The following is a 288,358-nucleotide window of genomic DNA, read 5'->3' on the forward strand; positions in this document are numbered from 1 at the left end:
GCTGTGCTGCTGTAAGGTCTGTAGTATAGACATAGCCTTAGTAAAAACTAAGAGAACAAAGGAACAAGGGTTCTGACTCAGGCCAAGCAGCGGTAAGAGGGAACTGGAGAGGTGGCGATCCACACTGCTCATTATACTCTTGTCTGCGAGCATGAGGGACGCACTATGCACGTGCGGGACAATGGACACTACTAGGAAACACTTCCAGACTCAGGTGCCTGGCCACACGCATCCACGTGTGGAATACCAAATAGGGACCATCACTTGAAGACTCATCTATATTACATGAGTTATATTGCACAGAATAGCTCATATAATAATGTTGGCAGATAAATCTGTAGCCAAAGTAGTTAAACAGGGAAAGGGGCAGGTGCACAAAAATGATGAAAGCTTTTCTTTACAGAACAGACACAGCAGAAAGGCAACAACCAACAATGTATGAATGTGTTAATACTTTGCTATATTCTTTCGGGTTTAGTGAAGGGATCCTTAAAGTGAGCTTCATGATAGTGCATTATGGTAATGAATACCTTCACAACCTGGATAACTGAAATGGCCTTGGACAATCCTATTTGGGTAACTGGCACATTTACTAAATTATAAAACCTCAGATACACACACAACAAAAACTCAAACTCAAAATCCCAGAAACCATAAGGAGGGAAAAAAAGAGCTCACTTAATATTTAAAAAGTAAATCCTTCTTGGCTGCAAAGTGTATTTTTCAAAAACAATCCCCAGTTGCCTCAGGGAAAGCATGAATCAAAGGATCCCAGAAGCTTGAAAACCATTTGCTCCAATCCACGGAGATAAAGTAGATATACCGGTATTCCGAAAATAAAGACCTGACTAACACAGTGATCTAGAGAATATGAGAGGGAGTTGAATCTATCTTTGAGACAAAATACACATGAGTAATACAAAAGGATAGAGAAATTAAACAGAGTCCTTAAACAAATTCCTTGAACAGTGTACTGGTATCTCTCCTGAGAGAAATAAATTAGGAGATTCAGTTCTGTAAAAGTAGAATCAGTAATATTGATTGGAGCAGTTTATGGATCTCCTGTCAGAATACTTGTATCAAGAAGAGTGAGTTACAGTATGAGGTCTCTGTCAATGTTGTCCATATAAAACAAGGGAGGGGTTGAGATGCCATAGGTAGGAAATAAAGCAGACTTTCTAAGAGCTCTGGAGAGCAGTCTAATTTGAGTTCTTCTGTGAATGGAAGCAAACTGAGACTTGATTTGTGCTCACTGAGCAGCAGTGTTAACTTGCTTTAGTTTTAACTTTAATCATAAACCAAAGTGAATCAGATTTAGTAATTAGAATCTTACATAATGCAAAGAAACATATTCAGGTATGCTATGTGTAAGAGCGGTGCATATCAAAACAAGCTCAGCTCCTACTGTTACAAAGATCTCCAGTATTCACCAAAGACTGACTAGAGATCTTAATGTGCGACATAGCTAGGATCCATGATGCACAGGGGTACAGACCTCCTTTATGAACCTCCCAAATCCTGCCCTCATTGTGCTGTTGTGGCCATGGAAGACATGTCAGGATTTGCCCCATAAGGTGCAGATCAGGTGAGTATGAAGCGCTAATTTTACATCATCTAAACCCCAATAAGCACACTTTAAAGACTCGAGTTTGATTAAAAATTAAATAAACAAACCCTGGAGCATTCAGTGTGTGTACAATGAAGATCACTTGGAGGTTTGCTGTCATTACAGTAGAAAGCACCCTTAAGAAGCTTACTGCTAGCCTGGTCATACACAAATTTTTCTTTTTGTGGTGGTAGTTGTTACATTCCTGCAAATGTAGCATATTACCTAAGCATAATGAACTCCTCTTTATACCTGTTTGCTTAGCAATCATTGTAATCTGCAACATATTTCCTACCCTCATTCTCTTGTATTACATAAGCTTTCCAGGTCTGATGTGCAGTTGCTAAGCAGTAATTTTGCATGACTTAAAAAACCCAAATATTGCAAGGCTCACTAGATGATTTTTGTTGTTACAATATATCTATAACAAAAATATTTCAGAATGTTCATCAGTGTGCAAAAACTAGGTCAGCACTGCAGAGAATATATGCCTTTTAGGAGCTTTTACTTGGTCCTCTGCCATTTTAAAAAGAAAAAAAACTGGTATATCACTCAAACGTAAATAATAGGGTTCCCTCCTACCAATGAATTGCAGGGGTAAGCAGAAGTTCACTTTATTGTCTCAGAAGGGTGGTTGTCTTTTTTCTCTCTTACTGAACTATCTGTTTATTGCAGCTTCCAGTTTTCTACAATGCACATTAGCAGTTAATATGACTGCCGCTAGCTTGGTTTGATAGCACAGCCACCACAACTTCAAGACAACAAAAATCATGACTCTTTTGATCCATAGGCAGGTGAAGACGTGGTGCGATACTGAAGCAATTTTCTTAATCTCTAGCGATGAGGGGGTTGATTGCATTCCTCTCCAGCACTATTTAACAGCTGATGCAGAAGAACCACAGTGGCTTTAGAAGAGTCTGTCTCTACCTTCCCAGATAGCAGATATACTCATCATTCAAATAAATTGATAGAGGAATGATTGTCTTGCGGTGAAGGCACTGGATTAGGATACAGGATATCTAGGTTGACGTCCCAGCTCTGTCATAGGTTTCCAACTAGACCTTGGGAAGTAACAATTTTCTTGTGCCTCAGTTCTCCCATCTATAAAATGGGGATAATATCCCCACCACGGTGGTGTTGTGAGGATAAATAGGTGGTACTGAGAAATGCTAGTGATAGGGGTATATTGGTATTTACAGATCTAAACAGTACTGACTAACTTCATACCAGAATATACATATTTACTAGTATTATTGATACCATTAATGCTGCCAACATACAGAGTCATAAGATCATAGATGATAAAACAAAGGAAAGATACTCATATACATGTGGCACAAGAACCTAAATGGAACAGAGTATTAGCTCATCCAGGCTATTTGCCTGCAAATTCAGGCACATCGCTCACTGTACCTATTCCAGTATTTGGTCCAGTCTAGATCTAAATGGCTCAAGCAACAATGCTGTCACTAAAAGAAAAGGAGTACTTGTGGCACCTTAGAGACTAACAAATTTATTAGAGCATAAGCTTTCGTGAGCTACAGCTCACTTCATCGGATGCATTTGGTGGAAAAAACAGAGGAGAGATTTATATACACACACACAGAGAACATGAAACAATGGGTTTATCATACACACTGTAAGGAGAGTGATCACTTAAGATAAGCCATCACCCACAGCAGGGGGGGAAAGGAGGAAAACCTTCCATGGTGACAAGCAGGTAGGCTAATTCCAGCAGTTAACAAGAATATCAGAGGAACAGTGGGGGGTGGGGTGGGGGGGAGAAATACCATGGGGAAATAGTTTTACTTTGTGTAATGACTCATCCATTCCCAGTCTCTATTCAAGCCTAAGTTAATTGTATCCAGTTTGCAAATTAATTCCAATTCAGCAGTCTCTCGTTGGAGTCTGTTTTTGAAGCTTTTTTGTTGAAGTATAGCCACTCTTAGGTCTGTGATCGAGTGACCAGAGAGATTGAAGTGTTCTCCAACTGGTTTTTGAATGTTATAATTCTTGACGTCTGATTTGTGTCCATTCATTCTTTTACGTAGAGACTGTCCAGTTTGGCCAATGTACATGGCAGAGGGGCATTGCTGGCACATGATGGCATATATCACATTGGTAGATGCGCAGGTGAACGAGCCTCTGATAGTGTGGCTGATGTGATTAGGCCCTATGATGGTATCCCCTGAATAGATATGTGGACAGAGTTGGCAACGGGCTTTGTTGCAAGGATAGGTTCCTGGGTTAGTGGTTCTGTTGTGTGGTGTGTGGTTGCTGGTGAGTATTTGCTTCAGATTGGGGGGCTGTCTGTAAGCAAGGACTGGTCTATCTCCCAAGATCTGAGAGAGCGATGGCTCGTCCTTCAGGATAGGTTGTAGATCCTTGATGATGCGTTGGAGAGGTTTTAGTTGGGGGCTGAAGGTGATGGCTAGTGGCGTTCTGTTGTTTTCTTCTTGGGCCTGTCCTGAAGTAGGTGACTTCTGGGTACTCTTCTGGCTCTGTCAATCTGTTTCTTCACTTCAGCAGGTGGGTATTGTAGTTGTAGGAATGCATGATAGAGATCTTGTAGGTGTTTGTCTCTGTCTGAGGGGTTGGAGCAAATGCGGTTATATCGTAGCGCTTGGCTGTAGACAATGGATCGAGTGGTATGATCTGGATGAAAGCTAGAGGCATGTAGGTAGGAATAGCGGTCAGTAGGTTTCCGATATAGGGTGGTGTTTATGTGACCATCGCTTATTAGCACCGTAGTGTCCAGGAAGTGGATCTCTTGTGTGGACTGGTCCAGGCTGAGGTTGATGGTGGGATGGAAATTGTTGAAATCATGGTGGAATTCCTCAAGAGCTTCTTTTCCATGGGTCCAGATGATGAAGATGTCATCAATGTAGCGCAAGTAGAGTAGGGGCATTAGGGGACGAGAGCTGAGGAAGCGTTGTTCTAAGTCAGCCATAAAAATGTTGGCATACTGTGGGGCCATGCGGGTACCCATCGCAGTGCCGCTGATTTGAAGGTATACATTGTCACCAAATGTGAAATAGTTATGGGTCAGGACAAAGTCACAAAGTTCTGCCACCAGGTTAGCCGTGACAGTATCGGGGATACTGTTCCTGACGGCCTGTAGTCCATCTTTGTGTGGAATGTTGGTGTAGAGGGCTTCTACATCCATAGTGGCTAGGATGGTGTTTTTAGGAAGATCACCAATGGACTGTAGTTTCCTCAGGAAATCGGTGGTGTCTCGAAAATAGCTGGGAGTGCTGGTAACGAAGGGCCTGAGGAGGGAGTCTACATAGCCAGACAATCCTGCTGTCAGGGTGCCAATGCCTGAGATGATGGGGCGTCCAGGATTTCCAGGTTTATGGATCTTGGGTAGCAGATAGAATACCCCAGGTCGGGGCTCCAGGGGTGTGTCTGTGCGGATTTGTTCTTGTGCTATTTCCTTTGAGAGATTATTTTGCAGTTTATTACACCTCACAGCCAAGAAGTTTATTCTGATAACCTAAAATTTCCCTTTTTTTCATTTCATGCTATCACTACTAATTATGCACCCAAATCCTCCCCTAAACAATTCCTCCCCAATTTTTTCTGATATTTGATCTTTATTTTTCCCTGTTAGAGACAGATTTCAAAAAGACATTCAGTGCCTTAGCTATTTTTGAGTCATTAATTTCATCCTCTTTCTCTGCCCCTATTAATGGACTTACTTTCCCTTAATACTAATCCTAGACACCCCTTTGCTTACAATGAACTTATTCGGCTTCTTTTCCCTTATATTTTCCCCACAAATTGGACTGAGCAGTCTTTCTTCGTTTCGCCTTTCCCATCTCCAGAACTGGCTTCTTTTTTAAACTCAGATCTTTAAGCAATGCCTCATTAAGCCCATGTCTTTCAAAACCTGACCTGCAGTCCCATACATTTTTCCAGGCTTGTACTTCTCTTAGGCAGGCACAGTCAGTCATGCTGAATTATGTCACCTTATGTAGTGGTTTTGGGATGTGGACAATCACTTTACCTGTAGGGTTTGAAATCCAAACACAGGTCTCTAGGGATTAAAAATCAATCAAATATTTTAACAGTTGTGCTAGTCCCTCAAAGCTCCTTTCCCTATTACTAACGCAAATTAGGGCCCAACCATCTGAATGTAAGGTACAGCTTTGTAAATGAAATGCTACAAGTATATTTCAAGCACTGAAAAGCAAGTCAGTAACCACCTAATGTACATTTAATACATTGTGACAAAACTTAATGAAAAATAATCACTTTACTGAAATGATTTTAATTAGCTTTATTATTTAAAAGAGGAAAATCATTTCACATTAATGGATGAAGCATGTAAAATTAAATAGAATAAATTCACATATTTCACTGTAGATGACTGAACATTCCAGAATGCGCTTTCTGCTCCGGTGTCCAGGTAACTACACGTTTATCAGAAACATTCTGACAGTCTTAATTATGCAGACTCCATGGCCCTGAGATTATTTGTTGCTTAACATATTCAGAGGTTTTATCATCAATATTTGGTGTGTACTTTTGTCTATCTATAGTCACGTTTTGAGACTGAGGGAAAACAGAGTGCATTTATTACAGGAGAGAAACAGATACATGGACTAGAAGTCCATATGTGTAGTAGTTGCAGAGAAAATCTTAATTACTCATTAGCTAGCTCTTAAGAGGGATGCGTACACAAAGGAAATTAAGTAGCGCGCCAAACCCTGCTCCCCTGTTAGAAGCTGATGGCAGTTTAACTTCTTTCTCTTCCTGGGCCAGTCATCCCAAGGCTGCCCATGACTATGAGTAGCTTTCTAAAGTTGGGTGTGGGCCCTTAGGAGGAGCTACAGATTGTGATATGTTGGGCTAATTTTACAGCTGCACATGGCTTTTTGAGGGAATATGCATCAGTTTCTGAAGACTGAACATTTCGCAATCTAGATAATTCCTATCAATGCAAGGAGGGATGGAGTTTCTGGCACCAGCAACGAACAGGAATGTGCCCAGGGCAAGTTCAATAGCAGCTAACATGAAAACCCCCTTGCTCATTGGCTGTTGGTTATTGAGAGTCCAACCAATATCTGATATTTTGGGTTTGTTTTCTCCAACGCATTTTGGGGCCAATCCAGTTTTCTTCTGAGCAACTGGCAATGTTGCTCTAGATGTGCCAGTGCTTCTAAAGGCTGATATGAAAAGTGAGGCATACAGTCATTATTGTCAACAGCATCAATCTGTTAGCACACTTGGACCGGATAAGTGGTGTACTTCATATTGGAGAAAGCATGGATAGACAAAGGCTGATAAAATTATCCAAATTACTCCTGTTTAGCATGCAGTTCTTGCAATATGCTTTGAACAGATGGATTTTGCACAGACAGGAATTCAGAACAAAAGTTCTTTCACTGTGTGTTCTTTGGACAATCCACTAAAATCTGCTCTGCCAAAGGATGCAAAGGGTATATCTACACTGCACATGAAAGTGTGATTGTAGCATGGGTAGGCATGTGTGCACTAGCTTTAATTTAGCTAATGTGAGTTACAATAGTAATGATATGGAGTACTTGTGGCACCTTAGAGACTAACAAATTTATTTGAGCATAAGCTTTCGTGAGCTACAGTTCACTTCATCGGATGCATTCAGTCTTTTCAGCCCGTGCACGTCGGCGGAAGCATTCTATGTAGAAGTCCAGTCTATTGTTTTGACCTTCAGGAGGAGTCCACCCAGAATCCTTCTTTTTGTAGTCTTGGTAGGAAGGTCTCTGTGAGTTAGTATGCTGTTCAGAGGTGTGTTGGAAATATTCCTTGAGTCGGAGATGTTGAAAATAGGATTCTAGGTCACCACAGAACTGTATCATGTTTGTGTGTGTGTGGGGGGGGGGGCAGAAGCAGAGGCCCCAAGATAGGACAGATTCTTCTGCTGGGCTAAGAGTATTGTTGGATAGATTAACAATATTGCTGGGTGGGTTAAGGGAACCATTGTTGTGGCCCCTTGTGGCATGTAGTAGTTTAGATAGTTTAGTGTCCTTTTTCTTTTGTAGAGAAGCAAAGTGTGTGTTGTAAATGGCTTGCCTAGTTTTTGTAAAGTCCAGCCACGAGAAAGTTTGTGTGGAAGGTTTTTTTTATGAGAGTATCCAGTTTATTCTTAATCTTTCCCTGTTTGCTGTAGAGGATGTTGATCAGGTGGTTCCACAGTTTCTTTGACAGCGTGTGGCACAAGCTGTCAGCATAGTCTGTGTGGTATGTAGATTGTAATGGGTTTTTTACCTTCAGTCCTTTTGGTATGATGTCCATCTGTTTGCATTTGGAAAGGAAGATGATGTCTGTCTGTATCTGTACGAGTTTTTTCATGAAGTTGATAGATTTCCACTCCATACGGCTAAATTCAGTGCCTTGCACATTGACAAGTTTCAGAGTAGCAGTCATGTTAGTCTGTATTCACAAAAAGAACAGGAGTACTTGTGGCACCTGAGAGACTAACAAATTTATTTGAGCATAAGCTTTTGTGAGCTACAGCTACACTTCATGAAAGCTTATTCTCAAATAAATTTGTTAGTCTCTACGGTGCCACAAGTACTCCTTTTCTTTTTGCGGATACAAAGTAACACGGCTGCTACTCTGAAACCTGTCAGATAGTAATGATGTAGACATACTGGCATGGGCTTCAGCCCAGGCTAGCCACTGAAGTACAGTCTGTTGTGGAACCAGGGTCCAAGTTGCTAGCCTGTACCATGTACACTACATGTGTTGGCTAGATTAAAGCCAGTATACAGTCTGGGTATACCGATCCATGCTACAGTCACACCTTCACATGCAGTGTCAACATACCCAAAGTGTCATTACACCAGGATTGCCAGGGCACAGGAAGTTGCCGTGATGACCCCTTTTCTGGCCACATTTGCTGGCTGCTGAGAATTGGTTGTATAGGACTCTCTATACCAGCTCTAGCACACTGGAGATGTCCCTACAAAGGGGCACTGCTCTCATGGCTGTCTGTGCTGGCTTTTAGGGTGTTATGCACTGGCAGCATGGTGAAAAGCAATCCAAATGCAGGGAAGAATCTGAGATAACATATCTACAAGTGCAGCAGTTCAAGCAACTCAAGGACTCATAAAAGTTGGCAAACATTATTAAAAATAAAAGATCATGGATCTAAAGATGATTTAGGAGTACAACACTGGAAGGGCAATGCACCAAAGACCTGAGAACTGGAATATTCAGAAGATGGTGTGGGGCTGTTAGAGCAGTGTGGTATAGCAGCAGCGAGAGTATTAGGTCATTTACACAGGGGAGAAAGCACATGGGGACCATGAGCGTAGCACAGTATAAATCCAGCAGACGGAGTATGGAGCTGTTAGAGCAGTGCAGTGTATTCTAAAAACAGCAGAGGGGATAGGGGGCCATTAGAGCAGCCGTGTATGAACATGGCAAAAGGGCACATGAGGCTGCTACTGCAGTGCCGTATGAACGTAGCAGCGAGTGCTAAGACAGATAAGATGAACACAGGCATATCTTTGAGCCTTTTATCTTAACTTTAGCAATGTTATCCGCAGTGCTCCAGTCCTAAAATTAAAAGTACTGGACAGCTGTTCTGGCTTCTCAAAAAAGTGCCAGAATGGTGCATACTTTTTATTGCACACCAATAGCCTGAGCCATAAGGGAAGGTGACCGTGATGAAACTCATGGTGAAGAGCAGCATCCCGGCCAGGCTGGCTAGGCTCTCAGTCCAGAGCAGCAGGTCCCACTGGTATTGGCACACCAGGATCAATGAGGCAAATCACACCACCACCAGGACACATATGCTCAGGAAGCTCTTTGCACCAGCAGGTGCCCAGCAGGCAGCAGTAGGCTCAGGTCCTGGCCTTGGGCATCCCAGGATCCACACTGCCTGTCTTGGGCAGCTGGCACAGCAATAGCTCTGAGTGCAGCAGCCTGTTCTGCACCTGGCATGCTCCAAACAGGAGCCAACCAGCCTCTGCTGGGATGCAGCCTGCTGGATCTCCCCCTCCCACTACTCTGCCAGTCTGAGGACACCAGTGGATAAGGTCCTGTCTGGCCAGCAAGGCTGTGTACTTGATTGCCTGGGAGAGGAGTTGGAGCCCAGTGCTTCCAGAGAGCCACATCCTGCTGGTGCTGGGCCCAACCAGCTCTAACCCAGCAGCACACTCCAATGAGCAGGAAGTGAGCCACCATACCAGGCCAGTCCCCACTTCCTGAAGCCTCTGGGAAGAGGTGGCTGCTCACTCATTCCTTTGCCATGGCCCAGCTGCCACAGCACAGAAGAGACTGAACCATTGATGTAGGTAGGGGGAGGGAAGTGGTCACACTTTACCACCACCGAGTGGAGGCTTGGAGGGCCGGGAGCACTAGCAGTGCTCAAGTCTTTCCTAAAAAAGCAGCGGGCCAGCGCATTGCTGCATGACTCGAGTGCTGGTTGTTTGTGAGCCAGGGATTGTTGCTCAACCCCATCCAGGAACTAAAATCAGGGAGCGGGTAATTACTGCAGACCCTGGGACAAGAGCAGGCCCCACTCCTGGTGAACTGCACATACTTGTTCAAGAGACTCAGGAGACAAAGACAGAGCTTGTGGCAGAAAGAGCCAAGCTGAAGTGAGTGGGGGGGCCCTCGTTCTGATCCAGCTGAGATGAACCTTTGCCCATGGGGAGCAAACCCAGCTGAAGGGCTGGAGCCTGCCAGGATCTCCACATGGAGGATGGGGGTGTTTTGGTTAGGTCAGACCCTCTGCTTAATCACCAGAGCTGAGGCCTCACCCCCTGGGCTGGAGGGGGCAGGTCCCTGATGGGGGCGGGATCAGCAGTGCAATCACCTAATAATGTGCCGGGCACTGGCAGCCTGTCGAGGGGCACATGGGCCAGGAGCCTGCCCAGCTATTCCTCAGACCCCACCAGTGCAGGAGTTCACCTGGCCCTGCTCTGGCCTGCCTAGCAGCCCTGGTGATGGGTGGCTGAGGAAACGCTCTAGTATGTTTCTCTGGTTAGGGCCACTTTAGCTTTATCCCTATGGTTGAGGCCTCCAGGTCTCCCTTCTGTGACTTAGCTGGGGGTCTCTGACCAAAGAGATGTAGCCTAGAGCTTAGTTCCCTAGTTTACCCCAAAGCTTGGAGCCAAGGCTGGGGTCCTACTATGTGTTGCTCTAGTCCTCATGCCGTGCCCCAGCCCCTGGACTAACAACTATAGTCCCAAAGTATCCTGGGAGCAAGGGCCATGAGCAGCCACCTTAGGCACCCAGCTATGGACCAGCAGCCCAGCCCCACCCTTTCCCAGAGCAGCGAGCTGCAGGAACAAGTAACTCAACCACAGCCCTCCACCCAATCCAAGATGAGGAGCAAACAAAGACCTTTCAGTTGTGACAGGTTTGCCGGTACTGCTTGTATTCACTTATAGCTGTGCAAGTCAACGTAAAATCTGCTGTGTAGCTCAGTAGGCCAAGTGAGTTGCATGCCTCAGGGGCCCCTTGCATTCTCCAGCTTCTACCAACAGGCTCCCTATATGGAACCCTCCCATCCCCCTCTATTTCAGGGACTCCCTGCAACCATGGGCCGTGTGTGCACCACCATTTCAATTCCCCCCCAAACCAGCCTTCACCATGATCTTTCCTTCCAGGCCAGGGCCTCAGGGTGCCCCCCGCTTCCCACCTTTGCCTTCATGGCAGGGTCTCTGTGTGCCCTCCTTTACACCCCCCTCCAGCTCCATCACTCCACGGGGCCCACTTTCTTCTTCCCCATTTCCATTCCCCCACTCTGGATCCCTGCCCCCTACCTCTGCCCATGTAGTTTCCAGTACTGCCAACCTTAAGACAACACAAATCATGACCAAACCCCCCAAAATCATGATAGGCTTAAAACAGACTATACTGTGTTGTTTGGTCTGTCTTTTGACATCCCATATGTGTGTGGGGGCAATCAGGAGCTCTCATCTCCACATCTGCCTGTTCTCTGCTCAGCAATTAATCCTGTACCCCCATCTCCAAACCACATCCATCCCCTCATCAACCCGCTGCATCTGCCCAGCCCACCCACTGCCATCCGTTCAGTCCCCCAGCCTCACCACTGCTTCTGCTGGGTTCTTCGCACCCCCCCCCCCCAGGCCTGGAGGGCTGCAGTGGGGCCTCCTCTCCCCACACCAGCCTAGGGAGGCAGCTCCAGGGGTTTCCCTGGCTGGGGGCTGCAGTGAGGGAGGGGGGAGGAGGAGACCTGCCCCCTCTATTGCTCATGGGGGCGGGGACGGGAGAGCGGAGCTGCCCTCGGCTGCTGGCCTCTTTCTGTCCCCCTGCACCTGTTGTGACAATGGCTTAAGGTTGTTGAGGGGATGGGAGCTTCCTGCAGCAGCCGTGATTGGTTGCTTTGTCCTAGGAGGGGGGCAAGGAGGGTGGGCAGTCAAACTGGAGCTTCTTGTGTCGTTGCCAGACTGGCTCCAGCCCCGACTGACGAACATCTGTCACAAGAGAAAAAATCCCATGAGTTGGCAACATGGAGTCCCCCCCCCCAACCACACTCCCTGGGTCCCTGCTTCCCTCATCACCCCCCAGTCCACTTTCCCCCACACACTCCCCATTGATTCCCTACTTCCCCCATCACGGTCACTTAGACCCCAGTCCTGTCTGGAGTTCCTTCTTCCTCCTCCATTCCCCCTGGTCCCTGCTTCTTCCACCACCACTGCTCAACCCTTTAGTTCCCAACCCTTCTACCCCCTGTACCCCTCTGAGTCCCCCATTCCCCACTCCCCTCTTCCCTTGCTATAAACATTCCAGGTAAAGAGCTCTCCTTTTTATTTCTTCTTTTTTTGTTGGATTCCAGGCTACAGATAATGTCTCTAGGCAGCAGATTAAGCTGCTGCTCCTGATACATGGAGGCAGCAGCATGGGGCAACAGAGAGATTGCTCTGTCTGCAGCACCAGGCAGTTTGGGTCTCCTGCTTTTCCTGTGAATCAGGTTTTTCTGGTGTTCTGATTTGTACCAAAATAAATAGTATTGTGCCCGCTGACGTCTAGAACATTCCCTGCAATTTTGAAATTGATTGGTTGCAGTGTTCCAAAGTTATCTTTTTACAGCCTGAGAAATGCCACTGAGTTGAGCATAAGACCTTGCTTCGCTTGCTCCATAAATGCAAATCAGAATGGTAACATTTTACATGCAGTGTGCAGTCATTTCGCACTTGTGTAAATGATTACACATGTGGAAGGCAATGGAGAATCAGGTCCAATATATTTTAGGAGGTGAAGACCTGGTATAGTCACATATTGCACGTGGACAAATCTGGTCTGCCATTCTTGGTGACAAGAGTGAGTCAGAAACCTTAACATGAAAAATTTGGTTTGTTTATTTGTTTTTAAGGGCTGTGATTACAACAGTACAGAAAATTCCAACAATGCCAAACAAAATTCATTGGAGTACCAGTCTTATAGAAATCGTGAAAGCTGAGAAAATAGTGCTTGCTGGTTTACTAAAATTAATGGTATGACTTTCGGTGTTAACCTGCTTAGAGATATGCGGTCAGACTCTACACTGTTGGATGGAATAATATTGCTTTGTCACACTCAGGAGCATTTGAGAATAAAATGTGAATACATGAAGTGGCTATATCATTGGGACTGCTGAAAGGTTGATAAGCAATTTGTATACACTGCTCTGTCCTAGATCATTTTTGGTCATTTCCCCTTCATATGGAGGATATGGGGAGAGCATTAGGGAGGAAGGACAGAAGTGTCTGGGTCAGTGTTGAACAATTTAAGCCTGAAGCAAATATAGTTTGGTATATCAGTAAATAAGTAGTGGATTCACCTATTCTGGCCACCTTTATTTGTGTAACTGTAAATTGCAATACTGGCCTGTGTACAGGCAAATAACTAAATTTTTTGAAAAAATTCATAGAAAGTTAGTTATTAATAGTACTGGAGGCTTTGCAGTACTTCATTAGTTTTTGTTTTTGTTGTTTAAGAGGTGCTGATGAGCTCTTGACAAAAGTTCTGGATGCGGATTAAAGAATTTTGCTAATAAAATAATCATGAAAATTTGATGGGAACCTTAACAAGTGTCAGACTCCAAGCTATTTAGATTGGGAATGTCCTGCCAAAAATATAACAGAACTATAAATTGTCTCTTTTCAGTCAAAGGTCATTCAATATATTCTGAGTGCCAAAATGCCACACATAATTCAAATAGCTCAACCAGAAATGAGTTGAGATTTTATTTTATGAAAACAAAGGCATTGAAATTTTAATTAATTAAAAAAACACAGCACAATGTGAGATTTCTAATAGCAAAATTTAATAAATTAATATATGCATGCCAGATAAAAATACAAAATTACAATTGAAATAACAATAAAAGAAACATTGTACAGTGTTGCAGATTTTACTACAACCACGATAAAAGGCATGAAGAATTAGTTAAAGTGACAAAGTACACATTTTATTTCTGTTAAAAACAAATTACTACATGATAAAAGAACTGAGAGAAACCAGGAAGAAATCACCCAAGAAAGTGGGAAAAGAATGATAGGAAATATCAACACACAGGCAGAAGTCCCATTTCACAGAAATCATTCTTTTTTGTATCAGAAACCAATTACATAGAACAAAAAAACAAATTCACAATAGGTTTACAGTGAGAAACATGCTAAATTACAATCACAAACTATCCAGAATGAAGATGCTTATAAAAGATGCTGCACCAGTTCTCTTGTTTCTTTTGCAGAAAGTTCTTCACCAAAGCAGGGAGAACAGGGAGCCAATCATGCAACAGAGCTTTAGATTTTTGTTTTAAACATGACAAACACTCAGGATTACTAGTACTGGAAAATGTGTTAACCTTTTTTCAACATCAGCTGAATGGCACTACAGAAGCGACACAGAGTTCCTTCATTTTTATCCTGTATACATCAAAAGCTCTAGCAAATATGAATTCAGCAACAAGAGCCAGTTAAATTACATTAAAATATTTCTTCCTCCACAGAATATTGTTGTTTCCTTTTTTAGAAAGAACAAAACAAAACATTCAAAATAAAATGTCTTCATTTTTTATAAGCATCTCCACCACAAGTCTCTGGTAACGGATATCATTCAGCGCAGCCATTGCATCTAGTTCTGGTGCTCGCATAAGGGTTGGTCCAAAAACAATGCCAAGATTCTCTGCATTCATGAGATTCTCCTTTTCATGAAGGATTACCCTGTAAAGAAGGACAATATTAAACACAAGGCATCTCATACCAAATATTGGTTGATGACACAGTGCACAGACATGTTTCTGAAAACCCTTGGGCTGAGAGGAGGAGCAAAAAGTGCATTCTTTGTCTTTCCCAAAAACCTGTGGAGAGACTGCTTTACAGGCCCTGTGCAACAGGAACCACACAGAGGCGCTCTGGGGAGTATCTGGGGGTTAGGTGAGTATATGCACCGTGTGGTGTAGTTAGTTGTATGTTTTCTGATCCACCATTCTTCCCTCCTGCATAGACTATTGGTGCTTCTAGCAGGCATAATCTGGGTTTAGGATATGTGAGTGTGGTATGTTGCTACAAATCAGAACATGGGTGCACAGTAATGCTACTTTTGCCATTTATAAATGTATTGAGGGCCATTTAGACAAGGAGGCAAAACTTAGTTTAAAGATCCTCTTTACAGGATTGTAATAAGATTACCAATTTAAACCTCACCACAAATGTAGTGTTCCCACTTACAGGATAGGGGAAACCTGATTGGACTCACCAGGCTCAAACTGTTTCTCTCTCATGCATTTTATTATATTCACATCTGAATTCAGTTGATGTACACGCTGCAAACTAAGCATGACAGAAAGTGGCCAACTGGACTATATGGGGTTTCTCACAGGCACAAGCCATGCAAATTACATCCCCTGGCACAGACAAGAGCAGCAGCACCTGAACAGGGTCTCACCCTGGGGCTGCTTTAAAATCTATCAGGGCCGCACTGGAGCCTCATTCGTAGATGCCATCTAACAAAGGTGCTAAGTCAGGGCTTTTGCAGGCTTATCCCACCCCTCCTTGGCTGCATCAGACAGCTCTTGGGTCCCTAACAGAGAGGGGTTATAAACTGCTAGTGTAGCTTTGCCACCACTTGTAGCAACTTCCTATTGCTGGTTATCTGGAACGTAGGTTCCACCAGTGCCTGTTCCAAAGCGCACCATCTGCTAATATATTATCTTTGAGTGGACCACAGAATGTAATTTACCACCTATGCACGCAGAGCAGAATATATAGAGTATTCTCAGACAGTATATGGTTAAGAAGTGCAGAGACACAGAATAAATGTCTCCGCAAATTCTGTTTACTGGAATAATAATAGTAAACAAAATGCTGTCTAGAGACACTAAACTTCTGCTTTGGTTTATGGCAGTTAATTGCCTTTCTCAATAAAACAGATTCAGATTTATAAATGAGTTTGTTCACAGACTAAACAAAGGACTTAATATACACTACTGCTTTACCATAAAACAAATCTCCATAAGGATTCTTGTAAATGCCTAAATATCCATTTGTAGGAAGTTTATGGGTTATAAAAACACGTAAATTCTTTCACATTGCTGCACTATCTAATCTCCTATGCGGAATAAAATCCCTTCAGGCATACACAATAGTTGTCAGAATTTGAGGTCCTCTTTTTTTTGACATATTATTCTGGTATTTCCAAAATTCTCCTTCCTAGTTTATGACTTCAAATAAAGGATCAATGGCTAATTAGCTGAATTTTGCAAAAAGCCAATGAGCTAGCTGTTTCCTCACTATAATTCTTTTCAGTAAGTATATTAAACAGAAACTAAAAATAATTGAAATATTATAAATTGCGTTGCCCCTTCCTGCTTATACTTAGCAAATGCCAGCAGCATAAGCATTTATAAATTGACCTGCTAATCATCACAACCCTTGAACAATAGGATATGAAAAATCTGCTTTACAAGTAATAAAATTTGCTTAACTACTTTGCTGCTGGTCTTCCATTCCTAAGTCTGAACTAATACATTCATTTGAAGTTCCACTGAAATAAGTGGACACTGACATATCTGGTCCAGAACATGCAGCAGCCCTGGGGTTGCATTTTGCTGGACATACTCAGCAGACTCAACAAATCCTAGAGTGCAACTGTGTTCTCACTAAAAAGGCTTAAAATGAAGCTGTTTATAAGGCAAGAAATGATTACTCATTTACAATAGGTACATGCTGACAATAGGTACATGTCACAAACAAAATGGGCAGAGTAGCTAATATGCCAATTCCATTTTTTACTCTGTGGTTTTATATATACTTTGACAACAGAAGGAGAATAGTTTCTTGCCTTGTAGATATTTGCAGTACCTAAAAATAGAGTAAACATTGGTTAGGTATATTATTATTATTTTTTGCATCAAAATTGTGGGTTTTTTATTGGTCTAAGTCCTTAAGACCTATGGAGAGTGCAGAAGATGGGAGAAAGCACAATGTTTGTGTGTCTGTTTTAGTGTATTCTAATACTCTATTCTTTTAACACATATTTAAGTTTGTTTGTTCATTCTGCTATAACAAATGACATTGGAGAGACTGTAGTGCTGTGTTAAATTTATAAAAACAACTCAGAATTTGCTTTATAGAAGCCTGTACATTTACATTTTGTGGGGCTTACACAGATTTGTGTAGAGACTGCAGATTGGCCTTTGTTTCAGATGAATTCATCTAATTTATTTTAAAATAAACCACATACCTCTTTAAATGTGCCATGAGATACCTTAAGGTTTCACAATGTGCAGGTGGCAGTAGTTTCAATGCTTCATGAAGTGTTTCCAACTGTTCATCAGGATCCATGTTTTCTGAAACAGAAACATTTAAATATCAGTGCAGACAATGCCAGACTTCAAGTAGAGAAGTAGACACATGGTAGATTTTGAGGAGTGACAGGTCTGAAAGGAGTCCTCATGATTAAATCTGCCTGTTTATCTCCAGACTATGTCACTGAGCTTTGGTTTAGCTTTAATCAATTTTAATCCTTTTTCTGGGAGGTCTCTTCTGGAATGACTCTGTTGCAACAGTTTCCATAGCCTCCCCAATGCACTGTCAAGAACAGTGTTAGAGGAGAAGAGCTGTGATGAGTTGTGACATGTGAATTCCTGTCCACTAGGAACTGGACTGAGTCCACCAAGACATTCCTCATAGGTACTGAAAAAGTTGTCAAGATAGTAATTACTACTGACTTGGACTAGTTTTGCACAAGTGACCTAGAGGTGAAATTCTGAGCCTACTCAAGTCTATTCAAGTTTTGCCATTGACTTCAATGGGTCTGAGATTTCATCCCCTAGGGGTCCTTTATCTCATTACCAATCACTCTCATAAATTACCTCATTCCTAGTAAAATAAAATGAAGGGTACTTTGAATTATGACATTGTTAGGTAAATAGGATCATTCAACACTTGGTGACAGGAAAAGGGGGTTACTCATCCTGCACAGTAACTGTGGATCTTCGAGGTACTATGAGAACATACCTTTCCAGTATGTGTAGTGAAAAGGAAACATTTGAGAAAAATGAAGGAGAAACTGAAACAAAGATCACTTAGTACGACATTCTTATAATCTATGGCACATACTCAGTCTTGCTTTCATCTCAATTTATAGCACCCATGTGAAGAGTTTAAGAAGTACTTAATTAATAACACATGTTAAAAAACAAAACAGAGAGAAAAAGGGACAAAGAAAAACAGGAAAAATGTTATTTTATACTTACTTGCAGAATCTATAAATTTTGGGTAGGCATCGTATGTGATAAGTGGAATTGGCAAATCCCTGAAGTACAATTTAAGTGCACCAGTGATAATATTGATATCTTCATACATATTCACAGAAATATCTGCTTTTTCCCCATCTGTTCATAGAAAGCAGCGGATATTAATGTTTTAAAAATATAAACAGATCTAGACTAATATTCAGTGGAAAAATCTAGGCTGTTAAGCAATTATTAAGATCAGCACAGCCACAGATTCTGGAGTATGTAAACTAACCAATGAAACCTGTTCTTTGACTGTGAATTTCACTGTTTCAGGATAAAGCCTAAAGCCTTTTGTATGGAGACAAGTCCTTTTTTCATCTAAGATTAACAAAAAAATGTTATGCAGAAACCCATGTGACTGTTTTAATGGTGACTGTCTGTGTTGTAAAAATGTGTCGCAGATCAACTATATTTGAACATATCACTTTGCCAAAAACACATTTGTCAGCACTGAATGGGAAATGAGGAACGTTTGCAAAAAGGAAAATGTTTTTAGTACTTAGTCGCTAGGACAGATATATGCTCACCCTCTCAGAGCAGTGGTGCTATTTATTCTTGAGTTCAATGGGCACTGGGCCAGGGCCTGAATTTGTCCAGCACCTCAAGCCCAGCTAGGACCGCACAGAAGGCAGGTGTTATTTGAGCTCTCTTTATGTAGCCCCAGTAGCCTGGAGAGGCAAAGAGGAATGGAATTTTTGGCTCATTAAAAAAAACGTATGGGGAGGGAACACATCTCCCCACCCCTGATTGCTACTGTGGAGTATTGAGGGTGGGAACTCCTTATTTCTCTCATTGCCTTTGGTGGAAGAGGAAGGATGTTTAGCCCATGGATTCCTTATTATTTTGGAGCTATCATTCAGGGAGAGGGCTTCAAGTTGCAATGCTCCTTTAAGGGTCTTCTCCAGCTGACTCATGATTCCACTGAGAGAGGAGCCTGGGGGTTCACTCGTAAATCAGGGCAATAACTGAGAATGTTCACTACTTTCCTACCCCAATGACAGCATTGCCAAGAGCCAAACCGTCAAAGTCAGGCTGTGGAGAGACAAACTCTGCAGAAGGGAAAAGGGCAGCTTTTCGCAACCCAGGCCAAAATGCGATTTGTGTTTGTGTCCCAGTGGGGAACCCGTCCACGCAGCATAATGACCAGCCTCTGCATCTGCAGAGCCCAACAGACAGATGGAGCCTGCGGTGAGGCACCCCTCGGCTGAACAGAACCCTTCAAATGTGCTTGCTTAAAAGTTGCAGCAGATACGAAAGCAGATACCTCTGTCAAATGCCATTTTGACATCTTCAATTAGGTCACTAAAGCCTGAAACTCTGTATAGTCCTTCAGAATTAAGACCTGTTAGGAGAGAACATTTTCACTTGATTAAAATTAGTATTAACTTTGCATGTCCCTTAAAACTGGCTTGTCCCTGCCCAGGTTCTTCATTTAAGGTAATGAGACAACAAGGTTAGTTAGGTTTCAAAAGCTTTACCAGGTTTTTCATTTGGAATACAATTTCACCCCCATCCATTTAACCCTGACCCTTGCATCAACCACATTGTTAGGCTCAGCTCCCAATCATTTTGTGTAGTCATGTTTATGATGATGATTCCCAGAGGTGAAAAAACAGATTAGCCCAATTACAAGCTAATTCTTTTTAATCAGCTAATTGAGATTAGCATATTAGATGTACAGTAAATATTTTAGAAGCAAACGTATATTCTAGTAAAGAATATTAAATGGGGCTGGGAGAACTATGAAGATGAAATATGTAAATACTGGCTACTCTAGTTTTTACTGCGTTAATCTTTCTGATTAAAATGCCATGGGAAGTATAGGAGGTGGAAGATGCACATGTACATCAATGAGACAGGAGATCATCCAAGACTAGAGTTTAGCAAGCATGAAGCTATGTCAAAACAGAACTGTATGCTGTGCATTATAAAACACACATTGCATCTGTCCATTTCTTGTGCATTAATTAGAGGAGTCCTTGTAAAACTAAGTAATTTCAGCAGAGCTTTTAAAAAATCAGATATTTGTGAACCAACAAATAACACCAAGTATGATATGAACTGTGTAGAATAATTGGCAATCATAAAATACCCTGTTTGAAACTGTTGTGAGCAACCATAAATTCAGCGAAAACCCAAATGACCCAGATCAATCTAAAGGGATTATCATTAAAGCAACCAAAGTCCATTAATGATGTCTTACCTCTAGATTCAATTTCTCTAATACACATGTCTACTACCATTGGCCTTTTAGTGATGTGTGCTTTTACTAGCGTTGTAAGGTCACAGCTGTACACTTTTTTGACATGCTTCAGATCTGGCTTGCAGTCATTTGGGACCATTTTGGAACACTGCTTGTGAACATTTAAACCACAATCTGGGAGAAAAAATGAAAAAACAATTAACCCAATGTTGGTGAAAATGTGCTGTAATGTTAATATAATAAAGTATGTATTACTTCTACAGGGGTCTGATCCTGCAGACCTCATTCCTGTAAGGACTGCTCATGTGAGTAAGCTGAAAAGGACTGGTGCAGATTTTAAACAATACTTACTAGCTGAATACATTCCATTCTAAGATGCAAAAACAGATGTTTCCTCTACTACAGGATTTAATAGAAATCAACCGATTGAAAATCAAATGGTCCAAGTCCTTAATTTTCTATTAAATCGCATAGGTTTTTACAGTAATTTCAACAGAACCCTATTGGTTTAATCCCCATTACATTCTGTAGGACTTTTCCATAGGGGAAGAGATCTATTACTCTGTAATGTTTTTCTCTTCTTATATTTTATATGTAAATGATATTTCATGATCTAATCCCTTCTCCATATCTTTATATTTACTTTAGGCTAAGTCTACACTACAAAACCACTTTCGGTGGCATGTAGTGTATGTATAGCACATGCTGCATTCAAAAGCACACTGCATCTGTAGGGCGTAGCTACACATGGCAGTGAAAGGGCCTGGCAGATGGGAGTCAGCAGGCAAAGGTTTCAGCTGTTCCCCCACTGCCAGAGCCTTTCTCTGCTGTCTCCCCACTTCCAGAGCCTTTCCTTCCTGCAATGAAAGGCTCTGGCAGTGGGGAGAAGCTGAAACAAGGCTGAGCCTTTCCCTGCTGCTTACTCCCTTCCAGAGGAAGGGCTTCAACAGTGCGGGAGCTGGTAGAGCCTTACACTGCTGCTGGAGCCTTTACTTGTAGCAGGGAATGGCTCCAGCAGTGGGGAGTTGCTGGAGTCTTCCCCTGCATAGAAGAAAGGCTCCAGCTGTTGAGATCTGGCAGCCTTTTCCCACCCTTCCACCCCACCCCCACTCCGTCCACTGTTGGAGTCTTTCCCTGCAAAGGAGAAGGCGACCAGTAGTGAGAGGTAATGGGACACTACACAGCTAAAAATAGCAGTGTAGCTGGGAAGGCATGGCTTGGGCCAGTAGAGGATGTCTAGGTACGTACTCTGGGTTTATACCCACATCCTTCAGGTGCGTCTTGACTGGTTTAATCCATGTTTCACTGTCTATGCTGCTGTTTATACTTGTACTATGCGTGTATGTGCACTACACACTGCCAAAAGAATCCTGCAGCGTAGACACACCCTTAGGGATAGATTGTGACATTTACTCTTAACCCTGAGCAGGGTAGGGGAGGGGGTATTACTTCCAATGCTGTTTCATAGACTGGGTGTTTGAAAGAGAAAGCCCAGAAAACTGGCAATTCCAAATAATTCTATTTAAATTCAAATGAATTTGGAAAGAATTTATTTTAAAAACAGTTCCACAGTTTTATTGTAAACATTTTACAAATTAAGGTTTGGCTCATTTTAGAGTACAATTTAATTGAAATCAGATATGCAGAAAAAACATTCATTCTGTACAAAAATGGGCCAAGCATAACTATCAACACTAATGCTCCATCTGTAGGAAAAAAGCAGGGAAACCAGCAATAATACAACAAGAAAGCATAGTGAAGACAGGCTGAGCAATGCAGTTCCTTTTAAGTTAATGGAATGTTCATATCCATGATTTGAATCCGCAAGTCTTGTGCAATGAGGTATGAGCAGCATTTTGCCCTGTCTGAAGCCCAACCTAGTTCCTTCTGACTTCACTGGGAGTTTTATCAGGTCTCTGCTGTCTTGCAGTAGGAACCCACGTCTTGCAAGATGCTGAATGTCTTGAACTTTCATTGGTAACTGGCAATACAAATGTCACCCAGAGACCAATCCTACAAAGTGACATGCTGAACTGCCACAGCAAAACAGCACAGAGCCTACAGTGTTAACTGTCTTAGGCCTTAATCCAGCAAAGATTTCCAGTGTGCTTAACTTTCCTACCATGAGTAGTCCCATTGATTTCAATTATTCATTGATCTCAAGGGACTACTCATAGGATTAAAGTTAAACACATGTTAGAGTTTGGAAGATTGGGGCCATGGTGAAGATGTACAGTATCCCTTCCCTTCCCTCTGCCCCTCCCAATATCTAGTGTCTACAGAGGAGTCACCTTTGTATCTGATCATCACTGATTTTGTTGATATTTTAATTTACAGTAAATAGTCCACATATGATGTGGCTCTCTTTTATACAACAGCAAAAGCCAATGTTTGCATCTTAGTTTAATTCCAACTCATTCGTTCATGTGCTATTACAAAAAGCACTTTGTTTTCTTAATAGGGTTGTAAAGCCAAAGAGTTTTGTCACTTAGAATTTATTGTAAAGTGCTCAATCTCTTGGTAACAATAAACGTTCAACATGTCACTTTCAATCAGTCAAAATTTATGAACCCTGTTCCAGACAACATGACTGCTTATAATTCTTTTCTTCATGGAAGGGAGCTATTCTTACACTTAAAGAGTGAAATAGAAAGTGATCTTGTGATTAAGGGACAGGATGAGGAGCCAGGAATTCTGGGTTCTGCACCTACTAATGCCACAAACTTCCTGTGTGACTCTCGGCAAATAATGTAAAGGACAGCCTCCTCCTACACAGCAGACCCTGATCTAGCAGAACTGGCCCAGTGGGGCAGGATCAGAAGACTTGTGCAAGAAGGGTGGCCCTCTGCACACTGCAGAGTTCAGTTATGTTGGCTTCCCTTCACCCTAACACATGGTGGGGGTTGGAAAAATTACTGGGGGTGAGGGCAGTGGATTACTCAGATCCACCAGCCACCCTCTTTCCTGGAGAGGGAATAGACCCTCTACAGAGATTGTTGTGCTTCTGAGACTTCATAGTGTTTGTGGCACAGCACCACTCTATGGCAGGAGGTTAGGAGCCTAACCCTTCCTCATTCAGGCTGTGAAGAACTCCAGAGCAGAGCCTGGCCCCTTGCATGCTTTTAGGATTTGGTCCTTAATCATTCTGTGTCTCAATTTCTCCCCCTGTAAAATGGACAAGGAATTTGGGCAGAGGAGGACAAGAGACTGATCGGATGAGGAGCTGTGTGGGAGGATACTAGATTGTCTGGGCAAGGGTATTGGGACTGAGATGAGAAGCCTAAGGAGTAGAGACAGGGAGTGGCTAGGTGAGGAGAATGGGACAGGGACAAGGAGACAGGGATGAGGAAAAGACTGGGGAAGGACAAGTTGGAGGGGATGGGGCCCAAGGGGTCAAGTCTGGATGTACCCTTGTGCATTTGCATTATGACAACAGTCTTTAATTACATGATCACATACTGTTTTCTCCACACGAGCGCTCTCTCATTCAGTGCACATGATGGACCCGCTCTGAGGATGAATCATCAGGGTTGTCTAATGAAGGCTGTTGTCTGTAGGACCTCGGCTTCATTTGTTGCAGAAGATGGAAGGTGGGCAGTGAATGAGGGAGGGGATTGCAGAAAGAGAAAGGACAGTCTCCTGGTTAAGACAGTTGAATGCTCCCGTGAAGAACTGGATTCTATCCCTGCCTCTGCCACAGAATTCCTGTATGGTGCTAGACAAGTGACTTCAACCAGACTTTCACAGGTGGTCACTAGTTGCATGCTCCTTATCTGATGGTTGCCCAACTTGAGACTCTGGGCTCTGATTTCCAGAAGTGCTGCACTCTCTCAGATACAACTGAAATCAATGGGAATTTTGCTTTGAACATATGAAGTGCTATATAATGCTAAATACTCTGAAAAATATCTGATCCTAGATGTTTCAAATTGGGTACCCAAAATTAATGAACACTTTTGACCGTAATCTCTTTGTGCCTCGGCTCCCTATCTGTACAATGGGGATAATACCACTGCTTCATTTCACAGGGGTATTTAAAAATAAATTCATTAAATGTTTGTGAAGCATTCAGATACTATAGTGAAAATCACAGTGGAAAGCCCATGAAGAAATTAAAAATTCAGTCTTCAGAGCAGACATGAATAATGTGTAGCAAGTAAGGCCTGAGGCCACACATTGAGCAACTACGAGAAAACAAATTACAAAATAGCCATTTATTAAGTGAGCACCATCCATTCTGTGCCCAGAATGAGGCAAAGGTCTTCGGGAAAAAAACCAGTATGTGATTATGTAATTAAAGACTATGATAATGAAAACACACAAGCGGGCTGAATTAAGAGTGTACATGCAACCTTAATTCTGGCATTTCATGCCTTTTGAGTGATTGACTTTGCAATCTTCATAATGTTTTTAATACAGCTTTTGTATGCATAATTATCATATGTACTAAAATTGCTGCAAGAGCCACTCATTACAGCATACTGCAAGTAGTTTATCTTTAAAGATTTAAATATTAAACCGGGAGCAAAACATTTTCAGAAACAATATTTAAACTCTTAAAGATCTGTCTCAATTGATGTGTGAGCAAGTTGAAAGGCTAACCCCCATTTATGGAATTGGGTTGGTCTTGTGAGCACACATCTACCTACACTGATGGGAGAGTAGATATCTTAGAGCTACATTATTGTGAGAACAAGGATAATTCATTTTTAAGTATATAAGAATGAAAAACATGTATTTACAAATGTCCTATGCTTGAATTAAAACAATCTTTACATTTTCCATGGTCATCTTAAGGATATTTGCATACAACAAAGTGCAATTTTATTAAAATGTTTAGCTTGCAGGGACATTTCAAGCTGAAAATCATATTTCTAAAAAAACAAACGTAATTACCTGTGTTACTACTAATCCTTTTGGGGTCTGCTTCAAAGCCCAATTAAGTCAATGAAAAGATTCCCACTGATTTGAAGGGGCTTTGGATCAGGTCTCATTAACACCAGAAACGTTTAAAAATCAACATTGCTTTTCCATCTTTATGCTTTTTACACTTCATTGTTTCTCATACATTAGAACACTGCTGCAAGGGTTATAAACACTCCTGAGAAATATATCATGCTTTAACAGAAGTTTATAAAAGGCAGAACACATTTCTATTACCATTATTATTATACTTTGCAGGCTTTTTTTTTTTTTAAAAAAAAAAAAAAAGCTATGTTTTTGGTCCTTATCTGAGACTGAAGTCCTGTGACAACTCAAAATTAATATTTTTGTAAGATTTAAATGCATAGTTTAAAACAAGAATAATGTTGTTGCTTTTTAAATAAAGTTGAAATATAGCCATTTCGTTATGCTTTTGTCACGGGGAGGGTCCTTTCTCTGAGTTCACAATACTCTGTGGAAGCAGAATGGTATTGTTTTAGTCAGTAGGCTTTCATTTTCAGGATTCGATGAGAATTTAACTTGGTGATAGTTACACACCAATATAAGAATGACTATCGGTTTGCTTATAAGCAAGGTAAAAAGTGCATGAGTAACACGACAGGCTGCTTTCCAACAGAGAACTGCAAAATCCCAGAGCAATCCATTGTTCAAACTTTCTACATTAGCGATATTCAGCCTAAATTTGGGAAGCTGGAACACAGGGTATTGTAAGACAAATTACAAACAATTAAAACAAATTGTCAGGTTTTTTTGTTTGTTTGTTTGTTTTTTTTAAATCCCAGAGTATAGCACATCTGCTTTGCAACATCTTAGAATCCTGACATTTTAGGAGGGCCAGGAGAACTGAATCCTGAGTTGTATCGAGCACTCACTACTTCCACTGGCTTCAAATGCTCAGCACCTCTACAGATCAGGCTCTAAAATCCATTTGCCCTACTCATACAAGTAGTCCCACTGATTTCAATTGGGCTACTTGCATGAATAATATTAGCAGGCTTTAGACACAAGAGTTTGTTTTATTTCATGCTTACGTCCAATTTCTACTCTCAGTTACAATGAAGTAAATCCTGAGTAACTCAGTTTACTTCAGTGGATTAAATGCTGATTTATACCAAATAAAGGGTCTGATCCAACTCCTGTGGAGGTCAATCAGTGTCTTTTCATTGACTTCCTTGGGAGTTGGGTCAGGCCCTAAAAGAAAAATGTGACCCTTATTTGTTAAAACCACACAAATTCCATAAAGTAACATATCTCCCAGTAAAGTCCAGAATAAAGGAAAGATTTAAGAGACTATGGGTTAAATCAAGGCCCCACAGAGGTCAATAGCAAAACTCCCATTGACTTCAATAAGGTCATTGTATAAGTGGATCATTTCATTGGCTGGATTTGTAGTTGAGTATAGGTTTCTTTTGTATGTTATCATGAAGCTGCAGCCATCCTTCACCAAAAAGTACATTTAGAAATTCATGAGCAGGTAGACAAGTTTACAAATTTTGGAATAAAACAGACTTTATAGATGTTGTTTTTTAAAAAGTTTCAGGTAAGCTATACTATTTTTAATAGCATATTGATCTTACTCTAGGAGTTTGGATAGGCTATAGCATTACTTGTATTAGAAATGAGCCTGACATAGCCAATGCTTTCCTAGGAAAGCCAGAAAAAGATTGCACAATTTTTCTGAAGCAACTAATATTGACTTTAGTCCATTGAGCTGAAAGAAGAAATAACGTGATCATATTAATGCATGAGCAGAGCCCAAAAAATATATGCATATTAATACTCCCTATGAGTGCCCATTACCAATATTTGCTGAGAATAAAATACACATAGCTGTCACTTTTTGCTATGCTGTTGATTTGATTTAGTCCGTTTTAGATATCCTTTTGCTTATGATTTACTGGTAAATGTGGCTGCAGAGCATGCTCTATTGAAATTATATCACATGTAATATACTCTATAAATTACAGTAACGCCTCACTTAATCTTGTAGTTATGTTCCTGAAAAATGCAACTTTAAGTGAAGCGATGTTAAACGAATCCAATTTTCCCATACGATTTAATGTAAATTTGGGGGGTTAGGTTCCAAGGAAATTTTCTGGGGGCAGACAAAAGGCATTATATACTGTACAGTACTGTGGCTAGGAGGTACCCCTGGCTTATCCCACATAGGCACAGCCTGCTGAAGACAATGAGACAGGCAAGGATGCTAGGAAGCACCTGGTGCAGCAGCAGCAGCTTCCCCCCAGAAGAACAGGCGCTGGGGGATGCTCCAGGCCCACCTCTTCCCACCCCCACTCCACCTCCTCCCCGGAGCACACGCATCCCCGCTCCTCCCACTTCCTGGGACTTTCTGGGAGGGAAGGGGAGGAGCGGAGACGCAGCGCTTCCCTGCTCCTCTCCCTCCCTCCCAGCAGTTCCGCATGTTAAAATTCTACCCACAGACTGCACAGAAAGTTAGGGATGAATTCCACTCCTTCTCTTAGAAATTCTGTGTGCTATTTAGGCTAAGATGATATTTCTCTTAATTTCACCACATTATCTCACTTACATTTTTAATCCCTGCAGTCTGTTTTTGTTCTCCCTCCTTGGGGCTGGATTGTGAGTAGCTCTGGCACAGGTGTGCAGTAGGAGAGGAGGAACTAAGGCCTCCCCCTGTTCTGACACCCGCATGCCATAAATTCTGAGCAGAATTTCAGTTCTAGAGCTCAGAGACTCTTCCAAAATTACTTCCCCTGAGGCACCTGGCACCCCAGATGGAGCAGGGAGAGGGGGAATTAAGTAGAACCATGGCTCTGTCCCTTCCTGTTATCAGCTATGCTGGGGAGTACATGTCCCTAATGAAGATCTATGCTGAAATGACATGATCTTGACCTTGGTATTTACAGCCGGTGAGTACCTGTGGATAGTATCATATCACCTCCTCAGAGCTGTACTTCAGCAAAGGGGTGCCTATTTAGGGTCCGATTCTGACATACTAAATCCATAATCTACAATTAATAACATTGCAGTGCAGGTCATCATATGATGCCACTTCTGCCTGCACCTAATGGCCACCTGACTTCTTTCTTAAAAGACATGGATATTTCCAATTTGAACTGGTAATAAATTGCATGGCACAACAGAATTCCATCATAAAAGGTACATTATTTGTATAAATCAATGTATAACAAGCAAAGGGAACACTAATTAGTTCCTACAACAGTGCTGGGAGGGAGGGGAAGTTAGCAGAGATGCAGCACGTTTCCGCTCCTCCCCCTCCTTCCCAGCGTTTCCCTGCCGCCAAACAGCTGTTTGGTGATGAGGGAAGCGCTGGGAGGGGGAGGAGGCAGAGAAGAGGAACTTGTGCAATGCTCCCTTGTAAAGTCGTTTTTCTTCCACAGAATCCTACATGCAGTGGACAGAGAAGGCAGCCAAACGACGTTGTAAGGGAGCATTGCACAACTTTAAATGAGCATGTTTCCTAACGGAGCAGTGATGTAACTTCGAAACAACATTAAGTGGGAGGATGTTAAGTGAGGAGTTACTGTATATTTATAAATTAAGCTGAAAGACATTTATGTATTCTGTCTTTCTGAGGGAACGGTTTAAGGTACTGAAAGGTAGATTTACATTTTCCTCTAAGAGTTCTAAGAGAGTCTCCAGAGATTTATGATAACTGCAGAGTGGTGTGGGAAAAGGGCAGGAGGCCTGCGTTCCATTCTTGGGCCTGGCATTAAATCACTGTGTTACCTTGGGCAAGTCACGCAAGACTTGTTCCTCAGTTTCCCCATTTGACACAAGGGGATAATATCACTACCCACCTTTGTAAAGCATTTTGAGATCTGCAGGTGATGAGTGCTACGTAAGAGCTAACTATTAGTATTGCTTTAATGAGGGTGAACAGATGTAAAGGAATTTGCCCCAATACGTCATTCACCAAATAGTAGCTTTCCTTTTATGGTAGTTAAATTCTCTTTTCTTTACTTTAAAAATTAAAGTTTACTCTCTCTGTAGTGCACATAATCATTTACCGTTCTTTAGTTTTACGGGCATTGATAACTAGCATTATTCGTAAATGCTATGATACCCAAAACAAACACCATTTGTTGACATACTGTATTGATCTGACAAGAGCCTTAGTGTAACTACTGACCTGGGCTGCTCTTCTAAGTGGCACCAGGACAAAAACTGGTCTCAAGCATACATGATATGCTCCCAAACTGCCTTCCTTATTCCATGGTTCTCTGGTAATGAGCAGACTGTCTATTCTTCCAGAAAACCACCTCCCACCCGTGATGGCTTCAGACCACGAATGGTATCTGCATGAGCCTTTCTTTGCTCAATTTCCTTCCTCATGCTGTCCTTTAATGCTGATAGCCTGTGCTCTTAAATGTTAAGTGTACAGTGCAGGAGCAAAAGCAATGTGCGGCTAGATGAATCTACCCTTGATTTCAATTATTATAGGTTTGTGGGAGAGGTAGAAAGGAAAAAACAAAACCAAGACAGACAGAAGTTGCTTGCGCATCCAGGAGAAAGTAGAGGGAGAAAGAAGAGGGACTTGGCTGTGTCTTTAAGGCACAGTTCTGAGTTGGTGGAGGAATGGAGGCTTAACTAGACATAAAACCGAGTCTTAACTTTGGAAATAAAAATATCATCTTGTTTCAAGAAGTGCAGAGGAGCAACAGATTAATCATGAAACCTTATCAGTCAAAATGGCAGCCACCTGCTCGTCACAATTCTCTCTCACAGGTTTTTTGGTTTATGTGAGACAAGTTCCTGCTGGACCATTGTTCACATCACAAAACCCACCAGCACCACCACCATCCCTATTTGGCAGTCTCAGCAGAGAGGTATTGACACTATGATTATCCCTGGACCTCATGCAGGAGGATGTCTATAATCACTCTTCTTTCCCTGCCAATCAACACAAGGGGTAGGGACAAACTGCCTTGGAGAGATAATTATACTGTATATGAGACAAAGAAAATAGACGTTAACCAGGCTCTGTTCCGGCTGGACATGCTGAGTTGTAATAAAGAATTAATAAGTACAGTTCTAGTTGCTATGACATATTAGCTAGCTGGTATAGCATAATATGTATTGTTGGTACTATCCTGGTTCTAGTGCCCTCCTCCCCCCAGTATTGCTTGTGCTCTTATGCCATAAATGAATCTATATGCCAATGGCAACAATCTCCTTATGTCCATTTTTCTTTCCTCCTCCTACGTTCTGAAATGGGTGACGTTTATGCTTATAAAGGGAATCCAGGAATGCCCTGCATTTTTATTCCTATGCATCTTGCTAAGAGCAAGACCCAAAATGATTGAGTGTGTTCCCTGCAGTTTTCATTTACACCCATAGTAAGTATCGCTTTTGTACAGCTAATAGATTCATCTTATGATCTGTAATTGTTTGTTTTAAAAAAGCAAACTCAGTAAAAAGTACAGAATATTATAATAAGCACAGTTTTGTTCCTAAAGCATTTTCAATAAAATTATCATACAGATCACAAGTCAGACTTTCTGGAGTTTCCCGGAGTGACGCAGAGCCCAGTTTGAATGTTAGCAGGCTGCATCCTGCTCAATCCTCTAATTTTTAATGTGGACTTCTACTCAGAAAAGTGATGGCTGTCCTGGGGTTCATCGTTTATGGTCTTTCGATTTCCATATCAAAGGCGTTCAGTTTAGAAGAACAAACAATTTCACAGGGAAAATTAAGCCCTTATTTACACCTGCGGTACCCACATTCTTTCATTTATCCCTCAGTTACACCAGTGCAGCCTCTCAATTGCACAGTTCTAGCCCACTGGAAACAATCTTTTGAGGATGCACAAGAAGGAATAGAATCCAGCTCACTCGCTCTTAGCTATGTTGGCTCAGGAGAGTGAAACAGCATTAAAAAGCCATACAAGTTATTTTTCTTCATTCAGTAAGTAAGATGCAACTTTGAACACACATGGGGAGCAGATCTGCTGAGTTTAGAAGGTGGGATTTTTTACACAGCCACTTTTCAGAAGAGAACCACATTTACTGAATTGAACTTTTTCATGGAATGTTAAGTAATCTTTCCCTACCCTTCCACCAGACACATTCAACATCACTGCTGGAGCTGTTAATGGTTCCCATTTCCTCCACATAACATCTCTGTCTTTGAGGGTCCATTTCCTGGCCACCATCCATTTTGCTGAAAATGACAGAATCTGGCCTCCATTCAGAACTCATTTGTCCTAGTGAGAGGGTTTGCTGTTTATTAACACATGGCACTGTCTCTCTTCCACCCACCAGGGGCTGAGTACAAGCGGTGGGCTAGGGGTTTGAGAGAATAAGGATAGTTATGTGAAGCCTGTGAGTATCTTACCACCGGCAATCCTGTCATTCCTCAAATAAGGTATGACAGCCATCATAAAGATTATGATCACCAGCTAAGTGGCCTTGAGTAGTCACAAAGTGTAGTAATCTCTTGGTGGGCTTTATCCTGTAGTGTACTTTATTGGTAGCATGAAATGGAATTACAAATTAAAAAAAATCGCTGTATTTATTGGGTGTTATTGACACGGGTATGACAACTTTAGACAAACAGAAAAGTCCAATTATGTCTGAAATTCTAAAGCCATCCAGTTCACATTTGTTCCTTTCTTATTACAATCACCCTTGTACAGAGCCAAAAAGAGAAAGCACTGTAGTTATTTCCCACTTCCATAACACTAGCTAAGAAAAGGAAACCAGTAGGATCTTTTGGAGAAAAATCTGCATTAAAATATAAAATAAGAAAAGAATGTTGTCTGGAGTAGTTATAAATAAAAATAGTAAAAAGAAAAGTAAAGTACTGTCAGTTTAATTATCAAAACTATCTTTTTTGCGCATTCCACAAAAGTGCAACTACTCTGAAAAGTGACACTGTAGGCTTTCATATTTATTGGTTTTATTGAACTTCCAGACCAAAGCTACTTAATGTAAACTAAAAAGCCTGTTATTTTTCCTAACTGCCAGTGTTGCAAATTCAACATGAGATCAGAAACAGAGAGCTGTGTATTTTCTGGCTCGTGTATCATCAACTATAAAAAGTCTACTCTGAAAATGTAGCTGACATCTCTGTTGCTGACGCATGAAGCAGAATAAAATCAAGCTCCCTTTCACAGAGTTGCATTGGCTGTGCAGATTTAACAAGAATAAAATGTGGCAAAATATTAATTTGATGAGTAGAGTATGTAACTAGAACTCTGAATAAACATGTGGTAGGACTACGGAGTAAGGAAGTGCCATTTTCACAGAATATAATTGCATATAAATGTTCTTTCATTTGTTTCAATGATTTCTATAACTAATAAGCTAAAAAGCTTTATGAACTCTAGAGATTTTGTTGAAAAAAATCTGCATCAATGACAATAAAAAACATTACACATCAAACATTTCTTGTGGAATATTTCAAGATTTTTCAGTCATAGCTTTTCTATAAACTCATTTGTTTATGTTGAAATTTCTACCATTTTGCATTGATGCTATAAAAATCCTATTATTTGTTTAAGACAAGATTTCAGAAATCTTTAGACAGGGAAAAAATTCTTAAATTAGCTTGAAAATTCAGTTTCCAGGGCAACAAATGCAGCTTTTCATACATCAACATTTCTTTATACTATTTTTATAAAATTAGTTACAGGAAAATCGTAAGGCACATTTTAAATAAAGCAACTTGTTTTTCCAATTACTTTGATCTTTTTCTCTTAAAGTTGATTTCTCTCCCTTATCAGAGGCTATCAATAATATTGCTGAATTATTTTACCTAAGTTCTTTAGCTAGAACAGAAAGACTAAATCCCCAAATGCATGCAGTGTCTGTCTGTCCAGGCATTTATAACATAGCTTCTAAGTGCTTTTATAAATTTATGTATACACCCATTTTAATCATCTTTATTTCTCTTCTTCTCAATCCATTAATTTATTTTTTCAAATTAGAGAGAGCATGTGTGTTTAGTCGTTAGAGCACACACACAAACAAGACAGACTCTGGACTACTGGGTTCTGTACGCAGCTTCCTTTCTAACTCAATAGGCAACTTCTGGCAAGTCACTTTACTGCTCTGTGACTCAGTTTATCCATCTGTAAAATGAATCTAAATATCTACCTCACAGAGGTGTTGTGAGGTTTGATTATTGTCTACAAGCTTCATTAAGATCCTCAATAAGTTTCTCATACACACTCACCCCACACACAGACTCATCGATTGCAAAGTAAATACAACAACTCATTCAAGCTACTTCTCCTACATGCAGAAAGAAAGGAAAGATAGATTATTATTTCCATCTCTGACTGTTGGAAGGCATTTAGATAGCAAGATAGTTCAACGGTCAATAGAAGCACCCGATACAACGATCACTGAAATGAAAGGGCATCTTTCCAGTGATTTTAACAGGAGGATCAGACTCTAAGTGCATAATTTATTAAGAAATAGATAGTATGTTTAAGGCTTTACAGCAGCAGGATTGTCTTAAGAAGCAAAGAGTGAACCAATTACCTGCACATTTTACTCCCTGAGCAATGAGGCCCCACATAAAGTTGGCACAGTATTCACACCAGTGTGGACCCCTGAACGTGTGAACCTAAAAAACAGTAGCAGAAGGAGAGACTAGATTATTTCACAGGTATAATATTAATGAACATAAATGGGCCACGGTTCCCTTTTTTACTAAGGTAATAGTTGCATTCATTTCCATTAATTCTGGTTTGGGGCTTACCACTGAAGGAAAAGATGACACAATCTAAGAGAAAGATTTAATTGCCAAGATTCTTATCGCATGGAAAAAGGTGAGCTTTCCATCCCGAGGGCCATCCTGAACAAAGGAGTCCAGTCTTTAAGAAATGGCTTTGCTTAACATGAACAGATCTGTAGGGTCAAGTGATGGAATCCTCAGCCCCACCTGACCTAGAGAGGTGCAGCTGGGCTAGGCTCACTAAGCGAGGATATGTAAACCAGCAGATAACCAGTTTGCTGTGCCTGTCCTCCCCTGACCACCAGCAAGGGTGGGATTTCAGCACTGTGCATTAGTGCTGTAAATGGAACTAAACAGCAACTGCTTTCCAATCCAGAGAAGAGTATGTAAGAGATGTGGGGTCCCCTCATTTGGGAGTTATGCTGCCTGTCCCCTACATATGGTCTTGCATACTGCAGGGCTTGTGCCTAAATCAGAAAGAGTCCTGTTAGGCAAATGTATTGGTACAACATATACTCCTGGGGGAATTCTGTGCCAAAAAATTAAAACTTCTGCAACAAAAAATTAAAAATTCTGTGCACAATATTTTAAAATTCTCAAAATTTTATTTGTCAAAATAACACAATATAATCATACCAGTTTTAATTATTTTTGGTCATTTATTTCAAAATACTTGTCAGCAAGTATGTCTGTAGCAATACAGACAACAAAAAAGATTCAGGACATTTTTTTGACAAATAGATTCCTTACTAGGCATATTAAGATAGACTGCTGAGTAAAAATTCATTTAAACTAAAATACAGAACCGTATTTTCCACACCCATCAGAAGCAGTGCAAAGGCTTGGGGGAATCAGGGGTAACGGAGGAGCTGAGGGAGAGGGAAGTAGATTGCTGGGAAGGAGCCTGGGTGTGAACTTGTATATGAGTGGGAAAAGTATGGAACAGGTTTTTTTGGGAGGCTGGGGGGAATTGTTTGGGAGCTTCCCCCATGCAGATCCTGGCTGACCCCTAGCCTCTCCCATTCAGCAGGCACATTTGCCCTGTCCCCATGTGTTCCTGCACCCCCATGTGTCCTTGCACCCGCCACTCAGACACCCATTCCCCATCCCCATGTGGCCCTGTACCCCCTCCCCCATCGCCATGTGGCTCTGTGCCCCCACTCAGCGACTCCTCTTTCCCTATGTAGCTCTGCACCCCATCCTCCATCCCCATGTGACCCTGAACCTCCTTCTCCCCTGTGGCCCTGTGCCTCCACTCCCATTCAGCCCCTGCCCTAGTCTTTCCTCACCCACTAGCCCTTACGAGCCCATCTGACCCCCCAGCAGCCCCACACTGTCTGTCTCCCCAAAGCCCCTGTCTCCTGACCTGGCCTGACAGGCACTGTGAAGAAGGCAGGCTCGTTCTCTTCCCTAGCTGGCTGGGAGCAGCTCCTGTGTTCTATCACCACAGCACCCTCTGGTGGGAAAAAGGTGGAATTGCAGAAGTTATTTTCTGCAGGGAGCTGCTGCTGTTCTTGCACCACAGTGCCCTCTGATGGGCAAAAGGCAGAACTGCAGCAACATTTCAGCAGAAGCTTTTTTCTGCACAAACAATGAAAAATATGCACAGCTCATTAATTATGTACATGCGCAGTAGCATAGAATTCCCTCAGGAGTAAACATAGAAATGCTGAATACATAGTCAGAGGTTCCTTGATTTAGTATAAAGGATTAGCCTTTTTTCAGAACAATGTTACATATTGAAAACCTGCACGCATGAATTTAGTAAGCAGAAAATGAACAGGAATCTACTTAAGCAAGAACAAATTCAAAGCTAAGGAGGAAGCTAATGCTAGTCTCAGTCCCAGCTCGCCTGCTTGTTCCAGTCCTTCAGCCACAATGAGCTGCCTCTGATTTATTCTGGTAGGCTTCCTGCTTAGAAAACCACGAGATTCTTAGCAGAGAAAATAATTATTTTGTTAACCAATGTAAAGGACTTTGAGTGGTTACTTGTAATAGATAGTGAACATAAATGAAATCAGTAACTGATGATCATAAAGTAATGAAATTCATAGTCAAGAATATTTTAGCCTTAACTCATTGAGTTCTGCTCAGATATTGACAGGGGGTCATCTTGCGCAAATATATGCAATACCTAATCATAAGTGGGTGTATCAAAGAGAAAGGCAAACCTTTTTCAAACTTGGGTGCCTTAAGTTAATAATCTAAATTCATACAGTATTTAGTGGATATAAATAATCGATCTGAAGTGGCCTGATTTTCAGAGGTGTTGAGCATCCAATCCACAGCTCCACTGACTCCAGTGGGGCAGGAATAGGTCAAAATGACACTTATCTCACACAAAATGAGTATTCAGAGCAGTTCATGGAAATTTAGGTAAACATTTGGGTTTCATTAAGGTGTCCATAAACCATTAGAAATTGGTACCAATAAAGAAAAAGATGCAACTGCTATATGACAGGTGTTTAGGTAAATCTAAGAGCCAGTCTGCTGAATGTCATTGTGATTTTTATATAGAGTCAGGCTTTTAATGCTATAACAATCAGGTTTTTGTGGTATCTTGTTTGGTATTTTTAAACCATAGGGTATTTGTAACTATATTATGGTTAGACTGTGATACCAGTACTCATATTTAGCAATACCGTACACCATGAATAGTTCCACTGAAGTTAATGGGCTGCTTGTGAAGCATCACTATCCAGCCTTGATATGTAACTAAAAACATATTAAAAATATTGTTGACACTGTGTAGTCCATCCCACTAACCTCTTGCCTGGCTGACCCTCAGCATCTGCTTCCTCTATTCCTGACCCTGTGCTGTCAAACATCTCTGGAGGAAGTCCTTTGGATTTCCTCCACTACTGGCACTAATTCATTCTCTCTTTCCTTAACTCTACTATGTAATTTGCCAGGGTACCGTACATTTGCCACCCTCGCTGAATTCCACTCCATGGCCTCCCTCTTGAAACCCTACCTCATAGACTCATATATATTAAGGTCAGAAGGGACCATTATGATCATCTAGTCTGACCTCCTGCACAATGCAGGCCACAGAATCTCACCCACCCAAACCTCTCACCCATGTCTGAGCTATTTAAGTCCTCAAATCATGGTTTAAAGACTTCAAGGTGCAGAGAATCCTCCAACAAGTGACCATGCCCCAGGCTACAGAGGAAGGTGAAAAACACCCTGGAGGAAAATTCCTTCCCGACCCCAAATATGGCGATCAGCTGAACCCTGAGCATGTGGGCAAAATTCACGAGCCAGATACCCAGGAAAGAATTCTCTGTAGTAACTCAGATCCCACCCCATCTAAATCCCATCACAGGCCATTGGGCCTATTTACCATGAATAGTTAAAGATCAATTAATTGCCAAAATCAAGTTATCCCATCATACCATTTCCTCTATAAACTTATCAAGTTTAATTTTGAAGCCAGATAGGTCTTTTGCCCCCACTGCTTCCCTTGGAAGGCTATTCCAGAACGTCACTCCTCAAGTCTAAACTTCCCGATGGCCAGTTTATATCCATTTGTTCTTGTGTCCACATTGGCACTGAGCTTAAATAATTCCTCTCCCTCTCTGGTATTTATCCCTCTGATACATTTATAGAGAGCAATCATATCTCCCCTCAATCTTCTTTTGGTTAGGCTAAACAAGCCAACCTCCTTGAGTCTCCTTTCATAAGACAGGTTTTCCATTCCTCGGATCATCCTAGTAGCCCTTCTCTGTACCTGTTCCAGTTTGAATTCATCCTTCTTAAACATGGGAGAACAGAACTGCACACAGTATTCCAGATGAGGTCTCACCAATGCCTTGTATAATAGTACTAACACCTCCTTATCTTTACTGGAAACATCTCGCCTGATGCATCCCAAGACCGCATTAGCCTTTTTCATGGCCATATCACATTGGCGGCTCATAGTCATCCTGTGGTCAACCAATACTCCAAGGTCCTTCTCCTCCTCTGTTACTTCCATTTGATGCGTCCCCAGCTTATAACTAAAATTCTTGTTATTAATCCCTAAATGCATGACCTTGCGCTTCTCACTATTAAATTTCATCCTATTACTATTACTCCAGTTTACAAGGTCATCCAGATCCTCCTGATATCCCGGTCCTTCTCTAAATTGGCAATACCTCCCAGCTTTGTATCATCTGCAAACTTGATTAGCACACTCCCACTTTTTGTGCTGAGGTCATTAATAAAAAGATTAAATAAGATTGGTCCCAAAACCGATCCCGGAGGAACTCCACTGGTAACCTCCCTCCAGTCTGACAGTTCACCTTTCAGTATGACCACTGTAATCTCCCTTTTAACCAATTCCTTATCCACTTTTCAATTTTCATATTGATCCCCATCTTTTCTAATTTAACTAATAATTCCCCATGTGGCACCGTATCAAATGCCTTACTGAAATCTAGGTAAATTAGATCCACTGTGTTTCCTTTGTCTAAAAAAATCTGTTACTTTCTCAAAGAAGGAGATCAGGTTGGTTTGGCACTATCTACCTTTTGTAAAACCATGTTGTATTTTGTCCCATTTACCATGAACCTCAATGTCCTTAACTACTTTCTCCTTCAAAATTTTTTCCAAGACCATGCATACTACAGATGTCAAACTAACAGGCCTGTAGTTATCCAGATCACTTTTTTTCCCCTTTCTTAGAAATAGGAACTATGTTAGCAATTCTCCAGTCATACGATACAACCCCTAAATTTACAGATTCATTAAAAATTCTTGCTAATGGGCTTGTAATTTCATGTGCCAATTCCTTTAATATTCTTGGATGAAGATTATCTGGGCCCCCCGATTTAGTCCCATTAAGCTGTTCAAGTTTCACTTCTACCTAAGATATGATAATATCATCGAGGCTGTATCCAAATCCTGCCACCACTTTTTGGATAACATTTCTAAAAAATGAGGCTCTTTCTATTCACACAGTTGAATGTGAACGTTGAATACTGTAATTTAATAATCTCGGATTTCCCCGACCCCCTGAAAAATAGTAGTATTCCAGAAGTCCTAACTTAAGTTATATCTTTTTTCCCCCGTATAAAAAGCAACTGCCATATGCAGATTTTACTGCCTTAAAAGATGTGAAAGCAGAATTGCCAATTTGTGGCTTCACACTCCAAAAAATTCTTACAAGCATGACATCCTCAAGCAGGTCTCGCTTGCAGTGATATCTGAAGCCTTGGTAAAATAGGTCAGTGACATACCAGCCATAAGAGTTAGCTATCTATATTTTTCTGGGATCCATCTTTCTGCATATTATCTTTTGCTTTTTGAAATTATTAGGCTGCTCTTAGGATAACTTGACTGTAATCTGAGAGACAAGAATGATCCAGCATATAAATAAAATTCATAATCACTAATGGGATAAAACAGGTAGACTTATGTTACACTCAAAATTAAACAAATTAAGAAACTCTAGCTTTCTTATTTTACCTAGCAAATTCTTCTAGCAGTTATTCTAACAAACATTTAGAAAAAACAAGAGAGTTAATGAAGGAAGGCAATAAAAATGCTTCAGAAACGTGATGTGAAAGAAAAAGAATAATTTGGAGAGACTCATAAAAGCCAGCAATGAGAAAAACAGAGAGTTGGATGTGACAAGTGAGGTATGTATAGTTTACCACTGAAGCATACAAACTATAGTCCTAATGACTGTGCCTTGAGACAAAAAAAGTCACCACGATTTATAAGCTAAAGCCAGTATCCACTATGCCAGCCCCTGAGGGCATCAGCTTTTTTTTTGTCTGTGTCAGTTGACACCCATACGTTTTATATTGCAATGTAGTCTATTGTATGTATATCTCATTTAGGTGTCAGTCAGAATAACAGTTTCTGACAAGTCCATACATTTAGCAAATATGTCATGCATTAATTAAAAAAATAAGAACACAGAACAACACTGCAAGGCTACCTCCTGGGGTTCATAAGCTAAGTGGGCTGAGGCCTGGCCAGTGGTTGGAAGGAAATCTATGGTGTTGCAGGAAATAGTGTTGGGGGCTGAATAAGTGAGACTTTTTGTGTGTCAGTATTGAACTGATAAAGTAATGTGGTATTCAGGGGGTTCTTTTCTGCCGGAGATGCTGTCTTTCAGGCAAGGCATAAAACGGAATTCCTAATAATTTGTAGTCATTAAATATCCTATGATACTTTTGGCAAGACTAAGGGCTTGTCTACACAGGGGTTTAGTTTCCATCTGCAAATGTTAGTCCACACTAGTGTGTTGTGCACTAAGTGGCCTGCAAGGACCCTGCTGACATGCACTAAAAGTTCCCTAGGGTGCATTAATGCAATTAGGTCCTACTACATTAACGTGCACTTGGGAACTTTTAGTATGTGCCAGAAGGGACCACACAACCAGTTAGTGTGCAACATGCTAGTACAGGCTAAAATTTACACCCCTGTGGTGCAGACTAAAGCCCTGCTTAGGCAAACCCTAGGGCATTATTAGCTCAGAGGTCCTAGCTGAATTCCAATTTCAGCAACTAAATTTTGCCTGCTTAAATTCCCCATGCAGTTAATACTGGATATTCTTCTATTTTTTTATATGTAAATGTATTCTACAGCATTTTAAAGTATGTCAGCTTGAATGATTAACTCAACCTGTAGTACGTTCACTGCCACAGTGGATTTTACCAAGCCCTGGAATAAATGTGCCTCTCAAACAGCCTTAATTTCTATAAGAAAAGTACTCTATATCCATATCTGGTCTGACAGTGAAGTCACACAGATGCAAAGGGTGAAGGAAACAGATGCCAACAAGAAATGAATCAACTCAAATATCAATTTGGCCAATATTCCTATATAATCTTTAAAATAATGCTTTGTTGTTAAAAACAAAGAGAAGTTAAAAGACCACCAAGGCCACACAGTGAATCAATGGAAGAATTGTGATTAATATACAGTATAGTTGCTTTCATTTGAAGATATAATATAAGTGAAGGCTATGATATACACTTTCTTAAAAGTGCGCTGACTGTACTTGTATCAACGATGGTGTCAACTTCCCAGAGCTAGTCTTGAATTGTGCCAACAATTTTGTTCAGCACTTCTTGAGAGGAAGGGACATTCTGCACTGAGTGCACCATCATTCAGAGAGTCGAGTATAAATAGGACCTTTATCAGGAAAGAGCTCATTGTTTTGAATGTTGAGCAGACGAACATTCCTCCAGATCCTCACTCATACCAAGCCAGGAGCGCTGTCAAGTCTTTTTACTTCCTGCTTTGTGCCGATCATGTCAGCAGGAATGTGAACAACTGGGAATTATACTGAAGTAGTGTACTATTGCAGGATCAATTCATGAGGCAGAAGGAGAGAGAGAGAGAGTAAGTCTAATTTTTTGCAAATTCAACAAAAATGATGACATTTGTTTGAGCAATGGAATAACAGATTTTTATTTAAATTGATATTTAGAATCTAAATCACATGCCCATTTTAACAGAGGGTCCACATCACTTGATACTGTGTCCATGTAAAATACAATAGTTAGAAACTGGAGTTGAAAACCAAATAGAGTACTTAGATTTAAAGATATGGAGTAAAAGAAATGTAAAATATTCCTCAGAAAGGGCAGATGATAAAGGGACTTCACTTTGCTATGTGCTACAGCTAATTTGGAGAAAAGCAACTGATAAGAAGTTATGACACACTATGTATGCTCCTTGAGGCAAATGCCTTGACTGCATCATTACAGCCTTTCTAAACTTCACCATATAAGTGAGCAAGTCAGCTCCCAGGGCCATGCACGTGCAAGGGCATGAGACCTAGAAACAGAGATGTATAAAACTACTTGTGTCTGTGTACAGTAGTTTGAGTAAAACAAGGATTTAAAGAAAATGCTATTTTATTTTTTAAACAAAGGAGGAAAGCTTGAAATTGAGGACTGGCATGTAAAAAGAAGTGGTAAGCTAGTTTTCTGCTGTGTAAAGACATTGCTTTGGAAAAGCTAGGGCAAATGTACCAGTAATTGAATACTTTTGTTGGAGAGAATGCACCAAAAACTTAATACCATGAAGGTTTAGGCATCTTACAGTCTATTAGTTTCAAAAGCAGAGATACAGAATCTCTGAAAGCTTCCTTGAAGTCTTGAGGAACTTTTAAAAAGTTTTCTTCTCTCTGGATTTATGGGAAGAGCAGCTTTTTTCACCTTTGAATGATTTTTAAAGTTCTAAATATCTAGAAGAAACCTCAAATTTCTCAGGGTTCTCTTATCTCTGAGAATGTATAAAGAGACAATGTTTTTTAAAAACTAGAGACACTCAGTTTATCAGAACGTTAATTTGCATGTAGTGACTCCTTTAAAGATATTCTGAAATAATTTCAGAAGCATAAATCCAGATCCACAGTTGTTGTAAATCAGTATAGCTCTATTTACTTCAGTGGAACCAGGCCAAATTATACCAACTCAGGATCTGACCCACAGTTTCCAAACAATCAGATACGAAACCATATACATTAGTATGAGAAGCTGTGAAAAAAAATGCATCCAATGAACATTTGAAGGGTCTGCCACATGGTATTTTTTTCCCTCCCCTGGAAAAAAGGAAAAAAGCTGTGCTTCATCTTTCAATTCTAATAAGTCTTAAACCAGGTCTACACTAGAAATTTTTGCCAGGATGATAATGTCAGGACAGTGATTCTTCACTACATTCTTATACCAACAGGAAGCCCGAGCATGGATACAGTTATACTGGCAAACAAGTGCTTTTTCTGGTGTAGCTTATTTTGTTCAGGGGACTGATATAACCTATATTGGCAAAAGCTCTCTTTTGCTGGTATAAGCTGTCTCTTCACTAGAGGGGGTCTATTGGTATAGCTATATGATCAAACCCTTTCTAACACAGAACTGCCCTCACTTCAATCTCCACTTGTGTAACACTTTTAAGGCCATATTCTGCCTTCAGTGACATGGTGCAAGCTGTTTTCCTTCAGTGTAATGGAGAACAGTATTTTGCCCTTCAATGTGGAGTTCTCAAGGATGGTGTTTTGATGACACAAATATTAGATACATGCTAGGGAACCAGAAAAAGAGGGTTAATCAGCATGTCTGCTGACAAATTAAATGGTAAAATGTGTCTCAATGGAACAAAGTTTTGGTTTTAAAGAGATTAAATTAGCATGTGCATCAGTAATTTACCATAGTAGTCTTTCGACCAGTAGTACAAGCATGTTAAATTAACCAGTCATGCTCTGACTGACACTAAGTAGCATAGCAACAAAGACAACAGCATGGCAATTGCAAATGCTGCACAAAAAAGTTAGATAAATGTTCTTCTGGAAACATATTTCCTTTTTATCCATCACAAAATAAGTAAGACAACATCCTAGAGAAAAAACACAAGAAAATGTATAGACTGTAACAAACAATTCCAACCCTGGTTCGACAGACATGAACACCTCCTTGCTTCAGTGAAGCAGAACAGGACTAATCTAGGTAGGAAACAGATTTCAGAGTAGCAGCCGTGTTAGTCTGTATTCGCAAAAAGAAAAGGAGTACTTGTGGCACCTTAGAGACTAACAAATTTATTAGAGCATAAGCTTTCGTGAGCTACAGCTCACTTCATCGGATGCATTTGGTGGAAAAAACAGAGGAGAGATTTATATACACACACACAGAGAACATGAAACAATGGGTTTATCATACACACTGTAAGGAGAGTGATCACTTAAGATAAGCCATCACCCACAGCAGGGGGGGGAAAGGAGGAAAACCTTCCATGGTGACAAGCAGGTAGGCTAATTCCAGCAGTTAACAAGACTATCAGAGGAACAGTGGGGGGTGGGGTGGGGGGGAGAAATACCATGGGGAAATAGTTTTACTTTGTGTAATGACTCATCCATTCCCAGTCTCTATTCAAGCCTAAGTTAATTGTATCCAGTTTGCAAATTAATTCCAATTCAGCAGTCTCTCGTTGGACAGGCCCAACAAAGAAAACAACAGAACGCCACTAGCCATCACCTTCAGCCCCCAACTAAAACCTCTCCAACGCATCATCAAGGATCTACAACCTATCCTGAAGGACGAGCCATCGCTCTCTCAGATCTTGGGAGATAGACCAGTCCTTGCTTACAGACAGCCCCCCAATCTGAAGCAAATACTCACCAGCAACCACACACCACACAACAGAACCACTAACCCAGGAACCTATCCTTGCAACAAAGCCCGTTGCCAACTCTGTCCACATATCTATTCAGGGGATACCATCATAGGGCCTAATCACATCAGCCACACTATCAGAGGCTCGTTCACCTGCGCATCTACCAATGTGATATATGCCATCATGTGCCAGCAATGCCCCTCTGCCATGTACATTGGCCAAACTGGACAGTCTCTACGTAAAAGAATGAATGGACACAAATCAGACGTCAAGAATTATAACATTCAAAAACCAGTTGGAGAACACTTCAATCTCTCTGGTCACTCGATCACAGACCTAAGAGTGGCTATACTTCAACAAAAAAGCTTCAAAAACAGACTCCAACGAGAGACTGCTGAATTGGAATTAATTTGCAAACTGGATACAATTAACTTAGGCTTGAATAGAGACTGGGAATGGATGAGTCATTACACAAAGTAAAACTATTTCCCCATGGTATTTCTCCCCCCCACCCCACCCCCCACTGTTCCTCTGATAGTCTTGTTAACTGCTGGAATTAGCCTACCTGCTTGTCACCATGGAAGGTTTTCCTCCTTTCCCCCCCCTGCTGTGGGTGATGGCTTATCTTAAGTGATCACTCTCCTTACAGTGTGTATGATAAACCCATTGTTTCATGTTCTCTGTGTGTGTGTATATAAATCTCTCCTCTGTTTTTTCCACCAAATGCATCCGATGAAGTGAGCTGTAGCTCACGAAAGCTTATGCTCTAATAAATTTGTTAGTCTCTAAGGTGCCACAAGTACTCCTTTTCTTTCTAGGTAGGAAAGTATTTCTGCACCTTGAAATATCTGCAGACTTCTTCTCCTAGCAAGATTCACATTCCGCAAGAATCAAGATGCTGGTGGTATACTCACAAACAAGTCAAGGGAGATCAAAATTATCAATTCCCCAAGGCCTTTGAATCATACAATCTAGAGAAGGAAAAGACCTAGATTATCTAGCCCAACTCCCTAACACTATAAAATTGTTCCCTACAGTATATTTGCTAGTGTTTTATCCAGGCTTGTTTTAAATCTGCCAAGTGATGGGGCTTCCACTACATCCCCCTGGGAGATTATTTCACAGGCTTAATACATCTCCATGACAGGAAGCTTTTCCTGCCGTTCATCTTAAAATCTTATACTTTCCTCCCATACCTCCTGTTTATATTCCCTTTCTATAACCCTAAATAATCTCTCCTTCCCCTGCCTTGGTGTTTATGTCCTTCAACAATTATTACAAATTATCATTCTTCCCCAACCGCAATGGAAACAGCACGTTCAGCCTCAGCAGCAGGGAGATGGTAGGGTGGGGCAGGGGAATACAAATATTACCATGACAAAAGTATGGGGTGGAGAGAAGAAAGAGAGGGAAAAGCTCTATATCACTATAGCATTTTAGGAATGGGGATGATTCAACTGAGGGGAAATGTGGAGTGATTCTCAGGGCTGTGGAAGCAAGCATTCCCATGGAAAGAAGTTGCGAATTCCACCAAACTTAATACATTCAGTCTGAAAAGAATGTTTCACATTTCTTTATTGCACATGCTCAGGGACCCAAGATTAGCCTCATGTCCCCTCACTCTAGGCATGGCTCTATAAATCACTTGTCTGATCTGGTCTTCAAAATTTGGTTTGGAATAAGTATGTGGCTGTGAGATCATATTGTCCAGGAGCATAATCCAATTTCTACTCCCACTGTCCCAACACTGGTTTGTAGTCTGATTCTGCAGCCAGTTCAAATCCTTGGTCTTTACATTAACTGGTATTCACATTAACATTATTCAATGGATAAGGTCTCAGCTACATTAAAAACTTCATCTCCAGCTACAAACTACCAAGACAGTTATGGTCTCCTGGGACAACACAGTTTACAGAAACTAGAAAAGAACACATAACAGGTAGACACAAAGCATTAGCAGTTGAGGTATCCAACTGTGGAATGAACCTCAGGAGGAGATTAGACAAATTAAGAGTCTGACCACTTAGGAAAGTTTTGCAGCATTTCCTAATTTGACAAAGTTTTTCCACGATAACCAGACCAACATCTGCAGCTTCAACTATTCCTCTCTCCCCTGCTTCAAAAAACAAAGAAAAAACAAACACTCAGAACAGACCTGTCTTTAGCCCCAAAAGGGAAGACACTCATTCTATGGTACTGGGTTGCAGCACAAAACTGATAAGCAGATTTCAGTAGTTGTTGAGCCATAATAGGAAATAAATCTAAATATAGAGAGGCTTTGATATGGTTGATGGCTGGTTGGAATCATAAAGATGATTCAACAGATGGCCCTAGTTTGTTTTGACAATTGAAATATTATACAGTAGGCTGGACTACACAAGTGGGATAAATGGACTGAAAGTAAAATGCACCAATCAATCAATATGGCCAGATGTAGTTTAAGCCACATTTATTATATCGGTTCACTTTCAAGTCTCACTATTTAATTATAGTTAAATAAAATATTATTTTAAGCAAATTCTAATTTTGGATTTTGCTATGTTTGGAATTACTTATTTTGCTTTTAATAATAAAGTTTATATAAAAACACAGAAAAGCAGATGTGCTTATATTTTATCAATATAAATATATTTAATATTTACCTCTTACCCTGGAGGTTATATATTAAAAACTCACTCTGGCTTGCCATTTGTAAGTTGTCATCCCTCTTTTTTACTTATGGAGAGAAATTAAATAGAATTCCGTCACAGTGAATTTGCATTTGAGACATGTAAACATCACATCATCATAACTGCACAATCTATAGAATATTATAGTATTTGCAAAATGGTGATCATTAACTGTGCTAGCATGGTCCTACTTGCAGAGCTCAGAATCATCCACAGCCAATCAGGCCGCCCACTTAGGGCAGAAGATAGCTTTGGGATGATAACTGGATTTTCAGTTGGCTTAAACAATACTGCGGGTCCAAAAACAATTATGTCAACACAGAGTTGAACTCTAATATTTTAACCCCTTTTTCTAATTCCATATCAAACAAATTTGGAGTTAGCAGATTTAGTGGTGACAATTCTGGATGATTTGAAGGGGACGGTTGTTGTGTTTGGGATATAGTCCTATCACCACTGGTATTTACAATTTCTTCACCTCATTATTCAATAAAAGACTATTTCTGCTACTGCATTACAATATTTCTAAGTATTTTAAAAAGTTTGCTAGAGGCAGCAGCCAAGTCTTCTGCCATTTTGCATGCATCCAGTAGCCAGCAGAAGAATGCAATAAGCGTCGACACTGCTTTCCAAAGTGATGGCCATGGTTGTAATAGCACATGCAACAAAAATAATTCTCCATTTCCTCTCCCTCAACTGTGCTAGTGAGATACTTACTTCAAGTGCCTGGTGAGACAGTCTAATAAATACAATAAATTAATAACACCTCAGATATGTATACCTGTCTTTTACCCCAAAGGAATCAAAAGCATGTTACTGAATGTACCTACACTGCACTATGCAGCAGTTCAGACAGGACGCAAAGAAGCCTACCATTTTCAAGTGTAAGATACAGAAGGAATTTAAGGGAAAAATATGACATTCCCAGGTTGAAAGTCTTCCAGGACACCTCTTATCCTTGTGAAAAGTGATGTGACAAGGTAGAGCATCAGCCTGGAAAAGGTTAAGAGATCCCTGCCTATCACATGGCTGGCAAGGAGGAGGAAGCTGAAAAGTGTGTGTCCTCTCTTCCCCTGGTTGGTGGATGCAAAAGGCCTGCGGGGACTACATCCAGCTTGATCCATTGAGTTGTTTTATTTTGTGTTCAAACAATAAATCGTGCCCTGAGGCAAGGGCCTTAACAATCACTTGGGCAGGGTATTTGCTTCCTTTCCTGAGCTGGTAAAACAGCCTACCACCTGCTAGTGACCTGAGATATTTAGTTAGTGATTTAAAATGATTATATCTATACTTTTAGGATGACAAACCAATCTAGATGACTGTCATACTGAGCAACAATTGGGAGGGTTTATAGTTTAAAAAAAGAAACAAAAATAGGGATTTTTATAGCCATTGTAAATGGAGATAACAGCCAGACTTTAAGCCTATCATTCAGGTCAACATCCCTTTAACAGGTAAATATACCATCATATGCCCTCTGGCACACAAGCTTCTGTTCTTGTGAAGAATTAGTGGATTTTTAAAAATTTATTTAACAAAAGGTATCTGTTTAGACTGACTTTATTTTAATGGCTTGGTGGAAGAAATGGCGTACTTTTAATAGGAGTATTTTTCTAACAGGTATACATTTAAGGGAAGAGCAGTACAGAAATGATGATGATAATAATATTCACGGTGGAAAGTTTGTACAGCATTTACTACTTAAGATCAAGCAGTATGTTTATGCAGCTAACATAACAAATTAAAATTTACAAGGACAGTGCTATAGAAAAGAATCTATTTCAGAAAAGAAGTAGACTAACAAGAATCAGACCAACAGAATATTTTCAGAACAGAATAGAAATATATGCTATTTCATACAGCAGCAAAGAAAGAAAGCAGTAATTAAACAAAATTAAACATAAAAAGTATTTTATATATACAGGTATTCATGGGATATCAGTATCTATTAGCACCTATGATTATCCTCAAAATCTAAGGCAAAGGTCTCAGTTGCAAGGCAAGATTTTAAATCACCTGTACTACTCAGGTTCTTGAAAAAGTATACTGTGGATTTAATTGACAGCCAGCAATTCTGTGCCAAATTTTCATATTAAATGCTAAATTTTCTATGTTTATATAATATTTTGTATACATTTTTCAAACTTATATTTATTGGAGAAGTCCTCTCCAGTAAAACATTGTGGTCATAAAGGTTTCCAATGTTAGTGATGGTATGAACTTGAGAGGTAGAAGCCATATTAAAAAAAAAAAATCAAATGAGGAAGTCTGACTACTTGAACTGTAAGTAAAAGTAAAATATCAGATAGAAATTGAAACAGAAAATAAGTGCAAGATTCCCCTCCCCCACCCTAACATTTTAAAAAATCTGTAGGGGAAAAAACAACAAACAACAAAATCTGCATTCTAGGCACTCAGTGTCAAGTTGATATAATCACTTAGTTCACTTATACAGTTTTGCATATATAGACTGCCTATTATGTGATGAATTAGGTTGCACTGAATTTCTAAGACTTTAAATGATAGTTACAACAATCATATACACAGAGTACATGTATTGTCATGCGTATCTCTTAATGGATGAAAGAGGAATATATTTATAAAAACACATTAGAACAATAATTAGAAGCTACATAAAAATAAAAGCAAATTATATTAAAATGAAGAGTAGGTGCTAGTGTCAGCAGCTTCAATAGTCCCCTGGTAAGCCACACTCCTTTCATCAGAGTCAATTCATTAACACAGAAGAAAAGCCAGAAACTAAGGGAAATGCAGACCATCTGCTCAATCCAGATGCAACAGAACACGCTTCTTATATCCAATGCTATTTACCAGCAACGAACAGAGATAAGATCTGTTTAATCCTCTAATCAAAGATTTAACAAAGGTCTTTTGACATCTTTGTTTCACAAATAAAAATTAAACTAAAATACTGATAACTGAAAGATAACTTTCTCACTGTATCTCACTGCTAACTTTTCTCTCTCTATATATAGAAACAATTTTAATTAACATAGATACCCCAGGTACAATAAGTAGGATCACAACAATTAAATGTATTTAAGCATTCCACAATTTTTTTGCTGCTAATTTATGTTTTCAAATGTCTAATTGCTTTAACTAGGAAGAATATTTTAGCTGACATGTTTAAGTTTTTAAAAAGCCACACTGCATATATTTACTTGCAGTCTTGAAGCTATTCTAGAACTAAAAAAACATTTTCTGTAGTTATAAGCTAAAAAAGTAGGATAATTCTTACCTTGAAATTGTGAACCTTTTCATATTTTGGAATATGTTCATTTTCTTTCAGAGTTGCTCTTCTGACAAGTGATGTCAACTGTGAATAAGCAAAGAGTTTAAGAGGTTGCCAAATTGTCACAGATGACTTCTGAGAACCCAGTTTCATTCCCAAGGCTGCTATCAATAAATCTTGTTGACGGCTCTCTTGTTTTGAGTTGTGAAGTGCAGATCTATCAGGTTTTTGCCCTGACCAAGACTCTTTGGATGGCATTTTAGAATTGACAGGAAATAAAAATAAAAAGCTGTATTGATCTGTGCTCTCTGTAGATCAATCTGAGTTCAAAAAACAGAAACAAACATTTCAGAAACCTAAACTGATCTGGAGAAAGACACGTTCATAGTGATGATAATGATGCACTTCTTATATAAAAGCTGACGTAACTAGGCAGATTCTTCTTGCTTCTGTTTTTAAAGGGCTCTAATATGAAAAATTTAAAGGTCTGGATACCAATAAAATTGGAGTTACTATTAATGTAAGAAAGCCCATTTAAAAGCCCATTTAAAAAAACATGTTATTTAGTCAATTTCTAAAAGCTCTCATTCCTACTCAATATACTGATGCCCATTTTGACTGAAAGATGCTCACATACTGCATATAATCAGTTTCTAGCAACAGACACTCTGCTAACCTCAGTCTAGCAAAGAGGGGGTGGCAGTGTGGGTTTTCGCAGTCAGGGATGGATTAGACTGGTCACATTACGAAGACAGATAGCCAATGAAAAAACAGCAATAGTATTTAAGTACTGTATTCCTAACTCACTCACTCTCCCTCCTTCTGTGTAATACTTACTTGCTGGCTCAAGGAAAAATATCAGCAGGAAGATAATGAGCAATGAATGAGTCATGCATCATTACAAAATGGCATCTTTTTGCCATTTAAAAGCTGAGGAGATGGTAATACATTCTCATGCTTAAAAATACTGTGAAAAGATAACCCAGGAGAGACTAAGGAAACAGCTCTATTTTTTTGCTAACTATAAAGTGATGCTGGCAACTGGAACCAAACTGTATTAATGCTGAGCATAGCAGTCAGTGCAGATTGTTTTTCGTTTATAATGACACTATTCTTGTCTTTGTTACATGTGTTTAAAAATGTGTGTAACAAATTAATTCCACTGAATGGAAGTGTCAGCTTTTTCTTCTCTCCAGTGGAGATCTCAGCACTTAAAATGTACCGCACCAAGATCTCACCTCTTTAAACCATCTTTTCCACCCAAAGATCTGGGATTAGATTTGCTGTTGCTCTGCATGTTGCTATTAGTTGTGCATATCAGCACAAAATGAGTGCAGAGCGGGTGTAAAATGCTACCAGGTCAGAAAGAAAGCATTTCACACCCATTTAGCATTTACAATTACAAATTACAGAACGCTAAGGGCACTGGAGGATCTGGCTGCTACGGTTGCGGCCCTGCATGCGCCGACTTGACCAACTAGCCAGGGTGCCATCCCCATTTACTCTTCCTCCTCCATCTAACTCCAACACCACAAGCATTTCCCGCTCTGCAATAGGGGAGAAAGATGACCAGTTTTTATACTCAGTCTATGTGTGATACCTAAAACAAACAGGGATGTGAAGGCTGATAGGCAGAAGCTGTGTGGAGCCAACTGATGGGAGCTTTGAGAATCAAGGTGCTTGAGCAGGATTTTCTGATTTTCCTGCTTGACCAATATCTCTTGCCAGGTTTGTAAAATATCCTGAATCTCAAATCCAGGCTGGTTTAGATGCAATACAGATGCTTTGCCCAATGCTACTGCTAGGACATTGCTTCTGAATAGCCATAAGCCAGCATGTTGGCTACAGGCTACAGTTGTAATGCAGTGGCCACATATACAGTTCAGTTCAACTCCGACATGGGATTGATTAGCCAGACTCTGAATACTGCTGCCTAAATTTCTTGTTGGGATCTGTTCCTGCCATTACTCTTTTCAAAAAAAAAAACTGTCCAACTGCTGTCAGGATCTATGGGTTTTAACCATTCCTCTCTGCAGCAGTATCTGGCCTTAGTTTTAACATACCTAATATGAATCAGCGTCCATTTCTTATGCTCTCTTATATCTTCCTGGTTTGTAGAGCCACACATAATGGAATGGATGTGGTGGGGAGGGGATGGTCCCAGGCAAGTAGCAATGGTCGGGAAAGGCTACCACAGCACATATGTGGAAGCAGGTGGGGAAGCAGATGCTCTCACAGGTGAGGTGGAAGCTGCATGGGCCATACAACTCACACACTTCTTCAGGGTGCTGAAATTCTAGGGCTTATCCCAGCTACAAAGTTCTGACTATGATGACACATCACAATTCCACTCCTAAACTGCCATAGCTGGCAGCATTCACTATTAAATAATAAGGTAAATCCACAACAGTGGTGTACATCTGTTCCAAAGGGCTCCCAGCGACAGCCAGCTCAGCAAAGGAGAGACTGGTCCTGGGAACCAAAGATCCGTCTCAGATGACACTGTAGAATACTAATGCAAGTAGGCCAGCCAACTAGCCCCCAACTTCCTCTTCACTTCACTCACCCCTTAAAAAAAATAAAATCACAGACACTGCTCTGAAGATGCACTGAACTAGCAAGAAAATAATATATTTTCCAGTTCCATTACTAGAAGAAATAAGCTAGCCATTCTTTAATGGTAAATTTGCACTCAGACAACATACCACGGTTAGTTCTTATAACACTATAAATAAATTATTTTACTTAAGAAGTAATATAAATCATTCTGATTTTTCCTTTTCATCCTTTGGCAAAGTCTGACATACTTTTTTCTTAGTTGTCAATTTCCTTTTTCCTATTTATAAAAGACTAAAATGTAACTGAAAATAAATCAGAAATAGTAGAAAATAGAAATAGTAGAAAATGATGGCTGGGTCCTAGAAAATTAAATCTAGAGAACACCAATAAAAAGGTAAACAAAACCACGCAAACAGGGAAAGGTCACCCTCTCACTGCTGTAATTATGAAAAAGGTTTGTAATCTGAAAAGTAGCTTTAAGATAAAGTAGTGTTAGAATTAAAATGCATTGTTAGAAAAATCTGCCTACAACTGGTTATTAGTCTTGCATAAAGTAGCTTCATATTGTTTATTACAAGGTATTTTCTGATGATAACACACACACACACACACACACACACACACACAAATACTGCTGATACCTTATACCTGCATTTTTTATATTGTATATGATGTAATTTTTAAATCCAATCAAACTATGTTAAACAAAGTTGCAAAGTCAGGCATTAAAATATTAAGAAAAATAGTATGTGATCATGAAATTAAAGACTCCTATGTATATGCACAAGAGGTCAAAATTAAGATTGCACAGGAAACCTTAACTCTGGCAGTACTTGGCTTTGCAACCTTAATGTTCTTTTATTGCAGGTTTTTTGTATGTTATTTCCTACTTTAAAAAAAACAAAACTTCCATTATGCGAAGCCATATTGACCCACAGCTTGGGTCATTAGCAGGATTCAGACCTATAGACCTCTACCACATGAGCTAACAGACTGAGTAACTATTAGTAGGCTTCAGAGTGGTAGCCATGTTAGTCTGTATCAGCAAAAACAATGAGGAGTCTTTGTGGCACCTTAGAAACTAACACATTTATTTGGGCATAAGCTTTCGTGGGCTAGAAACCACTTCATCATATGCATGGAGTAGGAAATACAGGAGCAGGTATAAATACATGAAAAGATGTGAATTGCCTTACCAAGTGTCAAAGTAGCAGCCGTGTTAGTCTGTAGCCGCAAAAAAGAAAAGGAGCACTTGTGGCACCTTGGAGACGAACAAATTTATTTGAGCATAAGCTTTCGTGAGCTACAGCTCACTTCATCAGCATGCATCCGACGAAGTGAGCTATAGCTCACAAAAGCTTATGCTCAAATAAATTTGTTCGTCTCTAAGGTGTCACAAATACTCCTTTTCTTTTTTGCGGCTACAGACTAACACGGCTGCTACTTTGACACTTGGTAAGGCAATTCACATCTTCTCATGTATTTATACCTGCTCCTGTATTTTCCACTCCATGCATCTGATGAAGTGGGTTCTAGCCCACAAAAGCTTATGCCCAAATAAATTTGTTAGTCTCTAAGGTGCCACAAGGACTCCTTGCTGTTTTTATTAGTAGGCTGTTATCCTCTATTGGGACCAGCCACTAGAGTGAATAGATAAGATACACTCTTTACCAGTGGGTTTTATAGGTATTTGCTGTAGGTAAGTGTGGTTTAGTAGTTACAGATCCTACTGCTCCTGTGCCCTTAGCCTGTTTGTCCCCTCTTCTCCTAGTCACCCCACCACAGCTCCTGCCCTGTCTTCCCCTCTGTTCCTACCCTCTCTGCTACCCCTGAGCCTCCTGCCTCCCTCTCCTCCTTTCTGCCCCTCTACCCATTGGCCCTTGATCTCTCTCTGCTCCCATCCACCACATAGCTCCTGCACCCCTCTCCCACCTCCCACAGCTCCTGCCACACTCCCCTCTGCTCCTACCCTACCTCCCATTCTCTGGCTCCCTCCATCAGTGTGGCCCCTTCTTTGCTCCTGAAACCATGACCTGTTATCACAGTGCATTTCTTATCAACATACAAGGATCATTGTGCTCTTTTTTCTTTTATTTGTGAAGTCTTTTGTACTGTTGCAGTATTAGCTACTCTGTTTTTTCTTGTGACCTGGTTTTTCTAAATAAGATTCAATTAGGCTATATACACTTATTTTTGCTAGTCTCAGAACCAGTGAGATCTTATTTTATTATGCATCATCTACAGAAATGTTTTGTACAGTGTTCCATGGCTTACAATGCACTCTAATGTGTCACTTTCCGAGCAACAGCCACATTATAAAGCTTAACTCAGTCACCACATAATAAAATAGGTATCATGCATGATATTTTTCTAAAATGGTAAGCCAACACATTCAGTCTGTGTTCAATAATAAAATAAAACTACTCAGTGGGAAATTATGATAATAGACCATTCCAGATGCATAGATAAGCTCTCTAAAATCAGAAAATGCCAAAGTCAAGCTCGTGTGGGCAACCTTTCCTCTCGCTCCTTGTGCATGTTCATTATAATAGTGTTTTCAGTATTAGGACCACCTGGGGTCCTCTTTAAAACGTAATATCATACTATTTCTTACAACCTTAGATACACATTTGTTATATCTTGCAGTTTTTGTCATTCTCATAGGTATTTTTACTCTTGTAATGATTCAATATACTTTTATTGATTTAAACTTTGTATATAATAAATTCTCTGTACTCTAAGGAATGTATTTTAATAATAGTCAGCAGCTATATTATATACATTTTCTTTACAATCAGCAGCACAGCCTCCCTTACACATGTGTCAGGGAATGAGATTTTAAAAGAAACTTGATTTGCTATGCACTTAGCCACCTTCTAGTGTTCTCACTAAATAGCTAAGTTAGACATGTACATATGTGCAGAAAATCTTTCTTTGCCTGCACACTTTATGAGTGTATTTTATGGCTCAGTACACAATTTTCAAAGGGTAATAAATCGGTCAAATTACTAAACCAAGCCCCAATTTTCTCCAGTACTAGGCATTTCTCCTTACTGAAGGCTATCTCCAAATCTCATTTTCCCAGGCATTTCAGCTATAGGCTTGTTCCAAAAAGGTCACAAAGTTTCGACTGTTTGGGATTTGTGACCAGTTTTTTTTTTCCACCATCCTTGAATGTGATTTTTTTTTTGAACTCAGGATTTCCACACAATTTACCTACAGATAAGAGATGATGCATAGAAAATCTCAGCCTGTAAAGTGGCATATTTAGAAAATTAAGAGCAACTAAAAACAAGAGATTAGAATGGAAAGCATCATGAAACCTCAACTACCAAGATTGTGGTTGCTGTTTGTCCTGCATAATAATAATATCACAACTGAACACAGCTCCAACACAGAATTTTGCTTTACAAAAATAAACACTGTCCCAACCTCTCATATCAATATGTAACATCTCTAAATACAATGTATTTCTGCAGAAAAATATCTTCAAGAAAAATAAAATATTTCCACAGTTATACTGTGTAACCACACTCTGAAGATATTGAAAACATATTTATTCTATCCGTTACTCTGATTGAGTTTACAGCTACTCAGAGATGAATTTGCTTTTACAGCTGGCTAAAAAATGAAAATCTATTATTGAGACAAATTTTGGAATGACAGATATTTTCATTTTGAAATGATCCAGATGGACCTATTGTTAGTTTTTAAAAGATTTATTGTGAAATTTGTTTTCAATTTTTTTTGTAAACTTTGATAAAAATTTTTGATAAAATCCAAAAAACATGCAACTTTTCATGAAATTTTTGATAATGTCAACATTGTTCCACAAAAAAAACTTAGTTTTTTTTAAAATAGGCCATTTAAAATAAAAAACATTAAAAACCATTCGTCCAGTTCTATTTGTGCTGTAAAATTCAACCTTAATTCTGTCTATCTTTCACATGTAATCCTTTAATTGAAAAAATAATTAATATACCCAAAACTAAGCTAAAAATAGGAGATAAGCCATTAAAATTTTTTGTGCAGTTACTGTGCATAAAGCATGAATTGTGTTTTGTATTACTATTTTATGTATTACAATGTATGTATTATGGAGAATATTCATGTTATAATTTGGTAAGAATTTTAGATTCATGATAGTATAATAGATGGTAAGATTTAGAAATATTTAGAAATAATGCTATAAGTTTTAATTGAACACAGTTCTCATACACAAATAAACACACTTCTAAAATCAAAAAGATTTTCACATATGTTTAAATTAAAAAGTTGTTATTCTGAGAATTTAGTTTTACAACCCTCCAATCACTATAGCTAATTTCAGTCTTGGGACAGTCTGGTATATTAACTTTGGTTTATTTTGTTACTACAAACATGATTTGTTTTAAGTTTACTTAGATGCAAGTTATCAAAACTGGGCTTTTGGAAATAAAAAATGGAAAGTGCAGACTGTCAAAAACAGGCCACCATGACTGTTTATCTCTATTACTAATTCTAAGCCAAAAACAGCTAATATTTTCTGTGCTGGTGAACAACAGAATCATAGAAATGAAGGGCTGGAAGGGACCTCAAGAAGTCATCAAGTCAGCCCCCTAGGCTGAGGCAGGACCAAGTAAACCTGATACTATACTGAAGAGTAAATGATACTGAGAAGTATTCCCCTATGCACAATACTGCAAACAATTTTATTCCTGTATCATTATATTACATGATACATTAGAAGCAAGATGAGGACTAAGGACAGAATAGGCCCTTTACTCAATGAGGACAGAATAGGCCCATTACTCAATGAGGGGGGAAATATAACAACAGAAAATGTGGAAATGGCAGAAGCGCTAAATGACATTTTTGTTTCAGTTTTCACCAAAAAATTTAGTAGCGACTGGAAGTCTAACATAGTGAATTCCAGTGAAAATGAGGTAGGATCTGAGGCTAAAATAGGGAAATAATGAGTTAAAAATTACTTAGACAAGTTAGATGTCTTCAAGTTGGTAGGGCCTGATGAAATGCATCCTAGAAAACACAAGGAGCTGACTGAGGTGCTATCTGAGCCATTAGCGATGATGTTAAAAAACTCATGGAAGATGGGAGAGATTCCAAAGGACTGGAAGAGGACAAATATAGTGCCAACCCATAAAAAGGGCAATATGGACAACTGGGGAATTACAGACGAATCAGCTTAACATCTGTATCCAGAAAGACAATGGAACAAATAATTAAGCAATCAATTTGCAAACATCCAGAAGATAAAATGACAAGTAACAGCTGGCATGGATTTGTCAAGAACAAATCATGTCAAACCAATCAAATAGCTTTCTTTGACAGAGTGACAAGCCTAATGGATGTGGGGAAGCAGTAGATGTGCTATATCTTTACTTTAGTAAGGCTTTTGATACTGTTTTGCATGACCTCATAAACAAACTAGGGAAATATAACCTAGATGGAACTACTATAATGTAGGTGCATAACTGGTTGAAAAATCGTTCCCAGAGAGTAGTTATCAGTGATTCACAGTCAAGCTGGAAGGGCATATCGAGTGGGGTTCCTCGGGGACTGGTTCTGAATCTAGTTCTGTTCAATATCTTCATTAATAAATTAGATAACGGCACAGAGAGTACACTTATAAAGTTTGCAGACAATACGAAGGTGAGAAGAATTTCAAGTGCTTTGGAAGATAAGATTAAAATTCAAAATGATCTGGACAAACTCGAGAAATGGTCTGAAGTAAATAGGATAACATTCAATAAGGACAAATGCAAAGTACTCCACGTAGGAAGGAACAATCAATTGCATACCTACAAAATGGGAAAAGACTGCCTAGGAAGGAGTACTGCGGAAAGAGATTTGGGGTTATAGTGGATCACAAACTAAATATGAGTCAACAGTATAATGCTGTTGCAAACAAAACAAAAAAAACCATCAATCTGAGATATATTAGCAGGAGTGTTGTAAGCAAGACACAAGAAGTAATTTTTCCATTCTACTCTGCGCTGATAAGGCCCTCAACTGAAATACAGTACTGTGTCCAGTTCTGGGCACCACATTTCAGGGAAGATGTGGATAAATTGGAGAAAGTCCAGAGGAAAGCAACAAAAATGATTAAAGGTCTAGAATTGGGTTTGTTTAGTCTGCAGAAGAGAAGATGGAGAGAACACATTTTTCAAGTGGATAAAAGGTTCTTACAAGGAGGAGGGAGAAAACTGTTCTTGTTAATGTCTGAGGCTAGGACAAGAAGCAATGGGCTTAAATTGTAGCAAAGGAGATTTGGGCTGGACATTAGAAAAAACTTCTAACTGTCATGGTAGTTAAATACTGGAACAAATTGTCTAGGGAGATTATGGAATCTCTGTCATTGTCTAACCTGTTCTTAAAAACCTCCAAACATCTTTCAGGAATGGTCTAGTTATTACTACTCCTGCCTTGAGTACAGGGAAATGGACTAGATGACCTCTTGAGGTCCCTTCTAGTCCTTCACTCCTATGATTCTATTATTTCCAATTTAGAAGAAATGCAACTTTATTTTTAAGTACAAATGCATGATTGATCAAAGCAAGATACTTTTTCAACTGCCAAACTAAAAACTACATTTCCTTTTTTTTTTTTTTTAGTTATGTTGATATAGATGCCTGGGTCCCACAATGATATAAATCCAGAGTACTTCCACTAAAGCCAGTGGTTCTGGATCTGTATGACCCCATTAACTTCAATGGAGTTACTCAGCATTTAGTGAAGTCAGAAACTGGCCCACTGTATCTTTAGAAACAAGTGTAAGTATTTCCAAAGAACTTTATGGAAAAGTTTTAGAATGAACGTAGCTGCCATTTCAGTGCTAAATCCCACACTGCAATGACTTAGTTTTGAAAGTAATCACCACAACTTTATTCATATTGAATAACCAAGACACTGTGCAACACTGGCAATAAATCTTCTGTGGAACCCCAACACAGAATACTCCTATGCCCTTGAGTGGGGTAGTACTGCAGGCCCATTCCTCTATTGAGGGCACAAGGCCTGGTGTTCTCAAACACCATGTTCCATGCACCAGGAGACTGGCACCTCCACTGTGTGACTGACCCTCTTTGTCTTGCATGAAACTGGTCTAACCCAATGATGTCACCTGTGTCCCTGGAAAATAGCCTTAACTCACTCACTCACTCTTTATATGTAATAGTGGGTCTAACCCCCCCCCAAAAACACAAAATGCAGTTGGTGGGTTGCTCAAAAAGTTTGAGAATCACTGGGATAAAGCATCTTTTCCAACCTTTCAGTCATTCTCATGGCTCTTCTCTGATTCACCTCCAATTTAACAACATCCTTCTTGAATGGGGACACCAGAACTGGACACAGTATTCCAGTAAAAGTTGCACAAATGCCAAATACAGAGGTGATATAACCTCCTTACTCCTATTCAGTATTCCCGTTTACACATCCAATGATTGCAGTAGCCCTTTTGACCACAGTGTTGCACTGGGATCCCATGTATCCAGTATAACCCCAAAATCTTTTGCAGAGAGACTACTTCACAGATTACATTGTGATATCCTGTAAGTATGGCCTACATTGTTTGCCCATGGATGTCTGATCTTATATTTGGCTGTACTGAAATACATATTGTTTGCTTGAACCCAGCTTACCAAGCGACAGTGAATTTACAACCACTTGCACCCAAAGCATGACGCTTTTCATTACTCCATGAATCTAGTGATCTGAGACACCAGTCACCTGAATGACTAAGTAATTAAACCGTCTTTAGAAACAGGTACATAAGCATCCCTTTAAACACCACTCAACTAAAAATACATAGCCTACAACATGGAGCAGCACTTCAATTTCTTGGGTGAATAACCAAGGGTCCTATATTTATTCTTCATAATCTGGAATGGCTAATATAGGGAAGAAGCACATATTTTCTATGCACTTCAGAGCCCAGATTCTTATACCATGGTGATCACCGTAGTACCTGAGCACCTTCTAGTAAGTAGTGTATTAAGCAATGTTTGTTCTCTCATTCTCTTCTGCATGCACATTTAAAGCTAGAGAAGGCAAGGTCAAAGAACTATACCTTGCACTTGGAGCAGAAAGTGGTGATGTTTGTGATGGCCTTAGCTTTGAGGGAGGGTCCACGGGGTTCATTTCAGTCTTGGAATAGCCTGTGAGAAAGCTGTCTCCAGCACAGATGAGCATTACTGAGTTGACTTCACCCATAGTAGAACATGGCTAGGCAGGCATTGAGCTAGGACTGTTGCTTACTGCACAAATTTGTTTGATTCACTATTACCTCATCCACCCATTCCCACACACATCTATTTCATTCACCTTGTCACAAACCAGGACTATGAGATGTCTGGGTCAGGGACTGTCTTTTTACTTCATGCCTGTACAGTGCCTAGCACAATGGGCTCCTGATTGAGGCATAGAGGTGCTAGTATAATACAAATGGTAAATAACTACCACCTACGGATACTATTCTGGAAAGTTCTTGCCTGGGGCAACAGCATCCTGAAAGGAGTCACGGCAGCCACGTGACCCTAATTAACTGCCTTGACTGAGCACATTGGCAGCTCCTCTACCCTCACTTTCCATTTTGTCAACTTATTCTCTTTTTTTCAAGCTAATGGCATTACATGTATCTATTGTTTTCTTTTATTTCCTTCTCTTGCCCCTCTGCCTTCTCCTGTCTGTGAGGATCTGCATCACTGTGATCAACAGACAACTGACATTTATTTCAGCGAGATATTATCCCTCACAAAAATTTCTTGGACTACGATTCCTCATGGCAAATTTTACCCCAGAATGTACTTTTAAGCCATTTACAAACCCCACAGCACAACATGCTCTAGCATAGGGATAACAGTCATAATCTAATGAAAAGCAGAGACTGCATTAACAGTAATCTTTCATCAAATGTCCATTATCAGTAATATACTACATTCGATAATCAAAGAAAATCAGGGCTATAAAACAAATATTCAAATTCCACCTTAATTATATTTAGTACTAAAAAACTTAGAGGAAAATTATGATTTCTGGAATGTCCCACAATACGCTAAACGGTTTCCAAATATAAAAGAAGGCACAATTGCTGCACCTTGAAGAGTTTACACAGTTCCTTTTGTCATACATGGTTCCTTTTGTCAAGAACCCCAATAATTCTCAAATATTTACAAGAAGTAAAATTTCTGATGGTGACAAATTTTTATGGAAAAATTATTAATTTACAATACTGTTCTTTATCTGATCTACTCCAGAACCAGGTTCTCATAAACAGTTTTTACATGAAAATCCTACATATTTTTTAATTGAAGAAATGAAATTTGAGGATAATAATTGTTTGGTCCACAAAGCTCTCTTTGATTTGAGTTAATTTGCAGTATTCATGGAATAGGAGGCTCAGAGCTGGATATAATGTGTGCAGGCATTATGCACGTTTCTTTTTATCTCTTGTTAATATTTTCTTACCTCATGCATAATATTTCACATCCATATCAGTCTTCTCATGGCAGTCTGCACTCTGTCCTTTATATTAGCCTTTTTTTGTTCTGTATAATAATTCAATCTAGAATGATTCAATACGCTTTGTAATTGAAAACTGCAGCTCATTAATTTCTAAACATTCTTTGTATTTCATGCTACACCTGTTGTTTTGGCACAGCCAGCATTCTGAATTCATCCATATCCTCTGGAGTAAGCTATGTTGCTAAGATACATGTGTTGTCACAGTTTTCCCCTCCAACATACTTTCAGTTCGTGATCATACTTGTTTAGCATAATTAAGACTGAAAAGTGCTAACCCCTTTAATCCTTGCTAAAATAATCCTGGATTAACCCCAGTAATCAAGATGAGTTTATAGTTTTAAAATATTTTTATTACAATTTTTTTTTGAGTTGTAACGTTTTCAGGTAACATTTTTGCAGATCATAATGTGATTTCATGGTCATTCTGAAGTCCCTTGTTGATCATCCAACACTGAAAAGAGCTCGGAACTGTGGTGGTCCAAAGTGTCTATCAACACTTCCCCAGGCCCTGATCCTGCATTTCCTGAGTTCAGGATTCTGCATGGGTGCAGCTGTGCCTGTACTCAGTGAATTGCTAGATCAGGCTCAAGATTGACTTTCAGACAAGGCTAGAGCGCAGAATCAAAAAAAGGGATCAGATTCTGCTCAAGCATCAAATCCTAGCTGCCTTAATGCTCTTGGTTACACCCATGTAACTCAGGAATTACAACTGACTTTAACCATGTTACTTCTGATTTAAATCTGGAGTAAATGAGATCAGAGTTTGATTCAAAATCTCCAGCAGTGGAACTACATTCTAAAGAAGTCTCAGAAATCGAGCCGTTAGGTTATCTATAATTCACTAAGAGGTATAAACATGTGCCCAAACTGAGCTCAGAAAGCGCATGTCTACACTTAACGTGGATTGATGCTGTGGTGAGTGATCCACCGGGGGTTGATTTAGTGGGTCTAGTGAAGAAGACCCACTAAATCAACCGCTTATCACTCTCCCGTCAATTCCGGTACTCCACCGGAATGAGAAGCATAAGTAAGTCGACAGCAGAGTTTCTCCCGTTGACCCAGTGCAGTGTAGAAACCGCAATAAGTCAACCTCAGCTTCGTTGAATCCTGCTACGTTATTCCTGTAGCTGGAGTTGCGTAACTTAGGTTGACTTAACCCCATAGTGTAAATCTGCCCAGAGACTATTCAGGTACTGAACATTAGGCATGTTCTTAAGCCTCTTGTTAAATATAGGCCCTAGCTGAGATACAAGAAGAAAATGGTAAGATAAAAGAGGAGGAGGAATGAAGAGAATTACTAATTACAGGGAGCTTCCACACGACCACAGTGAAATACAATATTTATCATAGTGTTAAAATTGTAAAGTATGGAAAATAAAGCAAAGACAAAACAAAGAAAGTTTCTCCCTTACAAAGAAAATTAGAAAATAAATGAAAAGATGAAAAATCCTTCTCATGCCTATAACTTCTAATGGGAGTCAGGTTTTATTACACTGTTCAGATGCTTTTTGTTCTCTTCTAGTTGCTGCTCCCACAAAATAACCTTGCTGGCTTTGGTAACTTGGACAACTGGGTGCTTTGGAAACTTTGGTGGTTTCTTGGTTTCGAACTAGATTAGCAGGCACGAGTGAGTCCAAAAGTAGAGCAACTAATATCCTAGACTTAGAAAACCAGTCAGTCTATATCCTATTTGAATGGTTCAATTCCTCTCCACCCCTGTATATATTAGTCTTCTTTCCCATTTACTACCTCTTTGTCTCCCGTGTTACTCTATTACATTTTCCTGCCATGTGAGTGTTCATGAGAGAGGGCAGCAAACTCACCCAGGTTTCTGATTGAAGTGATGGCCACTAGGAATTCCCACTCCGAGAGTCAGCAATTCCAGGGATGAAGAAACTATCATCTCAAAAGGGGAAAAACAGCAGTTCTGAAACAAATTTAAATAGCTTCTTCATTTTAAAACTGTAACATTCTGAAAATGGCTGCTACCAACTCATTTCTCCATCAGAGGTTTGTGCTAAATTAGGGTATATAAATTGCTGTTTGGCTGAGGAAAAAAGTCAGTGTGCAGCCAGAGTAGATCATTTCTATCTGAATGGTGTTTTTTGTTTATTTTTTTTATATTCACTGGCACAAGTATTTCTTGAAACATGACTTTCAGATGAAGCCCAGGAAACCTACCCTCCTAGGCCCCTACTGGCAATACAAAAATCTGGCATTTCATTTGGAATTTGAGGTAAAACATCTTTGGAAAGAATATTTTGTTCTTCTGAACACCAAGACACATTGATGTTAAAAATCCATGCTTAAAGTATAATTTCATTTTTACAACTCATCTATTCGGATTAAACTAAATACTGAACCAAGAGATGTGTTTTCTTCTGCTTATTCAGCCAAGTTATTTCCCCTTTTTATCTTATCCAGGCTCTTTTTAATTATCATTTTTCCAGACTAGAAGTAAAAACAAAAATCCCCCACAAAACCTCACTCTTCTCTTGTTTTAGTACTGCTAATATCAAACAACATTTTAAGTGGTTGAAACCATATAAAATAGATAAGCTTATTATTGTTTTGATTCTCAGCTATAAAAGTAGCTTGAGAGAATTAACCCATAGCCCCAACATAAGTTATTCAGTAGCTGCTAGCATACCAACTTGCTGAGCAAAGCATCTGTCTTAAAATCTTCTGTTTATTGCAAAGGTGGTTGTCAGTTCAGAGGTCTTTTGTCAATTTCAAAGCAGCAAGCTGCAGGTTTGAATGCTAACAGCATTTGGAATTTGAAGTGAATTTGAATGAAAAGCTGTCATTTAGGATCTGAAAAACTTCAGCTCCATGAAAAATACAAATATACATGATGTTACTTTCAATTTTCATGCATTTGTATTAAACACATTGCTACTTTAAGCTGATTCCGAGTCACAGCAATGTTTGAATGCAAATGTACCTCACTTCCATATTGGCTTTAGTAACTGCTTCATGATAACTGCACTGTAAAATCACCCAAAACACTCCTCACCCAATAACATTTGAGACGTGATATAATCCATAATGCTTATTAAACACTTCCCAACCATGTTTAAATTTAGTATAGAAACAGACAATATAACCTTTCATCTCCATATTCATCTGCTCTTGCCTAAGAAAGAGAAAAGCTGCTTGCTCTTTAAATGCTACTACCCCTGATACATACACTGAAAACTAAGAACATACACCCAGTTATAAGGTTTAATGTGGGACATTATACTCGGCAATAAACACCCAAATCCTATAGACATACCAGTTTCTTATTCTGTGCTTTGATGCAATATCCATCTCACAATTGATATAACTCTCATTAACTTAATGCAGTATACAAGTGTATCTAGTATAATTTGATCATCTGGGCCTTGATCCTGCAAATATGTTAGCTTGTGGTTAACTTTATGCACATGACTAGCCCCACTAAAAGTCAGGAATACCGATGCTGAGGGGTCAGTGCTAAAATAACCCAGGTAAGCGTCAGATCTGTCAATCTGACAATTCCTACAGTGCTCACAAACATTAGGAGATGCACATCGGGAACATTAAAAGCTGCACAGCTCTAAATAATTGGCGCTAATATCTTTAAAAAGAGGCTAGGTTTGTAAGAGTTTATAACTTTCTAATTTTAACTGAAATTTTTGAAAAGTCTGGTATCCTTGCAGTGGCTGAGGACTAAGTGTGACAAGTGTGCAGTAATGAAAGCAAGCATTTCTATCTATCTAGGTAACTACATTGCTCTCCTGAAACTGAAACTCAAAAGAAAATTTTCAACTATGAGCTTACACTAAGCATTGAGAATTTAATTTTAAAAGAATTAGTTGTGACAATTCAGAAGGAATAAAAATAGGGGTCAAAACAGGATGGCTATTACAGCTTTAAACAGCTCCAGTTTTCTTTTACACCCCAATACAGCTAAAAAAATTCATTTAACCATTTCTGTCCAGATCTCTAACAAACATGATAGCTTTATTTTCTTTCTGCTGTCACTTCTACCCAAGTATTTTACTCTCCACAGGTCTGCAAGGTTGGGGTAACCACTGGACAGTTATAATTGGACAATTATAATTGCATCAGATGTGCCTGCCTACCATGGTTTGAAAGGTGTAGGATGACAGACTGATTTTGAGCTCTACATAAAAGCCTGATGATGTGGATACCAATGCAGGATGATTTAAAGATAACTGGTATAAAATATGCTATTCGTTTAGATTGGAAAACATTTCCACACCTTACGCAGGAAGGAGAAAATGGTTGAGAGCTTTGTGTATAAAAAGGGATAACCTATTAAGGTGGTAAAATATATGTATGAGGAATCTCTCACTGTACAGCTGAAGAAGGGTCTGATGTTAATCCTTAAAACACAAAGTATTAGAATCTTGGGCTTTGGTTCATGACTGTTTCAGAGAGAAAAGAGTCATGAACACCACCACGTCCTGCAGTCCCTAGGTTTTCCTTGGGAGTCTTATATACAAGTACTGACCTGACCTGACTCTGCTTAGTTTATGAGATTAGATACAGTCATAATTCCAGGTAATTATCACTAGCTGTGCAGTGTTACATTATAAAATCAAAGCAAGATAAGAAAAACTTGTAAATAACAAAATTATCCCTTTACAGTTCTCCTAATTCAAAAAGTCCAGCCTTTTCCTGTAGAAGTGATTAGTAATAGAAAATAATTAGAACAAGGCAGATGGAAGAAGGAGGGCAAAACAAAAACAACATATACAGCCCAGGAAACAGCCTGACAAGTGATGGAATTGACAGTCATCAAACCAGCGACAGAGCACCACAATTTGAGAGTATTTTATGTAAGCAAGCCTATTGCACAAGTAAAAAGTACAATTAAATGCCACCTTTAGAAACAATGACCAAGAGACCCACTTTATCCTAGGTATGACTATTGGAAGGATAGTGTCACAAATCGCAATATACTGCTCTTAAAATCCCCTCACCATTTCCTCAAATAACCAAGGAGAGCCTTCTGAAATGATTTCCCCTGAAGATCCCTCTTTGTAACCAGTGATTAAAATGGAAGATGAGCTCTTGTATACAGCTTATAAAGATAACACAACATTGCATTATGGAGTGATTAGCCTCCTGAGCCTCCTGTAGGACCTTCTCTCCTTCACATCTCAGGAGATCCACAGGAGGGATCTGATCTCTTCACTCACCAGCACAGTTCTCACTCAGACTCTGCCATCTCTGTGCCCTCCTCCACTTCTCTGCGTTTTTGCAGTGATAAAAATTCCTCTCACAGACTACAAGCAGTTTGTCCTTTGGTGGAGACATCAGGGTGAACTATGCTTGGAAGAGAGATCTGATCCCTTTTTTGGGGCATGCTGGGGTTTGCAGGATGGAAGATCCTTTCGTGGGTATCAGGAAACTCATCTCTCCATAGCAGACAGCTATATTATCTTATAAACTGTACACTGGAGCTGATTTTCCAGGCCAGCTATTATATGGGGTAATTAATCTTTCTCCTTGCCTTGTCCTACTGCACCATGAGCTTATCCTAAGCATCGTTCTCTGTACCCCTCTGTTCCAAGCAGCCTCTTCATATCTCTGAGCAAGTCACAGGGTAGGGATGTCCTCCTCATCCCTCATTCTCTTTCCACAGACCCAATAATTTGGGAGGGCCTCAAGAGCAGTTCAGTGGTAAAGCAGGAAAAGACAGGAGAAAAAAGCAACACTTACTTCCCTGCTCCACCTGACATTTAATTTTCTGTCCTTGATCAAAGAGGAATTAGGCTAGTGTGAGCCACAGAATTTGGTCTGCTGAAGAAGGTAGGGAAGTGCTAATGACTCCCTCCTTGCCTTCTCCTGCAGTGAAGACCTATTCCTCAGCTCTCCCTCCAAACCCTCTTTGCTTTGGACAGCTCCCTGGAGCCTCCGCCAAAAGTTTACTCTCACTAATGTGCCGAAAGTCCCACTCCCCCATTTACCCACCCTATAGCTATGAGAGCTTGTTATGGCCCACATCTACCCCAAGACCCACAGGGGAAGAAAAACAACAAGCTCCTACCATTTGTCAGGATTGTGGTGCCACAACAACCCTCCTAAGGCTCATTAGGGGTTGATGCACTTACCTTGGTGGAGCCCTACTTCTGTGCGCTTCCCGAGGTTCACAGGGGATGTGCACCTTTCCTAAGGTCTTAGCAGACATGTGCTAGTAAGGTGATCCTCTTCTGGCATCAGGAAATAAGATGGAAGCCCCCCACCAATCTTTCTTCATTTCCCATCCCTATGCTATGACTACTTAAAAAATGAAGGAAATTTCCAAGGTCAAGTTTAGGTTGCAATGGTCAGAATGCTCAAGTTTAAAAAACAAAACCAAACAACCCTCCACCCCAAACCTACAGTATTAGGAACCCTAGAAATGGCTGTACTTTACAAGTAAGGCACTCAACCTACCTTAGATCTCTGTGCCCATACTAATTATCTGACAAACATAAAAAGAAATATCTTATTTCATCTAACAGATTCATTTGAATAGTTACCACAAAAGCAGAATTCTCCAATCTTAATTTTACAGCAATGGGGCTGCTTTACAGTCTTCTTAACAGTCATTCACAGTACTCATACAGAAATTTTCCAAATTCCTGAACCAAAAAGAAAAAGAGTATATTGAAGGCAACCATTCCCCAGTCTTTGCTGAGGGCCTGATTCTGTGAACCAAGGAGAACATTCAGCACCTGACAGGTTGGGCCCTGTGATTCCAAATGGCAGTCAATTATCCAAGTATAATTAGACAGAGCTAAAGCACCTCTGTAGATTAACCTAATTTGCCCAGCAGTATTAGAGCACTTAAGTGATAAGAGCAAAAGTCAGTGTGGTGAGAAATCATCTCCTTAAGTGTCAGAGACATGTCTATATGAGACAAATAATTAAATTACTGCTCTGTGGTGCACATTATTAATAGTACACCTACAAGGAAGGGAAGATGGTACACTGGCTTCTCTACAGGAGCACAGTGTTATGAAGCAAAGGTGCCTTGTGTTAGAAATACAACTGTAACTGGGCATTTCCTAGATTTTTAATATCTTGTGTAATGTATGTATGTATTTTTAACTCATGTTCTTGATAGGCAATAATGCAGGTGAACCCGATAGGTGCCAGCAACTTTAACTTCACCTTTGTGACATTATTGTAGGAGCATTACATTAACATTCTTTGGACACGCAAACTCTTTCATAGGACCTGAGGGGTTAATTGGAATCAGCTGTGTGACAATCTTTTAGTACATATCCTCTTAAATAAAGTGCAGGAATAAACAGTGGCCAGCTGAGCACCTACTTTGAGTTAGCAAGGATAAAAAGAAAGAAAGAATTCAGATTGGAAGAAGCAGAAATACTAAGTAAGCAGGGAACTGAGATGTAGTCCACAGTTGGAGACTGGCTAGTGTGACCATTTGATCCTTTCTGAGCAAGACACATTGGAATTTCAAGGCTAGATCTTCTGCAGAGTGTGGATTATTGTAAGAAAAATATCTTTACATTTCATTTGGGAGTTTTGGCTCCTAAAGCAAGAACAATTTGTATGGTCTTTTTACTGTATCTGCTTTACTACAACCATAGAATGAAAGTAATTTAAGGTGTCAATTGCTCTAAGTTAATATGAATGGAAAATATCTCTTTCAGCAATCTATAGAAAATATTTCTTGCATATTACTTTAAAGTGTTCTTTATATTCCGCATGTCCTCACACTGGAAACTAACCTATTATTGCACTCACCCATTTTTACCAGGCCTTAAATAATAATAAAACATTCTTAATGGCTGCTTGTATGCTTAAATAATTATTAGTGATCTTGTTTCAGAATGAATGGGTATTATCCCTTTAAGTATAATCCCTGCCACAGTGCATGCTAGAGGGAAGAAAGGGAGGAGATAAAAGATAAGGAGGATGTGGCAGCCCAAGTGGACTGTGCAGGAGCAGCTACCTAAAAAGAAGGGTCTCTTTTCACAGTGTGAGGGACATTCTTGGTATTGACAAGGCTGTGTGGTCTTGGACACCTCTGTTAGAAGCAGCACTAGGCACAAAATAAATAGATTGATGTTTTTACCTTCCACATAGTTATGTTTTATTTATAAATTATACTAAATTTACAGAATGATTGTCATGGACATCCATCCAGGGTCTTGTGAGGGAACATTTTTGAGAAAAGAGTTGACAATCTCATCAAGTTAACACACAGGATTCTTCAGCACTCAATGTCTTTATAAATATTTGAAAGGAAAGCATTTACCATTGAAGGACAGTGGCATTTTTAATGGTACTTTTTTTGTTGCTAGGGGTGTGCGTAAAGAGGCTTTAACGCCAAACCCCATTATTCTCCCATGAACACTACCTGGTAAGACTGAAGGAATGCTGGTAGAAAGAAAGTATTTCAAACAACTTGTAACAGCTAGACCTTGCCACTGCCCTTGATTGTTAAAGTGGTGTGCTGTCTCAGCCCCTACTGGGCGTATTGCTGCTTCTGGACACCCAAACAACAAGTACCCAAGAATGTCTTCATCCATCTATGGACTGTCCCAATTTTTAGTTCTTTGTCCCGTGTCCCGACCGATGCACGGTCCGGACGCCATTTGTCCCGATATTGCAGCTTTGGCCGCTCTGGCCATTTTTTTTGTTTGTTTGTTTGTTTCCCCCATGTGTCTTGATATTTTGTCTGTTTCATCTGGTCACCCTAGGACCTATGCAAGGTGGTCTATGCTTTCACTGGCTCCAGGGCAAACGACTGCAATACAATCTAATTGGGATCAACTTGAAGGCCATATGGAAACTACAACTAGTCCAACATGCTGTGTCTGCTAAGCAAGACTGACCAACAAGGATACATCATGCTCTTCGTTGACTCCAATTCAGATTCCAGATCAGTTTCAAGTTTCTGGTCCTTAGCTTTAAAGCTCTCAATGATAAAGGGTTAAATATTGTCAGGGACCATCTCTTCCCCCCATATTCTGCCACAGAAATTTTGACCAAAGTGTGAAATTCTCAGAGGCAGAATATTCTTTCAGTAAAGGACTATTACATAAAACACTACCACTGAAGATCTGCCTGAGCTTGACCTTTGCCATGTAAGGCCCTCTGGAAGCTCTTTAAGCAGACTTTTCCTCAACACCAGGGGGGCATAAGGACTCGGGTATGTTTCTCAATATCATCACCTGAGATGGCAGCCTAAATTAGGGAAGCTAGGTCTACCTTTGGACATATATAACAGTGATCTTAACTTTGTTATGGCTCCTGGATACAATGGTGATGGGTGTATTAGAAATGCATAGAGAGATTTACACTATCTCCAGGCTCTTAGTACTAACTAGACTCAGGAGCTAGCATGAGGAGCTTGTTTTCAATTAAGACATATTGGGAACATCATAAAGATTCACTGTTCTAGATCTCTTTGATCAGCATTGCATGCAGAATCAGACCCAATTTATCGTCATGGAAAGGTAAGAATGGCTGTCACTATTATCAATATTACAAAAATATAACAAAAATATTGTTGTTGGAGGATTGCTTCTCCAAGATTTTACTTAACTCTTTCCATCTCAGACAATATGTTGGCACGAGGGACTAGAAGGTTCTTGTTCACAGCCAGTGCAATTACTTTTATTGTAACTTTTCTTGCAGAAGTGCAAGTCATTCTTATGTAAATAACAATGACTATTAAATTTAACTTGCATCGATCTTAACATACAATTAATATGCAACTATTTAAAGTAGGCACTTCATTCTGAGAGACAGAGGATATGTAGCAGCACAGCTCAACCTTAGATAGACTTCACTTTTGTAATATTTTAAAATTCCAATATCTTAGTGAAGTAAAAAAATTATAATGTTAATTTAAATCAGTGCCAGATAATTGACAATGAACTTGACAAAGAGGTAAATAAGTATCTATATATTTATTAATTCAATAGAGCTGTCATCTTACATGAAGTATTTAACTGAATCAATTGATCTGTTTACAGGCCACTAACTCTACTGTGACAATTACCTTCTGAAGGAGGAGAATTTGCAATGATTTGTCAACTATTCAAGGAGTGAAGTGCAGAAGAAGCTCTGGCTCTGGGATATTGGGAACTATTGCTATTTCTGCATTAGGCCACTTCAGGTGGAACACACTTTCAATGGAGTCTTTAGACTTGTCTCCCTAACTCAAAGGATCATAATGGCAGCATAACTTTGCTTTCTAAACAGCCTACAAATTATTTGAGGAACTATCATTGTATTTTTACCTGCTGTGCTGAAATGGTATGTTGAGGGCATGCAGCCATGTCAAGCCCACTCCCTTTTTCAATTCTCAAACCCACCAGTTAACGCTCTAACTTTATTAATTCTGTCAAAGGTCATGAAAGTCAAAAATCAGTAAATAAAACATTTTTGATTTTCTGTTTACACTCGTATATGACAAGCAGTCAAAGGCCTTCAAATAATCAGTGACACTCATAACAAGTGGTCAATTAGAGTCTCATGCTTTCCCCATTAAAAACTAATCTGAAGTCACACAACAATATAGTTATATATCCCTTACAGCACCCAATACTTCTGCTCATCATGATGGTTTGTATTTTGCAATGCTCATCCAAAGATTGCATAGTTTGTCAACTTTGCATCTTTCATGGTCTTTAAATCTTTCTCCTTTGCTAAAGCCAGCTATTAAGGCTCTCCCATTAACCACAATAATTTTTTTAAATGTACCCAAATACACAAATTTCTACTGTTATAAATTAAAGTTAATTTCCATAGAGACATCTCATGTACCCGTGGATTCCCAAACACTGCCATTTACCAAATTTACTACTAGGCTTAGGACTCTAATATTTTATTTTGATGTTTATGGGGTGCTTTGTGGCTACCCTATGCCTCTGCTCTTTTCTGACAGAATGTGAAATTACAACCCCAGTGGCTGTTCCCCAGTCAAGCCCTGTGTGCTCTGTTTGTTCTTCTCCAGAAATTATTTTTACACAACAGTGTTTGTCTCACTCATGACGACAGGCAGGCCTGTATCACAAAGCCTGTATTATACCCTGATCAGAAGGTCCACACAGTCTACAGGTGTGTAGCATGCGGTTTGGGTACAAGCTCATCCCTACTTTAGACAGAGAAGCTTTTTCCTCCTTTGTGCCATGGATAAAACATAAGACTTTATTCCCAAGAGGTTAAAAATTAGGGAGAAACTATGAAGCTGCAGGATAAGGCTTATGAAGATGCACATTCATAAAATACAGAGCACTGCAGAAATTATTTTCTCCTCCATCTATTGGAATAATTCCCTTTAGTGAACATTATTATAAGCACCATTCAGGTAATAAAACAGCATCTTCTCTCATGTTTAACTTTCTACAATTTTCTTTGCATCTGCTGTTAGACTTGTCCAATTCCAGTTTGCTTATATATTTCAATTTGAGCAACAGGGATTTAATACTCCCCTTTCTATCATTGAAGACAAAGAAAAAGTCTCAATCTATGTATAAACACACTACAGAATGAGTATAGAGTTGCTTTATATGGAGTTTAAATCATTCTAAATCATCATTTATATTAATGTAAACAATGGAGAAATATCAGGTTTTTAATTAGGGCTGTTGATTAATCACAGTTTTAATCGTACTGTTAAACAATAGAATGCCAATTGAAATTTATTAAATATTTTTGGATGTTTTTCTACATTTTCAAATATATTGATTTCAGTTACAACACAGAATACAAAGTGTACATTAAAAACAATGAGGAGTCCTTGTGGCACCTTAGAGACTAACAAATTTATTTGGGTCTTTAAGGTGCCATAAGGACTCCTCGTTGTTTTTGCTGATACAGACTAACACGGCTACCATTCTGAAAAGTGTACAGTGCTCACTTTATATTATTATTTGTATTACAAATATTTCCACTGTAAAAATGACAAACAAAAGAAATAGTATTTTTCAATTCACCTAATACAATTACTGTAGTGCAATCTCTAACATGAAAGTTGAACTTACAAATGTAGAATTATGTACAAAAAATAACTGCATTCAAAAACAAAAAAATGCAAAACTTCAGAGCCTACAAGTCCACTCAGTCCTACTTCTTGTTCAGCCAATTGCTAAGACAAACAAGTTTGTTTACATTTGCAGGAGATAAAGCTGCCCACTTCTTATTTACAACATCACCAGAAAGTGAGAACAGGCATTCGCATGGGACTTTTGTAGCTGGCATTGCAAGGCATTTACGTGCCAGATGTGTTAAACATTTGTATACCCCTTCATGCTTTGGCCACCATTCCAGAGGACATGCTTCCATGCTGATGATGCTCATTAAAAAATTAATACATTCATTAAATTTGTGACTGAACTCCTTGGGGGAGAATTGTATGTCTGTTTTACATGCATTCTGCCATATATATCATGTTATAGTAGTCTCGGATGATGACTCAGCATGCTGTTCATTGAAAGAACACTTTTGCTGCAGATTTGACAAAATGCAAATAAGGTACCAATGTGAGATTTCTAAAGATAGCTATAGCACTCGACCCAAGATTTAAGAATCTGAAGTGGGACGAGGGACAAGGTGTTGAGCATGCTTTCAGATGTCTTAAAAGAGCAGCACTCTAATGCAGAAACTACAGAACCCAAACCATCAAAAAAGAAAATCAACCTTCTGCTGGTGGCATCTGACTCAGATGATGAAAACGAACACGCATCAGTCCGCACTGCTTTGGATGGTTATCGAGTAGAACCCGTCATCAGCATGGACGCATGTCCTCTGGAATGGTGGTAGAAGCATGAAGGGACGTATGAATCTTTAATGCATCTGGCATGTAAATATCTTCTGATGCCAGCTACAACAGTGCCACGTGAACGCCTGTTCTCACTGTCAGGTGACACTGCGAACAAGAAGCAGGCAGCATTACCTCAATATCATCACCTGAGATGGCAGCCTAAATTAGCGATTGGCTGAGCAAGAAATAGGACTGAGTAGACTTGTAGGCACTGATGTTTTGCATTGTTTTGTTTTTGAATGCAGTTATTTTTTGTACATCATTCTACATTTGTAAGTTCAACTTTCATGATAAAGAGATTGCACTACAGTACTTGTATTAGGTGAATTGAAAAATACTATTTCTTTTGTTTATCATTTTTACAGTGGAAATATTTGTAATACAAATAATAATATAAAGTGAGCACTGTACACTTTGTATTCTGTGTTGTAATTGAAATCAATATATTTTAAAATGTAGAAAACATCCAAAATATTTAAATAAATGGTATTCTATTATTGTTTAATCACAATTTTTTAGTCGGTTGACATCCATATTTTTTTTTATAAATACAGCCTTTAAATAAACAGCGACAAAGTATCAGCATACCATAAAAAAACAAGTGTATTAACTTTTGTACAGTACTTATTTTTAAAGGGGCTCTGCAGACAATAAATGTTTAGTTTGCTGGAGAAGGCTAGGGTCTGCAGCTTAACTGCGGATACAACTACTTTGTATTGTGTACTATCACTATCCATAAAATATCTTTATATAGCAGAGACAAGGTGGGTGAGGCAATATCTTTTATTGGACCAGCTTCTGTTGATGAAAGTGACAAGTTTTCGAGCTACACAGAACTCTTCTTCATGTCGGGAACAGGTACTATCTGCTTAATCTTATATTTAGCTGTAACACTCTCAGTACCTTTCCCAAACAGAAGTTGGTCTAATAAAAGATATTACCTCACCAACCTTGTCTTTCTAATATCCTGGGACCCACAGGGCTATAACAACACTGTATGTTATATAGCAGGCAATTTTTAAAAAAGGCAAGGAAATATTTCCTATTATCCAGTGTTTGGGGTCACTTTCCACTAAGCATTTCTGAAACACATATTATATTTTACACAAGTGACACAGCATTTATATAAAAATGCATATTGTATATCACACAATTTTAATGTTCTTTATAAAAGTTAGTTGAAAGTGGTAAATTCTCATAATGTGTTGCATGAAGACACTAGTGGGGTCTCTATTGACCATGTGAACCACAAACCGTTCAAATGCTCACCTTGTTAGCTGAGGTGTGACTCTGATGGGGCTGGGAGGATCCTGGAGCAGGCCTAAGGGTATAGCGCGGCCATGGCCTACACACCCATCCTCATGTTTGTAGTATCTGGGGCCATGGGTGCCAAGTGAAGTTCACACTAGAATAACCCTGCTGGGTAATTTGCGGTGTTACTCCAGTTTGGTAATAGTTATAAATGAAATCGCAGCCTCTGCATTTATCCACGTTATGGAGTGTGCGTCTCACTAGTTACATCTACACTGCAAAATACACCTCCATGGCAGAGAGTGTCAGAGCCAGGTCAACTGACTAGGGCTCAGACCAGCGAGGGGGAAGGGTATCAGGATATATCTACCTGCAATAAAACACCCACAAATGACCTGTGTCGGCCGATTCATGCTTGTGGGGATCAGGCTGCAGGGCTATAACATTGCAGTGTAGATGTCAGGGTCAGGCTGGAGCCCAGGCTTTGGAACCCTTCCCCCATATCGGGTGCTGGACTCTTGGACCCTTCTCCCTTGCAGGGTCCCAGAACCTGGGCTCCAGCCAGCTGACATGGGCCAGCCATTGGTATTTTATTGCAATGTAGACACACCCTCAGAACCCAGGCTCCAGTGCAAGTGGGAACATCTACAGTGCTATTTTTAGTCTTGTAGTGCAAGCCCAAATCAGTTGCCCCTGGCTCTGAGTCTCGCTGCTATTATTATTTTTTTTTTTTGGCAATATAGACTGACTCATTGTTTCTATGCCCACATCAATAAGGTTCCAAACCAAATAATGAGTCCAGACTCATAAAAACTGGGCTTCGGGCCTATCCAGACTGTTAGCCAAACTTGCTTTATCTCCAAAATGTATGCTTATAACTTCCAAACAAAGGGTGTTGGATGTGGCAATTACATGACTCTAAGGCTTTTCATCTAAAATTTCAATTTGAGAGAACTACTCAATAGTTCTTGATCTATTCTGTGAGAAAAAAACATGTACATTTTTATCGATGGAAGTTTGACTTGACAGCATCCATCTAAGAAAAAATAAACGGTGTCCTTCCATAATAACCTCCTCTACAATCCTTACACTGTACAAACTTTTCCGGCAGTGAAGAAAATGTTATGACACTAAACAACAAAATTCTATTACCTCTTCACAAAATGTCAGCACTCTCTTTGAATAGTAGTGAGTACGTGAAGTATGATAAATGTGATAAGAGTTGAATTTACCAAAAAACTCAAACCCCTCCCACCCCCCCCACGATCGGATGATTTCCAGAGCTTTTGTTCAAGGTTTTGCCTTAAATCAAATCCTTGTAGGATGAAAGAAATGCCAGTTCAGAAAGCCTACTCAAGACCCTCCAACACGATGTAAGCCCTTGTTAGGTGGTGTAAGTGGTGTGGAGGACCTTCTGTCAGCCTTCTGCATCTGACTGAACTTTACCTGTAATTAACAGGTGACATTTTCTACTAATATTTTACTTTCCCCACTGTTAGGATCTATAGAATTCAATACTAACAGCCTGATCTTGTGAGGTTCTGAGTCCCCTTGAGTCCCCTCTGAGTTCAGTTTGAGTGGAAAAAGCTTCTTAAGTACTGAAGAAAAAGCATATAAGGCCATTTAGACAGTCTATGCCAGTGGTTCTCAAAGTTTTTTTTTTCGCGAACCACTTGAAAATTGCTGAGAGTCTTGGCGGACCACTTAATGATCTTTCCAAATGTTGTTTGTACCGTTAGCTAACTACTGTAAAGTGCTTTGGATAAAAGCGCTATATAAAAAAGCCTTAATATTAAAAGTTATTTTGTTCTACAAATAAAAGCACACAACTCATATTTTAATATCAGTAGTCTTACCTTTCTAATGCAATGGATGTGCCCTCTCTCCCCTGCCGTGGCAGCCCCTGAGTTGGGGCTGGGGAGGAGGGATGTCTCTCCCTCTCTCCCCCTCCACAGCAGCCACAGAGCTGAGGCTGGGAAGCAGGGCTGTCTCTCCCCAACAGCTGCAGTCCTGGAGCTGGGGAAAGTCGCCTCTTTTTCTGGCCGCTGCAGCCCTGCACATCCCAAATTCCTCTCACCTCCTCTTCTCACCCCACTGCCCTCTCCCCCCAAGGCCACCACCTCACCTTACATGTGCATCTTTTCCAGGGGCTAGGCAGTTAATCAGTGGAGCCACGCCTGCACGGCTCCACTTATTAGGTGGGTGGCCCTTCATTCTCTTGTGTGCGACCGCCCACACGCGCACCTTAGAGGGAACTATCTGTGGACCACCTGAATGGAGCTCGCGGACCACAGTTTGAGAACCTCTGGTCTATGCTATTAAAAAAAGGTATTTTACTTACAGCTGTCATTTATAGGGGCAAACTGATATTTCAGAATGTTGACCCAACCTATTGATTTGGAACAGTTTTCTTGTTCCCAATAAATGAAGTCTGTAAATAAGATAAATCTTTTTTTAATGGAATAGGCTTCATTTAGACTAGAAATAAATTCTGGAGACATGTTCAAATGCATATTGTTTCTCGTACACATTGGTGAGTCAACTCTGGCAGTCAGAGATGGTTACACAGTACTATTTTCACAGTGCTTTTCAACTGTTGGTCACACCAAACACTTTACAAAATTGGATAAGCATTAGTATCAATTTTATAAATGGGGAAACAGAGGCACAGAATGGTTAAGTGATTTGCTCAACATCACATAGCCAGTCAATGGCACCAGGGAACAGAACCCAGGTAAATCAGACCTATACCACTGCTAGTTTCAGGCAAGAAATCAGGTGATTAAAATGGACAGCTAGAATCAATATATTTTCCAATATATTGAAGGCAATGAAAATGATTAGGAAGCTGGGGCACATGACTTATGAGGAGAGGCTGAGGGAATTGGGCTTGTTTAGTCTGCAGAAGAGAAGACTTTGATAGCAATTTGATAGCAGCCTTCAACTACCTGAAGGGGGGGTTCCAAAGAGGATGGATCTAGACTGTTCTCAGTGGTAGAAGATGACAGAACAAGGAATAATGATCCCAAGTTGCAGTGTGGGAGGTCTAGGTTGGATATTAGGAAACACTATTTCACTAGGAGGGTGGTGAAGCACTGGAATGGGTTACCTAGGAAAGTGGTGGAATCTCCATCCTTAGAGTTTTTAAGGCCTGGGGGCTGGACTAGATGACCTCCTGAGGTCTCTTCCAACCATAATCTTCTATGATTCTACGATTTACTACATTAAAAAAGTTCAGTCACAGCAGCGTAGACACAAAATATCAATACATGTAAGGATTACAAGAAATGTGTTCCTTATCTCTGATTGGGAAGATGAATATGTAATCAGACCTAAAAGTAGTATTTTCTTTTGTGATTTACAGTAATTTGCAAGAAACGCCTAATAACATTGTAACAGGAGAGCCTAGAGCGCATATTATATATGCGTGAATATATAGATATTTTAAGTAATATTTTTAAACACACACTTAAGAAGGATTGCTTTTTATTAAACAGATGCAATCAATTTTTCCTCTAGTTATTTATTTTAACAAACTATCATTATTTTAAAATGTATTAATATGAATTTAAAAACAAGTTTTATATCTGTCATGTTAACAAAGCTACATGGCAACTGTTTTTGGGGTCTTCTACATTACATTAAAGATGTTCTGCAAGAGTACAAAGTCTGAAATTTATCCTGCATTTAGTTCTAATTTATTTATTTATTTTAAAGCCCCCCCCCAATGCAGTTAGTTCTCCGTTGATAATGCAACTCTCTGAAGAGAGATATCTTTCTTCATAAGCCTGGTTGAGGCCAAAAATAGTTCTGTCAGTTCATGACAGGCTGAACTTAGGTCATGTGAAATGTTTTAACATTTTATCTTGTTAATGAACAGACTTATTTATAAAGTGGACAACTTTACTATCATTGTATGGGGAATGCTGAACAGATTATGGAATACATTTCTGTATTAAAGGGCAATTGTCTTTTTGCACAGTAAATAACTAAGAATATCTTTAGCCCATCTGGAATATCAGAGGATTGACATTTGTAATAGCAATAATTTCTTTTAAAAAAACCAAAGAACCTCATGATAAAAGTTTATGAATCAGAGGCATTTGCAATATGCAAAAAATTTCCATTTGAAAACTTGGAAAGATTAGTAAAATATCTTAACATATAACTTACTATTAATCAAAAATATTTGATGTGACCATTTAGCTTAACACCTATAAACATATTTAATATTCTTCAGTGGAGTTGAGTTAAAAGTATAAAATAAAAAAGTCTAATAAAAAAAGGGTATTTTAACAGTTGCTTACCCTTTTCTCTGCTACCTCATCTTCTCCTGTAGATTCTTTGCCATCATATGTATCTCTCAGGGTTGGCACATGTTTTTTGTGTGCTGGCTCTCTGTTTAAGGTTGTATATCCTATGTGTTCATAAATTGGATTTATTGTCATCTTGGCAATATATTCTGCTGCCTTGGTTTCAATATAAAGAGTAATCAATCCATCTGTCACCAGGTCATGGATGGACTCAAAACGTTTCTCCCCAACAAAGTGTTTTCCATCGTAGTAGAGTCTGAAGTTCCTGGTTTGATTTCCAAATCTGCCTCAATGAAATGGGAAAGTATACACACACACACATATATATATATATATATTTTAAAAGAAAGATTAAGCAAGTGATGCCTTGCAAACAATAAAAATACCCTATCATTTAAATCTGTGACTATGCTGTGTATGGTCTGAACGAGGAGGAATACAAAATTAAACTACTGTACACAAGGGTAGAACAACAACTGTGGACAGAGAGCCAAGCTAATGCCTGCCCTAGAGCGAGCTATTTGTTCTCTTATCCTGTTTGGACACTTCATTATCCTGTGGAAAAAATGAAAAATACTTCACACTCTGTTTAAGGGATTTCTTTAGTACGGCGCCTCTATAGTCTATTGCTTGCCTCTCTGATATGAAAAGTTCTCATAACAGAGTCCTCTATTACAGTAGACCAACACAGAGATTTGATGCAGTGTTAGACCTCTGTACTCCTGTCTTTTGGTAGGAAGAGGCCATTCAGGGTACAGTTTAGCTTTAGTGCCAACAATTACACTGAAGTCAAACTGCTGCCAGAATCTGAGCAGTGGAGGACAGAATGGCACAAGGGCAAGCTTTCTTTATTGCTGGCCAAATGCCAAGGACTAACTCCTCAAGCTTTTTACAAAAGGCCCTCTGTGTTATGCTTCAAGCAAATCTTTGTAATATACAGGATATTTAAGCCATAATCTGAAGCTAGTAATTCTGCAGCCTGGTTTGAATAGTATTTTGATGTAACCTTTTAATAACCATAAATGAGTGTGTTGACTCCACCTGACTTCAAGCACCTTTTCAAAAATCTTACTGAAAGCCTGGAACAATTTGCTTTCTGAAGTCATCTGCACATGCGTGAACAGACATCAGTGTGTGCACTTGGTAACTACCAATGCTTGTCCTGCAGAAAGGATGGAAGCAAGAAGCTGCTTTCACCACTGACTACAATGTCGCTCCTTGGCCAGACAGCAGTAGGTGCTGCTGTTCAGGGTATTAGACGTCTTTATGCTATCTAACTGGCCAAATCAATCACAAAAACAAAATACCTCCTCATTCAGATTTCATTTCTGAAATGAAAGCTGCATACTGCTGTTAAAAACAAACAAACAGAAGTGCCCTACTAAAAGTATGCCTTTTGAATGGAGCCTGCCTAAACAGATGAAAGCACAACATTGTGTGACTAGTATTAGGTTGAAACATAGGTATTCTTCAAAAGAAGTAATTAATGTTCTTGAAAAGGTATGTATTTTAACAACAGAACATAGGTAAAATAATTAATTCTCAATTAAAATTAAGCATTCTGGTTTTCAATTTAAACTGGAAAAAAAAGATAAACCAACACAAACTGTAAATTCAAGAACTGTGCTTTAAAAATAAAAAAGTTAAGGTTCTTTTCAAGGAGCTTTTAGGGGAGTTCACATCCTGTTCACTAATAAGATGGGATATGAAACACGTATACAAATTAGTGGGTGGAGTGTACACAAGATGAATCAAATGCTTCTATTTACATTTTCATATAATAAAGGAAGAAGAGTTCACAGAGCAAAACCGAAAGGCAACAAATTAAAAAACGATAAAGGGAAACATTTTTACACAACACAACATTATCCTGTAGAACTCATTGCTACAAGGCATTACTGAGGGCAAGTACTTAGCCATTTATACAGATAATGAGAACAACCACAGTTACCTTAAAATGGAAATGAAAACCTTTTAGGTATATAAAGCATCAAGCTTCAAGTCATATGCCAACCAATATCTGACAGGCCTTAGGAAGAAATTTCTTCTGTGGGAAGATTATTCCATTACTGAGTTTCTTCCTTCTTTCTAAAAAGAAAAGGAGTACCGGTGGCACCTTAGAGACTAACAAATAGGTGCCACCGGTACTCTTTTTCTTTTTGCGAATACAGACTAACACGGCTGCTACTCTGATTCCTTCTTTCTGTAGTGCACTGATAGTAGTCACTGTCAGAGGCAGGATACTTATCTACAGCATCCATTGAACTTATCTGGAAATTCCAATGTTCAATTGTTTATTGTTATTTGTTTTGCAACAGAGTTTAGGGGCACCATTCCAGAATTAGAGCTCCCGTGTACTAAGTACTGTACAAATTCATTCTAAAAAACAATTCCTACCCCAGAGAGCTTACAGTCTAGCTTGTGACAAAATGCAACAGGTGAATGATTCAAACTGGGCACAATGAGATAACAAGCAAGTTAAAGTACAGTAAGCAATAACAGCTTCTCACCACATATTTTGGTAAATAGTGGGGTCAGTTTCTCCATTATACATGTATATATTTAGGGAAATGCACTTGGTTTTTCATTAACTTGTTTTTACTGTGCCAATGAAGAGTTTTGAAAGATTTTATGAAAGGCAGAACAACAGAGACACAGCCAGACTCCTGCACTGAAGACAGGCTCTGCACCTTATTTGTTAAATTATTGCTGAGCACAGTGATAGTTACTCCCAGACCTGATCATGAGATTAATTCCATCGGTGAAATCCTGAATATCCTCACCTCCCAGTGACATGAACAGGAGATAAGAATGCTCTGCACATTGGAGCTCATGTGTGTAACCATCATACACTCCCATTAAAGTCAATGGAAGTAACATACACAACATATCCTTTACGATTTTAGGCTTTTCCAGGAAAGGAAGTCAGAACTGACTAAGTTTCAGATATATTCAGGACCCTGAGAATAAAGGGCCGTAGAGGCTAACAAACAAAAAGATTGATTTTTTTATTAAGAAGTGAACGGTTAAGAACAGTGAAGAGCTTTTCAAATCTGTAAAATATGCTCCTATAGAACTTAAGAATACCTGGGTCACAGAATTCTATACAAGCTGAAGGTCACTTATCAAACTTCTTGGCTTTCTAGCAAGGAAAGGATCAGGAGAGGATTAATCTAAACAGAAGATAAAAGCTCAGACAAGCTTCTTGGGGCCTGTCATTACTAAGTATATTTGAAGACTGGTAATATTCTTCAGATGTTAATACAAAGTTCGGACAAACAGAACAGTAAAATACAGAGGAAGGATGAAAGGACAAACTTTAAGGGACTGATCTTCTTCCCATCAAAAACAATAAGAGCAGGATCAAGACTGATCCGCAACATAGTGTTTTTGTGCCTGTTAAAGGTGCTGCACACAACATACCTGACTCACAACTCAAAAATAAGGAAATGGAAAGTTAAGGTCCCTAACAGTACATATCCCCTACCCCTTCACCCAGAGATCTTCATTTTACCACTAGCACAACTACTAGACAATGGTTCATAATCTTAATTCTGCATCAGCAGTGATGTCAGCTTTCCAGCATCCACTTCCGCAAACTGACCTCTCTCTCTCTCTCTCTCTCATACACAACACAAACAGACCAGCCTTCCCCCCTGTTCACTCTTTGGCACAGTTCTAGGGAACCACATGCTTTCTCTCTGAAAAGCTGTATTTCTCCAGGTACCTAATGAGTTTCAGGTGCATGCTTCTAACCCAGGAGCTCTCTCGTAAGCAAGGTACTTGATAAATGGACCTCATGTGTGGTTCTGAAATCCAATCAGCAACACAATCTGGAAAAGATGCCTGAAATAAACTGTTTTTTCTGCAAAAGGTGAAAGTTAAGTAGCTTCCTCCTATCCCCTTCCCCTACATTCCAATCCAGCCTATTTCTCTGCTATTCCTTCTTTACAGTATGCAGATGGGGAGATGTATTTTTTCAAGGTAGTACTAGTAAGGAGAAAAGAACATCTGATTCTTTACATGGTTATTATTATTACTGTCTAGAAGGCATCTCTCTCTCTTCAACAATGCCAGGTTTTGTTTCCGTCTGCCCTTTTTTAATCTCTATTATTCCATAATATTACTATTCTGATGAATTACAACATGTATCTTATTGGTGCAGCTGCAAGCTCTCTCCATTAAAAAAAATTGTGTTTCAATCCTTTCGACCTTGTTTTACCTACACAGATATCTTGGTTTAAATTTTTCCATCAGGCCATATTTTTTTGGTATTTTTACCTTATCTATAACATTACTACACCTTGTTCATTTCTACCTGACCACTGGATGAAGTAGATCACAGATTTTATGTTTGAACTTCCTGACATTCTCCTTCTAAAGGGAGGCTTTAGCAACAGCTGTTTTTTGTTTAATAAACAGAAAACAAGACATATACAATGTACGCTCTCTTTCAGTTAACAGTGGAACACTTGAAGCTTTGCCAAGAAAGAGAATAAAAAATGGACTTCGACATGTCATCATAACATTCTTAGTGTATCTATTGCACATTTGTTTGCAAGTAGCTGACCTAAAGATAAAAGGCTTTTTTTAATTCAAAGTTGCTTGAAAGGCGATTGCTCTGTCTAGCCCGTTTGGCTGCCAGTGGGGCAGAGAGGATAACACAATCTGAGAAAGTGGATTAAAGTGTAGCAGCAATAGTGGCCAGAAATAAAGGAATGAAGAGACCAAAAAAGATGCAATGCAGACTCTCAGCTACCTGCTCTTTTTGCAGCAGTCACTGGTGAAACATAGGGAGGATGTTTAATGACTGCAAAACCATCCAGATTTTCGAAAGCATTCTTATCCTCTATGAATATGGATTTTAAAAGTACAAATGCAACAGTGTGAAACCAATTGTACAACATATCACGATTCATCCACCTCTGTAATATGCTTCACTGCCCCAACTTAATATATCTTGCTGTTTAAAAAAATGTACCTATGCACTGCTCTAGGCACATGCATTTGTGTGTTTACAAAATACCTATAATTACAAACCAGCATCCAGAGTTAGTGCCATCACTAACTGCCACCCATCCCCCTCACCATCTCTAACTCTCCTAATTCAGAGCATCTGGGAAAACAAACAGGATTTGTAATGTACCCTGAAGGTTAGCAAACTTGGACTCAGTCTCATCAGGATAGGCAACAAAATCCACAGCTGATGACCCTTCTCTGAAAATGAAGAGATCCTTCACTGCCTCCTAGCAGCTCTCCCAGCTGAATCTGAAGACTGTACAGGTTAGTGTGTCAGCAGCTGATCTCAATTGCTGTAGCAGGAATCAAGAGCAGAGGCAGTACCTAACTGATACTACATATGATGTGTGCTTTACAAATACATGTAATAAAATAAACAATGGAAGTATATTATGTTTTGTTTTATCTTTAAATGAGTTTCCTTGATTTTTCTCACTTGTCATCTTATACAAATGTTAGAGTCAATTTATTAGGCAAAAATTGTGTTATTAATGTGTAGTAGTATTTTCCTTAACATTGTTCCTGCTTGCTAATAGACACTCTGAAAATAATATGACTGGCTTTGAAATTAGTATCTTATGGAGATGAAAAGTTTACTGGATCTGACTTCACTATGTTACTCCTGTTTTATGCCCATATAACTTCACTGATTTCATTGGCTTTACACGAACAGGAGTAACAGTGGTGAATCAGAGTCAATAATATGCAAAGTCCCAGTGTGCTTTCTATATATATCAGAGAGATTTGCTAAGGTGAAATTAAAGTAGTAGGTGCAGATCAATAAGCTGAATACATTACCTTTCAGGAGATGCAGACTTTAAAAATCCCTCAAATGTTAAAATACAGAAAGCCAAGAGTTAAGATTGCAGTTCTCAAGCAAATCTTAGCAAAGTTATTTGGGTTGAACTTCCTCAGTTTTTAAAAAAGAAAAGGAGTACTTGTGGCACCTTAAAGACTAACACATTTATTTGAGCATAAGCTTTCGTGAGCTACAGCTCACTTCATCGGATGCATTCCGATGCCACAAGTACTCCTTTTCCTTTTGGGAATACAGACTAACACGGCTGCTATTCTGAAACCTCTCAGTTTTTAATAAAGTCATAAGGGGGAAGTCCCCTTGGGAAAGTCCCACCAGAGACCTAATGCTAGGGTAGGAGCTGTCAGGAGCAGAGGGGTCCAGGTGAATGCTTAGCTCTGACTCAGGAGCAGTTACAGAACACACTAATTATTACCACTTTCTCTGTTTGGTGACCCTCATGGTTGATTGGGTGGTGAAGGTAGAAGAGCACTAGTCCCCCTCTCTTGAACATACCGCACGGAAAGCAAGGGCTCATGCCTCACCTGGACCTGGCAGTGCCTGAGTGGTAGGTTACACTTTGTGATCTATTGCCACTGGGGAAAAGGCTTGAAGCCTTACATTTTTCTTAAAGGAAAGCTTAGGTCTCCAGTCCTAAGCAGTCCTCTGGTGCCTTATAGTAACATACCTGGAGCAGAAATTTTCTAGAAATGTTACTAAAAAAAATACAATAATTTTTGAAAATTCAAATTAATCAACTAAAATTTGGTTCTGGGAAAAACAGCTCAGCTGGGGATATCTAGTAAAACTTGTTTTACCTTCTGATTTTTTGTTAAAGGTCAAAAAGTTGGAATTATGCTTTAACCCTTCTATAGTAAGGGTATCATGATTTAGGAACCTAGTGTCCTCCAAATTTCAACATTTGCATAAAGATTCTATCTTAATCTCAGGTCTAGCCTTCTAATTTTAGTCCTATATGAACTGTTTTTTTCCTGGTAAATTGTAGGAGGGTGGGGGGAAAATCAGGATTGAAATGGAAACTTCATCAGAATCATCATCATAGAGAGATGACCATCATTCTATAGCATTCTGTAAGAATATGGTCCACATTGCACCTTCGTTTTCACTGGTGTGATTCCCATTGGTTTCATTTAAGCAGTTTTCGTACCATGATTATAATCCATCTCTTTGCTTGCATAGTTTTCTCTTACTAACAAAAACTTGTTCTTAAATTAGTTCCCTATACCGACATAAATATTTAAATTGTGAATGTAAGAAAAAATGGCTTGAATGGACAATATTAAGATATAAAAGACAAGAAATTTCCATACCTAATACTCCTTTGTATCATTTAAAACTGAAAGAATTTTAAAAGTGTAATTTGCTTTTCACTATTTATGTTATTCACTTAGTCTCTCTTTTTCTACCAGGATGATACAAATTGTTTAAATAGGTTTTTTTTAAATAGGCTATTTCACTTGCATTTAGGTTGCAAACATTGGAGTCAAATGTTTGGTTAAAAGCTCCCATTGGATTAAAAATCATCATGAAAAGATTTCCATGAGTCTTAAATTTTGTTAAAGTTGTTTTTACCAAACTTCAGTTGTTAAGACAAAATTGAGTTTGCAGCTTCGCTAAAGACCAATTACAGACTGTGATTGTATTTTATGGTTACTTTTTCCAACACAAGTTTGGCCTCTGAAATTCCTGCAGCCTGAACTCATTTCTTTGGTAAACAGTATACCACACAATACAATTTACTGATCATGCTGTTTTGATTTTCTTCTCCATAAAGTTTCACTGCTTGACTACCATAATATTTAATAAACAATAGCAACACACATTTGTTAAAACTGATTACTGATTTTTTAAAAAAGGGAATTAATAGCAAGTAAAGCCGTCTTATTGAAAGAAGTAATGGAATTAACAAAATATTAGTATTTATATTAAACAGGGGAGGTTAGGGATATCTAAAAGTGAGCAAACTACTGATACATATAGATGAACAGAGAGTCAAGTAGCTTGGCAGGTAAAAGACAGACAAACAAACAAAAAAACCATTTTAAGATTCAAAACCTGCCATGAGGTGCTTTTACTGATATTTGCTTTAGTATTGATGGTGCACAAAGCCAAAAACCTTTGTGAATAAGACTTATAATGCTTGGCTAGTGGATAAAATGACAAAAGGGTTTAGGCTATGTCTGAGTAATAGAGTAATAATAATGATAGATTAGTACTTACATACTTTTCTTTCGGAGATCTCAAAGTTCTTTGCCTCCATTTTACAGATGAAGAAAATGAATTATTAAGTGGTTTGCCCATGGTTACATTGCAGGCCAGTTTCAGAGTAGGGAGTAGTAATCAACTCCCAGTCCAGTGTCTCATGAGCTGTAGTACGCTGCCCCCATTAGACCACTAGCATCTGCTGCTATTCTTGTAGTTACTTTTGAATAAGGGTGGTAAAATGCATCTGGTTCTGTAGTCTAGATGAAATTTAAAACCAAGGTTCTAATTATTTGTAGTCATTAGAACTCCTACGATACTTCTTATGAGAGATGAGGTGTATGCGCTCATGTTCTGGCTAAATTCTAATTCTAAATTTCAAAGTCATCCTGTAGTTTTAACTGAAAAAGAAATTCTTATTTTTCTATCCTGACAATGTTTAATATCGCTGTGCGCTGTCTGAAAGCTGCTGTTTTCCTTACAAGACATGGCCACATTTCAGTGATTTATGAGGTGAAAGCTACACATAGTAGTTTGTATATGCTGGTGAGCACTTTGGATGAAAGGTGCCATGTTTTATATACATATGTCAGCTGTTGTTTACTAAAATATTACTGATTGAAACAGTCTAGAGTCTTTCCCACTGTTCCCCTAGAATTGCAGAACTTAGTAGGAGTTAAAAAAGAAAAAGTTCTGTACTATGAAGTTTTTTTTAATACATTTTGCTTTAAATTACTAACCAAATATAATAATTATAGTATTCCGGGGAACGTATCTTAGTAGGTCAAAACAGGCGATATTCTCATAATGAAAACAGAAACTGCTGTTTTTATGTACCTCCACCTTAACTTCTCTTGACCATGGTTACATAAATAAATTGCAGAGGAATAGTTTAATTACTGTTCGGTGGTGCTCCATCATCAATAAAAATGTAATTCTCTTAGTGTGATGCCTGATTTACCATTAAAATGCTTGCTGTATTAATAAATGGGAGAGAACAGATGATACACAGTCATTATAAAGTAATATGCCCATTAAAATGACCTATCTTACCAGTGATTTTCATTTTATTAGGACTCAGTGAAACAGAATAAATTTAAAAGATTTCATCCAACTGGCATCCTAAATGTGTGTCCCGTATAGGTGGCACATATACACACACAAATATTTGTTACCAAATGTATTAAACACCATTTGGTAGTTTATGAATGTTAAAAAAATGTCCCTGATTCTCCTCTCACTAGCACTGGCATAAAGCTGGAGTAATGCCATTTAGCTCAATTGAATTACCTTAAGTATAAAACAGGTATCAGTGAGGGGGAAAATTTGGCACTAATACATTTACTATTTACAGTGCTTTATGTGCATGAATAATTAAAAGTGTGTTTGATAAAAACAACTATGAGATAAAACAACAATATGGAACCCGTTATTTTCCGGGGGAAAAAAAAGATCAGGGCCCCATTGTGCTAGGCACTGTATAAACACAGTGAAATACAGGTCCTGCCCCAAAGAGATTTGGATGGGATTTTGAAAGGGGCCTAAGAAAGTTAAGTGACCAACTCTCACTAACTCCTTTAAGTCTCTTTTCCAAATTCCAGTCTACCACATGAAATAGACAAGACAGACAAAAAAAGGAAGTATTGTTACCCCCATTTTATAGATGGAGAACTGAGGCACAGAGAAATTAATTGACTTGCCCAAAGACTGACAGGAAGTCTGTCAGAGCCAGAAAATGAAGGAAGATCTCTTGAGTTCCAGTCCAGTGCCTTGACCACAAGACCATCTTCCCTTGCTGTGGAATGAATTACAGTCGATAATTGTAGTACAGTAGTGACTGTAGTGAAACATGAACTATGTGCTCAGCAAGAAGCTTTGACATACGCTAGACACACTGAACCCAGTCTTGGACATTGGTTATCTAGAAAACAAAACCTATTAAAGCAATGAACACATCTCCAGAAAGTGCTGAAGTTATAATAGTAAGAAAAAGTTTGCAATTTACAAAACAGCCAAGGATAAATTTGAAGCTCTAGCCAAAAGAAAACAGAACTGACAACAATAACAGATGGGAAGAGGAGGGAAGGAGAACAGGAACACAGCAAGAAGACGTGAACCATAAGGAAAAAAAGCATTCCAGTCTGTGGGAGGCCCCAAGTAGCCAGTTAATTACTCATTAAGGTTAGGAGAGGATTATCATCATTGCATACACTTATAATAAGCCCATCTCAGTAGTACCCAGATGCATTTACATAAGATAGATCAAGTACAAAACAACCATTTCCCCCAAATCTTGAACACACAGGCCAAAACATCAAATAACCCCAAATTTACTTCCATAATAGTGCCGAAATGGGGGTTCTACAGCAGAATTTAGTGGAAACCTGGAACAAAGAGATAAGTTGTACAAAGCATTCTTCTACGGGCCAGGTTTAAGCACGGAAATATTTCCAGTAGGAGCAAACTCCAGAGGATACGACCTGTCCCAGACAACTGCTCCTATGAGCTCACCCCTTGGATAGTCATCCAAAGCATTCCTGCCAGCCAATACAAGTAGTGGGTGGAAAACAGGTATGGGGAAGAGGAGAGAGAGAGGAGGGCATTTTCTGAGATAACTGGAACCCAGGCAAAGAACTGTTTTGAAGACAGGAATCTCATTGCGTTTCATCTGGCAGCAAATTGGCAGTAAGCGCACAGAGCAAGGTGTAGGTGTAACATACTCTCAGCAATCTAAATAGCAGACAGCTGCAATTTGCATCAGTTGGAGCTTCCAAGTAGCATTCAAGGCTCCAAGCAGAGCGCACTGAAGTAGTATCTCCTGGACATAACAAAGGAGCGATATCGCCATCTGAGAGGTAATGATGCAATCGTGCAGCCAGCAAAAGTGGAAAATAGGTTTCTGGTCACTGCTAGTGTCAGTGAATCCAGGATCGGTCAGAAGTCTGCATTTATTTTAGGGCTGTCAAACGGTTAAAAAATTAATCAAGATTAATCACGCAATAAAAAAATTAATTGTGATTAATTGTGCTGTTAAACAATAATAGAATATCATTTATTTTAATATTTTTGATGTTTTCTACATTTTCAAATATATTGATTTCAATTACAACACAGAATACAGTGTACAGTGTTCATTTTATATTATTTCTTATTACAAATATTTGAACAGTAATAAACAAAAAATAGTATTTTCAATTCACCTAATACAAATACTGTAATACAATCTCTTTCTCATGGAAGTTGAACTTACAAATGTAGAATTATGTATAAAAAAATAACTGCACTCAAAAATAAAACAATGTAAAACTTCAGAGCCTACAAGTCCACTCAGTCCTACTTCTTGTTCAGCCAATCACTCGAACAAATAAGTTTGTTTACATTTGCAGGAGATAATGCTGCCCGCTTCTTCTTTACAATGTCATCTGAAAGTGAAAACACACGTTTGCAGGGCACTTTTGTAGTAGGCATTGCAAGATATTTATGTGCCAGATACACTAAAGATTCGTATGTCCCTTCATGCTTCATCCACCCTTCCAGAGGACATGAGTCCATGCCGATGATGGGTTCTGCTTGATAATGATCCAAAGCAGTGCGGACTGACGCATATTCATTTTCATCATCAGAGTCAGATGTGACCAGCAGAGGGTTGATTTTCTTTTTTGGTGGTTCAGTTCTGTAGTTTCTGCATCAGTTTTATAACTTCTGAAAGCATGCTCCACATCTCATCCCGCTCAGATTTTTGAAGGTATTTTAGATTCTTAAACCTTGGGTCAAGTACTGTAGCTATCTTTAAAAATCTCACATTGGTATCTTGTGTGTGTTCTGTCAACTCTGCAGTGAGAGTTCTTAAAACGAACATTTGCTGGGTTATCATCCGAGTTTGCTATAACATGAAATATATGGCAGAATGCAGGTAAAATAGAACAGGAGACATTGAATTCCTTGGGGGAGAATTGTGTCACAAATTTAATTTTTTTTAATGAGCGTCATCAGCATGGAAGCATGTCCTCTGGAATGGTAGCCGAAGCATGAAGGGGCATACGAATGTTTAGCATATCTGGTACGTAAATACCCTGCAATGTCAGCTACAAAAATGCCATGTGCACGCCTGTTCTCACTTTCAGATGACATTATAAATAAGAAGCAGGCAGCATTATGTCCTGTAAATGTAAACAAACTTGTCTGTACTAGCGATTGGCTGAACAAGAAGTAGGACTGATTGGACTTGTAAGATCTAAAGTTTTACATGGTTCTGGTTTTTGAGTGCAGTTATAGAATGAAAAAAAATCTACATTTGTAAATTACACTTTCACGATGAAGAGAATGCACTTCAGTACTTGTATGAGGTGAATTGAAAAATACTATTTCATCATCATTTTACAGTGCAAATATTTGTAATAAAAATAATATAAAGTGAGCATTGTGCACTTTGTATTCTGTGTTATAATTGATAATATATTTGAAAAATGTAGTAAAACATCAAAATATTTAGTGCACTTCAATCGATATTCTATTGTTTAACAGTGCAAATAAAAGTGTGATTAATCATGATTAATTTTTTTAATCGCGATTAATTTTTTTGAATTAATCACATGAGTTAGCTGTGATTAATCGACAGCCCTAATTTATTTAGATTTATGCAAACATAACAAGCATCTAGCCCTGGATTTATGCACCCTTGACAAATACGTAAAATACAACCCTAATTTTAGTAATCCAGTCATTTTAACTCAATCCATATTACAACAGTCAACCAAGGAAATACAGGAGCAACTAGAGATTTCTAGACCAGCTTATCTGAAAAATGTAAAATGCACTGTAACAGAACTGCAAGAGCCTTTTAGGGAACACGACAAAACCAAGGGAGGGTGGCAAACACAAGATGAGGCCCCCACAAAGTTAGTGTTTATAAAACCGTTGAGCATACAAGCACCATGGTTAGGTAACAAATCACTCAAATAGGCATTCACCAGGAACAGAGAGAACTCTTTATTCAGAGGGCCTTACCATGCCACAGACCACCAAAAGGAGGCTGAGCACAGCAACACATGGCATGGCTTGGCACAGCTGAGTGCAGATGTGTCACTAAACAGAGAGAAACATGAAAGCATCCTCTCCTTCACACCCCTCCTCAATCACACATTTACTGTGATACCTACAAGAAATGAACAATCAATCATGGCCTAGCAGAGAAGAGAATAGGCCAGGCAGAAAAAATATAGATGCTTGAAATCACATGGGTATCTATCTAAGGAAATTCCTAGATAACCATGGATTAGGCCAGAGATATTCTACCTCAGGGGTGGGAAAATTATGGCCTGTGGTCCGTAACTGGCCCATCAGACATTTTAATCCTGCCCTCGAGCTTGAGCAGGGAGTGAGGTCTGGGGCTTGCCTGGCTCCCCATGGCTCCTGGAAGCAGCGGCATGCCCCCCTCCAGCTCCTACACTTAGGGGCAGCAATGGGGATTCACACGCTGCCTTTGCCCCAAGCGCCAGCCCTGCAGCTCCCATTGGCCAGGAACTCCAAACCCCTCTGCTCCATCCCCAGCCTGCAGTTCCCTCCTGCATCCTGAACCCCTCATCCCTGGCTCTACCCCAGGCTTGCACCTCCAGCCGGAGCCCTCACCCCCTCCTGCATCCCAACCCCTTGCCCCAGCCTGGAGCCCCCTCCCATACCCCGAACTCCTCATTTCTTGTCCCACCCCAGAACCCGCACCCCCAGCCGGCGCCCTCACCCCCTCCTGCATCCCAACCCCCAATATGATGAGCATTCATGGCCTGCCAAACAATTTCCATACCCAGATGTGGCCCTCAGGCCAAAAAGTTTGCCCAACCCTGTTCTACCTTGTGAATTTTATCCAAATGCAACGTGCAAATTCTTATCTCCTTGAAAAAAAGTTTGAGCCTTCTATTTGCAAATCTAATTGTTTATCTTTCTAAATACTCTACTCAAATGTTCAAGAGAAGACCTAACCTTTCAGATCAAATTATCTATTGGTAGTTTAACATACAGACCTTTTATGCAGATGAACTGGATGGTAGAGCAGAAATTATTTAATTGGGTACTCTATCCAGAGAAAGAAAATTTTAAACAAAGGCAATTTTTGTTGCTGTGGACCATAATTAGAAATATAATTCAGTCTCTCTACAAAAGAATTTGATGCTCTGGCTTTAGAGGTAAGTGACTCCCAGTCTCCCCTTCGCCTGATTCAATCCCCCTTCTCCTTCTCACCAATACACTTAGTGTCTGATCATTGCACAGGTATGTAGGCTTGGGTCCTGATCCTGCATAGAGTTATTCACATGCTTAACTTTACTCTCATGAGTAATCTCTCTGAGATCAAAGGAGGTCTTTGTAGGATCCCAGACTTGGAATGTCATGTTGTATTTTTTAAAACATACTCTGACATGCAAAAATTGAAGCAATTATTCTCCAAAATCTGAAAGATGCATCTGAATCACTGAACAGAGTATTCATTAGTAGGATGTCAGATTATGTACTCTCTAAAGTAAAAATTAATTCTATAATTAATATTAGTGGCAAATTTCTTTACATCCACTTCAAAATTTCAGGGGGTTTTACTGTGCAGTCTTTTAAAATATACTTTGAATTACTGCACAATACATAAAATCAGTGACATAAACTAAGAATCAGTAAGTTTTTTGACATTTAACTTCTCTCAAGAATTATATCCCAATGCCACCTACCCTTGAATATACCCATTTGTAAACAAAACTTGCAATTAATAATCACAACTAAGAGAATTACCTTTTTTTTTTAATCAGACTGCAGAACCTATTTCCATTTATTCACAATATTGAAACAATAGGATTTGCAGGAAAGGAAACCATGGTAACCAACTAAACCTGCTGCAGCAGATATCAGCGCAAAAGAACATAAGGTGTGATCGCACTTCAACGCCTACCACAAGAACATTTTCCCCCATTTCCTTTTTATCCTCATCCTAATTATTAAACAAGCTTTCAATCACAAAAACCTACATTGTGAGTGATGTCTTATTGTTATCATAATTTGCTCTAGGTCTTGGCATTAAGCATGGACCTACTGTTTTGCTGACATTTAAAAGCAAATCTACAACCTCTAGGAATTAATTAGGAATTTCCTGGTCTTTTAATCCATTAGGAATATCTAATTTCTATTACAGTGTATGTTATAACACTTTTATTTTTGCATACAGACTCCAATATATAGGCAACAATTTGCTCCTGCTAGTAATATTTGTAAAACATAGGTAAAAATGCATTTACTTTATTATTTTCTTCTGTCCTGTGAATTCACTTCTACCCTTGAGACAAACTATGACATATTTATTTTCCTTAGTAAAGGTTTTAAACAGAAGTGCATTTTCATCATGTGTGGATGTAAAAGGGTACTCGAGCTGGAAAAAAAATAGTAAAGATGCAAACTAATTAATAACAAAGAAGGAAAGTAATTATCAAGATCAAACAAAACACAGCTCCCCATGAAAACAGAAAGTATGTTTCAGTACAGCCTATAGATAACCTAGCTAACCGAGAAACTTCATGTTTAAAAGGTTATTTGGGGGAAAACTGTTGGTCCACTTTCTTATTACAGCATGAAATAAATATTTATTAGAAAACCCCATATTTCACCTTGTCTTGTTTTATTTATCTTACAGGAGTTGTGAGGTTTAATTAACTCTGACGGGCTCTGTGGCTCTTGGATGAAAGACACTACTGAAGTGAGATCACTAGATGTAGGGCAGCCACTTTGGCCATAAACCCAATCCACAAAACCTAGGATCACCCTAGAGCCAATGTGACTGTACAGTGCTGTAGAGCTGACACAGGATACTTCTACTCAACAACAACAAAACACTGCAGCAGTGAGTCTCAGAGCCCAGGTCTACAGACTTGGTCTTGCGCTATGGTGCTAAAAAGAATCGTGCAGATGTTCCATCTAGGGCTGGAACCAAAGCTCTGAAGCTCAGGGAAGGTATGGTTCTCAGAGCCCGAGCTCCAGCCCAATTGGCTCATACACCAAACATCCACCCTGCTGCTGGCAAACAAGAGAAAAAAGGGTCATGCCAGGATCCAATACTGATTGTTGTCTAATATTTTTAGCCCACATTGTTACAGGCCAGACTAAGTTAGAGTACTCCTCAGACTATACTGAGAGCTCAAAAAGAACAGTGAAAAGAGAGAAACATTGGGAGTAGGACAGTGCAAAAAAGAGACTTTGTGTACCACCCCAATTGGCATTCTATGCATTTTGGTTGTGCACAAGGATGTGGCCTGCTATTATTGTTCACTCTGTTCCCAAAGAAACACCTTTGCTACGCTGTGACTCTGGCATGGATTTATTTGCAATACATGGGGCTAAACTAATTCCTGGTGTAACTCAACTGGCTTGATAAATTTATGCATGGAGTTATATAAGGGTGTTGCCTGCAATAGACATGGACCGGACTCGATGACGTAGTCCTGTGTCTTAAGTCTACTTATCTAGTGATTTGGAAAGTTGCTCTAGATTTGTAATGCTTACAGTATACTCCATCTCTTTACACTGCATTCCATGAGTAAAAATCTTTAGTGTGAAGTGAATTTGAACATTTCATGTCATGAGAGTCTGACAAGGTGTGAATAAGCAGAGGAGTTAGAAACAGAATGAGAAGGGTTGTGGGTGGTCTCTTGTTCCTACACACTCTCTCTCTCTCTCTCTCTGCAGGGGAATCTTATTTCACAAATTTAGAAGGAAAGCAAAGACTCAGATTAACACAGATGGTCAAGTGTCTACCAGTCAGACTAAAAGAAATTGGTAGAATTTCTATACACAAGGGGCGAGATTCTTTGGTTGACCTTATGTGACGCTTGGTGCAGGATCCCGGAAAGGATCATTCAAAGGATGTGGCCAATGCTGTGTTGAGCCATCTCTGCATTCCTCCAACCCTGGAGTGGGCCAGGAGCCGTTACACGAAATTTGACACTAATGTGATTCAGGCCCCTCAAGCGGCTCTGATTTATGCCCAGCTGCCTTAGAGGCTGTACTGACAATTGTGAATCACCAGATATCCTTGCCGCACCCACTTTCTCCATGGGAACACCCCTTGCAATTGACTTATGCTGGGCCTATGTCACCACAGAACACCTGGGGATTCTCCTTACACAAGGATAATTCTCTGACTTGCCAGATTCAGTGGTGCTTTAGCAGCTTTGCAGCATGGGAAAGGTACAAAGCATCCATGAGAGGGCCAAGGCCATGACTTTTCAGTTAAAATTTTGATTTAAAAATGTCCCCCAAAATTTTGTTAAAAAATAAAAATGTGTTTTGAATCCTGTGAAACAGAAACAACTTTGAATTTTCAACTTCCATCATGATTTTTAAAAATTTTAGATCAACTCTTCAAGAGTGATTATGTATTAAATGCCCCAAAACTTCCTTAAGGTTGCCTAATGGGGTTTTGTGCCCTTCCAGAATGCAGAGAGTGGCTAATTTTAAATCTCTGAAAACCAGAAAGGAAGCGTGAAGATAAATGCCAAACCTGCAACACATGACAGTAACACATGTATTAGGACTATACCCTTACAGATGCTACAGCAGGGATTCTCAACATTTTTCTTGCTGAGGCCTCCCTCAACATGCTATAAAAACACCAGGGCACAGCGAGGTTGGGGGCGGGGAGGGAGAAACTTGCTGCTCTGGGCCAGGGGGAACCCTTGGGCATAGGCATAGTTTTACTTCTATTTGGGGGGTGAGAAGAACTGGTGGGATTCGAGCCAGCTCTGCAGAGCGGTGTCCAGGGAGGGAACGCAACCTTCACCCGCCTGACTCACGCAGGAGGCCACCCTGCCTGCAGGGGGATGCAACCAAAAAAATATAACTCAAATGGGGGACTCAGTTCAAAAAGTTGGAAAGCCGCTCAGGATGCAGGGAGGGGGTAACTAGGGGCTCCGTGAAGTGAGGGGAGTAGCTCAGGGTGTTTGCAGGCAGGAAGCTAGCTCAGGGTGCAGGCAGGGAGGTAGCTAGGGGCTGTCTACGGGTGAGGGGGGGTTCCCAATATGGCTCCTAGCTTCGGGGGGCGGGCACTGGGGCTCCAGGCTCATGACGTGGCAGGGGAGGGGAGAGGTTTGCCGCTTCAGCTCCACATTGCTCCCGGCTTCGGGGGCCTGAGGGGGTGCTGGCATCAGACCCACGCTGCTCCTGGCTTCGGGGTGGGGGACCCACTGGCTTTAGTCCTGTGTCACTCCTGGCTTTGGGGCAGAGAGGGGCTGCCAGCTTTAGCCCTGTGCCAGTCCTAGCTTCAGGGTGGGGGCCGTCAACTTTAGCGCCATGCCACTCCTAGCTTCGGGGCAGGGGTGCCAGCTTCAGCCCTGCATTGCTCCTGAGGGAGCTGGGGTAGGGGGGACTGCCGGCTTCAGCGCTGGTGCACTGGGTTTCAGCCACAGGGCTCTGCGGCCCCCCTGAAAGGGCTTGCGGATCCCCAGGGGACCACGGACCCCCGGTTGAGAACCACTGTGCTACAGAACACATTGGAAATAGAGCACATGAGCACTGTAGGATAAAGTCTAACATTGTCTCTTTTCCAAGGCAAACCATGGGTTCAGATCAAGCGTAGCAAACAGGAACTATCTACATCTCGCCTGCACTCAAACACCGAGCTTACTCCACACAAACCACCCTGGACTTGCTTCACTCTTGTCCTGAGCACTCCTTCTGAGACACTGTCTTCACTCAGCCTTGGATATTGCTGTCATACATACCACCACATTGCTGACAATCCCCACAGCAAGAAGACAGCCTTGTGTACCTCTACTGCCACAAGCTACAAAATTCAGTGCAAAAATTAGGCATATTTGATCCTTCAAAGTTTACATGCACTTCTCTTCATATCACAGTCACAGCTTTGCCAAGTTGCTCCTGCTAATCCCTCCTCTATTCAGTGCAGGTACAGTTAACACAGCTAGAGTGGACACAGATAAATGCTGGAATTCTTATCTGTGGAACACAACACAAATAATGGCATGTTCTCTTAGTCCTTCCTTATATGTTCTTATTGTAAATTCATAGATTTTAGGGCTATAAGGGGACCATTAGATCATATAGTCTGACCAATATAACACAGGCTATAGAATTTCCCCCAGATACTGATGTATTAAGCTGCTTAAGTCTTAACTTGAAGCCTTCAAGAGATGGAGAATCCACCACTTCCCTTGGTACTTTGTTAACCTTTGCACTACCCTTACTGAACCATTCCCAGTGACTATTGCTGGATCCAAAGAGGACAGAGTTAAGGTTGCATTGTGGGGGGGTGGCAGGGACCTTAACTTTGTATTATCTGTTTTTCAGCAGTTAAAGCTGTGTTACCTTAACTCATTTCTTGGTTTTCAGAGGTTGGAGTTTAACCACACCCTGCATTATAGAAGAGCATGAGGCATGACCGGGCAACCTTCATGCTGCCTTAAAGTTTTGGAACTTTTAATTAAAAAAAACAAGCAAACAAAAAAAAATTTCTTAGCACCTCCATGTACCACAGCACACATTTAAAATGAAACACTGAACATAAGTTTCTCTAGCCATAATATATATAGGTATCAGTTGAACACAATGTTTTATTGGTATATTTACAATTTTTAAGGAAGTTTGAAGCCTACCAGTATCATCAATCATTATAATAAAATTAATAGAATTGCAATTTGTATTTCTTATTTCTGTCTGTTTTCTAGATTTTCAGGAAAAAAAATTTTTTAACGCACTGGAATGATCCAGTCACAGTGCACTGTTTCTTTACTGTTGTTGATGGCCTTGCTGATTCAGCCTCTTGTTTTCATTTCTTTTCATTCAGTTTATGTTCAGTGCTTTCTATGTATTCTACAATTGTCTGCCTTCTAACATAATCTACAGCCTCTCTGCATATAGTATAGAACAGCACATTATCAACATGAAATTTTTTCCTTGCCAAACACAGTGACATCGTCTTTAGGGATGAATTTAAAAGTTTTCACCGTCTTTTCATAACTTTAATTACTCATGTCTGGAGGCTGAAGTGAAATTTGAGATCCATTAAAACCCAAACCACTATACGCCTTTGAGTAACCTGTATATGCCAGAAGCAGTTTACTTGAGTATGTTTAGCTATGTAAATTTAAAGTGCATTCAAAAATCAACCACAAGAGGGGAAGGTTGCACACATTGAATATGTGACACTGGCACTTTCAGTAAAATGTAGTTAATATATGTTTTTATTTTTTCACAAAATGTAAAAACTAAAGATTCTCTGCAAAAATGCAAATTTCGTGGTTTTCCACATTTTTCCCCAGCAAACAGATTTCTAGGGATCCCTGCTCATGAGGCCCAACAGGACACTAGCTCATTAACCCCAGGTGGGCTGGACCACTCTCCCTTAAAGGTATTAGGTCCATGTGTGATAGTAGTAGTAAAAGATCAAACTGAATCATGGAGTTAGACATAGAGGGCGAAATCCTAGCTCACTGAAATCTTGTCAAAGGGGGCAGGATTTTGTGCAAAGACACATCTCACTGACATTTCTCATTTCTGATCTGGGAAATGATAATCAGAATATAGATAAACCGCTATCAAAGTCACCTCCAGGCTGCAGATGAAGCTGACCATTCATCCTGACATTGTAGCAATGGGCAAAAAATTAACTGGTCCCCATAAAAAAATCTGACACTTTTCAGGCAAATTTTTCTTTACCTACCAAGGTATGCACAGCAAAATTTTCAAAGCTGAAATAAAAGTAGGATGCAGTAATAACAGTAATGGTAACCACAGTGACAGAGTAAGGATTGGGCTAAACACTAGATGTAAGTAAGCAAAGCCAACACCACACTTAGTGGAAACACTGGTATACTATGAATATCTTCTAACAAAGAGAGAAAAACTGAAACTAAGAGCAAAACTCTTGCCTGAAGCTGATGGAAAGAATATGCCTGCTGCTTCCTTCCTTCTAGGAAGGAAAATAAATGTTGGAAGCATTAGGAACTCCAAGGGTAGGAAACGTGCTGCCAGAAAGGTCTGAAGCACTCATATTCAGCTATGGAATATGAGATAGCAGAGTGTGTAGGATCACTTTCACACATTTTAAAGTGAGAGCAACAAACAGGATAATATGGTATCACTTGCTTCAGCAATGGAAAGCAACACCACAAGCTATTTTCCTTGGTAAAACCAGGATGGTCAAGCTAATGCTTAATCACAGTAAAATGGCATCTGCATGTACAATGTTTAGATTTCAATGCATAATTCCAAATCCTAATTTCTTTAAATTAAGCTAAGGTTAACTGCATGAACACTGCATTTAAAGAAGTCTGAGAGCATTTTCCTGCCATGTTATAGCCAATTGACGTTACCTCTTACATAAATACGGCCTGGCCATAATTTGAAAACATTCTTTATAACTGGTATATTAATTTTCCCAAGCCAGCAGAAAAACTAAATTTCAGAGGGAGAGCTGCCTTATGCTCTTTTCTGTAGTAAAATCCATCACTATGTGTACTTTACTGTCTGCAAAAGGTTCTTTCAGTGGGATTTTCTACCTTGAAAAAGATAATGTCAAAGTTTGAAGACACTAACCTTTTTCCTAGAGCCAGAGAATTTAAGGCAAGAAGGGACCATTAGATCATCTAGTCTGGCCTCCTCTGTATCATAGGCCACCTACACCACCCAGCACCCACACACTAAATCCAAGAGCCAAAATGAGATCAAAGTATTACAGCCCACAGGAGTCTAGATTATTGTGTGCCACCAGCAGAGAAAAGGAGGGACTGAGGTGCACCAGAACCTGAGGCTCCAATAATGGCAGGGAAATGATTAAGTGAGACATACTCAGATAATTCTGGCAAATGACCCGCATCCACGTGCTGCAGAGAAATGCAAAAAACTACAAAGGTCACTGCCAATCTGTCCTGGGGGAAAATTCCTTCTCAACGCCCATATGGCATGCAGATAGTCCTGGAGCACATGAGCCAGAACCAGCCAGCCAAGCACCTGAGAGAGACAATGCTCGGTGCCACCTCACAGCCCTGCCAACCCCATATGCCATCTCTAGCCATGGCCATCCCTGATGCCTCAAAGGAAGAAGATTGAAAAAACTCCACCAAATACATTGGGGGTGGGGTGGGGACCCTCCTAACCCCTGCCAGTGGCCAGCTGAAACCTTGTGGCATGAGCTTTAGGAATACAAGACAGAAACTGGAAGTGAGGCCCCAGACTGCTGAGTACTATCCCTTACCATCACAAGCAATCCTGTCCTACAATCATACATATAACTCTGTCCAGCTTTTTCTTAAAACCAGTTAAGTACACAACAGTTTATCCCCATGTAGCCCCATGTACTGCAAATAATAATAACTGGGCTAAGCTCCACAACTGCTTTCGGGAGGCTGTTCCAGAACCTCACCTCTGTGATAGTTAGAAACTTTCTAATTTCCACCCTGGATTTGTTCATGGCTAGTTTACATCCATTTGTTCATCTGCCAGCATTATCCGTTAGCTTAAATAGCTCTTCATGCTCCTTCATATTTACTACCCATAACGTAGTTACAGACAGCAATCATATCCTTTGTCAGCCTTCTTTTTGCTAGATTAAGCAAGCTAAGCTCTTCCATCTCCACTCATAAAATAGGCATTCCATTCCCTTCATCATCCTTGCAGCTCTTCTCTGCGCCTGTTACAATTTAAATTCATCTTTCTTGAACACAGGTGACCAGAATTGTACAGAGTATTCCAGATGAAGTCTTACCAGTGCCTTGTACAATGGAATTAATACTTTATCTTTATCTTTACTGGAAAGGCCTTGCCTGATACCTCCCAAGATCACTGTTGCCTTTTTTCACGGCCACATCACATTGGCAGCTCGTAGTCATCCTGTGATCGAGGCACACACCCAGGTCTCTCTCCTCCTCTGTCACTTCCAACTGATGATCCCCCAGTTTGTAGCAGAAATTCCTATTGTTAGCCCCTAAGAGCCAATTCCTTATCCACCTTACAATATGTGTACTGATCTATATCTTCCCAAATTTAGCCAATAATTTCCCATGTGGTACCATATCAGATGCTTTACTGAAGTCCAAATGTATTAGATCTACTGTACTTCCCTTATCTCAAAAATCAGTTATTTTCTCAAAGAAGAAAAGCATGTTAGGCTGATATTATCTACCTTTGGTAAACCCATGTCACATTACATCACCTTTACCTCTATGAATTTAATTATTCTTTCCTTCACAATTTGTGCTAAAACCTTGCATACTACTGAGGTCAGACTAACAGATCAGTAATTGTCCGGATCATGTTTTTCCTCTCTCTAAAATATAGGTACAATCTGTTACCTTTGGAAAAAATTACTCATTTTCAAATAAAATAAGCCACACCAAGAATCATCATGCAAGGTGCCGAGCAACATCAGCACCTGCTGGTCAAAGGCACTGTGTGTTTTGCCGGAGCAGGAACAAAATTCAGTGACAGAATCTCTCTCTCTTTAGATCAGCCATTTAAACAAGGCCTGCATCAGTTTGTTCAGTTTTGAATGTATTTTTATTATAGGGCAGTGGCTGGAAGGAGTCAATAGACCATGAAAAATAATAATACCGCTGTATTTACACATGTGAATCAATTTAAATGTCAATTCATGTTTCTGTTAGAATCATATTACTGCAAAGACAAATATCTTACTGCAGTCTATTTTTTAAAATGTAAATACAGTAGTTTTTTTCTAAGAAAACACATTCACCCCAGTGTATTTTCCAGGATATCAATATTTCAACCATATGTCTATTTTTGTTGTATAACACGTTCATTAATTGCTATTGCTCTTCCAGATGTCCAGCATGTCCTAAAGATAAACATTTGCTGGATAAGTTTCTTTGTGAGAAATATCCAGCAAATAACCTGTAGGCATTTACTGATATTTCAACTTTTTTTTTTCAGGTTGGTATTCTATATATGCTCCAGAGGAACTGCAATTCATCAGCTGGACTTTTGTAGAGAACAGCAGTAGGTTACAAATTTTGGAAGCAAAGTGTCTCTCTGTTTCTTGCTAGAATATTTAAAAATCTGATATCAGAAGATGGAATGTCTGGAGAACAGTTTTTGTGTGTCTTTGTTTTAAATAGCCACTAACTGACTCACTACTTAACATACCCAAATAACCCTTAAAATTCCTACCTTTTGGAGGGGGACAATGCAAAAATGACTAACCAAAGCCTCTCAGTTTTTTGGGCCAGGAGTTTTTTTATGATGTGATAACTCACATATCATACTGTTTTCTACTGTGTATATTATTTTATTCTTATGAGCTCACAAGAACATGGCTAGGCAGTGATTGCAATTCAAAAGTTTCCTGTTCTTTAGAGAGCAGGATTCACATCAATTTGGATCCATTATTCGTTTGTTTGCAAGAACAAAGATGACAAGGACAGGGAAGGATGGAGCAAACTGTACATTGTATGCTTGTGCTGTATGTGTGCTTATGCACAGCAGCAAACAGCATTATTTGTTGGCTTGTCTCACTGAAGAACAGAGGTTATGAAATGGTTGCAGTTCTTGTTATAGAACTGTGATGCTAAAAAAAACCACCCACAACACACAGTGGGACAGATTAAAAAAAACACCAGAGGATCAAATTTTAGGACTCCGAGTCTCCCAGTGTCCCTTGTAATATGTACAGTACTTGCAACATGGACATATCAGGAGCATCATCAGATTAGGGTGACCAGATATCCTGATTTTATAGGGACAGTCCCAATATTTGGGACTTTTTTTTAATATGGGCTCCTATTACCCCTCAGCCCGTCCCAATTTTTCACATTTGCTATCTGGTCACACTACATCAGATGTAGAGGTCAGAATTAGGGGGAAATCTTGTCTCCTTCTTTGTGGGTTTGGAGGGCTCTTTTTCAATAGTAATAGTGACATTTGGCACCATGGAGTGACAGGAGCCAGGTTTGGAAAGACCATGTGGGAAATGCATAACCTAGCTTTGTCGAGGCTTCCTATATATTGTGTCTGTTTAGAGTGGTTGGAAGTAATGCAAAGGCAGAAACAGAAGCTCCATCATTAAAAATATTCAGGTCTGGCTGGTGGGTCTCACCGACGTGCTCCCTATCTGACTGCCATATTTGGGGTCAGGACAGCATGTTCCTCCAGGTCAGACTGGCAGACCATCTACCATCAATACTGCTGGTATCCAGGAAAATGTAAGCCCATAATCCATGCTGCTCTCTATTCCCCTCTGTGAAACATGGGATGCAGGACTCAACATAACTAAGGGGCTAATTCTGCAACCTTTCCTCACACTGCATAGAGCTTGCTCATCTGAGCAGTCCCATTAAGTAGTGCTTTCAGCCACAATGTGAGTATAGGTTTCAGAGTAGCAGCCGTGTTAGTCTGTATTCGCAAAAAGAAAAGGAGTACTTGTGGCACCTTAGAGACTAACAAATTTATTAGAGCATAAGCTTTCGTGAGCTACAGCTCACTTCATCGGATGCATTCCGATGAAGTGAGCTGTAGCTCACGAAAGCTTATGCTCTAATAAATTTGTTAGTCTCTAAGGTGCCACAAGTACTCCTTTTCTTAATGTGAGTATAGTTTACAGTACTGGACCCAAAGCTACTAAAGAAGTAAAGGGAAAACACTTTACAGTACTGTAGAGTGAAATTAATTAAAACTCAGATTTGCAAGATTTGTTTTTCTCTTATCCACATCAGAATCCTTTCAGCTATACAGTGATAATGAGAAAAACGATGTGTGACCACTGATATGGAAAAGCTGGTGCTGATATGGGAAAGCATATGCCTGCTTTTAATATGAGTAGTCTTACTGAAGGATTACTCGTGTGCTTAAAGTTAAGCATATGCTTAAATGTTTTCCTGGATCTGGGCTATACTCAGTTAAACTATATAGAACTGAAGAGTCAATTCATTTCACATACTATCTCTGAGAACAATAAAATGACAAAGCTAAAAAATTGTAAAAGTCATTCTGTAACTATTTCAGTTAGGAAAAAAATCTGATCGAGTTTTCATAGCTGTACAGAGGTGGTGGCATGCATTCACACCCAGCTGGCACACAACTGTTCAAGGATAGACACTAGTTCACAGGCCAGATTAGACTGGCACACAGGCTGTATGAGTAGTTTCATGAGTCACTGGAGGACAACCAGCTACTCTCCTACAACAGGTCACCAATCTTGATACAAGGTTGGGTTTAGTCACATGGGATCACAGAGGAACTATCTCCATTTTCAATATCCAGATGTGGCATCTATGGACACAACTGAAGGGCAATGGGAAAAGAGAGAAGGAGGGAAAATCTATAGTAAAATAAAAGCAATCGGCCATAAAACAGTTATCCCAGTATTTTAAACCCAAGATATTAATCTCACCCTGAAAGATTTAAAGTACTTTGAAGATACTGAACAGTAACCAGGCCACAAAAATATAATGTCATTAAATGGTCACTATTACAAAAAATTCTCTAAAGGAATTAAATAATAGCTCATCTTAACACCATAATGAGATATTCACAAACATTCTATAACTTTTAAAATAAAATGGTAATTACCAACCTTAATGCCAAAGTGTAGGTTCCTGGTTGCCGTTGGCTTTCACGAATGAGATAACTTCCCTCTGCAACACTTAATAATTGGTCAGCTTCTTCTCTTGAGACCATACCATGGAATCTAACAAACAAAACTCATTTTTATTAGCAATCAAAGCTGTTTCAAAACACACTGTTTTTCAAATCTTAGACCACACCTTTGTTTGTTTTTAAGGAAAAAGAAAAACAAAAAAAACCCAAGGCTTTTAAAAACAAGCTTCCATAAAAACTATATAATTAGCAGAAACCTATTCATTATGTTAATTTCTCTCTCTGCTTGGCATTTGGTCAGCATGATTATTTGCCGCTGGTAGGCTTTAGCCGTCAAAATTACTTAACAGACAGCATGAGAAGAACACTCTTTCATTACAGAACAAGTGCATTCTTTTCATAACATGGATATCTTACATTAGTTTAATAGACAAGTGTCCATGTTACCCATTAGCTTAATATTCTATGCTGGGGTACTCACACTTTCCAATACTGAGGGACAGTTTGCTAGTTTGCCAGGGGCTCAAGTGATCCATTTAATCTGACTAATAATCTGCATAAGAAAGTGCACAATTTACATATACTGATACTGAAATAAACACAATATACAATACAATATCTTTGCTTAATGCAGTGAAATGGAAGACAGAAAAATACAAATGATAATGTGAATTTTTATAGCATTTTGCATTTCAAATGGCCCCAAAGAGATTTTTACACACACATACACTCATTGCAGCACCTCCATCTTTGGGGTGGAAAGAGCCAACCACCCATGTGAAGCACAGCAGCACTCTATTTTCCTAGATAATGCAGAACTGAAGAATACCGTATCCATCTGAAACTGCAGGGGTGATGTGAGGTGGGCAAAATGCCATACCCAAATTAGAATTTTCAGGGAAGCAAGAGTAGTGTGATTAAACGGAGCAAAGTTCCTTGCTGTACATGCCCAACGAGCAGACTGGCAGAAACAGAGCAGAGCAGAATTTCACAGTGATCGCTCAAGATGTACACATCAAAATGTAATGCCTGACCTTGACAAGGTCCCACATACAGTATGCTGAACAGCCAAGGGAGTAGGCTACTGCAGAGTCACCACTTTGCAAGGCAAAATGTCCCGCAAATTAAAACTATTAGCACAGCTAGCCCCACATTCCTGTGGTGTTAAACACACAGATGAGATGAAAAGGCCATGGGGTGCACTTGCAGCACCTTTACTCAACATTGAACATGAGCTGACACCCACTCACATTAAACTCAGTGATTCACAGCAGCACATTACTTACTCTCTTCCATAATATTTGGGTCTGTTCTCTACCTATTGAAAAAACAAACAACATTTTAAATATTTTACTTGCAGAAGAGATGCCACATAATGAACACCTTGTATAAAACAACTTTTTAAAAAATAGGAGAGAACATATGATGTATCTGAAGGGAAAGGACAAGAATCAGTCAGCACTACATTACTTTTCTAGTGGGTACAGTGTAAGACGACACATTGAAAGGTCCAACACTACCCTCTGAAACAATCTAAACACAACCTGAGGAAGCACCCTATTTAAATGCTGAAATGGAGAGTCTCTTGAAACCACATGCATGGTGGTGCTTTTCTAAGCCACATAAGTAACTTTGTCCAACTACTATATGCCCAAATTGCAAATTTTTAAAAAATGATACATGCCATTTTTTTCTTGGCATTAGTGCGTGTGATAATCTAGAAACACATTTTTTTAAAAATCTTCAATTTACAAGTCATCTTCCTCTTCTGAAGTTGCTTGAAGTGTTGCGTGCACTGTTAAACCACTGCCATATTTCACCTGAGAGGTGGCTACATTTCAGTGGTAAGTGAAATGTTATTATACAAGTCTTGCATTTCTTTTGCACCCAAAACTTTCATATTTGTGTATTACAACTAGAGGCCCCACCAATATGAAAACCCTTTTGTACTAGTTGCTGTAAAAGCACATAGTACGAGACAGTCTCTGCCCCAAACAGCTGACAATCTAAATGTGCATTCCAATGCAGTGCCTTAACCCCAAAACCATCATTCCTCTGACTATAGAACTGGGAAATCCTTTGGGCTTAGAATTCAACAGTTATGCAACCTTAACCAGGGCAGTCATTGATGATCCAGCTATAATCAAGCACAAAACATTCACACTATATTTCTGCTTCAGTTTCATCCTCACATTTTTTCATGGAAATGTCAAGCAAACTAAAATAAATATTTCACCCTTGTTGTTGAGATGCCATTTAAATGGCATCTTTAAATGTCTGAGATGTCAAAAATTAAATATGATGCAGAGTCTAGCAACAACAATCCTTCCATAGTCACAGGAAATAAAGAGCTATTCTGATGGTTGATCAGTTTAGAAAATCAGTGTTCATTATTGAAGTGATCAATAATGTTTTAATGTGTGCACTTTATAATCATTGGTGCATATATATTAATTTAGATGTAGAATACAACTTATAATAGAAGAAACAAGAGTACTTATGTAACCACAGCCTTGTGATTTGCTTTATACCTCTGACTAGATTACAATAGAAAGCCTGTATTACCAGAGAAACAAAATTGGGCCTCTATTCTGCAAAGAAATGCTTGACTTTAATCATGCAAGTAGTCCCATTGATCTGAGTTGGACTACTCACATGCCTAAAGGCAAACACATGCATAAAACTTTGTAGGATCAGGTCCTAATTTCCCTCCTCCTGCCAGGCAAACCACTTCATTTTATACTTTTGGAGCAATATGAAAGTAGAAAAGATGAAAGCATTAAAAACACACACACACTCTGAAATACTGTGCATAAAAACTCTGTATAAGTAACCTAAAAAAATTTAGATACCTGTCATGGGATTAAAGGCCAACATGGCACCCCAAGAAAATATCCAAATCACAATAAAATCTGAGTGTGCAAACAAGATGAGAATGTGAAGTGGCAGAAGATTGGTGCAAATTGTCAAAGCAAAACTCAGTTGGAGAGTAACTACAGGCACTCAGATTGGGTGTGGAACTTTACTTTGCTGGATGATAAATTAAAAGGAGAAATTACCACTGCTCTGAACCTGGGCCTAGCTGCCCTCACTCCTTCAAACTGTTCCATCCATTTTTCTTCATTTAGGCTGTAAGCTCTTTGGACAGGGGCTACCTTTCACTGGGTGTTTGTACAGCATCTAGCACAATGGGAACCCATTCAGGATTGGAGATAAACTGAGCCCACCTAATTTACATGCCTGTTTCTTTATAACCTCCCATGTTGTCTCATTACCCCCATCCTATTGTATTGGTTGTTTATTTTGAATGTATTCACTTAGGGCTTGACCCAACTCCCACTGAAATCAATGGGAGTTTTTCCATTGACTTTAGTAGCAGCTGGATTGTGCCTTTAGAGTAGAGTTGATTTGTATGTATTACTGTATTATTGTAGGCCAAGTATATAATGTACGTCAGGAAATTATATGCCTCTTATTTTCTGCAATGTTTACTATAAGTATTATCATAAAGGTTTCCCCACAGGCATATCTCTTTAGTCAGCAGCTAGCATTTTTCATAATTTAGTTGTTGATATTGTTGTTGATTTAGTTGTTGATATTGTTGATATTAAGTGCATCAGAACTGGAAGCACTGTTTGACCTTGCCATGATCTTTGCAAAGTTTCTTTTGATACCACAAAGTTCCTGTAACACTATTTCTCCGAGTCACCACGCATGTCATCCTGGTCAATACAAATCAGGGGATAGCTAAAGTTAGCTGACAAAGTAACTATACAAAGTTGGTAAGTTTAATCCTCCTTTTTGCTTTCCACGATGGAGTTTCATGATGCTTATTCTCACTCTTCTCAACCCTCACATAAAGGAGCAAAATCATGCCTTCCAAGATTGGAGCCACTTACTTTCTGAGATGAAATATGGATATTGCCATAATAAAATGAAACAGCTGAGGGAGAATGATCATTTTAATTAAATCTATTCTTGCTAGAAAAGTCAGTCCAGCTGTGCCCCATCTCCTCATAATGTCTTTTGCTTTTTGCAGTATTTCTGGGCCACTTAATTGAAAATTTTATTTAACATGAGGCATAAGATGTATCCCCCACGACTTCATTTTTTCTTGCATCCAAGTAAATGTCAGTGCTAAATTTCCTTGAGTTTCAGAAATTTTTCAGAGTAGTTTGTAAATTGCCTTATCATTTCAATAATCATAGCGATGGTTTGTACAGGGTTCATAAAAGTTGACTCTTGTATTAGCAAAGACTTATGTCAGTTCTATATCTAGGCAAAAAATTTTGGCCAGCATTTTTTTCCTCTGAAAAATGCAGCTTTGGGAAGACTGAAACATTCTGCAAATACATGTCGATTTTGACAATTTGTTTTAGTCAAAAATGAAAAAAAGAAAACTTCAGAAATGTTTAAATGAATCATATAATAAAAAAGAAACATTTCAGTGTCTTGGGCTACATCATCAAGAGTATTTCGGCATGATGCATAAGAATGAGGTGGGATGGGGATGCTCTGGAGCAGGGACTTGAACCAAGGTCTCCCACATCTTAGGCGAGTGTCCTGGATGATGGAGTATGCTGGGGTTGGGGGTCTTTCAATGTCTTCTGTTGAAGCTGTCCCACTTTGTATAAATAATTAAATATTCACTGAAGCAGGGACTGGAATCCAGGTGTCCCCCACCAAGGTGAGTGTCCTAACCACCACGCTACAGGGGATTCTGGGATGGAGCTCTCTCAGTTTCTCCTATTGAAGCTGTTCCACTTTCTATAAACTACTTGCAGAAAGAAAGGGAGTACTTGTGCCACCTTAGAGACTAACAAATTTATTTGAGCATAAGCTTTCATGAGCTACAGCTCACTTCATCGGATGAATTCGGTGGAAAACTACTTGAATAGTCATTGGACCAGAAAGAGAATGTGAGAATGACATGACAGGTTCGAAACACCTTTTTCAATCTGCTGAAAATTCTGGACCTCCCCCCCCCCCCGTTTGACCCAAACAGAATTTATTTTATTTTTTAGAACTGCCAGTAAACTGAAAAATCAGTTATTCACACAATTCTAATTAGTACTTTTTTTTTTTTTAAAGTCAGCATTTACCCACAGTTACTACTCTGTGGTATGAGAGATAGCACACTTTCCCCTGTACTTACAATGGAAAATAACATGGTACCCATGTGGTATTTGTTGTCAATTATTATTATTATTGGTACTGTAGTAGTGCCCAGAGAGCCCAGGAAGGATCCAGGCCCCATTGTGCTAGGCACTGTAACACACAAGTCACTATGGTCCTGTTCTGGTTTTGTTTTTATTTTTCCCCCTAAACTATGGTGTATGGCTAATAAAACTGAAGTGGGTGAATAGATAAATGGTGTAGACCTGGCATGCGCCTCACACTTGACTGTAAATAAATATATTTGTTAGTCTCTAAGGTGCCACAAGTACTCCTTGTTCTTTTTGCCGATACAGACTAACACGGCTGCTACTCTGACACTTGACTGTGTCATTCTGAAATGTCCTCAGTGCCTTGGGAAGTCACCTAGGGTGAAACTCATTCATATGAACTCATCTTGAAGATTAAATTTAACAACTTACATTAAATACCCCCATTCAGTGTGATCAAATGCTTCTTAGCTACCCACAGAGGCTGCTTTGACAAAGGTATTTAGATAGGCTGCTCAATCAGGCTTGTTAGCCATTAGCATGAGATTAGGATGGAGTCTTGTGAGGCGAAAAAGGGCAGTAATTTTAATTAACTCAATCATTTGGCTGGCTTGATATCCTTTCACATATGATTATTTTAAATTCATTGTGAGGTGCCCTGCTGTGACAGCAAGGGGTGCCCTGAAGATGGATTCTAACTATACATATATATTCATGCGCACACACGTGCACACAAACACAGCCCAGAGAGGCAACCACAATATGTTTTGGACAATGCGCCCACATTTCATATTATAATCACAGTATGAATCTGATGTAGAATTCAAAGATCCTTAAGTATTTACAGCACTAACTCACAATGCTATTTTCACTCAAAATGCTATAGTGTTAACTGCCTCAGCTGTGCTGCATCATCACATAACCAAAACACCAAGGGCTGATTCTCCAGTCCTTTATCCTGACATTACCCATTGACCTCAGCAGAGTTAGAGTGGATAGTTGGAGTATTTTAGAACCATTTTCAAGTTACTGGGTTATTTGCTGGTTATGTCTCTCTACATTATCTCTTGTAGCTGCGTGTACACCTTGAATAAACATTATTTATAGTGTGATTTTCAATTACTCTTTGGCAAGTACCTTTTTCTTTAATCATCCCGCTTATTTCAACAAGAGGAATAACATAATTAATACCATACCAAATTACATATTACTCCGTCCCCCTAATCTCTGATATTCTTTGGACTAGGATTCCCTTCCTAATATTTATAAAATTACTTATACAGCAGAACTATTCAATTACTTAGAAGATTCTGCTTCCCACTGTCTCACTCATGGCTGCTAATAGAAATCCAGCTGAGAAAGAGCAGATCAAAGTTCAGCACTAGCAGGAGGAGCTTAGACCACAGAAAAAGGATAAACACATTTCTACTCACTGAATATATTTTCACTTCAGCTGTGGCTCAGCTGCACAGTATGTTCAGTACTTGTAATGAAAAAAACATTGTTATGGGCACGTTTCAGAGTAGCAGCCGTGTTAGTCTGTATTCGCAAAAAGAAAAGGAGGACTTGTGGCACCTTAGAGACTAAGGTGCCACAAGTCCTTCTTTTCTTTTTGTTATGGGCAAGGCACTGAAATCAACTCTCCCGCCTGCCCAAAAAGGCAAAAAACATACAGTGATGCTACATTATAATTATTTCAATTTTACTTTTATAATGTAAAAATATCCCTCAAACTGGTCATAGTTTTGACCTTATTTGAGAAATAGGATTTTTAAAATGGAACATTTCCATTTAAAAAAAAAATCTAAGCCCCTTCATTTTCAGTTTAAACTGATTTTTACTGAAAAATTCCCAGGTTTTACAAAAACTATTATTCCTCTCCCGCCCTCCCGCATTTTCACCCTACTTTTGTATCATTCAAATATATAAAAATAACTTTTTTTATTAGGAAAATACAATGCATTGCATGAGATATATGTATTACGATAATACATTAGTCTGCATGTATATGCAAAGCTGCCTGTTGAAAAAGGCTATGTATTAGTCTAGAAGATACACACAGTAAACAAACAGGCACGCAGGCAACCTCTGAAGTGCATTGCACCTCTGAACGTACTGATAGGTTTCAGAGTAGCAGCCGTGTTAGTCTGTATTCGCAAAAAGAAAAGGAGTACTTGTGGCACCTTAGAGACTAACAAATTTATTAGAGCATAAGCTTTCGTGAGCTACAGCTCAATTCATCGGATGCATTTGGTGGAAAAAATGTACTGCTGAATGTACTGATGAATCTCATGCCCACTATGTATGCATTTCAAACTGTTAGCAGATAATGGATTAAAGATTTGACACACTAAAATGAGAAGAAAATGTAAATCTGTATCTGAATACATTTCAGAACATAAGGAAGTATTTGAAAGTTTAAAAAAAAACAGGAGAAAAGGATAAACTTGAGTGTATGCGCTGCAAATGGTGTGGCCCAATTATTAAATGTAAATGCTTATGGGCTAATAGTTCTAAGGCTACAATAGTAAACTTTTTTCAAATGAAAAGTTTTATTTGGGGATTAGAGATATATTTTTTTTTCTTAAACTCAGAGGTCGCATGGTGTTTTGAGTTCTGCTTTAGTTCTGCAGCAAAGCACATGGATTAATTGAATTCAAAGCATTAATCTACTGAATACTTCCTCCCTCCACCAAAATAAACCCTGATATTTACCCAGAAAAATTATTAATAGTTTTTGCACTGATTTTCACCTGTTTTTGTTGTGGTAATAAATACTGATAAATTCACAGGAAAAATTAAATAAAATAAAAACTGAAAATGAAGGGCCCTAAAAATACTTGAAACTTTACACTCAGCAGCTATCTATGTTTAACAAATTGCATCCCGCACAAATCTGCTTTGTTCAACTCTCAATTCCCACACAATTCCTAAAAATTGCAGATATGCATTTCTTATCCCATACTAGGATCAAGACCATGTTCTACTCTACAGTTTACGTTTTGGGACAAAACCATTCTAGAGTTACACTAGCTTTCTTTGTCCCTCCTGTGCGAAGTACTTAGTGAAGTTTGGTGTTATGAATGTTCACAAGTGATTGTACAAACACTCATCTCTGTTGAGTCTGACAGACTTTACAAGTACAGGATTAAACCCGGAGACTTTTCTAGGTACTATATAGTAAACAGACTCCAACGAGAGATTGCTGAATTGGAATTAATTTGCAAACTGGATACAATTAACTTAGGCTTGAATAAAAACTGGGAGTGGATGTGTCATTACACAAAGTAAAACTCTCTCTCCTTATTTATTTCCCTTCCTACTGTTCTAGTAAACTGCTGGAAATGGCCCACCTTGATTATCACTCCAAAAGGTCCCCCCCCCCACTCTCCTGCTGGTAATAGCTCACCTTTCCTGATCATTCTTGTTACAGTCTGTATGGTAACACCCACTGTTTCATGTTCTCTGTGTATATAAAATCTCCCCACTATATTTTCCACTGTATGCATCCGATGAAGTGAGCTGTAGCTTATGCTCTAATAAATTTGTTAGTCTCTAAGGAGCCACCAGTATGCCTTTTCTTTTTGCGAATACAGACTAACACGGCTGCTACTCTGAAACCTATAGTAAACCTACCTACCCTCTAGAGCTTGCATCACTAACTCAGGGTGAGCCCTGCTCAGTTCCAGCCTATTTCTTCCTAAAATAACCACGAACTGCAATTTGCCACCTGTACAATAACTTATAAAATTTTAAAACTAATGTGTAAACTCAATGATACTGCAGCGATATACATACATCTTGGGATGAGAAAATTAAGTAAAGGTAACTTGTAAGTGAAGTGGCAGCATGTGGATGCCTGAAGATCTCCCCAGTATGAATTGGCCTGATCTTGTCTAATTTTAAAAATAACGCAAGTATGGATCTGATTAGAATTTGAATGAATGACCAGTAGGTGTTCTAGGCTTGTTCTACTACTGCAATTGACACAGATGCCAAAATGTTTATCTATAGTATATGACTTAATATCTTTTATATCTTGCCTTGGCAGTCTAGTGCTATTGCTAATATGATAAAGGAGATCTTCACATGACTTCTGCTCCTGATCTCTCATTTCCCAGGGCATTAATGATTAACAGAAACACCAGCCTGCAGCCAAATTGGCATGTGCTGTGCTCCTGACAGATCTATTAAGCTAAACAAGGCTAGAACTCCTCTGTATTATTATAGGTAACTCTCTCTCCACTATGTGGAAAAAAGTCCATGAAGCATACATGTTGTGCACCAAACTGCAGTCATTATTTTATTTTCTATAAGGCCCCTTCATGCAGTTCCAGTTGCACTATTCCTGCATACTTTGTATTTCTCTGTTTATTTAAGAAGGCAAGTTTATCCTGAAAGCTATACATATCAATAGTAAAGTTGAAACTCTGACTACACAAAAATTAGGACATGTATAGTTCAGGTTGCCATACTGTCTAGGTACCTGAATGGCACCCATTACCATAGTATCCATATGCATTACAATATGGTCTTTCGTTTCACCAACAGACAATGCTGGGCAATGTAAGATACAGCTCATCAAAATAAATAAATGTAACAGTCTACACCATTAGCCTGCCAAGAGCGCTTTATAGTCTTAAAATGTATATACACTGGATACATTTCACCCACCACTGAAACACAGGAACCTTTGGGGAGGAAAGCAGCAGTCATTTCTTGACACCTACCAACAGTACACAACAGTTTAGGGCAGTGTAGCGGTGCAGACCCACCGCCGCGGTGCCTCTTACTGGTCGTGCTGGGAATTAGCTCTCTTGGACCACCAGGGCACCTTTTACTAGCGGTGTCTCGCTCTTTGTCCCTTCCACTTCCTATACCGTCTCCACAATCTGAACCCGCATCGCTCCCGGACCGCGGTGTCCTCCGACTGTGCCCCACTTTTGGGGGACAGGCAGTCCTCAGTCCTTCCACTAGCCTCAGCGGCCAACTAAAGTTTCTAGTCCAGCCCCTGGCTTCAGGGGCAAACTGCAGTCTGAATTTAGGCCACTCTCCTCATTGGCAAGTAGGGGTAAAGAGTGGGAGGGACCCAGGCCTGCCCGCTATTCTGGGTTCCGGCCCAGGGACCCTAAAGCTGGCAGCCACTTACTACCCCTCCTCCTATTCCCGCTGCCTACTTTCCCTGTGCCACTTCCCCTGTAGCCCTAGCACCTTCCCTGCCCTTGCTTCAGGGCTTTAGTCTGGCCATGGTCAGCCAAGAGCTCCCCTATGCTCCGCTATTCTGCCCAGTACTGTAATATCTACGGTGCTCCTCAGCAGACAGTTCTTCCCCATTTGTCCTCCAGGAAGAGACTGCCTTTGCTTAAAAAAAAAAAAGCCCTTTATATATGGGCTGCTCCAGCAAGCCTTCTCTTGGTTGGCTCTCCCAATGAGCCCTTTCCTGTTTGGCTGGGTTCTGCGCAGCCACCCCACCACAGGCAGGGAATAAAAAAAGCACCATACCCAAATGAATGTGTGTCATTTTGAGTGATATCACAAAAAATCCTATTGTGCTGAATACATGAAAGGAAAAATAGAAAGGTTGAAGTGGAAACAAAAACTGTGAATGTAATTATTTCTGTGTGATTAAAATCTCAACTTCAATATTAATGTGTAAGCTTTCTGCACAGAAACAACAGCTTAGATGTTTCCTTATTAGCAAACTCATTAACAGTACAAAACATTTTTTAAAACTAATTTTTTTTGTTGAGACATGTTCCATAAAAAATTAGTCTGTCATGCTTGATCAAGATATAGCTACATGAAAGAGCGATCAACTATAGCTAAACACCTATTGCAAAAATGCAAACCTGCCAGGTTAATCATGGAAGATGAGGGTGTTTCCATTAAAATGAAGCATTTGACTCCCATTAAATCTTTTATTTTTATCCTAGAAGTTGACAGACTATTTGGAAGAACTGCAATGGGGCATTTGAAAGAGAGTACACAGAAATCCCCGTTTAAGTCAGTAAAGTAATCCTCTTTGTGATCTAAGCTATAAGCTATTAATGCCCCTGACAGTACTATGCGCCATTATATTTAATGCTAGGTCAGTATGACAAACACATTCCAGAGATTAATTTCCTCTCTCTTGTTGCATGATAAAACTGTTGCAATTAAATCTGAACAATTCAATAACTTGCAATGGTTTAGTATGAGCAGTGTTTTATAATATCATTTAATGAGTCAAACCCAACATTTCAGCATTCTGAAAATTGACACTGATGTTTCCCAAGTTCCTAGATGTAGCAATGGGATAGAGTTATACATAAAAACTTACTGACATGATGTTCAATATCAATTAAAACACTCCTATATTTTAATCTACAATTTCAAAACAGTTAAGAAAGAATGCTACTCTTGTTAAACAGCAATAAAGGGACAGTATTACTTTAGGTCCTGATCCTACAATCTGAGCTATATGAGCTGACTCTCTGCACAGATGGGTATTCCCTATGCTTCAATAGGATTCCACAACTGAAGCATCAGGGCCCACACTATCTGTCTGTTTTAGCTACTATTGCTAGTAATGCTTCAGGTGACTATTACTGAAAGATTGGGATGGGAGGAGAAATTCACTGTTCTTTCATTGTATTTATTATTATGTGCATTTAATAACGTAGGGACAGTCGTGGTATTTGCCCCATACAGTCAGTTTCCCGTTTGTGGGCATCTTTCACACAAAAGAGGGGACAGAGAAATGTTTTATAAAAATAGAAAAATGTAACTGTAAATAAAAATTGCTATAGTTACCAGGTGTTTGCAGAGGGTAGATGTGGTACCTGAAAGTCTTTTTAACTCTTATTTTAAATTAACCAGATTTCCAGTTGATGGTACCCCTTTAACATCAGAAAAAGCAATTTATTCAAGTTGCCCTCTACATAATACTTCCATGTCTCCCAGGTAGCAGTTGTTCAGAATGTACAGTGTATGGATGGATCTGGAGTTTGTGGACAATGTAAAGCTTTGGATCATTATAATACCCACCTCAAAAGTGCAGGTAATTCTTCTAGGATGGGGAGCTTCTTGTTGCAACTGATACACTGAGAGAAGGCAGAAGTTAAATATATTTCAGTTTTCTGCTTATCACAGAATTGTTTGTGTTAAATTAGGCATTTTATAACATTAAATTTTGATTAAAAAATACTTGCTGCAAGATTTTGTGCAGAGGGATACATAGGCCAAGCTATTATAATTGATTCACAATGAATCAGAAATCACTCGCTATTAGAATTCATTTAACTAATTACTGTGTGATAACTGGGCAAGGTGGGAAAAAAGCTAGACTCAGGCAGAAAAGAACAGAAGTTATGATCAATGCAAACTTCATTTCACAATACATCAAAAACATGTTGGTTCTACAACTCTGGTCTTCAGCAAGAGGATTCACACTCAGTGCTGTAAGGCACTGACCACGTCCTGCAAGACGCTGCTGACCCTCCACTCCCATTGATTTCACTTGGGACTGAAGCTCTTCAGGGCCTTGCAGAAGAAACTCAGAGCTTTGTAGAATCAGGCCCTCTGTCTTTATGATTGCTCACTAACCTTTCTGAGCAAACAAAATGTCGTTTATGGCTGTGAACCTATGGTCATTCAGTGGGCAGTTTTCCATTGCCAAGGCCTAAAATGTAATCTATTTTAAAATGGGTACAAATACCAAAATATCTATTTTTGTTATCCTTTAAAAACTGAACCTCACCAAGACCAAGGCATTTTTAAAAGTAAGTTGTAAATTTATGATAGTAACATGCTACTGTGCTATAAAGGAGGGACATTCAGCTCCTCCTTCTAAAGTAGTTTGATTTGGCAAATCACCTTAAAAATGAGGCTCTCGATACTTATTTTATCATTACAAAAATTTGGATCTGATTAGATTTCTTTCTGAAATAGACATTGAGAGATGTAATTCCTTAAAATTAAATTAACTTTCAAACAATATTACTTGCAAAGGACTCTGATAACATGTGCTGTCACTTCTTTCACATAACAAGAACATAAATTAGTTTATCCAATGAGATTTTATTTCATTATGCTTGGCATTTGACCATAACTATTTTTCTGACACTCATACTTCATTAAAATGCTAAGAATATAAGAATCACAATGGAGAAAATGGCTAAGTGTTAGATGACAAGTAAATATTCACACTAGAGATCCTTGATCCAAAGGGGGTAAAGGGAGGAGCAACGTTTTTATTTTGATTTAATTAAAAAAACCTATTTCACCACTTTTTAAAAACTGTTTTGCACAGATATTAAAAAGGTGATGTTTGCAAGTGATGAAAAAACAGCAAAATAATGTAAAATTAGCAACTTTCATTGGAAGTACAGCATGAACATTTATTTTTCCCAAGGATGGACTACTCCCAGTTTCCACTATAAAAATAATATTTTATGCCACAAATGAAGAAATTATTCCCTGATCCAAATCTGATACTTGTGGAGAACTAGCTCAGATTTTATATGAAAAAATTCAGAGGGAGAGAATGGATAATTATAGATTTGAAAATGTGATGATGGATAGTCACAAGTGACATGCTCTGTAGAGCACTAAAAAATTCAAGGTAATCATTTCTTGCCTCACATCAACATTAGAAAGATTTTCTGAAGATGACCTTCTCCTCAAAGACTGTGCCTTTTATTCTTTGCAGGTCAGGAACACACTGTGTGGTCTGTCAAGTTATAAAATGTGCTCTCTATCCTTTTCCTGTAACTGCTGCATGAGAACCAAGCTATCAGCTGTGGTTTCCTTGCCGCTACTATTCCTAGTGAACTTGAATAAGACATTCCTATTCATTCATCAAGAGAGACAGCAACACAAGCAAATAATATGACTGTGTGCATTTACTTCTAATTATGGAAAATTATGAAAAACATAAGTTGCATCTACAAATGATGTGCGTTGCTTTAGCTACTGAGATAGCTGCCAATGAGGCTTTGGTATTGGAAAGGTAGGACACCTCATTACAGATGATGGTGTAAAATAAAATGAACGAAAAGGCAGAGTTCATTGAGTTCACAGAAGGTACAGTACTGTGATTTATTATTAATATTTGCAACTGAAAGCAAAACATACAGAACTTGGTGACAAACACTAGGTGAACAGCTGTTATGATTGATGATGTTTAATATTAAAGCTACAATGTGCTCCAATATTATTCTTTAACCATCATCTACAAGGCAAAAGCCTGCTTCAAGTGACTTTATGTGTAAGTGCTTTTATTTTAAGTGACTGGCTTGACATATGGCAAGCCGTTGATGTAATAAATTATGATTCAAAGCCACACACAAAGATTGCCTCTAGGTTCACATGCAGACTGAGGTTCCAACCACCACAATTATGCGACAGCAGTTGAATGGGTTGGAGAATGTTACTCACATTCAGTTCCTTCACATTAAACTATCTAAAGAGAAGACCAAAGACAGCTGGGAGAAAATCTTTAGCATTTTTCCCTATCCTTGCTGCTTATTTTTCATTCATTTCAATTAAATTAAAATAAGTTTTAAAAGATTCTGAAGTTGCTAAAATGTTAAGGCCTATGCAGTGTTGCCAGCTCTCTTGAATTTCTCATGAATCTCACAATATTAGGTGTTTTAGTTAAAGGCTCAGCGTCTGGAAACTAGAGATTATACAAGAATCTCGGCTTTTGTGATTTTTTTTTAAAAAACTAAGTTTCTAGTCTTCATGGCAGCAGAGAAAAGCTTGAAACTATTACTTGAGTTCATCTTAAATGCTCAGAAACCAGATGGCAAATAAAAAAACCCCAACACTAATGTTTTGGGGGGTTTTGAGGCACGACTCATGATTTTTGAATGTTTGGGGTTGGCAATGCTGTCTACAAAGTAAGTGCCTGTTGGAACAGAAACATCCAATATCTGTAGGACTCATGGAAACTGAAAGTGAATGTTTCAGAAAAGATGGAAGTTCTGTGCATTTAGACCTAGAATATATACTGTAGAGCAGTGGTTCTCAAACTATTGTACTGGTGACCCCTTTCACATAGCAAGTCTCTGAGTGTGATCCGCCTTATAAATTAAAAAACTTGTTTATATATTTAACACCATTATAAATGCTGGAGGGTTTGGGATTGAGGCTGACAGCTCGTGCCCCCCATGTAATAACCTCGCGGTCCCCTGAGGGGTCCCAACCTCCAGTTTGAGAACCCCTGCTGTAGAGAATAATCCTGCATTAGCAGAGATTTTAACTAAATGATTCAAAAGGTCTTTTCTTCCTCTCATCTCTATTATATATTTTCAGTTGATAAGAATTATTTTAATCCAGTCTCTATAAACTTTAGTGGTTAGTAACATCTTACACTTCAAAAATATGCTTATACATTTTTTTTGTCAAAGGTTTAACACAAACTTAAAATCTTAAACTCAGTAGAACAGATTCCATGATGTGCAGTAATTTTGAAATAAATGCATTCCTTTGGACGCTGGATCATAAGTCCCAATTTACATAGGTGAACTCTTTCATTATGTTAAATGCTGCTTTCATGTGTCTTTGGCTGTTGCAAGCCTGTTCGGGGCCCAAAGCAGGAATAGTTTGTGAGGGGCCCTACACATACAACACATACTAATAATTAATAGGGGGCCCCTTGAGCTGCTTGGGGCACTAGGCAATTGCTTAGTCTGCTTATGCCTAGCGCTGGCTCTAGTCTTTGAACATGGTCTCAGAAGGACATCTAGCCTCAAATATATGTCAGAAAATGTAGAGTTAGAGGCATTTTTAAAGTAGTTGTGTAGCCACACACACACACACTCTGAAAATCTGCTGTTAAATAAAGGCTGATTCTTTCTCCCAATCCCTCACAGCTTCACCAAGCCCAGTGCCTCCCCCTTATGTATACAGGCAAGGAAGTGCAAGTTACAGGTGGGGCATCCTAACAGCAATTTCACTTTTCCTTTTCCAGTGCATCACTTCTCATGTTCATTCATCTCAGCCTCTTTCAGCCTCAATTACAATGTGTGTAGAAAGGTAATTCTGTTTCATGGAGGATTTAGATACTTCTAAATCTGGTTTCATTTTGATTAGGAACGAAACCCAAAAACTTCGAAACTATCTTTGAAAGGGAGGGAATGGACCCTTGGCTCTGAGGCAGGCAGCCTGATGGTTGCCCTGAAGCTGCAGACCCAGAAAGCTCTGAAGTTCTTGTCCCAGAGCTGTCTGCATGGCTGGGTTCCATCAGAACATTGGTGAAATGTCCTGATTTCACTGAATCGGCAAATTCAGAACCAACTTTTTCAGCTAGTTCTAGTCTCAACTCCAGTGGTACATGTGGTTAAGGCAAATTGGCCTTAAAATGTTCCCATGTGATATCAGGCTTTTACATGCAAGAATCCGGGTCACTAACGCCCTAAGGCACTACGCCAGCAGGCCATACCTGTGCAAGTAGTCTCATTGACATTAATGGGAACACTCATGTGAACAAAGTTTACAAAATCCAACCCCAGGGACCGTACAGCTGCACTTGGCCTTTGGCATCAAGGAATGCAAGTGTCTCCAAATGACAACATTCCCTGCTATTCTTAATATTAATGCACAGTGTTTCTTGAGCTCATATCTCGATAAACATGATATTTCAATTGTTTTAAAAGCACTAGAAATGAAACATTTTTGTATCAACATTTTAAAAAAAATCTGTTTGAATACTTACAGTAAGATTTCCAAACAGGTGGTCGGTATTCATCAGTATCTGAAAGAATAATGACACTTATCTAAATACACTATTAAAAACAAGGTAAACGCATTCTGGCAGAAGCGTTAATAAATTCAGCAAGATAACTGTACAAAAATCTACAAGCTGCAGTATATGCTAATATTACTGGCATTTTAAAAACTACAAAAAGGGCGATATAAAAAATGAATGCAAGTGCGAAGACTCTTCTCTCCTTTTTTTAGAAATCTGTAAAGGTATTTTTCAAAACAAGATGAAAAAGAGCAATAGAATACCACTTGGCAAGATTGCCAATTTACATAGAACCATAATGCTACTATAAATAGAAGTGCAAAATTGGGATGAAAAAGCACAATGCTTTCTTTAAATATGCTTTTTTTTAAAAAAAGTTTATATTAGAAAATAACATTTCCTTAAAGATATTTAACTTAATATCAGATCAATCAACTTTCATTCCAACTATTAATGACCCAGTCCTTCTCTGAAGTGTTTTGGAATTGAGAGTATCCCTTTACATAGTTTGTGAGCTCTCTAGTAGAGTTTACTGTATTCTGTGTTTGTTTTAGAAGACGGTGTCTCAAGAGGGCGCAAAAACTATGTAAAGGGATACTACATTCTTTCATTGAAACCAGAGGCCAAATTTCTATAGATGTCAATGCTAGCAGAATCAGGCCCTAAATTTGTGAAAGCAAGAGAACTGGAAAGCATCAATCTGTATAAGAAGCAATGTTGTAACTTTATTCTACTGAGATTTCTCCTTTTTCAAATCTTCTAATTACATTGATCCCAGCTAATCCATGATTTGCAATCTGATACACTTCACAGCATATAAATAATACTGAAGAAGTTGCAAAAAACGTACATTCCTTTTATATTGAGTACAAGCTCCAGATAGGAAAATTATCAGATGCTGTAATGATACCACATGAGCTTGTCTGCAAATGGAAGTCTTGCAAACCTCAAACTTTAGTTCTTGTCGTGTACTTTGGAGTTTGTCATAAAAATAAATTGGTTTTCTAGGTTCTGTCTGTCTTGTGACTTGCTGACAACTTACCAGATGTTTTAAGTTACGATGTTCTGTGACAAAAATAGGGCTAGATTCTGGCCCTCATTGCAGCCGTTTTGTGCCAGTCCACTGGTTCCTCTACTCCAGTGGTTCCCAAACCTGTTCCACTGCTTGTGCAGGGAAAGCCCCTGGCGGGCCAGGCCGGTTTGTTTACCTGCTGCATCCACAGGTTCAGCCGATCGCGGCTCCAAGTGGCCACGGTTCGCTGCTCCAGGCCAATGGGAGCTGCTGGAAGGCGGCGCGGGTCGAGGGACATACTGACCGCCACTTCCAGCACCTCCCATTGGCCTGGAGCAGCGAACCGCAGCCACCAGGAGCCACGATCGGCCAAACCTGCAGATGTGGCAGGTAAACAAACCGGCCCGGCCCGCCAGAGGCTTTCAATGCACAAGCGGTGGAACAAGTCTGGGAACCCCTGCTCTACTCCTATCAGGTACCCCCTAACTTTGGTTTTGATCCCATGAGCTACTGATCCTACAAGATGATGAGCTACTTCACCTCCCATTGCAGTTGTTTGGAGTCAGTGGCACTCTGCATGTTGCAGGATCTACAAAACACAACCACATTTGAAAGTAGATGCCAGTGTCTTCTGCTACACCACAACCTTTGGTAGGCAAATATCCGCGGGAACTAATGCTGTCTGATGCATCAAACATACCCACTTAACTTCTGACTATCATCTTGAAGACACAAACAGATGTTTGTTTAAAAGATGTGTGCTTGTTCTAACAAGTTAATTCAGGGAAGTCCTATGGCCTGTGTTATTCAGGTCAGACTAGGTCACCACAATGGTCCATTCTGGCCTTATAATCTATGTATCTGACTACATTCGAGACCTCTTCTTTGAGCCGTGTAGTGACAGACATCTTTACTCTGGAATCATCCATCCACCTTTCAGGGATTCTACCATTGAACTTGAGGCTGGGAAAGTCTTAGGCTTGCATTCCCTTAGGGTATGGCACTTACTTCCTGTGGATATTTATCTTAACCCACCCCTTCCCCATTCAGAAACATTTGTAAACACTTCTAATTCAGGAATGTTTTCTATTTTAATTGCTATCAGCTATAGATGGTAACTCCTCCACCTTGCACTTTCCACCATATTTATATAGCTGTCATTTTGTCTGGCTTTTTATGATCTATCTTGCATGACATTTTAATTACTATATATGACTATCATATATTAATTGCTTATAGAGTGCCTCAAGTGCCTTGGTATCAGGACCATTTATAATGAAGATTGTTATTAATAAGTGAGCATCTGGGTCAGATAAATAGATCCCCAAAATCCCATTAGCCAAATCCCCAAGAGATCATGCAGACATGCTACCATCTCGTGGTTGCCTGCCTCGTGTCTCACAACAGCATAGAGGTTTTCAGCTGTCCACCTTATGCTGTGTCATTGAAAGAACATCATCAGTAGACACACTAAGGACTATCCATTTCTAATTTTTATTTTATTTTAAGTTAAAGCAGTGTTAGGGGGTGCATGATAGGACCACTGGAACGGGATCCCTCAGCACTGTACTGTATGTCATGTGGAAAATGGCAAAACCTGTGTCTAAAAATAATAGGCCCTTATTCCCAAAAGAATATTACTACACTATTAGCTGGCTTTTGGTTTACTGTTGCTACTTTATAAACAACATTTGCATCGGTTTTATTTACTAATAAATGACAAGTAAAGAACATCATCCCCAATATTTGCACCTCCCTCATGGGAGGCGATCATTATGGAAATACAAATATCTTGGTTGTTTAAATTGTTTTTGAAGGTACTACAGCTATGTAATCATTACAACTAAGAGCATTATGTTTACAAAACTGAGAAGCAACAATATTTCTGCCTCAACAAAAAAAATCTCGTTCAAGTCAAACAAGAACAGAGGTAACTTCCACATAACAACAATTTATAAAATTCTGAAACTGGAAGGAATGATTTATGTTCTGCAGCTGTGCACAAGTATTTTGTTTAAAAATCTGTCAGCGTACTTTACTATCTTAACACTGCTAGAGTTCCCAGAAAACATTCCACATTTGGGAATGAAAAACAAAAGGTCATTTCTATTGTAATTTTAAAAAATGTTCTCAGATATAAAATAGTGTAGCAGCAAGCACAGCAACAGGACAATAGTGAAGGAGAGGTTTTATAGTGTCCACTTGTGTCTGTAACAAAGTGCTGTTGCTGTTAGCACATGATAAAAATTATTCTGCTGCCTACCAATAAAAAAAAGATAAAGTCTAAACACCGTATTGAACTATTAAAATCTCTTCTAAAAAATTATCGTTACTGACCAAATATGGACAGTATTTTTGGGTGCACACTTTGTGAAGAGGCCTGATTTTCAGAGGGCAGGTGCTTTTTCTTTAAGGTGTCCAGTTGGGCATCCAAAAATTAGGATACCCAGATCACTAATCACTGAAAATTTAGGCCAGATATGGTCTGTTTCTTTAAGTCACAATTCAGAGATATAGTGTGCTGCAAAACTGGTCCAAAATATAAAAGTTCCCACCAACACAACAGTGTTTTTTAATTAATGATGTAAACTCTACTCTGTCCATCTCAAGTTTTTCTATAATGCCTATCAGTGCAATGCCTGCGCTCTGCTCTAAAGTTCTCATAATAAGATCAAACCATTTTCTGCAAGTTGTGCATTACGTTTTTCCTCCACAGTATTTTTTCATTAATTTATATTTAATTAATCTGAATATTTAACCTGGCGCTGCAAACCCTTACTACTGGGTGTAGTCCTACAGATGACAATTTGAGTACTCAAAGTGTTACACTCAGTAACAGTTTTTAGGATCATGCTCATAGCACATTTTAGTAAATTTGCCACTTCAACCAGAGCTAGGATAACTTTACAGGCACAGTATTTAGTTATTGCAACATAAGGAGCAAGAAGTCTTGTTTTTAAAATGGCAATACATCAGAAAAAAACTGACAAATTTCCCTCATCCAGGCCATTTTTGAAGTCTACAAAAATCTTGCTCTGAAAAAGAAGGAAGAAAAAGAAAAGGGGATATGTGGAGGAGAGGCTACTGAAATATAATACTGGGATTTCTGAAATCATCCTAGCCTAAAGCAGGGTTCACAAAACAAATTTTTTGGTGGCTTCATAGTGCAGCCACCAACTCTTGCTGGTGGCCACACTGATGCTTTTTCCTAAAATACTTAATTAACTTTAAGAAAAACAAAATAAATATGCACATATACATATCCAAATAGTTGTAATTTATTTGTGTAGGGTTTTTCTGGAACTCAGTAATAAAAATAATTTACATTTGTCTCTATTCTTTACTGGACCTAAACAGACTAGAAACCGTTTTTTCCACATATCAAATGCTCCTGTAATCAGCTGTCATATTATGAATCTAGTGTTGGGAAGGGAAAGCATCAACATCTACAAAATGTTTGTTAATATCACTTTTCATAGCAGACTTACTCAGTCCCGGCAAGCTCTGGGACAAATTAAGCTCTGGATGAATAGGTGGGCAGGGAAGCAGTGGGGTCAAGGGATGATGATAGGGGTGGTGAGCCTGGGGCCGGAGCCTGGAACCAGAGCCTGCCACCGCATGGACAGAGCCCAAAGCCTGCCATCCCTACCCCCAGGAAAGTTAGGAATTCACCAACTTCATGCACCTCCAGTGTTTGTCTCTTCAGAGGGAGGCAGGGCACAAACACTGCTGGCAGCCCTAGGAGAGGGGCCACTGCTTTGTGCCACCACCACTCCATCACAGCCCAGGAGGCTGTGGTCACAAGAAAAGGTCATGGTGCATTTGAGAAACACTGGCCTAAAGCCACATTGACATTTAATAATTTGCCAGCTCAGTAGGAAACAGCTGTTTTTTCAAAACCTGCACTAACTTCTTAGCTCCTAAAGATCCCTGTCATACGTATCCATAAGTTTAAATGAAGAGAACATCATTTTACTTTTTATCTCACTGAGACCCAAAGACATTTATAAAGTAAGGGGGAAACAGTTCAGGATATTTCCACGTATTAAAAGCATGGAGAGCACGAGGAGGCCACTGTCTACAGTTCTTGTATCCTGCAGTGGATTCCTGCTATGTTGGACCAAGAGCAGAATCAGACCTGTCCACGAGATGAGTGTATGGAACTGGAGGAACATAGGGCCCCAAACAGCAGCAGCAGAGGCTCCACCCAGTCCCACACAAGTCCCAACTTTGGGCCCTCCAGACAATTCCCAGTCCTTCCTTAGTGCTCTCCTATGTTCACACAAACAGCACTCTGTTCTCTTCTTCTCCAGCTTCTGGCCTCCTTCTGAGCTCAACAGTTACCACTCTCACCGCAGAGGCCCACCCTCACCCCATTCTAACTGCTAGTTCTGCTCCCCATTTTAGCCCATCTCAGCTCCTCTGCAACCTGCCTACTCCCATACCCAACATGTTCAGCATGTAAATCCCACCTTCTCACCTCTCTTCAACCATCCCTCGTTACCTAGCTGAACTCATTCTCAAGTCTCTCAGAGGTCCAGCTATCCTCTCTTTTCCTCTTTGACCTGGAGATATGGGTGGAAGATTTGCCAATCTATGATAGGCTGACGGGCTCTGCCCACGTAATTGGCAAGGGCAGAATATCCATACCGGGAAAGGAGTATGTGAAAAAAACTCGATGTATTCTCTCCTGGGCCAGGGGACAATTTTGCCCTCCTTAATAAGGAAGAATTCATTTCATAATGTGATGGAGCTGAGGAAGGCATTGTACAAAAATGCCACAGGTCATTAGAAGTCAAACTGTAGCCAAGAAATGACAGGCTGACAGTGAAATCTGAAACAGAGAATGGACTCCACTTGGAGGCAGCTATTTATGAGAAATTCATATATAGATCACAAAACAGTACAAGAACATTTCAGGTTCTTGGGCACATAAATGGCTAATTCTGACATTTAAGCACAGCATTTCCTTTGTTCTTTTCCTTCTTTCTTCCTTCAGTCGCACGTTCTTTTTATGTCTTTAGATAAAGCTGGTCTAATTTTAATGCTTGCAAAATGTACAGTTTAATCATAGATATCAAAGCTGTTCTATCATTGCCTCAAACTGTTGAGACTGCTTGTCTCTGTGTATTCCTTTTATAGAAAGGATAAAAAGTTTACATATATTTAGAAAAAGGAGGAACCATTTCACCACCTCATTGAAGTTCGGCCAGCTTTGGGCTGGATCAACAGCTGATTAACCCCATGCATTGCAAAACATACAACAATTTAGGACAGTAAGTGATCTACATAATACCTAACTAAAACTAACTTTAATTTAGGTAGGCAGAATATAATTATCCTGACTAAATCCTAATTTGGATAAACCCCCTGTTCATGTAGGGACTTCAGTTTTACTTTTAATAGATGTCATCTCCAGCAGCAAGTGGTCTATAACATCATACTGGAGGAATGGCTTAACAGACAGTTACAATAATGCTACCGCTGGTTGAGCTGTCAATACATCTCCTCGAACCTTGCTTTTCTCTGGTGAAATCCCATCCAAATACAGACCAGGTCTCAACTTGCTAATCTTGTGGACCAACCTAGGTTTTACCCAAATAGACCGAATAGAAAATGATTATGAAACAAGAATCCAATGTAACTATTTCTGAGTGGATAGTTCATTAAAAAGTTAGTTTCTTAAAAATACAAGACAAAAAGGATGGTTTGACTCTTAATTTAGGAGAAATATTAGAAAATTTAAAACATTTCTCTCGTGTTATGACTAGTTCACTGGCCAATGAGCACTGGCAATATCTTAAATGCTCTGGGCCTCTTTACCTTGCTTCTGGTTACAACACAGCATTTCAAAATTTAACTGCCGAAGAATGAAGGAACATAACAAAGCTGACATGTCCATTTATTCACCCATGTAATGGTTACCATGGAACTCGATGTGCCTTCAGAAAAACAGTAGGTTTACAAGCAGAAAAGGGCAAAGGATTTTCCTCGCCTATTATGTATATGCACACTACTGTCAAGAACCAGGGACAGCGGGCCACCAAGGACAACCACACAACGGGCTAATGGGGCACTTCTATGTTAATGCCGACGTTCATGCAGAGGTTAAGTACTCCCTTGAGAATGATAGGCATTTTCAACTGCAAGGAGAGAGAAAAGAAAGACCTTGCATTTGAGGCATCATTAAGTATTATTTCAGAAGGCATATGGAAGAAGGCATATTAACTAGAAGAGCAAACTTGTTTCAAGGTGGGCTTCAGAAATACAACAGTGTTAACATTTCAGGTTATAGATTGGCTTTACTCTGGCAACATTCCTATTAGCACATCAATGATTGAGTATTTAGATTTTCAAAAATTTTCAAAAGTGACTAGTAAGTTTGGGTGCCTCTATTTTTGGGTGATCAGCTAGACACACCTTAAAGGGGCATGATTTTTCAGAGGGTGAGCACCCCCAAAATTGAAGCACCCAGTCTCTTTTGAAAAGTAGAACAGAACAGATCTTCATTGGAGAGTAGTGGCTAGAACAGAGGTGGGCAAACTACGGCCCGTAGGACCATCCTGCCCAGCCCCTGAGCTCCTGGCCCAGGAGGCTAGCCCCTGGCCTCTTACCTGCAGCCACGTCACAGCGTGGCGCAATGCTCTGGGCAGCAGGGCTGCAAAGCCCAGCCTGAGCCGGTGCTCTGTGCTGCTCAGCGCAGCTGCTTATCTTGGTGAAGCCATGCCACCAGCGCTCCAGGCAGCACGGTAAGGAGGCAGGGAGCGGGAGGGGTTGGATAGAGGGCAGGGGAGTTCGGGGGGTGGTCAGGGGCGTGGATGGGGTCGAGGAGGTCAGAGGTTGGGGAACGGGGGTTGAATGGGGGCAGGGGTCCCGGGGGGGCAGTCAGGAAGGAGAGGAGGGGTTGGTCAGGGGACAGGGGTGGATGAATGGATGGGACAGGGGTCCCCGGGGGGCTGTCAGGGAACGGGGGGGTTGGATGGGGCAGGTGTCCCGGGGGGGCCATCGGGGGCGAGAAGCAGGGGAGTCGGATAGGAGGTGGGGGCCAGGCCATGCCTGGCTGTTTGGGGAGGCACAGCCTCCTCCATACAATTTCAGAAATCCGATGCAGCCCTCAAGCCAAAAATTTGCCCGCCCCTGGGCTAGAAGGAGTATGACAAATCACCACGGCCAGTTTAGGTGTATGCCACTTTTTCAGAAACAATCTCTAGAACACTCCTGTTCAGCCTCGAGGGTCTGTTGGTTAGCATCTCCAAGATGTTAATTGGATGTGCTCAAGAAATTACCTGATCTACTGTAAAACAGCCAGCATTTATTTAACGATGACATTCTCAAACCAAGAAGATAGTCAAGTCAAACAGGATATTTCATTTCTTCTCTGTTTTTAGAATACGAGAGCCAACAGCATCTCAAAGATGAAACTCAACCCACCAGAAAATGTTTTCAATTGCAGCCAGGCAGGGGGGAGCAGCCAAGGCCTCTAAATTCCCAGACAAAAAAAAAGTAAATTAATTAAAGATTGTACAGGAAACATTAATAAAGCAAAAAGGTCTATGACCTTTACTTTCAAGATAGACATGAAAAAAGTTTATCTCTGGCTTGTGTGAATAGTATGTGATCTCTTAGCAATTATGGGAGAACTGATAAGTTAAAATAATGTATCCTGTCTGTATGAGGTGATGAATGGAGACAGGGTCTTGGAACAAAGGGTAATAAGCCTAGCACGAAGGACCTTGCCTAACCAAGAAAGATCATCAGCTCTCCAGCAGGGGTCTGTTGGTCGTACTCCAGCCAATTCTTGAACCAAGAGCTTCAAGAAGTTCATTTCAGCCTAGCTTACGGTGGCTAACAAAAATGAAATCGGACCATCAATCTTTTGCCTTCCCCAAGAAGCAAGGATCTCTCTTGGGCTATTAGGTCTCCTCTACCTTTATCGCTCTTCATAGGGGCACATGAAGACTGACGAGGGGAAATGGCCCTTTGACTCACTAATGCCAGATCTTTGCCTTCCAATACCGCAGAAATGGCAAATTAATTCTGTGAGAAACAGAGGGTAAGAACCTAAGACTATTCTTTTGTATATTCCCTTTTATCTCAGAAATTACTATATGGCTTTGTTAATAAAGAAATTTCCATTTTATTTAGAATTTGAAATACATTACAGACATTCTTAATACAAAATTAGCATTGGTATTTTAATTCATGAAAGCAAGGACATTAAGCATTGTGGTCCCTGTTGGTACATGCAGTAATTGTTATCACTACAGTGATTGTGGTTCCATGGTATCTCCTTTTCTGTAGGAAGGTATCTTGGGTTCTGCCGTTATGTAGAGCAGTGAATGTTGAGTTTTTAATGGTATCCACAAGTATAACCAGTATGTATAATGTCACAGTGTTGTAGTTGCTCAGAAGTCATAGCTAAGTTTTCTGGATTTCCTTCAATTAGTAACTAACCCTCAACATTACTTTAACATAATTCTTTGAACATAATTTCCTTGGGTTAAAAAAAATAGGCACAAAGGCAGGGAGATCACACATTTAAAAAGCTTGCTGAAGCATCAACACAACTCCTCAAGTATCCAGGTCCTTAGATAAACCAAGAAGAGCCTCAAAGCAACATGCTTCCCAAGTGAATCTCCAAACAGAAGCAAATATTTGTTTGAACACCCCACATATGAAATACATATGAAACCAGTCCTGCATTCATTTTAATATCTAAATATTGAAGTGAAAGGGTAACTATGTGAATACACACATTAGACATGCACGGAAGGCTAAATTGTTCTGCTCCAGTAAAAGAGCAGGGAGGGATCTCACTCCTATGCCTGAAAAACACACCTCTACAGCAGACCTGGGGGGAGGGGAGGGCATTTCCGGTATAAGCTAGGAAATGATATGGTATTGCCAGTAAGTACATGACTGTGCTGATCCACCAACCATACTGCTACGAACATGTGCATGTTGTAGGTGAGAGGACAAGCTGTCGTTAGTCACTAGCAGTCTGCACAGTTCGTTTCCCTAATGCCTTGGCTGAAGCATGTCAATCTACTGAGCTCAAGTCTTTCCAGAAAGTCCGATAGCAGACACCTCATCTCAGCAGTGTTGGGAGGAGGAAGAGGAGGAGAAGGAGGGAGAGGAAGAATTGGAAGGAAAGATTCATTCCCTCATCTCCAATTCTGTAGTTTTGCATCCCTTATACATTTGGCTGCCTGCTCGTAGCTGCAGGGGGAGGATATGGTCACTCATGACTCTCTCTACATTCAAACTCTCTTGCCTCCAGTCTTGGCCCTAGTTAGTAATACTTTGCACTTGTACAGCATCTTTTATAAATACTGTATCTGTACTTCTATGCCAGACTTGGACTTTTACAATTAAACCATGTTGCAGTTATCTGAGCAATAAACTAAAACCAGCTGAATGGATTCTCTTCCAATGTCTCATAGAAATTCACATGTGTGAAGAGCATAAGGATATAATGCAATTTTGGGGAAAGTTATGAGCCAGTAAAAACAGGTTTTTTAGATTAAAAGTGGCCTTCCAGCTATAACATGGCACTAAATCATATATGCTACACATTAACATGTTTTTAGAGGGATCAAAACTCAGTTATTTTTCTTCAGTGGCGTAGTTTACATCTTCAGAAGTGTACCCTAGTTATTACTTTTCTGAACAAATGTCGTTAGCTTTCTAGGATGGAATACTGCGGTAAAAATGAGTAACAAAAAGCAACAGTGAGCTAAATGCATGATGGCTAACAGGGCTAGTTCCATTTCACAATTAATGTGCACAAACAGTTACACTGCTTGAAATAGAAATGAAATAGCTCTTACATACACTGCACAGAAATGAGATGGCTTAAGGAAGGCCATGCATTACATAATTGAATCAAGCTTTAGGAAAAAATAACAACTTTACTCCAATCTCAGCTTCTATATAGGCCTGATCCAAGACCCAGTGATTTCAATGGAAAGCCTTCCACTGGGCTTAAGATGGATCCTGGTCCTGTGTGGTGTTGAATGTGCTCAACTCCCACCAAAGAAAACTAGAGAGGCGGCATGCAGCTTCTCCTAGGGTCAGGCTACGATTATTATTTGTCCAGTGAATAACAGAGAGAGGAAACTAATACTTTCTGACTTACCAATATCGGCATCACAGTAAATGAATTCACCTTGTACATTAATAGATCAGATTGCAGTAGTTTGTGTCCAAATTTTCATTTCTTGATTTCAGCAAGACAGGGAACAGAAAATCAAGCTACGACCAACTATTTTGTAGATGTTGATGCTTTCCCTTCCCAACACTAGATTCATAATATGACAGCTGATTACAGGAGCATTTGATATGTGGAAAAAACGGTTGAAATATTTATTATATCAAGAAATTACTAAAGACAGTCTCAGTATCACAAAAATTAAAATTTTATTTCCAGTCTAGTAAGAACTGGATTTTAATCGAGATTAGGGTCCTCTCTCCCCCGTGCTATGTAGCTGCAATGAAAACACTGCACATAAAAACACAGCAGTCCAACTATTTTTAAAATATGTTTTCAAAATCTCAAAATCATTTTTTAAAACGCCTCCTGCAAGTGTAAAAGTACATTTGAAACACAGAGGTAAAAAGATGACAAGTGCCATCTTGTGGACATTTGATGTACATAGAATTTAATCTTGCCCAGTTTACAGCACTGCAGGATTTGCAATGGTTGTACAGCAGAAAAGCAATTTAAAAATTTAGCCAATTTGTGCTTTACTGCTAGTGCATCTACAGAGTATTCAGCAATGGCTAGGTCATAAGCAGCAGTCTAAGCATACCTAATATATCAAAAAAAGCTGTGCCTGTTACACTGCCCTGCCTTCTTCCCCCAACTGTTTTCATATGCTTAGCCTGTAAGCTCTTTGGGGCAGGGGCAGTCTTTACTACAATGTCCAGCACAACGGGGCCCCAAACCCATATCTGGGGCCTCTGAATGTTACCTCAATACAAATAAAATTCAGGCTTAATACCCTCAACCAAAAGCCGATTGTATTATACATTATTTATATTACAGTACTCCCAGAGCCTCTGATCAGAGCTAGGGCTCCATTGTGATAGGGTCCGTACAACTACATAGCAAAAGGAGGGTCCCCGCTTCAAAGAGTTTACAATCTAAGTAAAATATAAGAAACAACAGATGGATTCAGGGAGGGGGAGCACAAAGTAACAATCACAGCAGGTTGGAAACCAGAATTTCTGTCTGAGGGAAATTCTGAATTAAAAAAAAAAAAAGTTTCAAATTGAAACAAAAAGCCAAAATTTCCAAATTTCCTCTATGAACAAAAATTCTGAAAAAAATGATCTGAAATCATCAAAATGTTTTGATAATGTCAAAGCATTTCAATAAGGTACAAATATTCAGTTTCATTTTGATTGTCTTATATTAAATTATATATCATATTAAAATCAAAAATATTTTAATATAATGTAAAAGTGAAAATGAAATCAAATCTGTAGTCAAAAAATTTTCAACCTTACTGAAACAAACTGAGAAAGTCAAATGATTCCTTTCCACCTTTTCCATTAAAAATGCCGTTGAAATTGCCATGTTCTTGCCAAAATGTCCATCAATATATTTTCAATTAGTTCTTGTAAAAAATGTATGCCATAGGGAGATAAAAACACTACTGAAACGACATTGGGTTTGGCACTGTTGTCTCCAATTACCACACTGGTGTTGAAACAAGTCTTTTGCAGCCCAGCTCTGTGAAGTCAAAAGGCTCAACAGAGATATGTGTCTACATGGTGCACTAGGTTAGCAAGCAAACCTGTTTGCTGGTAGGCACTGTGTGCAAGTTTCTTGCATCTGAGGGCTTCAAAGACTTGAAGTAATACAAGGAAAAACAATGTCATTTAAACATGAAGAACATGGTGAGCAGATTTTTAAACCAACAAGCCGGGATACCTGTCATTGGGTGTTGCACAGGGTGAAGTTTTGCTAGGGATTAGAGAAGTTGTGCTTAGGAGAGTTTTGGCAGCTGAAGGCAAAAGTAAATGTGCATGATTAAGCTGCCCTTCCCATACTGTACCTTCTTCTCTTCCCTTTTTAAAATGAAGTACAAGATGGGTACAGTAAAACAACATTCACCCCTCTGCATCCCCTTTAATGTTTGTACAAGATGCAAACCCTTCACTTTATTTCTTCCCTATGTAACCACCATTATGGGGGGGAGGGATAGCTCAGTGGTTTGAGCATTGGCCTGCTAAACCCAGGGTTGTGAGTCCAATCCTTGAGGGGGCCATTTAGGGATCTGGGGCAAAAATTGGGGATCAGTCCTATTTGAGCAGGGGGTTGGACTAGATGACCTCCTGAGGTCCCTTCCAGCCCTGATATTCTATGATTCCATCTCCCTGCTCAGAGACCTCACTTATTTCTTTTGTTCCATTCCTCCTGGGCTTGGGTGGAAGAAGCAGGCAGTTTGTCACTAAGGTACGTGTGCTTATCTTACTCACTTCCAACTTCACCAGCAACTCCATCAAGCGGTCAGAATGAAAAGGTTTACAAGAAGACAAGATACTTTTTTTATATTAATACAACTGACTGGGAAGTTGGAACACAAATTGAAAATTGATACACATTCTAGACACATTGTCTGAAGTAGGACTGAAGAATAAATACAAAGTAATATGTTAAAATGTTGTTTTAGACAAAATTAATTCCGGCTAAGGTCCACAAGAGACCCTAAAGAAGAAAAACTTTCAGATATTCCCAAAACATAATCCTGCCAACCACAGCCAACCACGAGGGTGGCAAAAGTGTTGTCCTCTCCTGCAGAGGAAGATTTTCCCCACTGGGCACTGGTGGCAGCTTGGTTTCTCCTGTTCTCCACCTGTGCAACGCAACAATCTCTTGAGGACTGAAATGCTTTGGTCTAACTAAAGTCCTTGAGCTCAATATAAATTGGGTGAAATGTGATAGCCTGTGATATGCAAGAGGTCAGACTAGATCATGGGTGGGCAAACTACGGCCTCTGGGCCGGATGCAGCCCTCGAACTGTTTTAAGCCGACCCTCAAGCCGCACTACAGGGTTTGGCCCACTCTGGCGCTCCAGCCGGGGCACTGGGTCGGGGCTGCACCACACGGCTCGGCCCTGCTCTGGCCAGGGCACTGGGTCGGGGGCCGCACCACGTGGCTCAGCCTACTCCAGCGCTCTGGCCGGTGCGCTGGGTTGGGGGACAGACCATGTGGCTTGGCCCCACTCCGGCCGGGGCGCTGGGTCAGGGGCAAGACCATGTGGCTCAGCCCCACTCCAGCCGGGGTGCTGGTTGGGGGCCAGACCATGTGACTCAGGCCCGCTCCGGCCAGGGTGCTGGGTCGGGGGCCAGACCGTGTAGCTCGGCTCCACTCTGGTGCTCTGGCCGGGGCACTGGGTTGGGGCCGCGCCACGTTCCACTCCGGAGTGCTGGGTCGGGGACCGCCCCACGCAGCTCCCGGAAGCTGCAGCCTGGCCCCCTCCAGCTCCTACACCTTCAGTGGGAGCTGCAGGGGCGATGCCTGCAGATGGGGCAGCGTGCAGAACCGCCTGGCCACCCCTCCGCGTAGGAGCTGGAAAAGAGACATGCCATCACTTCCGGGAGCCGCTTGGGGTAAGCGCCGCTTGGAGCCTGCACCCCTGAACCTCTCCCCAAGCCCCAACCCCAGCCCTGATCCCGCTCCCACCCTCCAAACCCATCGATCCCAGCCCGGAGCACCCTCCTGCACCTTAAACCTCTCATCCCCAGCTCCACCCCCACCCCAGAGCCCGCACCCCCAGCCAGAGCCTGGCCACCTGCCCCAGCCCTGATCCCTCTCCCGCTCTCCGAACCCCTCGGTCCCAGCCCAGAGCACTCTCCTACAGCCCAAACTCCTCATCCCCAGCCCCACCCCAGAGCCCACACCTGCTCTCATACCCCCTCCCGCACCCCAACCCCAATTTTGTGAGTATTCATGGCCTGCCATACAATTTCTATTCCCTTGGGCCAAAAAGTTTGCCCACCCCGGACTAGACGATCTAATGGTCTCTTCTGGCCTTACATTCTATAGCTACCTTGCAGTAAAAACTAAAGGGAGCTTGTCTCTACTAGGATTTTACAGCATGATAACTATTGTGCATTAGTTATCACACTCTAAAACCCTCACTGTATTAGCAGTGAACACACAGCCTAAATTGCCAGGAGATTATTAAGAGCATATCTGATTTCTGCCTCCCACTACAAATGGGGTTTTCAGTTTCTAAAATACTCATCAAAAATACAAGCCATGACTTATATGAAAATAATGGTTTGCACTGATGCTTTCACTGTCCAGAACAGACACAATGATACCTCCACTCATACACTGGCCAGGAAGGACACCTTGCCAAGTGACATACTTTTGGCCTGTAATGTGATCAGGTTATCATACCATTAAGGATATAACCCAGAGAAGTAATTGATTACTCTACTGTTCTCCATGATGATGAAAGGGAAAGTTAGCCTGATGGACATGCTTTTATTTCTAAATTTGAGTTTACTTTCTTTTTAAATCAGACACCTGAATCTTCAGCCACTGAGATTTTTTCCCTGTCATTTTGAAATTGAAGGCTTCACATTTTTTACATATAACCTATTAAAAATTCACCATAATGACAGATTAATCTGAGATTCGATATAAGGGCCCTAATCTACTGAATAATGTAGGTTCTTTTAAGTTATCCTATGGCTTATCAATATAAAGTTCATTATCATTTTACACTTAATGCACCACAGTGTTTTCTGGCAATTCTGGTTCTACTAACTAAATAAAAGAGGAAGCAATATATTAATTCCTATCACCAGATAACTATCCCAGCACTCTAATAAACTACCTCCATGAGGGCCGTAGCTCCCAGCGCTGGTGCACTGTCTACACTGGAACTTTACAGCGCTGAAACTTGCTGCGTTCAGGGGTGTGTTTTTTCACACCCCTGAGCGAGAAAGTTGCAGCGCTGTAAATTGCCAGGGTAGACAAGCCCTGAGTGATGATGGATTTGAATGAGATGTGTTTTACAGGTCACCTTAACAATGGCTACTCCAGATTCACAATTTTCTAAACCTCTTTCCCCACAGCTAGTTTCTCTGTTGCACTAGTAAAGAGCTGTTCTACTTGCAAAAACTACACAGAGAGAAGGGAGCCGGTAGAGGCACTCTGGTCAGTGTAAAAACCGTGTTCTGGGGCCTCTCTTGCATCACACAAGCTTGTAGTCAGACTAAAGCAATAGACAAATGATTGTCTGGAAGCCAGTGTACCAGCTCTGAAGAGCTTTGGAGCGTGAGGGTTTCTCACTCTCTTCATCTGTCCGTGGTTCCTTCTGTACATTTGTGAATGAGAAGAGCACTCTTCTGGCTGAGAAACACTAGGAACAGCACTTAGGAGGAAAAGGGAGAGAAAAAGGTCTGTCCCTGCACAGAGAGAAAGGCAGAGCTGGTGGAAAGACTCAGCATGATTGACGCTTGAATACAACCTGCAAGTCTCCCTCCTAAGTAACTTTTTCAAAAGAAAGTTGAATTCACCTCGTTTCTTTTCCTCTCCATTTTCAAGTAATTTCTCTTTCTATTGTCATTTTAGATTTGGTTTTGGTGAGTAGTGAGGACCTCATAAAAGAAATGGTTGTAGGGGACAACCTTGGCTCAAGTGAACATGAGCCAATTCAGTTCAAACTGAAGGAAAGGATAAACAAACATAAATCTGTGACTAGGGTTTTTGATTTCAAAAGGGCTGACTTTCAAAAATTAAGGAAATTGGTTAGGGAAGTGGATTGGACTGAAGCACTTATGGATCTAAAGGCAGAGGAGGCCTGGGATTACTTCAAGTCAAAGCTGCAGAAGCTATCAGAAGCCTGCATCCCAAGAAAGGGGAAAAAATTCATAGGCAGGAGTTGTAGACCAGGCTAGATGAGTAAGCATCTCAGAGAGGTGATTAAGAAAAAGCAGAAAGCATACGGGGAGTGGAAGATGGGCGGGATCAAGGAAAACTACCTTATTGAGGTCAGAACATATAGAGATAAAGTGAGAAAGGCTAAAAGGTCATGTAGAGTTGAACCTTGCAAAGGGAATTAAAACCAATAGTAAAAGGTTCTATAGCCATATAAATAAGAAGAAAAAAAGGAAAGAAGAGTTGGAACTGCTAAACATTGAGGATGGAGTGGAGGTTAAGGATAATCTAGGCATGGCCCAATATCTAAACAAATACTTTGCCTCAGTCTTTAATGAGGATCCTAGGGATAATGGTAGAATGACAAATGGGAATGAGGATATGGAGATAGATATTACCATATCCGAGGTAGAAGCCAAATTTGAACAGTTTAATGGAACTAAATCAGGGGGCCTGGATAATCTTCATCCAAGAATATTAAAGGAACTGGCACATGAAATTGCAAGCCCATTAGCAAGAATTTTTGAGGTCATTTAAGGACATTGAGGTCAATGGTAATTGGGACAAAATACAACATGGTTTTACAAAATGGTTTTACAAAATACAACATGGTTTTAGATAGTGCCAAACCAATCTGATCTCCTTCTTTGAGAAAGGAACAGATTTTTTAGACAAAGGAAATGCAGTGCATCTAATTTACTTTGATTTTAGTAAGGCGTTTGATACGGTGCCACATGGGGAATTATTATTAAATTGGAAAAGATGGGGATCAATATGAAAATTGAAAGGTGGATAAGGAACTGGTTAAGGGGAGACTACAGCGAGTCATACTGAAAGGTGAACTGTCAGGCTGGAGGGAGGTTACCAGTGGAGTTCCTCAGGGATCGGTTTTGGGACCGATTTAATCTTTTTATTACTGACCTCGGCACAAAAAGTGGGAGTGTGCTAATAAAGTTTGCAGATGATACAAAGCTGGGAGGTATTGCCAGTTTAGAGAAGGACTGGGATATCATATAGGAGGATCTGGATGATCTTGTAAACTGAAGTAATAGTAATAGGATGAAATGTAATAGTGAGAAGTGTAAGGTCATGCATTTAGAAATTAACAACAAGAATTTTAGTTATAAGCTGGGGACATATCAAATGGAAGTAAAAGAGGAGGAGAAGGACCTTGGAGTATTGGTTGATCATAGGATGACTATGAGCCGCCAATGTGATATGGCCGTGAAAAAAGCTAATGCGGTCTTGGGATGCAGCAGGCGAGACATTTCCAGTAAAGATAAGGAGGTGTTAGTACCGTTATACAAGGCACTGGTGAGACCTCATCTGGAATACTGTGTGCAGTTCTGTTCTCCCAAGTTTAAGAAGGATGAATTCAAACTGGAACAGTTATAGAAAAGGACTACTAGATGATCCGAGGAATGGAAAACCTGTCTTATGAAAGGAGACTCAAGGAGCTTGGCTTGTTTAGCCTAAACAAAAGAAGGTTGAGGGGAGATATGATTGCTCTCTATAAATACATCAGAGGGATAAATACCAGGGAGGGGAGAGGAATTATTTAAGCTCAGTACCAATGTGGACACAAGAACAAATGGATATAAACTGGCCATCAGGAAGTTTAGATTAGAAATTAGATGAAGGTTTCTAACCATCGGAGGAGTGAAGTGAATGATCAAAGGAAGCAGTGGGGGCAAAAGACCTACCTGGCTTCAAGATTAAGCTTGATAAATTTATGGAGGAGATGGTATAATGGGATAACATGATTTTGGCAATTAATTGATCTTTGACTATTAGTGGTAAATAGGCCCAATGGCCTGTGATGGGATGTTAGATGGGGTGGATCTGAGTTACTACAGAGAATTCTTTCCTGGGTATCTGGCTGGTGAGTCTTGCCCACATGCTCAGGGTTCAGCTGATAGCCATATTTGGGGTCAAAAAGGAATTTTCCTCCAGGGCAGATTGACAGAGGCCCTGGGGGTTTTTCGCCTTCCCCTGCAGAGTAGGGCACAGGTCACTTGCTGGAGGATTCTCTGCACCTTGAAGTCTTTAAACCATGATTTGAGGACTTCAGTAGCTCAGACATAGGTGAGAGGTTTATTGCAGGAGTGGGTGGGTGAGACTCTGTGACCTGTGTTGTGCAGGAGGTCAGACTAGATGATCATGGTCCCTTCGGACCTTAAAGTCTATGAGTCTACGAAAGACAGACTGGTTTGAGTAATGAGAACTTAGATTTATTTCCTTTTTTAAAATAAGGAAGCATGGCACTAGAATCGTGGTGAAGTTTTGAACAAAAAATTTTGTATGATCATTATTTACATTCCAGTAGCACCTGCACATGCTACATGAGGCTGGGATCCTCTGTGCTAGGCACTATACAAACCTATAGTGAGATGCAGTCCTTGCCCTGAAAAGCTTACTATCTAAAGAGAAAAGACCAACACCCCCACCCAGCTCTCACACAGCACTTTTCATCAGTAGATCTCAAAGCACTTTACCAAGGAGGTCAGACTCATTAGCTTCATTTCACAGGAAACTGAAGTGAAGAGAGGGGACGTGACTTGGCAAAGGTCACTCAGCAGGCTCGGGCAGTTCTCTTGACTCCCAGTCCTAGTCCATCTAATAATTCATTAGAAATACGATCTCTCCATACAAAGAAATTAATTCTGCATTTTAAACTCCATTTTTGATCCTTATAAATAGCTCCTCCATAACTGCAGTCAGCAACACGGGCTGTGCTTCAGAAACGCATATAAAACTGCAGCACCCCCCGGTGGACCAAAAACACGGGTTGAAATTAAAAACTCCTCTGGCATATCTACATGATTGAATAAAGCTTTCTGGGACATTGCTGCAACAATGAAGTGGACAAAGGTCAGGGAAGAGAAGTAGTCATGCTTTGCATCAGTGTCTCCTGCAGACCCACCAGATTGCTATGCCGAAACAGGGTACAAAGTTAATACAGCTCCAGACTGTCAGCCCCCTCTGCAGTTGCTGCTGCACACTCATGGGGGAAGGGAGGAACAAGACAATGGAAGCATAGTGTACTTTACATCCAACAATTAAAATATCAACAGACCAAGTCTGACACCAATAGAGTCAACAAACCCTTACAAAAATGCTCTTCAGGCTTCTCCATGGAACCCTATGTGTGGGGGAGGGAGGAGAAAAGAGAAGGAGAGAGACACATATGGCACTGGAGTGGGACTCAGAAGACCTGCAGCTCATAAGCAACTCTGCAGTAATGAACAAGTGTCCATGCAATGGAGGAAGTATAACCTGAGCAAGGAATCTCATTTAACCGATTTCACTTTCAGGAAAGAAGGATCGACCTTTGAACTAAACCATTAAATAGTGAGTTAGGTATATGGATTCTATAAACATAGAAGAAAAATCTGCAAGGTCAAATTTTGGGCCTACCAAATAATGCCCATTGACTTTTTACAAAGACTCTTGACTGCACTCTCATCAGATAATAGTCTGACATCGAGGAGACCCGCTTATACCCTGCCAGGTGAGAATCAGAGACTTAAACCTTAGATTATGCTGCAGTAAAAATCCTATGCTTATTGTTACTCCCTATTCTGGATCTCTCCAGGCTCCCTGCTTCATAGGAATTATCCTGGTAACCCTTTTCCATTGCTCCAGCACTGGTCAGAGGGTTCTTTTGCTATATTTTCAAACTAGTGAACCATTTGGATGATGGGGTACTCCTATGTCCACATGCTGAATGGGCCATGTATGTTTAATTGACCCCCATTGCCTGATGTACCAATAGTAAGAAATGGGAATCCAATACAGGCAATCAAGGTATTTAGCAGGAGAAGTTAATTGCCTTTACTTTTGAAGTTGGAAATTCCCACTAATAAGTTACCTTGGGACAGCCACTTCCTGATAAAGGCCCCCAGTTTTTTAAAACTTTTTTGCAGGGGAAGGTCACCTAGCACAGTCACTCTGACAAGGAAGGAAGCAGAAAGGAGAGAGGGAAAGAGACTGAAGGAGAGAGGGAGCAAGGAAGGAAAAGACTGTCAGTAAGAAGGAAGCCAAGGGCTTCTCTGGCTTGCAAGGCAATAAAAGAGAATTGATAAAGGGAAGAGAAGAAAATGGACAGGAAAATAAAGGGAAAGGACAAAAGCAACAAAACATTGAAAGAAAAATGACACAGCTGCCACCCTTTTAGGGTCAGTGACTTAATTTATACATCATCTTTCAGTGACTTAATTTATACGTCATCTTACATTTTATTGGTTCCCTGCACAATGTCCCCCAGCTTGAGCTAATTTGGGGCAGAGATGAAAGGGCATCCTGCACTGTGATATTCAGTGCTGCCAAGCACTGAGGCATTTTCATCATTTGTGTTAATCACCAAACTAAGATCCTGATCCCACAAAGTGCTCTACACAAGCAGGCCCATGCATCTTTACAGAACCTCATTGTTGGTGATGCACGTCATGCTGGTGCCCACAACCGCTTGCGGGATCAAGGCCGAGCCTGCTGCTACTAGGGCAATCTGCTACAGGGACACAGAGCTTGCTATGGGGTGAGGCCAGAGGGTGCAGTGTTCCAATTCCTTCCCCCCAGTCTCCGGTATGAGGATTTGCTTACATGAAAGATCAAACCATGCTCTCATGTCATATCAGTGTTTGCTTGTGGTGAAATAAAATCCTAACTAAGGGTTCTGACCAGCCCAAGCTGTCACCTCAGCTCCAGAGCTCTCAGACACTATGCAGACCTCCCTGACTCTGTAGCTTCCGATTCTCTACTGTACTTTCCACTCTGATGTGGACAACCCCCACCCAGGACTGGAATCTGCAACGCTACCCCACTATACTACCATATATAGCAACTGAGCTCTTGGGATGACACTGAGATGAATTACTGTTAACTTGGCTGAACATAAAATACAAGCTGCCATATCGCTCTCTTTTCATCAGTCATCTTGTACCAGCCAGGGTGGGTGTGTGAGGCCCCGGGAGCTACAGCCACAAGCCCCCAGGGGTTTTTAATTTTGAATGCTTTAACACACCAAAGCTAACCTCATCTTTAGCTTATTTTTTCCATGAGTTTCCAGCTCTTTTCCTTGAAAAGACAGCCTTGAAAAATGCAAACTCTCAAGAGGATTGTCATAAATATAAAGGGAAGGATAACCACCTTTCTGTATACAGAACTATAAAATCCCTCCTGGCCAGAGGCAAAACCCTTTCACCTGTAAAGGGTTAAGAAGCTAGGATAACCTCGCTGGCACCTAACCAAAATGACCAATGAGGAGACAAGTTACTTTCAAAGCTGGAGTGGGGGGGGAGAAGGGGGAACAAAGGGTCTGTCTATCTGTGTGATGCTTTTGCCGGGACCAGGTCAGGAATGCTCTTCAGAACTTCTGTTAAGTTAGTAAGTAATCTAGCTAGAAATGCGTTAGATTTCCTTTTGTTTAAATGGCTGGTAAATAAGCTGTGCTGAATGGAATGTATATTCCTGTTTTTGTGTCTTTTTGTAACTTAAGGTTTTGCCTAGAGGGATTCTCTATGTTTTGAATCTGATTACCCTGTAAGGTTTTTACCATCCTGATTTTACAGAGGTGATTCTTTTACTTTTTCTTTAATTAAAATTCTTCTTTTGAGAACCTGATTGCTTTTTCATTGTTCTTAAGATCCAGGGTTTGGGTCTGTGTTCACCTATGCAAATTGGTGAGGCTTTTTATCAAGCCTCCCCCAGGAAAGGGGGTGTAGGGCTGGGGGGATATTTTGGGGAGAAGACGTCTCCAAGTGGGCTCTTTCCCTGTTCTTTGTTTAACACGCTTGGTGGTGGTAGCATAGGGTTCAAGGACAAGGCAAAGTTTGTACCTTGAGGAAGTGTTTAATCTATGCTGGTAAGAATAAGCTTAGGGGTCTTTTATGCAGGTCCCCACATCTGTACCCTAGAGTTCAGAGTGGGGAAGGAACCTTGACAAGGATTAAAAGTTTGTTAGTTGTTTTTTTCTAAAAATCACAAGGTACGGACAGCCCTTCCTGCAACCAGCTCTTAAAACCTGTGAAATCCACAGCTGTGGATCCCTTTATTTTTGAGGCAATGCCAGACCAGTTTCTCACTACATGTGGAAATTCCTTCTGCCTGCTCTTCCAGTCACAGCCAGTCCAGTTCCTGGCTAGCAGTTGGCTTGCGGCAGCTAACTCAGCCACTCTGCTGAGCAGTCAACATAATCTGTGGCCACAAGGTGGAGCAGCTAAGACTCAGCCTGACACTGAGAGCAAGGAAAACTGTAACAACACCTTTTTGGAAAAAATTCATAGATTCATAGATACTAAGGTCAGAAGGGACCATTCTGATCATCTAGTCTATGGACTTGTTTTGGGGCTGATGAGTGTCATAAGTTATGCTTGTATATATCAATATCTACTCTTCAAAAAAGGATTGTGCTGGTTTTATATTTGAGCTTACTGCTGAAGACATTATTTTAAGACAGTTAAAGCTGTTGCGTTGTGATGAAAAGTATTTTCTGTGCTTGATTAGAATGTATCTGCATATCATCATACGGGAAGTGGAATCTTTTAGGTTCACAACAAGACATTTTCTTGCTTTTAAATTTTTTTTTTTTTTTTAGGTTAAATGGAATTTCTCAGGTTTCTATTTTATATATTTATTTCATGTAAGATGTATCATTTTTTAAATGAAATTAAATTAAAAAAATGATACAACTGAGTAGCTAGGTTATTGAATAAGAGAAGTGAATGGTGCTGTCCAAGCTCCCTTTTCTTGTTTTGCTTTGCTTTGCACTGGTCCTGTGGAACCTGGCCTCATTCAGCGTGCAACTGACAAGATATACATGTTCACTATGAGTGGCATTTTCAGAAGCATTCAGCATTGGCTTAACTCTGCTCTCACTGAACTCAATGGGAGTTTTATTATTGATTTTAGGGACAGAGCAGTTAGGCCAGCACTGAGGGCTTGTCTACATTGGCAATTTACAGCACTGAAACTTTCTCGCTCAGGGGTGTGAAAAAAAAACCAAAAAACCCTGAGTGCAGCAAGTTTCAGTGCTGTAAAACTGTAAAGCGCTCTGCCATGACTATACAAGCCACATTAAAGCGCTGCTGCAGCAGTGCTTTAGTGTTGCCAGCGTAGACTAGCCCTAAGTGTTTTTGAAAATTCCACCCCATGCAGATAAGTTAGCCATACATGCATGTGCAGCACAGCCTGCTTCCAGGCCAGAAGGGACCATAATCATCTAATCTGACCTTCTGCACATTGCAGGCCATAGAAAATAAACCCACCTGCCCCTGTAATAGACCCATAACCTGTGGTTTAGTTACTAAAGTCTTCATATCATGATTAAAGACTTCAATCCACCACTTAATTCTATCTTTAATCAGCAAATGACATATGCCTTATGCTGCAGAGGAATGCTAAAAATCCCCAGGGTCTCTGCCAATCTGACCAGGGGAAAATTTATTCCCAACACCGAATATGGCAATCAATTGGGCCCTGAGCATGTTGGCAAGAACCACAAGCCAGACAGCTAGGGGAAAACTGATGGTAGTAACAGTAATGGAAGGGGAAGGTCCATTATTGGATTTGGATTAATCACTTCTTGCTCCACCCTCTGGTACATCTTCAGGCATTTCACCTGCTACCTGGTAGGACTAACAAATGATCCTCTGCAGCTCTGAGCACACCCCAACTAGACTCAACAAATAATGTTACCAAGTCTCTCTACAGTAACCGCCATCTCTGGATTCAATTCTAAAACCTCTTTTCATTAGCTACCTGTACACATTATTGAACCAATCCTATCAATCTTCATCAGGTAATCCTGAATTCCAACTACCACTTTTAATATTCTTTTCCAATATTTAAAGTGAAGTCCTGAGTTATCTTTAGCCAGTGTATTAAACCAAAATTTTAAGAATACTAAATTGAGAAGCCATGACTGAATTTTTTTAAATCCTCATTTATAAAGTATTCAGTGCTCCAAATTTATGGTCAATTGATACCGCTGTATTACTTAAGAGATCTGTTTATTTTCCAAGTTCCTAAGCAGGTTTTTCCCTTTTGATTTTTTTCAGAGATTGTACTGGCAGCAAAACTCTTTCAAGGTTACTGTCCTTATTTGCTTCATTAGATTCTATAAATTAGAGAAGGATAGCACAGCATCTGAGAGAAAAGAACCTTCTGATTCTCAGTATTAGGACTCACTTCCCATCCCAAGCCCCAGCTATTGAGGCTGTAGAGAAGAATACTTGCAAGTTTTGCTTCCATAACACTCTTTATTTGTGTTTTAGGAAGCATTTTCATTATTAGCTGTTTTAAAAAATTAAATATCGGCCTTGTCTGTCTTAGAAACATTTCCCTGAAGTAACTCAATAGATTATAAATCAATTTAGTTAAACCATTGAAAACCATCATGCCGATGGCCTTTAACCATTCAAACATTGCTTAAATCAGTTTAGCTTGTGTCAGAAATTTACCAGTTTATCCTAAGATATTTTAAGCAAGGGTTAAGTAGGTTTACGTGCATTGACCTTATAGATTTGTGCCGGTTTAATTAGATTGCTTTAAAATCTATTTACATTGGTGCAACACTTTTAGTATAGACAGGACCTTAGTGCAATGGGGATATTTACCCACCTTTGCAAAGTGCTTTGAGATTCTTGGACAAGTATTATTACAAAAGAGACCAATTTGAATTGCAACATAATCTGTTTTCCTCCTTCATGCACCCCTATTTAGACTATATCTACATTGGCAATGAAAGACAAAAGTTTTGTCATTCAAGAAGTGTTAAACCCCCACCCCCCTGAAAGAGAAAAGTTTTGCAGCGACAAGTGCCAGTGTGACCAGCACTGCTCGTTGGCAGTAGAAGTTTTTTGTCAGCAGGAGAGCCGACAAACAACAGCTACACTGCACAACTTTTTATGGCACAGCTGTAAAATTCAGTCTATTGGGCCAAGGTTGGCAAGTAGTATAATATTTGGATTTCAATTTGGAGACCCTAGTCAAAGGACAAATATTATATTTGATTTTGTTTCCCCCCAACTCTTTCTCCTTATACTGGCATCATTGTTAAATTCCTTTTCATCTGATATCTTTCCCAATTCTCTATTATCTGTCCTTGTCCAGCCTCACCTTAAATAGTCCTTCTGGGCACTTTAACCCTGGCTCTATCGCTAATGTCATTTATCGGTAGGCATGCTTGTGATGCTTTTGACCATAGAATGTGAACACTTCACAAGTTTAAAGATTCATCACTTGATCCTTTTTATTTCTTAATCACTCAGGAGATTTTATCCATCACACCACATTGTTCATGAACAATAAGAACACAAATACACATATGAATCATATTTACAAATATCTTCATGATAGAAGAACACTCCTGGCCAATTGGAATCATTTTCTTTTATTCACACAAGAGAGTTGATGAGCCATTATGAAAAGCAAACAAATTCATAAAAAATCAAAGGGAAATTTGCAATTATTGAAATAGACAGAATATAAAAGTGTATTATTTTCAAAGTACAATCATTGCTTCCTTTAAATGAAGCTTAGGTCATCCAATCAGAGAACCGAAACCATACCATGGGAACTGGGTGACTAGTCACATGCAGTAAATAGCAGATCATGAATAGCAAATATGTATACTGATCAGGTCATGAAAGTTTGCTCTAACTTTTTGTTGAACAGTAGAACAGCTAACAAATTCCTAAAACTCACCAATTGTTGGAAGGTAATTAACACATAAAATGAATGAATCAATCAGATCTATTATTTTCAACAAATAATTCAGCCAGATCTCTATTTTTCATCCAACAAACATTGTGACAGACTTTCAATCCTCTTTCATTGTGGCCATAGCATAGTAACTGTTCCAGTAGCCAACAACCTACATGTTCTCTTTGACCTGAGCGCAGCCTCTTTGCTGGCGGCCTCTCCCCATCTGGAAAAGCCATCCTGTATCCCTTCCACTTAATACACTCCACAGTCTATCAAATCTCCCACCTTCCCCAGGAAGGCCTGGGGAAATGGACAGGCCCTTGCAGCATTCACAGTGGTCAACTGTGACTTGAGCACATCAGATAATCATGACTGCCATTGTACGGGCATAGGAGAGAGGTATTTCCAAGGGTAACCAGCATCCAAATAATTAAGGTTTTAAAGGCCAAAAGCAACACAATAAACGGCAATGGGAAACAAAGAGGAAGCCAAGCAGATCATGGAGCAGAGGGTTAATAGTCTTTCTTCAGGCTTCTTAACATGCAGCCATGTTCTGCTCCAGCTGAACTTTCCAAGTGGTCGTCAGGTGCAGCTCCCATCAAGCACATTATAGTAATTACATTACATTACAATGTGGTGACAAAGGCATGGAGGGAGGAAGGTACATGTCAGGGCACCTCATCACTTGCCAAGTGAAAATGGGGACAAACCACGCTTGGTCATCACTTCTATCTGTATATCCCCTAGAAGCTACATATCCTTCTTAATCTTTAATACACTTGTGATAAATGAAGGGAGTTCCCTTTTATGGACACCCAGCCAGCCAGCAGCTCTAAAATCCCTCTTAGTAGCTGTTCTCTAATTGCTCTACCTGTATAGCAGGGGTCTCAAATATGTGGCCCGTGGGCCGCATGCGGCCCGTAGAGCTATTTGCTGCAGATTGCCAACCTCCCCGTGCCGCCCCTGAGTTATTTCCTGCTATAATTCTTGACATCTGATTTGTGTCCATTTATTCTTTTATATAAAGACTGTCTGGTTTGGTCAATGTACATGGCAGAGAGGCATTGCTGGCACATGATGGCATATATTACACAAATCAGACGTCAAGGATTATAACATTCAAAAACCAGTCGAAGAACACTTCAATCTCCCTGGTCACTCGATTACCAATCTAAAAAGTCACAATACTACAACAAAAAAACTTCAAAAACAGACTCCAACAAGGAACTGCTGAATTGGAATTAATTTGCAAACAGGACACCATTAAATTAGGCTTGAATAAAGACTGGGAGTGGATGTGCCATTACACAAAGTAAAACTATTTCTCCATGTTTATTCCCCCCCCCCACACTGTTACTCATACCTTCTTGTCAACTGTTGGAAATGGGCCATCCTGATTATCACTACAAAAGGGTTTTTTTCTCCTGCTGATAATAGCTCACCTTAACTGATCACTCTCGTTATAGTGGGTATGGCAACACCTATTTTTTCCATGATCTCTGTGTATATATCTACATCTATATATCTTCCTACTGTATTTTCCACTGCATGTATCCGATGAAGTGGGTTTTAGCCCACGAAAGCTTATGCTCAAATAAATTTGTTAGTCTCTAAAGTGCCACAAGTACTCCTTGTTCTTTTTCCCCAGATATGTAAGTAGATCAGGAAATGTCTAGGAAGACGCGATTAGGTTTATCCCTTTTATTTCTTTATGGCTCGTGGATTCCTCTGTGCTAACCCCAGGTGCTTTTGTTTTTCTTGTAACCTTTAAGCTGGACCTCAAGAAAGCAATTCTTGGTGCTTAATCCTTGTAGTTGCTCTTCTAAAATCTAGCAATAGCCTGCGTTCCCAGATGTATTTTATTTCTCTTTTTTTATAAATAAAATTTACCTTTTTTAAGAACAGAATTGGATTTGTGTGTCTTCAGAGGTTTGTGCACATGTTGTTTAATTAGCTGGTGGCATCAGCCGATTTCCTTTTTTTTTTTCCTTTCTCAGCTCTTCCCCGGAGTGGGGGTTGAAACGGCTTGAGGGTACCCCACAAGAAGGAATTCCCAGGTGCACCTTCCTGGGCTCTCAAAGGGGTTCTGCACTTGGGTGGTGGCAGCATCTACCAATCCAAGGTCAGAGAAGAGCTGTAACCTTGGGAGTTTAATACAAGCCTGGAGTGGCCAGTATTAATTTTTAGAATCCTTGCGAGCCTCCCCACTTTCTGCACTTGAAGTGCCAGAGTGGGGAATTAGCCTTGACAACACTAGATGCCCTTGCCACCACAGTCTGTTGTCCCAGTTCCCTCTACCCCATCTAATGCAATCATTAGATAATACAATCTTGAAAGTGGAGAGAGGGAACATTATAACTAAACTTCCCTAATCATACACACCTTCCAGATGCCATTGGAAAGGATCTAGCAGATTTGGTGGATTTTCCCCCAAACCGATATAGCTATGTATTTCTAATTTTTGCATGAAATGTAACACACAATGAACTACACACTGGCATTCATAGCCCCAGACTGAATCTGTGATATACCGATAGTGCATTCTAAGAAATGCATTAATGAGACTACTGCATATTTGAATGTGTAAATCCACAGTTAAATATCTCTCTACAAGGAAAAGTTATATTGGAATAAGCTAAGGTGTGAATTTAAACCGGTATAACTGTGTGTGTGTATGGACCCTTTTATTCCAGTTTAAGAGGCCCTTCTTCAGTTTAGTTTATGTTGTTTTTGAAGATGAACCAATAAAAACACTTTTTATTCTGGAAAAAGATCATCAACACAGGGAACTATACCAGTATAACTGTATTGGTATAGGTTTCAGAGTAGCAGCCGTGTTAGTCTGTATTCGCAAAAAGAAAAGGAGCACCTCAGACATGATGACAATGGTTATCAGGCCTATTACACCGTCTGCTGCCACAAGGCAATGAGCTGCTGCTGTGTAGCAATGCAGTACCGCATCTTGCCAGCACCCAGAAGATGTACAGTGACAGTGAGCTGAGCGAGCTCCATGCTTGCTGTGGTATGGCATGGTATGGTGTCTGCACAGGTAACTCGGGAAAAAAGGTGCAAAACGATTGTCTGCCGTTGCTTTCACGAAGGGAGGGACGGAGGGAGGGCCTGATGACATGTACCCAGAACCACCCCAACATTAGGCATTGGGATCTCAACCCAGAATTCCAATGGGCGGCAGAGACCGCAGGAACTGTGAGACAGCTATCCACAGTGCAACACTCCGGAAGTTGACGCTAGCCTCGGTATTGTGGAAGCACTCCGCCAAGTTAGTGCACTTAATGCACTTAGAGCATCTTGTATGGGGATACACACAATCGACTATATAAAAACAATTTCTAAAAAACCAACTTCTATAAATTCGACCTAATTTTGCAGTGTAGACATACCCTAAATGGCACTGGTGCATCCAAAATACTCATGATAGAGGAACTTGACCTTTTCTATGTACTATCAAGTCTACTTATTTTGCAATTTAAATTGTTATTTAAAAAAAACAACCAGCAGCATCACATCTAGTACATAAAATACATATATGAAATAAAACAAGAGAAGGAAAAATCAACTTGTAGATAACTAAAAAGTGCTTTTTTGTTATTGTTAACTTCAGTGTTTGTTTTGGTTATTTGTAATTAATTATATAGTCAAATTACGATTGCGATGGAACCACCTGTGTAACTTCTCACCAATGTAAGTAAAAGGTTCATAATATAGATTTTCTACACAGCGTGAAAGTTGTTTGATTTTATTAATGTTTATGAATAACTGTGAAATTTGTCTCGTACTGTTAACCTGCCATCTCTTTCTCCACTAGATAAATTACACTGGTATCATTTAATATATACAGTAATATTAGCATATAAACATCAAATTGCTATTTGGACCTTGTATCCTGCATTGGCAAAGGAGTGAACTTCAGCCCTAAACCAGCAACTGGCACCAGGTAAGACCCCTGCGCCCACAGTGAGGCCCCCTGAAGTCAATGGGACTCTGCATCGGCACGGGGTCCATCACAAGGACTCAGAGGCAAGATCAGGGCCTACCGTTTATTCCATTTTCAACTGTTTTGGTTTACAATCTTGGGGACCCTAAAAGACTGAAAGAGGAAATGTAAGTTCAAAATCCAGCACTGTAGCTAAATGTAATACCAGCTAGACTTCAACTGAAGAGAACTGTTCAGTATTAATGCTGCATCTGGTCTTCAGAAGGTACAATATACTACAATAATTATAATCAGAAAGAGTGAAGAATCAAGTCCGATATCTATAAGACTTTGCACTAACCTCAGTCATAAAATAAATCGAACCAAATTATTTACACAAGGAGTAAAAAACATTAAAAACACAATTCACATAAATAGTAATTATGTAAAATTACTTACTGGAAAGCTCTTCTGAATTAAGAGGCATCCATGAGTTGTTTATGAGAGCAGTGAAATTGGTTCCAATTAATATTATGTTAATATTAATCATGTTAATTTTTGCTTCCTTTGTATTGCTGGTTTTAGCAGAATTAAGTAAATGCACTTTGTGCCACCCAATACCTTTTAATTGCAAAATAAGTAACATGAACAATAAAATTAATAATCTTATTTAAGAGAAATCGTATGTTCAACAGTTAAAATTGTAGTCTTTACATTTTGTTTTCCAACACATTGTCTAATGTTATAAAAACACTCAAAGCCAACACTCATAACCTCTAGATACTATGTTCTTTCTTGAATTTGTACTACTAAATATAATTATAGAAACACATCTAATTGTTATGGGCAATTAAGCAATATACAGAGATATTCCCAGAAGAACAGGGGTTGTCTCATTAGCTAATTTATCATTTTGCTGTACAATTCTTCTTGCCATTAGAGCACTTTCTAAAGCAGTATAACTTTTATTTATATTACCATTCAAATACACTTTCAGTGCAATGTCCATGGCATTGAGCTATCTCAGTAACCACTGGTCTTGTGCGCAGCACAGTAGTAATAGCTTTTGGGCTATAAAGAGCTAACTCTGGGGTGGGGGGTATTTTTCTTGTGCAAAACCGTCAACTTTATAGTAATAATCAAGTGATGTGTAGCTAGAGGGCTCACGCCTGAGAATATCTGTAGCCTAATACTGCAGTGCCCAATAACTGTAGCTAGCTATTACTTTCCAAGCCTGAAATTAACAGAAGGAGCACACGCCCATAGGCTCTGCCTTGGGAAACAATGGGAGAGACCGACCAGCCTTATCTCGCGAGCCATCATCCCTGTACAAGGAACTCCAGACAGCCCAGAATGATTGTATAGCCATAGACATGCCCCCACCCACTGAGCTTTCTCCTGGAAGCAGGATGAAGCAGTGGGAGCCCTAGGTGTAAAGACGGGTTTTACTTACCAAACAAGGTTAGGGCCATTGTAAAGGCGCGGCAAGTCGCAGGATCACGTCAAGGCTGGCCAGACCGCGCGGAATGGGCATTGGCCCAGCAGCTCTCCCATCAGCTGGGCGCAGAGCGGCAGGCAGAAACCCCTGAATTAAAAGTTAGACACGATGTGGTCAGAAGCCCAGCAGGCAAAGCCACTTGCGGCTGCGATGCGCACAGGAGACAGCGGGGAGTTACAACCCGCCGGGGGGGCTGCTGGGCCAGTTCTCCCTGGCCCGCAAGCCAGGCGTGCAGCGCAGAGAGAGGAGCAGCCGGCAGCAGCCGTTGCCTCCGCGCTGACTGCACGGCTCTGACAGACGGGGCCAGCCTGCACTCGCTCTCCCCCCGCCCACGACACTCACACGGCAGCCTTCAGGCTCTGGGAGCCATCTTGCTGCACCACGTGACCGGCTTCTCCTTCTCCTGCCTGCCAGACCAGCCCGCGGATGACTGCGGGAGTTGCCATAGCAACAGGGAGTCCACGGGCCGCTCCGTCCCCAGCCTCCAAGCAGGCGCTGCTAGCCGGAGCTGGGGGGGGGGGACCCACAGCAGCCACCCGGCTGCGGCTGGGGAGGGAGGCAGGGCACTGGTTGCTTTGGGGGGCTGGGAATAAACCTGGAACATCTCCCCGGCTCCCAAACTCTGCCCTTTGGCTTTGAGCCTGCAGCAGCGGCAGGCAGGGAAGACCTCTCCCCGCCTCCCCCGGCTGTGCAGCGCTCAGCTCCCTGTGGCTCCAAAGCTTGTCTCTCTCGCCCACGGAAGTTGGCCCAATAAAAGGGGGTTACCTCACGCACCTGTCTCTCAGCTTTGCAGCGGCTCAAACAGAGCAGGGCAGGGCTAGGGCGGCGACACTGCCAGTGTGAAAACATGGGGCAACTGAGGCACCTGCAGGGGCAGGGGCAGGGGCAGGGAGCAGCAGAGGATGGTTACAGTGTGAAGCGGCGTGGCTTATCCTTCAATAAACAAGCTTCAAAAACAGACTCCAACGAGAGACTGCTGAATTGGAATTAATTTGCAAACTGGATCCAATTAACTTAGGCTTGAATAGAGACTGGGAATGGATGAGTCATTACACAAAGTAAAACTATTTCCCCATGGTATTTCTCCCTCCCACCCCACCCCCCACTGTTCCTCTGATATTTTTGTTAACTGCTGGAATTAGCCTACCTTGCTTGTCACCATGAAAGGTTTTCCTCCTTCCCCCCCCCCCCCCGGTGCTGGTGATGGCTTATCTTAAGTGATCACTCTCCTTACAGTGTGTATGATAAACCCATTGTTTCATGTTCTCTGTGTGTGTGTATATAAATCTCTCCTCTGTTTTTTCCACCAAATGCATCCGATGAAGTGAGCTGTAGCTCACGAAAGCTTATGCTCTAATAAATTTGTTAGTCTCTAAGGTGCCACAAGTACTCCTTTTCTTAGTGTGAAGCGGGTGTGAGCAGCTGGGGGTGAAGAGGGAGACTCAGGCTAGGGGTATGGGAAGGGCAGGGTGGCAACAAGTCCCAGGTCTAGTTCAGGGTAGTTCTTAAGGTGCATATATACTCAGACAGCCTGGTTCAGTTTTACTGGCTCAAGTGGACAGAGGCAGCAGGTTTCTAGAAACACTGGGAGAAAACGCCTATTTGGGTAATATTGAAAGGCACACTGGATCCCGTCTCAAAACCTGGGATGTTCCTAGCTTTCAAGGGCAGCCCTGATATAATGCAATTTACTGCAGCCCCTTTCAGGCCACAAAATTTTCACAACAAAATCTGCGAGGAAGGAAAATAATTAGATAATAGTCATATTCCATTTTAACTTGGTTTTATTTTAATGTTAAGAATAAAGGAGAAAAAAACCTTCATGTGGAATGACAGAGAGTTTGCCTCCCATAAAGTATCAGCATAAAAATGGTCAAGTGTACATAAGTGACCTAGGGTCCAGCTAGGGAGACTGGTAAGAGAATACAGGGTGTAGGACTATGGGGGTCTGCAGAGTATGTGTTGCTCTAGTCATTTTGGATTGCTGTTCTCGGAAGTGTGGCAGCCCTTGTGAACTGCAGAAGTGTTTGATCCAGATTCCAGCCTTAGGCCCTGATTCTGATCCTGCAGGGAGTTACAACTGAAACATTGTTATTTCAGCAGGAGTTACACAGACTTCAGAACCATACAGCTGTGCATAACACTTTACAGAACTGGAGTCTGGGAACAGGGAACATGAAAAAGGGACTGCAGCAACACATTTACCCTATAATTAAATTTTACCTCTTACTTTTACATTTATTCTTTCTTGATATGTTCACAATAATACAGTAATATGCGGTAGATATACACATATATTAATGTCTCGAAAGAGCAGCTTTGCACTGGAGTAAATCTTAGGGAAAAAACAGATCATTTATACCCAAAGAAATGTAGTTACTTACTACTTCATGTACCCTCCTTACAGTTACTTTTGGGAACATTTTCATTTACATCACAGATTCATGCTCTGTGGTCTTGGGTAACTTCTCAGTCACCATCTGTAAAATGGGGTTGATCCTTCCTTGCCTCACAGTGATATTGTATGAGGATTAGTTAATTAATGCTGGTACAACATTTTGAGACTGTAAGGAACTATGGGCAAAATTTTCAAAAGCGTCTATATGATTTAGGAGCCTAAATCCCATTTTCAAAAGTGAGGTATTTATGACTTTCAGTGAGATTTAGACTTATAATGCACTGGCATATTTCTTCAACCCTCACAGTGCCACATAAAGCTGGTAGAAGAAACAGGGAACGCATGAGTAAAAACAATTTACTTTTTTACTTAAAAATTGAAATTATTGAAATTTATCATTACAATTTCAACTAGCCCTATAGCTGGGTGAAAAATGAAGGGAAAAAAACATGGATTTTTTTAAATCAAAATTTGGAAATATGAAATGTTAGAAGTATATGGCCCTTCTGCCATATGTTTAGAAATTCCAGGGCCACACCTTTTAAAAGTGAAATCAAGGCTATATATAAGGCACCAAATGGCTGACATGTCAGAAGTACAATATATTCTGCTTACATATACAAAAAAAAATCTTGAAATGCACTATTACTCTGAAAAGTAGGTACATAAAAATGGCAACTTCTTACTAAGTAGATCTGCCCGCCCTCGTGTGCATTGAGAGAAATTTGCTTATTAGTGACAGAAATAACTTTCTGTTGCTTTTTATTTTTGTTAGCCCCGCTGAAATTGAATGAGCGGAGAATTCCAATCCATCCTGAATACCAACCCAATTATTTAAATTATAATCAATTACAGCTTTGCAAAAGCACTGAAGGCAATGGGGGCTGCAGAGGCACCACTGAAGACAATGAAATTGCACAGGTGTCACCGTGAACCTAATGTAGTCTGCAAGACATTTATTTGTAACAATATGTAAGATAGAAAGAACCCAAGCTTGACTCTCAGAGTTTCCAGGACTGGCAGTTAAAAAAAAACACCTTCACTTTTACCTATGAATTGAGCACATTTGATACAGATATCACTGAAACTATAAATAGAGGCCCACAATGCCATTTTTCAGCCTAGAACTGCACTTTAAGTGTTGTGAAGCTCAAAGAAGGTGTGTAGGCAATGCGATGATGTGACAGGTTCGGACACAGAGACTCCCTTCGAGACGGTCATTCGATGAGCTGGAATACCACTGAGAACAACCCTCTTGCTCGAACAGGTGCCCCTCCACTCCTGTCTTGCTGAGTTAGACACTCCAGTCAGCTCCAGCACAGACCCAGAGGTTGGGTCCCAGCTCTCTGCAGTTCACTGAAACTGAGATTCATTCAGTCCAGGGGCTTCTCAGTTAACAGGGACTTTCCCAGTAGCCAGTGTTTAGCCTTTCTGGGAGTCTGAACCCGAAATAAATCCGTTTTACTCTCTATAAAGCTTATACAGGGTAAATTCATAAATTATCCACCCTCTATAACACTGATAGAGAGATCTACACAGCTGTTTGCTCCCCCAGGTATTAATCATTTACTCTGGGTTTATTGATAAACTAACGTGATTTTATTAAGTATAAAAAGTAGGATTCAAGTGGTTTCAAGTAGTAACAGATAGAACAAAGTAAGTCACCAAGCAAAATAAAGCAAAAACACGCAAGTCTAAGCCTAATACATTAAGAAACTGATTACAGGTAATATCTCACCCTCAGAGATGTTCCAATAAGCTTCTTTCACAGACTAGACTCCTTCCTAGTCTGGGCCAATCATTTTTCTGGTACAGTCTTTGTTCGTTCCAGCAGACATCTCAGGTGGTAAGCAGGGGTTTTCTCATGACTGGCAGCCTCCTTTGTCCTGCTCCATCCCCTTTTATAGCTTTGGCTATAAAAGGCGGAATCTTTTGTTTCTCTGGGTCCCCATCCCTCCTTCTAAATGGAAAAGTACCAGATTTAAGATGGATTTCATTATCAGGTGACATGGTCACATGTCACTGTAAGACCCCTAGTCTCCATTCCCCTTGGGCTGGCCCACAAGTACACAGGAAGGCTTTCAAGTAAATAAGGCCATTTACAATTGATTGTTTCTGGAGCACCCTTAATGGCCTCCATGTCATATGTTTACATCAGTGATACAAGTTTATATCTTATTCTCCTAACTCCAGATATAGAAGTAATACATGCAAACAAATAGGATGAACCCGCTTAGTAGATTAAAAGCTTGCTAATGACATCATACCAGAGGTATTTAGCGTAAAGCATATTCCAGTTATGTCATATTCATAAGCATATTTCCAAAAAGAATATGGACTGCAACATCACAGATTTTTTTTTCCTGTTTATCAACAAGAGTTGTCCAGAGAACAACAATTCTGTTTTGCAACAACTTTCAAAATTTGGGTTTGTTATAAAAACAGAACTGTGGTTGAAGTTCTTTTTGAGGTTAAGGGCTCTCTGTGGTGGAATAGGAAAGAAAGAAAGAAAGATTCCAAAGTGTGGTGGCTAGGGCACTGTCCTGGAATGTGTATCCCTGTTCTGCCTGATTCGGAGCAGAGTTTTTTCATTCCAAATCACTATAAATTAAGCGGAGCAGGGACTTGAATCTGTATCTACAATTAATCCCACTGCAATGAATGGAGCCAACTTTTGTGCATAAAGACTGTTCACATGGCCAAAGGTTGCAGGATTAGGCCCAATAGGTGTATAAAAGTAGTGCAGTCTTTCAGCAAAGCAGTTACAAACTTAGGTCCCCAGCATTCAGTTCCTCCATAAAAATTTGAACTTTTTTACCCATTGAATTCACTTGCTTGCACATAACAATTCAGACTATCGTATTATTTAGCTAACTTCTACTTCTTAAAATATCCCCCACACATACAACTTTGCAGTCAGTTTTTAAACCAGTCCCCCTACTCCAACACGCTAATGAGTAGAGAGCTGTGCAGAGGACGGAAGTTCCATTTTGTGAAAGATTTTGAGATCTCAAAATCTGGTTTTGTTCAGAATAGGAACAAAAACTGAAATTTTTGAAGGAAAATTGAAAAAAATATTTGTTGTGAATCAAAACATTTTGTTTAGACAAAAATGAAACACCTCAATTTTGACTTTTTATTTTGTTATATTACACAATACAAAATTTTTAAAATTGAAATGAAAAGTCCTTTCAAACCAAAAAAGTCAAAACATTTAATTCCAAAACTATTCAAATGGGATGTTTTGACATTATCAGAACTTTTTCTTCCCTATTTTTTTCTGAAATGAAAATCTGGCAAGATTGACCCAATTTTGCAAAGCATTTTTATATCAATGGAATATGGTTCCATCAGCGCTTCTCTGACTAGCTCAGCTAATGAGAAATGATACTTTCTTTGGAGAAGAAAAAAGGGATAGGGAAATAGAAAACTAAGATTTGTGAAAACAACGGAGAACACAAAATTGCCTTTTCCACTCTGCTTAAAGAATGCATAAATTTTCTCCCCAAAGTTTTTTTGTTTAAAGGAGTTGAATCTTTAAAATGTTTTTCTTATATTTCCTGGAATTAAACAACCAGCTTTTACCCCATTTTCCTTGAATTAAATAACCAACTTTTACTTTTCTGCTGTACAGAAGCGTTTCCTGCTATTTAATGAACTGCTTGTTTACACCAGAAATATGCTTCCTATTCAGGGAAAGTAACACTTTTGTTATAAGTATTATCAATGCTAGAATTGTTAGGATCAGTGAGATTAATCTGATCACTATTTTCACTCAGTCTGTTGTTATCTCTACTGCTATTACTATTACCGCTTAAGTCTAAGGAAGTGTGTCAGTCATTTCACAATTACTTATTATGGTGAGGTCTTTGCCAGAAAGTATTCTGAGATTGACCTGAGTTTTCAAATCAATATGACATGCTTCAACAATATCTCAAATGATTTATTGGTGCAGACCCTTATTCTGGCTCCTATGCTAGCAGCCTGCAGAAAACAAAGGAACCACAACAGCCCCTGGAAAAATTTGCTCAGTGTAGGGCTAACATTCACAGCCTGGTGCTGCTCATCTCCCCTGCATCCCCTGGCAGAGTGACTTGCTGGGAATGCAAGAGTGAGTGGCCATAGTCATGCCAGGAGTTGCAGCCTTTTGTCAGTGCTTTATGCAGGGGCTGCTCTAATTTACCCAAAAGGCATAGCAGCCCCTGGAGCAAGCGAAAGGTGTGAAGGTGATGTAAATCGATCTCAACCCCCATCCTCTTGCGGGAGGTGCAGCTCAGAAAGAATCTAACCCAAAGTTAACAAAACAAACATTATTCCTTCCCCCACACCCAGTGATTTGAATGAAACTGAAATTAACATGACTGTTTGTTTAATAATAACATTATCTTAAAATTACATAACACCTTATCATGCCAACACATTTTAGTACACTCAACAATAACAATGATTTAAGCACAACTCAGTGAAGTGAGCTCCCAACTAACTCCTAAAAAGTATTGAGCACCCACAAGTGTCCAATGGGAACTTAAGATGCTCAGCAGCAATCGGGATCAGGCCCTTTTGGGAGCAGAGGAGGCTGTAAATTTGCTCTTTACAACAGAGAACACTAAACCTGGGCCCAATTTAAGGCAGAGGGCATTTTGATTTAATTTGATTCAAATTTGGATCCCCATCCCCTTTCTAAAGTTTTACAAAACTATTTGCTCTTTTTAACATGTATTTCTTATGAAAAACAAAAATGGGTGCTAAATATTTATAATCTTGAGAATTTTATTCCACTGATAACAATTTGAAGAAAAGGAACATTGAGTCTAAAACATACCTTGAAATATTTGTTTGTGACAAATATTTAACACTTTATTTGCCACTGAGAGCAACTAGTAAAGGTTAATAATTAATATACTCTCTGTGCCGGGGGTCAATCTGCTTTGGAAGGGGAATGGATTACAGCAGTTGTTCTCTTTTTTTTTCCCGTGGACCACTTTAAAATTACTGAGGATCTCGCCAGACCACTTAATGATCTTTCCTAATGTTGTTTGTACCATTAGCTAACTATTGCAAAGCGCTTTGGATAAAAGCGCTTTATAAAAAAACCTCTTAATAATTACAGTTATTTTGTTCTACAAATAAAAACACACAACTCATATTTTAATATCAGTAGTCTTACCTTTCTAATGAGATGGATGTGCCCTCTCTACCCATCACAACAGCCCCCCGAGCTGAGGTTGGGAAGGAGGGGGGTCTATCCCTCTCTCACCCATTGCAGAAGCCCCCAAGCTGGGGCTGGAAAGGAGGGGGGGGGTCTTTCCCCTGCCACCGCAGCCAGGGCCGCAGCAGGCTGTCTTTCCCTGACAGCTGCAGCCTTGGAGCTGGGGAAAGTCGCGTCTTTCTCTGGCCACCACAGCCCAAATTCCCCCCATCCCCTCTTCTCACCCCACTACCCCCTCCCACCTACCTCCTATTCCCCCCAAGGCCACCACCTCACCTTACATGTGCATCTTCTCCAGGGTCCAGGCACCTAATTAATGGAGCCACGCCTGCACAAGTAAATAACACTGTTGAAACCAATAGGTTGGCAAGATCAGACACTTACCTTCCAGTTACTGTAAATCTCATTTGTTTCTGATTCACAGCAAATAATTCACACAGCATCTTTGTCTTCCTCTTATCCCAGAAACTGCAGTCAGATTGCCATACAAGCATCTGCTATCTTCATCTATCTGAGGCAACCCAACCCAATTTTGACACAATCTATAGTTGCTTCCTTGACTATGCTCGTGATCTCTTTCCTAGGACTCTGTCCTGCTATTCTGTCTTACCAGGTCATAGAATCATAGAATCATAGAATATCAGGGTTGGAAGGGACCCCAGAAGGTCATCTAGTCCAACCCCCTGCTCAAAGCAGGACCAAGTCCCAGTTAAATCATCCCAGCCAGGGCTTTGTCAAGCCTGACCTTAAAAACCTCTAAGGAAGGAGATTCTACCACCTCCCTAGGTAACGCATTCCAGTGTTTCACCACCCTCTTAGTGAAAAAGTTTTTCCTAATATCCAATCTAAACCTCCCCCATTGCAACTTGAGACCATTACTCCTCGTTCTGTCATCTGCTACCATTGAGAACAGTCTAGAGCCATCCTCTTTGAAACCCCCTTTCAGGTAGTTGAAAGCAGCTATCAAATCCCCCCTCATTCTTCTCTTCTGCAGACTAAACAATCCCAGCTCCCTCAGCCTCTCCTCATAAGTCATGTGCTCTAGACCCCTAATCATTTTCGTTGCCCTTCGTTGTACTCTTTCCAATTTATCCACATCCTTCCTGTAGTGTGGGGCCCAAAACTGGACACAGTACTCCAGATGAGGCCTCACCAGTGTCGAATAGAGGGGAACGATCACGTCCCTCGATCTGCTCGCTATGCCCCTACTTATACATCCCAAAATGCCATTGGCCTTCTTGGCAACAAGGGCACACTGCTGACTCATATCCAGCTTCTCGTCCACTGTCACCCCTAGGTCCTTTTCCGCAGAACTGCTGCCGAGCCATTCGGTCCCTAGTCTGTAGCGGTGCATTGGATTCTTCCATCCTAAGTGCAGGACCCTGCACTTATCCTTATTGAACCTCATTAGATTTCTTTTGGCCCAATCCTCCAATTTGTCTAGGGATTTCTTTTGGCCCAATCCTCCAATTTGTCTAGGATTTCTTTTGGCCCAATCCTCCAATTTGTCTAGGCCAATCCTCCAATTTGTCTAGGTCCCCTTCATTCATTCTTCATGGTCCAAACCAGTGAAGTCGTGTTTCCTGGATTTTGTCTGCCACATCCAGAAATCGTGTTTCCTGGATTTTGTTGACTTCCATCCAGAAATCTGTCTTTGTGCAGCTCCTCTTAGGGCGCAAAGTCATCTTATCACAAACACCTGTAGATATTGAATGACTCTATCACCCATGCTTCTGCACCATACAGCATTGAGGGGTGCACCAGAATTCTACACATTAGCGTTTTTAGTCTGAGTGGCATATAATTGTCATAAGAGATGTTTTGCCACACTCTTCCAGCACTCCCCAGTTTGGACTGTATCTCACATTCAAGCTCACCGTCTTCTGTAACCCAACTGCTAAGGTACTTGAAGTGATTAGCCTGGTTTAGTCTTACTCCATTAACATATATGTCCAATTTCCCTGTGGCACCTCTACTGGTCCACAGGACCTCAGTCTTAATCATGCTCATTTTACTATAAGAAAATAAGAACGGCCATACTGGGTCAGATCAGTCGTCTATCTGACCCAGTATCCTGTCTTCCAACAGTGGCCAAGGCCAGATGCTTCAGAGGGAACAAACAGAACAGAGCAACTATTGCATGATCCATTCCCTGTCGTGCAGTCCCAGCATCTGGCAGTCAGAGGCTTAGGTACACTCAGAGCATGGGGTTGCATCCCTGACCATCTTGGCTAATAAGTTAATTGAGGATAGGTTAATCAATGGCTATCTAAGTCTTCTTTTGAGAATACCTTTATTGTGATGTCATCTGCATATAGCTGCTTCTCACCTTTTGCTATTGGGATCTTTCTGCTAACATAATCCCTCAATATGATGAACATTAGGGGACTTAAATCTGATCCCAATGCAGTCTGACTTTCACTTCAAAGGGGCTTGTTATTCCAAAACATATTCACATCACTGTATTCACCGGAGTTATTAAATCCTCAGACACTCCATATTTTGTCAGCACTGGTGTGAGCATCCTTTTGTCCAATACTTTACAATACTCCTTCCCTTTACATTTTATGTAATACTATAAATTTTTGCCAGCCAGTTATGGGTCATTTTCAAGCTCAGTATACAAGCTGTCTGTGGCACTCTCTTTGGCCTTCTTCACTGCCCACTTGGCAGCTTGCTTTGCTTCTCTGTATTTGTTTTTGTTTATGCTCAATGGATTCATTTCTTTTTATTTATGCACCATTTTCTTGTTTCCACTCCCAATGTGATATATGCCATCATGTGCCAACAATGCCCCTCTACCATGTATATTGGCCAAACCAGACCGTCTCTACGTAAAAGAATAAATGGACACAAATCAGACGTCAAGAATTATAACATTCAAAAACCAGTCGGAGAACACTTCAATCTCTCTGGTAACTCAATTACAGACCTAAAAGTCGCAATTCTTCAACAAAAAAACTTCAGAGTCCAACAAGAGACTGCTGAATTGGAATTAATTTGCAAACAGGACACCATTACATTAGGCTTGAATAAAGACTGGGAGTGGATGTGTCGTTACACAAAGTAAAACTATTTCTCCATGTTTATTCCCCCCCCCACACACACACAGTTCTTCACATGTTCTTGTCAACTGCTGGAAATGGCCCACCTTGATTTTCACTACAAAAGGTTTTGGTTTTTTTTCTCTCCTGCTGATAATAGCTCACCTTACCTGATCACTCTCATTACAGTGTGAATGGTAACACCCATTGTTTCATGTTCTCTGTGTATATAAAATCTCTCCCCTGTATTTTCCACTGCATGCATCTGATGAAGTGAACTGTAGCTCAAGAATGCTTATGCTCAAATAAATTTGTTAGTCTCTAAGGTGCCACAAGTACTCCTTTTCTTTTTGTAGATACAGACTAACATGGCTGCTACTCTGATATTTGCACTTTGTCAGTCCACCTCCCTTTCCTTTGGTTTTCTCCTTCTGCATCATTCACAAACCTAGCTTGTAAATATAATATTGTTTGAAGAAAACAAACAGATATATTAAAGCTGTCCAGTGTTAACGGAAAATAGTATAAATAAGAACATAGTGAAATGTTATCTGATGAATAGGTCTGGCATCTTACCAGAGATATAGTTCCTATATGACAGGATCGCTTAACAGCAGGAAAACAGCTCTGTAAATACCTTGTCATGTATAGAATTTAATTTAGCTTCCAATATGTAATCTCTGAGGGTATGTATACACTACAAAATTAGGTCGAATTTATAGAAGTCGTTTTTTTAGAAATCATTTTTATATAGTCAATTGTGTGTGTCCCCACACAACATGCTCTAAGTGCATTAACTGGGTGGAGTGCTTCCATAGTACCAAGGCTAGCATCCACTTCTGGAGTGTTGCACTGTGGGTAGCTATCCCGCAGTCTCCCCTGCCCATTGGAATTCTGGGTTGAGATTCCAACTCCTAATGGGGCAAAAACATTGTTGCACGTGGTTCTGGGTACATGTCGTCAGGCCCTCCCTCTGTGAAAGCAAAGGAAATCATTTTGCGCCTTTTTTCCTGAGTTACCTGTGCAGACGCCATATCACGGCAAGCACGGAGCCCGCTCAACTCACTGTCACCGTACGTCTCCTGGGTGCTGGCAGACGCGGTACTGCATTGCTACACAGCAGCAGCAACCTATTGCCTTGTGGCAGGAGATGGTGCAATAGGCCTGATAACCATTGTCATCATGTCCGAGGTGCTCCTGGCCGCCTTGGTAAGGTTGGTCAGGAGCGCCTGGGCAGACGTGGGCGCAGGGACTGAAATAGGAGTGACTTGACCTGGTCATTCTCTTTAGTCCTGCCGGCAGTCCTATTGCACCGTCTTTTGCCGAGCAGCCAGGAGATGAGGATGGCTAGCAGTCCTACTGCACCGTCTGCTGCCAGCCAAAGACGTAAAAGATAGATGGAGTGGATCAAAACGAGAAATAAACCAGATTTGTTTTGTATTCATTTGCTCCCCCCTCCCTCCCTCCCTCCGTGAAATCAATGGCCGACAATTGTTTCGGTGAGGTCTGTCAAGGGCACCTTGAAAAGTTTAATGGAGATTCAGTCCTACCTGGAATACCGAGGGGAGGGATAGCTCAGTGGGTTGAGCATTGGCCTGCTAAACCCAGGGTTTTGAGTTCAATCCTTGAGGGGGCCATTCTGTGTGACAGTTGTTCGTGTTTCTCCTTGATGTAAAGCCACCCCCTTTATTGATTTTAATTCCCTGTAAGCCATGTTGTCAGTCGCTCCTCCCTCCATCAGAGCAACGGCAGACAATCGTTCTGCGCCTTTTTTCGTGCAGACGCCATATCACGGCAAGCATGGAGCCCGCTCAGATCACTTTGGCAATTAGGAGCACATTAAACACCATGCGCATTATCCAGCAGTATATGCAGCACCAGAACCTGGCAAAGCGAAATCGGGCGAGTAGACAACGTCAGCGCGGTGACAAGAGTAATGAGGACATGGACACAGACTTCTCTCAAAGCACGAGCCCTGGCATCATGGTGCTAATGGGACAGGTTCATGCGGTGGAACGCCGATTCTGGGCCCGGGAAACAAGCATAGACTGGTGGGACCGCATAGTGTTGCAGGTCTGGGACGATTCCCAGTGGCTGCGAAACTTTCGTGTGTGTGTAAGGACACTTTTATGGAATTTTGTGACTTGCATTCCCCTGCCCTAAACTGTGGGGGTTGCTGTGATGCAAGTAGCCAACGCAATCAAAGATCTGCTGATATCAAGGGTAGTGAGTCTAGGAAATGTGCAGGTCATAGCAGATGGCTTTGCTGCAATGGGATTCCCTAACTGTGATGGGGCCATAGACGGAACCCATATCCCTATCTTGGCACCGGAGCACCAAGCCCGCAAGTACATAAACTGCAAGGGGTACTTTTAAATAGTGCTGCAAGCACTGGTGGCTCACAAGGGTCATTTCACCAACATCAACGTGGGATGGCCGGGAAAGGCACATGACGCTCGCATCTTCAGGAACTGCTAGTGGGACTGCTGCTGGAGGACAGTTAGGATTGACACAGATCATATAGTGTTTACAATCACACTGTGTCAAATTCAGGTTGACCATGGCCATTGGGGGTGGTGGTTCTACTGTGCTGCTGTAACAGGGCACTTACATCAGCCAGAGCCAAATTTGAATGTAGAAACATGCAAAAATAGACTGATCCAAGGCAACTTACATCGACCTAACTCTGTAGTGTAGACCAGACCATAGTTATAGTGGTACAACTTTTGTGTGTAGATGAGGCCTTAAGTCTCCTTATAATTTAGTGTGGCCACCAGTCTCTTCTTACAGATATGCCTGAAAAGTCAAGTCCAAGCAAATTAAATGTGGCAAGAAAACCCAAGCTGGGCTTTGGCATACCAGCAATGTACTGTGATCCCATGCAAGAGGTCAGGATTCAAGAGAAAACCTCCACAGTGGGAAGAGTGCAACTCTCCTACACTTTGTGTTTCTCTCAACTGGCCATTTCATAGAGCAGAATTGCTGCATTTTCTGATCTTCCAGCCCAAAATAAACTGTGATGGCCCCTACCAGAGAAAGGGTGAAGGAAAGGAGACATAGCTTTTACCAAGCCTGCGTCTGTAACCATGGTAGCCTTGTGACGGGAGTTCTTGACGTTCCTGTTGCAGTTCTTGCTGAGAAAGTTCGGTGGCAGTAACATTTCTTCCTCTAGTGAGGTGTCGATCCCCGTCATCACAGGGATGAAGGCAAACATCCAACTTCTAACACCTATGATGGTGGGAAAGACCTTTTGTTTTCAGCAGACGCTCCAAAGAGCACTAGTATTGTGGTAGTGGTATATGTATATGGAGCTTCCACAGAAGCGAGCTGCAAGGGTGGCTTTAATGAGAATTCCCTTAAAGATTACGTATAAATAGGTCATCTAGACCAGTGGTTCTCAACCCGCAGCCCAATCAGTGCACAGCTGTGGCCTCTGTGACATCCTCAGGGCCATACAGCTAGTATATATATTGTGTGGATGCAGCCCACACAACACACATAGAGCTGCATACGTGGCCCACAGTGGTAAATAGATTGAGAACCACTGATCTAGACTGACCTCCTTTATATCCCAGGTGGCTTAATTTCACCCAGTTACCCCTATATGGAGCCCAATAACTTTGGCTAAGGTTAAGTATTTAAGTCATCAGCAGACTAAACTGTTGTGTGCCACAGGCAAAGAGCAGGAGAGACCAAGGAGCCACCAATGCCCTGTTACACCAGTACAGTAGAACCACCTCCCCCAATGGCCATGGTCAACCTGAAGTTGACACAGTGTGATTGTAGACATTATATGATCTGTGTCAATCCTAACAGTCCTCCAGCAGCAGTCCCACTATTCCCTGTTCCCTGGGACACCAACTGATCTGGTCATAATGTTAAACTCCACTGCCGAGGGGTCGCAAAGACTGGAAGCCAAGTTGGTAAGGACACCTAGCAGCTCTCTCGGTTTGTGCAACTGCCCAACTGACCATGCTGACTCTATGCACTAGACGCATTTGTGCTTGGAGTAGTTACTAGATCTCTGGACCTGTGGGGAGAAGATGCTGTGCAAGCACCGCCATGGAACAGCTGTAGAAATATGGACCTCTATGGACAGATTGCATGGGGATGCAGGCACAAGGGTACAACAGGAACCCCAGGAGTGCCGTGTGAAAGCAAAGGAACTGTGCCAGCCATACCACAAAGCCAAGCCAACAATAGATCTGGTGCTGAGCCACAGACCTGCCACTTTTACAACAAGCTGCATGCCATACCCCAGCACCCTACTGGCCACCATAGATACCTCAAAGGAGCCAGAGCCAGAGACTCCTGCCACAAACAGGAGGTGGGGGAGATGCAGCGGGAGGGCTCCATGTTGTGAGCCATGAGCTGTTCAAGACTCTATCCCAGTCTAGCCAGTCCTGCCAACTGAGCACAGATGAGCCTGCTGAAGGGGAAGGGCCTTTGGGTAGGTGTGTGTGCATGTATTTGTCTTTGTCCTTATAATGTTTACATTTAAATATGTCCTCCAGACCATACCCAAGAGGTAGCAGTGCAGCAGAGGTAGAGTTGGCACCCATTGAGTGAGTTGGGGGGGAAGCCATGCAGAGCAGTTTGGTTTAGTACATAGGAATATCCTTTGAATACTATTGAAAGATCTCGATAAAACTTTCATGGAGCTACTTTGAAATCCTCTCCTGAAGGTTTCTAGGGATGGCTGCCTTATTAATTCCTCCATGGTAGGACACTTTCCCACGCTACTCCGCGATGAGTTTGGCTGGCATCATTACAGTAATCAGGCTAGCAGCATACAAACCTGGGTGGCTTCAGGATGCCAGTAGCAGCTGTTCTTTCTGTGCCTTTGTTACCCCCAGGAGTGAGATTTCAGCTAAAAACTCCAGTGCCTGTGGAAAACAGTGTCTGTATTCAATATTATGGTTCTGTCCTTGTATCCAAGTAACAGGGACTAAAATTGTATTGCTTCATGCAACCTAAAATCCTCTCTCCTCCATTCCCCCCACTCCCACCCGCAAAATGGACAGACATGTTTGCTGCCTTTCCAATTCCAATGTTCCACAGTTAATTTATGTTAAAAATCTGTATTAAATTGCCTGGAGGGGGTTTTCTGTACTTTTTTCCCCACTCAATCAATTTCTACTTTTGGTGAACAAAAGTATCTTTCTTAGTTCACAGATATACACATTGCAGAATGCATAGCAGTACTCAAAGCATGTAGTACTTGTTAATGTACAGCAAGCACTCCACAATTCTTAGCAGCTCCCAAAGCTGCAGGCCCTGAGAACATTCCTGCACAGAACACTGCTGTGGCTGACCATTAAAGTACTCTTTCAAAGCCTTCCTCACCTGTATAGCTCCACACTTAGCTCTTGTAATGGTCCTTGTGTTTGGCTGTACAAACTGAGCAGGCAGACATTCCACCTTTGCCCTGCACCCTGGCTGCAGCTTTCCCCACTTTGTCTCACAGATATTATGCAGGACACAACAGGCCACTGTAACCATTGGAATATTTTTTCTCACTGAGGTCCAATTGAGTGAACAAACACTTCCGGCATCTCTGTTGAATGTGCTTGTGTTAGACTGCAGTCATTCTGCATGTGATGAGCCGGTAGTCGAATCTGTCCTTGATGTTGTTGAGTGGCCAGAGTATGGCTTCATGAGCCAGGATAGCAAGGGGTAGGCTGCGTCTCCCAGTATCGCTATTGGCATTTCAATATCACAGTGGTAATCTGCTGGTCAGGAAAGAATGTCCCTCCTTGAATGTTTCTGAATAGTCCTGTGTTTTTAAAGATGCAAGCATCATGCACCTTCCCTGACCAGCCCAAACTGATATCAGTGAAGCATCCCTGGTGATCCACCAATGCTTGTATAAGCACAGAAGAATAGCCCTTTCTGTTGATGTACTCTGTTGCAAGGTGGGCTGGTGCCAAAATACAGATACACATGCCATCCATTCCAGCTTGGGAACCCCATTGCTTCAAATCCATCCACATTGCCAAGTCATGGTTCTGCATAATAGGGGATGTTTAATGGCCCTACACATTTTTTGACAACAGCCTCCAATGTGGATTTGCTAACTCCAAAGTGATTTCCCACTGACCAGTAGCAATCTGGTGTTGCAAGCCTCTGGACTGTTATCACCACTCACTTCTCCAGTGTCAATGCAGCTCGGATTCTGGCATCCCTGTGCCAGAAGGCTGGGATGAACATGGCACACAGATCCAGGAATGTGGCCTTTCACATCCAAAAGTTTTGCAGCTCCTGCAGTTCAGTCTATACCTGCATTTTGATATGATCCCACCAATTAGTGCTCATTTCTCAGCCTCAATAGTGGTGCTTCACTGCCTGCAGCTACTCTGAGAAGGCTACCAACAACCTTGAATTGTTTTTCTCTATGTCCATTTGCAAATTGTCCTTGAAGAAATCCTCATATCCCCCATTGTTGCAATACTTCTAGGAAGTCTGCAAATACTGGAAAATCATGAGCCCTGGTATTTGCCATGTTCATAGAAATAGTGCTGAGCTCTGTGGGCTCCATGCTTCTATCAGAAATGGCAGACACTGAAAAGGGCTGAACGGGTTTGTGAGATTTTTTTTAAAAAGGCATGAAAATTATAGAATATGGATGGCATTAAGGGATGGAGAAAGTTGCATGTTGGGAACTTGACCCTTAGCTCCCGGAGATTCCTGGTTGAGCCATTTTCTATTCCACAACATACTGCAAAAGGTTTCCAAAAGGCACTGTGCTGGACAGCAGTATGTGACACACTGGGATACCTTCCTGTGGCACACTGCACTTTGCATTGACACAAGCACTCCTGCTGAGTACACACAGTCAGATGCAAGTAGCCAAGCGTGCACGTGCCTGAGCAATAGACAGACTTTGGCAGTTGTATGCCAACATAACTTGCATCTACCAATGCTTGTAGTGTAGACTTGACCTAAGTGGGTTTAAAAACAGATGTCATTAAATTGATGCAAGCTGGGTTATGTGTCTAGACAAGACTTTAGAAAGTGATCATTTTTCCAATTGTGTTGCAACTCATGTCTGTAAATTATCTTATTAACAAACCATTTAAATAAGTTTCCTTTGTCTTTAATCAGTGTCTTTGATAGGGAAGTTTCTCAGTAAAATAAAAGAAAACATGAGTTGCCGTAAAATGTGGTAGACTATCTGAAATATATATAGCTTCATGAAATTTAGTACAGAGAAATGTTCTAAATATTTTTCATTTACCACTAGATGGCATTTTATTCCATGGAACTCAATGGTAGAAATCCTGGGTTTGAATTTACATGTAATAATAGGAAGCAGGAAATAATAGGAAATGAAAATATTACTAACTAATTTTTCAGTTAGTAATTTAGTCTTGATTTTCTTTTGCAGGTAAGAGGCCATTAACGAAAGCTCAATTGTACTAACAAATGTATGAGCTTTTCATTCCATTCCGTTCTGTTTCTCTTTGGATTGTGAGCTCTCTCACGGGAAAAACCATCTTCATTTTATGTCACGTACAGTGCTGAGCACACTGTCAGTGCTTAATAATGCACTGCTGGGGGGAAGCTCCTTATTTTTAAATAAAAGACAATTCTAACCCCTTTCCTGGCTACTGAATATACCCAGAATATTTGGCAAACATACACTGCTCCAGAGATTATGTTACATGTAGCATTTCCTGATGTTACCTTAATGTCAGTTTAACATTCAGTGCAAAGAGCAGCACAGAAGAGGCATTTCTATCCAGCAGCAAAGGAGTTAAATCTTCTGCTTGTAATTTAGTATACCTTATATTGGACCATTTTAATTCGCACTGATTTGTAAAATGGTGACATGAAAATTATTCACATGAGGAAACAGATTTTGAATAGAAGTGGATCTAGGGTGACCAGATGTCCGATTTTATAGAAACAGTCCCGATTTTGGGGTCTTTTTATTATATAGGCTCCTATTACCCCCCACCCCTGTCCCAATTTTTCACACTTGCTGTCTGGTCACCCTAAGTGGAGCTGGAGGCGGGGGGTGCCCACGGCAATAGGTCATTTGTGGTGGCTCCTTCAGTTACACCTATTGGCTTAAAAAGGCCCCACTCATATATTTAAAGCAAGGTGATACCTGAGAGGGACAAGAAGGGTCACATTCCCCTTCCCAGATGCCTTTGGGGGGCACATTCAGCAGGGAACCGCAGTGGCAAAAGGAGCAGAACATGGGGCCGCTGGACAGCCCCACGCCGGCAGCTCCTCCGGCACGGCTCTACCGTCTCCCCACCCCCAAATTACATAGGAAGTTTTAGTCACTGAAGAGTCACTAAAAGCCTCCAGGGATGTGTCTGCACACAATTTTATAGTAATGTGGACAAATTAAATTATTAAATAAGAATCAGCCACAGCAAAATTCACCAAGTAATCAGAGCATCAATACACCATCCAAGGAAACAGTAACAAGAAAAGAAAAGGAGTACTTGTGGCACCTTAGAGACTAGCAAATTTATTAGAGCATAAGCTTTCGTGAGCTACAGCTCACTTCATCGGATGCATTTGGTGGAAAATCTTTAATCTACCAACAGGGTGCTCCAGATGTACCTGGAATAATGAAAATGGGTGGCTTTGGATGAGCAGTTAGCCAACCACCAGCATACCATTGAGCAGATACTGCAAAAGAAGGATGAAGAAACTAGCGAGTGACCCTTAACAGACATGCTCATGCAGATATAAAGCAATGCATAAGAACATAAAAACGGCCATACTGGGTCAGACAAAGGTCCATCTAGCCCAGTATCCTGTCTTCCGATAGTGGCCAATGCCAGATGCTTCAGAGGGAATGAACAGAACAGGTAATCATCACGTGATCCACCCTTTGTCGCCCATTACCAGCTTCTTGCAAACAGAGGCTAGGGACACAATCCCCGCTAGTAGACATTGATGGGCCTCTCCTCCATGAATTTATCTAGTTCTTTTTTGAAACCTGTTATGGTCTAGGTCTTCACAACATCCTCTGGCAAGGACTCCCCCAGGTTGACTCTGCATTCTGTGAAAAAATATTTCCTTTTGTTTGTTTTAAACCTGCTGCCTATTAATTGCATTTGGTGACCCCTAGTTCTTTTGTTATGATGAGTAAACAACACTTCCTTATTTACTTTCTCCACACCAGTCATGATTTTATAGACCTCTATCATATCCCCCCTCCGTCATCTCTTTTCCAAGCTGAAAAGGCCCAGTCTTATTAATCTCTCCTCATATGGAAGCCGTTCTATACCCCTAATAATTTTTGTTGCCCTTTTCTGAAGCTTTTCCAATTCCAATATATCTTTCTTGAGATCAGGCGACCACATCTGCATGCAGTATACAAGATGTGGGCATACCATGGATTTATATAGAAGCAATATGATATTTTCTGTCTTCTTATCAACCCGTTCTTAAGGATTCCCAACATCCTGTTAGCTTTTTTGATTGCCTCTGCACATTAAGTGGATGTTTTCAGAGAACTATCCACAATGGCTCCAAGATCTCTTTCTTGAATGGTAACAGTTAATTTAGACCCCATCATTTTATATGTATAGTTGGGATTATGTTTTCCAATGTGCATTACTTTGCATTTATCAACATTGAATTTTGTCTGCCATTTTGTTGCCCAGTCACCCCATTTTGTGAGATACTTTTGTAGCTCTTCACAGTCTTCCTGGGACTTAACTATCTTGAATAGTTTTTTATCATCTGCAGATTTTGCCACCTCACTGTTTACCCCTTTTTCCAGATCATTTATGAATATATTGAATAGGACTGGTCCCAGTACAGACCCCTGGAGGGACATCATTATTTTCCTCTCTCCATTCTGAAAACTGACCGTTTATTCCTACCCTTTGTTTCCTATCTTTTAACCAGTTACCAATCCATGAGAGCACCTTCCCTCTTAACCCCAACAGCTTACTTTGCTTAACAGCCTTTGATGAGGGACCTTGTCAAAGGTATTCTGAAAATTTAAGTACACTATATCCACTGGATCCCCCGGATCCTCCTTGTCCACATGCTTTTTGAAAGCTCCCCTCCCCCCCAAGAATTTTAGTGGATTGGTGAGGCATGATTTCCCTTTCAAAATTCATGTTGACTTTTCCCCAATGCAGTATGGTATAGCAGCAGGAAGACTGCCTGAAGTATTACAGTTAGTAAAACTAGTGAAAAACCTTGTCTCGCATTATGGTTTAAGATTTTTTCTCTTTTCAGTTTGGTTAACCCTGTTCCCAATTGACACAATGATTGCCCTATTCTGTTCATTCTCTTTGAAGCACCTAACATTGGCCACTGTCAGAAGACAGGATACTTGGCTAGATGGACCACTGGTCTGACCCAGTATGGTTGTTCTTATGCTCTTTACTCAGAGGCAGATTACAGCAGCAGGTAAAGATAATAGTGTATCTTGCTGTTGCTCAGGGCATAAGCAAGGAAGGGGTCACAATTTATAGCAATTTGCTGCATAAAATGGCTGCCCAGTCAGCTAGAAGGGGGAAGTAATGGGGAACCATCCACTGCATGAAACACGTTTTCCTCTCAGTGCACTGGAATCTATGTTGCAGCATGTAGGGTAGGACAAAACTACGTGGGTGCATCCAGGGTGACACCATAGCAATAGAACTAGCAGCTGTGATGATTGGCCCTGGGGAATGGTAATAGTTTTGCAGACCCATGGATGCTTCTTGCTTCTAGTTATGCTGTATCCAAGTAAGTGCTAGGCATTTTAGAGAAGAAATAAAAAAAAAACAAGATCCCTGCCTCCAGTCTAATGGCCAGAGATCTAAAATGTTTGGATTAATTGTTAGAAATATTATATGGAAATATTTTAAAGACTCACACATACGTAACAGTCATAGAAGTTGTAAATCTGCCAGTTTAAAATTGATGACATGCTCAACAAAATGATCAACAGAATTAACAAATGTTTCTATCACACAATGACGGATATATAGCATCTGTTCTTAATTTACCCGGATTATCTATTTTTTCAGCAAAAATCATTAGTCCTTTAATTCAGTTCTGCTGAAAGGCTTTATTTGTCTGGATGCGAGGACAAAATCTATTACAAGAAAATTAAAATATTAGTCTCTTTTCCAATGAAATCATAAACATGTAGAATATGAAGTTTATACTTCATAAACATAAGCTTTATACTGGTATTTTACAGAGCAGGAAATGTAGAATGACTAAAGCCCAGGCTACACTACAGAGTTAGGTCAATGCAAGGCAGTTTATGTCCATCTAACTCCATAAGTGTCTACACTAAAATGTTGTTCCCTATAATGTAACTTGCTCACTACACTGACTTAATAACTCTACCTCTGCAAGAGGTGTAGCATTTAGGTTGATGTAATTAGGGCAACATATATCTACTTTAGTGGCTACCAATAGGTGTTCCACAATGCCTCACAGTGACTGTTCTGGTCACTGTTTTGAACTCCATGGCCCAGCAGCCAGGTATGCGCCCCTCCCCTTTTAAAGCTTGTGAATTTTTGAAATTCCATTTTCTGTTTGCTCAGTGTGGAGAGCTCACCTAGCATGTTTAGCAACTGCTCCGCTGACCATGCCAGCTCCACGATGCAAATGTGCTCCTGCCTGAAGTACACAGAAGGTGATGGATCTCTTGGGTCTGTGGGGAGAAGAGGCTGTGCAGGCACAACTCCAATCCAGCTGTAGAAACATTGACATCTATGAGCAGATTGCTCATGGCATGGGAGACACGGGCTACAAGCAAGACATGCAGCAGTGCCACTTGAAGGTCAAGGAGCTGCGATAGGTGCACCAGAAGGCAACAGAAGCTAACAGGCCCTCTGGTATGGAGCCGCAGACATGTCGCTTTTATAAAGAGCTGCATGCCCTCCTTAGCAGAGACCTCATGACCACTGCCAAGAGTCGCAAGACCACTGCCACTTCGGGGGAGCTGGAGCCACAGGCCCACAAAGTGAACAATGAGGAGGTGGTATTGAATGAGGAAGAGGAGGAGTATGTGGGACAGGCAACTGAGTGAACCAGTGGTGAAGTGAGCCAGGATCTGTTCTCGACTCCAAAGCAGTCGAGCTAATTCCTACAGTCCAGCATGGGCGAACCTGATGCCGTGGAAGGAACCTCTGGTAGGTGTGCAGGTTACTTTGATATTGCAGGGACACCTCTGTTCATTTACTCATTTTAAATCATTTCATCTTTTTAATAGTGACGAGGTAGTAAAATAACCAAGCGAAGTAGAGTCACTATCAGCTTCTCATTCATGTACAGTTTGGCAGAGGGGGCCTTTGGAACAGTTTGTTTATGTGCACCAGTATGTCCCATCAATCCTCCGTAGAGATCTCAAGGAAAGTTTCATGAAGGTAGTCTGCAATCCTCTCCTGAAGGTTTCTGGGGACGGCTGCCTTAGGACACTTTCCCACACCACTGAGCAATTACTTCAGCAAGCACTTTTGCAGCACACAAGCTAGCAGCATATGGACCTGGTCTGCAGCCGTATGAATGTAAGAGCTGTTCCCTTTCAGCCTGTTACCTCAGAAGTAAGATATCACCTAAAATCACCACTGCCTGTGGAATACAGTGCCAATATTCAGTTCAATGGCTCTTTCTACATGCACTTATGAGCTATCCCCCACTTATTGTCCCAACTTGCCACCTCCCCCCACCCCATCATACTCACCATGGCTGGGACTTCTGCTGTGCTCGCTCAAGGAATCCAACGAGAAGTGAGAATATAGTGCTTGCAACTTGTGTGGATCAAGGGGAGTGAGTTCAGTATACCAAGTTTCCATTTATTCTGTGAATACACTCACAATACTATCTCTTTCATTGCATCTTTTGCAGCTGAAAATGTGGCCTTGAAGGTCTCTCCAACCACACCAGCAGAGTAGTTCAGGCAGATGAGGACTAGAAGGAAGAAAACGGAGGATTACATGTTCTAAGAGACCCTGCAAGCCTCTGGCTCTTCGGATACCAAACACAGGGCTTTCAAGATCACCATCTCAGATGGAATGGACAGATCAGAGAGGAGAAAAGCACAGGACAAGGAGAGAAAAAGACAGCAGGCTTCTCAAGAGGCAAACAAATGCTGGAGACTCTTGTTGATCTTCAGGTTCAACAGACCCATGCTCACCTCCCTCTGCGGCCCATAGAGAACTGTACCTCCCTACGCTCCCCCACTCTCATTCCACGTGGTATCCAGGGCTGCTGCACTACCCCTACCAATTTACCCTGGAGAACAGTACAGATAATCACAGCCACACAAACAGTAACTATGTCTCTCACAGATCAGTCTGTGTGTTGGTGAAATGAAAATGCCTGTTCTTTCCCTTTCAAGGTTCTTTTCCTTGTATTTGTAACATTTCATTCAGTTATAAATATGTCTGTTTGCATGGGTTTGGAATAGAAGTCTAATTATGGAAAATTAATTCATCTTTATTAGTTCACACCATATGCTGGCTGGATCTCATATTATTCAGAGATAATAGCAAGAGGTGCACGTGCAATTTTATGTCCCCCCGCCCAAAAAAACTCATTACAAGGTTCACATCAGGGTTCAAAAAAAAACCCCAAGAAAAACAAAAAAAGGCCAGGCAGAACACAGTACAGCAATACACATTATTGTGGCTATTAAAACTGTCTTTCAAAGCCTTCCTGAGCCATATATTTCCCTATTGAGCTCTTCCTATAGCCTTGGTATCTATCTGCTCAAAATCTGCAGACAGCTTTTCCACCTCCTCCTTCCACCCCAGAAGAAACTTTCTCCCCTTTGCTTCACGGATATTATGAAGCGCATAGCAGACAATATTCTAACCATTGGAATATTTTTTTCACTGAGGTCTAATCTCGTGAGTGGACTGCAGCAGTGGCTTTTCAAATGGCCAAAGACACATTCAACTGTCATTCTGCACCGGCTCAGCCTGTAGTTCAAGTGCTCCTTGCTGCTGTCAAGGTGGCCGGAGTATGGCTTCATAAGCTATAGGAGTAAGGGGTAGGCTGGGTCTCTTAGGATCACTATTGGCATTTTAACATCCCTAAGGATGATCCTCTGGTCTGGAGGAAAGTCCCTGCTTGCAGCTTTCTGAACAGGCCTGTGTTCTTAAACGTACAAGACACGTGCATCTTTATGTCAGTAAAATGTCCCCAGTGATCCACCAGTGCAATACCATAGAAAAGCAGCCCTTTCTTTTGATGTACTCTGTGGCAAGGTGGACTGGTTCCAAAATGGGGATATGCTTGCCATCTGTCGCCTCACTGCAGTTTGGTAACCCCATTGCTGCAAAACCATCTGCTATGTCCTGCACATTGCCCAGAGTCACAGTCCTTGTAGCAGAACATGATTAATGACCCTGCACACTTGCATCACAGCAACCCCCCAGTGAATTTCCCAGCTCTAAATTGATTCCCAGTCGACGATAGCAATCTGGCATTGCTAGCTTCCACAGAGTGATTGCCACTCACTTCTCCACTGACTGTGCAGCTCTCATTTTGGTGTCGCTGCGCTGGAAGGCTGGGGTGAGCTCCACAGACTTCCAGGAATGTGGCCTTCCATATCTGAAAGTTCTGCTCACCATCCCAAACCTGCATAACAATGGGATTCCACCAGTCAGTGCTTGTTTCTTCGGCCCAGAACTAGTACTCCATCATTTGCAGCTTCTCCGTGAAGGCCAACAACCATGAATTGTTTCTTTCTACGTCCAACAGCAAGCTAGCCTCCAAGGAATCATCATGTTCCCCTCGGCTCCTCTGGCAGTTCTGCAAATACTGCAGGATCAGGTGCATTGCACTTGCAACGCTCATCACAATAGTACATGGATCCTGCACAGCTCTGCTTCTCACAGAGATGGCGGATGCATGGGTTTGTGGGGCTTTTGAAAAGAGACAACACATTATGGGATGCAGATAAAATTATGGTATTATGGATGGAGAAAACTGCATCATGGGACATTTGAACCATGCTCCCAATCACCCCTATATGACTCATTTGCCCCTATGAGGTATTGCAAGCCCTTCCCAAAACACCCTGCACTAGATGGTGCTGAGTTGCACTGTGAGATAGCCATCCCCGGTGCACTGCTCTTTGCATCGATTTAAGCGCTGGTAGTGAGGATGCACACCGCAGACCCAAGGGGTGTAGTGTGGACATGGAAAAGCAACTTAATTACTGAGGGAGCAGTATGTCCTGTAACTTTGGTTGACTTAATTTTGTGGTGTTGACTTGCCGTAACATGCATTTAAAATTCCTTAAGCTTATCCTTCACAATACAAAATATGTATCCATGGCCATTTTATAATACTTATCTGAAGTATGATCAAAATAATTTTATAACTTTTGATTATAAATACTATATACTGAAGAAATTTAAATTAATTATTATTGACCTTCGGATCCATTTGACTGGATAATATGGTATCAGTAATAACTACATCTACCCATCTTTTTCTGCTGTTTAGATTTCCTACATATATTATTTAGTTGTAATTTTCCATTTTGTTTTAAATATCATGGAAGACAAAAATAAGCTGCTTTTTGAAACAATTCAATTCTTTCAATTGATCAGACCAGTTTGTCTAAGGTACTATTTTGGCTCCAGTAGTGACCTAATACTAGCGATTCAGAAAGAGTCAGACAGAAATGTCCATTATGTTCCTAGCCAATAATAATGTTCTGGAAACAGGTAGAGGAATTCCTTCCATGACTTTTGAGAGGCCAGTTTATGCTGTAAAATTTAAGATTTGAATGCCGTCATTCAAATTTGTTCAACAAGCCTACCATACATTTTCACACCCATTGTATTTACTCTGCTTGGGGGCAGGCTAAAACAATGACTGCTCTTGCATACTCATTTCACTGCATTTTTCTGATTAAATCTTCATTCTGAGATAAAAATTAACTATGTAGCTTTATTGACTAACTGAAGAAAGTACAGACCACTCCTTCCCCTATCCCACCCCTGCAAAAAAAAAAGTTATTAACAGAAAATAATTATATGCAGGTATAGCAAATAAAATATGGAATGCTATTACAAAAATGGCAAAAGATGATGGGGAGATGTTTTACAGCAAATGAAATAAATTAAAAACTATCAAGTTGTTAATATACGAACTGTAATCTTATTGAGTGATAGACCTATACCAGCCGTACAATTGGGAGATTAAAAAGCCTCTTTTAAAGGCACAGTCATGCTTTGTTTTTAATAACTTGAAGGCAGGGCCCCATGTGGTGCACACAAGCTAAATTCAGTTGCAAGGGCTCCTGATTTCTGCGTCACTGCTAATTTTCATGCCACACTGAAAATTCTGTAAAAGCATGATGTATTTGCAAAGTCATTCCAGAATATACTTTAATTAAATCTAAAAATGCAGTATGAAATCCATGTGACAGGTTTGTTCTAGAGAGAGATAAAAATTATACCTTCATAAACTTTTTGGTTTGCATTGTGCTGTGGAGTATCTTGCAGTGTATACAGGCTGCAAAATGCTGACATGTCAAATCAGACTCCAGGTATACAGGCAGCAGAAAAAGCTCCCTTTGGCTGCTCATTGCTGGAATATGGGGAGTGGGAGGTGGTGTGTGTGGGGGAAATGGCAGGTCATTAGAGGTCATATGCCAGAGGCAAGCAAAAAATGAGGAAAAAGCATGAAAAAATATGCAGAGTAGCCCACTGAAAACAAACAAACAATTACAGGGGCAACCCATCTGGAGAAAAACACCCGGGGAAAACAAGGAAAATAAGATTTTAAAACCCAGGAAAAGCATTTGGGGAAAAAAAATACAGAAAAGAACCCATAACAAAATACAAAAATGGAAAACAATAAAAGGTAGTGGGCAAGGAACTGTACAGCTATAAGGACCATTTTGCATAGAAATGTGGAGGGGGAGGAAAAAAAGAAAAGGAAAAGCTCCGGGAAAATATAAAGCAAAGCTAAAGTAAAAAAATCCAGATATATAAAAGAAATACATCTACAGGTGGAAATTAAAGGAAAAAAAATCAGATTGGGAAAGATTCAGGGAAGTAAGGCCAATACATGGTTTCTGCATGATTATCACCTATGGTGTCTAAACTTGTCCCTGTTTTTCCTTTGTCTTGTACAGATCTTAGTGCACAGTCGCCATTTTAATAATAAATCATTAACAAATGGGACAATGCCTCTGAAGTGAGATGCCTCCTGCATTCCTGCCCTCAAGTGCAGCAGTTGCCAGGACCCAAAAAGTCAGGAAGACAACTGAACCCTTTTTGTTTTGTTTCTTAAACATTTCCCATCAGACTAGTGTAGATAAGATTCCTGTGACCATCAGCAGTGCTGTCCAGGCCTGTTCTGTGCAGTTACATGAAACAATGGTTAAAAAGCTAACTGCCAGTATATATTAGTGCATTCACAATTGCTGACACAGGCAATGATGCAACACACAGTAAGAATTTTCACAGATAATACAGACAAGTAACATTTACAATACTACAAAACAAATCTCTTTACTGCTAACCATTTCACTAGTTTCAGAGTAGCAGCCGTGTTAGTCTGTATTCGCAAAAAGAAAAGGAGTACTTGTGGCACCTTAGAGACTAACAAATTTATTAGAGCATAAGCTTTCGTGAGCTACAACTCACTTCATCGGATGCATCCGATGAAGTGAGCTGTAGCTCACGAAAGCTTATGCTCTAATAAATTTGTTAGTCTCTAAGGTGCCAAAAGTACTCCTTTTCATTTCACTAGTGAGAGACAAGCAGATAGCATATTACAACAGATATAGCTATATACAGACAAACTCTAGTTTCTCAAAATAGGTCCATTTCCTCCAATGTATGTAAAATATATCAAAGAGTTATCTAAAATCTTGTTCAGCTTAATTTAACATCACATTTTATTGATATATATGAGGACTCACTGTATTTAAACGTAATGTTATCTAGAGGAACTAATTAATTAAAGTGTATTTTCTCCTTAAAAAGAAAAGGAGTACTTGTGGCACCTTAGAGACTAACAAATTTATTAGAGCATAAGCTTTCGTGAGCTACAGCTCACTTCATCGGATGCATTTGGTGGAAAAAACAGAGGAGAGATTTATATACACACACACAGAGAACATGAAACAATGGGTTTATCATACACACTGTAAGGAGAGTGATCACTTAAGATAAGCCATCACCAGCAGCGGGGGGGGGGGGGGGGGGAGGAAAACCTTTCATGGTGACAAGCAAGGTAGGCTAATTCCAGCAGTTAACAAGAATATCTGAGGAACAGTGGGGGGTTGGGTGGGAGGGAGAAATACCATGGGGAAATAGTTTTACTTTGTGTAATGACTCATCCATTCCCAGTCTCTATTCAAGCCTAAGTTAATTGTAGCCAGTTTGCAAATTAATTCCAATTCAGCAGTCTCTCGTTGGAGTCTGTTTTTGAAGCTTTTTTGTTGAAGGATAGCCACTCTTAGGTCTGTGATCGAGTGACCAGAGAGATTGAAGTGTTCTCCAACTGGTTTTTGAATGTTATAATTCTTGACGTCTGATTTGTGTCCATTCATTCTTTTACGTAGAGACTGTCCAGTTTGGCCAATGTACATGGCAGAGGGGCATTGCTGGCACATGATGGCATATATCACATTGGTAGATGTGCAGGTGAAGGAGCCTTTGATAGTGTGGCTGATGTGATTAGGCCCTATGATGGTATCCCCTGAATAGATATGTGGACAGAGTTGGCAACGGGCTTTGTTGCAAGGATAGGTTCCTGGATTAGTGGTTCTGTTGTGTGGTGTGTGGTTGCTGGTGAGTATTTGCTTCAGATTGGGGGGCTGTCTGTAAGCAAGGACTGGCCTGTCTCCCAAGATCTGTGAGAGTGATGGGTCGTCCTTCAGGATAGGTTGTAGATCCTTGATGATGCGTTGGAGAGGTTTTAGTTGGGGGCTGAAGGTGATGGCTAGTGGCGTTCTGTTATTTTCTTTGTTGGGCCTGTCCTGTAGTAGGTGACTTCTGGGTACTCTTCTGGCTCTGTCAATCTGTTTCTTCACTTCAGCAGGTGGGTATTGTAGTTGTAGGAATGCATGATAGAGATCTTGTAGGTGTTTGTCTCTGTCTGAGGGGTTGGAGCAAATGCGGTTATATCATAGAGCTTGGCTGTAGACAATGGATCGAGTGGTATGATCTGGATGAAAGCTAGAGGCATGTAGGTAGGAATAGCGGTCAGTAGGTTTCCGATATAGGGTGGTGTTTATGTGACCATCGCTTATTAGCACCGTAGTGTCCAGGAAGTGGATCTCTTGTGTGGACTGGTCCAGGCTGAGGTTGATGGTGGGATGGAAATTGTTGAAATCATGGTGGAATTCCTCAAGAGCTTCTTTTCCATGGGTCCAGATGATGAAGATGTCATCAATGTAGCGCAAGTAGAGTAGGGGCATTCGGGGACGAGAGCTGAGGAAGCGTTGTTCTAAGTCAGCCATAAAAATGTTGGCATACTGTGGGGCCATGCGGGTACCCATCGCAGTGCCGCTGATTTGAAGGTATACATTGTCACCAAATGTGAAATAGTTATGGGTGAGGACAAAGTCACAAAGTTCAGCCACCAGGTTAGCCGTGACATTATCGGGGATACTGTTCCTGATGGCTTGTAGTCCATCTTTGTGTGGAATGTTGGTGTAGAGGGCTTATACATCCATAGTGGTTAGGATGGTGTTTTTAGGAAGATCACCAATGGACTGTAGTTTCCTCAGGAAGTCAGTGGTGTCTCGAAGATAGCTTGGAGTGCTGGTAACCAAGGGCCTGAGGAGGGAGTCTACATAGCCAGACAACATATCCTGCTGTCAGGGTGCCAATGCCTGAGATGATGGGGCGTCCAGGATTTCCAGGTTTATGGATCTTGGGTAGCAGATAGAATACCCCAGGTCGGGGTTCTAGGGGTGTGTCTGTGCGGATTTGTTCTTGTGCTTTTTCAGGGAGTTTCTTGAGCAAATGCTGTAGTTTCTTTTGGTAACTCTCAGTGGGATCAGAGGGTAATGGCTTGTAGAAAGTGGTGTTGGAGAGCTGCCTAGTAGCCTCTTGTTCATACTCCGACCTATTCATGATGACGACAGCACCTCCTTTGTCAGCCTTTTTGATTATGATGTCAGAGTTGTTTCTGAGGCTGTGGATGGCACTGTGTTCTGCATGGCTGAGGTTATGGGGTAAGCGATGCTGCTTTTCCACAATTTCAGCTCGTGCACGTCAGCGGAAGCAGTCTATGTAGAAATCCAGGCTGCTGTTTCGACCTTCAGGAGAAGTCCACCCAGAATCCTTCTTTTTGTAGTGTTGGCAGGAAGGTCTCTGTGGGTTAATATGTTGGTCAGAGGTGTGTTGGAAATATTCCTTGAAATATTTTCTCCTTGTCACCCTGTAGCAAGTTCTATTGTCAGTGTACTTTTGTCTGTCTATAGCAAATTAATTCTAGAGTTTGGATCTAACCTGGATACATAAAATGCCATTTTAATCATTTTTCTGCAGGCAGTAAATGTGTGATACCATGAAAATAGCTCAGTAGAAAGGTTTGTTTTTTAGTTTAAAAGTGATAGAATTTTAAGATATTTTAACCAGCAAAACTATGTGCAAATGAACCGAGAAGTGGGATCAAGGAAGGAGCCAAAACCTATTTACCTCTGATGTGACAGTCCTATTACTAAGCTATTAACTTCAAAGGGCAGCAACAAGAGGGAAAACAACAAGGGGACTAGGGGCATGAAGAAGCAAGATGACAAGATGATTAGAAATCAGAGTACTGATTAGCCGTGGCTAGGATGATTTAGTTGGAGATTGGTCCTGCTTTGAGCAGGGGGTTGGACTAGATGACCTCCTGAGGTCCCTTCCAACCCTGATATTCTATGATTCTATGAGTACAATTTGTCCGAGATATTCTGCAGTGGGCAACAAGTATTCACTAGATCTGAACGAATTGTTTACTCCACCCATGGTTATGAAGAGTTTGTAGCCAGATCATTTTCTTAAAAAAAATTGATACTTTTATTGACTTTTTCTTTTATTATACTAGATTGACTAGAAACAGTTTTGCTGTGAACAGTACGCTATGTCTTCACTGCAAAAGAGGTGTGTTTTTTACATCAAGATGTAAAATCATAGTGGATACAAGATACAGGTAGTTGAAATTAACCCTATACCTCCCACTCATTTACATCAACTCACTACATCAAGATGCAAGCTATCCATCACTCATCTCCATTAGGATTCTACATTGCAGTAACAACTAACCAGCGACAGTTATTTTGGTGAAGCCTCTGATTGGCAATTTTTTGGGGGCAAATAATAAATTTGCCAATAAATTGGGGGGAAACTATTCACAAATTCAGATCAAATTCAGCAAATAGCTTAATAGATTCCAACGCTAGAAGGGCCCATTGTGATCATCTAGTTTCCTGTGTAACACAGCCCAAAGAACTTCCCCTATGTAATTCCTACAGTATATCTTTTAGAAAATATCCCATCTTGATTCAAAAATTTCTAGTTATAATGAATTCATTATGACCCTTGGTAAACTGTTCCAATGGTTAATTATTCTCAGTTAAAAATGTATGCCTTATTTCCAGTCTGAATTTGTCTAGCTTTAACTTCCAGCCATTGGATTGTGTTATATCTTTCTCTGCTAGATTTAAGAGACCGCTATTAAATACTGGTTCCCCAAGTAAGTACTTATAGACAAGGGGCAGGCAAACTTTTTGGCCTGAAGGCCACATCAGGTTTCCGAAATTGTATGGAGGGCCAGTTATGGGAGGCTCTACCTCCCCAAACAGCCAGGCGTGGCCCAGCCCCAACCCCATATCTGACTCCCCCCTGCTTCTTGCCCGACTGCTCCCCGCTGCTCCATCCAACCCTCCCCTCCTTCCTGCCGGGACCCCTGCCCCCATTCAACTCCCATTTCCTGCCCTCTGACCACCCCAAAGCCTATCCACACCTCTGCTCCCTGATCACCACCCCAAACGCCCCTGCCCTCTATCCAACCCCCTCTACTCCCTGTCCCCTTACCGTGCTGCCTGAAGCACAGATGGCTGGCGGCGCTACAGCACCAGAACAGGCAGATGTGCCACCCAGCTGGAGCCAGCCACACCACTGTGCAGCACAGAGCACCAGGTCAGGCTGCGGATCTGCAGCCCCGCTGCCCAGAGCATTGTGCCGGCAGCGCAGTGAGCTGAGGCTGAAGGGGAGGGGAACAGCAGGGGAGGGGCCAGGGGCTAGCCTCCTGGGCCAGGAGCTCAGGGGCTGGCCAGGAGGGTCCTATGGGCTGGATGTAGCCCATGGGCTGTAGTTTGCCCATCTCTGTTATAGACTACTCAAGTACTTCCTTTACCTTCTCTCTGTTAAACTGAAAAGATTGAACTCTGAATCCATCACTGTAAGGCAGGTTTTCTAATCCTTTAATCATTCTTGTGGCTCTTCTCTGAACCCTTTCCAATTGATCAACAGCCTTCTTGAATTTGTGGACACACAACTGGACACAGTATTTCTGTATTTTGCACTGGTGCAACTGCTGCTGAAATAAAATTACCTCTCGTCTCCTTGAGATTAACATTTATGCATCCAAGGACTGCATTACCCTTTTGGCCACAGCATTGCACTGGGAGCTGGTGTTCAGCTCATTATCGATCACGATCCTCAGATCTTTTTCAGAATCACTGCTTCTCAGGATAATCTCCTGTCCTGTAAATTGGCCTATATTCTTTGTTCCTAGAAGTATAATTTATAGTTAGCCACATATCAAGTGATCCAGATCTCTTTGTGTATCCATGACCTGTCCTCTTCATTATTTACCACTCCTAAATGAAAACTTTATCAATGATGACTATGTTTTCTTCCAGGCCATTGATAAAAATGTTAAATAGCATAGAACCACAAACTGATCCCTGTGGGACCTCACTGGAAACAACCATTTGATAATTCTCCATTTACAATTACATTTCAAAAGCTATCAGTTAGCCAACTTTTAATCTATTTAATGTTCATTTTATATTATTCTCGTCAATGCCTTACAGAAGTCTATTACATCAACACTATTACCTTAGCAGCCAAACTTGTAATCTCATTAAAAAAAAGATATCAAGTTAGTTTGACATAAACCCATGTTTATTGGCATTAATTATATTATCCTTCTTTAATTCTTTATCAGTGAAGTCTTGTATCAGCCGCTCCATCATCGTGCCTGAGATTGATGTCAGGCTGACAGGCCTATAATTACCTGGGTCATCCTGTTCACCCTTTTTAAATATTGGCACATTAACTTTCTTCCTGTCTTCTAGAGCTTCCTTGTGGTACCAAGACTTATTGAAATCAACAGCTGAAAAAGAAATGGAAAATAATTTTTAAAATGTCTAAACTCTTTCAGCCATTTTGACACTGAATGCTAAAACTGTGTTTGAACCATTTTGAAATGAAACTTGACTTATTTCAAAATCCATTTTGTAAAGAAATTTAGCTAATTACGAAACGGTTTTGGGTTTGAACAAATTCTGTTTTGGGCTGAATGAATTGTTTTCGAGTTTTTTGTTCCTGCAAGAAAAAACAAATAAATCCAGTTTCAGTTCAAACCAAACTCCCCCCCCCCCCAAGTTTGGCCCCAGAACCACACACACACACACACACACACAGTCAATTATTTACTTAGGTCTGACCCTGCACTCAATATTTGAACAATGGTGGTGAGTAGTGATTTGTCACATAAAACTGATGGTATTGTTACTCTTTCCTGAGGTGGTGAATATAATTCCTATAAGCAGGAAGGGAGTTTGATGAAGCAAAAGGGTATCTGAATGTCTCTGGGAGAAAAGCAAGAATAATAAAATGTTACATTTCTCTTTCTTTATCATGTAGGCCTCGTTTGAAGCAATTTTCCTATATTAAACTTCTGTAAGAATGAATGACTACATGCAGAATTTAAATTGAATTTTATCACATTTTACACAAAATAATTGCGTGTGCAAATCTAGCTTCAAAGGATGCAGTCAGGTTCCTGTCTGCTTTTTTTTTTTTTACTGCCTCTGTATCAGCACTCTGTGGAGAGATTTTGGGAACCCTCTCTCTATACCAGGGATCAGCAACCTTTGGCACACAGCCCGCAGGCCAAGGGATGTGCTGGCTGCCGCTTCCCGCAGCCCCCATTGGCCTGGAGAGGTGAACCATGGCCAGTGGGAGCTGTGATTGGCTGAACCTGTGGATGCAGCAGGTAAACAAACCAGCCCGGCCCACCAGGGGGCTTACGCTGGCGGGCCGCAGGCCAAAGCTTGCAGATCCCTGCTCTATACTTTAAGGGGTGACCCATACAGAATGCACCACTTTCAATGTGAGCATGTAAAGTTGTAATATGCTTTTCACAAACATTTATGAGAATAATACTTAATCAACCCAAATGTTCTGAAAAAGCAAACAAAAGGGGAACATTTTATTTTTAAATTTGAATGCTCATAATTTTTGTAGTATTTTGTAGTATCTATTTTCTATATACTTACTGTGTTTATTAAGGGATTATATGAGTTAGCTGTAGATTTACATTACTTTTGTAACTTTACAGATTGTTAGCTGAGACACACAAAAAAAAACATTAAACTCTGCTATGGAACTCACTGCCAACAGAAATCAGGTTGAACCACATCAGTGACCTATGGGTCATGTTGCAAGACTCCTTTCTGATGCCCATCTTCTGCTCCTGGAACTAATGATGTAAGAATAATTCCTCTAAACAAAGTGGTTTGAATCCAAGGGTAGAGGAATGGAATTTGACTCCTTCTCTAGAAGACAGGGATGTTGTTCTACGTTTATCTAATGTAACACTGACACTCTAGTGGTGAGTTCCACATAAATGCTAACAACCATTAGAGAAAAAAACGTAGAGAAAGAAGTCTGAGTACACCACTACCTTTTTAGAACAGATGTAATTTCATTAAAATAGGAACATAATTTAAAGATTATTCTCTGATGATTTACTCATGCAAATTGCACATAAAAGAAAACAGTACAGTCTGTGAAACATGTTAAAATGTAAAGACTCAAAATGATAAGTACAGAAATAGTGACACATATGTCTCAAAACGGAATTCATGGTTGTACAACTAATAACTGTTTTCTCTATTTGCTGAACACAGACATGTTTATTATGGTTCTTTTCCCAGCCCCATTCATTAAATGCTTACATGTCTCTTCACACTTATGTAGACTTATTTTACAGGCACACAGTTTTATTAAAAAAAATAACTTGCATAAATAAGATAAAAAATGCCTTAGTGTTTAGGAAAGAGAATGATAATGTAACCAATGAGGTTTTATCTAGTTCACCAAAATTACAATGAAACATAGTAACTGTATAGCTTTCCTGTGTAATTCACATTTTGTGCCTTTGAGATAAATTCCTTTCTCACAAGACTTATGGTATATTTTACCATTGCGGAATTTTTCAGTAACTAACTTTTTTCCCCATGAAACTGGTAAAAGAATTTAAACATATGGATTTATCAACTCAAAAATTACTTCCTTGATTTTAAAATACAAAATATTTAGAATTCCTATTTTCACACTTACAGCACTGAAATGATATACACACAATTCAGATATGTCTTTGTCCAGTTTTGATTATAGTATGATTGTATATTATACAAATTATGTTCTTCCTCTGTATTACCAATTACATTTCATAGATTTAAAAATGAATCTCATAAGGAATTTGATAGCACTGAGATTTAAGACAGTGTAGCATGGAGAAGGAAGAGAAAATAAACTACACAACCCATTATAAATGCATTAAATCTTTGTTATATACATAATGGAATCCTGTCTTACTGCCAAAATTTGCTACTCTTTTGCTACTATACAAAGTTTTCTGACCTGAAAGCACACATCTACTTTTTTCCCCAACATAATCTGTTGTAAAATATTGTACTGTATTTTGAACATGAGTACAGAATCCAAATAGGTAATGGCACATTTAAAAAACTCAATATCCTACAGATGATTGGATAATGAGAAAAAGTGTACCTACAATCATCTCATCAGAAACAAACGTACATCATGGAATGTTAGTTATCCAAGTTCACACTGTAAATAACATTTTTAAACTTCAATCCATCAGCCAGCATCACATTGAAGGCATCTTTAAACATTCAAGCAAAGATTGCTGGCATAAACTACTGAACCATTCTCACACACATACACGCACATACACACCACATTATAATTACATTGTTTCCAAGATATGGTAGATACTGATTTTTCCACAAGAAAGGTATCAAAATTTTGCTACTAAAAGATGACAATGCTTACACAAGAATTAAGTACAAGTTAGCTTGCAAATACAAGACAATGACAAAGAAGAAGGGAAAAAGTGTTTAACAAAGGTTTTTTAGGCTTTTCTGGCATCCATACTCGTGTATGAGTAAACTCCTTAGTCTGTGATTCAAAAATCCACAATGTATCAAGCTAGCTATGAAAATTATTCCATATTTGATAACCCTTTATTGTACAATATCTTTTTACTGTTTTCTACTTCAAAACAGTAAACAGTCTTCAAAGGGTAGTTGTAGACCATTGTTTTGATAGCAGAAATAAAGCTCCCGCTTTAAAATTAAAGTGTTGAAAAAATTGGCAACAGTTTTTAAAGAAAATCTAGTTAGTAATGACCCTCATCTAGTTTAGGTATGTGCACAAAAGTACTGTATGTCCCTACACCATACTGGCCCTGTTAAACAATTAAAAAAAAACAACCAACCAACCAAAACAGTTAATAAGCCAAACAAAATGCTACACATGATATAAAGCAAACATTTTCTCCCAATGTTCTCTCTCTCTCATAATGTGCAAAACAATAAAAAGGCAAAAAGACTAAAAGCAAATGTACTATTACTGTCTTTTTCTCTTGCCTAGTGCTTTATAACCTTGCCAACATTACAAAGTCAATAGGGACTATGCAGAACTTTGGTATAAAATGTCACATAATATTACTATCACAGTCTTGGGGATGAGCTTTAATAATTCACCCCAAAGTTGGTTGAAATAATACCAAATGAAAAGTGAAATAAACCACATTGTACTTTACACACACTTTACACATTGAGCACAGAAAATAACTAGTAAATCATCTTTTTTAAAAAAAAAAATCCATCTTCTGCAAGGAGACTAGAAACTGCTGATCAGTCTCCTCTTCATCTGCCCATCTTTAAAGCCAAATTTAAATTTAAATTTTAAAAATGAGTAATTTTAAGCTACATATTTTTTTAGATGGAGACTGATCTTGATTTCCCTTTAAAGTCACAAATGTATATCTAAGAAACTGTTGCAATGCAAGTTTTTAATCAACTTCCTGAAGGCTGTGACTGGGAAGGTGGAGCCATAACAATCTGTGAAAGCACTGGCTCTGGACTCTGGTCCGCCATCTGGGTGAGAACTGACGTGGCTACGGCTTCTGCCTTGGAGGTTGAACTTACTCCATTGGAAGTGCTGACAGAACTATGCTGAATAGCTTCTGTATGTGGACTATTTGGCACTGAAATGTCTTCAGAACTGTCATCTTTATCTGCAGCTAAAGAAAAAAAAATTCACTTGCTGTTTTTCCTAAAATATTCATAAAAATTTTTCAACTAACATAAGAGTCCTGTAAATAATCACAATTAATAGCACATATACAAATACATTGGTCAAACATTTATTTTTAGTATAATTGATATATATATATATGATGAACAGGTAACTTGGTTCGTATTTTTTGATAAACAAAAACCAGGATAGAAGGTTAGAATATTTATGGATACAGGTACATTTTCAAATGATTATTACCACCTATTTAAAACCACAGTTACTTTTGGTTGATTTTCCATCTAGTGCAGGAGCTGATGACTACCACACCTGAGTCTAATGATGCACACATATGAGAACAAACAGTATTTATAGTCTAAATGCCACCAGTTCTATAGTTATGTGAATTAATTGGATTCAGATTTTTTAAAAACCACAAGATACTGCAGTTTGACTAGTAATTTAGCAAGAGAATCATTCTCAGTTTGATAATTAATAATGTTTATGAAAATCACTCTGTAATACAGTAAATTGCTATTGCTCAGTTGGACAATAAAGTTTTCAATATGCAAAATCTTCATTCTTTCAACAGGGTGAAATTCCATTTGTTTTGCTTAGCACTTAAATATCTGCCAATAAGAACTAATTAATGCATGATATAAAAGATTAAAAATCTGAAGACATCCAAGAACTTCTTTTGTTTGGCTTGCTCTGAATCAATGAACTACTCAAATCAATTACCCAAACATTACTGTCCATAATTTTTTTGATCACAAAATCCAAGTATTGAAAAAACAAAAAACTTTTCTTCCTGTGCAAATTTAGTGGTTTTTTTTTTTTTAAATACAGAGGCACGATTTAACAGGAATTATTCTTTCAATAAATGCATCAGTTACATTTTACAACACAATCCTTTCATTTAGAGCAGAGAAAGTTCATTTATATATAGGGCATTTTAGAAGATAAGGAAGCCAATATGAGATGTGAAATCCACTTAACAGATTATCTGATAAACATATATATTTAGATGAGAACATTGTTTAGACATCAAACTTATTTCATTTTTATATGTGATAATTGGTAAATTAATTAGAGTTTTAATTAAATCTCTTCTTCCATTAAGTGGTTCACTGTGTAATCTCTATTTTTGATTAGTCAGATTGTTGAACAGGCATTATCAAGTGACAAATTGAGAAAGTCAGATTTTTTACCTGTAAGTGGTATTTTTCAGATAAAGAAATCTCAGTTCACAACAGGTTTTTGCTCATATAAAAATGGAAGGTTGAATGATAAATTTAACTGCAAGATTTTTTTGGAACCATCCCAAGCCTCCTAGAATGTTGCTTGAGTCTCCTGCGGCAACTTCCAAAGCATTTACTTTTGCACTTAATAACTGAAATGGAGACGGACACCTAGCTAGAGGTTAAGGAGGAAAAGAGCTCCATTCTAAAATGGCTCTTCAAAATAAAGATTTTTATTGAATAGGGAATGCATAGAAAAACTGAATCCAAAACTAAAAAGGACAAAAACAAACACTGTCCAAGGAAGGATACACCAAAGTTTACGATAATAACTAAGAACCTAGCACGGACAACAAAAAAACCTTGAAGGTAGATTACTGTGGGCTGAGGTTTTTTCAGTGCAGGAATACCAGTTGCAAGAATGAAAATTCACTAATGAGCAAGTCAATTCCACAACATAATGAGATCTTTATAGCAGTCCTATATCCACACTCAGAAGGGATTACTTTCAGAGACAGAAAGTAACCGTTTTACACAGTATTGCTTGAATAGAAGCAAAGTCAGACAAACATGCAAGTAGGCAGCCCTGCAAATGTATTCCAAAGAAATGTTAACTAGTATAACAGCATAAGAGTGGCCATACGGGGGCTCACCAATGGTCTATCTAGCCCAGTATCCTGTCTCTGACATCAGCCAGTGCCAAATGCTTCAGAGGGAATGAACAGAACAGGGCAATTTCGAGTGACCCATCTCTGTCGTCCAGTCCCAGCTTCTGGGAGATGGAGGTTTAGGGACACTTAGAGAATGGGTTGGATAATAGTCATTGATGGACCAATCCTCAATGAACTTAGCTAATTTTTTTGGCCTTGTTATACTTTTGGCCTTCACAACATCCCCTGGCAATGAGTTTCATAGGTTGACTGTACATTGTGGGCAGAAGTACTTCCTTCTGTTTATTTTAAACCTGTTACCTATTAATTTCATCAGATTACCATAGTTCATGTGTTATGTGCACAGCTAAATAACACCTCCCTATTCACTTTTGCCATATCACTCATGATTTTTTAGACCTCTGTCATATCCCCCATTAGTCATCTCTTTTCTAAGATGAACAGCTCTAGTCTTCTTAACCTTTTCTTGCATGGAAGCTGTACCATACTCCTAATAATTTTTGTTGTCCTCTGCATCTTTTCCAATTCTAATATAACTTTTTTGAGATGGACCAACTGGAACTGCATACAGTAATTCAAGGTATGGGTATACCATGGATTTTTCAAGTGGCATTATAATATTTCTGTTTTATTATCACTTTCCTAATGGTTTCTAACATTGTTAGTTTTGGGGTGTTTTGATTTTTTTACTGCCACTGCAGAGATGTGTTCAGGAAACTATCATGATAATTCCTAGATTGAGGATGACTCCTAGATTGCTTTCTTGAGTCATTAAAGCTTGTTTAGACCTCATCAGTTTGAATGTACAGTTGGGATTATTTTTTCTAAAGTGCAAATAGGGAAGAACAGTGGCAGTCAGTCTTCCTTGAGTGCTCCTTTGGCACCTTGATCGTTCAGTAGCTCCACTTACTCTGGCAGGCTTCCTGCTTCTGATGTATTTAAAAAAATAGGGTAATGTTAGTTTTTGTGTCCTTAGCTAGTTCCTCTTCAAATTCTCTCTCGGCCTGACACGTTATATTTTTACATTTGACTTGCCAATGTTTATGCACCTTCCTATTTTCCTCAGTAGGATCTGATTTCCAGTTTTTAAACTGCGCCTTTTTGCTTCTCACCACTTTTACTCTCCACTCTTTATCCATGGTGGCATTTTTTTGGTCTTACTTTTTTCTTTTTTCTTTTTTTTTAAATTTGGGATAGACATTTAGTTTGAATCCCTATTACGGTGTTTTTTACGGTGTTTATGGAATGAGTCCTATTTCAAGAGTGCAGTGCTGACCCTTTGGAACAGACTGCTACAAAATCCCTATTAATTTAGATAACAAAGTCCACAAAAACATGCTCTTTTTTTTAAATGGATGCTTCAAACATCAAAGGAGACAGAAATGATATCAGGATAGGAGGGGAAGCTCACTGACTGGTGGCTGTTTTCACACATCTCAAAAGATCACGTGGCAAGGGAATGCAGCAAGAGAAAGAAAAAGTAGATAGAACAATTGGCTTCAAAAGCTGTCCAAGTCCCTAAACAGGGCCGTAGCCACCCATGGTGGGGAGCAGGAAAGGGAGGAAGGGTGGGAGAGAGAGAGAGAGAGAGAGAGAGAGAGTTCATTCAGTGTGCACCATTTGGTAATGGTCACATCTTTGGTATTCCATACCCCATTTCAAGCAGTATACAAACCTTTATTGATGTAAAGCCAAATAAAGAGAGATGCAAAGAGGTTAGAGATTTGTCCCTGAAAAATAATGGAAACTTCAATGCAATTTCCTGTATTTTACAAAATGAAGAGATTTAAAAAACAACATTTTATGAAACTCACAGGAGAGCTGTGAAGTGTCCCTTCTTTCTTGGAGAGAATAAGGAAGTAGTGGATGGAGCATCACTGGAGAAAAGGATGTACAATGGGGACTCCCAGCTGACAACCTCTTCTTCCCCTGTCAGGTACTGCTGTTTCTGCTCCACCCATTGACAGAAAATACTGAAAGTCCCAGAAATTTCTCAACCTATACACCAGCTCCTTCTGCTGCTCACACTTCAGAGTCCCCTGCCTGGTGAGTCCTTCACATCACCCACCAGAGAGAAAAGGGAACTCTGGTGGACCTTTCAAGGGCCAGCAAATGGAGCGCTCCCTTTACTTTTAGCAGAGTAGGGGGGAGCTGCATCCTCTGTTTCATATCCCCTTCCAAAAAACATACACATCCCTTGAATTTAACCCCTGAAAAGAATGAATGCAGTATTATTACTGGAAGGAATACGGCAAAGAGAGGGGAATACAATTTTCTGGGTTTGGTGAACATTGGGGGAGACCACTTATGCAATGGAAGGAAATGGGTACCAAAATTTACCCTTATGAATAACTATATAAAGGTCAGTAAGACAAAGAAGCTAACTGAGGTCAATGAGCAAATATGCATACTGAGTCAATCAGAAATAAAAGCATTTGGTTGAGATGCTTTCAGAAACCAAAAGTTGGAAGGGGACACTAACACAGATGTTACTATCTCTACATAACACTCAGACTTAATGCTCATTTAAAATAAAAAAAGTGGTAACTTTTGGGCACAATTGAAGATTTTATCCTGCCAACGGCTATAAAGGAGTATTTGGAAATGGGATGCTACCCCATAGGGTAGCTCTCTACACGTCTCTGACAGCTCAAAATTTAGAAGCATGGCATTTCAAAGGCAGACAAAGGCTGGAATTAAGAACTTCCCTTTGAAGAGCAAAAAATTCTACTCAGTGGAAATATAGTGCACTTAGAGAACTACTTGACACCAAAGGAAACTTTTTTCCTAAATCTGAAGTAGGAAATGGAGGTGGGAAATTTTCCAGAGTATAAAAAAAAAAAAAAGATAGAATTGCATTCTGACACAGCTATTGAACAATTAACCTTTTATATGCCAAGCTCTTAGGGCCAGTGTCTTGAGATCCAAATGTAGGAACAGTTAAATCTGGAAGCCACCATGACAGAGTGGCATTGATAGAGTAAATCTGTCCAAATTCAGTGGTCTTGATGGGCTCCAACTAAAACTCAGGAAAAACTGCAGTCTTGGTGACTTCACAATTCTTGTAAGGCTTGCTTCATTTTGACCATCTTCTTATAGATAGGAGGGCTCTGCCCACTCACTTTGGAAGTAGGCTACCACATAGACTAGAATGTGTTGGAAGTAGGGTATTTTGAAGAAATTCACAACAAGCTTCAAAGTATAGGCGAATGCCTTCTGGGTACACTAAAAAGTATTGCTACACACTAGTCAGTCATCCAAATGGGAAAAAATTGCAAACACTTTCTGCCAAAGGTGTAGTATGACTAGAGCTGGTTGAAGTTTTTTGACAAAAAAATGGAGATTTGGATCAATCAAAACATTTAGTGAATGTGTGAATTTTGCTATATTCTTTTAGTTGAAAAATATGAAAATATAAACCAACATTTTCATATTTTCTAAACGAAAACTGTGATTTTTCTATTTGAAATGACTTTGTTTTAGATTTCCTTCAACTTTATTTTTAAAAGAAAGCTCAAAAGTGAAATGTTTTGGGTCAAACAAAACATTTCACTCTTTCCAATTTTTTTTTTCCTTCCAATTTTTCATTTGCTGCTCTTTTTTTCTGGAAATGCCAGCAAACCAAAAAAATCAGTTATTCACACAGTTGTGACAGCTTATATAAGGTTGGTGCAAATGCAGAGAATGGACAGAGTCAAGTGCAGAGTGCAATACTGAAGATGAAGTCTCCAGAGATAAAAGCAGATACTGAGGGAGCATGGGGACAATGGGAATATGTAGGTCAACATCTAGGCAATTCTACAGTAGCTAGAAAATTCTCTAGGGTGGTGGCTAAACCACTGAAGGGGTTGACTTATCCTGAACAATTTGTAGGCAATGGATTGACAATTATTATAATGGCTGGACCCCAATTGTTTCTTTACAATTAACTAGACCAGGAATCAAAAAATGTTTGATTCAATCATGACTCGATTACAGTCCCTATTTTTATTAAACTTTATTCAAATGCAATCATCTTGCGTTCTGGAAGCTTCCTGAATCTTTACTAACAAACAGAAGTAATGTCCTCACACCTACAACTCTCCAACTACCCTCTGCCCCTTCAAGATTATTCATCCTCCCTCATTTCTCCCCATCCTCCACACCAAGAAGAAGTTTAAGAGACTATATAGGTTTTGCAGCAGTTTGTTCCTGAAACTGGGTCTGAGATGGGACTATGGATAGAAAACATAGGGTTTAGGTTTCTCTTGTAGATTACATATACCATTTTAAAATTTTGTTTAAGTCTTTAAGAGCTTGTTCAAGAAATTTCCTAAACAACTGACCAGTAGCATATCTGCTTGGGAAGGACATGAATTTATACTTGGCTGACAGCTCTTACATTGCTTCAGGGTTTCCTCCAAACAGCCTCATGAAATGTAATCACTTCTCTTTTTGCCTTTTCTGGTTTCTCAGTCATCATCACCCCTCAGAAGCAGGTGAAAGGTACTTAAAGTAACTGGCAAATGCTAGCAAGAAAGAGGGACCTTAGTACTTGTGTTTTTCATTCTATGTGAAGCAGAAGTTGTTCAAAAGATCTTTTAAAGATATCTAAACAAATGTCAGAAAATCCTGCAATGCCATTGTTTGCTTCTGCCTGTTTAAGTGCATTTTAAGTGAAACTCCATTAAATTGTGGACTGAATTGTTAAAGACATGTCTGCAGGATATAAATTAACTGTGTCCCAGCAGCACACAATACCTTGTACTGCAGGAGCATTCTAATTCTGCCTCTTTTATATCACACAAGATGATAAACTATTTAATACTTTTTAAAAAGTTCAGCTAACATGGTCATGCTGCTGATGTAGATAGGACACAACTTGGTTAATATTTTTTTTTAAAGATTTGAAGTTATTTTCTATTCATGCCACAACCACAAACATTAACTAAAACCATTTTAATTGGTACTTGCTATGATTCATCATATAGTCTTGCACAAGTCACTTTGTGTGTGTTGCCCCAATATCTGTAAAATTAAGATATTATTTAATTCTCTCAGAGATATTGTGAAGTGCTTTGGACATAACACTTATACAGAGTGAGATGAGTTCAGTGTGTATGCGCATTCTTTATCTACTTACATACTGTACCTAGCTCATCCCCATACCATATTACTCATTACACTAATCCTGTAGATCATTATTTTGTGTGGCAATATGCCAAAGGCTTTAAAAAAATACTAAGTGAACTATGCCTGCACATTCCCTTCTGAACATCTTTTTATACTTATTTTAAAATGTAGTTCCTTTTTTCAATAATAGATATTTTATCAACTTTACATTCTCTTTTCTGGTTCGTAGTGAGTTAGTCTTACTTTGTCTTTTATAATGAAGACAAGCCTAAGACCTTCAAGATCTGCAGTGATTTATAAATACTGTAGCACTTTTGCAAGTACGAAGGTCAACAATATTACTAAACATTTAGTTTTTAGAATTTTAATGAAAAAATCCTTAATTTGGAATTATCCGCCAGTCTACTTAAAAATGCATATGTTTAATAATTTTTCATGCAAATCCAGAGAAACATATGTATCTTCAAACTATCAAAATTCAAGAAACCTAGCCTGTTTAGGAAAACCATGCATGCATAATGGTATCCCCTAGTAGCTTCTTTATGAAATTATGTTGTTCTGTCAGATGGGAGCCATAATGGCTTCATCCCTGCAGCAATCATTGTTAATATAAATCCCGAACATATTTCTATATGGTTCCAATTTACTCCAAGATGCTATTTTCCATCCTGTCAAAATGACTGGAGATCAAAGGACTAAGATTTATAAGCTCAAACTGACAAAATCAGTGTTCTAAATATATATGGCAACAGAGAGTTGCTAAATCTCCTGAATCTTTTAAATTAAAAAATATTGCCCATTCTGATGAAACTGCTTACAATGACTACAAGTAAAGATGGTGGCCATTAAGTTTTATCGCAAGCACCTGAGGAACTGTTTGCATGCAATACAAAATGTTCCTTTATTCTCCCGAATTACTGACACTGGCAAATTAAAATGAAGTGGCTACATATGGCAGAAACAATCTTCACATTTACAAATATCCTGACATATCACTAAATCATAAAAACGAAAGCTGTGGGTTATATATTATGAATGCTGCCTAATGCATTCCCAGCTCAGTTATTTGTTATGAATTTGTGTACAATGGACAAAATTGGCCATTTATTCTACAACAGCAGCTGGTTCTAGCTCTGTGCATCATATCCAAAAAAAGAAGTTAGAAGTAAGAAAAGCACAATTAACTTCTAAAATGCTTCAAATGTGAAAAATTAAGTGAATAACAAACTTTATTTCCTTAAAATATTACAGTTTTACTGATTTCAGTTTAACTTGAGAATTCTCAGTAAGTCCTTCACTATTAGAATCCTATTTTAAAAATTCAAACGTCTTAAATTCTTATGACAAACAACAGTTATTTTAAGTCAAAACAATCTCAGGGACAGCATACAGTAAGAGCCAGGAACCTGCATCTGATTATTTTAATGGGTTGACTGATCCTGGATGTGCTAGTAAATAAGGACAGCTGTTACCCTCCCCTCAATGGAAATCTCATTATGAAATGGAAGAAACAAGGACCTTTCATCTTACCTAAGATAATGCATTACAGAGATTGTTCACCATATATGGTCAATACTTTAATCGTATATACTAGAAGCAGCTATTGCAGCTTAGAGTACTTTAGTATTATGAGTATACACTTATTATAGAAAAACCAACAAAAACTGTCTTTAAACTTCAGATAATCTACATTTTTAAACTGAAAGCATTTAGAAAAATAGTTGCAAAATGTCATATATTCATTCCTGTCTTGCAATAAGCTTGCAGAATTTTATATATTGAATGTTAAATATTATAACTGCACTTCTCATTTTTAATGGTTGCTCAGTTCACTTTGGCAGTATTTCACTGATGCAGCCTAAGGCTATAGGTAATGGAACATTACTCACTCTGATAGCCAGATTTCTTCTGCATGGCAGTTACAGGGCAATCTTTATGAGCCAGAAGAAGCTGTTTCAGCTGTGCCACTTCATTTCTCAGCAGGGTGACTTCATTCTAAAGGAGAAGAAAGTTATGCACTTTACCAGGCTCAGACTATGTGCATTTCAGAGGTATGTATTAACAGTCTTAAATTTTACAAGATCTTTGAATGTTCATTTTGGAGTAAATAAAACACAGTACACATTTCCATGGCTGCAGATGGCAAAAACAACAACAACCACCCTATTTTTGACTTTAGAACTCTTTAATATTAAACTATAGATATTACTTGTAAAAAAAGATTTTTTTTAATAATAAATGCCATTACATTTATTGTATTACATTTTGTAGTTAGTAGACTGCAGGTTCTACACATAGTCCAATTCACATGATCAGACTGTTTTAAGTCTCTTCTGGATGATTTTGTAGGTTATCTTTCAACCACGTAAACCTAATTTTAACCATCTACATTATAACATACGTTATAACCCCGAATATGCTCAGTGAGTGTGGAATGAATTTTTTTTATAAACACATTTAGACTCTATAAAAAAAAGAGCATCTCCCTACAAAATGTAACAGGAATGATAATAGGATAGTGATCTATCAATGTTCTGATTTTATTTTTTTATAGCCATTAACAGGAAACAATCAGTATGCAAGAATCAAGTAATGGGAATGAGAACAAACCCACTGTAGGAAAGAAGAATTAATAATGATACACTCAGATGCAATATAACCTAGTAGAGCACTAGACTGGGACTCAGAATAACTGGATTCTGTTCCTGGCGCTGTTACTAGCCTGCTGGGTGACCTTGGGCAAGTCATTTCACCTCTTCGTGCCTATGTTTCCCAATCTGTAAAAAAGGGATAATGATACTGGCCCTCCTTTGTAAAGCACCTTGAACTCTACTGATGAAGAGCCTGATAACAGCTGGTATTATTATATTAGACAAGAATCAAAATTAAGAACAGCGTGACTTTTTAGACATAACCATTTTTTAAAAAAAATAGTTACAAACTGTCTTAAGCAACATCAAGTTGTTTACAAAACATTAAGTTACCTGTCAATATTTTCTGCTCCCATATCTTTTCAAAATTTATTTTCAATATAAGTTTTGATGGCTTAATTTTTGCATCAAACAAAAATCCTTCATAGAAATATGCATATTAAAGAGTAGTATGTTCTCACAGTAGCTTATGAAACTTGACATAGCAAAAAATTGTTCAGTTTATCAATGTGTTAAGTATTCAGTTATATATTCAGTAAAAGAGGGGAATAAAGGAAAGAACTGAAGAAAATTAGATCTGAAAGCGGTCCTTGAAGATAAAATTATGTCAAATATGGTATATATTAGCTTGGCGGTTAGAAATAAACCACTATGGTTTTTAAAAGAACTGAAAAGAACAAAGGCTAAAGAAATAAAATTTATTTGAGAACAGACTTTGATAGTTTACTTTACCTTGCACTAAACAAATGCAATTCTACAAATGAACATTATTATTAAAAATGTGATTTTATTTAAAACCCCCAACTCCTACATTCTCATACTTGCAATGCCCCTCTTAACAACTTAGCAGGTATTTCTTTTCTATTTGGTCCCCCAACATTGCTTGAACAGATACACTGAAAGTAAACATAGCTAGGCAGAGAATGATAATTCTGTTTCACAGAGGATTTCAAGATTTCTAAATTGTATTTTGTTCCTATTTGTGACAACCCCCCCAAATTTTGAATATTTAGGGAAATGGAATTACTGTTTTCTGCCCCGCTCTATAAGTCCTGCCTCCTGGGCAGTCCACATGGCAGGTTGCCCTGGACCCCTGGAAGACTTAGATTCTCTGTCAGCCAGCCAGCCAGGCTGCTGAGGAGCCCAGGAGCTCAGGCTGATGAGCAAGCGAGTTGGTAGGAAACCAGGCAACTTTTGAAACTTGCTTTGCACACAGAGTTCCATCACAAACCTATCCAGTTTTCAGTGGAATTTCATCAAAATTGACATTGTCCTGTGGAACGCTCCAATTTCAATAGTCAGAAATTCAGACAAAAAATGTTCATGAAATTTCTCTTGACTAGCTCTAGTAAATAGGTGTTTGTCTACTGAATTGGCACAAAAGATACCTGAATAGTTCTGAGAATAGGGTATGTGAATTTAATGTTGCTGCAGAAGGAGCAGAGAGAGCTTGAGATTGTAAATTTACTTTCACTCCTCAGGGTACATCCTATGTAAATAATAGTTTATTAAGATATAAAGATAAGTTTAAAAAAAAATCCAAACTAACAGTTTGGTCTCCTTTTAGGAGACGGCCATTTTGAATCCAGAGAATATTCTCAACAGGATGTAGCAATTGTAAACGTGTTGACTATTCAGCCTACATTAGATTGTGTCCTTTTGCTTTCTCCTGTCCACGTGTGTCTAATTTTTATGAAAATTAATTCTGAACAATTCCATACATTAATGGCAGATAGAATACAAGGTGGGTAATTATCAGCATAACTCCAGAATGTTTTTAAAAGATAATGGTTGAAAAAGTATTTTATAGCCTAATCCCATGTAGTTTTAATTTTTTTTTAAATTTTTTTCTAATAAAAATATGGAAAATAACTCAAAACCTTTATATTTAAGCAGACTTGAAAGTGAAAGATGAAATGTCAGATTCTTATATATAAAATTTAAAAAGCTGTGGAGGTATCTAACTCAAACTAGCATCATCATTAACAAGTGAGATGACGCAAAAACACCACCAGCTAACAATGGCATATACTATATATTTATCAGTGTTTAGTGCTAACAGATACCACGCATTTGAAGTTAGTCTTACATGATTTTGATGAAAGTATGAAATTAATCACTCTTAAGTGTACCATAGTGTATATGTAAGTACTTTCATGTATACAGCATGAAAACTAATGACACACAAGTTCAAGTAAGGATAGTCATCTGGATATTATTAGAAACCAGTTTTAGAAGGTAATGAAATTAGAATAGAGTGTAATAAAGCTAGACCCCAACCTCTATATTCCCTGGCATATTTTTGCTCTGTACATGACAGTTTCAGGTTTCTTCCCCTAAATCTTCATATATAGTATTTTTTACGGAAAACAGGAAAATGGAAGGAAAACAAAGGAGGAATACTTAAATTGGTGTAATAAAAATGAAAATTTAGATTCATGGCACCGGGCAGGTGAGCTGTCACATCACTCATGTATTCAGATACCATGACAACATCAAGAAGCTAAGTACATGGACAAATATTTGTTTAGATGCAAATAAATATGAAATACAGCTTGAGCAAAGTAATAGTGATGAGATACATATTTTCTAAATTCAGAGATTTCAAAATACACTATCAGAAAGAAAATTTGTGGAGAAAAACATAAGTCTCTATTAGATTCCTCATAGCTTGTTTCAACATATCTGTATTTCCCCAGCCAAAAAAATACTCTCTTTCTGCCTCCAATCCTCATGAGATTCAGCATGAGAACTTCTTTGGCCTGTTGTTGGTTGGAGCCAAAAGGTAAAAGTCCAGACTACATGTATTTGTATATAGTCTATGGAATGGATTAAGCATTTTTGTTGCACAAGGGATTGGGTGTGTGTGTGTGAAAAGGCAACACCTGTGATGCGTCTGTTCAAGTCACCATAAAGAGGGAGTCATTCAGAAGAATTACATTATAGGGAAAGTGAAAGGATTATCTTAAAGGAAACCCTATATAAAAATGGGTAAGAATGTGCAGCAAGCTCTTCACGGGCCATGCTCCCTCTCCACCAGGAACAGCAGTATCTGCAGGGCCCTGGGCCGCCCCCCACCGCCAGAAGGAGCAGCGTCCACTGGAGCACACTGGCCGTGACTTTTTGGTTATTGCCCTTGACCTGTCCGTGACTTTTACTAAAAATACCCGTGACTAAATCATAGCCTTATAGTAAAACAGACAACAGGGTATGTTTTATTGTTACAGGAATATTGTATTCTGCAATATTTCTGTAAGGCACAGAGGCAATACTTAGAACTATATATAACATTTGAGATCTTTTACCAAGGAAACGTATTGGCTGAGAAAACCGTCCACAAAAGCAAACAGAATACAAGTTTTAAAAGATTGCATGTGTGGGGTAACTGATGTAGAAGAGCTTGTATTAAAGAAGAGACTTCGCCCGTCTAACTGAAAATATTGAATGTTATTGAGGTGATGCAATTAATAGACATTTGTACTACACATATAATAAAATAGAATAGTATCATTTAAAACCAAGAAAATGAAGGGTAGCAATGGGAATTACACACAACCGTTTAACTTAAGAAGGAGATAGAATACTGGACAGTACCAAGAAAGGTTACAGTAGATCTTATTTGTATAGAAGTGTGTTTATGGGAAGCTAATAGAGAACATGCAGTAAAATACATATCATGTAGAAATTACATCAGAAAGAATATCCAGTCTCATCTTCCTATTTCTATAGGTATTGTTTCATGTCTTCATTCTAAAAACCCTGTGAAATTTAAACACAACACAACACTGTATGATATTTGAATTTAGGACAGCTACTTATTAATGTTGTTTTTTTCAATAGCTCAATACAACTTTCAGTCTTTATGAAATCAGTCTATTTTTAGAAATAGCTTAATAATGTCAACAGAAAAATTTAGCTGAGCAGGGCATTTAGCTATTAAACAAAATATGAACTATTAAACCCTAGCATGCAGTCTGTAAAACTATGCTAAGGCAAAGCTCCAAACTTATTACATTTACTATTAAATAGAACATAAGTAATCATGGGTCATTACTGCCCACTATGCTGATCAGCTGTGCCAGGCTGTCAAGTGAAGATCTATTATGGAAATGCAGGATTGATTAATGTTTTCACATAAAGTACAGTTTAATTATTTCTTTGACATTCAATTTTCTTTACAAGTCATTCTGTTCTTCACAGTTAACGGTTTTGGTATTGGCAGACGGAAAGAAATTTCTTTCCCCTGAATTCACTGTTACCTGGTTAACTCTTGACAATCTGAAAGCCAAAAGCTTCCCGTATTTTTTTTTTTTAAATGAAGAAAATCTCTAGGTGTAGATATGGGCCTAATAATGCTAACAAATAAAAGCTACAGAACAGTCACCTAAATAAGTTTACTCTTATTAGTATAATCTCACTGACCTCAATGGGCCATAATAATGTCACCCATGTGTTTAAGTGGTTGCGGCATCAGCACAAAAGACCCAAAGTAACACAAAATTTTATCTCACTGGTGACCTGACTGGATTTCCCAATCCCATTTGTCTCAAAATTTACTTCTATTGCCAACAACATGTGACAAGCCAGATTAATGGAAATACAAGCAGTGGAGGAGAATTTTTGAGCTTCTTTTTAGATGCAGATTTGTGGAGTCTAGCAAATGTTTACCAACTGTTTTCTCCAAATAGCTGCCCGGTCCTTTTTAACAGCTACAAGTATTTATGGTGAAACAGCTAATTTAAATATAGATATAAGACAACTACATTACTTTTACTAAAATATCCAAAGAATTGCTATAATTTTATACTGACAGGTTTCAGAGTAGCAGCCGTGTTAGTCTGTATTCGCAAAAAGAAAAGGAGTACTTGTGGCACCTTAGAGACTAACAAATTTGTTAGTCTCTAAGGTGCCACAAGTACTCCTTTTCTTTTTTTATAATTTTATAATATGTCTATAAAATAGAATTTTGAACATAGATACTGAGTATAGCAAAAACAAAATTCCTTTTACAGTTAATGAAAAGCAGAAGTGTACCAGGGCATTTTGCAACTATAAAGCACTAAAAAATGATATTAAAGAAGTGGCTAGAATGAATATACTATATAATATTTAATTAAAAGTTTTAAATTCCACCATAAATATTTGCTGTAGGCAGGTATCTAGCATGGTTCTCAAGCTCAGTCATTAATAAATTGCAAACAATATGTTATTTAGCTTGTTTAAAGTTATTGGAAAATTAAAAAATAAAGAGTTATGGATTTAAGTTTGTGTATTAGTAAAACCTGAAAATAACTTTGATTAAGAAAAAAAATACTTACCTTTCCATAACTGTTGTTCTTCAAGATGTGTTGCACATATCCATTCCACTGGAGGTGTGTGCATGCCCAGAGCACAGTAACTGGTAATTTTTCCCTCAGTGGTAATCATTGGGGCGGCTCGGGCGCCCCCGGTGCCATCTGCTCATATACTGTGCTACGCTGGTACATAGGGCCCAGCCGATCCTATGCCCCCTCAGTTCCTTCTTTCTGGCCAACTCCAATACAGAGGGGTAGGACATCAGGTTGTGGAATGGATATGTGCAACAAATCTCAAAGAACAGTTAAAGAAAGGTAAGTAACCGTTTTTTCTTCTTCGAGTGCTTGCACACGTCAATTCCACTGTAGGTGACTCCCAAGCAGTTACATAGGAGGTGGGATTGGAGCTCATGGACATACTGACTGTAGAATAGCTCGATTGAATCAGACATTATCCCTAGACTGCTGAGTGATGGTGTAATAAGCAAAGAAAGTAAGCACAGATGACCAAGTTGCTGCTTTTCAAATGTCCCAAATAGGGAACTGTGCTAGGAATGCCGCTGATGACGCTTGCACTCTCATGGAGTGGGCAGTCAGGATAGCTAGTGGCGGAATAGCTGCCTGTTCGTAACACATGCGAATGCACGATGTGATCCATGACCAAATTCTCTGAGCAGAGATGGGGAGACCTTTCATCCTCTCAGCTACCACTATGAACAGTTGGGTGGATTTACGAAATGGTTTGGTCCTTTCTATATAGGATGCTAGGGCACGTCTTATGTCCCGTGTGCGAAGCCACTGTTCTTCCCTATTTGCATATGGTTTCAGGTAGAAAACTGGCAGGAATATTGTCTGATTGCTATGAATCTGGAAAACCACCTTCAGGAGGAAGCTAAGGTGAAGACATAGCTGCACCTTATCCTTAAAGGATACCATGTACAGAGGTGCGGATCTCCGAGACCCTTTTAGCTGAAGCAATGGCCACTAAAAAAAGCTACCTTCCACGAAAGATACAACAAGGGGTATGTCGCCAATGGTTCAAACGGGGGACCCATAAGTTTTGATAAGACCAGGTTTAGGTCCCATAGAAGGATAGGTTCTCACACTTGAGGTATAGTCCTTTTAGACCCTTGAGGAAACGGACAGACATCGCATGTGGAAAAACGAACTGGTTATCCACCCAATGGTAGAAAACAGATATGCAAGGTGCACCTTAATTGAGGAAATCACTAAACCTTGATGTTGCAGGTGTAATAAGTATCCAAGGAAGTCCTTCAGCAAAGACTGCATGGGTAAGACCCCCACATTGAGAAGCCTATATGGAGAACTGCTTTCACTTTGAGAGTTAAGTAGACCTGGTGGAGGGCTTCCTCCTACCTAATACACCTGCTCCGAGCAAGCCAGCTCTCTTGGATTTAGCCCTGGAGCTTCCAGACCATAAACTGGAGATAGCTGAGCTTCAGGTGAAGTAGCTGACCGTGGTCCTGAGAGATCAAGTCTGCATGCAGAGGGAGCAGGATTGGAGCCACCATGGAAAGGCTTAGCAGCATCATGAATCAGTGTTGATGGGGCCAAGCTGGGGCTATAAGAATGACCTGTGCCCAGTCCCGCTTGATCTTGAGCAGAACCTTGTGCACTAGCAGGATAGGAAAGAAAGCATAGAACAGTTGATCTATCCCTGGGAGTAGGAAGGCATCCGTGAGCAATCCTGGACTGTGACCTCACAGGGAACAGAACTGGTGACACTTCCTGTTGTGCCTGGTTGCAAATAGGTCTACCTGAGGAGTCCCCCACTGCTGGAAAATGTCCTTTGCAATATCCGGACAAAGAGACCACTCCTGGTGACTGAAGAAAGACCTGCTAAAGTGATCTGCAAGCTCATTCTGTGCTCTTGGAAGGTGAGAAGCCTCGAGGTAGATTGAGTGGGCTATGCAGAACTTCCATAGCTGAATTGCTTCTCGACATAGAGGACACCGGAGAAAGAGCGAGCCTCTCCCTGCCTGTTGAAACAGAACAAGGCTGCAGTGTTGTCTGTAAGAACCAATATACTCTTGCCTGTAATGTGAGGCAAGAACACCTGACAGGCCAGGTGAACTGTCCTGAGCTCTCCGACATGGATGTGTAGTGAGAACTCTTCCGGAGAACAAAGGTCCTGAGAGTCCTGAGGGGTCCCAGGTGAGCTCCCCAGCCTAGCGCTGATGTGTCAAAGACCAGGGATATCAATGGTTTGGGCCATGAAAATGGAATGCTGGTGCAGACCACCAGTGGGGTCCAGCCACCAGTTGAAGGAGGTGAGGACCAAGGAAGGTACTGTAAGAACGGAGTCTAGATGGTGACTGTTTGGTGAGTATACTGAGGCCAGCCACGTCTGGAGGCGTCTGAGCAGTCTTGTATGTTGCACTACATATGTACAGGAGAACATGTGAGCAAAACGCCTCAGACAATTCTGGGCAGTTGCAATTGGGTGGCCCTTGAGGTGCACTATCAGAGATTTGGTCACCTGAAACCGCCCTTCTAGACGGAAGGCTCTGGCCTCGGTAGAGTTGAGCACCGCTTCAATAAACTCTATCCTCTGTACCAGAGTGTAACAGGGCGGTTACCCCGCTCCTGAAATAAGATGAGTGACAACAACTGGGGGAAGCTGACCGAATAGCTGACCACAAGTGTGGCCAGCTCAATCAGGGCCCAGCTGGCCCTGATAAGAGTGATGTGGGCCAGGAGCTGTGAGGAGTCTCACTATAGCCCTGGAGTGGAGAGGGCTAGCTGCCTGGGAGCAGGTACCTGAAGCAGAGCAGTGCTGTGGAAGAGCAAAGGGAGCTGGGGAGCTCCAGCCTGGTAAACCCCAAGGCTAGAGGCCTTGGTAAAGGCCTTCAAAGGTACTGGGCCTGCAGAGATACAGCCTAGAAATAGGAAAAGGAAACGGGTCCTAACCCCTTGCCAATGATGAGTGGCCATTACAGACTGCAGTTTGCCCCGGTGAGCAGGGGCTAGATGATGACTAGCAGTAGCCACTGAGGCAAGGTGGGTTTAGAGGGTTGGGGGTTCCTCTGGGAAGGGAGACCCAGAGCCTGGGGGTACTGCTGGGGCAGAATCCCGAGGTAAAGGGCACCGGGATCCGGGAGGGACACGGAGCCAGCGGCAGGCAAGACACCGGCCAGTAGGAGGTGCTCCTTATGCTGGACAGCTAATTCCCAAGACGACCAGAAAGAGGCGCTGCACCGGTGAGTCATTGCATCGCTACACAGAGTGAGGATAGATTTCTGTACATTTATTAGCGGGCCTAGGGCAATGAGGAGGATGGGATGATTTAGTTGGGGATTGGTCCTGCTTTGAGCAGGGGGTTGGACTAGATGACCTCCTGAGGTCCCTTCCAACCCTGATATTCTTTGATTCTACATGGCCCTGGACCGGCCAATGACTAGCTAGTCATCCAGGTACGGGTAGACTTGCACCCCTCACCTCCTCAGAAAGGCTGCCACTACTGCCATGCATTTTGTAAATACCCGCAGAGCTGCTGACAGGCCAAACAGAAGTAATGCAAATTGGTAATGCGTGTGGTTCACAATCAACCTGAGGAACCTTCTGTGGCCTTAGAAAATTGATACAGGGAAGTAGGCGTCTCAAATTGAGATCAGCGTACCCGTCCCCAGGATCCAGGGAGGGAATAATGGAAGCCAGGGAGAGATGCGAAACTAATTTCTTGAGATAGTTGTTGAGCTAGTGAAGGTCTAGAATAGGCTTTCGGAATTAAGAAACAACAGGAAGAGAACTCCTTACCCCTTAGATTTTGTTGAACCTCTTCCACGGCTCACACCCGAAGGAAAGACGGAATCTCCGGGGCCGAAGATTGTGAGAAGGATCCCTGAAGAGGGACGGAGAAGAAGGCTGGGGACGAGGGGTGAAAATGAACTGTCAAGTATTTCCACTGTGATCAGCACATTGCGTAGTGGTACAGAACCATGAATGGATGAAGCAGGACAGGCGGTCCACAAATACAGGGTAAACCGGATCCGGAAACATGGGGATTGGTATAATGTCCTCGAGTGTCTCACCAAAAGGCCTGCTTGGAATCTCCTGGGTGTGGCAGATAGTGATGCTGAGATAGCAGGGGGTGGTGGTCTATACATAAAGCTCCCGCTCCTTTTCTTCTGTGGGTCTTGACAGGCTGGTGGGGCAGAGTACCTGGAGGACTGTTGAGATTTGTAGTGCTTCCTTGAAGTTGATGGCATAAACAATCCCAGGGACATAAGGGTCGCCCTGGAGTCCTTCAGTCCATGAAGCTTCGCACCAGTCTGCCCTGAAAAGAGCGAAGCTTCCTCGAAGAGGAGATCCTGGAGGATTTATGGAACTCCTAAGCATGGCTACTGCGGAAGCCATGGACCTGGCTGCTGAATCTGCTGCATCCAGTGCAGCTTGCACGGAAACCATCGCTATAGATTTCTCCTTATCCACGAGCGAGAACTCCAGCCTCACCTCTTGCGATACCAAGTCTTTGAACTTCAACATGGAGTCCCACATGTTCAACAAATCATATCAGCCGAGCAGCATCTGCTGGTTAGCGATCTTGAGCTGCAGACACCTGGTAGAGTAGACCTTTCTAGTGAATAAGTCCAGCTTTTCGGAGTCCTTTGCTTTAGGTATCAAACCCTGCCTTTCCCTTTTATTGGCAGCAGAAAACACTTGTGATTGCGGGAGTAGGGTGGGTGGAATGAATATACAGAAACTCATAATCTTGGGCAGAAACAAAGTATTTCCTCTTGGCTCTCTTTGAGGTGTGGGAAGGAAAGTGGGGATTTGCCACAAGGTTTTCACAGGGTCTATGATGGCCTCATTGAGAGGCAGGGCTACCTTTTGACGGGCTCATCGTGGCCAGAATGTCACCCAGACTATGGGAGGACTCTTATTACTTCTACCTGCATGCCCATATTTTGGGCCACCCTCTTCAGCAACTCCTGGTAGGCCTGATAGTCATCTATGGGAGGCAACACCCCTGCTCCTGACACAACCTTATCATCGCCTGAGGGTACTTCTTTTCCCTTTCTGTGCCGACTGGATTCCATGGAGCTGACTGGAGTCTGGATGGGGTGTTGCCTGATGGCGCGGTGGATCCCTTCTCTTGGGGGCCACCGAACAGGACTGCCTCGAGTGGAGTCCTGGGTTTGGTAGAAACCTCCCTGGGCTCCAAAAGGGCCATTGCATTGGCATAGGCGCCTCAGTGACCACTAGGCCAAGCATTCAATGGCACTCCTGTGCCCCAATCCAGGGCAGGGTAGGGATCACTGGAGGAGTGGCAGGGTCAACTCCTTGGATGAGAGGCGTCTGACCCAACCTCCAACTCCAAAGACAAGGAGTCTCCATCTGCTGACCCGAGAGGAGCAGTTCCCACCAGTGATGGCGATTGGTGCTGAGGCAGGGAAGGCTCCGTTGGGACCAGCATAGTTGGTTTCTCCTTGGACAGTACTGCGGGGACCAGTAGCGGATGGTAACTGGGGGCACATGTTCTCTCCTTCCCACTGGCACCAATACCACCAACGCCTGTACTGCCAGTGACACCAGTACTGACAGCAATAGCAGATCCCTGGTGGCAGCAAACACCTCCAATGTGGACAGCACCACAATAGCACTGGTACCACACTGGGTGCCGATGGTTCATCCAGAGGCAGAAGAGTGGCTTGATTTAGGTTGCATTCTGCTTTGCTCCCCATGCCTGGCTTTCTTTGGTGTTGGGAAACTCCCCTCTCAGCTGGCTGCTTTTTATGCCTCTTCTTTGGCACCAGGGATGGCGAATGGTGCTGGGACTTCCACATGGTTGGAGGAGCGCTCCTACCTGACGCCTAGGTGCTTGGTGCCGAGTCCAACTGGCTTGGCTCGGCTCGGTTCGGAGGAAGGTCTCAGCGCTGCCTCCATAAGTAGGAACTGAACCTGGCCTCCTAGTCCTCCTTCATATGGTGTTTAACATCCCTGCAAATCTGACAGCAATCCCTGAAGTGAGCCTCACCCAAGCACTTCAAGCAACTGGAGTGCAGGTCGCTCAGGGGCAGCGCTTTGTTGCAGGAGGCACAGGGCTCGAAGCCCGGTGACCGAGGCATGCCTTGGCACTGAGCACGGAAAAAACTCTGCTAACAGAAAGAGAAAAACAAACTATACTAATGAAGACTAATTAATTATTTATAACTATTAATTATACACAACTATCAGAAAAATAAAGACCATTGAGAAAGCTTGCCATAGCAAAGAGAACAGTTTCAGAGACCATCCCAGGTAATAAGAAGGAACTGAGGAGTCATCAGGGCCCTTTATACTGGTGCTATGACTGTGCAGCACCAGAAAGCGCCTGAGCCTCCAGACAGGTCCCACTGAGGGAAAAATCTGCAGTGACTGTGATCAAGGCGCACACATACCTACAGCGGAAGGGACATGTGCAAGCGCTTGAAGCAACCGAATTTTGGCCAGTAATTGTGGCATACATTCTAATTTCTTCAGTAATCTTCAAAAAGTTTCATTTAGTATGTCTGATAATTGGTGGGATATGCACAACTTATTTACACAACTCCTATTATTGTTAATAAAATCATGGTGCAGTCAATAGATGGCAGTGAAGCAGCTTATGTATTTTTAAAATCTAGCAATATACCATTTATAAGCCCACACCCATCTATTTTTGTGTTAATTAACTTTGGTGCTGTACATGTTCCTTGCATCATTGTATTATAATACTCTGAAGTCAGAACTGTTACTCCACTACTGTTAGAAAAATGTTTACTGAGCAGTGAGAGAGTTTGGGGAGACACTATGTATTATATTTGAATGCAATTCCACCAGTATTGAGGTATAATGCATCTTTTCTTGAATTTGGGTGACAGCTTTGTATCCTTTACCTAGATTTAAGTCTCATTTGCATAATGAGACAGGATCCTCGGACATGCTGAAGAGCCCTGCTGACAAGGAACTAAGGGTGTTCAGCAAGTTGCAGCATTGTGCTCAACATGTCTGCCCACTCTGCAGATCAAAGAATAAAGAATGGTTGTTTGAAAATTTGTTCTTTCTTGCTCTGTTATTCTTCCTCTCGTTTTGCATTCAACTGTTTTCAGGACAAAATGGAAGGACAGTATGGCATAAGTAATTTATGTCATATATATCTTACTATATTTTGCTTCTAAGTTTCATTTAAAAATGTGGATGTCAAGAGATTGAGAACCAGATCCTCTGTTGGTATAAGTCACTGAAGCTCCACTGACTTCAGTCAACCCACACTAATTTATACCAGCCAGGATCTGACAACCCAAAGTTTTCTGTATATTCATTTTTTGGTTCCTGAATATTAATGTTACTGTGATTCTTTGCTTTATTCTCTATCCTATTATATTTCTGATAATCCTCAATAAAAATAAAAGATAGCTATGTTTTTTTTATTTACCGTAGTATCTTACAAGGAGACACTGTCTATTGTGTTAATTCTTATACACTTCTAAGTGGGTGGTTGTATTTTTTTTGCATAAAAGCCTATTAAAGAGGCCTCGCTGGCTCAAGTTGACTGATACAGAGCTTAGACCCAGACTGGTAGCAAAATGCCAGTATCACCAGTTGCCTGCTTTATTGTCTAAATGAAATGAATTGGTAGTTTCAGTTCACTGGATTTGGGTCAACATCTCAAGTTGGCATTAATTGACACATTCTTGGCAGTCTCAGCAAAGGCACCAAAGGCTGACTAGGAACAGATACTGGACAACCCTCTCATACTATATGGTCCCTTAAAAATAGGGTTGAGGCACACTGGTAGGGCAGTGTGGTGAAATTTGCACTGCCACTGCCTGTGCTGTACCTGTTCTGTGGACAAATAGAGGCCTTCAGTTTCCAGTGCTGTCAATCTGGCACCTTTCACGAGCACTACATTCACTTTAAAGAAAAAAAACTACAGTTAAAAAATACAAAGGAAATTAAAACAAAAATCTGAATTTAAGTAACTCAGGCAGTGACACAAATTGACATAAACAAGGCATTTCTAAATTAAGGCTAACATTTTGCCAATGAGACTTCACTTTAACATGAACTTGCTCTTGTTGGTTTGTGTCACAACCCTAAAATTACTTAAAATGGAACAAAGGCCAAGTAGGTTAGATCCCAGATTTCACATATCTTTGAAGCTGCATAGTCTCATTCTCATTATCTCAGATTTGTGCATTTACTGATTATGTCTGTTCTAAATTCAACTGCATTTTAGAAAGCTATTCATATTGTAGATCCCATACCAAGTTTGCGCCCCATGACCTCAGGATTGCTAACTGAAAATTCAGATAATTCTTTACTTCTTGCTTGTAACCAAAAAAGAAAATACCTGTAATTGACCATTTAGTGAGCTCAAGTCTTCTGCTTTCTTCTCCAATGACTGCACCCACACTTTTCTTTTTTGTCGGCATCTTGAAGCAGCAGCACGGTTTCGCTCTAGAAACTTCCTTCTTTTCTCATCAGGGTCTTCGTTTGCTGCTCTTCTTCGACGACCTCCTGTATTTTGGGTTTGGGGTGTCGGCTGAGCTGGGGAAGCCTGAAGGAAACAGGAAGATCATAGTTCAGTGTAACCTAACATGTAACTCAAATGTAAGGGTTTGACTTGCATGTATAAATGTACACATATTTACATAGGAAAACATCAACAATATTTCTCTTCTAATATTTAAAATATATTTTTTGACTAAAGGAAACATTAGATATACATCTTAATTCTATGAATACTGTCTAATGGTTTTCATTGTGATTTTGCTCACTAGTGCACTACATTTAAGGTTCTGTCAGTATTTTAATCATGACCCACTGGTTTCCACATTTGTAATCTTGCTGCAAAAATTCATTCCATTTTGATACTTAGCATAAAAGTAAGCCTGAAAACTAACTTTTTAGAATTTTTTTCAAACATTCTTTTACCCATTTTAAAGTTACAGGAAGACAAAATATTTACAGGGTTTAACTTTTAAAAGACCCTTTAACTAAAAATGACTTTGTAAAATGAAATTTATCAGGCAATAACTTCATATAGTTTCTGGTGTTTTCCAAACACCTATCATCCTAAAATGTAACTATACTTTGGTTGTTGTTATGTAATTATTGCCCAATATATAATAACTGCTCATCACAAGGATCTGGACAAAGCATTGGTATTTACTGATCCCTAGAAGAGTAATTTCTTACCTGTTATTTCTGGCTTTTCCAAGTCCCTCTATGCCAGCCCAGACATGGATAGGATCAAAGTAGTTAGAAATGAAAATATTCTATTAAATCATACAGCCCACCCTCTACATGGGCAGAATATAGTCCCCAATAAAAGGACTATTGCATTAAAGCTATACAACCTTGGATCTTCAAGTCTTATCAGCTGATAGAGAGGATAAAATTGCACCTGGAATTAACTCTCCTCATAAAGGGATCTGGCTGACTCTGCATGCTCAATACTTGCTATGCAATAAGTAATAATAAATAATAATAAATGTACCAATCCTAACTTCCACAGCTCATAATATGAAATGTAGACTGGTATAAAGGGACTTTGAGAAGTTAAATTAACAGTTAGGAATTGACCATTTGCAAATATTTCTTACTGATTAGTCACTGAGAACTTTCACAGTAGTACTCATTAACCAGATTATACACAGGGTATGTATACCTAGAAAAAAAATTGTGACCAAGTGTTTTTTTTTTTTAAAAAACAAACAAACAAACAAACTACCTTCTCAGGGCAGCATCTGCTGAGATTGTTGCATCAAGATTAACATAAAAAGTAGAGGATGACACTGAGGTGGCGACATTACACAGTCTCAATCCAAAAGTAGACATTGCTCTTGTGGATGGACTCAGTAGGAAGAGCCTCTTTACCCTGGGCAGCATACACTTGCTTAACCTAGCCTCAAAGCCAGAAGGGGACAAGATTTTTTAAAAGGGAGGCCTGACGTTCAGTGTTTGAATGGCCTGATTTTCAAAAATGCTGAGCACCCACCACCTCTCATTGCCTTTAATGGGTGCTCAGCACTTTTGAAAAATCAGACTTCTTCTTTAGGTGCCTAGATATGAATGTACACATCCATTTTTGGAAGTCTTGGACAAGATACCTAAACTTTAAAAGCTGTGATGCCTTTTTTGGTACTTCACAAAAGAACAAACAGGGGATCTGTTTTTCTAATTTTCAAAGTTCTCTGCAGATAGGAAGTGCAAAGCTTGTTATATAGTATGTATGAAAGTATGTTCCTCAGTCAGTTTCACCAGGCCTGGCAGAACAAGCGGAGAACAACTTCCTGACCGAACACACACACAAATTATTTTAAACTGTCTTCTTTTTCAATAAATAATTGTGACGAAAAATTTTAACATATCTTACTGCTTGATTGTATTGACAGCATTTACACCTCCTATTAATGAGCCTGCTACTGGTTATAGGCACAAAGAGAGAGAAGGTTAAGAATCCTTTTCAAACTTTGACCCTTAGTTACTATCTTGTTCTGATGAAAAAACTGGTAAGGATAGAGGGAGCTTCATCCTCAATTTTCTGGACAAGCAGATGGCCATTATTAAGACAACATTATGGTTAGAAATCTTCCTAAAGCACTCCACAGAATCCTTGAGAAGATTTTCATGATAAAGTTGAAATCCCATGCAACTATGACAAAGTCCTTGCTTTTGTTTCTCAGCTGCTCTAAAAACTGATCATCATCATCATCTCACCTCTAAAAGGAAAACCCCAGAGGAATACTCTAGCTTGATTCTTAAGGCCCTACCAATTGCTTTATAAATCTTAAAGGGAGTCGATCTTCAGGTCTTTATTTTGAATATCCTTAAAAAGACTAGCATGTGATGTTACTGTTCAAGAGATCCACTACCATGTGAGAGAGTTCCAGCTTGGTACTACAGAGCCAACGTAGTATCCACAGGTATCAGAGAAGACAGACGCTATACATCTTTTCTTCGAAGGCCTAACTCTAAAAACTAGAGCTTGCCAACACAGGAGCAATGATATTTGAGAATAAGTATTTCATACCAGCTTTTTCCACTGGCAGAAATTCTACAGCTGGGAAAACAGACAGGAGAGAGATACAGGTCATCTGATTTTAAAGGACACTGGCTAGGGGAAAGAAAGAACTCCTGAACAGACAAAGTGACTAATTGCTGACAACCTCTGTCTAACAAAATGTCATTTTCCTCATGTACATTAATACCTACAAAAGAAAGTTACCATCTGAAATACACTCAATATAGTGTTGCTTCCTTCATGTTTGTCTCTTTCTCCCCCACAAAAGGGGTGTGTGGTTCTGTTTTAATTGTGCTACTTAGTAAGACTGGATTTTCTTAAGAGCTTTCCAGACAGTCTCCTTTGACCAGATGAAAGCAGGTCAACATCACACCTCTGAGGTAAAAACTGTAGCTTCTGAATCCTTCTCCAAGAATCAAGAGGACCAAACCTCTCCCCAACTCCCAATTGCACACCTATTCCCCTTCTCCAACCTAGCTCATTGTTCCCACCCATTTTCATCCTATTCCTAGTCATCATCTAGAATAGTTCTCCCAACATCACCATTTTCACAACACCCAAGAGAGCACAGTGAACTAACTAAATTATGCAGCTGAGTCCCTCATTTTCATATCAGTCAATAACGGCTCTTTCAAGCAAATGGTACCTTAAGCAGGAACCTGAAATGATTGAAAAAATATTTTAAGAGGTGTTCATGATATTTAATATTAAACTAATACAATACCCTGGTAACCCTTGTTTTGTTGATATTTTCCAGATGTATCTTAATTTGCTGCACAATTTTCAGTTTACCCCAGAATTCAACACCAGTGTGCTAAGGAAATCAGGAGGCCTTAGCTTCCAATTAAGTAAGACAACCCCATTTTTTTCCAATATTGGTTCATACCACACCTCAATCTTATTTTCAATATATAAGATAAAGGAAAGAGGATCAGAGATTTTTGCGTAACAGTAAAAGGTTAGAAGTACATCTTGGTTTTGTTGTCATACCGGTGTTTCTGTAGTTGATGTAGCAGGCTGTTGTAATGACTGTGGTCGGGCTTCCTCTGACTGAGTCCTAATCAATCCACTAGCATTCCCCTTGGCAGTATCTCCATTTGTGACCTGAGGATGCTGCTGGGTCAAGGCAGCTTTCAATCGCTGAAAGTATATTAAGAAAATAAATATTCTGTCACATTTTTCATAATGGAAGATACTGTGATAACTTTCATTAAATAATAGCTATTTTTATAGCAGTAGCACCCATATACTGCTAGCTACTTTCTAAACATACACAATGAGCTCACACTTTAAGATAAGAAACACACACAGGATGTTTGAGGATAAAACAATTTTTTGATGTTTCAACAGTCTAACTGGCCTTCTACTAGTTGAAAATTGCATGCAACCATCACTGTAGAAGGATGTGAAGAAGTTAAAGGGTAACGGCTTTATGAACAAGTTTAGGAAGGGCATTCCTTCTACAGAGCATCATATGGAAGAAAATGTACAGAACAGTGTAGGAGAAGCAGGGTGGTGAAAAAACAATGATTTTAAAATGAAATAAATAAATAAATAAAATGAATTGGATTATTTTGATAAAATGACAGGTTTCAGAGTAGCAGCCATGTTAGTCTGTATTCGCAAAAAGAAAAGCAGTACTTGTGGCACCTTAGAGACTAACAAATTTATTTGAGCATAAGCTTTCGTGAGCTACAGCTCACTTCATCGGATGCATTTGGTGGAAAAAACAGAGGGGAGATTTATATACACACACAGAGAACATGAAACAATGGGTTTATCATACACACTGTAAGGAGAGGTTTCAGAGTAGCAGCCGTGTTAGTCTGTATTCGCAAAAAGAAAAGGAGTACTTGTGGCACTTTAGAGACTAACAAATTTATTAGAGCCTAAGCTTTCATGTTGAAAGCTTATGCTCTAATAAATTTGTTAGTCTCTAAGGTGCCACAAGTACTCCTTTTCTTTTTACTGTAAGGAGAGTGGTCACTTAAGATAAGCCATCACCAGCAGCGGGGGGGGGGGGGGGAGGAAGGAGGAAAACCTTTCATGGTGACAAGCAAGGTAGGCTAATTCCAGCAGTTAACAAGAATATCTGAGGAACAGTGGGGGGTGGGGTGGGGGGGAGAAACAACATGGGGAAATAGTTTTACTTTGTGTAATGACTCATCCATTCCCAGTCTCTATTCAAGCCTAAGTTAATTGTAGCCAGTTTGCAAATTAATTCCAATTCAGCAGTCTCTCGTTGGAGTCTGTTTTTGAAGCTTTTTTGTTGAAGGATAGCCACTCTTAGGTCTGTAATCGAGTGACCAGAGAGACTGAAGTGTTCTCCAACTGGTTTTTGACTGTTCCTCAGATATTCTTGTTAACTGCTGGAATTAGCCTACCTTGCTTGTCACCATGAAAGGTTTTCCTCCTTTCCCCCCTCCCTGCTGCTGGTGATGGCTTATCTTAAGTGATCACTCTCCTTACAGTGTGTATGATAAACCCATTGTTTCATGTTCTCTGTGTGTGTATATAAATCTCCCCTCTGTTTTTTCCACCAAATGCATCTGATGAAGTGACCTGTAGCTCACGAAAGCTTATGCTCTAATAAATTTGTTAGTCTCTAAGGTGCCACAAGTACTGCTTTTCTTTTTGCGAATACAGACTAACACGGCTGCTACTCTGAAACCTGTCATTATGCAAGGCACTGAATTTAGCCGTATAGAGTGGAAATCTGTCAACTTCATGAAAAAACTCGTACAGATACAGACAGACATCATTTTCCTCTCCAAATGCAAACAATGGACATCATACCGAAAGGACTGAAGGTAAAAAATCCATTACAATCTACATACCACACAGACTATGCTGACAGCTTGTGCCACACACTCTCAAAGAAACTGCGGAACCACCTGATCAACATCCTCTACAGCAAACAGGGAAAGATGAAGAATGAGCTGTCAAAGCTGGATACTCTCATAAAGAACCAACCTTCCACACAAACTTCCTCGTGGCTGGACTTCACAAAAACTAGACAAGCCATTTACAACACACACTTTGCTTCTCTACAAAAGAAAAAGGACACTAAGCTATCTAAACTACTATATGCCACAAGGGGCCACAACAATGGTTCCCGTAACCCACCCAGCAATATTGTTAATCTATCTAACTATACTCTTAGCCCAGCAGAAGAATCTGTCCTATCTTGGGGCCTCTCCTTTTGCCCCTCCACCCCCACGAACATGACACAGTTCTGTGGTGACCTAGAATCCTATTTTTGATGTCTCAGACTCAAGGAATATTTCCAACACACCTCTGACCAACATATTAACCCACAGAGACCTTCCTGCCAACACTACAAAAAGAAGGATTCTGGGTGGACTCCTCCTGAAGGTCGAAACAGCAGCCTGGATTTCTACATAGACTGCTTCCGCCGACGTGCACGAGCTGAAATTGTGGAAAAGCAGCATCGCTTACCCCATAACCTCAGCCATGCAGAACACAGTGCCATCCACAGCCTCAGAAACAACTCTGACATCATAATCAAAAAGGCTGACAAAGGAGGTGCTGTCGTCATCATGAATAGGTCGGAGTATGAACAAGAGGCTACTAGGCAGCTCTCCAACATCACTTTCTACAAGCCATTACCCTCTGATCCCACTGAGAGTTACCAAAAGAAACTACAGCATTTGCTCAAGAAACTCCCTGAAAAAGCACAAGAACAAATCCGCACAGACACACCCCTAGAACCCCGACCTGGAGTATTCTATCTGCTACCCAAGATCCATAAACCTGGAAATCCTAGACGCCCCATCATCTCAGGCATTGGCACCCTGACAGCAGGATTGTCTGGCTACGTAGACTCCCTCCTCAGGCCCTTCGTTACTAGCACTCCCAGCTATCTTCGAGACACCACTGACTTCCTGAGGAAACTACAGTCCATTGGTGATCTTCCTAAAAACACCATCCTAGCCACTATGGATGTAGAAGCCCTCTACATCAACATTCCACACAAAGATGGACTACAAGCCGTCAGGAACAGTATCCCCGATACTGTCACGGCTAACCTGGTGGCTGAACTTTGTGACTTTGTCCTCACCCATAACTATTTCACATTTGGTGACAATGTATACCTTCAAATCAGCGGCACTGCGATGGGTACCCGCATGGCCCCACAGTATGCCAACATTTTTATGGCTGACTTAGAACAACGCTTCCTCAGCTCTCGTCCCCTAATGCCCCTACTCTACTTGCGCTACATTGGATGACATCTTCATCATCTGGACCCATGGAAAAGAAGCCCTTGAGGAATTCCACCATGATTTCAACAATTTCCATCCCACCATCAACCTCAGCCTGGACCAGTCCACACAAGAGATCCACTTCCTGGACACTACGGTGCTAATAAGTGATGGTCACATAAATACCACCCTATATCGGAAACCTACTGACCGCTATTCCTACCTACATGCCTCTAGCTTTCATCCAGATCATACCACTCGATCCATTGTCTACAGCCAAGCTCTACGATATAACCGCATTTGCTCCAACCCCTCAGACAGAGACAAACACCTACAAGATCTCTATCATGCATTCCTACAACTACAATACCCACCTGCTGAAGTGAAGAAACAGATTGACAGAGCCAGAAGAGTACCCAGAAGTCACCTACTACAGGACAGGCCTAACAAAGAAAACAACAGAACGCCACTAGCCATCACCTTCAGCCCCCAACTAAAACCTCTCCAACGCATCATCAAGGATCTACAACCTATCCTGAAGGACGACCCATCACTCTCACAGATCTTGGGAGACAGGCCAGTCCTTGCTTACAGACAGCCCCCCAATCTGAAGCAAATACTCACCAGCAACCACACACCACACAACAGAACCACTAACCCAGGAACCTATCCTTGCAACAAAGCCCGTTGCCAACTCTGTCCACATATCTATTCAGGGGATACCATCATAGGGCCTAATCTCATCAGCCACACTATCAGAGGCTCGTTCATCTGCACATCTACCAATGTGATATGTGCCATCATGTGCCAGCAATGCCCCTCTGCCATGTACATTGGCCAAACTGGACAGTCTCTACGTAAAAGAATGAATGGACACAAATCAGACGTCAAGAATTATAACATTCAAAAACCAGTTGGAGAACACTTCAATCTCTCTGGTCACTCGATCACAGACCTAAGAGTGGCTATCCTTCAACAAAAAAAGCTTCAAAAACAGACTCCAACGAGAGACTGCTGAATTGGAATTAATTTGCAAACTGGATCCAATTAACTTAGGCTTGAATAGAGACTGGGAATGGATGAGTCATTACACAAAGTAAAACTATTTCCCCATGTTATTTCTGCCCCCCACCCCACCCCCCACTGTTCCTCAGATATTCTTGTTAACTGCTGGAATTAGCCTACCTTGCTTGTCACCATGAAAGGTTTTCCTCCTTTCCCCCCCCCCCCCCGCTGCTGGTGATGGCTTATCTTAAGTGAGCACTCTCCTTACAGTGTGTATGATAAACCCATTGTTTCATGTTCTCTGTGTGTGTATATAAATCTCCCCTCTGTTTTTTTCACCAAATGCATCTGATGAAGTGAGCTGTAGCTCACGAAAGCTTATGCTCTAATAAATTTGTTAGTCTCTAAGGTGCCACAAGTACTGCTTTTCTTTTTGATAAAATGGTTTTTGAAGAAAAAAACCCTATCTAAAGATAGTTTTAATTAAGATATCGTTGAGCTATAATGTATTTCATCATGGAATAGGGATTATAAATTCTAATTCTATAATAGGAGACAATATATTCACGTAATGTTTAAGAAAAGTTTTGTAAATGAGTTCCAATAGTTCATAGATTAGGGGCTCAATCTTATGGGGTTCCACAGGCTTCTGTATAAATTATTTAGGTTAATCTTTCTATCTCCCCATGGGACTCAGTACTCAGTCTAGAAGAGACCGTCAGAGATGCTTAGTTTTGCAGTTCTGAAACTGTGGATGTATGTCTTCAGAGGCAACATGCTTGTTAACAGCAAAAATGTTTTAAAGTAAATAAAATAAATAAATAAATAATATATAGAGATGAGAAACAACAGACCTCAACCCTATTGTCCCTCTGCAAATTTGTGTACGCAGAGTCAATCCCTTACCTCACTCTAAAAGTGCAAAGTTTCAAAAAGTTCAATGAATAGATGACTGTTGGGGGAGGAACAGAGCCGAACAAAGAGAAGAAGTCTGGAGATAAATGTGAGAAGTGAGGGACAAATGCTTTTTTGTTAAAATATTATAGGTTTGCTGTTGAAGAAAAAATCCAGAATACTTAAAAGTTGTTTTTTTAGTTAAATAAAACAATTTAAATGTCTTCTCCTAATACAGCATGGCAAGAAAATCCTCCAAATATTAATGATTAACCTGCCGAATGGGAGATAGTTCACCTCCCAATGAATTCATAAATATCTGCTCCAATTACCTTTGGTAAATGAAATAACCAATCATTCATTTTCTGATATAGCTGTAAAACTAATCTGAAAAGTTTTCAAAATATATCTGTTTAAAAATGTATAGTGTATACCTTCTAAAAATGAAACCTATCTCTGAGTTGTGAAGAATACATATTAAGGTTATAACCACCAACAAGAATGCACTTTTATGTAGAAAACCATGATTAAATGGAGTGTTCCTGACTAGTGATTTAAAATCAAATCCACCCTGCAGAGAAGTGAACTAATACCAATGATGGAGTAGAGTGGACAGTGTACAATGTGATAGAAAAACAAGAGTGGATAAATACACAGAGACAGTAAACCCAGACACAGGAAATTTCTTTCAAAACCGAATTAAAAAACATCTGGTGGGTTTATAGTTTGTTTTTTTAAAATCATATTCTTTATTCTAAGATGATATCTTGATGATGCATTAAATAATTGACATCTTTTAACTCAGATGTGAGCATTAACTAATGTTTACTTAGTGCACGGGCTAAATATTTTCAACAATGGTTTACAAAAGCTTTTATTAGCTGATTTATTAAGCAATACAATTACAAAAAATAGTAATTACAAACTGTATCAGTATACAATATATTTCAAGAGCCACAGATGATTTTATATATTAACTATATACTATATTCTAAAGCAGGTCTCATTGACTGTACTAGTCTATTTGATAATCAAGTTTACAACCGCTTGAAAATAAAAGCTATGCTTTCACTATAAAGGTGAATTAAAATTACAGCAGATTTTCAACAAAAGGTAATGTATTCTGTTTACAACAAGCTTATATGCCTAATGTGGTGAAAGGACATAACATAAAAATGGCCATACCGGGTTAGACCAAAGGGCCAGCTATTCCAGTATCCTGTCTTCAGACACTGGCCAATACCAGGTTCCCCAGAGGGAATGAACAGAACAGGCAGTCATCAAGTGATCCATTCCCTGTCGCTCATTCCCAGCATCTAGCAAACAGAAGCTAGGGACACCATCCCTACCCATCCTGGCTAATGGGCATTGATGGACCTATCCTCCATGAACTTATCTAGTTCTTTTTTGAACCATGTTATAGTCTTGGCCTTCACAACCTCATCTGGCAAAGAGTTCCACAGGTTGACTGTGCATTCTGTGAAAAAATACTTCATTTTATTTGTTTAAAACCTGCTGCCTATTGATTTCATTTGGTGACTCCTAATTCTTGTGTTATGAGTAAAAAACCACTTCCTTATTTACTTTCTCCAGACCAGTCATGATTTTATAGACCTCAATCATATCCCCCCTTTGTCATCTCTTTTCCAAGCTGAAAAGGCCCAGTCTTATTAATCTCTCCTCATACGGAAACCGCTCCATACACCTAATCATTTTTGTTGCCCTTTTCTGAACCTTTTCCAATTCCAATACATCTTTTTTCAGATGGGGCGACCACATCGGCACATACCATGGTGTACCATGGATTTATATAGAGGCAATAGGATATTTTCTGTGTATCTCTTTCTTAATAAAAAAAACAGACGTAGGTATCCTCAATGGCTTTATTAATAGGTTTGTTTTTATTTTCAAATTTTGCACTCCCACAGTAAGATTTTATTCAGTATTATTAAACAATTTCCCTGCAAGATAAACTGTGTATGAGGGTGCATCTTTCTAATGATCAGTACTGTACTTAAAACCATCAACTTCATTAAAAACTAATTAGTATACTTTTACAACAAATTAAAAGATTTTTTTATTTCATGAGTCTAAAATACATTAAAATGCACATCTCTCTTGAATAATCTTTATTATTACACATTGTTACCTTCTGCAAAAACATAAAAGAAAAAACATCAATATTTATTATCCTCTTTTGAATGCCACCGGGTTTACAGTGTAAATTTAGCTCTTCGGTGTACCACAGACAAACGTGCAGAAGAAAGGAGGTCATTAATTCAATAAAGGCAAAATGCAGATATATTGATGAGTAAAGTAGAAGCACTCCCTGCTCCTCACCCTGGGAAGCCCCGAAAGGTGTCTGGAACAACAGTGGAAAATAGGCCTGCCACCTTCCTCTGAATACAAGACTCCCCACTACCCATAGAAGGAAGACCACAGATTGATTCCCAACAGAGCTTTACCTAAGGGAAGCTGTGGGGACAGATGGAGACTCATATAGATGCCTCTACAGGTCTGGATAAGCATCCAAACATGTAGATGCTCAGCTAAAATCCAAATCTTACAAAGCGTTAAATTGAGATATTTGTGTTTAAATAGCCTAAAATTCACATTCAGCCCTACAACACCTGGAGACTACTTGGAGTATGATAAGATATTACATGCATAACTGGCAGCGATGCCCACTGTTAAGGTTACTTAGTACTTTCCATTATAAGTCCCCGCTTTCAGTTGTTTATAAATTTTGTCTAAACTTTAATCATTTGGACTGGAATTTTCCATGTTCTCTTTCTTTATTCTCAGACTGAATTTTTTTGGAAAAAGTTTGAGCAAGAGGTTTTGCTAAATCTGAGGCTGAAGAGTGACAAAAACTATTTTTTCCTATAATAAATTTCTCTTTCCAGGAATTTCTTTAAAGAGCTCTGGCACCTTCATGCATTGGAGCATAAACTTGAAATTTGGCAAAGGGGATAGTCCTGATATCAAAGAGGTGTCTTTTGCCGTTTTCATAAAAGTCCGTCCAGATCTGCACATGCTCAGCAAAGGTTGTTGGAGGCTTACTGCTAAAAAGTCTCCAAGTACTCCATTCTGAAATGATATGCCCCAACGCCACAGAATTCACTATATACCAACTGCACTAAGCATGCCCTCAGAACTGACACAGTCTGCTTCAGAGCTAGATATCTGAAGACAGGAGGCAATGGCAGGCATCCAAACTCTTGGCCTGTGAGAAGGTGTACTGGGGGCTGGGAGTCAAGTGGAGATGAAGTTCTAGTCTTGCCTTTTCAGCTAACAGATGTTAATTCTGTGAACTTCAAAGCCATTATTGTTAAGAAAGGATTCATATCCTTCCCTACTTTAGGAGGCAGGAAAGAATCTTAATCCATTTTACTATTAAATAACAGTTTGGACAAAGCCACTTCTGTCAGAGCTGAGAACAGAACCCAAAGCTCTAAAATAGCAAGTCACATCAGTTGCTTAGCACAACAAATTTTTCCAAATCTATGTGCTTAGCTGTGATGCTTGCCTAGATTACGCTCGCTTTCAGAGGTAGGAATAGAATCCAGAACTTCTAACTCCCAACATTCCTCTGCTGTCCTGAAACTAGTTGTGCAAGCCAATGACACAGTATCTGTAGTAATGTCCCCCTTCGGTGACTGGTCCACATAGACGATAACAACCTACTATCACAATTAGTTATTGCTTTAATTTAAGTGTATTCTTACATAAAATGTTAAGGGCACCTAGAATATCGTATGGGCACTCTTATTACAGTGTGCATAAATCTTAACTAAGTGGTCGAGGTCTAGGCTATCCCTCTAGAAGTCTTGGGTTCCTGGTGATAACCCATGCTGTGGATCAATATAGGTTCACCTGATAGCTTCTTTAAAAAAAAAAACTGAAAAAAAATTCTATGAAACTTTTCACCAGAATGTTAAAGGTTCAAAAGTCACTCATAATTTAAGAAATACAACCTTAATGCACCCCCCTTGTGCATGTTTAATTAGAGTTGGCCAGGAATTTTGGAAGCAGGGTTTTGCTGGAAAATGCCAAATCATCTAATCTGAAATTTTTTGCAGAAACATATCATGTTCTATGAACTTCTGACAACCACATGCTTGGTTCCTTTGGAGCTGTAACTTCTGGCTCTAGCTGTATTTCAGCTCTTGATTCAAGACTTCCAGCTTCCCTGCTCTGGAGCTGGAAGCCTTGGAACTTGGGGCTCAAAATTTCCAAAATGAAACATTTAGATTATTCTGGAACAAGTTTTGCAAGGATTCTCTCTTTTGCGGGACATTTCAAAATATTTTACTTTTCATTCTGAACTTGAATAATTTCCCCCCGTCCCTCCAGAATTTTGTAAATTTTCCACAAAACAGAAATTCTGACTTTTGACTAGCTGTGTGTGTTATGGTACAGAGGGTTACAGGAACAGGAAATATGCTCTCTTGTGTTTATAGTACTAGATGAAGACTCCAGTGAGTTCAAGTTTGCCCCGGCTCTGTTAGGGCCTTACGTAAGGCTGGCCAAGATCATGCCTGACTAACCTAATTGCCTTCTATGATGAGATAATTGGCTCTGTGGATGAAGGGAAAGCAGTGGAAGCGTTATTTCTTGACTTTAGCAAAGCTTTTGATCAGGTCTCCCACAGTATTCTTGCCAGTAAGTTAAAGAATTATGGACTGGATGGACTATAAGGTGGATAGTAAAATGGCTAGATTGTCGGGCTCAACGGATAGTGATCAATGGTTCCATGTCTAGTTGGCAGCTGGTATCAAGCAGAGTGCCCCAAGGGTCGGTCCTGGGGCCGATTTTGTTCAATATCTTCATTAATGATCTGGAGGATGGTGTGGATTGCACCCTCAGCAAGTTTGAAGATGACACGAAACTGTGAGGAGTGGTAGATACGCTGGAGGGTAGGGATAGGATACAGAGGGACCTAGACAAGTTAGAGGATTGGGCCAAAAGAAATCTGATGGGGTTCAACAAGGACAAGTGCAGAGTCCTGACTTAGGACGGAAGTGCATCCCATGCACTGCTACAGACTAAACCGAGTAGTTAGGCAGCAGTTCTGCAGAAAAGGACCTAGGGGTTACAGTGGATGAGAAGCTGAATATGAATCAACAGTGTGCCCTTGTTGCCAAGAAGGCTAACGACATTTTGGGCTGTATAAGTAGGAGCATTGCCTGCAGATCGAGGGATGTAATTGTTCCCCACTATTCAGCATTGGTGAGGCCTCATCTGGAGTACTGTGTCCAGTTTTGGGCCCCACAATACAAGAAGGTTATGGAAAAATTGGAAAGAGTCCAGAGGAGGGCAACAAAAATGATTGTAGGGGGCTGGAGCACATGACTTATGAGGAGAGGCTGAGGGAACTGGGATTAGTCAGTCTGCAGAAGAGAAGAATGAGGGGGGATTTGATAGCTGCTTTCAACTACCTGAAAGGGAGTTCCAAAGAGGATGTATCTAGATTGTTCTTAGTGGTAGCAGATGACAGAACAAGGAGTAATGGTCTCAAGCTGCAGGGGAGGTTTAGGTTGGATATTAGGAAAAACTTTTTCACTGGGGAGGTGGTAGAATCTCCTTCCGTAGAGGTTTTTAAGGTCAGGCTTGACGAAGCCCTGGCTGGGATGATTTAGTTGGGGACTGGTCCTGCTTTGAGCAGGGGGTTGGAGTAGATGACCTCCTGAGATCCCTTCCAACCCTGATATTCTATGATGCTATTATAATGCATACATATAAAAGAGGATCAAATTAAGGTTACATGGGGAACCTTTATCTTAGCATTTCCTAACTTTTGAGTGCTTGACTTTGCAACATTAAATATTATGCACAAAAAACAAAATTAAAATAATGTTAAAAAGCAGTGCCAATTAAGCTCTGCCCCTTTTTACATTTTCCCAGGTTTGCCTGACCACTCTGGCAGGGACACAGGAGGTTGCTGGAACAATTTGCGTGAGGAAGAAAGGGAGTAACTTGCCCCAACCTCCTGCCAAACTAAAATGTCAATTCCAATACCAAACACAGAAGAAAACTGCAGTCACGTGCCAGCAATTGTTACTGAATTCTATATTTTGCAAATTCTAAACTCTCATTAAAATAAGTTAATTTTCTTACTACTGTAAACACAGCTTTGCAAAAAAATAAAACTCTAAGACCTGCCACCAACGGTCTCCAGTCAAACAAGAGCAGAAGCAAAGGTTCATTCTTTGTTCACTCAATTCTCCTTACAAAAATGTAATGTTCCCCTCATTCTGAAAGTACAGCTGGAGTACTAGTAATTTAATGGTAAAGTTTCCAAAACTGTCAGGGCACTGGACTGGATAATCTAATAAATCTTTTCTATTTCTAGAGCTGGGCAAATATTTAATAGTTATATCACATATTTTAGCTCATTTTCTCTTCACAAATTTTCCGCAAAGACTGATTTTTCTCAACTGCATTATTTTCAATTATCAGCTGAATAACTTCAAATAATTCTTTAACTACAGCTTGTTGATAAGCAATTCATTGCAAGTACTAAATAGTTACAATTGGAACTATATTTATTAGATACAAGTTAGATGTTATGTTTCTATTCCAGTTTTTAAATCAGGTTTCCGATCCAAATGCTAACCATTACAAAATAAAAATTAATTCTGTGCAAATATGCTGTAATATTTGGTTAAAGTTGGAAGGTTCAATGAACACCCCTGCTAGCACAGCCATTTGCTAGATCAGTAACAAAGAAAATGCAAAGAGGTGAAAAGATTTTAAAAGACTTGTCTTTGCCTAATATTAATATTTTCAGGAAAACCTTTTTGCAGTATACATCCAGCTCCATTTTTTTTTAACCTCCTAACTGCCACGGTTCTATTGAACTGAAAACAAAAACCTCTCATACTAAGTTTGCAAAGTTAAAATCAAAGGAAATTCAAATGTAAGGTTCCAATAGCAATGTCAACTCTGCCAGAGTGCACATGCATATTTTCTATTGAAATTTTTCCAATTAAATGTGTAACATAATATTATTGCCTATGCTGTAAAATGTATATCATCAGACACACAAGACTTGCAAATGACCACACTAATATTGTTTTGGAAACTTGACTTCTTTATATAATGCTAAGGTTACACAGTTAAACTCCATCTGAAAATTTGTTATATAGTTGAAACAAAATAGGTATTTATCACAGAAATAGGAATACAAAACAATTCTCTGTTTTAGACGTGGCAGAGATTGAGAGATGTATATAAGAAACCTAAATGATATATTTACTGTAGGTGAAAGTTATCCACAAATGGGTGGAACTGAAAATCCAGTAAGGGAATAGCTTCAGATAATTTAGAAGAATGGAGTTTAACAAGGAGGATCATTTCTAACAATTATGTTTTTATACAGATTTTGAATACCAGATAAGTATTCCAATACTTGCATGTGGCATAGGGGTACACATTGTATTTCAACTGAATAGTGGGGTAGTCACCCAAAATATTATGAATTTTAGTTTTAAAAATTTGATACATTACCACATATATTAGAGGTTTATTCTTTATATAGTTACAGTATTATATGTGAAGAAATAATAATGGCTAATCATAATCTAGATGCTTATTCAAGTGAGGTTAAATTATCACAGAATAAAAATCTGATTTTAAAATATTTTATTTGAGCATAAGCTTTCGTGAGCTACAGCTCACTTCATGCATCTGACGAAGTGAGCTGTAGCTCACGAAAGCTTATGCTCAAATAAATTTGTTAGTCTCTAAGGTGCCACAAGTACTCCTTTTCTTTTTGCGAATACAGACTAACATGGCTGCTACTCTGAAACCTGCAAAATATTTTAACATTTTAAATTTTTACGAGTGAAATTTTATTGTGCATGTGTACTCTTGAAAACAAATCCTTATCACATCTGTCAAAATTTGGTAGGAATGGATCACTCCATCAACAACTCACAGAAAGTAGATAATATTCTCTAGAAACAATTTATGAAAAAGTCAGATCCATATTTCATATCTGCCACAAAAGCTCATCAGAGTAATAACCCTCCTTCTCCTGGGTGCTATCCTACCATCTGCTGCTCTATTACTTATCTTTATTTTGCAACTAATTAACAGCATAATCTTCTAAATTCAGCAAGTTAATTATCATTATTGTGGTCTTTGCAGCATCATCAGTCCTCATGAAGTCTTGTCTCTCCACCCCCAGAGAATGTATGAAAATGAACTAGGTTGGGAGAGGGTCTGTTTCTTTAGAGTAGGCTCATTAGGTGTTTGCTGATTAGCTCAGCATGCAGAGAGGCAGGTCAGAAGAATTCTGCTGAACACAAGGTTCCATGCCAGGCTCAACCAAGCTAATATAGGTTTCTGAACATTTGCCAAGCTGCCCTCTGTCAACTCTCAGTAGAAACCCCTTGCAGAAAGCCTACTGGCTACCCACTGTGTTCAAGATATTTCTCAGTTTGTCATAAAAGGCTTTGCATGGAGGGTTCTCCAGAGTAGAATTTTGTTTAAACAAAGGTTTTTAATTTACTTTCTTAGGAAACTTCCTGATTCACTCAGAATGTTTTCCCTAACGTTTTTTGTCTGCATCATCCTCAAACTGCATGTTAATGACAAACATGCTACACAGCTTGAAGTAAACCATCCTTTTATACACACACACACACACACACACACACACACACACACGAGATATCTGGAATTTCAGATTTTCTTCTCAAACAGATCAAAGACCCAATTCTGAAATAACATAGCTCTCCCTTACAATACGGTATAATATATTTTTTCACATTGCCTACTGTACCTGCATGTGTTCTGGACACCTCAAAAACACCACACACATAAAAATCAACCTGCATGTGTGATTTTACTTTTGTAAGAGAGTTCTGTATAATAATGGACACTAAGCCTGTGTGTGTGAAAACCCACAATTTGTGCATATGGCACACTTCCTACATGATCTGTAAAGCTGATCTTCATACAAAACTCCTAGAATCAGCTGCACATGAGCTCCCAATGTGATGCTGTGACAAAAAGAGTGAATGTGATGCTGGGATGCATAAACGGGAATCTCAAGCAGGATAGAGAGGTTATTTTACCTCTATATTTGGCATTTGGGCAACTGCTGATGAAATACTGTGTCCAGTTCTGGTACCCACAATTCAAGAAGGATGCAGATAAGTTGGAGAGGGTTCTGAGAAGAGCCACAAGGATGATTAAAGGATGAGCAAACATGTCTTATAATGACAGAATTAAGGAGTTCTATCTATTTAGCTTAACAGATGGAATGTGAAGGGGTGACTTGATTACAGTGTGTAAGTATCTACAGGGGGAACAAACATTTAATAATGGATTCTTCAATATAGCAGAGAAAGGTATAACATGAACCAGTGGCTGGAGCATTGGAAGTTGAACCATTGGAATAATTTACCAAGTGTCATGGTGGATTCGCCATCACTGACAATTTTTAAATCGAGATGGAATGTTTTTCTAAAAGATATGCTCCAGGAATTACATTAGGGAAGTTCTATGGGCTGTGTTACACAAGAGATCAGACTAGATTATCACAGTGGTCCCTTCTGGAGTTGGAATCTATGAATCATCATTCCTATTAAAAGCTAACAATAAAAATATTTTCAAAGGAATAAGAGCAACTGACACCTCATGCCTGACAACACTAGCATAGAGTAATGCAAGCTAACACTGTATACCTGAACATACAACTCAAAAGTGGTACATTAGAATGCGTGTTTTACCTACCGAAATTTAATATTGTATGCAGAAGCTTAAATGCAATACATCTTACTGTCTAACTTCATATCATTATGCTTCAGCATCATGTTCTCTCCACAGGTACTAATGTGGAGAGTGGACTAGATGATACATCTGAGGGAAGGGAACAGAAGGAGACTGCTGATTGGGAGGCATGAGATGCACCGTCCTAAGGGACTGGGATTCCACGACCACCGCTCCGAAGAGGAGGCAGCGGGTGGTGGTGGTCGGGGACTCTCTCCTCTGGGGGACTAAGTCATCTATCTGCCGCCCCGACCAGGAAAACCAAGAAGTCTGTAGCTAGGATTCATGATGTTGCCAGTAGCTAGGATTCACGATGTGACAGAGAGACTGCAGAGACTCATCAAGCCCTCGGATCGCTACCCCTTCTTACTCCTCCACGTGGGCATCAATGATACTGCCAAGAATGGACCTTGAGCGGATCACTGCGGACTACGTGGCTCTGGGAATAAGGATAAAGGAGTTTGATACGCAAGTGGTGTTCTCGTCCATCCTCCCCGTGGAAGGAAAAGGCCTGGGCAGAGACCGTCGAATTGTGGAAGTCAACGAATGGCTACACAGGTGGCGTTGGAGAGAAGGCTTTGGATTCTTTGACCATGGGATGGTGTTCCAAGAAGGAGGAGTGCTAGGCAGAGACGGGCTTCACCTAACGAAGAGAGGGAAGAGCATCTTCGCAAGCAGGCTGGCTAACCTAGTGAGGAGTGCTTTAAACTAGGTTCACCGGGGGAAGGAGACCAAAGCCCTGAGGTAAGTGGGATACCGGGAGGAAGCATGAGCAGGAGAACGCGAAAGGGGAGGGCTCCTGCCTCATACTAAGAAAGCAGGACAAACAGCAAGTTATCTCATGTGCCTATACACAAATGCAAGAAGCCTGGGAAACAAGCAGGGAGAACTGGAAGTCCTGGCACAGTCAAGGAATTATGATGTGATTGGAATAACAGAGACTTGGTGGGATAACTCACATGACTGGAGTACTATCATGGATGGATATAAACTGTTCAGGAAGGACAGGCAGGGCAGAAAAGGTGGGGGAGTCGCATTGTATGTAAGAGAGCAGTATGACTGCTCAGAGCTCCGGTATGAAACTGCAGAAAAACCTGAGTGTCTCTGGATTAAGTTTAGAAGCGTGAGCAACAAGGGTGATGTCATGGTGGCAGTCTGCTATAGACCACCGGACCAGGGTGATGAGGTGGACGAGGCTTTCTTCCGGCAACTAACGGAAGTTACTAGATCTCAAGCCCTGGTTCTCATGGGAAACTTCAATCACCCTGATATCTGCTGGGAGAGCAATACAGCAGTGCACAGACAATCCAGGGAAGTTTTTGGAAAGTGCAGGGGACAATTTCCTGGTGCAAGTGCTGTAGTAACCAACTAGGGGTAGAGCTCTTCTTGATCTGCTGCTCACAAACTGGGAAGAATTAGTAGGGGAAGCAAAAGTGGATGGGAACCTGGGAGGCAGTGACCATGAGATGGTCAAGTTCAGGATCCTGACACAGGGAAGAAAGGAGAGCAGCAGAATACAGACCCTGGACTTCAGAAAAGCAGACTTTGACAATCTCAGGGATTTGATGGGCAGGATCCCCTGGGAGAACAACATGAGGGGGGAAAGAAGTCCAGAAGAGCTGGCTGTATTTTAAAGAATCCTTATTGAGGTTACAGGGATAAACCATCCCAATGTGTAGAAAGGATAGTAAATATGGCAGGCAACCAGCTTGGCTTAACAGTGAAATCCTTGCTGATCTTAAAACACAAAAAAGAAGCTTACAAGAAGTGGAAGATTGGACAAATGACCAGGGAAGAGTATAAAAATATTGTTCGGGCATGCAAGAGTGAAATCGGGAAGGTCAAATCACACCTGGAGGTGCAGCTAGCAAGAGATGTTAAGAGTAACAAGAAGGGTTTCTTCAGGTATGTTAGCAACAAGAAGTCAGTCAAGGAAAGTGTGGGCCCCTTACTGAATGAGGGAGGCAACCTAGTGACAGAGGATGTAGAAAAAGCTAATGTACTCAATGCTTTTTTTGCCTCTGTCTTCACAAACAAGGTCACCTCCCACTCTGCTGCACTGAGCAGCACAGCATGGGGATGAGGTGACCAGCCCTCTAAGAAGAAAGAAGTGGTTCAGCACTATCTAGAAAAGCTGGATGAGCACAAGTCCATGGGGCCAGATGCGCTGCATCCGAGAGTGCTAAAGGAATTGGCGGATGTGATTGCAGAGCCATTGGCCATTATCTTTGAAAACTCATGGCGATTGGGGGAAGTCCCAGATGACTGGAAAAAGGCTAATGTAGTGCCCATCTTTAAAAAAGGGAAGGAGGAGGATCTGGGGAATTACAGGCCAGTCAGCCTCACTTCAGTCCCTGGAAAAATCATGGAGCATGGTTCTCAAGGAATCAATTCTGAAGCATTTAGAGGAGAGGAAAGTGATCAGGAACAGTCAGCATGGATTCACCAAGGGCAAGTCATGCCTGACTAATCTAATTGCCTTCTATGACGAGATAACTGGCTCTATGGATGAGGGGAAAGCAGTGGACGTGTTGTTCCTTGACTTTGGCAAAGCTTTTGACACGGTCTCCCACAGTATTCTTGCCAGTAAGTTAAAGAAGTATGGGCTGGATGAATGGACTATAACGTGGATAAAAAGCTGGCTAGATTGTTGGGCTCAACGGGTAATGATCAATGGTTCCATGTCTAGTTGGCAGCCGGTATCAAGTGGAGTGTCTCAAGGGTTGGTCCTCGGGCTGGTTTTGTTCAATATCTTCATTAATGATCTTGAGGGTGGCATGGATTGCACCCTCAGCAAGTTTGAACATGACACAAAACTGGGAGGAGAGGTAGATACGCTTGAGGGTAGGGATAGGATACAGTGGGACCTAGACAAATTAGAGGATTGGGCCAAAAGAAATCTGATGAAATTCAACAAGGACAAGTGCAGAGTCCTGCACTTAGGACGGAAGAATCCCATGCACCTCTACAGACTAGAGACCGAATGGCTGGGCAACAGTTCTGCAGAAAAGGACCTAGAGGTTACAGTGGACGAGAAGCTGAATACGAGTCAACAGTGTGTCCTTGTTGCCAAGAAGGCCAATGGCATTTTGGGATGTATAAGTAGGGACATTGCCAGCAGATTGAGGGAAGTGATCGTTCCCCTCTATTCGACATTGCTTAGGCCTTGTCTGGAGTACTGTGTCCAGTTTTGGGCCCCACACTACAAAAAGGATGTGGAAAAATTGGAAAACGTCCAGCGGAGGGCAACAAAAATGATTAGGGGACTGGAACATATGATTTAGGAGAGGCTGAGGGAACTGGAATTATTTAGTCTGCAGAAGAGAAGAATGAGGGGGGATTTGATAGCTGCTTTCAACTACCTGAAAGGGGGTTCCAAAGAGGATGGATCTAGACTGTTCTCAGTGGTAGCAGATGACAGAATGAGGAGTAATGATCTCAAGTTGCAGTGGGGGAGGTTTAGGTTGGATATTAGGAAAAAAATTTTCACTAGGCAGGTGGTGAAACACTGGAATGCGTTACTTAGAGATGTGGTGGTATCTCCTTCCTTAGAGGTTTTTAAGGTCCGGCTTGACCAAGCCCTGGCTGGGATGATTTAGTTGGGGATTGGTCCTGCTTTGAGCAGGGGGTTGGACTAGATGACCTCCTGAGGTCCCTTCCAACTGGATAGTCTATGATTCTATGATTTAAGCATACACTCAATTCTTCCTTATACAGTACATTTTTAAACACACACAGTCTTAATGGAGAACTCTTTACAACAAAATGATCAGAGCTAGATAACCATTTTCCTATTTTCAGTCTCTACAGGAATTTTTTATCCCTATTCTTTTTTCTTCTCTATATATTTTTTCTGGTTTATTTTCATTCTTTGTTATTTTCTTGCTCCTGTGTTTTCTCTCTTTCTCCCCATCCAAGGCTATTGTGTTCACAGTGTACTGTCCCCCTACAGGCTGCTTACAGCCTGTAAGATGACAGGCAGTGATAGTGCAGACTAGAGGAGAGAACACAGCAAAGGAGACTGAACATGACTATGGCAGTAACAGCCTCACAGCTCCCTTCGCATGAGAAGCCAAGACTGTGCCACCCTGAAGGAGTCTGACATTCCCAGGTTGGGGATTCCAGAAAAACAACCACCACACCAAATGAAAAACAAAACAAAAATCCAACTATTTAAATTACATATTTACAAAGTTAATATGCAGTTCTGCTTGCACATTTGTTTTGTCAAATTAATACTGGTATGAAGTTTGATTGCACAGGGGAAAAACATCAGAAGAAAACTATCCTATAAGGTTAAACTTTTTTCCAGACTGTTAGCACCAGACATCTCAATGATACATCTTCAAAGACCAGATACACATTCTTTCGAGTCAAATCAAAAGAAGGCTGTAACTAAGAAAATATTTACAGATGTGCAATCCAGGCACTGCAGGGAGACTCAAATACATGTGTGGAAGCGGAATAAAGCTCAGCCAACCAAATGACAGGAAAACCTAAACATTAAATTGGGCAACTTCAGGCTGGTAACACTTAGAAATGTCACTAGAGAGCAGATTTAGAAATTGAACTGAGACTTCGGGAGCTGCTCATACTTAGAAGGTAAAAAATGGGCAGAAGAACATTCTTTAGATCAATGCATGAGTGAAGGGTATATTTGGTATGCGAGATGGATTAGGTATCCTATCTCCAATAACTGTAGGATTTTTGTCTTTTAGGAAAGCCAAGATGAAATTTTAATGATGACATATCTATTATCAAAGAGCATCTTTGCGGACACATTTTTAACAACTGAAGTTTAAAACAAAATTTCCATTTATTTCAGTAAAACTCACTCTTATGATTACCACAACAAATGGTGCTATATATGATTTTGAGCATGCAGCTTTGCTGCATACAAGCCATAAGAAAATAGTTATTTATCAAACTATGCAGTGGTTCTATGCTCTGGCTCACTCTAAAAAAAGTATGCTAAACTAGAGTCAAATGGTAATAAATTATGAGTCCAACATCCATCTAAGGTTCTATTTCCCCCCTGTACAGATGGGAAAACAGAGTAAGGGTGGACTTTTCAGAAGCACCTGAGAGAGTTAGGTGCCTAACACACACTGAAAGTTGACTCCAACTCTGCTGCTTTTGTCGTCCTTCCCCATGAAGAATATTGGGAAAGTCAAGCTTGTAACAAATGGATGTAATTTCTGTTAACCACAGAAATGAAGGGCTGGAAGGGACCTCAAGAGGTCATCTAGTCAAAAATGTGTGTCAGAAATTAGGTATAATTGGTGGACAAAATAATAAGAAGATTGGCTATTCTGCCCATCACTCCCTTTTGGAGTCCTCAAAGAGAGACCTGTGGAGGGAAAAAGCTGGCTAATGTGACAATGGCTGACTGAAAGATGAGAAAAAGGGGAAAGAGCAAGCTTCACCATTATGACTGCCATTCTTACTATCTCCTTGGACTGCAGGATCTACTGTAACATCGTTGGACCTTTGTCAACCTGATTCCAAGATGTCCTGACCATACCTGGGCAAGAGAGAGACTCAGATGACATTGTCACCTCTATCACTTCCAGCTGAATCTCAAATACCACCTGGGATTTGAGACTTTAATCACACCACCCACCACTCCCTTTCTAACTCTTGCCTTTTGCCTTCTGTTTAAAGAGAATCTGGCTTACCTGGCCAAGATTGTATATTCTACAACACTGTTTTAAGCCTGTAACCTAAAAGAGGCAGCTAAAAGCAATATCCTAAACAGCCCAGGCCTTAGAGCGACTAATAAAACAGTTTGCTGTTCCTTTCTTTTTCCAGCAGTGAGGCTGCAAGTGAAAGTCGACACTAGAGACAGAATCTGCATTTTCTATCTTTGCTGTTCATTTCTTTCCCCTTCTGTGTGTGTGTTTTGTTTTGTCTTTTAAGAAATGGGATTGGACTTTCACAGCAATGACAACTCTAGCACTTCTCAACTAACTTCTCTTTTCCTCAAAAGGGCAGTTATTACCATCTTTAATACCATCTAATAGACTGTCAAGTAAGTGGGTTTTCCTTCTAAACACTCTCTCTCCGGCAAAAGGGAAAAGAACGAGGGATGTTAAAATAAAAGCCTTCCCCAATACTTTACATTTCAAATGCTTTACCAGTTCTTCCTTTCTTTTTGCTCTCTGTTTCTCCTTCTATCTTTAATAAAAGGTGAAAAAGATTTTTAAGGGTGTGTTTGCCATGGCAACTCTGTATACCAGATCCCAAACCTTCTTTAACACTCTTTAATGTTGGATACTGTCATATTAACATCATTGACTCTTTGGGCCCATTTATTCCATCTAAATTAATACAAAAGACACCACTAGATTCATCTTCCCAGTTTGACAGCGAACCAGTGATAACTACTCAGAGTATGGTCTTTCAACTGGTTGTACACCCACCCTATAGTAATTTCATCTAGCCCACATTTCCCTAGTTTGCTTATGAGAATGTCATATGCAATTGTGTCAAAAAATCTTACTAAAAATCACAATATATCACATCTACTGCTTCTCCTCATCCACTAGGCCAGTAACTCCAACAAAGAAGGAAATTATGTTGGTCTAGGATGATTTGTTCTTGGCAAATCCATGTTGGCTATTACTTATCAACCTATTATCCTGTAAGGGCTTTACAAACTGATTAATAATTTGTTCCAGTATTTTTCCTGGTACCAAAATTGGGCTGACTGGCATAAAATTTCCCAGACCCTCTTTATTCTCTTTTTTAAAGGTATGTACTATGTACCTTCTCTAGTCCTCTGGGACCTCACCCATCTTCCATGGGTTCTCAAAGATGACCCCTAATGGTTCCAAGATTGTTTCAGTTAGGCCTTATCTACGCTACTGCAGCAAGTCTACCTAAATCACGCTCCTCCAGATACGTGAATAATGTAGCTGGGGTTGACATAGTTTAGGTCGACTTACTGCTATCTCTGCACCACACTGTGTCAATGGGAGATACGCTCCCATCGATTTACCTTAATCTTCTCATTCCTGTGGAATACTGCAGTGGACTGGAGAGTGCTCTGCAGTCGATTTAGAGAGTCTTCACTAGACCCACTAAATTGACCTCTGCTGCATCGATCACAGCAGCGTTGATCCCTGGTAAGTACAGACATGCCCTTAGTTTCTTTAGTACCCTAGGGTGAATTTTATCAGGCCCTGCAGACTTGAAAACATACAGCTTACCCAAATATTTTTTAACCTGTTCTTTCCCTATTCTGGCTTGTGATCCTTCCTACTTGTAAATATTAATTGTGTTGAGTATCTGGTCACAATTCACCCTTTTAGGTAAAACTGCTGCAAAATGGGCATTAAATGTTTCAGAATTTCTGGATGGTATTATCTGTCCCTTGCTAAATTTTCCTTATCTTTCTCTGGCTCTCAATGTATTTCTAGAACCTCTTTTTATTGCCTTTTATGTCTCTTGTGAGGTGCCACTCATTTTGTGCCTTTGCCTCATTTTGTCCCAACGTGCTTATGCTATTCTTTTGTACTCATCCTTAGCAACATGTCCACATTTTCACTTTTTGTAGCATTCCTTTTAGTTTTTCATATCTTTAAAGAACTCCTGATGCAACCATATTGGCCGCTCACTAATCTTTCCTTCACATCAGGATAGTTTGCTGTTATATCTTAAATGTTACAATGTTCATTATGCTCCCTGGTTTACTGAGGATGGCAGAAGATGTTTCTTTGGTAGGAATGATAGTGCTAATTTTTGCCCAAGGGCAAAAAATTAGGTCATCCCTGCAGGAACCTATGAACATGGTTGCCTCCTTTTGGGCAAACTGTCATATGTCTTGTCATAGAAGAGGTTAGGGTCTCAAACACCACCACCACATCAATATCACTTCATCTTGAATTTCTGGAATAGTCAGAATGTCTCAACTGAGAGTACCTTACAATAATATTGTTTTATATATAACTTACAGTAAAAGATGCAAGATACTATATTAGAGATTAGAAATTTCAGTTTTTGCATTATAGAAGACAGAAGTTTAACTAATGACAGCTAAAGGCAAACAATAGATAACAGCCCTCCAAGTCACTTATCAACTGTCAAGACATCATCCCTAGTTCAGCAGCCTATTTATTGTCACACTGAATGTCATGTATTCAGCAGACAGTTTTGACGTTAGGTAGCCAGTTGTTTTATCAAGTTGGGGAACCAGTTGTCTTAGCAATTACGTAAATTTATGTTACATTCCCCTAGTGTAATACGAGAAAAATCCACAGCAATGAAATAGGTCTACATATGACTAAGCTGTCTCTTACAATATTAATAAAAAAGTTCCAAATGAATTAAAAAATTCTGCATCCTTGTCTTCTAGCTAGTAATCATAGTGATATACTAAGAGAAATATGTAATAAGCCTAGAAATAGTGTTTAACTGATATTAATAGTACCAAGCTAATCCTGCTTATTAAGTTTTATTGACAACCGGAGCATAGCATTTTTAAAAAAAGGTATTTTCATCAACTTAGTTTATCAAGGAAATATTAATCAAATATAATTAAATAGTCGAAGCCCTCTGTTGGTTTAACAGAGACCATCACAAGTGATAAAAGTAAATGTAATTACTTTGACATTTGCAGAACTTAGAATGTATTGCAGGTTACACTGCAGCAGTTTCATGTTTAACATGTTTTTACGTGCAAGAAATATACCAGAAAGACACAGAATTTGATGTTGTAAATAAAGATTTAAATTCTGAAAATCAAATGGGAATTAAAAAAATTGGTAACCCAGGATGCCTGTTCATAATACTGTATTTTCTATCATTCTTAGCTGTTAGGCTATGTAATTTTTTGTTGGAGAAATTTTTCTGTGAATATTAGGTTTCTTGTTTAGTTCTTTACACTTAAATAGAAATAATCATTTTTTCGTTTTTGTGAATATACACTTTATAAAGCGCAACAAATATACACAATTCTGATATATTCTGCTCATTCCTTATTCATAGAGACAAGAAAGAAAAGAAGAAATATGGTGAGTATGGTTTTACCATTCCACTTAAAGAAGATAAGCAAACACTGAAGTGCACATATTAGCTACATTCTAATGAGAAAACTAATGAGACTATTAAAATTTAAGTCTTGCAATCTGTTTTTCTTTATGCTGTTTTTGTGCCTTTTCTATGAGTGATTGCTTTTTCCTATGTGAAATCAAAAGCTTTTACCACTTGTATTTTTTCACATATAAAGCTTCATAAAGCATATTACTGCATGATTTAATCTCACTCTTAATCTAATTTCTTGCCCAACCAAACAAAAATTATTTGGACCTCTAGTCTTGAGGTTCTAATAGATTCCACATAGTGAAATTCTGTGAATAGGAGTCTTTTGATCCTGTGGAATACATCGGGTGAGAAAACAGAATTCTTGTTCTTATCTGATCCCCATTCTTAAATTAATCTTTTCCCAGAATTAAGATAAATACATTCTCTCAGAAGGCAGTTACAATTATGTTTTTCCTGACTCTGAAAATGAAGGACTCCTTTTTCAATGCCCCTGAAGGATGAGAGGGGGAACTGAGCAGAAAAAGCCCTTAGTACTGTCCTCCCACCTCTTGCAGCAGTTCGGAGGCCAACTCACCCAAAGGGGAGCAGAGATAGGAGAGTAGCTCTGACTGTAGCAGGAAGTTCTACTCAGAGTTCATTGGTGGCCAACACACTCCTCAGAGTGGTTGTATCATTTTGGGGAAAGGGTTTCTATGTGTCCAGCAGCCTCACCTCACACAGACAGATATTTGATGTGGAAAGGGTCCTTGGCCCATCTTTGGGCGTACACCTGCACCCTTCCTCACTACTGAATAGACTAGGGTTTGGAGTGGAAGCCAAAAAGAAAGTTCACTGACTGAGGGCCTTCCCAGCCTTCTCTCCACATTAATAAAGGACTTTAAGGGATTTATCTCTCTATGCGGTCCATCACCTCCTCCTGCCAGCTATATAAACAGTCTCAAAGTGGCTCCAGCAGCTGTAGCAACTGGGCTGCCTGCTCCTGCTGTCGCCATGAAAGTGCCCTAGCAGGGTGCTATTGCCCCTAAATCCCCCTACTGCGTTGCATTTAAAAATAATATTTTTATCTACTTACTGCTCCCGATTCTCCTCTTATTTTTTTTTAAAATACAAATAAATGAGTGTCAGGGATAATGCATCACTATCCTAAGTTAAATGCATGTAATCTACAAGACAGATTCAGTTTGTGGAGCTCTTCTACCGATGCACATGGGGGGACATTTATTTATTTATTTTTTTCATGTATTTCCCATTCCATTTTACAAGAACAGATGGAATGAAGAAAAGTTTGATAAAAAAGCACTGAAGCAACTAGCTAACAAATTGGAGAAGATACACATTTTTATTGGAAGTGATTAATTAAAGTTTAAACTATAATTATTATGATCCTATTAATGTACATTTATATAACTGATTTTTTTCTTTACCCTTTTTGATTATCTTCCACCTGTTCCAGGTCATCTTAACAAACCAACTTTTTATGTACATCATACCAATGTCTCTTTAGAGACATTGGTCACTAAACCCTATCAGGTTACTTGCCTGGAAGAAGAGACCATAAGCAGCTGGGAATATTAGGAGGTGTGTTGTTATGAAAAGCCTGTTTTTTATTTCTATAGTCTTTTCTGCTAAGAACCTTCACACCATTTTGGTATGGGCTTACCTCTGTAGTTCTTCCATTTTGCTTCTATTGGCAGGCAAGGTTCACTGCTGATATTAAGCTTATGTCTCCTCCCTCTCCTAAAGCCACATATACATCTACTCTTCACCATGAGGAGCGAGACTGAGTTTACAGTTAAAAAATTGTTCTTCTTCAAAGTACATTTCACTGGTGCTGCTAAATTCATAAATGTGTTTTAGTCCCGGTGCTAACCTTCATACAAGAACCTGAAATTACCATAAAACCAAAACAAATTGATAGCTCTCATTTTCCAGCATTGAGATTCCAGCACAGAGCTTGTCTTCTGTAAGATCAAAGTCTGTAGAAAATAAAATTTATACCACACAATAACAATGACTAAATCAAACAACTACATCTGTAGTAAGACCTAATTATTAAGAACAACATTTTTTTCTGATTAACCTTCTTGAAGATCAATGGAATTCTAACTTACCAATTTTGCCTCTGACTGCACTGGCTGTGGGGAGGAGGGCCCTGGGATTCCTGGGATACTAGGCACCATGGTGACAGGTCTAACAAGCTGACCAGGAAAGTCATAAAAATGAAAAACAATCTTTGAGTATGCCAACATAATACAAATTATATGATTGCATTGCCCACTAGAACCAAAACAGCTACCAAAATCTGTAAATCTAAGTTCTAAGGCTTAAGATATATCAGTAGCTTTTTACCCTTCCAGAGTAATTAAAGTATTTCTAACCATTTAAGTAATATTTGGAATGATAAAGATATACTACTCTCACAATATTCAGAGCACAAATTACAATAGTTGCCAAAAATATGTAAATCAAGTCCAAAAATCTTTTTTTTTTAAATGTTAGTGTTTGAAATTAAAAAAAAAAAAAGCAGAATGTATGCAAGTCTGCATTATTTTAAAATTAAGCATGTATAATAGGTCACGTGTAAACTTACTGGAACTGCAGCAGGGACATGAACGTTAGAATTTGTGATTGAGGCAGGAATAGCAACAGGCATAGTTTGTCCATTAGGAAGATGTAACAGCAGAGGAAAAGGACCTGGTACTGGTCTAAGAAAAACAAAGAGGAGGAAATATTTTAAAAGGACACAAATACACAGAAGAACTGAAAGATACTGACATTTCTTATTACAAAGCTTGATACATTAATTTGGCTCAACCTTGTCCAAACTTAATACAGCTTAAACTCTTTGCCATTTTAACAAGGTATCAATAATATCCACATTCTGTACATTTAACAGTAATTCTCTTTGATATAACTGTGTGAGAGTTGTAATGTAAACTCACTGTACTGTTGGAGAATATGGAGCTGGAGGCTGCATTATTTATTAAATTGCAGAAAAAGTGACCAAAAGTACCTTGTAAACTAGACAAAAATCTTTTTAGAAATCTGTAATAAAATATTTTACTATCACATATAACTTACACTATTGGCCTGTTGGAGGATGGAGCCTGGGTAATGACAGTGCTAGAAGTTGGTGAAGGTATTGCCTGCTGAATAATAACACTTGAGTCAGAACTTGTTAGCAATACATTAGGAACCTGCAGTGATGCTGGACGAACTATTGTTGATGTAGGCTGTGCAGCCTGCTGAAGTGACACTTCCTATGAGAAAAATGAAAATTAACCATTGAAATTACAGACCATCAATAAAGATTGTGCAGTGAACATAGATTACAGAGAAAAAATCAGCAATCTTTGTAACATTTACAAAACTTACAGACTGCTGGAGTGAAATGAATTCTGCTGTTTTAAAAAACTGAGTAAGTTCAGCAAAAATATAGGCTCAATAATTAAGACTGTGACAAACAAAATCAAGAAAAGCATCTGTTCATCACAACTTTAGGACAAATTCAAGACCAGTTTGCTTAGGTATAAGACATATTGCCCAATATGCTGTCAGGGTTTATATTAATAAGTCCAATAGATACAGGGGAAAGGAATTGACAATCAATATTATGCTACCAGTTGAATCAGTTCTTGGTAAACAGACCTTTTCAGTATGCCCTGACATAAGGCAAAGAGAAAAATAAAGTGAATATTTCTTTTAGGTTTATATAACAGCTGAAACAAAAGGGCCACTGGAATCAGTAAGAACCAAAAAACTATGTACATTTGTTACTACTTTTAAAAACTAATTTCTCTTATTTAACTAGGAATCTCTCTAGTGAAAAATACTCACAGGATTCTACAGTTCTTTCACAGTCTTTCAAGATGCTTAGAAATACCCTCACCTACATCTTGACTGAATCTTAAAGAATGATTTGAGCACAGAAGATAGATCACTGTGCTTGTAAACCAGGCAAGTAACAGAACTGACTGAGGATGTGACGGTCATAATCCTGAGACTGGCAATCAATTAGGATTCAAAGAAAATATTAAACAAGCATTTAGCACATCTACACATACCTTCCATTTGAAGACCCCAAAGCACTTCACAGAAGGTAATAAAACAAGGAATTCCCTTTAACAACATGGGATCCTGTATACTGTGCTATAAACTTTACCTACTGTACATGGCAACTACCCCTCAACAAATTAATGAGACAGCACTGCATTATGCAGTAAACTGGAAATTATATGGTAATGTTTGTTATTACTAAATTCAATAACCTTTAATTGTACTGAAATAGAATATAAATACTCCATAAAATGAAAACATATAATAAATGCATTCTCTGGACAGGGAGCTGAGCAGTTATCCAAACCAGGATAGGGCTAAGATGAGAACCAGTTAGCGGTAACTCAAGTCAAGATCAGATAAAAGTGATATTTGTAGGTTGGAGGAAGAGATCATCATCTCCACTGATCGAGGAAGCATGCCCACTGTTTGCTCCTTATTAGATCCTCTATTGCTCTTGGAGGTATATACAGGTAGCAGCAGCAGAGCACTTTATCTGGCTTGGTTTTTATCTTTCCTTTGGATGCAGGCCTTTCCAGTCACCTATGCCTTTGTCAGATTTGATTGCTGCTATACTCAGGACGACATTTTAAAACTATGAAAAAAAACACCCTTCAGTTAGTACAGATTTCAGCTGCCCACTTATTAAATGGTATTTCACTTAGGGAACATATTATACCTGTGCCCTATAGGCTGCACTGGCTTCCATTTGATTTCTTAGTGAAGCTTATGTTGTAGATTTGGACTGATAATGCCCTGAATAGTTAGGGACCTAGTTGCCCTAAAGACTGCTTCTCTTTCCATGGTGCCTTTTGAATTCAGAAGTGGTCAAACTGGAAGCATTTCTAGTTTAAATAGGAATGGATTGGCAGCAGGGCTTTTTTCAGTAGAAAGACCTTCAGCTTTGAAGCTTGCTCCTCACCAAACAGCCAAACACAACCTGCATTTGTTGCATGGCTCATCAGTCCTCCCAGATTTTGAACAAGGGCGTGAAGCATTTCATTGTGGGAAACCAGAGGAGGACTGCAACAGAAGAAATCTGCTGTGTAGATCTCCTAAAGGGTAACCTTGCTCAGATTAAGTTTAGGAGCTGTTCAGAAGGCGAATGTGGTTGCCATAAAGAGTTCATAAGTACTGCAAGAGTAGAGCTGTGATCCCGAGCAGCTTACAAGCACCAGATGGCAGCAAATCCCTCCTGTAAGTTTTCTTTGCCCAAGATAATGCAACTGCTTCAGCTGCTTTGCCCATTCAGCTGCAAGAAAAGGTCTGGTGGCTCAGGTCACACTCTTATCCTTGATACACTGAATCATGAAAGATATCCCTTCTCCCTGCCTCCCACTCTGTCCTTTTAATACCAGAAGTATAATAGCCAGTAAAGAAACACATTTGTTTCCCCTTTGGGAAAGAGGGGGACTGAAAAGCAAGCAAAACCTAAGAAGGCAGATAAAATATCAGGCTGATAGCAGGAAAACGGACATTTTGTCATTTATATGGAAACCTGGCAAAAACAAACAAACAAACAAAAGTGAACTATGTGGTCATTTGTACTGCCACAGTCACATTATCTAGGCCAGGATTACGGTTGTGGTGCTGGGATGGTGCTGGTGCAGGTAGTCAGTGGCCCCTCATTTCTCAAGGCATTTATCAACAAAAAAAATCACAGAGCAGTCCCTAAACCTGTGACTTTTACTAAATTTATCAATATCACGCCATGATTTTTTGATAAAAAAGCTGTGACAAATCTGCAGCCCTATTTATGATGTATAAAGGTGCCCTTTTTAAAAAAAGTTGTTTTTCTTATAAACAGAACAGGAAACTCATAGACTAGATGAAGAAAAGTGAGTGAAGTGATCTGTGATAAGAGAATGCCTATCAAACTGAAAAGCAAGATCTACAAGATGGTAATTGGGCCAGCACTTTGTATGGTTCTGAGTGCTGGACACCGAGGAAGAGCCAGGAGCAGTTCTTGAATACAGTGGAAATTAGTGTTAAGATGGATGCTTAGAGTTATAAGGATGGATCATGTTTGGAATGTACAATTTGAGGAAGTGTGAAGATGGTACCTATTATAGAAAAGCTGAGGGAATCCAGACTTAGATGGTTCATTTTCATATGCCCGACATTGGAGGAATATATAGGAAACAGGATGTTAAACCAAAAAGTGGAAGATAAGAGAAGGGCTTGACGACCTGAAACTAGACGGATGGATGTTATACTAAAGAATATAATTAGTTGTGGCATTTCCGAGGAACTGCTTCAAGACAGGCTGGAATAGAGAAGGAGTCAAAGAGCCGATGTAGATGAGACTAAGACAAGAAGAAGAAATACCAGGAAAAATCTGGTCTCTCCTAAATTTGTTGGAGGACAAGTGGGAAGAATAAGGGATGCTTATTTTAACCAAAATTTAACTGAAGAGTTGAAGGTTTTGAATCTTTTACAATATGACTACCATCACTATACAATAAACAATTAGGTCACCAAAGTAGTTCCAGTAAATATATACAAAACTAAATACATTGCTGTGAATGTCCTTTATAAAAATGTTTTGAATCCAGAAAAATAAGTTCCTGACCTTTTCATCACTGGTAGTGGACTCTGGATGAGGTAAAGGACTATCCTGATGAGTTGTCTCCACAACTGAAGGCTCTTCAGTTTTATTTCTTATGATTGGTGTTGCAAGAGGAGATAGATCTAGAGGCATCTAGAAGAGTAAACATGCAAATACACCTGTTAGTCACTCAAATTAAAATATGTAAAAACAAAATAAGCTTCTGGGGAAGGCATCAACCCTATGGAGTAGCGGCTCTGTTCTCAAGGAGCAGAGGCCATCTAAAGCAGAGCCAGCTCATTAAGCTACCCCATCATTCCCATTTCTACATGACCTTCAGTCCCTTGGCAGATGTCTGGTTCCTCTCCTTTCAAGTCCTCAGGCCAGCCAAAGTACAGGCCAATCCCTGTAAGTTCTGTAGGAGAAGAGTTCCCTTCCTGAAAGCCTTAGGAAGTTAATAGCTGGGAATGGAGCCTAAGATATTCGGCTTCACAAGATAGCCATATTCTCCAGAAAGCCCCTGTCCCTGCCTTGTATCATCTTCAATTCCTTGGGCTTCTGCATAGCCTGCTCTCTTCCAGTACTCTGAATGCTACAGCTGGCCATACTGATTCTAACAACTTGAGAATGAGGACAATTATGTGACCATTTATCTGACCATGTAGGTCACGCTGTATTGGGCTCCTTGTCTGTAACTGATTTTCAATTCAATCATAAGCAGTTTGTAATGAAGAACACTCAAAATCACAAATACCACTTTACCACATAACATGCTAAAATTTTAAATTACATTGCTAAGAATAAAGTTTAAAGTTTGAAAGCACTTTAAATCTCAAAATATATGGAAGTCTAAGTAGGAAATCTCAACCTCAGGCAAAACTTTTTTTAAAAAACCTCAAAAAACACACAAGACTCATTTTTCTTTCCCAGTAATTCTGTTTTCTTTAGTGTGATTACAGATTTGTTCTGAATAACTGCTCTCCATTACAACCTAACTTCTACTTTATTTTGAATTCACATCATGAAGTCACAATGTGTTGCTTATTAAATCTTAGTTACCAAGCAAATGATTACAATCACAAGTATGGCATCAAAACCTTATTTAAGTTCTGAAAGCTAAGGGACAAAATGTTATCAAACAAAGATATTGAATAATTCTTGAAAGAGACAATTGTTTAAAAAGAGAATGGGAAAAATATATTTAATTGGTTAAATGGCTTCACATTGTTAAAATTTGACAGAACAACTTTTAAGGGCATGAGGACTACATCTGGAATCCCTTTAAAAATATATATTTTAACCAGTATATCTGATACTGGTTAAAGAAAGAGGAAGTCCAGAGTATTTAGCCAGTGATGCATATATTGCAAACTAGCCCATCTGCCAAAATACCTTAGAGGAAAATAATTCTCTCCAGAAAGATTTTTACCTTTCATTATACCCTTCTATCTGGTTCTTTTAAGAGACAACCAAACTTTATTAAAGAGAAAGAAATTGTTTAGGAGTGCCCCTTCTCCCTATACTCTTCCAGAACATGGAAGTTAAAAGCCAGAAACTAAAACCTCTGAAAACCAGAAAATGCAGTTAGATAACTCCTCCTACACAATACTCCCTATTAACCCCATTCTCCTTTCATCACTGCCCTTAGGAGTTGCTCAGGGAGATCACAGTACAATATCCCTCCCTAAGACATGAAGGTCAGCTGGGAGGATGAAGAGCAGTGTTGAAGAAACTGCAAAGAAGTTTAAAAAATTCTTTGATCCCTGTACCCTCCTGAGATGACAGCGAGCATTCTGGAAATCTCCTGCAAGTACTCACAGGCTCAATAGTGCTACATATAATGGTGCAAGACAGTGGGAACATATTAGTGGGAGTCATAATTTGGAGCTATGTTGGGCACACAGAAAATGGCAGGTGACAGATTTTGTTAGGGATCGTAAGGTTCTATTATATTCCCAGTGCCTCTGCTACCTCCCCACAGAGGCAAAGAAAACTAAAGATGTTATCCTGCATACCTTTGTACATGTGAATAACTATATTTATATGAGTAAAGTTTTTCATATTGGTAAGTGTTTGCAGGTTTGGGCCCTAAGCATTTATAAATGGGAAGGAATTAAAATGAAAGACATCACATCTAAATGTATTTAAATAAAGTTAATATAAAAATTCAATTTGTTCAATAAGAAGAAGTATGGTGGTTTTGGTTATCAGCATTGGTCTTTCAAATGGGATTTGTCTGTCAAAGGAATTTAAACATCACTTTTACTGAAGTTAAAGTAGTAAAATCGGTTCTCAAACCATACTTCACTTTTAGTTGCTGAATTTGATTACCACTGTTTAACTCATTATTAATATTCAGTTGTTAAAATAATGTGTACATTGTTAAAGTGTTGTCTAATCTGTATACCTGCAAAACAATTGAAGTATAAGAGTTATTCCTTCCACCTGATTTTATGTATATATTTTTTCCTCTTGTAAGAACTGGATTCTTTTTAGAACCATTTACTCATCTAGGGCCTCATCAAAAGCCTACTGGAGTCAATGGAAAGGTGCCCATTCACTTTAATAAACTGTGGATTGGGCCTTTAAATAATTAAAAGACAACAGTAAAGCCAATTGAAGTCACATTGTGTAAAATGAAGCAAGTGTGTTAGTCTTTGCAGGATTGGGGCCTAAATTTGTATTCTCTCCACACAACTTATACGTACACTTCTGCGTTGATGACCGATGCATTTCAAAGTTGAAAAACAAAATAATGAGAACAATTTTTTTAAAGCATACATTCCAGTATAACATGGTTCCTCTGCTTTATCATAACAAACAAATCCATCATTACACTATATACTTCCAGACCAAAAAAAAAAAAAAAAAAAAAAAAAAAAAGAGTATACAGTAACTTCTCAGCCCAATATTGCCAACATACTTTTTTAATGTCATCTTCTGAAGCCTTTTTGAATTCATTTTCAAAAGGACTTGCTAGTTCATTGAATAAACCCACTTCTTCACAGTTCTTCAAGAATCTAGTTGGTGTTGGTGTCTGATCTGAAATGAAATTAAACTTTTTTTTTCGCCAAAATACCATTTAGTAAGTACATGTTATTACTATTTTCAAAATAAAAATATGAAAATACCACCAATGCCGAAGTTTTAATTACTGTGGTTATTTATCCTAAAGTTAACACTAAAGCAAACAACAACCTAGTTAAAGTAAGCACTCTTCTTTAACATTATTTAAAAACAAATTTAAGATCCAACTTTTCCCTTTAATTATAGAGACTTGCAGCCCATTCTACCTAAAACCACTACTGCTAAGGTTACCAACTCATTTGTTTTAAATAATTTTTCAATTAAAGCGGGCATATAACTCTTCAAAACTTTCTGGCAATTTAATTCAAAACACTTTTGATATTTTTACTGTGTGTGTGTAAAAATAATATTTTGGCCAGTTTGGAATATTTCTGTGCTAGTTTTTCTTAAAATTGCTTATTAAACAACTTAGCTGTCAGTTATTTCATAATGTGGGTTTTGCTTCCACCTACTTTGGAGAAAGTAGTTAGATCCGAAAAATATTTAAATGATTAAAAATAGACACTTATCAGATACATGGGACAATTTTCTTAGATTATCGTTATTTTTAATAATATACTCTATAAATAAACATTACGATATGGACGAATGCTAGTTCCCACTTTGACGAGGGCACACTTTGCTAAGCCCTGATACAAATTAATAGGTGTAAAATGCAACAATACCCACAAATGGGTGAGCAGAGATTGCTATCAAAGGGAAGCTTTTCATTAGACTTGCTCTTCTGTTGAGTGGAGTTCCCTCTTACCTCATCACTTTCCGCTTTCATATACACACTAAGTAGCAGGCTACAATGGAGGCTTGAATGGTTACATACATAAATAAAATCATATAAAAATATTGTATTTACATTAATAACTGTTAACTTTTGGAAAGTGGCATTCACTTGTAGTTTTGGTAATTAGGAAGATTCTCTCATTCAAAACCCCAGGGATAAGACTGGAAAGGGAGATATGGCATGTGGCAAAAAAGTTTCCTAGGCCTCCAAGGCACATTTCTTTTCCTCTTTCATTCAGGCCAGCCAGAAGTAGTACTGTTGCTCCACCTGCTGGAGACACACAACTGAGCTTTGTAGACCAGTAAGTCCCACATGTTATAGATACAGGGGAAGATGTAATCAAAAGTCTGAGTTCTGTCTCCATTTGTTGGCTGAAGGAACAACTTTTAAGTATCTGGATTAGCAGAGAGGATCCTGATGGAATCATGGACCTGTTTTGTATTTCTTCTTTTATTGTGAACAACAACAGCGAGTACTGCTTTTGTTATTCATATGCTGTGTCATTTGTATGTTGCATGCGAAGTGTGGTGAAAATATATCCCAAAATTTTTTGATTTATAGATGTTTGCATAATAAAACTAGAATCACAGCATTTCCATTGACTATTGTGTGAATGACTTCTGTACTCATTTTAAATTTATATTTTGGATAGTATGGAAACTCCCATTTATTTCACTTAGAATTTATGCACTGTCAGGGGAAAGTAAGCTGTTTTACTGTACAGTATGTATTATAAATATAGGAGATAACATTACACAAGGTTCCACTAATTTCAAGGGGAGTTCGTGGATGACAGGTTTCAGAGTAGCAGCTGTGTTAGCCTGTATTCGCAAAAAGAAAAGGAGTACTTGTGGCACCTTAGAGACTAACAAATTTATTTGAGCATAAGCTTTCGTGAGCTACAGTTCACTTCATCGGATGCATCCGGTGAAGTGAGCTGTAGCTCACAAAAGCTTATGCTCAAATAAATTTGTTAGTCTCTAAGGTGCCACAAGTACTCCTTTTCTTTTTGTGGATGACAGTCGGTGAAGATCATGGAAGTACTGTAGTGCACTTGGGAAGGCAGATAAAGAACTCTCTCGTTGTTTCACTGACACTCACCTGATTGCCGGATAGATGTCCCCGGCAAACTGCACACACTGCAGATAGCATTTATGGTATTTAAAAGTCTGCCAGTTTTTTTTAATTGTAGAATTCCATTTATCTGCCTCTCCTAATCAATTAGCAACTTGGGATAACAGAAGGTTGGAAAGAGGGGCTAGTGCATTTGTACATTTAAATTAGACTGCTTCACCAAAGGAAAATGTTTTGACTATATCCATGGTGTAGCATATACACTATCCCCAAGAAGTTCAAGAGGAGCTTACGTAACAAAATTTACAGTTTAATGGTACATTCATGTTTGGTCTGTGTCTATAAGAGCCACAGACTTAATAAATTTAGAGAGGAACTTTTTAAAGAAATAAAACAATAATAAGAAAATAAGATTCTGACTGACCAAGAAAGGCAAAGGGATTCCGAGGTGAAATATTGATTTCAGATATTGTAAATAAGTAGTTTTGACTTAGACAAAATTAAAAGGCTTGTCTTCTTTATAACAAACTATTTATTTTAAAATATTTACAATACTATTGATTGATTTTCTTGAGACAACTGAAGTCTGTAAAATGTGTAGTATTTTTAGAAAAAAAAACAAAAAAACTATTTCAACATACATGTAAACTGTAAGGGCAACCAAGACCTTGGGGAAGCGTTTAAGTGTCAGATGAAGTTAGACATAAAAGGTTATACAGTATGTGCTTTAACTTATGTAAGCATTCATATAAGAACCAACTATTGCAATATTGGCAATCCTGTATTTATTCTATGTCACGTAAAGAGAGGTGATTTAGATAGAAATGTAATGGATAATGAATACATGTTGCAAATCTTTACCATACAGGAATTCTTTGGTATTTTATTTCACCAGTCTACAGAAGTTATATCACGTACAAAACCCCACAAAATTTGTGCACATTCCGGGAGAAAGATGGATAATTTATTAATAAAAGTATATACTAACCAGCCACAATGACACTGTCATTACGAGCTGGACCAAATTTCAGTGTCATCTCATGTTTATGTTTATGGACAGCCAAATGATCCTCGTTGGTAAAACGCTGTGGCAAAAAGTTTTAAAGTACAGTTAAAACTTTGAATTTGACCGAAGTGAACGTAATTATATGGAAAGTCATTTTCACAGCATGTAAAACCATCATCATCACTAAAATATCAGTTGATTTTTTTTAAACAGATACACATCTGTTCTTGTTAATGCTAGATATAATATTCTCCCATCAAGTTGTCAGAAAAAGTTAACTAAAAAATATATATATATATATATATATATATATATATATATATATACACACACACACACACACACACACACACACACACACACTACTGATAATGAATGTCCACAATAATTAAGTAACAACACTATGAGTTGGTAAAAATCAACATAAAACAAATTTTTACTTTCTGATACTGTGAAGAACCCTACAATCATCAAAAAGTCAAGAAACATGTTTGGCACAAAGGGAGTATTATAAACATTTATTGTCTTTGAGCACAATAACCTCTGTGGTTTTTGCAATTACAGAAGAGCTGGTTCTCTGCCATAGTTAAGGTTGAACATGGTTAATGTTGAACATGGCTTTTTGTTTAAGGGTTGACCTGTGAATACTCTAAAATCCACATGCCTATTTGGATGGTCTTTTGTGCCACATGGGCCTGTAGAGTAGGGTTAATAATCCATAAAGGGGTCATTTGAGCAAGGGGGGTCCCCAAAGATACAATCCCTCAGCTTTTTATAAAATCTTATTTTTTTTGCACACACCTGGAACTTGGATTATGGCTCCAACAGTCCCCAAACTGATCTCATTCACTCAACATTTAATTTAGCTAGCATATGGCACCCAGTCAATACAATACTGAAAAAGTTACTGACAGAGTTTAGATCTCCAGCTTTTGCCAAAACTGATGAGCCAAAGAGATGGAAATGCACATGTGCAGCAAGGGTGCCAAGCAGGCTGTTGTCACAATAACTAGAAGGCTTCAGGAAACATGATGTGTTCATTGTACTCATCTATTTTGATTTCTACCCCTGCCTTTGGCAGCTTTCAGCGAATGTGCATTGTGCACATCCTTGCTCTTTGCCTGTATTCTACAGGGCTGCTTTTGGAAGTTTTACCAAGACCAATGTTTCTGGTTTAAGAGCAATATTTTAAATTGCTCTAAAATCCACATGCAGATTCTGATTTTACTTTAGAAGTACTGTCCAGGAAATTACCATTAATTAAATAGAGAGAAGATGAAAGACCACTAGACCGAATAACTAAATCACAAGTCAGTCTTTGTCTGTTTCCTGACCAATGGAACTGAGTGTGATCAAAAGAATATCAAGTCAATGTGTCATTGGTCAAGGGGTATCTACTATACAACTCACTCTCAGGAGCTTTTCACAATTTTTTCAAATTCTTATTACTTTGTTGGGACACCGCTGAGGAATGTGTGTATGGGGGAGGTGTCAGAGCAGTGAAGGAGAATGGGGGGAGGGGTTGGAGCAGGACAGGAATTGTGAGGTTGGGAGGTGGGCTTTTCCCCTTAGGGCTGTATTCTGGTACAGCTACTGAGGGACCAAACACGCCAAGGATAATTCAAATGCTGGTTTGCCCCACATTGTCCCCTCCCCTAGCCCTGCCTGGGCCAGGTAGTGGCAGTAGAAGGGGGTGGGGGAGAAGAGAAGGGAGATTCCTGCCATTCACAGCCCCACAGCTGGGGGCTAGGTGAGCTCAAGGAGCCTGGGGGCTCCTGCCTCTCAGAGCGGGTCTTAGCCCCTGTCCCTCCCACTCTGCATGCAAGCCAGGACCTGGGGGGTTCCAGCCTCACGGGGAAGTCTGAGTCCTTGCGTCACCACGTAAGAGCCAAGATCTGGATCCTCTGCTGAAGATGGATGTCTAGAGCCTCTTCCCCATACACTATGGCCAGATTTGGGGTAGATACTTTTTCTCCACCCACCTGCCTCTTCCTGGTTTCAGCTGATGGAATCCTCATAGCCCCACCATCTTTCCGCCTACCTATAGCCCCTCCAAGATCACCAGGGGCAATGGAATGCCAAGGAGAAGAGTGGAGCTGGTAAATGTGTAGAAAAGACACAAAGCAGCAGGCATATGGAGGGAATGTTGGAGGAGATAGAGCAGTGTCAGAGCAGTAATAGAAGAGTCTGAGTAGCTTAGAGGAATATGGGGCTTGGTGCAGTAAGGGGGGGTTGGAATAGTGCAGGAAAGAGTGGAGTGAAAGGGGGGTCAGAGATGTGCAGCAGGTGATACTGGAGTGGCTTCAGCTCTGCCCCCACCAAAACCCCACATCCATCAATATTAACATCAATTATAGGTACTTACATGGCTCCTATCACTGTAGTATCCGAGTGCCTCTATCTTTAACTACAGTAACTCCTCATTTAAAGTCATCCTGGTTAACATTGTTTTGTTATGTTGCTGATCAATTACAGAACATGCTCGTTTAAAGTTGTGCAATGCTCCCTTATAAGGTTGTTTGGCAGCCGTCTGCTTTGTCCACTGCTTGCAGGAAGAGCAGCCCAGTGGAGCTAGCTGGTGGGGGCTTGGAACCAGGGTGGACTGACGGCCCCCCCATCAGCTCCCCGCTCCCCTAACTTCCCTGTGCAGCAGCTGCCCAGCAGGCTATCAATTGCCGGCAGTTCAGCTGTCCCTCCCCCCACTGCCATGTGCTGCTCCTACTCTCAGCCTTGGAGCTGCTCTCCAGAGCCTCCTGCTTGCTGGGGGGTGGGAGCAGGGGTAGGAGAGAAGGGCTCCCTGCTCCTGCACCCCACTTACCCCATCTCCATAGGGCAGGGGGGACACACAACAGGGCTCAGGACTTAGGGAGCTTCCTGGCAGCAGCTGCTCGGGTATCAGCTTGCTGATTAACTTAACAAGGTAGTGTATTTAAGAGTGGTGTCAGCCTACTTAAAGTGGAAATGCGCATCTCTCTCTCTCTCTCTCTCTCTCTCTCTCTCTCTCAGACAGAGTGTAGGTCTCTGTCTGCCATGCTGTCTCCCCTCCCTCCATTCCTGCTGCCTTGTAGAGTGTGAGGCTACATTAACAACGAGTTAACCCTTGAGGGCTCAGCCAATTGTTAGTTCATCATTTAGCAGTAAGGTATTCCCTGGGAAATATCCCACCATCTGACTCCACCACCTCAACCAAGCTTCACAATCATCATCACTGTGTATTAAATTGTTTGTTTAAAACTTATACAGTGTTGTGTATGTGTGTGCGTGTGTGGGGGGTCCTTTGTCTGGCAAAAAAAAAATCCCTGGGAACCCCCCCCCCCCATTTACATTAATTCTTATGGGGAAATTGAATTCACTTAACATCGTTTCACTTAAAGTCACATTTTTCAGGAACATAACTACAATGTTAAGTGAGGAGTCACTGTATTTACATTCACAACACCCCTGTGAAGTCAGAAAGTGCTAAAATTCCCATTTTATAGATAGGGAACTGAGACTCAGGGACAGTAAGTGACTTGACAAAGGTCACACAGGAAGTTTATGGTGAAGCAGGGAATTGAAACTGGGTCTCCCAAATCCCCAGTCCTAACCACTGGATCATCCTTCCTCTGATGACCTCCCTCCTCCCTTCAAAAAAATGTTCCCCTCTCCTGACTCTACGTTAGTCCTTGCACCGTTGTTGCATCCTTTCCCCAGTTTCTCAAACTGCATGGGTTCCATGCTAATGCCTGGACAGGAGGGCTGAGGAGAGAGAATCAAGCTGTGCCAGGCAGGCAGAGAGATGGGGAGATGATGTAAGGGCACTGAAGACACTAATGTGTGGCCAGTGTATTCTGTGGCTGGGGTAATCCCTGCCAAGGACATAGAGGCAATGGAGGTGGAGACCTGGGCTATGGTACATAAGCACACTGAGAAATTATTGTGCTTTTTTTTTAAATTCAAAGGAAATTAAATTCACCAAAACTTCATTAAAGCAGAGTTAATGTTTCCCAGTCACACTTTGTGCCCTTCCAGAATGAGGAAAATGGCTCAACTTAAACCTCTGAAAACCTGAAAATACAAAGTTAAGGTATATGCCACCCCTGCAATGCAATCTTAACACTGCTATTTTGGAGCGATTCCCCAGCATACCAATTACATACATTCACATCATAGATGCTTCAGAATACTTGAGAACAGAGCATACAAGCACAGTAAGATAAAGTCTAGTACCTTCTCTTTTCCAAGGCAAAGCTTGGGTTTACGTCAGATGTAGGAAACTACCTACCTACCCTTGGTATACACTCAAACACTGAGTTTACTCCACACAAACCATCCCAGATTTGCAAAAAATGTTACCACACTTTCATCCTTGTCCTGAGGATTTGCTCTGAGACACCTTCACTTATCCCTCACAAAACCCTGGACACCACTGTCATGTATGCCATTACACTGCCGATAATCTTCATAGCAAGGTAACTGGCACAACTCTACTGACAATCTATAAAACTCAGTGCTGAAGTGAAGCATACTTGATCCCTCAAGGTACACCTGCACTTCTCTTTATCTCACAGACACAGCTCTACCAAGTTGTTCCAATTAATCCCTCCACCAATTCAAAACAAGTACACCTAACACAGTGAATATAGCTGGAGTCCATGCAGATAAGTTCCACATATTTGACTTCCAGCATTTAACACAAATAATGGGACATGCTTAGTCCTTTCTCAGGTCTACCTAGTGTAGATTCAGAGATTTTTAAGACCAGAAAGGACCATTAGGACAGAGATTCTGACTTCCAGTATGACACAGGCCAGAGAATTTTATCCAGTTACTGCTGCACTGAGCCTAATGCCTTGCGTTTGACTAAACCATCTTCCAGAAAATAAACCAGTCTTAATTTGAAAACATCAAAAGATGGAGAATCGTCCACTTGCCTTGAAAGTTTAACAACTTTTGAACTACCCTACTGCCAGCTCCGAGAAGAACAGGAAAGGTTGTATTGTTGGGATAGAATGTACCCTTAACACTGCACTGTGGGTTTTCAGAAGTTTAAGTTTGCCACTCTCCACATTCTGAAAGGGCACAAGACAAGTGAAGGCAAACAACTCTGGGCTAATGAAGTTATGAGCATTTTGTTTATTTTTCTCAGTTAATATAGATTTTTTAAATCACTGAATTTTTAAAAATTAAATTCTTGAAGAGATGCTATCAACTTGAGTGCTAGTCAGTGTTTTGTTTTTTTTTTTAATTAGCTAAAAGTACTTTCAGGTATTATTGTCTACCTGCCTCTGACCCCAACTCTACATATTACTTTTTTTAAAAAAATGTAAAATATCCTAACAAACCAAAGCGGAAACTGATCAACTTTACAGGGAAAATTGTTAAACAATGTAACTATTTTGTCAAATGCACAAAACATTTTCTTCTACTCCCTTTTAATTATATCAATCCTCAAGGATTTCTGTAACAGGTAAAATATTCAGAGAGAAATTTCGTTTTTAAATTGATGATGTCCCTTAAATCTATTTTTATTTAAAACTTGGTGAATATTTCAGTGCTCATGAAAATGAGGGACCTGTGGCACTGGTAGAACAAGGCATAGTGCAGGTTGGTTTTCCCTTTATTGTACTGCAGCAACGAGTACATATTTTACCTGCTCACTGTGTATGCAAGCAGCTACAGCATTTACCACGACGACAAAAACCACAATTCTCATTGATCTCTACTACTGTATACTTCCATTTTTTTATATAATTCACATCACATGAGTTACTTCTGAAACCTGCCACACAATTGAGTTGTCTCAGTCTCTAACTCCATGGCATAGAGCCCAAAAACCTAAGCAGAAATTACTTGAAAGAACAACGTTTCAGATTAGGATTACTCTTGATTTCTTTTAAATATAAGCCATAACATTCTTTCAAAAATAAAAGTATGCTGAACTCTTGAATATAATACTCTAAAATTCCCTTAAAAAAATCAAACATTCACCTCCTTGAATCTCTCAATTATAAACATTACAATAAGAAGTTAAATACACAATTTGATGTTGAAATGATGATCAGTCTCACTTAAACTGACAAGAAATCAAATTCAGAGTCAACGTTACCACTCAGTACTTAGACACTGCCACACAAATGGTACTGTATAAGACTAAGAACAAATCCTAGAGTTGTACTAAAATAAATATTTTGCTTCTATAAAGCAATATTGTGCAAAAAACAAAAATCCCCACACAAACCAAACCCCACTATCTGCAAGAATGCAACAACTTTTCCTTACAGAGTAAGCATAACTTGAGCAGTCATTAGTACATAGTAAGAAGAAACACAGAAGACAAGCCTAAAGGAAAATGGCTTATTAGCTTCAATATTATTTAACACAGTAGAAAATTACACTCATCTACATGTGGAAAACCCCTACAGCTATGGGCAGCTACATTTTCTGACCACAGATTACATACCTACATAATCATCATAAGAACAGGTAACAATTAAAAGGTCTTCAGTCTGCTCAGAAGGAGCTAACCACAGGCTGCCCAGATGTGATGTGAAATATTAACTTTAACTCTATTATAAGAGTTGTGTCCATCTAACTATCAAGCCCTAGTTGTTCCTTAAAGTTAGTGTGTGCTTCATTTCATGGTATAGGCTACCACTCCAACTACAAACTGACCCAGGTTGGGAGATTCACATCCTGGCACCTCCCCTGAAGTCTACATATGTCTTCCTCACTACACCTGCAGGAAGGACCACTTGCAAGTTTGTAGTGGATACTGACAAAATTGTGATCAGATAAAATAAAAGTGAATATTTCATCACTGTTTGCACCAAGAAAACCTTAAGTATTACCTAAAACCATAGAAACTGGACCAGACCAGTACAGAAGGGAAGAAAAACAAGGTTATTAACCTAGAACAAAATATAGTACCCCTTTCCAATCCTGTCGTGAGTTGAGAAGGCGTGAAGGCCTCGCATTATAAGAAAATAAGAATGGCCGTACTGGGTCAGACCAATGGTCCATTTAATCCAGTATCCTGTCCTCTCACAGTGGACGGTGCCAGAAGCTTCAGAGGGGATGAACGAAACGGGGCAGTTATCAAGTGGTTCATCTTCTGTCATCCATTCCCAGCTTCTGGCAGTCAGAGCCTTAGGGACACCCACAGCATGGGTTTGCATCCGTGATCATCTTGGCTAATAGTTATTGATGAAACCATCCATCATGAACTTGTCTAATTCTCTTTTGAGCCCACTTATACTTTTGGCCTTCAGATCCGTAGGCAATGAGTTCCACAGGTTGACTGGGCATTGTGTGAAGATGACGTACTTCTTTATGTTTGTTTTAAACCTGCTGCCTACTAATTTCATTTGGTGATCCCCGGTTCTCGTGTTATGTGAAGGGATAAATAACACTTTCTTATTCGCTTTCTCCATCATATCCCCCCTTAGTCGTCTCTTTTCTAAGCTGAACAGTCCCAGTCTTTTTAATCTTTCCTCATACGGAAGCTGTTCCATACTCCTGATCATTTTTGTTGCCCTTCTCTGCACTTTTTCCAATGCTAATACAGCTTTTTTCAGATGAGGTGACCAGAACTACACACAGTATTCAAGGTGTAGGCATACCATGGATTTATGATATTTGATAAATTTATGACATTATGATATTTTCTGTCTTATTATCTATCACTTTCCTAATGGTTACTAACATTCTGTTAGCTTTTTTGACTGCCACTGCACACTGAGCAGATATTTTCAGAGATCAGTCCTCAGATAATTACAAGATCTCTTTCTTGAGTTGTAATAGCTAATTTTGAACTCATTATATATGTGTGGTTGGAATTATGTTTTACAATGTGCATTACTTTGCATTTATCAACACTGAATTTCATTTTCTCAATTCAATTTCAAATTCAATTTCTCATTTTCTCTCTCCTGGCCCAATCACGTGGTTTTGAGAGATCCCTTTGTAAGTCCAAAGCAGGCTGCTTTGGACTTAACTATCTTGAGTAATTTCTGTATTGTCTCCACATTTTACAACCTCACTGTTTACCCCTTTTTCCAGATCATTTATGAGTTATATTGAACAGCACTGGTTCCAGCACTTAGCTTTGCGGGACCTCACTATTTACCTCTCTCTGCTGTGAAAACCGACCATTTATTCTTACCTTTGTTTCCTATCTTTTAATCAGTTACTCATCCTTGAGAGGACTTCTCTCTTGTGCCATGACTGCTTACTTTGCTAAAGAGTCTTTAGTGAGGGACCTTATCAAAGGCTTTCTGAAAGTCCAAGTACACTATATTGAGCAGATCACTGTTGTCCACATGTTTGGAGACACCCTCAAAGAATTCTAATAGGGTTACTGGGGTATGATTTCCCTTTTACAAAAGCTGTGTTGACCCTTCCGCAAAATATTGTGTTCATGTGTGTGTCTGATAATTCTGTTCTTTACTATAGTTTCAACCAGTTTGCCTGGTACTGAAGTTAGGCTTACCAGCCTGTAATTGCCAGGATTGCCTCTGGAGCCTTTTAAAAAAAAGTTACGCTTCAGCTCAAAATGGGAGGGAAATTTGGAAATGCACAAGACCAGAACAGGATTTCAGTTCCCTGTACAGCCTGTTTGTAAGGGATTTTCTCTGAAGCTAGCCAATCAATGGGAAGGCTTTCTTCCTGAAGCATGGTAGAACCGGTAGGTTAGTACTGGATTATTATAATGCATTGGGGAAAATTGAGATGTTTACTGAAACTTAAAGTATGCCCCCAGGCTTCACTATATAAGCACCCTGCTATCATTTAACCTCCACAGATTTCATGAATACTGGAGCTATCTTACACTTTGTATTGCACTTGTTTTTCTGCTAATTCCTTCTAGAGAGTTAAGAATGTGATCACTATTACACAAATTAATGCATTGTTTGTTTCCATTTAGAAAATTACAAATGCAGAACTAAAACAAAGTGTTTTTTCTGACAGAGATATGACAATTGTGGGGTTTTTCTTTTGTTTTTATTTTTTAAAGACTATCCTTCTGTGGACAGTGTTTTTGAAATTTTTTAAAAATTATTAAAAATTCTTGCTATCACCTGCTTTACAAAATAATTACAGCATGCAGTTACTTTCCAGCATCTGACATTAAGAAATATTTCTACTCTTCAATCTAACATAAAATACATTTACCTGTGTTTGTCTACTTGACCAATATTAATAGATTCAAAGCATCCTATTACCTGGCCACATCCAGGGGCAGTGCATAAAAAGGGTTTGTCATCACTCATATTCCACAGGTCTTTGTATTACCTAGGTTGAAATGATAAGATTTAAAAAAAAAAAAAAAAAAAAAAAAACACATCTCAAAATATTTAAAAGTAATTGCAACAAGTTACCAATACATCAACCTCCAAAGCCTAGGCTGGAAGAATTACTAAAGATTTTAGTATTCCACTAGCAAGAACCACCCTGCATCTCTTCTGATTGCAGTGAGCTAAGTATTTGCTAATACATGCAAACAAAATGGGAAATGACTGCTTAGGAAGGAGTACTGTGGAAAGGGATCTTGGGGTCACAGTGGATCACAAACTAAATATGAGTCAACAGTGTAACACTGTTGCAAAAAAAAAAAACCCCGAACTTCATTCTGGGATGTATTAGCAGGAGGGTTGTAAGCAAGACATGAGAAGTAATTCTTCCACTCTACTCTGTGCTGATTAGGCCTCAGCTGGAGTATTGTGTCCAGTTCTGGGCACCACATTTCAGGAAAGATGTGGACAAACTGGAGAAAATCCAGAGAAGAGCAACACAGATGATTAATGGTCTAGAAAACATGACCTCTGAGGGAAGACAGGAAAAATTGGATTTGTTTAGTCTGGAGAAGAGAAGACTAGGATAACAGTTTTTAAGTACACCACACCACCAGTGCAATGCTCTGGGCGGCAGGGCTGCGAGCTCCTGGGGCAGCGCAGCTGCAGAGTCCGGCCTGACCCGATACTCTGTGCTGCGCGGTGGCGTGGCTGGCGAGACTGTAGCACCGTCAGCCACTGGTACTCCAGGCAGCGCGGTAAGGGGATGGGGTGGGGATTTGGATAGAAGGCAGGGGAGTTCGGGGTGGTGGGGGTGTGGATAGGGTTGGGGCAGTCAGAGAGCGGGGAACAGGTGGGTTGAATGGGGGCAGGGGTCCTGAGAGGGAAGTCAGGAAGGAGGGGGGGATTGGAATGGGTAGTGGGGGGCAGTGAGGGGCAGGGGCTCTGGGGGTGGCCAGGGAGAAGGGGTGGTTGGATGGGGCAGAGATCAGTCAGGGACGGGGTTCTGGGAGCAGTCAGGGGATAGGGAGCGAGGGTGGATGGGGCAGGAGTCCAGGGGGGGCTGTTAGGGGGCGAGAAGCACGGGGGGGGCACGGCCACGCCCCCCTCTCCTAACTGGCCCGCCATACAATTTCCAAAACACAATGCAGCCCTCAGGCCAAAAAGTTTGCCCGCCCCAGTCTAGATAATGCTTAGTGCTGCCATGAGTACAGGGGAGTGAACTAGAAACTAGATGACCTCTCGAGTCCCTCACAGTCTTATGATTATCAATGGAGTAATATTTCAGCACATATGGCTTTGAGGGTATGTTTTACAAGTCCTGTGAGATAGATACACAAATCCAAATAGGTACGCACAGCAGATTTTGAGCATGCATCTCAGTTTGAAAGACAAATAATTAAAAAAACTGTATACAACATGTATAACCTGTGAAACATGTTACACAAAATATCACGTAGGCAGTTTTTATAACTGGAATAAAAATATATTGCAAATGCCTGGTTTTTAGATATACACAAAAAAAAAAAAAGCGTAGCAGATAACATCCAAAGAGGCAAGTGCACAGCACCAATAAGCTAGGGAAAACAACTCATTCCCTGATTTTCTCATGATTTACCTTTAAAGCCAAGTCAGTGTATTAGGGATGCCTATACACATCTCCACAGAAGAGACATCTTTTTAAAAAATATTTATAAAAATATACATTTCAATACCACTTCAGAAAAGCTATAACATTAATAGTAATAATAAATAATAATAATAATATTTACCTAAAGACTTATATATATGTATAAGAAGTCAGCAGAAGATCAAAATGTTACTTTACTTAGCAATGCTCTAAACAGACAGACAGAGACACCCATGTCTATACCTGGCAGATTTCACATGTAAGCCAAATTTCATAAGGTGAGCAGTTTAATCACATTCTCCTTTTCATGGCAATGAACTGTAATTAAAGAAAACAATTATTGTGCATGCTAAATAAACAAAATACAGTTATTCCCTTGTAATCTGTCTGGATAAATTATAAAATACCATTCATTACCCTGGATCAGGTTCAGATTGCATTGAATTCTTCCTATTTATGCATATACAGTATTTGAGTTTCTCTCTCCATAAATACAGCCTTCTTCCTTCTCAGAACTACTATTTTTCAATTTAATACACAGTTTCATGCAAGCATGAGTGACACAGTTATACTGACCTAGCTCCTGGTGTAGACAGCACTATGCTGATGGGAGGGCTCCTCCCTTCAACATAGCTACCCCCTCTTGGGGAAACGGAGTACCTACGCCAACGGGAGATGCTCTCCTGTCAAGGTAGGTAGCTTCTTCACTAAGTGCTATAGCTGCTACAGTTCTGTAAGTTTAGAAAAGCCCCCAGTTTCCTTAAAAGCCTTTGGTAAGGGACCTTGTCAAAGGCTTTCTGATATTCCAAGCACACTATATCCATAGGATCATTCTTTTTCACATGCTTGTTGACTCCTGAAAAGAATTCTGATAGATTGGCAAAGCTGACTTCCTTTTGCAAAAGCCGTAATAATTCTTCTCCAACAAATCACGTTTATCTATATCTGACAATTCTATTCTTTACTATAGTTTCTAACAATTTGCCCAGTACTAAGGTTAGGCTTACCAGCCTGTAATTGCCAGGATCTCCTCTAGAGCCCTTTTTAAAAAATTGTTGTTACATTAACTACCTTCCTCTGGTACAGAGGCTGATTTCAGTGATAGGCTACATACCACAGTTCGTAGTTCTGCAATTTCCTATTTAAGTTCCTTCAGAATTCTTGAATGAAGACCATTTGATCCTGGTGACCTATTATTGTTTAATTTATCAATTTATTCTAAAATCTCTTCTACTGACACATCAATTTGGGACAGTACTTCTGATGTGGGTATCTTGTACATCCTCTGTAGTGAGGACCAATGCAAAGAATTAATTTAGCTTCTTTGCCATTGCCTGGTCTTACTTGAGTGCTCGTCTAACACAGGAGTTTCACTACTGTCTGTATTTACATGAAGTCACTGTATAAAAAGAGAAACCACAATTCTTTAATTAATCTAAAAATCTCAAAGAGGTGGGAAAAAATCCAGAACAAAAATACAGGAATACTACTTAGAAGAAAAACAAAAACAAAAGTCAGATTGTTTCTAACTAAATGTCTCTTATCTGGATCCCTGCAAGTATCATGATACCAAAGAAGAGTAAGATCTACTTATAAAGATAAGTCTGAATTGGTTTATATGAGATACAGAGACAGGTGTTTTTTTTTAAAACAAAACAAAACAAAAAAAACACAACATGTAATGAGAAGCCAGAAGAAAAGAGAGGGATGGTGAAAGAAAATGCAGTTGTATTTCTTCAGACCAGCAGATCAATAACTAAATAAATATCCACAGACAGAGCCTCCTTCTCTAGGTAACCAAAAACAGGAGAGGTATTTGTGGATACAACAGGTCAGTAGAGGGCCAGCCCATTTTAACATTCAGAGATAGAAGGTAAGGAAATGAAGCAACCACACTGCTTCATGAACTAAGAAATGACAAATATTCCCAGCCCATAAGTTTATTTAACCCCCATAATAGATTCAGAAGTTGAAGAAAAATGCCATTGAAAAAAGTATCTTTAGACAGGTCCAATGAATGGTGGTTTCAACTGCTGCTTTGCTAGATGAAGTAACCAATGGCAGCTTTATTAACAGAATGTGCTATGCACTGATCAAATCTGCTTCTCCTCCAAATAGTTTGGACGTGAAAGGTCATGAGACTTTTGGAAATGCCTAAATTTTCATTGGATGTGTATTCTCTCTAGTACATCACTAACCTTTAGACATGAGACAGCTCAACCGTTCGCAGATAGATCTATTAAACTGGCCGTTGTCACTGATGTATGTCATTGATATCCAGGGCTGACAGACTTGTTCCAAAAGGGTAGAGATCCCACTCCCCTTTACTAAATTTGTCTCACAACCATGGGATAGATCTTCTGGCTACTACACCCACAATAAAGGAGAGCTCGTGACTCTAGCTGTAAGCACTTAACTGAAAAAGCAGCAAAGATATAGTGCAAGAGGTTCCAAGGCATTGATTCTATTACACACACATTCAACAGTAAAGGACTTTGACTACCTCAGATCAGGAGCACAGAGATTATTCCAAGAAGAAACACTTAAGAGTCTCTGACTTTGGCTGCCAAGGGAAAGGTTGACATATCAGAGTTTGAATGCCAAGACAAACCACGGACTGAAATTGTTCTGCTATTCCCTTCAAAGAGTTCATGATCCTGTCCCAGGTTTCCAAAGACATTCAGTATTTGCTGAACTGTTAAGCAGGCTGTTGATATGTACTATCATCATCATTTTTGTAAAGATTTAAAGGAACACAAGCAAATGCCATGGCACAAAAATGAATATGTCTAAACTCCAAGGTACACTATAGCTTGCACTTTATATTGTTAAAAGGATACTGGAATATGCAGTCATCTTGAATTTCAATGGATGATTCAAAGTCTTCCCAGAGAGACTATCATCCCAGTTCTGCTGTACTTCATTCCAATTTTTTTTTCTTGGTTCAGTTTCAAATTTAACATGGGCTAGTCTCAGGTAGGCCTTGAAATTAGTTAACTAAAACATTGCTGGATCTCTCCCCAAGGGGCACTGGTGGACAACTCCTATATTGGAGCTAGTTAAAGCAGCTCTGTAGCCTTTAGGATTTCCAAAAGCCTGAAGACAATCATGATGAAGAATGAGAAGGGGCACAACTACCTCTATCTGTCCACCATGACAGTATACCTTGTTGTTAATCTTCAAAGGGGCAAGCTAACTCCATACCAGAGGAAACAGTACAGTAGCAGAGTGCCTCTAGCAGATCTAGCTTGTTCCAAATACAGTAGAACCTGAGAGTTATGGACACCTTGGGAATGGAGGTTGTCCGTAACTCTGAAATGTTCATAACTCTGAACAAAGTGTAGTTTGGGCTCCAGATTCAGCAGCTGAGTTTGCAAGCTTGTCCCCATCCCTGCAGAGAGACAGGGGGATGTGGTGTGTGTCCCTCCCAGCCAGGGGAGGGAGGATACGTTCCCCTCCTGGCGGGGGTGGGGTGGGGTGGAGAAGTGAAAGAGGTACAGACCCCAGCACTGCTCCTGCTCTGCTGGCTGGTTCCCGCTGCCCTGGGCTGGCAGCCCCAGTGTCTTGCTGTAAGTGGCTGCCCCACGCGTGGACACAGTATAGTATTTGCTTTTTGGGGGGAGGGGGGAAGGGAGTGGTGGTGGTCTCTGCTGCTACCTGATTGGTTACTCCCGATTTCACTTGGTGTCCGGTCAGTCCGTAACCCTGGTGTTTGTATCTTTGAGGTTCTACTGTAAGCCTCTCTTCTATTTCAGGATTTGAAATGTCAAAAGCTTTGCTTTCTGCCTATTCTCCCTTTTAGTACAGGATTAGGACAATATAAAATAGAACACAGAGTGATTATCTAATTTAAATCTATTGGGTTGAGAGGGAAATAATCCTTTTATATTTAATTTCTGATCAAAAGTCAAGCCCTTTGAAACAAGGAGTTGAACTGAAATAAAAATGATTCAGAATGAAGTTTTTTGAATGAACTAGAACTGACCCCAGACAGAAAACCTCTGAATCATATTGACCCCAAACGGGAATCAAACCCGAAAAAAACAAAAAAACAGTTCAAAGTAGTAGGTTCAGTCATCAGGAGGTAGGGAGGGCCTTTTCAGGATGTGCCAACCTTACAGAGAGAAGAGCAGAGACTACACTTCCCAAGAAGCAACCAGAAATGAGAGGAGGAGGAGGAGAAAAGTATTCTGGGATTGGTAGTTCTCTCTATTTTGCTCAGGTAGACAACTCCCCCTGGAAGAGAACCACCTCCCTCCTCTCACCATCTCCTCCTGCTTGCTGGCGAGTGCTAGAGGCCAATAACTCAGACTTCAGACATGATGGGTGAGGCAGGAGGAGAGTGAAACACAGGACTTTTGTTTAACTTCAGAATGTAAGGCTTGCTGTTCTTCCGGGCTGTTCCAGGCTTTGTTTCCCCGACGCTGAAGTTCCTTCCTGATGCCACTCTAACAATCACCTTGCACAGGCTCAGTTATTGTGTTACGCTATGGGAGACTACTTGAAGGCGGGATGGAGGGACTCTGAAGGGCCTAAAAGGAGGAGGAAGGAAGGGAAGGGGAGTTCTAGCTGAAGGGGGAGAGGTGTTGTATCAGTTCTTTTCTGACTAATAACAACCCCATTATCACCTCTCCTCCCTGGCTGGCTGGGCCTAAAATTTCTCCCCTCTATCCACTATTTCAGGGAGGTTTGTTTGTTTTTTTCAGAACAGAATTATTTCATATTGATTAATTTTAATGTTTGCAGTTCCCTGGTGGTGAATCTTTTATTGTTGAATAGGCCTGCTGCTTTCCTTTGCTGCTTTTTTTTTGCATCCCTGATACCAAAATTAATAACTTTCTCTTTCTTTTTTAGTCTTACAAGAATGTTGGAATGTTTTGAGTTGCATTAAGTCTTTGAGGTGATTGGCTTAAACACACAGAGCCAACTAAATACAGTACATTGCTCTGGCCATTCTGCTGGCCCAATTGCTAATCACTCCCAGCCCCAACAGAAGCTACTCCTACCTAGTCTCTTAGGTACGTCCTTGATAACATGGGGTATGGGTATTATGTGACTTGTGATTTATCCTAACCCAAAAACCCAGCTCATAGTTTGAAAATGTGATACATTTCTGCAGAGAAAATTTTTTTAATGAAATTCCATTGAGAAAGTTCCTGAATAATACAATAATAAATATTCCTTTGCTAAGAGTTACAATGCAAGCATAAGAGTGTGTGACAATCTGCCGGAAATGTATCTGAACCAGTTCAAACAGGTTCAAAGTTTTCTAAGTTAGTGTCTGAACATTTCTAAGTTAGTGTCTGAGTTAGGAAACATTGATAAACCCACACTAAACCAAAATTTAAATGGTTTGACTCTCTGCTTTGAAAAGAAAATAAGTAAGTTTTATTAAAGTAAACTATTCACTGGACAAAGGTCAAAGCTAATCTGGCCTCTTAACATTATTTTATTGCAGGACACAGCATAAGGTAGTTTTATGAGCATGAGACATCGTGCTGTAATGGGCTGCCAATTAACACCTGAAAAACTGTATTTTGACAAGTTTTGCAATCTTTAGGCTTAAATATAAGAATCTGACCAGTTATGGTCAGAAAGAACCCTCTGAAAACCATGTGCACATGTGCCATAGAAACTTGCTAGAGCTTGACAGCTAAATTCTCCAAATATTCTATCTGTACCAAGCAAACTCCACCCCTACACAGCTCCTGTTTTCAACTGCACTGAACATGCTCTAGTCCAGGGGGCTGAGTAGGCTGTTCCCTGCAATTGCTTCTCCCAGCTGCCAGGGGCTGGAAAAGAAGAGACAGATTGTCCCTCTTGCAATCTCAATGGTCCCCTGCTGTTGTCCATGGAAAAGGAGAAAGCAACAAGACTCAAATGTAAAAGATGGAAATAGGAGTATGAGGTAAAGAAAACCACAAAACCCACATACCCATCCTGACCCCGGAATATAATGCAGGATTATTGAACCTCAACATTCCTTTGCTAGCCAGAAAAAAATCTTTAAAACCCACAAAGTGTGTCTCCACCCCATCTAATGGCTGCGCCACAAAAAGAATCACAGCATGCTACTAGCATTGCCACCAATTACTCTGTTAACTATCGTCGTAGTGGTCTCTGATGTGGAGGTAAATTTCCAATCCTTCAGACCACCTATATGGCTCAATAATTAAATTTTCAATTTGCCTTTTTTTTAATTAAATAAAACACCGCAAATCAAGCCCCTAGTGTTAAGTTAGACACCCAAACAATGAGGAACAAACAACCTGCAAAAAATTTGGCTTATAGGAGTTGCTGCACATCACATAGGAATCCTGTGGCAATAGACAGAAACAAATCCCAGAGTAGCATTCAGTTGCCTTAACAAGAAGTTTATTCTCTCTTCCTGCAGTTCACTGCTTCATTCACTACACTCTTTCCAACTTATGCAACAAATGAGGTAGGGATCCGACAAACAATAGCTTCATTCACTCCACAACCTTGTTTCATCTCCAGAGCACCAGTCATCCTGTACTTTGAATAAGGCAGAGGGTCTGTGGGAAAAAAATGTGATCATACAGTTGAAGACTGTATTATAATCTTCTTAGCATATTATCCATATGCCTCAGGAGGCACGTGACCAGGATTCATCACCGAACTTGGTCCACTGGTTGTATTATAATGAATATGTACAAGGGGGCTGAATTAAGGTTGCACAACCAGTCTTAGTTCAGGCATTTCCTAAACTTCCAAGTGTTTGACTGTGCAACCTTAAAGTTTTCTGAATGTAATTTTTAAAAATGTAATTGAACATTTGTATTATAGTAGTGCCCAAAGGTCTCTACTAGGATTTTGTCCCCTAATGCTAGTAACACAAAAACACATAGTAATGCTCCCTACTCCAAGGAGTTTATAATCTAAAATTACAAGTGGGATATGATGGGTAGAGGGAGAGGGATACAGAAATCAAATACATAAAATTTTGATGTGCATACTGTACAATAAAAAATCTGCAAATATATATAAGTGCCAACTATCCTCATCTGCCATTCAACTGAGTCATAATTAACCACTGATTTAAGTGTCATGGCAGAGTTGGGACTTGACGAGAGATCTGGGATCAGCTCAAAGAATAGGTTCCACATGTAAGAAAGTGCAGAGTCATAGATATGAGAAGGTGACAAACGACTAGCATAGTTAACAGAACAAAGAAGCCATGTTTAATGTGATGAGAGACAAGCAAAAGCACATAGCTAGGGCAGAATTCTGAAGGTTGTGGAAGGTGAGGACAAGAAGCTTGACTTTGTTGCAATGAAATAGGAGGAGGATAATGGACCCAGGAAGATAATCTTAGAAGCTGCATTTTATATCCTTTGGAATCATATGCCTCTTTCAGCCATGCTACCCTAAGACATTTGGCTTATGTAATTCTACCTGTCTGTCTACTGGTATGCTGTATTGCCTTATCCCTGGCCTTCACGTGTATGCTTTGATGTTAGTCCTACGTGGAGAGAGATGTATGGAAGCAACATAGGTGGCCTTCAGATACCAAAATAATCTGTTTAAGATACAGCAAATGGAAATGGGAAAAAGGAAATTGTTTCCTTGACAGGTACTTGCGAGCCAGTCCTGCGATCCTTGTATTATTTATACACAATAGAAGTAAACTAAACTAAAGAACCCGGTCAATGTTAGGCAGCCAGTGCAGGTGACCTTGATCAATACCACTTGCATAATCATTTCCCCAAAATTAGATTGGGCTTGTAAGAAAAAGATTTCCTCACTTGTCCTCCTGTTTCTCTGATCATAGCCACATCTTTAAATAGGTGTACAGTAAAGTAACTTCACCCTAAATTGTAATTAAGAAAATAAGAATTTAAAAGTAGTATTTACCCATCTGTCAATTACTTTACACATACAGAATGCCTCCCTCCAGAATTCAACATAATTTAGCATGAGACTCAAGCCCTATCCACAATGGTAGTTCAGGATAACATGGCTTATCTCATCAGTATGAAAGGCAGAATAGTGTAAGCATTTAAAAAACATTTCTCTAGACTTTTTCACCTTTTGAATCTATAAATTTTTTAAAGCTTATGCAGAATCCATACTGGCCAGGCAAACTGTTTTAAACTTGTTTCTCTGACAGGTTTTCATTACCAATATAGGTGACACTTTAAACACAGTCTGAAGGTCAACAGTGCATCTCACCTACAAGAAATGCTGAAATAATTAATGATTTACAACATACAGAACTTACAGTAATGATAGTTGATATAGTATGTGTCTTCTGGGCCTTTTAACTACAGGGCAAATTTCACTGTATCAAATGAACAACCTCCATACACCTGTCCTTCAAGCAAAAGGCTAATACTTTATCAACATTAATTCATCAAGATTAAGTTATTTTGACATAACTAGGGTTCCTAGGCACTACAGTAATACAAATAATAAATAATATAATGATGTTCTATATGAATGCAAAGCTTAATCATCAAGCCCAAAGCATCACACTTAAAACTTCTTTAAAAGAAAAGAGTGCAAATGGAAGTGGAGTGGACATTAGCTAGAGCACTTGCTATACTGTATTTGAAGTTTTTACATTTTAGATTTTTAATTATTTTATTTTTTGCAGATCACATCAAAATCCATTCATCTCTCGTTCTCTACTTTTCCACCACTACAGGTGGATAGGTGGTAGCCCATAACCGAGTGTGATGATACACTGGAAATGTAAAAAGCAAACACTATTTTTAAATGTGGAAACTGAACATTTCTTTGAGCTATTAGGCTACCTAAACAGTAGTAAAACATACTATATGTATTGATGACTGCTAGTAGCCCACTTGGTCTGCACTGCTGTTATACATTTATGGCTTTCTTTATATACACAGAAAAATTACCCTAGATTCTTTTAATGAAAAATGTTTAATGCAGACCTCTTGGATTTGAAGGGGCATTAAACTGTATCCTTAAATCCTTATTGTACTACAATTAAAATAAATATTGGACAGGTAAGCCAGAGCAGGCAAGGAAGAATGGTCACTTAAAAATAAAAAAGGAATGTTTGATTTATTTAATTCCTGATTTTTGTTTTCTTACAATGTCTTTTTCAGATAAGAACTTAAATGTAACAAAAGATCTGTTTAAGTGTTTACAATAAAATAAGCAGTGATGAAAACTATAAGAATAAAAAACTGAACACAGGAAAGTACAGTTATTTAAAATATTTACTTTAAGTTTAGGTATTAATTTTCTACTGTTCCAATTTTAATATGGGGAATGTTAGTTTGGCTGGGGTAAAGAGACAAAGGAGGAAGAGGAGAAGGGTTTTTTTTTTTTGTTTTTGTTTACCAGATTAAATTATCTAAAGTTAAAGCAGTATCTTCTAGAGCCAAAAAGAAACAATACAAACCAAAATAAGTAACAGAGTTCTAAATGCTAGCTTACTTGCTACACTTTTATACTTTCTGGGTGAGATTTTAAAAAGCATTCCACTTTAGCCTAATCTTAGTTCCCACTGAAGTTAATGGGAATTATACCATTATTTCTAGGGGAGGACAGCTGGGATGATTTTGAGCATTTTTGAAAGTCACACCTTACACTTAAGTATAGAAGTTGGTAGATGAAAAATCTACCAAATTAAAACTACTTAATAAATAATGAAAAATAAAACAAATTAAAATTTTTAGTTTAAAAAAAAAAAGTCACAGCTGCACTGACCTGGAGGGACTGGAACAGCTTCTCTCAGATTCCTAGAAAACAAGTGGAAAGCTGAAACAAAATGAAGTTTATTTACTGTTTCACATTTACAAGAAAATCCACCCTCCGCAAAGAAGTGGGTAAAACCGCATTTTACATACCTATTGGATACCACCACCGCCACAGGATTTGAAACACAAAAGTGAAAAGGAAGGGTTCAAGTGTTTAACACACAAATGAGATTCTCCCTACTGTAAGTCAACCTTCTGAGACAAAGTATTTGACAGTCTGGACCAATGGGTTTTCATCTGATGTTCAAACTTACTAGGCAGAGAAATTATTACTGGCCTCCAAGAATTGTTCTCCCACCCAGCAATACTCTTTACAAGCCAATTCCGGTGCTTTCCTTACCACAGGATATGCTCCAGTCTACTGCCATGAGGCTTTTGTATAGGGTTGAAGGGTGCTTAAATGACAATTTCTGTGGTGTGTCAGAGTCCCTGCACAAGTGGATCTTCTGGGCAATGTTCTGTCCCTGCAAAGGAGAGTGGGGGCTTGGTCACTGAAGCCTGTAGGACTGCAAATGAGCTGGGTGGGCTCCACTTTGAAGCACTACTTGTCATAAAAGGACAGTGCTAAAGGGAGTGAGGCCTTCAGAATACAGTTCAGGAGAATTTGCAGTAAACACTTTGAGATGGGAGTGGAACCAGGAGCCAAAGCTCCTAACACTCACTTACCAGACAGGAGCTGTGCAGAGGGTGGAGGATTCACTACCTAAAGCAGGGGCGGGCAAACTTTTTGGCCTGAGGGCCGCATCGGGTTTCAAAAATTGTATGAGGGCCAATTAGGGAGGCTATGCCTCCCCAAACAGCCAGGCATGGCCCAGCCCCCACCCCCTATCCGACCCCCCCTGCTTCTCACCCCCTGATGGCCCTCGGACCTCCCACCCCTAACTGCCCCCCGCCGCCTCATCCAACCCCCCCTTCTCACTGCTCCCCTGGGACCCCTGCCCATTCAACCACCCCTTCTGCCTGACCGCCCTTGGAACCCCTGCCCCAATTCAACCCCCGTTCCCCGCCCTCTGACCGCCCCAACCCTTATCCACTCCCCCAGCCCCTGACCACTCCCGGAACTCCCCTGCCCTCTATCCAACCCCACTCCCCTTACCATGCCGTCCTGCCGGAGCCAACCATGCACCGTGCAGCACAGAGCACCAGGTCAGGTCAGCTTCTGCAGCTCCGCTGCCCCAGGAGCTCGCAGCTCCGCTGCCCAGAGCATTGTGCTGGTGGCGGTGGGGGTGGGGGTGGGAGGACAGCCGGGGAGGGGCTAGGGGCTAGCATCCCAGGCCAGGAGCTCAGGGGTTGAGCAGAATGGTCCCGTGGGTTGGATGTGGCCCGTGGTCCATAGTTTGCCCACCTCTGACCTAAAGGCAAGGAGAGCCAGAGCCTCCTACTTTGCTGTTGCCTCTATTTGCCTTGTGTAAGAGGCCATTTTGTTTGCCCTGCGAAGAAGACTTAAAGCTGGGCTTGCTCTAGTGGGTCTTGACAAAGAGAAAGAGGGGATCTAACAACTACAGCATCATGAAGAGATCTAAGCACAAATAGCCACAGCATTTTCTGCCCATCTGAATGGCTAACTGCTTTATGAGGTTCCAAGAAGAAAGCAGCAGAGAGCACATAGAAGGAGTACAGCTGGACAGGAAGTAAAAAAAGTTTGAACCTGGTGATTGGTCACATTGCCTACTAATCCAAAAAGCAGAAGGAAACCCATTTGTCCAGACTGTCAAATGACCTGAAGTAGAAAGATCCGGTACACAGCCCAACAGCATCAGCAGACCTAATTATGGAATGGGGTTATGTGCAGAGGAACAAGGAGAGTATGACTTTGGTGAGACAGGGACAGAGCTGGAATAAAGGTGAAATTTTTCTGTGTGGAAGGCAAGTGGAAGGTTAAGCACTGCAGGCAATATGCAAGAGATAATTTTTTGTGTGTTGAGATTTTTTGATAGGAATATGAAAAAGTAAAATTACTAATACTGATACAAACATAGGGAAGGATCAAATAAGTAAGCAAATGTGAGTTTGGGTGATAGGATATAAAAATAAGTTTAAATACACTTTAGAAGAAAATATGAATGTATTTTATGTCCTTAAAAACATTACTGTTCGAAACATTTCTGTTTCTACTGTTACTGAAGCTACAGCATCTTATGATAAACTACATAATTAGCTGAATATGGAATCAAAGCTGATTTACAGTTTGGCAAAAATGAAATTTTAGTTCTCTCAGACATTTCCACAATAATATTCTTTTCTAAGTGAAATATGATTTATCTTCTGAGTTCACCTGTCTGGGTTCTTAAATCTCAAAATTTCTCACAGAAATTCAATTAATCAGAAATTAAAACTTTTCTGTCACTACAATATGCTACGTCATTTTTACTGTTTCAACTTTAATAATAAAGCCAGAAAACTGGTTCATTTCTACATTATTTCACACCATCATATAGCTACGAATTTGATCAAATACTCATTTCTGAGTTTTTGATATGAAGAATTGTTTCACTGGTAAGATTTCTGTTATACAAAACAGTAGATTTTAGAAGGACCTTTATCAAAATAATAGAATTGACCACTCCATTGTGAAACTTGTCTGCATTTACCTACAGACTGAAGTGTTCTACCCTTCTTGGACTCAGTCAAAGTCAAAACTTCCTCACTGTAAGAACAATGGCACAATGGAACATACTGCATAGGGAGGTCATAGAAGCTCCTTCACTGGAGGTTTTCAAAAGGAGGCTGGACAGGCATCTGTCTTGGGTGGTTTAGACATACCAAATCTTGCAACTTGGTGGGGGGGTTAAACTAGATGACCCTTCCAGTCCCTTCTACCCTACGGTTCTTTGATTCTACATCTAAAACTTATGTTGACCAAGCTACATTGCAGCAAGATGTCATTAAGCCCTGGCATAAACACCACTATTCTTCCATCCACCTAGCTACTGTCGATGGGGTGGATTTACTACACCAATGGAAAAAGCCCTTCTGTTGCTGTAGCAAGTGTCTATGTGCTGGTCTGCAATGGAAAGCTATATCAGCTTACCTACCGCTCTCAGGGGTGTGAAAAATCCACATCCCTGAGAGTTGCATGTAAGCAGTGCTAGGTCAATAGAAGAATTCTTCAATCAACTTAGTTACCACCCTTAATTACCCTCCTACAGTGACGTGAGAATTCCTCCAGATACTACAATAAATACTACAGCAATGCAGCTGTGCCACTGTATAAATTTAAACATAGACTTAGCCTATGCTACAGTAGCATAGCTCCAGCTGTGCCTTGAGTCACGGAGTGTGAATCTTGCCCCTACTCAAGCCAATGCAAAACTCTCATCGACTTTGATAGGGCCAGGATTTCACCCTGAATTCCTACTACTTAATTAATGCAGAATACTATCAGGAACAATGTGGCATAGATTTGGAAACATATTACAGAATTATGTAATAATCCAGACTTTCCACTTACATATACTTTACACGTATAATTTCCTGCTTATAATCATCTTTCAGGTACTACATATTTTTTTTTAAACTATGTTTTCCATTTATATCAAATATGCACTTTTGTTAATTATGGGGACAATAACTACTTGAAATCCAGTCATTTTTAAAAAATGAGTTAAAATGAGTCCTTTGAGAAACCACACAGCTACCTTTAAGTTCTTCTGCCAGTTTTTGCAGCTTTACACTCTTTTTTTGAGGTGTCCTTCCATTATTATGAGAAAAATTAGAGAAAACTCAGTGCTGACAAATAGACAAAGGAAAATTGAAAAAGGTTTGTTTTTTTCCTAATCTCTTTAGAGTAGTAACATTTTAAGATAGTAATCATAGGTATTTCTTGTAACAACAGTAAAGATATTTCAGATAGAAGTGTGACTGGGTAGGTTAACAGTGTCCCATTAATGCCAGGAGAATCTAAATTTGATGTTATATAAAGTGGTTTTTATTTATTATATGTACTGTAATAACATCCTACAGATCCAAGAAGGTGCAGAGACCCTTTGTGCTAGGTGGACAAATACATAGGAAAGCAGTACCTGCTCATAAGGCTTACAGTCTAATTTAAGACTTTGTAACAAGTGAGAGTAACAAGCAACAAGGGATGGTTGAAGAGATGACAGTGGTAACAGTAATAGTAAGATCATGCAATTAAATAAGCTAGCTAATGCGCACCACTTGACGACTTCTGTAAGTATTACTATATAATACTGAATCATACTATGGTTGTTACTGTGAAAGTCTTCATTAGGTTCTTTTTAAGTGGGAATTTGATAAATATTTTTTAAAATTGGAGGTGCACCAGGTAGAGATCAGATAAAATTTCAGAAAAGAAACGTGTGTCAGCTAAGAGTTAAAGATTGGCACATGGCTTTTATTTTTGGTCTTAAATATTTACAGACAAGAAGCTTAAACAAAGAAAAAAACCCAAAGATGAACTAGAATGGCTAAAAATGGAAGAAGACCTTGACATAATAGGCACATCGGAAACACATCTGAACATCAAAAATTAAGTGGAATACAGTATTATCTGGTTTCAGAGTAGCAGCTGTGTTAGTCTGTATTCGCAAAAAGAAAAGGAGTACTTGTGGCACCTTAGAGACTAACAAATTTATTCGAGCATAAGTGAGCTGTAGCTCACAAAAGCTTATGCTCAAATAAATTTGTTAGTCTCTAAGGTGCCACAAGTATTATCTGGGTATATCCTACGCAAAACCAAACAGATTAGATTATACAGGAGTGGGAGCAGCAGTGAACCCAAAAGATTTAATTCAACCAAATAAAACAAAATTTCTGAGTAGAAAGAAGGCTATATGGCAGAATCTGTGTGGCTCCAAAAATTCCTACTAAGAAGAATACAGCTATACCAACAAAATTAGGCTTACTAGCCTCCAAATCAGGATAAAGATATTGAGTGTGCAATGAAGATCAAAATATTAATGTACAACTTTAACTACCCAAATATAAAAATGATAAACAAATAAGTTGCCCACCCTCCCACCCAAAAATGTATTTTTATTATTCATTTAAATTTCTGTCAGTAACCTTTAACGTAACAAGGAATCCTGGTAAAGTTTAGTGTATTTTTTGTTTTTTTAAACTTCACACATTGCAATGAGGCCCTTTGAATTTGTAATATGCTATATAAATGCTAAAGTGTTATTTTCACAATGGTATTTTAGTAGGCGTTATAACTACCAGATCAGAGTTCTACCTAATCCAGCATCCTCTCTCTAGCCCCAGTTCTGCAAACATTTGTTTTAAATCAATGGGGCTATTTCTAGTAGTAAAGTTAAGCATATACATATGCATTTGCCGTATTGGGGCCTCTGATAATAGCTACTACCAATACTTCAGAGAAAAGTTCAAGAAATCCCGCATTTGACAGTTATGGAATAACCTGCCCATAGGGGATTTTTTTTTCCTGACCCCATCTGCTAGTGGCTGTCTTATACTCTAAAGCAGTAGTTTCCAACCATTTTTTCCATTTGCAGACCCCTACACATTTTCAAATGGAGGTGCAGATCCCTTTGGAAATTTTAGGCAGTCTGCAGTCCCTTAGCCACAGGCTTGAAAACCACTGCTGTAAAGCATAATAATTTATATCTAATGTAAGTGTGGATATGCTCAGTGGCCACATATATGGCTATTTTTGTTTGTTTTAGTCCTACTAAACTCTTGCACTCAAGGCAGCTTGGGGCAATAGAGGGACTAAAATCCAGGATTCACCAACTGGGATATAAGTGAGATTTGAATAAAGATTTTGCTAAAGGGGATGGAGGGGAGAAAACAAAAAGCCCAGAACTCATTTATTTGGAGAAGCGGACAGCCTAGAACTTACTAGTTAAAGGGGTGGGGGGGGAACCCAAAAATCCATTAATTGTGGGGTCAAAGAAAGATCAAAATGTATTTATTTTTGGAGAGAACAAACAATTTTTTTAGGGGATGGCTGGATGGGAAAAGAAAAGGCAACCAGAATATATGTGAGACAGGAGTATCCCAACTGATTTTATTTGCAAGACCAGAATTGTTTTTATAAGTGGGGGAAAGTCAAGAGGTTGCAATGTACATTAAATAGGTGGAAGGATGTGGCAGCACATGAAGTCCCTACCTCCAATTAGCAAACTTAATCCTGAGGCAAGAGAGGATCACGAGGGAAGATTTTCAAGCATTAGAATATAACCATCATGCTTTGAATGTCTGGGCACCTGTGCTGCCTCACATAAAGCATCTTCTTGGTGGACCACAAGTAGGTAAGAGGTTATAGATATTGAGAGGACCCTAGAGGAAACACACACAATTGGCAACAGTGTCCAGCTCCCACTCACCAGTCACAACGGTGATGGGCCCAAGTAGACCACCACAACCCAGGCCAGGCCAGAAACAGACACAGGTCACGGAGGTTCGTCCACATTCAGGGGCAGAGCGACAGCCCCCTCTACGACAGGACAGCTCTGTCCAGCCCTCCCCTCTTGGCAGCAGCTGAGGGGCACCTGGGGTCTTCCATCTCCCTCGTCCCTCCCCACGGCAGACACAGGCGAAGAGAGCCTGGCTCGGCCCCCGCAGCAGCAGTAGAGGGAGGGGCAGGCCTCGCTGCACCCCTCAGCCCGCCCCCGCAGCCGTGGAGAGAGCGGCCCCTCCGCCCCAGGGACGGGGTGGGAGCCTGCTGTACCTGTCAGGGCAGGCCGCTTCCGGGAAAGGAGCCTCGCCCTGGGGCAGGCGCGGGGACTAGCCTACCTCGGGGGCGGGTAATGCTTTCCTCCGCGCTGGCTCCGGCCCGGACCTCGCGGCTCTACGGGCAGCGGGGGCCAGAGGCCGCGGTGGGGGCGGGGGTCTATGGGAAGAACGGCGCCGCCATGTTAATGCCTCTCGGACACCCCCACCTAGCCCAGGCCACGCCGCTCCCCTTCACCCGCCCGCTACGGCTGCGCCGGCGCCGCCGCGCACAAACCCCGCTGCAACGCGACGGGGGCGCTGCCGGGCTCCCCTTCGCCGCGCTCTGTTTACAAACTCACCCCGATCAGATGGGTCGAACCGCACATTAAAGGCCCGGTCCCCAACAGGCTTCCGTCCCTTCTCGCGATAACTCACTGACATTCCCCCCAAGGCCAAAGAAAAGGGATCACGTGATTCACGGGCCGCTGCTGGTAGAGGTACAGAGAAGGCCTCTGATTGGCTTGGAGGATGGGGCCCTTTAGTGTCTGTGTGGCCGGAAGTGGTAAGTAACAAGTCACCGGCAGTGGAATGGGATGGGGGAAGGACGCTGGTAGTGGTATAAGCTAAGCAGAGCCTGCACAGTCACGCGGGTGAAAAGGGGACCTTCAAGAGCTGTCACTAGTGTAGTGGACGACTGTCGAATGGTTCATCTTCCCTCCGGGTTTGAACTGAAAATAATGCGGGGGGCGTAGTTGAAGAAAATGCACTTTAGATGAAATGTAAAACTGATCCCTTTGTGGTAATTTAATTTACTTTGTCTTTGGGGCAGGGACCATCATTTTGTTCTGTGGTCAATGCCTAGCAGCACAATGGGGTCCAGGTCCATGACTGGGGCTCTAAGGGGCTATGGTAATACAAATAAATTATAAATAAAGATCCAATTATACATCTGCAAAAGTAGCGTTAGCTTGAGTGTCACAACCAAACTGCATCCTCAGTAGTTCTACTTTGTCTTGCTAAATTTCCCCTTAAGTTTCAGTTAAATTTAGCATTCTTCACTTACTGTCCTAAACCATGTTGCTGGGCTCTGTACAATGGCTGGTGAAGTGATGCCTTTGTACACTCAAAAACTTTGTCTCTCTCACCAACAGAAATTGGTCCGGTAAAAGATATTACCTCACTCACTTTGTCTCTCTAATATCCTGGGCCTAACACAAGGACAGCAACATTGCACACAACCTTTGTACTTTGTAAAGTACTTTGAGATCATGTGGGAGAAAGGTTATAATATATATGTAGGAGCTTTATACAACTAAAATAATTCTTGATTGCACATGGGGCTTGAAAGGCTTAGACTAGGGAACAATGGGGATTTTATACTTTCCAACTAATAGGTGCTGGAGGTGAGGCCACACCCTCTGGCTTTAAGTGGTTTCTATCATATACAGGGTTTACAGTTTGGTTCAATGGCCCTCAGAACCCTCATTATACAAATTATTCCAGCACACCTGTTCCAACTATACCACTCCCATCTTTTCTCACATAGCACTAATTTCTGAGAAACTATATTTTAAAATGTTCCAGCTACTGGCTTCTAGCACTACATGACTTGCAGCACTGGTTGCCTAAATGTGATCAGAGAACTGTGGGCTACAAGGCTAGTAATTCAGTTCCCTGCCTTTCCTTAGTCTCAAATTGGCCCAGAAACCTCGGGCGGTGGAGGAGGAACAGGAGGCAAGAACAGATAAAACAGGAGACACAAAGCAGCAGGGACAAGATGAGGAGCAAGAACTGCCGATGCTAAACCCCAATATATCCCACTCCACCATATGCTATAGAGCCATTATAGTGGCCTAGATCTGGTTGGGGAGAAAGCAGAGCAATATCTTGAGTAGAAGCAATGAAGGTCTCTATTAACTGCCTCTGTGTCAGATACCAAACGAGCTAGGACTAGAACAATCTACATAGCAGGTTTTCTGAGTTTGTGGTGTTCAGAGTGCCAGATTTTTTCCTGTTGTGGTCCATACTAGAAGAGCAGGTGATGCAGTTTTCAGTAAAGTCAGTACAGTGACTATCACTATCTTTAGTATTGTCCCACCAGACTGGCATTGCATTTTGTGCCTGTCTCTGTTTCCACAACCTGTGTAAGAGTTTTCTGGTATTCAAGCTCCTAGAGAGATGAACATTATCAAAGCCTGTTCGATAAACCTTTGCTGTCCAATCACAGCTATGATGGTGTGGACCTTGCTGTCTGCTCTTCAGAATATTTGAGCTAATGACTGAATATAATCAGTTTTAAAATCATCACTTATGACTGCATTTTTTGAGTGTTCAGGGTAAAGTTAAGTCTTTTGGTGCTTCTGGGGGCATTTAAGTTGGGTCCCACCAGCTAGGATCCGTAAGTGGGCAGATAGAGCTGTGATTCTGACTCTCTGGTTTTCCAAGAGACGTTAGATGGATCAGGGAGTCAAGAATGTGCCACAGAAGTGTGCAAATGGGGAAAATCCATACAGTAAATGTCCTTCATTCACCCAGATCATCTAATCACCCCTTTTCTCTTTGAGGATGGTTGTTTCTTGCCTATCAGTTTGTTGTCATTTTAAAAAAAGTTATTGCTTTCATTGGCCTTGGTTTTGGGGTGCTTTACCAGTTAGTTGTTTGTTGACAAGGTATTTATGTTTTTTGCACCCAACTGATGCCAACAGTGTACTTCCTTGTGACTGGTCTGGGCCTTTCTCATATGTTTCATTCATTTAGGCAAGACTGGTCTGTTGCAAAGGAACAGAGTAGGTCTTGTTAAGATGAAGCCTATTCAGAATGGATAAGAGATCCAAAGTCAGAAATTATCTCATATTGAGAGCTGATTGGAGTAATTCAGGATTACTTGGCAGGCGGTCGATTGAAATGATAGTGCATAATCATACCCAGAGGTTATCCTAAGCGCCTGTACAGAGGCCGAAGTGAGGCCATGTTATGTGGTAAGCATTTGGATGAGGAGATGTACTTTAACATTGAGCAGAGCGGTAGACATACCTCTGGACAAATCAGATTTGAGAACTTTAGTCTGGACCAAATCCCAATGTTATCTGGAAGAGTAACTTGTATCCAATTTGGTTCTGAGCCTGTTATGGCTGGAGAGCAAAAGGGTTGCATTGTTCAACTTTTACTGATGGATAGAAAGAAGGGCATG

General features: G+C 40.0%; 2 protein-coding genes and 1 long non-coding RNA gene across 58 annotated transcripts; 1 reads left to right on the forward strand and 2 right to left on the reverse strand.

Annotated features, from left to right (window-relative positions):
* Nucleotides 1-13,855: 13,855 nt before the first annotated feature.
* On the reverse strand, nucleotides 13,856-156,853 carry CHN1 (chimerin 1). Of its 7 annotated transcripts, none has more exons than XM_043505314.1 (15): nucleotides 156,573-156,715; nucleotides 156,186-156,317; nucleotides 155,192-155,203; nucleotides 124,145-124,183; nucleotides 119,473-119,528; nucleotides 108,568-108,599; nucleotides 107,259-107,372; nucleotides 80,647-80,935; nucleotides 50,230-50,307; nucleotides 33,993-34,077; nucleotides 20,560-20,733; nucleotides 19,621-19,698; nucleotides 18,315-18,452; nucleotides 17,300-17,405; nucleotides 13,856-14,778 (listed from the first exon to the last, which is right to left on the reverse strand). In XM_043505314.1, exons 2-15 carry the CDS (start codon nucleotides 156,202-156,204, stop codon nucleotides 14,607-14,609), a joined length of 1,392 nt encoding a protein of 463 aa, XP_043361249.1. In that variant the 5' UTR covers nucleotides 156,205-156,317; nucleotides 156,573-156,715; the 3' UTR covers nucleotides 13,856-14,606. The 7 variants fall into 7 exon arrangements, with proteins under 7 accessions (XP_043361249.1, XP_043361250.1, XP_038278083.1 ...); XM_043505315.1 differs by having other exon boundaries at nucleotides 156,569-156,587; XM_038422155.2 differs by lacking the exon at nucleotides 155,192-155,203 and having other exon boundaries at nucleotides 156,573-156,853.
* On the forward strand, nucleotides 69,635-72,826 carry LOC122458130. The gene is made up of 3 exons (XR_006278010.1): nucleotides 69,635-69,799; nucleotides 71,016-71,774; nucleotides 72,297-72,826. It is a non-coding gene; the product is annotated as an uncharacterized LOC122458130 (long non-coding RNA).
* A 33,061-nt stretch (nucleotides 156,854-189,914) lies between the features above and the next one.
* ATF2 (activating transcription factor 2) lies at nucleotides 189,915-285,665 on the reverse strand. 50 transcript variants are annotated; one of them, XM_043505330.1, is made up of 18 exons: nucleotides 285,528-285,665; nucleotides 284,624-284,793; nucleotides 278,480-278,511; nucleotides 275,044-275,310; nucleotides 269,018-269,092; nucleotides 267,076-267,145; nucleotides 257,855-257,951; nucleotides 254,851-254,969; nucleotides 251,952-252,080; nucleotides 248,405-248,583; nucleotides 247,914-248,028; nucleotides 247,435-247,536; nucleotides 221,364-221,513; nucleotides 217,698-217,904; nucleotides 203,307-203,412; nucleotides 194,306-194,400; nucleotides 191,457-191,544; nucleotides 189,917-190,173 (listed from the first exon to the last, which is right to left on the reverse strand). In XM_043505330.1, exons 6-18 carry the CDS (start codon nucleotides 267,121-267,123, stop codon nucleotides 189,941-189,943), a joined length of 1,668 nt encoding a protein of 555 aa, XP_043361265.1. In that variant the 5' UTR covers nucleotides 267,124-267,145; nucleotides 269,018-269,092; nucleotides 275,044-275,310; nucleotides 278,480-278,511; nucleotides 284,624-284,793; nucleotides 285,528-285,665; the 3' UTR covers nucleotides 189,917-189,940. The 50 variants fall into 50 exon arrangements, 49 of the variants coding, with proteins under 49 accessions (XP_043361285.1, XP_043361280.1, XP_043361277.1 ...); XM_043505329.1 differs by having other exon boundaries at nucleotides 278,480-278,530; XM_043505324.1 differs by lacking the exon at nucleotides 275,044-275,310.
* Between the last annotated feature and the right edge of the window lie 2,693 nt (nucleotides 285,666-288,358).

This window comes from Dermochelys coriacea, chromosome 11 (genome assembly GCF_009764565.3).
Source record: "Dermochelys coriacea isolate rDerCor1 chromosome 11, rDerCor1.pri.v4, whole genome shotgun sequence".
NCBI classification, from domain to species: domain Eukaryota; kingdom Metazoa; phylum Chordata; order Testudines; family Dermochelyidae; genus Dermochelys; species Dermochelys coriacea.

Bases quoted from the DNA above. Each gene is read 5' to 3' on its own strand.
- CHN1 (XM_043505314.1), bottom strand. The intron at 80,936-107,258 runs GTTGGTAATTAC...TCATTGAGGCAG, and splicing joins ACCTACACTTTGGCATTAAG to ATTTGGAAATCAAACCAGGA. The intron at 50,308-80,646 runs GTAAGCAACTGT...GCTTATTCACAG, and splicing joins ATGAGGTAGCAGAGAAAAGG to TTGACATCACTTGTCAGAAG.
- ATF2 (XM_043505324.1), bottom strand. From the start codon at position 267,123: ATGAGTGATGACAAACCCTTTTTATGCACTGCCCCTGGATGTGGCCAG. The intron at 257,952-267,075 runs GTAATAGGATGC...TTTTTGCCACAG, and splicing joins CTGCCCCTGGATGTGGCCAG to CGTTTTACCAACGAGGATCA. The intron at 248,584-251,951 runs GTCAGGAACTTA...TTTTTCTCATAG, and splicing joins CCACTACCAGTGATGAAAAG to GAAGTGTCACTTCAGCAGGC.